At 42.3% G+C, this 288,358-nt stretch overlaps 2 protein-coding genes across 5 annotated transcripts; both read left to right on the top strand.

Annotated features, from left to right (window-relative positions):
- The first annotated feature begins 17,523 nt into the window (after positions 1-17,523).
- On the top strand, positions 17,524-92,262 carry SEC63 (SEC63 homolog, protein translocation regulator). Its single transcript, XM_043592056.1, has 21 exons — positions 17,524-17,727; positions 34,033-34,132; positions 39,067-39,181; positions 40,714-40,826; positions 48,458-48,519; positions 49,101-49,159; positions 50,686-50,736; positions 51,735-51,843; positions 54,078-54,172; positions 54,277-54,409; positions 55,972-56,064; positions 56,838-56,992; positions 59,247-59,394; positions 63,038-63,120; positions 66,085-66,144; positions 66,345-66,518; positions 70,932-71,090; positions 75,409-75,510; positions 78,848-78,946; positions 90,076-90,180; positions 91,177-92,262. Exons 1-21 carry the CDS (start codon positions 17,604-17,606, stop codon positions 91,318-91,320), a joined length of 2,283 nt encoding a protein of 760 aa, XP_043447991.1. The 5' UTR covers positions 17,524-17,603; the 3' UTR covers positions 91,321-92,262.
- A 32,844-nt stretch (positions 92,263-125,106) lies between these two features.
- Positions 125,107-242,265, top strand: SCML4 (Scm polycomb group protein like 4). Of its 4 annotated transcripts, XM_043592055.1 has the most exons (8): positions 125,107-125,302; positions 183,724-183,938; positions 200,992-201,121; positions 202,531-202,731; positions 206,897-207,091; positions 225,118-225,408; positions 234,914-235,059; positions 237,819-242,265. In XM_043592055.1, the coding sequence occupies exons 2-8, from the start codon at positions 183,783-183,785 to the stop codon at positions 237,942-237,944; spliced, it is 1,245 nt and encodes a 414-aa protein (XP_043447990.1). In that variant the 5' UTR covers positions 125,107-125,302; positions 183,724-183,782; the 3' UTR covers positions 237,945-242,265. The 4 variants fall into 4 exon arrangements, with proteins under 4 accessions (XP_043447990.1, XP_043447988.1, XP_043447987.1 ...); XM_043592053.1 differs by lacking the exons at positions 125,107-125,302; positions 183,724-183,938; positions 200,992-201,121; positions 202,531-202,731; positions 206,897-207,091 and adding an exon at positions 215,480-215,760; XM_043592052.1 differs by lacking the exons at positions 125,107-125,302; positions 183,724-183,938; positions 200,992-201,121; positions 202,531-202,731; positions 206,897-207,091 and adding an exon at positions 222,991-223,123.
- Positions 242,266-288,358: the final 46,093 nt, after the last annotated feature.

Below are 288,358 nucleotides of genomic sequence, written 5' to 3'. Positions count from 1 at the left end.
CATTGTACACACTGAAAGAAGCCAGTCACAAAGGACTGCATTACATAATCGTATTTATATGAAATATCCAGAATAGGCAAATTCACTGAGACAGAAAGCAGGTTAGTGGTTGGATAGGCGAGGGGGAGATGAGGGAGAATACCAGTGGCTGCTGGTGGGTACAGGATTTCTTTTGGGGGTGATGAAATGTTCTGAAATTAGGTCATGATAATGGTTGCACAACACTATATTTTCATATAGTGAAAATCACTGAATTGTACACTTTAATGGGATGAATTTTATGACATGTGAATTACATCTCAACAAAGTTGTTGTTCAAAAAGGGAGAGGGAGGAACCATTCCTGAAGCAGAACGGGCAGAGTGAGGGAGGGACCTTAGGTAATGACAACAATAACAATTATAACCCCTAACTTCATTCACTTAATAAATAGTTGTTGAGCACCTAGTACAGTCTAGATGCTGGGGATACAGAGAAACAGACAAAATCTCTCTCTTTAGGGAGATCCTATTCTAATGGGGAGACAGCCAGTAAGCAAACAAGTCGCTGTGATATCAGATAGTGCTAAGTCTTAGAAAAAGAAAGAAGGCAAGGGTGAGAAAAGGATGGTAGAGGGAGGAACTGTTTTAGATGAGAGGACTGGGAAGGCCTTTAGGGGGTGACATATGCACAGAGACCGGAACAAAGTGAATTTTGTCAGTATTTCCCCTGCAGGCACTGAGTTTAAGATGTGCATCCTACTTTAAAAAAAATTTTTTTTAACATTTATTCATTTTTTTTTTAATTTTTTTTTCAACGTTTATTTATTTTTGGGACAGAGAGACAGAGCATGAACGGGGGAGGGACAGAGAGAGAGGGAGACACAGAATCGGAAACAGGCTCCAGGCTCTGAGCCATCAGCCCAGAGCCCGACGCGGGGCTCGAACTCCCGGACCGCGAGATCGTGACCTGGCTGAAGTCGGACGCTTAACCGACTGCACCACCCAGGCGCCCCTAACATTTATTCATTTTTGAGAATGAGAAAGACAGAGCATGAGCGGGGAAGGGGCAGAAAGAGAGGGAGACACAGAATCCGAAGCAGGCTCCAGGCTCTGAACTGTTAGCACACGGCCCGACGCAGGGCTTGAACTCACAGACTGCCAGATCGTGACCTGAGCTGAAGTCAGGCACTTAATCGACTGAGCCACCCAGGAGCTCCAAGATGTGCATCCTACGTAATCCTCTCAACGACCTCTGAGGTATACCATTATCTTAATTTTACTGATGAGAAAGTTGAAGTAGAGAGAAATGGAGCTGGTGTTCAAACTCAGGTTTGTCCTTTTAGGGCACTTTATAACTTTTCAAAGCTCTTTCACGCAAATGGAGTAATATATGCAGAAATGCTTCATGGATGAGAAAATACTATGCAAATGTAAGTAATTATAACTCTTTTAATGTAATCTGGTTTGACCTCCATGGCATCACTGTGAGGGAGATAAGGTGTGCAGTATTATACCATTCTTAGACAAAAACAAACACACATACCTGTGAAGTGCAAAGTAAAGTAAGTTGCCCAAGGTCACAGAGTTAGTTAATGGTGTAGTCAGAACCAGTTAATGGTATCAAAGTTAATGGTATATTCAGAACCAGTACCATGTTTTTAAAGTTTTGTATTTGCATCTCTTGGGATGATAAATTCTAAGTATTTTTCTTGCCAAGCATATTTATAACTGCATTAATTATTAGAGTTAAAAACAGTTTAGCATTCCTGAATAAATCTTTGGATGATCCCTTCTCCCTTCTTCTGTATCTTGGATTCCACTCACTCCACAGACTCCTTCCTTCTCCTCCATGTCTTTTCTCATTCACTAACTTTTCCAGACACAGACACCTTCACATACATACTCCAGGAATTAGGGAGAAGCCATCCAGGCTTCCCATGCCTCTTAATTAGCACAGGGAAGAGGCACTTATCCTCTTAACTGAATGAGACCAAATCATTCGCTCTCCAGACATAGAGTGCAGTTACTAACAGAAATATGGATTTCTTAAGGTGACTACCTGGGGTTTGAAAATCACCCTTCAAAATGATTAAATGTGCTTGATTTTAGATGCTCTAAGGGGCATCTGGATGGCTCAGTTGGAAGAACACGTGACTTTGGATCTCAGGGTTGTGTGTTCGAGCCCCATGTTGGGTGTAGAGATTGCTTAAATAAATAAAACTTAAAAAGAAAATAGGTGCTCTAGATCACAGGGAATTGGCAACATTCTGAAATGTAAGATCTATTAAGAACAGATAGTAGCATTCATCTTTCCCTTCATCCATTGGACCAGAAATCGGCCCTTTGCTGACCATTGAGCCAAAACCAGAGGCTTTGAGGCTAAGATTTCAGAAAACCCACATGGGGGAGTTGGTTTGTAAATAGTGCCTTGGAGCAAAGGCGTTGGCTAGAGGCCTCAGGATACTTACCCTAACCAACCGCCTCCCCAACTCCTATTCTCTGTAAAGCTTGGTTCTTGATCACTTTCCTAAACATTTAAATACATTACTGTTTAAACCTTCTGTAGGGATTGGAGATATGGCTGTATCTAAAACTGAGAAGGACTCAGGCCCCTTCATAGGGAGCATAGGACCCTCATGGATGATCAGGAGGGATCCAGCCCCAGTGGAGGGCACCAGGAGTAATTTCTATTACATTTCACCTGGAAAAGCAGCTAGTAGCATCCTATGAGGAAAAGAAAAGAGAGGGGCTGAGAGCATGTTATATAAACGTGGTAAAGTCATCTATATTTAAAAAGAAAAAAAAAACCCACAACCATTGATTCTTGATATTGCACACACCTCCATCTTCTGCCTCTTCTTCCAGCTCTCATTTCCTGTTCCTTTTCTTCCTGATAGAGTGGTCCAGATGCTGAGCACCTTCACTTGTCTTTGTCTTTCTTTTCCCTTCTAATCCCTACACATAGGCTTCCCCCACCCAGATTATTCCACTGAAGCTGCTCTTCGTAAACTCATCCATCAGTGAGTGGCAGCCATCTTGGTATAAATACTAGGCCAGCATTTCCCAAAGTGTGTTTCTGCAGACCCTGGTCATGCTCATTTTTTAATGGGGGGAAATGGTCAAATACTTTGGGAAACCTCACATCTTCTACTTTGTCTTAGAGATGTACATTCCTATTAACATATCAAGGATTTGGGGGTGTGTTTCAATTCCTTCTCTTCTCCTTCTTCTCTCTTCCTTCCTGATTCCAGTTTAGGACACCTTCACCTGACACCTGCAAGTGAGGGGTGGTGGGTCACAGCAACTATAACACTATATGTGTGACTGTTGAGAAGACAGCCCAACAGCTCTTCACTTGTTCTTCTAGTCATTTATTGGACATAGAATGCTCTATCTGAAGCACTGGGGCTTCCCTTATCACTAGTTTTGGAACCCAAATCTGAGTCAGTGACAGCCTGAACAAATGAAACTGAGATTAATTTTTTTCTTCCTTCTGCACTTTTTAAAAGTCCTCCTTACCCACTGACATTATGTTAATGATTTAGTCTTAGAACTTGACTATAGATTAAAGCCTAGATTCCTTATTCTGATCTTCAAAGCCCTTTACAAACTGACTCCCCCCATTGTCACCTTAATCCCATAACTGGATGACTTTGCTGGAAAAGACCTAAGATTCAGATCCTGGTGACCCTCTTTACTTTGTAGCTGTTTGCATTTACTCACATGCATCAGAACTGAGGAACCCACTGGGTAAAACACGTGAGCCCTGTCCACAATTAGGGTGAAGACATATACTGACAAGTCTGCTTGACTGGGGTCCCAGGTAGAAGCTGGGAGAGCACATTGGTAAGAAGAGTAACCTGGTGCAGGGAGCAGGGTAGGGAGCAGATGCAAAGAGGAACATCTCTGTCCTAACTCAGACTGCCTGGATTCCAAACTCGTCTCCACTGCTTACCACCTGTATGTCCCTGAAAACATTTCTTTATCTCTCTAAGCCTCCTCTTCCTCATGTTGAAAATGGGTGCAGTTCTGGTACCTAATTCATAGTGTTGTTGGGAATGAAATGAACTAAGGTATGTACTCAGCAAATTTTCCTGTTATCAGCCACAAGACTTTAGTATCCTGGAGCTTGTAGTGAGCAGTTCTGGATAGAGAGCAGTTGACCCGGGAACTGCACTTCATTTGTGTGCTCTGGGGAGAAAATGCCTTTGGGTATGAACTGTAGATTCTGTGATTCTTTGGCATTCAAAAATCTTCTGTGGACTTCTCGATTGGCTCATCTATCCCTCCCCCACCTCCAACTTCAGAGAACACACTACTGCCATCACCAAGCAACATTGTAATATAATATTAGGGTATAGTCTTTTTGCAAGAGCAATGGTGTAGACTTCCAACAATCAACGCAAAGGCTCCTGCATGTAAGCAGTGGCAACAGTGGTGATGAAGGCTGGGCAATGGCCTCTTTGGGTTCCATTGTAGTCTGAGCCTACAGGCTGTAACCTCATTAGCCATGACAGAGAGCAATTTGCAAGTCCAAAATGGGCAAGAGAGCTCCCGTGGTCATTTGTGCAACTTCTGCATGAGGCTGGATTTCCTGCAGCCTGCCAAGCAGAGATGGAGAGCCATCAAAATTGGGTGAATGAACCTAGATCTGGGGAAGCTCTAGATACTTAGGTTACATTTATACACTAGTAGCAATTATTTATTGAGGATCTTCTGTTGCCAGGCCCTGGGTGGGGTGCCTTTCATTACTAAGCATACACGAAAAAGTCATTCCCATTTTACAGATGCAGTTAAGGCATTTGTCAAAGGTCACACAGGCAGTAAGTAGTAGAGCCGGGTTTTGAATTGTAAGCTGATTTGGAAGTCCAAACTCTTCTCTTCTATGCTAGTCTGCTTTTCTTTATCTACACTTCCAGCCATATCTTCCAATATTGCACACTTTGGATTAACTTTGTCTCAAATCTATCTCTTCAGTTCCATCTACAGTTCTTCTTACTTTCATTTCCTAAAGTACTGCCCTTTATGATGTTCAGCAGGCGTATAGTGTCCTGCCTTCAGGAGAGTTACAGTCCCCAGGCCCTTCTATCTCAGCCATTGCTGTATACTTTTGTAGCTTTTATCTACAGACAGTAGATTTGGGGGAGGATCTACAGCTTTGCTACTCAAATTGTAGTTCATGGTCCAGCCTCACCTGTAGTTTATTAGAAATGTTTATCATAAGCATCACCTGTAGTTTATTATAAATGAGGAACCACAGATCCCACCCCAGACTTACTGAGTTAGAACCTTCATTTTAATAAGGCCCCCAGGGGATTCATATGGACACTAGATTCTGAGAGACAGTAGTCTATAGCTTTGAGCAGAATCTCTGAAGCCACCAAATGCTGAGGTAGTTCCCAACCCAGTACAGATCTTTCTAAGGCTAAGAGACTGCTGGCCTCAGCAGATCAAGAGCCCTCAAGATTACTTGATGGGGTATCAGCTACCTCAACACTTCAGCCCCCAACACTTTAAGTTTTCATGGTGATTTCAGGCAGCTACAATTGTAAAAGACTGTGAAAGGTGCTTCAACATGAAGAGGGGTTTAACCTTTATAAATGATTGTGGTCATTCTAAAATTTGGTGGCCAATTGGAATCATGATGGAAGGTGGGGAGAAAAATTCTGATATAACTAGTATAGAGAATGGCCTAGGCATTGGCCTAGGCATATTTTCTTTTTAAGTTTATTTATTTTGAGAGAGACAGAGAGACAGCTCGAGTGGGAGAGGGGCAGAGAAAGAGGGAGAGAGAAAGAATCCCAAGCAGGCTCCATGCTGCCAGTTGCGGAGCTGATGTGGGACTCAGACTCCTGAACTGTGAGGTTGTGACCTGAGTTGAAACCAAGAGCTGGATGCTTAATCGACTGAGCCACCCAGACATCCCTACATTGGAAATTTCTTCAGTTCCCCAAGTGGTTCTCTTTTTTTTTTTTTTAAAGTTTGTTTGTTTGTTTGTTTAGAGAAGGGAAGGAGTGGCAGAGGGGAAGAGAGAGAGAATCCTAAGCAGTCTCCACACTGTAAGTGCTGAGCCTGATGTGGGGCTTGATGTGCTCCTTTTCAGAGTTATTTGAGTAACTGTGAGATCATGACCCAAGCTAAAGTCAGATACTTAACTGATACCCAGGTGTGCCCCACCCCCAAGTGGTTCTTATATGCAGTAAAATTTGAAGACACTGAACTACTGTGAATACCTCCTTTCAGTTAATATAATTCTGGGGCCTATGTTGAATTCAAAGATAGCTTACTACAGGGTTTCCCATACAGTAAAAACTTGGTTTGCAAGCATAATTCGTTTTGGAAACGTGCTTGTAATCCAAAGCACTTGTATATCAAAGTGAATTTCAAGAACCATTGGCTCGGTTGTGATCATGTGACATTCAGCATCACATACTACTCGTATTGCAAGACATTGCCTGTTTATCAAGTTAGAATTTATTAGAAATATTTGCTCATCTTGTAGAACATTCATGGAACAAGTACTTGCAATCCAAGGTTTTACTGTACTTGATTTTAGGACTTACCTTAAGGAATTGCTAAAAATACAGCAATCAGGCCTTATCCCCAACTCACTGAGTCAGAATCACCAAGGGCCTGGGAGCTGTAATTTTAACTAGCACCTAAGTACTGTGCTCCCTCTCGTAGAGGAGTTTTGGAAGATACTGCTTCCAAAGACTAGTGGATTAGAAGCTCTAAAACCTGCATCAGTCATCTACTTTTAGTATCTTGTTTCTGGAAAGACACCTGAACTTCACTCATCAGGAACTAATTGGGTTTAAAAGCACAGAAAAATGGTCTTGGCATCATTCTACAGCTTTCTAAAGGGAAATGTTTTCTTATAAAATGCTCAGGCTGGCTGTAATCTAGAGCTTAGCACAGCTCTTGGCAAAGGGTCTCAAATACTTGTTAAATAAATTAATGAGTGGTTAAATAACTCTGAAAAGGAGCACCACAGTGGCTGGAAGAAGGAACCAGCAAGCAGACTATCTCCCTCAATTCCTGACTTTTGATCTCCTGCTTGTATGCAAATTACACATACATCCAACCAGTACAACATACTCTATATAATTTGCTTCGGTAAACTTGACATACGACAAATAGATAAATTAGGAAGCGGTTATTCATTGCATGAAAAGTTGATTTGATTTACAGATACAATTCATTAGAGCAGTGTGGTTCCCAGACTAGCAGCATCAGCATCACCTGGGAACTTATGAGAAATGCAAATTTCCAGGCCACCCTATACAGCCTGAATGAGAGACTTTGGGGATGAGGCCCAGCAGCCTGTGTTTTAACAAGCTTTCCAAGTGATTCTCTTTCAGCTAAAGTTTGAGAACTCCTGCACCAGAGGAGTTCTTTAAATGAAACATTCCACACCACAAATAAGAAAAATTATGTCCAAGAATACACTTATTGTCAAAGGGGACCTTATCTGTATTCTATGATCAAATATCACTATGCATCTTCAGAAAGCTTCCAGATTATAGCTGAGTATTTCTTTAAGAAAGGCTTTAATGTATAAATAAGTATGCTTTGCTTATATTTAACATAAATTAGTATATAGTGTAAGGAAAATATCACAGCACATTGCACAAAGTGAGAGTTAAGTTCTCTTTTTGACGTTTTTCAGTAATCTGCTGAGCCTTAATGTAAAATATATTTCTTGCTATGAATAATGGCCAAAAACAGTTTGAAAAGCAGAGCTGTATATGATATAAGATTTGGTAGCTTCTCATCCTGTGAACAGAGAATGTCATATAAATACATCTGCAGAAGGGCTCATTATATGGATCAAGTCAGTAATCCCTGCTAAGCAAGAACATTCCTTACGTTCTAAATAGGCTTTTTATTTCTGTGGTCCTGCCTCAGATTTCAAGCAGTGGTCTGGGTTCTCACGTTGGCTGTTTGTTTTTCCCAGAGTGTCTGAGTTTTGGTGAGAGGAGAGACAGGCACTATGCAGATAATTAAGACATGTACAAATGGACTACTAGTATGTGTGAATACTATACCTAACAACTGTTAAAAGTAATTCATTTAACATTTACCTAATGTGGAAATGGATGAAGATCATCCAAATGAGAATAAACAGAGGCTATTTCTTCAGAGCTTGGTATGGCAAGGGATTCTGCCACCATCACCGGTGTTTGGCACAGACCCAAAGCCAGGCAGAGGAATGGGAAAGCTTTGTAGTGCAAAAAGGGAAGGCTTCAGGTATGCTCTGATTATAGGTTGTTGGCATGGAGAAGCTGGAGACAGGCTAACTCAGAGCAGGCCATCCTGTGTGATTGGTTTAGCAGCATATTTGTCTGGCTGAACCTGGTTTGAAAATGGGGGCAAAAAGCTGAGAAGCTGGCAGTTGACCTAGTCCAGACGTTCTGGGCTGATTGCTGAAGGGATTGTGTTTTGGCTTCCTGGATTGATTGCTGTAAGGGTTACGTGTTAGAGTTCTACGGTCATATAGGTCTAGCCTGTGTCATTACCTACTAAAGCAAGGCAAAAACCTCATCTTTAGGGCAAGTTTATTAATTTATTTAACACTTAGGATCTCTTGCCAACTTGTCCAGTGAATCAGAGATTGAAATGAGGGTTGAATCTGGTTAGCCTATAGGTCAAAGCTTCCCTCCCTCTCTCTGAGCCATTCGTGTTGGTAGGGATGACCCATACAAATGTGCTTTTGGTGGACTGGAAATGCCCACTGATGCTGAAACATCTTGGCTCATTATCAGTCAGCTCAAGAGTGGCTACTCTGTCTGTGCTAATCTGAGTGAACCATGCATGAGAGCTGGGGACCCGGTAGTGACCATAAGCACTCATCCCTCTTCAGCCCCGAGACAAAGCAGGCTCCCAACCCAGCTACTTGCCCTAGTCTAGGCTGCCATGGACGCTCCCACTTGCTTCTGAAGTGACTCAGCACAAGTCTCCACAGTGCGTGGGATTGCTGCAACCTTAGCAACCCATAGAGGTCAAACTTCTACTACCTTCAATTCAAGGTCTTAGCCAGATGCTAACTGTAGCCCAGGAAGTAATGGCTAGAGGATCTCACCATTTAACTGCCCAGTTTCCGTGGACCACCGATATTCTTAGTGGCATCTGCACCCCTTCCAAAGTTTGGGAATGTCCCATCTTGTGAGGCAGAACCTTCATCTCACCATAGAAGATACTCACTTTCTCATCTCACCAAATACTCACTTTCCCAGTCTCCCCTGCAGCTACGGCATGGCTGTGACCCAGACCCACGGATTGGGCATAACTATATGACTTAAACTTCCCCACTATATAAATGCAAAAATCCCACAACATACACTATCTCCCATTATCTACCTGTTCAGCTACTCTATAGTGTGAACCAGGTAAAGTGGGAGAAACAGGAAAGGAAGAAAAGGGAAAAAAGAGGCAGTGACTTATTTTAAGTGGAAGATTTTGATCAGGCTTTTGCTTAAGTTTAAGCAGAAGGTACAGTTTCTGAGATTGTAATAATTAGCATGAATTTACATAGCAGGTAAGAGGATAGAATATACAGAATGTGACAAGCTTAAAAACAATTATGGGGTGTCTGGCTGGCTCAGTCAGTAGAGCATGTGACTCTTGATCTCGGGGTTGTGGGCTCATGCCCCACATTGGGTGGAGATATTACTTAAAAATAAAATCTAAAATAAAAATGAAAACGAAAAGTTATAAAATGATACATCAAACATTTTAATAGGATAGCATAAACTGAATATTCATTCAACAAATAACTTAATGTGCATATTCCACATGCGAGACACTATTCTAGGCACTGGCAATACAGCAAACAAAACAAGATTCTAACTTTGTGGAGTAGTGGGGAAAGAAATTCAATAAATAAATCAAAATAGAATATATCACTTGGTGACGAATGCTCTGGAGAAAAAGAAAAGCAAATAAGAAGACAGAAAATTAAGGAGGGTGCTACTTTATAAGGAGATCAGGAAAGGTTTCCCTGAAGGACTCATATTTGAGCAGAGAACTGAATGATGAGGGCTTTGAAGGGGACCACTGGGATAACTGAGGGAAGAATATTCTAGGCAGAAAAAAACTCACTATGGGTGAAGGCCCCAAGAACAACAAGGAGACCAGTGTGGCTGAAGTAAGTTAACGAGGGGGCGGTGGTAGCAATGGACTCAGAGAGGTGGGGGTAGGGCACATGACTTAGGACCTTGTAGACCCAAACCCTTGGCTTTCATGCTGAGTGAGACAGGAAGACCACAGAGGGTTTTGAGGAAAGTTAAATGATCTTAAAGGCTTTGAAGGATCTTACACACATATGCACACACCCAATTGTGTGTGTATGTACAACTGGTCAATATGCATAAGATCTATAGATTGTACTAATGTCAATTTTCTTATTTTGTTTTATCTTAGAAAGTGAGAGAGAGTGAGAGAGAGCGAGCATGAGCTGGGGAGAGGACCAGAGGGAGAGAATGAGAGAGAGAATCTTAAGTAGGCTCCACGCTCAGCAAGGAACTAGAAGGAGGGCTCAATCTCAGGACTGTGACCTGAGCAGAAATCAAGAGTTGGACACTGAACCGACCGAGTCATCCAGGACCCTTCCAATGTTAGTTTTCTTCCTTCCTTCCTTCCTTCCTTCCTTCCTTCCTTCCTTCCTTCCTTCCTTCCTTTGGGGGGGGGCAGGTGCAAGTGAGCGAGCGGCAGAGAAAGAGAACATCCTATGAGGGGGAGAGAGAGAGAGAGAGAGAGAGAGAGAGGAAAGTGGTGCTCACCCTAACCCTTAGCGGATCTCGAGCTCACCCCAAGCAGGGCATAAGCTCACTGAAAGCGGGACTGGAACGCCTGAACCCTGAGATCATGACCTGAGTTGAAGTCAGATGCTTAACCGACTGAGCCACCCAGACACCCCCCAATGTCAATTCTCTGCTCTTGATATTGTATTTTAGTTATATAAGACGTTACCATTGGAGGATGTTGAGTGAAAGGTATATGGGCCTCTCTCTACTTTTTGCAACTTCTTGTGTATCTATAATTATTTCAAAATCGAAAGTTAAAAGAAGATTAAAAAAAAAAAAAAGGATCACTGGCCGCTGTGTAGAGAACAGATGTGAGGCAGGACAGAGGTGGGTAGCAAGATAGGAAGTAGAGAGCGGAACAGGATGTGAAATATAGGCACCAGCAAAGTGATGCAAGGTATGTCAAACAAGTCTTTTTGGGGACATAACTTTTGTATTACATCTTAGGAAGATTTGATTGATATCAAAGAGTTGAAACTATATCCTGGGTAAAGAAGAAAGAGGAAAATAATAGAAATGGTGACCTAGTTCACCCTCTTGTTTCCTGCAGGACCATACTTAAACCATACTAGTTCAAACCATTTCTTTTTCTTTCTTTAAGGCCTCCCAAGGGGATTGCAATGTCTCCCACTCATACACACCTCTAACAAAGTTCATTTTAAAAGCAATATTGCTGACATGTAGCCTGTAACCTGGAAGCTGGACTTAAAAGTCTTTTTTCAACTCTGTTAGTCCTATTCACAAACAGACTGGACTTTATGCTATTCTCCAAATGTACTTTGAGCTGATTCCACCTGGATTTTTAAATTCAATTTCTATTTAAGTTTCCAGGCCTAGCTCAATGGCCACCTCTTCCTTGAAGCCCTCCAATTTTCTCTAACAAAACAAATGCCTCTTTCCTATGAACTTGCAAATATTTTTATCAGTACATTTCTTATAGCATTTATCAATTCCTTCCTTAGGTTTTTGCTACTTATTGAGACAGTATGTCCTCTTTGTTAGATTGTAGGTGAGTTTCCAGAGGTCAGAGACTCTGTCTTTAACATTTTTGTACTCCCTACAATGGCTAATAGTGTGTGAACTCTATGGATGTTAATGTGGAATGACCAAATTTCTTTTTTAATCTGTGTGTTTGGAGGTTAGGGGGTACATTCATTTTGGAGTTAGGGAGGTATTTTTATATAGTGTAGAGTTACTTCTGTGTGTAGTTGTTACCATCTCCAGGAATATTCTTATTACCTCACCCTCTGGGCAGAGTCACCCAGTATTGTAAAATGAAAGAGTGATACATCCTAATTCAGGATATGTATTTATCCCAGGAGGCCTGGCACCTGAAGTATAGAGGTAGTGGAGGAGAAACATAGTTTGAAATGTACAAAGTCAGAAACTACTTTGTGGAAAATTCTTCCACTCAGTAGGTATTAAAATTGTAAGCAGAGGATTGGGTTCTCATTGAGGCTTGTCAAAAAGGAAAATGTCTCTTACTAGGAAGATACTCAATTATGCAATGCATACAATTTTAAATGTACCACAGTTTAAAAAACTCCCAATGGAAATCATGCAAAATGGAATTTATCAGATTTCTTCCATCTGTAACACAAACCTATAGCAATTATAATTTTTATAAATGTTAACTGTTTTTAGTAGACTTTATTATTTTTTTAGAGCAGATTTAGGTTCACAGTACAATGGAATGGAAGGTACAGAGATTTCTTATATAATTTCTGCCCCCACTCATGTACAGCCTCCTCCATTATCAACATCCCCGCAAAGAGTGGTACCTTCCTTACAGCTGATGAGCCTACATTGATACATCATTATCACCCAAAGTCCATAGCAAATGTTAACTTTTGTTTTATAATTTTATATTCTTTTTCCTAAAGTCCCCCAATTTTATATGCTTAAGTACCCACAAATATTTGTTTTTCAACAAGTTTATATTTTTTATGGTTTTCCTGAAGTTCTAATCTCTATTGAGATTTTTTTTTCTTCTTACTTAAAAATATAGCTTTGAAATTACCCATAGTGCACTCTTCTGTTTATTTATGGCCATTCTTCCAAGTTGTATTTCAATCTGGGTGGGAAATTTCAGTAAGTGCTCTTTTATGGCTTATTGGGCAATGTCAATCAATATTTTTTTAGTTAAGCAATTTGTTGATGTTACTCTTGTCATCACTATGGGGGGTAACTCTTCATCTCTTAAGGACAAATAAAAAGAAATTGGTTAATTTGTATTAGAAGAGATTTAGTTCTTTTATTTTTTGTTATTATTTTTTAATGTTTTACGTATTTTTGAGACAGAGACAGAGCGTGAGCAGGGTAGGGGCAGAGAGAGGGAGACACAGAATCCTAAGCAGACTCCAGGCTCTGAGCTGTCAGCACAGAGTCCAATGCGGGGTTTCGAACTCACAAACCCCAAGATCATGACCTGACCCGAAGTTGGACGGTTAACCAACTAAGACACCCAGGCGCCCAACAATTAGCTCTTAATGAAAGAAAATCCTAACTCTGAAACAAAGTAATAAGGGGTTTAATATTAAAGATGAATTGCTAGGCTTTGGCAGTGAAGATTATTGTAGGGTGGGGGGAGGAATAAAAGACTGGAAATAATTGCATGAACCTACCTAATAACTTGGTTCTTTCCAGTCTCGTTAAGGCTAATTCCATTAAACAGAAAAGTAAATAATATTGATTATGGTCACACAAATGTATGTTAGTATGTAGAAATGTAAGTCAACACCATCTGTACAAGAAGGATTTGGAATGGAACAAAGATTTGCTCTAAGGAAAAAGTAAATTATTAAGAAGAACCTAAAAATAGTCAGGCTTTCTACACTTGAGAGGAATTATCTTCCTAGCAATTGAAATGAAATTGATTAAAATATTCATTTATAGATACATAGTGAGAATACAAAAAGGCCTTTTAGAAGGTGCTATTAGATTAAGAGCAAAATATATTTGTAGATCTGGTTCTGCCATATTCACTTAGTATTACTAAGTATTTTACTAAAATGATCTCTTGAAAGAAACTGTTGGGTTAGTTTAAAAACATCAACGAGGGGCGCCTGGGTGGTCAGGTGGCCGACTTCGGCTCAGGTCATGATCTCGCGGTTTGTGAGTTCCAGCCCTGCACCCGGCTCTGTGCTGACAGCTCAGAGCCTGGACCCTGCTTCAGATTCTGTCTCCCTCTCTCTCTGCCCCTCCTCCACTCACATTCTGTCTCTGTCACTCCCCCCAAAATGAATACATGTTAAAATTAAAATTATTAAAAATGAATAAATAAAAACATCAATGAATCAGAAATCGTGATTAATTAAGGCTATAATTAAGATTTGCTCTGGGGAATATTTGGGTGATCCAAGTTTATCCATGTTCAGTAACATTAAGTTCTAGGATACCTTTAGAAAGAGAAGATACCATGAAAAGAGAGGAACCAAAACACAGACCTGCTCCCAATGCTAAAGCACAAACCACGGCCATCAATTCCTCTTTGAAAATTGTTTTCATGATTTTGAAGTTGAGCATAATCAAGCCCTAATGTCTTTTCAATACCTCCCTTCACATTCTTTAATCTGCTTTGATAAGAAAAAAATTCATGTTTTAGATTGGTCTGGAGGTTAGCAAATAAATGTGATTTGTTCAAAATATTATTTCGTGGTTGAGTTCTGTTCAAGCTATTCTTATGCATGACCCCAAAGCTGCAGTGAAAAGATTACTCCTGCAGAAAAAAAGTCAGAAGGGGAATATTTATCATCAATAATTTATATTGTTACAAGGTTATAAAACTGACGTATTATCTTTACACAAATGCTGAGTAAAATATATAATCAGAGTAATAAAAAATAACCAGCTCAGCATTATTAGAACCTGGAAAGACTTAATAAGAAATTCAACATAAACAAAAGAAACTTCAGGAACTTACCCACTTCAGTTGAGCCAATTTTATGGCTAATTTGTTTCTGAGGCAAGGCAAATTGTTCTGGGCATATCTGCTTTGGGGTAATCAAAATGCTGTGCTCACTTCATAGTTCAATCCCCTTCCCCTCACTTCTTTTTTATTTTTTTCGCCTCCTGTGTAGTCTTTGAAAACCTTTATATAGAAAAATGTGAGGAGGGAAATGTAGAGAAGATTATTTTTTTTAATGTTTTACTTATTTTTTTGAGAGAGAGAGCAAGCATAAGCCAGGGAGGGGCAGAGAGAGAAAGGGAACAGAGGATCTGAAGCAGATTCTGCACCAACAAGCTGACACCAACAAGCCCATGTGGGGGTTGAACTCATGAACCCCAAGTTCATTACCTGAGCCAAAGTCAGCAGCTCAACTGACTGAGCCATCCAGGTGCCCTAAGAAGACTATTTTAAAAAATTTCCTTTCAAAATGGTAGGTCATTTGAAAGGAAAGAGACAATACATGTGAACATAATCCATTATGAAGAAAAGCATTACTGATTATGGTAAATGCTAGTTTTAAGGACATAAAATAAAAGACATGTGACCAGATTCCTCTTCTAACAATGGAAGACATATTGAAAAGAAGTCAGTAAATAGACTGTACTAAAATTTTTTGCTTTAAATGTTTGTTTATTTTGAGTCAGAGGGGGGTGGGACAGACAGAAGGAGAGACAGAATCCCAAGCAGGCTCCTCACCATCAGCGAAGAGCCTGATGTGGGGTTCGAACTCACCAACCAGGAGATCATGACCTGAGCAGACCTAGATCGAGAGTGGGAGGCTTTACCAACTGAGATACCCAGGCACCCTTTAAAATTAGTTTTAAAAAATAGTGTAAGAACAGACCTACCCTATGACCCAGCAGTAGCACTGCTAGGAATTTACCCAAGGGATAGAGGAGTACTGATGCATAGGGGCACTTGTACCCCAATGTTTATAGCAGCACTCTCAACGATAGCCAAATTGTGGAAGAAGCCTAAATGTCCATCAACTGATGAATGGATAAAGAAATTGTGGTTTATATACACAATGGAGTACTACGTGGCAATGAGAAAGAATGAAATATGGCCCTTTGTAGCAACGTGGATAGAACTGGAGAGTGTTATGCTAAGTGAAATAAGTCATACAGAGAAAGACAGATACCATATGTTTTCACTCTTATGTGGATCCTGAGAAACTTAACAGAAACCCATGGGGGAGGGGAAGGAATAAAAAGAAAAAAAAGAGGTTAGAGTGGGAGAGAGCCAAAGCATAAGAGACTCTTAAAAACTGAGAACAAACTGAGGGTTGATGGGGGGTGGGAGGGAGGGGAGGGTAGGTGATGGGCATTGAAGAGGGCATCTTTTGGGATGAGCACTGGGTGTTGTATGGAAACTAATTTGACAATAAATTTCATATAATAAAAAAATAGTGTAAGAAAATGTAATGTGGTATTTGCTTATTTCATAGTTTTTCCTTTGTATAGCATGTTCACTATAATTCCCTTTACTCTTCACAACCACTCTGTGAGGTAGGTTAGGTGGGTCTTTCCTTTTGATCCATAGACGGGAGATGGAGACACTGGAATAGGTCTCAGCCAGGGCTGCAGTGGGACCGCGCAGGTCATTCCCAGATCAGGAAACCAGTCCTCTCCACTCCCAGCTCAGCTGATTCCAGCCTCTGGGACCTCACAGCCAGCCAAGAGAGAGTCTCCTGAGAGCGACTGCTTCCCTAGGCATCCCTCATCGAAACACAGATTCCTGCCCACACCTTGCAAGGGGTGCCAGCTGCTCTCAGGGAAATGTTAAGGTCCACGACAAGGTGGTGGCCAAGGGCACTGGCTTTGTGGTGTCCAGTGATTTGAGTTTGAATTCCTGGACCTTTTCTTACTATGCATGACTTTAGGCAATCTCTCTGAGGCTCAATTTCCTCATCTGGAGAGGGCATGCTTTGATTTTTCCCAAGGGGTTTACCGACGATTAAATGGTATAAAGCAAAAGAAGTCTTAGCCTACAGCCTGGGACGAAGAAAATACTGGTGACCTGGTGTCTATAAATATTGCCTCTGGGATGTACAGGCCACAATCTCTATTGGCTTGGGGAATCTCCATCTGCAAAATGGGCGCAGCTTAGATCGCAATCTTTTAATAGCAAACATTACTTTGCAAACAAACCACAACAAAACCCCCACCATCCCCCCTGCGCCGCCCAATTCTGAATGACCCGTGTTTTCAAAATGTGAGGGCTGGAGGGACGGATCTGGAACTTAAAGAAGCGTTATTATTAACCAGGGAAATTAAATAAGAGAGAGGGCAGACAAGGTGAGGTAAGGATGGGAGAAGGGAGAGGCAAGGAAACCTCAGATCTGCTCCGAATAGCTGCGACTCCAGGAGCAGCCAGGTGATGAACCGCACGCACTCACAGCTCCGCGGGTCTTTGCTGGGACCCCCCTAAAATGACCTCAAGGCAGCTAGTGGGACGCTGGGAAAGAAGGCGCAGGAGAAAAGGCACCACCGGGGACTCTTAAGGCTAGAGGAGGACCTGCAGGAGCTCGAGGGGCGGGCCTCTGGCTTGGGGGCGGGATCAAGGGAGGGACCTCGCCGAGTTCCACGGCTGCGCGCGCCACGTCTCCCTTAGCGAGTGTATTGGGGAGAGGCAGAGGGAGGGAAAAACCGAGTGGGGCGGGAACTATTTCTTCTCGCGAGATCTGGCGACGGCAGCGGCGGTGGCGGCGGCGTGTCCGTGAGAGTAGCGTGGGGGCGGGGAGGAGAGGCGGCGGCGGCGGCGGCGGCGTCCGAGCTACGCCACACAGGGCCGGGGTGTTGGGTGCTGGAGATCAGAGCGGGGTCGTGGCGGCGGCGGTGAGGACAGAGCGGCGGAGGGGGGGGGTGCCATGGCGGGACAGCAGTTCCAGTACGATGACAGCGGGAACACCTTCTTCTATTTCCTCACCTCATTCGTGGGGCTCATCGTGATCCCGGCCACATACTACCTCTGGCCCCGCGACCAGAACGCCGGTGAGTCCTGCCGGCAGCTGCCCGCGGACCCGCGCAGGCCCCGCCGGCCCCTGTGGGCCGCGCCGCCCCCGTCCGCTCCAGCCTAGCCCAGCCCCCAGCGTCCGGGTGATACAGCCCGCCCAGCCGAGCCTCGAGTCCAGGCGTCCGCCTCTGGCGGGGCCCGGGCTCGGCGGTGTTTCCCTGGTTCCTCTCCGGGCTCCTCTCCACCCTTGTTTCATTGTCCTTTTCAGGAGTTTCGCTTCGCACCCTCTCCCCCATTGTTCTGGACGCTCCTTGCAGCCTCCTCCTGCTTCTTTGTCTTCTCTGCCTCTGATTTTATTGGTTATTTTTCTATATGGAGGGAGCAGGATGGGTTGGGGAGGATGGGAATTGGGAGGTGAGAGAAGAGTTGGCAAAGGAGGAAGCCGAACGTGCAGGCACAACTCCGAGCCCCCAAGCCACGGCCCTCTACCCTCACACCCCCGTTTCTCTGCTGCAGCTGCCGTTACAGATGTTTTGGGCACTGTCTGAGCTGGATGGCATGTTTAGGACTCCTAACTGAGCTCACCGACCGCCCCTCCCCCCGTGCCTTTCCCCTGTTGCTTTTTCATTTGTTCACTCACGCTGTGGGGTTGGAAGCAATGCTGTTATTCCCCTTAGCAAAAATTGGCTGTTCTCTATTTCCTTCTCTTTGGAGTTTCCTGTTTATGGAGGAAAAGTGCAAGAATGAAGGATTAAGTGTGTAGGTAGTGCATCTCGGTGGTGGTTGTGAGGTACCTGGTTCATTTGCTTTTAGTTCTAAATCTTTTCTCATTAAACACATGGGATTAGAACATAGAATAATAGAGATTCTTTTCGAGGCCTTTTATGTTGCGCTGTACTAGGATATATGGCAAGTGATATTCTTGAAGCTGATGGAACTGCCAGGCCCTAATAGGTTATTTAACTAGTAGTTTTTGAGTAATAACATTTAGGGAAAGCTTTCAATTTCATAGGAGCTATCCCAATTTGATTAAACGTTTTCCTTCAAGTTCAGTGTGATGGAAGTCTAGGTTGTCCACGTTGTATACTGTATTTGGGGGCAGTTGGTAACAGTGAAGCATTTAATCATCTCAGAACTTTTTATGCTTTAAGACTCCATGTTCTGTAAAATTCTTGAATTACATCATGGAATTAAATTGAATTTAGGATAAATAGCAAAGGATTCCATCTTTTTGTACATTTGATGGTAAGTTTAAATATCCATTGGGTGCAAAATCTGCCCAAAGTTATCAGTTTTCTTACTTTGTGGATAGTTTATGAAAGTTGGATTTTGGACTGTTGTGCCTTAGTTTCCTGTGTATTTAAATTATCTGGGTTCTTTGGACAGTGGTTGTATATGAATGATGAAGTCTTAATACTGTAATGGTTTCCCTTATCTGCCAAACCTAGGCCAGTCTAATTTTATTTTGAGTGAAAAGTGAACTTCTGAGTACAGTGGTTTATTTTCACTTACTATCCCTATGTGTGCAACTGGTTGTGTGGAAGACAGAAGGGTATTGGGAGAGAGGTAGGTTTGGATAGAATGTGTTTCGAGAAGCTGCTGATTTCAGAAATTAGTTATTTTAATCTACACTGGACTTTTGAAATTTGAAAGTCCTATTTTCATGGTCGGTTTTGTATTATAAAATTTGCCTGATAACTTACAGGCAAGTTATACTTGAGCTGCTTCAGCATATAGTTAGTTGGTCTTTGGAAAGGTGGTAGGGAATTAATAGTGACTATATAAGTTATGGATTTCAAATGTCACTTTATTTAATCCTGTTGAAAACACAATGAAGTAGGTACTGTTATTATCATCTCTATCCTTATATGAAGAAACTGCAGTTTAGAAAGCTTAAGTAACTTTCTCCTTTGTGGCAGAACCTGGTCTGCTTAGCTTCAAAGTCCTCTGTTGTCTCCAAATTGCTAGAGAGAAAGGTGTTGATTTGCCCTTTCTTTACATCTGGCTCTCTGCCTAAAGCTTGCCTTAGTCAGTAAATGTGTACATGTTAATAATGTATTTGGTCTTGCTCAAAATTGCACTGTGAAAATTAAGGTGGATGCTTAAAATGCTATTCTCATCATCATGAAAATTGGTGGACGTTACTTGGACTATTTTTTATTTTTGTGTTTCTACTGTAATTTGAGTTGTTTCTTTAGAACTACAGTGGTATTAAAGGGATGTTTTTATTATAGTGACTTTTTTCCTGAAGTTCAGTTTGCAGTGTCTTGGGTATCAAAGAGAAATCTTGGAATTATTGGTTCACCCAAAGCTCTGAAAGTTCTTCTTCAGATGTTTGCAGCAAAATAATTTGGTGACTTGTATCAACAGGTGGCTACTTACAATCTTTATTCTTCTCACTTAGAAAATAGTATTAATATAGCATATTAATTTGGAATACTAATTTGTTTGATGATTGGTGTTGTTGTAGATCCTCAAGGGCTTGTAAAGATAGAGACACTGTACTGTGTTTCTAAAAGCTGAAAAATTCTGAAATATGTATTTCCTCAAGGGTTTTGAATAAAGGATATGGACCTGTAGTAGTATTTTTGATTAACACAACAGGATATTTTTATATTTGATTTTGAAGCTTACTGTATTTCAGTTTCCTGTGAAACTGCAAGTAGCCAGATGTAAAAATGTAGGCATATGAGTTTGAATTTCAGAGTTCTTATGGCATTCTTGACTTTTCAGGGATACTCTCTGCAGGAAAGTATGAAAATGTTTTCTTTGCCAGCATTTCTACATTAAAGTTCAGGTTAATTTTTGTTTTGTTTTTCAAGATGATGATACATGTGGGTCTTTTAGTTTCAAGGTTTATGCTTGTTTCAGTGTTGCTTTTCTTGAATTATTGGGCTCTTGGGTCCATTAGAAATTATGGCACCATTTCACAGATGGTAAAATCTATGGTTTGAGAGATAGAAGTAGCTTGGTCATTGGCATATTTGATATGTTAATTGAAGTTCCTCTGTTATCCAGAGCACTAATGGAATCCTTTAGCCTTGATTGTTGTCTAATCTATTGGGCTAAGTGCACTCACAGTTAATACCCCTTTTAGTAGTTGCGGGGTCCTATTTATTTTACTCTCCTGGTTGTTTGCAAATGTGTTGAGTAAGTTGACTGAATACTTTTTCAGACCATTATGGACAAAAGCTCTGCATGAAGTAATAACAGAGGGTTTAGATTTCCTTAGAACAGTGGTTCTCAACTCTGGCTACACATTAGAATCACTTGGGGAGCTTTAAAAAAAAAAAAACAACTTATACCCATCCCCAGATATCTGATGTAATTGGTCTGGAGTGGGTGCTGTGTATTGGTTATTTTTAAAGGTCCCTATGTGATGTAAATGGTAGCTAGCAAAGAGAACTTCCTTAGTACTCATCTTTTGCTAGAGTTGTCATTTTGGGAGATGGTGTATTTCTTTTGATATGTGCTCTTTGCTAAAAAACAACCACTAGTGCTTTAGCCTTTTTGTTTTACATAGCTAAGAAGCACTTCCTGTAGAACAGTGCTGTAAAGTTCTTGTAGTTGAAAGCCGAATATATTTGTTAAAACAGTGTTGGGGCACCTGGGTGGCTCAGTTGGTTCAGTGTCTGACTTCAGCTCAGGTAATGATCTCACAGCTTTTGAGTTGGAACCCCGCGTCAGGCTCTGTGCTGACAGCTCGGAGCCTGGAGCCTGGAGCCTGGAGCCTGGAGCCTGGAGCCTGGAGCCTAGAGCCTGTGTCTCCCTCTCTCTCTGCCCCTCTCCTGCTCACGCTGTCTATCAAAAATAAATAAACATTAAAATAAATAAAACAATGTTAATAATACAGGTTTACAGTGGTATTTAACAAGAAAAAATAACTGCTTGTAAATATTAGAATTTCAAATAATCAAGAACATGCTTTTATCTGTTCCATAGATGAAGGCTTATTGATCCTTTGAATTGAGATAAAATATATCATTATCTTTTCCAGGTTATTGTTTCTTTAATTTCTTGACCTTATTTTTTTAAAACTTATTTGACCTTACTCCTTGATCTTACTGTTTCAAAACTGTCTGGTTTTGAAACCTGGATCTGCTGCTTTACTAACAGTGTGATCTTGGGCAAGTTATTTAACTTCTATATATTTTAGTTCACTCATCTGTAAAATAGAGACAGTAGTTATTTATTTTACAGAATTAATTCAGGAGTAAACAAATAGATATACTGTACTCAGGTTTTTTCCCCCATGGTTTTGAAAGGATGAGTAAAACTTAAAAAAAAAAGTTATGTTTCTTTATTTTTCTTTGCTTTCTCCCTCTCAGACAGTGTGCAAGTGATTCAACTCTCTGACTTGGGGATGTGAATAGGAGTCCATTTTTAGTGCTCCGTAGTATAGTAAGAAAACTCTGAATTTGGAAAGTTAGAAGTTCTGGCTTTAAGTTCCAGCTTTGTTCCTATTTTGTTATTTCTGAACTCAACCTCATTTTCTAGGCATAATAATAATATGCCCTATAAGAAGTGATTCTCAGAAGCAAAGAAATAAAATGCACATAAACATGCCCACAAAACTAAACACAGTGTAGACATTCCTTCATTTGATAGGTATTTATAGAGGATTAACTATGTGCTAGATACTGCTTCTAGGTGATGGATCAGATTTTTAAGTGCATAGAACTTTTTTCTTACTAGGTTGTATATACCCAGTACAGAAAAGCACACACACAAAGAAAGCAGAACAAAAATTGCTTGTAATCGCATCACCCAGAGGTAATTAAACATTTCGGTGTGTGCACCTCCCCCTTTTCTTCCTCTTCTGGGGATGACTGTAGACATGGTCCTTCCTCTTGTTGCGGAAGGCCCTACACCCCCCTCCAGCCTGAGACAGATAATTGTGATTCTCATCTCAGCTCTGCTGCTGTTCATTTGAATGTTTGCTAGCCCAAGGCAAGTAGTGCTGAATGCACTCATAATAGCACTTTGAGCCAGACTCAGGTATTATCCCAATTTTACTAATAGGAAAACTAAGTCCTAGAGGAGGAAAGTTTATCTAAAGCCGTATAGCTTCTAGCTGGAAGATTGGGTGTTGGATCCAAAACCGTCTTAATGCTAGAGCTTCTCTTGTTAGCCATTACTCTTGTACTGCCTCCTGTAATATAACACACGATAGTAAGTATTGAAATGGTAAGTGGAAAGTGCTGTGAGAGCACAGAGGAAGAAATGAATAATTCTGTTTCTAGATTTGGGTATTTCATGCAGAGGAGGTTGTTTGAGATGGGTCATAAAGGGTCGGTGGGGGAAATGTATCCCTTAGGTAGGAGAAAGTATATGCAAAAGCATGGAGATGTTTAATAAATGGTAGAGATTTGCTGTGTTCTTAAAAGTAAATCAGCCATCTTAGGACTCTTATACTTTATTTTGTAATTTTTTGGGTAAACAGTGGAAGTTTTTAAATAGTTCATGACATGGTCAGTTTGCCATTTTAGGAAGCTTATACTTTATCCTGTAAGTTATTGGATAAACAGTGGAGTTTTTAGAGTAGGGTAATGCCTTGGTCAGTTTTGCTCTTGTGGAACATTGTGTGGAGAATGATTTGGCAGAAGAGGATGGGAGGTTGGTGGGTGGGGAAGAACTAGATAGAGAAGGAGACCATTTCAGAGGCTGATTAGTCTGCTGAAATGTCAGGATGTAGGGGAATGGGTAGATTAGAAAGAGAACTCTAAGATAGCTTGGACTACTTATAGAATGTAAAAGTACCTTGGAGAGAATTAAAGTGGAGTGCAGATTTTGAATTTTCACTTATTTCTCCCTCCCTCCCTCTCTCTTTTTAAAAAAATTTTATTTATTTATTTTGAGAGAGACAGAGACAGCAACGAGGGGGAGGGGCAGAGTGAGGGAGAGAGAGAATTCCAAGCAGGCTCTGCACTGTCAACACAGAGCCTGATGCAGGGCTCAAACCCAGGAACTGTGAGATCATGCATGACCTGAGCCGAAACCAAGAATCAGATGCTTAACTGACTAAACCACCCAGGCACCCCTGTTTCTCCCTCTCTTAAAAGCTGTTTGGTGGGGCACCTGGGTGGTTCAGTTGGTTAAGCCTCCAACTTTGGCTCAGGTCATGATTTTCTGGCTGGTAAGTTCAAGCCCCATGTCGAGCTCTGTTCTGACAGCTCAGAGTCTGGAGCTTGCTTCGGATTCTCTGTCTCCCTGTCTCTCTGCCCCTCCCTGTCTCATGCTCTTTCTCTTCTTCAAAAATAAACATTAAAAAAAAAAAACAACCCTGGTGATTGGCCCAATAATAACCTACTTTTATCAGTTCAGTTTTGGGATTGAGTTCAGGGAAAAGGGTGGGGATGATCATTTTTATCTCAAATGAAATATTTCAATTGAAAATTATCTATTGATTTATCTAGGTTTCTAATTATAGTGGAGTTGATTATTTCAGTCTGTTGAATGGAATTTAGCAGAAAAAACTGGCTCATATAGCTTTGTTCACAGGAGTATATTTTATGAGCATTCATATTTAATTTAGAACATATAGTCTTTTTAAGACTTTAGATCTTGAAGGGATATTAGACATCTGAGAAGTCTGAGTCATTTTGAAATAAAGTCATTTCCCTCTGATCTATCCTGACAGAAAGGGGAATCAGACATGTACGCTTAAGTCCTACACAGCAGAGGAAACCAGCTGGGACCTTGGCATAATGAATTACAGTGCAGCATTTAGGCTTTGTAGATGTGGTGACAAACATTGGATTAGTAAATGCATTGTTGCAGTTGTTTTTATTTAAAGGTCATACTGCATACTTGCTTCATCTTGGAAGAACCTGAAAAACAAAGATAGTCCTATTTTCATTTTCTCGGATATTTGTTCCCTTAGTCATACTTTTTATTCAGACATAAGGGAAGTCACAACAAATGTATCCATACTGTACTTGGACTTTCTTTTAAAAAAGGTTTTCTGTTACCAGACTTTATCAATAAGAAATGTTACACATTCTTACCATCACATTGTTTCTTTGAAAGATGTTGGCTCATTCTCTTAAAAAGGCGTTCCTTTTACATTTTGAGATTGTGTTTGTGTCCGTATGGATGAAGGGATTTTCATCTGGAAAGTAGGTTTTTTGCTTGTTTGGTTATATCTAGTAGTTATTGTTTGAGCCTTAGCTGTTTGCCTGTACCAGGAGGGCAGAAGATAGGAGTATGAATGCCATTGTTTTGATAAGAGTTTGTAATCTGGGTGGGGTGGAAGGATTAGGTTTAGACAAGTCTGTGAATTATATCCATAGCACAACAAAGTAAATGTAAGAGCAGTGAAAACAAGTGCTTTGGAAGTTAGGTGGATAAAGTATTTGCATTTGGTTGGTAACGATAGTGGGGATCTAGAGTTCAGGAAAGGCTCTTGAGAGTAGGTCAATTTTGACTAAACTATTAAAGGATGAGAAAGATTTAATGGGTTGAATGGTGGGGGTGGGGGTCCAAAGAAGAAATCATACGAGGGGGGGCTCCTGGCTGGCTCAGTCGGTGGGCCCTGTGACTCTTGATCTTGAGGTCATGAGTTTGAGCCCCACACTAGGTGTAGAGATTACTTAAAAATAAAATCTTTAATAATAATTAAAAAACGAAATCATATGAGCAAAAAGTACAGAGGCTGGAAAGCATGGAACATGTTAAAAATACAGATCAGTTGAAGCAGAAATCATTCATTGATTAAGTGTGAGAAAAGATCTGAAAAGTTGATTTAAGTCAAAAGGAGAATCTTGTATGCCTAGCTGAAGAGTTCATATGTTTTTTGGTTGACAGTATGTCATTTTTGGACATTTTAGAACATATTTTTACAGTTGTATGCAAATTAATGTGATAACGTTTCATAGAATGAGAAAGAACAGAGATTAAGAAGCAGAGGGATAATGTGGGCCTGAACAGTGGTGGTGGCAATAGAAAGAAACAGGACATTCTTCAGATACTGCTGAGGTGGAATCTTTTCTTTTTAAATTTTATACTGTATAAGTTTATATCATATTATATAATTATATATACTTTGGTAAAGTATATATAATGTAAAATTTCTAGTTTTAGCCATTTTAAATGAACAATTCAGTAGCATTAATTACATTTACAATGTTGTGCAGCCATCACCACTGTTTACAATATTTTTCATCACCCCAGACAAATTATATACCTATTGACAATAACTCCCCATTCTCTTTTTCCTCCAGCCCCTGAAAAACTCTAATTTACTTTTTGTCTCTATAAATTTGCCTATTCGAGTTATTACATGTAAGTGGAATCCTACAATATTTGTCCTTTTGTGTCTAGCTTATTTCGTTTAGCATAACGTTTTCAGATTCATTCATGTTGTAGCATGTATCTGAACTTCATTCTTTTCATGGTTGAATAATATTCCATTGTATGGATATAGCACATTTTTATTCATCTGTTGAACGCTTTTTGTTTTATTTTTAATTAGAGCGCAGGCATGAACAGGGGAGAGGGGCAGAGAGAGAGAGAGAGAGAAGAAAAAAATTAAGCAGGTTCTGCACTCAGCATGGAGCCTGGTGTGGGGATTGATCCCATGACCCTGGGATTATGCATGACCTGAGCCAGGATCCAGAGTGGGACACTTCAACTAGCTGAGCCACCCAGGTGCCCCTATTGAATTGTGAATAATGCTGTAGTGAGCATTGTCATATAAGTATCTCTTTAAGTCCTTATTTTCAGTTTTTTGGGGGTATATATTACTAGGAGTGGAATTGCTGGGTCATAGGGTAATACTATGTTTAGCTTCTTGAGGAACTGCCAGACTGCCACAGAGCTGCACCATTTTGCATTTCTACCAGCAATGTAGATGGGTTCTAATTTCTGCATATTCTCTTTGCTTATTTTTCATTCTTTAAAAATTATAGCCATTGTAATAGATGTGAAGTGGTATTTCATTATGGTTTGGATATGCATTTCCCTAGTGGCTAATGATTTTGAGCATCATTTCATTTGTTTGTTGGCCATATGTATATCTTCTTTGGAAAAATGTCCATTCAAATCTTTTGTGCAGAGCTCGATGTGTTGTTTATCTTTTTTTTTTGTTAACTTGTAGGAGTTCTTTATACATTCTGGATATGAATCCCTGCTAGATACATGGTTTGAAAAGATTTTCTTCCATTCTATAGATTGTCTTTTCACTTTCTTGTGTCTTTTGATGCATGAAAGTTTTTAAGTTTGATGAAGTCCAATTTATTTTATCTTTCATTGCTTGTGTTTTTATTGTCTAAGAATCCATTGGCAAATCCACGGTCATGAAATTTTATCCCTGCATTTTCTTACAAGAGAATTATGGTTTTGGTGTTGTGTACATTTTTTTTTTTTTTTTTTAAGTTTTGAGAGAGAGAGAGAGACAGAGCATGAGCAGGGGAAGGGCAGAGATTGGGAGACATAGAATATGAAGCAGGCTCCAGACTCTGAACTGTCAGCACAGAGCCTGACATGGGACTTGAACTCATGAACTGGGAGATCATCACCTGAGCTGAAGTCAGATGCTTAACCAACTGAGCCACCCAGGCACCCCAAGTTGTGTAAATTATTTATATTTGTATATTAACCCCTTGTTGGATATATCATTTACAGATATCTTCTCCCATTCAGTAGGTTGCCTTTCCTTTTTGTTGATTACCTTTGCTGTGCAAAAAGCTTTTTATTTTGGTGTAGCCCTAATAGTTTATTTTTGCTTTCATTTTCTTTGTTCTATATCTATACTTTAGTGATTAATATGCTATTCCTTTGTATCATTATATAATTATATATACTTTGTGCCTTTAGACAAGTTAACCTTTCTGGGCGTCAATTTTATTTATTTATTTTGACAGAGAGAGGGAGGGAAAAAGAGAGGGAGGGGCAGCGAGAGAGGGAAAGAGACTCTCAAGCAGGTTTGCATCAGTGCAGAGTTCAGTGTGGGGCTCAGTCTCACAAACATGAGATCATGACCTGAGCTGAAATCAGGAGTTGGGACATTTAACCTACTGAGCCACCCAGGCAGCCCTCAACATTTTTAAAGTATAATACATACATGCATGCCCTCAGGGTTATTGGGAAGTCTAAATGAGAAAATTCATGCATTCAACAATTATGTATTAAGCACCTACTATTTGCCAGGCATTGTGCTAGGCAGTGGAATGTGGGATAAACAATGTAGGCGGGATCCTTATTCTCTTGAAGCTTACATCCTAGTGTGGGGGAGATGAGTGACATACTACATATAAACAATAAAATATCAGATAGTGATATGTACTGTGTAGAGAAGTAGAGTATTCAGAGAGTCTTCCTGAGAACATTCCTTCATGCTGTGACAAAAGGCAGCCAGTTATTCAGAGGTTTGAATTGGGTAGGAAAAGCCTGTTATAGGCTGAATGAACAGTTGTGTGTGTACAAGAGCCTTTAAGGCAAAAAAAAGTTGGGCATATTCCACCAACAGAGAAGACCAGAGTGGCAAGGGTATGTCAGGTGAGGAGAATAATCTGGGATAAATTCAGAGAGGGAGCTGGGGTGCAGAGCATGTCTATAAGCCAGGGAAAGAAGTTTGGATTTTAAGTTTGGATGGGAAGGTTATTGAAGGTTTTTAAGCAGAGAAGTGACAAGATCTTGACTATTTTATTTCTTAATGAGAGGAGAATAGTTTTTGGCCACTTTATATATCCTTTTATGGGTAATGTCTTTTCTACTTAAAATGTTTATTTAAAAAATTTCAGTTACAGGGGCGCCTGGGTGGCTCGGTCGGTTAAGCATCCGACTTCGGCTCAGGTCATGATCTCACGGTCCGTGAGTTCAAGCCCCACATCAGGCTCTGTGCTGACAGCTCAGAGCCTGGATCTTGTTTCAGATTCTGTGTCTCCCTCTCTCTGCCCTTCCCCTGTTCATGCTCTGTCTCTCTCTGTCTCAAAAATCAATAAACGTTAAAAAAAATTAAAAAATTTTTAGTTACATATTTAAGAAATCACGTACTGGGGGCAGCTGGGTGACTCAGTCAGTTAAGTGTCTGACTCTTGATATTGGCTAAGGTCACAATCTCATGGTTCATGAAATAGAGCCCCTAAGCAAGCCCTGCAGCGCAGAGCCTGCTTGGAATTTCCTCTCTCTTCCTCTCTCTCTCTCTGCCCCTCCCCTGATTGTGCTCTCTCCCTCTTCTCTCCCCCCTCAAAATAAATAGACATTTGAAAAATTAAAAAATCACATCCTATAAAATACCCTGCGGGTGGTCCCTGGTTATAATGGTTTGACTTAGGATTTTCCAATATAAAGTATGAAGTTGATACGCATTCGGTGGAAACTGTGCTTCACATTTTGAATTTTGATCTTCTTCTGGGCTAGTGGCATGGGGTACAGTGCTGTTAATGGTACTGGGCAGCAGCCGTGAACCACAGCTCCCAGTCAGCCATGTGATCATGAGGGTAAACAACTGATGCACTTAAAACCGTTCTGTAGCATACATCTGTTCTGTTTTTAACTTTGAGTACAGTATTTGATAAATTAAACAGGTTTCCTTCTTCGTTACCAGAGTATGCAGGGGGTATAGGTGGCAGATGAACCCAAGTTTCTGAAATCTTCCAATTTAGATAATCTGATGATAGTGAGTAGTGTTTAGTCAATCCTCTTTTGTCTAAAGCTCTTTTGTCTAAAATTGTGTCATATTGGCAACAGTGTGCCTTTATTTTAAAAATAAGTTTTAGTATTTAGAGTTTTAACTTTTTTTGAACATATGGGATATTTACAAACTTATAAGTGAAAGAAAGCATAGCAGATACTTTACTCAAATTTTAGTGATTTATCAATTTATAGTATTTATGTTGTCTTCATACCAAAAAACGTAGCATCGAATTTTAACATATAAAAGCTTATAGATGTTAAACCTGAGTATGATAAACATACTGATTTTTTTGGCAGTATGTGCTAAAGGATTTATAGGTGGAGCATCTTGATATCTGTAGTTTACTGGAAGATAGTTTAGATAAAAAAGAATGGGGAGGGGGCTGCGTGGCTCAGTCCGTTAAGCATCTTCCTCTTGATTTCAGCTGAGGTCATGAACTCACTGTTCCTGAAATCAAGCCCCCAAACTTGGCTCTGTGCTGACAGGGGGAGTCTGCTTGGGATTCCCTCTCTCCCTTTTTCTCTGCCCCTCCCCCAACTCATACATGCACATGTTTTCTCTCCCCCCACCCCCAATAAATAACAAACTTAGAAAAAAAAGTGGGAGGGGAAAGAGGGAACTAGAGGTAAAGCCAAGAGTTGCAAAATGTTAACATTTGGTGAATTTAGATGGAGGATGTTTTCATTGTGATATCTTTCAACTTTTTTGAAGGTTTGAAATTTTTCAAAAAGTTGGGAAAAACATTAGTCACAGGGAATAAAAAAATTAATTTTTAGAGGTATGTGTCAGTATTATAAGAAATGACTTAGGATGAAAATATATTACATTAGGATAAAATTATGTGAGGGAAATAAAATGAAGGGCTGGCTTGTTCATGAAGTTTTGTAAAGGGAAATGTTGTAAATGGTAAATGTATGAAATTGCTGTGGTTTTTAGGTTTAATTGGTGTGTTTAAAAGTGATGGAACTATTTTATTTTAAAATGTCAACTCATATCAGAAATGACATCTTTTGTACCTCTTCAGACTTCTGGTGAAAAATTTGAGATGCCAAATGAGAAACCTACAAGTAGGTACATGAGTTTTACAAATTCTTTTGCGGTAATGAAGCAAACAGGTTTGAAGATTTAAGATCTGGCTAATGTTCTTTCAGCTCTTTGGGTTCCAGGAATATGGTGCTAAGAGTTCACTCAGTTATACTACACCTTGGCAGATCATACTGGCATGGGCAGATGGATGTGACTATTTTAGCAAAAGGCATTATATAGCTTATGAAGCGCAGCCATATTAACCTTCTCCCAAACCTGTACTATTCCCACGGACATAAAAACTTTATGTTCACCTGCCGAGAGCAGTCATAATATGTTGTTATATAGCTTAAGTCACAGAATTGTTTTATGACTTTGTAATTTCCCTTTTCTGTAAATGTGTATTGATTTCTTTAAAAACTATATCATAAGTAAATGGTATTACTAACATAATTTTTACTAGCTATAACACTAGTAATTTATAAATGAACTTAAAAACAGCTTCTAAGTGTCTTTTAAAAAACTACCTGGAAAGACCTCACTTGTGGTAGTTACTTTCACTTGAGATCATTCATACAGAGATTTGGAATGTGTGCTATGAATGTTTAATTGTGCTGGAAATCTAAATGCCAGTGTCTTCCTGTGTAAACCATAGCTTGTAGTACTTATTGATTGACTTCTGTATTCTCCTAAAAGGTTAAGATTTAATTTTTGGATTGGAAGAGTGAGGCGTACAAGGTACATATACATTGTGCAAAACTACGTAACTGAAAATCGTGTGTACTTTTTTTGGCTAGAGACATTGGGAGAATGTCATTCCTTTTAATAGATCAAGCTGGCTAATAAAGAGACTTCTGCATTGTTCTTATAACCTTATCAAACATTTCCTTGGTTTTATAGAAAATGGGAGACTGTGGAGGCTTAATTTAATGAAATACAGATTAAAAAATCACCAGTGGTATTTTCAAGTGTCTTGAAAATAACCATGAAAATCAGAAAATCAATATTACTACCATTTCATTCTCAGACCCCATTTAAGTTTTGTCACTTGTGTCAGTGAAGTTGTTTATAGCAAAAGATCCAGCTCAGAATCACACATGACATTTAGTTGACATGTTTCTTTAATCTCCTTTAGTCTGGTACAGTTCTTCAGCTTTTTGACTTCCAAAATTACAGGTCAGTTATTTTGTAGGATGGCTCTGGATTTGGCTGGTGTTTAATCATGATTAGATTCAGATTTGTATCTTAGGCAGGAATTTCACAAAAGTGATTCTGTGTTCCTCTTATTATGTTCTATCAGATGGCATATGATTGCATTTTGTCCCATTGCTGATAATGTTTACTGAGCACCTGATTAAGATAATGTCTGCCAGGCTTTCTGTATTAGTTTCTTATTGGTGCTGTAACAAATTCCCACAGTCTTAATGGCTTATTACATTATTGCAATGTAAATTTATTCTCTTACAGTTCAGGAGGCTGGAAGTCCAAAATCAATTTCACTAGGCTAGTCATGGAGTTCGTAGAGCTGGTTCTTCCTGGAGGCTCTTGGTTAGAGTCTATTTCCTTGCCTTTTCCAGCTTCTAGAGATGCCTGGGCTCCTTGGCTTATGATTCCTCCTTCCATGTTCAGAGGATATCACTCCACCATCTGCTCCTGTTGTCATATCACCTTCTTTGTCTTTGACCCTCCTGCTTCCTCCTTATAAGGACCCTTGTGACTATATTGTATCCATCCAGATAACATAGAATACTCTCCTCTCTCAAGATCTTTAATTTAATTGGATCTGTAGAGTCTTTTTTGCCATGTAAGATAATGTAGTCACTGGTCCTGGCTATTAGGATCTGAACTTCCTGGGTGGCAATTATTCAGCCTACCATACTTTGCCACTGTAAAATTATTTTTTCCCTTTTGTAATTTGTGGGAAGGCACTTGAATCCCTTGTTCTTATTAGTGGAGAATGGTATTTAGAAACTAGATCTGGGTACTAGTGTGCTTACTGCTATTGGTCTCACGCACTGTTCCTAGGCTCACTTAATAGACAGTGCCTATATGTGTATGTATATAAGTCTACGTCTGTAATCCTTTATTAAAATATATTAGTTTATAGCAGTATCTTCAATTCCAATTCAGTACCACAGGATTCATTCTTATTATTTTCTCATATATATAACTCCCTTCTGAGTCCAGTTATCCTTTGTGTATTAACTTATTTGATCAATCCCCCTGTATGTTACCAGTCTCCTTTTCTGTCACCACCCCTTTCCCTCTATGGATCCGTCTTCACCACACCTGGTTGGTTCTGCTACCTCCTGTCACCTAGCTCTCCATGTGGATGCTTTCCTCAAAGCGTGGTGGTAACAGGGTAGTTGGACTTCTTACATGGTGGCTTTGGAGCATTCTGTTATAGGCAAAGTTCTTTTACTTATCTAACATCTCATTTAAGGACTGTGATTTTGTGGTTTTTTTAGTATTGTGAAAAAATTTATATTTAGTATTAGCCAGCTAGACTCCATTTAGATGATCTCATTTTTGTTGGCAACATCCAAAGCATTATAGTCAGGAGCCAGTGGACCATATGCCTTCTTAATCACGCCTGATCAGGGAGTTGACCATGGCCCTTGTCAATATCATAGAGCTTCTTCATAATCTGTCTGATCTGGTGCTTGTTGGCCTTGACATCCATAATGAACACAAGTATTGTTGTCTTCTATCTTCTTCATGGCTGACTCATTGCTCAGGGGGAACTTGATGATGGCATAGTGGTCAAGCTTGTTGCTCTTCCAGAGAAAATATTTGGGCTGCCTTTGGAGTGTCTTGGGCCACCAGAAGGTGGGTAACATGCAGATCTTTTTTTTTTTTTTTGTGGCTGTGGTTCAGCACTGCCTTCTTGGCATTCCAAGCCTTTGTTTTGGCTTTGGCTTTGGGAGGGGCAGGGTTTTTTTTTCCTTTGCTTTCTGCATGCCATCTTTGCTAAGAGGTACACTTTTTAAAAATTAAATTAAATTTTATTTTATTTTTTTTGGTACATTTTTATTTTATAACTTATTTTTTTTTAACTTGGGAGACTTATTCAAGTGATTGGTAGTGAGTTTATTAGTAAAACAATACATGATATTTTGGCTTGGTTTAATTCTTTTTAGTTGAATTGCAGATTTTTTTCTGAGGACTAAAATAATGCCTTTCATAACTCTTATATGAACCTATTTTAACTTCTTATGGGTTTGGGTGACTTTTCTAATTTAACATTTTCATGATTGAATAATACCATTTCTGCTTAGTTTCCTTAATAAGCTGCATGTTTCAACTATTTTATACTTTCTGTACCTCCTATAGCAGAAGGGAAAGGAAGAAAGCATTTCTCAGAAATTACTGATTATGTGACTAAGTATTTTGGATTCAAGTCATTTTTTTGCGTTTTTTGATTAGAAGTTATTTAAGTCTCATATGCAAATGGTTGCCTGGTAGTTGAACAAAATTTTCCAGATAGATCATTTGTTTGGAGTGGCAGAAAAATTAACCTATATTGTGAATTTTTCTTAAAGGTTATTTGAGAAGGTAGTACTTTGATGTTCCAACAAAATTTAGCATGGTAATGAAGGTTAGTATGTTATTAACTGGTTTTGTCTTCACGGTGAAAAATGCTTCAACTTATCATCTTATTTATTTATTGTTTTGACAGAGCAAATTCGATTAAAGAATATCAGAAAAGTATATGGAAGATGTATGTGGTATCGTTTACGGTTATTAAAACCCCAGCCAAATATTATTCCTACTGTAAAGTAAGTAATTGGTTTCAATTAAAAAAATACTTCTTATTCTTTGCTAGGTATCATATAAAATATGGGTGTAATGATGAATAAGACATATGTTTAAAGAAATTGTAGCCTTAGTAGGGGTAAGATGTGAGTTTGAGAGCTGTCTGAACAGAATGATTTAGGAGAGAGAATGTACTTTTTTTTTTTAATGTTTATTTACTTTCGAGAGACAGAGCATGAGCAGGGGAGGGGCAGAGAGAGAGGCAGACACAGAATCAGAAGCAGGCTCCAGGCCCGAGCCGTCAGCACAAAGCCTGACGGGCTCAAACCCATGAACCATGAGATCATGACCTGAGCCGAAGTCGGACGCTTAACCAACTGAGCCACCCAAGACACCCTGAGACAATGTACTTCTGACTTGAGGGAGGATGGGAGAAAGGGAAGTCAAATCTTGAAGGAAGACCTTGTGCATCTTGCCAGGATTTGAATTTTGCCTTAAAGATTATGGGGGAATCTTTAAAAGATTATCAAAAACAGGGAGGTGACATGATCAAGTTTGCATTTCATAGTGATAATTAAGGTTTATTGAGCACACACTGTATGCCAGATGTGCTAAGGCTTTATGTGTTATCTCCTAATTTTATCATTAACTACAAAGTAGATGTTTTTGCTGTTTTCTGAGATGAAGAACCTGAGACTAAGAGGTTCTCTTCGCTCCTGGAGAGCTAGAAGCGTTCCTGGAGCTAGAAGCGGTGGAACGGGGACCTAGTCACCCTTTATTTTTGCACGCCAATCTGATTAAACAAGCCATTAGAATTTTTAATTAGAGCAGGAGTGTTTGATTTTGTGAGGCAAGGGGGCCTGGGGTCTGCTGGTTTAGAGACTAGGCTTTGGACCTTCACCCTGAGTTGTCAGTTTTGAGGTAGTAGATGAATCTGATAGGTGATGAAAGAGTTGCCATTATAGGAGGACTGTATTTTGTGAATTACTTATATCTGTCTATCCAGTAGATAGGAGGGGAAGAACTAGCAGAGGAAATTAGTAAAAGTAGAACCATGTATTTTTTGATCTTGGTTTAAATGATGATGATAATTTTCAACATCTCTAACTTCAAGGGTTTTAAATAGTTTTTCTTTGTAAGGTTTGACTTTGCCTAGTTTAGTTCCTTTCCAGAGGAAGGGAAATCTTAGCTTTGGTGTTAAGAGTTCTTCAACGATGCAAAACTAAAACTCAAAGTTAGTGTTTACAAGAGTAGTTTTATGTTCACTGTTGACTCTGCTTTTGCTTCTCATAGTTTTATGAGGCAGCAAGGCAGATATTTTTGCCCTCCCAATCTCTTCTTTTCTGGGCTTTGGTCAACACTTTGTTAGTATCTGAACTTCAGTTTTCAAGGAAAAAGCCCAATTGTGTAAAGTTCTCTTCAGTGATTAGCAAACTGATTTACTTAAATGAAAGTACAGATTAAGGGATGTTTATAAGTAAGGAAGAATTAAATAGATAACTGGTAACAATTTTAGATAAGGTCAGAAACCATCAAAACCTTTTTGCTCCATAACCTTAAAGCATTCTTTCAGAATTAAGCAGTCATTGTATAATGCTCTAATTTGTGGAAGTTGGTTCCAAAATGACCTTTAAAATATGCTTAAAGAAAAACACGAGACTTCACAAGTTGATCACTGACCCTATATGTAGGGAAAAATGCTTATCTTTTCACAGGACCTAAATAATGTTTTTTAAAAATTGGGTGGGGATCATGATGAAATCCACTATGTTTCCACCTTTGCTTGGTTTTTAGGAAATGAAAACCTGGCTTTATTGGTGGTTATAGTTTTCATCAGCCTCTGAGGGATTCTGTTATGAGATTGTCTTCTCTTCCCTTTATATTTTGTCTCAGAGAGCCAGGTGCTACATGTAAAGCTATCATGGGGTGTAGCATATCCTAGGTGTTTTCATTTTCCTTCTACCTTTGTTTGCTTTTAAATCTTGTTTATTTGTTTGTTTTTGGTGGTTTTCAATTTTACTTTTATCTTTGTTTTCTGAGCTTTCTTAGCCTTTTGGGGGAGTTGGCAGAACGAAATGTGGAATTATTAACTTGTGTGGGAATAAAGTAGGTTTTCAAGTGTTTTTTAACAAATTGAAGGTATAGCGAACTTTGGGTTTGAATTAAAAATTACTGTTTAGGGACACTTGGTTGCCTCAGTTGGTAGTGTCCAACTTCAGCTCAGGTCATGATCTCATGGTTCATGAGTTTGAGCCCGCATTGAGCTTGCTGCTGTCAGCACAGAGCCCACTTCAGATCCTCTGTCCCCCTCTCTGCCCCTCCCTCGCTCACACTCTATCTCAAAAATGAATAAACATTTATTTTTAGAAAATTACTGTTTAAATTATTTTCATTATTCATTCAATAAGTAGTTATTGTATGCCTATTATGTATGTATCAGGTGTTGTACCAAGAGCTGATATATTGTGATTAACAAATAGATGTGGTTCAACAACTTAACAGTTGTGAGAAATACGAGTAAACAGGTAATGATAATAATAAGGGCTGTGAGGTGGGTGCCATGAAAGAGCAGAGGAAGGGCTCTCAACTCTGGCTTGAGACAGGGAAGGCTTCTCTGAGTGAGGTCAGAGCTGAGATTTGGGTCAGAGATACTAAGAACAGCTAACAGGAATCGATTGTTTGCTATCAGTGAGGCACCTTCTAGGTGCTTTACATACCTAATCTCATTTAATTATTAAATTTACCCTAAAAATTGGAAACCGAGTTGTAAAGGAGAAAGCGACTTTCCAAGATCTCTAAGTTAATAAGTAGTGAAGCTGGGATTTGACCTCAGGTAGTTTTATTTCAGAGCCTATGTTCTTAATTACCTCTCCCTACATAGCTAGGTAAGAGTGTTCCAGTTACGGCATCCTCTTTGTCTTTGGGTGTTTAGGTAGTATGGAAAGCCGTTTGCAGTACTGTATTTTGCCCTTAATAAGAATTAGAACGTTATTTTGGCCAGGTGGAAATAAATTTGCATCTGAATGCCAACTGTGTTTAAGCTACTCTGGGGTTAGTCAAAACAGTGAGATACTGTCCACAGCTCAAGGAGCTTGCAGTGAGTTCGAGGGGGAGAGACATGGTTTTACTTCTTTTGCTTCTTTTTGGCTGTTTCTCCGTTGATGACCTTGGCAAAGGTAAGGCTTGCTTTGAGGTATGAGTCTGGAAGGATGAATAGTGTTTGGATAGGCAGAGATGGGGAATGGGAATTCTAAGTAGAAAGATTCAAGAGCAAAAGCATGATGGTGGGAAAAGCTTAGGGAGCTTGGGGAGATGGGTTTTTTGTGTTTGTTTGTTTTAAATAAGGGTGATAAAGGTCATTAGGTAGGTTGGAACTTGATCATAGAGTCTCATTCCAAATAAACATATTTAAGCTAGATTTCTACCAAGTGAGCTTAAACACATGGAATGTTTTCTGTCTTTGAAAACGGGTCACTCCAATTTGTTTGGTTAGGTTTCCTATGATTCATTTTATGTGTTTAACAGTTCCTACTCAGCATAACAAATTGATGTTAAAGGGCATAAAAAAATAAAAATTGTTCAGTTTCATCACTTAAAGATAGCCACTATTAAGATGATTTACCATCTATATTTTTATTTATAATAAACTTATCTGTAAAAATAGCATTATGTAATACATATATTTTTGAAAGCTGTTTTTTTTTTTAATTAAAATTTTCTTTGAGTTTATTTATTTATTTTGAGAGAGACAGAGACAGTGCAAGTGGGGGAGGGGCAGAGAAAGAGGGAAAGAGAGAATCCCAAGCAAACTCCACACTGTCAGCACAAAGCCCAACATGGGGCTTGAACCCACAAAACTGCGAAACTGACCTGAGCCAAAACCAAGAGCCTGCGCTTAACTGACTGAGCCACCCAGGAGTCCCTCTTTTAAAAAGTTAACAATAGATAATCTTCCACAGCAAATACTGTCTTTATTGCCTAGATGATATTTCACTTTATGAATATACTTTTAATTTATTTGTCTACTACTCTATTGATGGACATCTCTGTGTTTGTTTTCTGCTGTTATTTATATCTGTGACCAGTTTTTTATCCTTTGTATACTTAATTCTAGTTTATTTCCTTCTAAATTTCTTGAGGTAGATTGTTAAAAGGGTGTGTACTTTAGGGTTTTTGACCGTATTGCCAGATATTTTTTCAGAGTTTAGAGTGTATGAGTCTTCCTTTTCTCTTTAGCCTCTCCAACACTGCTAATATCAGTCTTTTAAATATTTTTACTAAATAAAACATATTGGAGAGGAGAAATTAGGTTTTTTCCAAACCATATGTTCCTTTATATCCTTTTTTAACCTATATGTGCATCTTTCTATATCTGTGTTGGCTAATTGTTTGGTTGTGTCTTGGTTTATTTAATTAATCTCCTATAAATGGTTTATTTAATTAGTTCTATATAAATGGACATTGAGTTTGTTTCTGAAGTTTTACTGTTATAAACAAGGCTATTCCTTCATCATTGCATAATTGACCCATTTTTTATAGTTTATCTTAGTAAAAGTGTAATTGCAAGGGTAAGAGCAGCTCTTTTTTTACATTACATGGTTTACTGAATACTTAGTATTGATATTTTTTGATCTAATATAATGAGACCAATAAGTTAGTAAGTTGAATTAAGTTCTACACATAAAATTCTGCAAATAGTAATTGAGGGAATATCACATGCAAGACTCTAGATGCAAGACTATATTAGATTCTAGAGAATTCATAGGTAAAAAAGACACTGTTCTGGCTGTAACAGGAGTTTACAACCTAGAGATTGTAGAATTGACTCAATAGCATAGCGATGTATACACTTTAGATTGTTTTATTGCCTTGATCTGCCATAATGTCTTTATAGACTCTTAAAGGAAAACCATATAGATGTATTTATTTATACTTTACTTATCTTTTTCCTAAACAGGAAAATAGTTCTGCTTGCAGGATGGGCATTGTTCTTATTCCTTGTATACAAAGTTTCCAAAACAGACCGAGAATATCAAGAATACAATCCTTATGAAGTATTAAATTTGGATCCTGTAAGTAGTATTTTTATATAATGCACATTAGTTTATTGATCCCATGAAAATACTGTAAGTCTAAATTCTAAAAGAAATTGGGTTGTGCCTAAAGAAATGAGACTTTGGATATTTAATCTATTATTCTAATGTATATATGTTTTTTAATCTACAAATGTTGATTGCCATTCTAGTAAGTCTTGGTTTGTAATTTCTAAAATGTAAGAATATTTGAAGTGAGATGAGAAATTAGTGTATTTTTTAAAGACTTGTGTAGGATTGGTTTAATGCAAAGTTAAAACCAGGAGTTCATTTATGTTGGTTGAATGATAAAAATCTTATGACCCTTTGTTAGATGACACTAAGGCAGTGTGTTTAAGTCTTTGTGTCTTACAAAGAACTGGTTTCATTGTAATCTTGGATATACCCTTTAGGTGATTTCCTGATTGAACTTGATTGATGGATCCCAATAGAAAATTAGTCTTTTAGATATATCAGAGGAAAGTTAGAACTGAAATGAATGCTAGAGATCCTCTAGCCTTTTATTCCAATGGAGAAAACAAGGCCTGAAAAATTGTGTCTTGCCAGGAGTGCCATAACTTCTTAGTAGCCAAGCTGAATCTAGTGCTCTTTCTATTTTTCCCCCAAACCACTTTTTTTACTTCTAGTATTTGCTCAGTAGATGGCTTGATCCAGAGGTTCATATAATATAATATAAATATGAAACATACCTAGTTTTCTGTTTTGGAGAAGCAAAATTTGCTTTAAGACTAATAAAAGATTTGTGAAGACTAATAAAAGATTTGTGGGCAACTTAATGCCATAAAAATTAATATGAAAAGTTTATTAATAGAAATTGAGTCTAATTAGGAAACAGCTAAGGTAACCTTCTTAAGTATTTATTTAATATTAAAATATTGATAAGCAGATGAAACCAGATTTTCTTCAGATTATTTCTTAGAAGGGAAGTTAATCTTTGATTTGAGGGTTTCTTCAGAGAGACTTAATTTACTGTGATCATTCTTTGATATTTAAATGTTACTGTCCTTTTATTTCAATGTGGCATTATGTAGTTTTACTCTTAAATCATTGGTGCCTAGTGTACTGCACAACATGTAGGTGCTCAATAAAATAAATATATTGGACAAAATAAGTGTATTTTTATTAAAAATACATGGGATGAAATTTAAGGGACAAGTATATAGGATGAAAACACTTTCTCTTTCTGAAAATATTTTAAAACATTTTTTTAGTATTTATTTTTGAGAGAGAGAGAGAGAGAGAGAACAAGTTGGGGTGGGGCAGAGAAGAGAGGGAGACACAGAATTCGAAGCAGCCTCCAGGCTCTGAGCTGTCAGCACAGAGCCTGATGTGGCACTTGAACCCACAGACTACGAGATCATGACCTGAGCCGAAGTTGGACACTTAACCAACCGAGTCACCCAGGAGCCCCTCTGAAAATATTGAATAGTTTATATTTTAAGTTCAAAATGGGATGAATTATGTTTTTACAGCATTGTGCTTAGTTTTACTAAAACAAAGCTTTCCTTTCAGGGGCAACGGTAGCAGAAATTAAGAAACAGTATCGTTTGCTGTCACTTAAATATCATCCAGATAAAGGAGGTGATGAAGTTATGTTCATGAGGATAGCAAAAGCTTATGCAGCGTAAGTATCATAGGACCCATTACACGTTTTTAGAAGTGGTAAAGAAAGTTCTTTATTTGAATGAAATAGTAAATAAAATTGTTGTCGGGCACTTTGAAATGCTAAAAACCTCATGTGTTGAATCTATTATTTATGGAACTGCATGACAACCCAAAAGTGCTAATTTAACTAAACTTGAATTTTAAGTAAATTAGTTAAAGTAGTGCTTTTGCCCTGTGATGTTAGTTAAATTAAGTAGTAAGTTAATTGAGCTATTTTCGAAGTATCCTGATTAGAAGAAGATATGCTTACACCTTGTTTTCATTTCTAGGCTTTTATTAAGCTAGATCTATTTCTCTTGTTTTGGAAATGTAGCTGTCTCATTAAACTATGTAAAGACTAGTTTAATTTTTGGGAAACAGGATAGAGTGTATAAAATTAGAGGTAGCTCTTCCTTGAGTGTTAATATTACAAGAGGTAAAAGTTAGCTGGATTCTTCAGGACTCATAGGCATATCCCCATATAGCTCTTGCATTGAATTAAAGAGTTAAATACGGACAAGATATTGTCTGTTTTTAGAGGACTCAGTGATGTATCATTTTGTAAGCTGATTTTAAAAATAGAAGTAAGTCATAGGATACTCAGATATAATAGCAAACTGTGAAAGTGACATGTGAATTATAGAAGTTTGGGAAATAATCATTTTATGCTTAATAAAAGTCTATTGACTGTGTCTCCTGTCCCCTCTTTTTTGTGAGCTGCTTGTTACATATGTAAATATGATTCTGCAATAAAGCAGTGCCATTAGGAGCTTCTGAAGGGTATACTACATTTTCTGCATAGCAGATGTCCTCCAGATTACAGTCTTTCAGTTGGTGTCTCCCCCTTTTTTCATTGTGTCTCCTCCGGCCATTTACTCTCATTGCACAAGTGTTTCAGTGCCTTAGCTGCTGTCTTCAGGTAATTTCAGAAGAATTAAAGATACCCAGAGAAAGTCAGATAGCTAAGATTATTTAGTAGTTTTAATTTTAGTTTAAATTTAGTTTTCAGGTATTGTAACTTTATTTATTTTGAGAGCGAGAGAGAGCAAGCGAGCTGGTGAGGGGCACAGAGAGAGAGAGTGAGGGAGAGAGAGAAAATCCCAAGCAGGCTCTGAACTGTCAGCGAAGAGCCCAATGTGGGGCTCGAACTCACAACCAGGAGATCATGACCTGAGCCATAATTGAGTCAGATGATTAACTGACTCAGCCACCCCAGGTGCCCCAGGTATTGTAACATTTTTAAGTTCATGAATTTGTCCTCAAGTTAATGGAAATCTGACTCTTTATGATGTATGGTCACTATTCTAGAAAGTACAGAAGAATAATATATGGCTTTTGGTTTTAACTCAATTACCTGATCAAGATATAGAATGTTTTGTGTTTAAAATGTCTTAAATAGTTGATGGTCCATCAGACAAATGAAGAAGTAAAATGATTATGGGACCCAGAACTTTGAGATCTTGTAGCTTGTATAAGTATAAATGAATTAGATAAAGGTACATTTTACTAATTACAAGTTCTGAGTGATTGAAGTTCCCGTTTTTTATGCATTACTCTAGCAGCCCAAGTATAACTCAAGCAGCATTTAAAGGCTTTGATCTGCAAAGCTTTTTAGAATTTGCTTTGGTTATTCAGGAGATTTTATTTTCCCTTATGTGCCCATTACAATAATAGGCTTGGGTGATTCCTATTTCTTCACACCAGTTTCTAACTTAAAGAAAAGGAGTTCTGGTTATTTTTGAGGAGTTAGACCAACTATTGAATTTTCTGGTTCATAGTTTCTGTTTTTTCTATAACCATATAGTTGAGATTTGGTTTTTGGGTGTAAAACCTGTTTTTAACCTACTGTATAGTGAGTGGACCACATAGAGGTTACTTTATTTTAAAGGAACATTTTTTTTTAAGTTTATTTATTTTTGAGAGAGAGAGAGAGACAGAGCATGAACAGGGGAGGAGCAGAGAGAGAGGGAGACACAGAATCAGAAGTAGGCTCCAGGCTGCGAGCTACCAGCACAGAGCCTGACTGGAGCTCGAACCCATGAACCGTGAGATCATGAGCTGAACTGAAGTTGGATGCTCAGCTGACTGAGCCACCCACGCACCCCTAGATGTTATTTTAAAGCTATTTTAATTTTTAAAAACATGTGTTTTCATGTGTTACTATATATGAATATGTAATTTTGCTTTACGTAGTCAACTCAGGGTCATTCACCTATAATTTAATGAAAGCATTCTCTAGATTAGGTTGTATGATCTGGGGCCCCCGAAGCTGTATACAGAGTATATGTGTATTTGTGCATTTTTCTAGAGCAGAAGGGTTATAGATCTTATCAGATTCGTAATAGAATCTATGACACAGCCTCCTACCTCCAAAATTAAGATATATAATCATGTTTAGGAAACCTTATACTCATTGAATTTTTGAAAGTTCTGTTAATATCATTGGTCTTGTTTAAGCTCATTATATATGAATTATACTAAAATTACATAACTTTTAAGTACTTTAAGTCTTAGAAGTGGTATTTTACTGAAGCACTAATAACTATCCAAAAGTTAGTTGCTTTCTAACAACTTTTTAAAAAGTTGATGATTTCTTTAATTTGAATATTGAACATGGTGCGTGTCTCACACCAGTTGTACAAGTCAGCTTAATGAATGAGTTAATGGAATTGTAATCAGCTGTGTGTGCAGTTTGAAAAAATCAAGTGCTTCTATGATGTGAACTGTGCTTTATTTTGTGAAATTTGAGGGCATTGTTTGGAAAACAGCAGTTTATTATGTTGCTATCGTCAGAAAAGTAGAGGGGATAGAGTTATGTTTGGGAAAAAATTCTGGTTAGAAGGGCGAATAGCTGAAGTCCTAAGTGAGTGGGCAGTTGTACAGGGAAACCAGGGCAAAATTTTTTGAGAAACATCCCTCCCTTAGCAAAACAGAGCTACCATACGCACCCCTCCTTCTGAAGTTGCAGTCTCTCTGATAGTGCTTTTTGTTGGCTTCTTTATTTTACTCTGGCCTTGGTCAAATAGCGTAAGTGGAGTTATGGTTAAAAAGGGACTGAGGATGTCAACATACTTGTTTTCTTAAATGACTAGAGAAGTTTAAAAATATTTGCAATCCCTGTTGAACATAGATATAAAAATTCTCAACAAGGTATTACCAAATCACCTTCAACAGTACATTAAAAAGATCATTCATCACAATCAAGTAGAATTTATTCTGGTGCAAGAATGGCTCAGTATCTGCAAAATCAGTCAGTATGATATACCACATTAACAGAATGAAGAATAAAAATCAGATGTTTATTTCAATAGATGTAGAAAAAGTATTTCACAAAATTCGTATGTTTATGATAAAATTCTCAAAGTAGATTTAGAGGGAATGTACCTCAACATAATAAAAGCTATATATGAAAAACACAGAGCTAACGTCAAAGTCAAAGGTGAAAAGCTGAGCAGGAATAAGACTAGGATGTCCACTGTCACCATGTTTATTCAACATAGTACTAGAAGTGCTAGACACAGCAATCAGAAAAGAAAAAGAAGTAAAAGACATCCATGTTGGTAAGGAAGAAGTTAAATTGTCATCATCTGTACATGGCATGATACTGTACATAGAAAACCCTAGGGTGGCTCAGTTGGTTAAGTGACTTTGGCTCAGGTCATGATCTTGCTGTTCCCAAGTTCAAGCCCCATGTTGGGCTCTGTGCTGACAACTCAGAGCCTGGAGCCTGCTTGGGATTCTGTGTCTCCCTCTCTAATTCTCTGTCCTTCCCCTGCTTGCACTCTGTCTCTCTACTTCTCAAAAATAAACATTAAAAAGGGGTGCCTGGGTGGCTTAGTCGGTTAAGCGTCTGACTTCGGCTCAGGTCATGATCTCACAGCTCATGGGTTCATGCTCCGTGTCGGGCACTGTGCTGACAGCTCAGAGCCTGGGGCCTGCTTCGGATTCTGTGTCTGTCTGTCTGCCTGTCTGTCTGTCTCTCTCTGCCCCTCCCCCACTGGCAGTCTCTCTCTCTCTCTCTCTCTCTCTCTCTCTCTCTTAAAAATAAACGTTAAAAAAAATTAAAGAAAAGAAAAAAGAAAACCCTAAAGATCTCGAAAAAGCTATTAAAAGTAATAAATGACTTCAGTAAAGTTGCAGGATACAAAATTAGTACCTAGAAATCAGTTGCATTTTTACACACTAATAATGAAGTAGCAGAAAGAGAATTTAAGAAAACGGTTCCATTTACAATTATATCAAAAAGAATAAAATACTTGGAAATAAATTTAAGGAGGTGAAAAATCTATACCCTGGAAACTATAAAATACTGATGAAAGAAATTAAAGATGACACAACCAAATGGAAGGATATTTTATGCTCATGGGTTGGAAGAATTAATATTGTTAAAATGTCTGTATTACCCAAAGCAATCTACAGATTCCATGCAATCCCTATCAAAATACCAACAGAACTAGAACAAATAATTCTGAAATTTGTGTGGAACCACAAAAGACCCTGAATAGCCAAAGCAATCTTGAGAAAGAACAAAGCTGGAGGTATAACAATTCCAGATTTCAAGCTATACTACAGAGCTGTAGTAATTAAACTGTATAGGAGTGGCCCAAAAATAGAAACATAGATTAATGGAACAAAACAGAGAGCCCAGAAATAAACCTGTGTTTATATGGTCATTTAATGTATGACAAAGGAGGCAAGAATATACTCTGGGGAGAGACAGTCATTTCAGTAAATGGTGCTGGGAAAACTAGACAGTTACATGCAAGAGAATGGAACTGGACCACTTTCTTACTTCATACACAAAAATAAACTCAGAATAGATAAAAGACGTAATTATTATGAGATCTGAAACCGTAAAACACCTAGAAGAACATAGGCACTAATTTCTTGGACATCCACCATAGCAGTCTTTCTAGATGAAGATCATAAGGCAGGGGCACCTGGCTGGCTCAGAGCATTCAACTCTTGCTTTCATGGTCATGAGCTGAAGCCCCACATTGGACATGGAACTTACTTAGAAAAAAATAATATTAAAATCATAAGGCAAGGGAGACAAGCAAAAATGAACTATTGGGACTACACCAAAATAAAAAGCTTTTGCACAGAGAGGAAACCAACAAAAAGGCACCCTATTGAATGAGAGAAGATATTTGCAAATGATATCTTCAATAAGGGGTTAATAATATCCAAAATATATAAAGAACTTAGCAACTCAACACCAAAAAACCCAACAATATGATTTTTAAAAAATGGGCAAAGGACCTTAATAGATACTTTCCCAAGGAATACATATAGATGGTCAACTGATGCATGAAAATATGCTCAGCAGTACTAGTCATCAGGCAGATGCGAATCAGAACCACAATGAGGTAACACCTTAGACCTGTCAAAATGGCTAAGATAAAAAAGACAAGAAATAACAAGTATTGGCGAGGATGTGAAGAAAAAGAAATCCTTGTGCACTGTTGGTAGGAATGTTTATTGGTACAGCCACTACAGAAACTGGTATGGAGCATCCTCAAAAAAGTAAAAGTAGAAATACCATATCATCCAGTAATTCCATTACTGGGTTTTTACCCATAGAAAGCAAAGACATTCATTCAGAAAGATACATGCACTCCTATGTTTATTGCAGTATTATTTATAAGAGCTGAGGTATAGAAGCAACTCAGTATCCATTGATAGATGAATGGATGAAGATGTGGTATTCATTTATACAATGGAATATTATTCAGCTATAAAAAGGAATGTGATCTTGCCATTTGTGACAACATGGATGGACCTGGATCTAGAGGGTAGTATGCTAACTGAAATAAGGCAGAGAAAGGCAGATATCATATGATTTCACTTATATGTGGGACTTAAAAAACAAAGCAAAGGAATAACCAAAAGGCAGAAACAGACCCATTAATATAGAGAACAAACAGGTTGCCAGAGGGGAATGGGATGGAAGAATGGGCAAAATGGGTGAAGGGGAGTGGGAGATACAGACTTATAGAAAGAATAAGTTTATAGATAATAGTCTAAGAATAAGTCTATAGAAGGAATAAAAGGTACAACATAGAGAATATAGTCAATGGTATTATAATAGCATTGGTGTAGTGACAGATGGTAGCTATGTTAGTGGTGAGCATAGCATAAAGTATAAACTTGTCAGATCACTATCTTGTATACCTGAAACTAATGTAACATTGTGTGTCAACTATACTTCAGTTTAAAAAAATAAAAATAGGGGGGCACCCGGCTGGCTCATTTGGTAGAACATAGAGCTCCTGATCTCAGGGTTATGGGTTCAAGCCCATACATTGGGTGTAGAGCTTACCTAAAAAAAAAAAATAATAATAAAAGATAGAAATTATGGTTTAGGTGAAAAAAAATTGAACTCTTTGAAAATTGTTGCTGTTTTTTTAAAGGTACTTCTGCATTCTGTCTCTTACTGTGGAGCTTTGTTGAATAGAAAACTACATTGTATCCTATGTGCATATGTTCTGGGAAATAGAAATACTGTTAAAATTAGATTTGGACATAAACATAATCTTTTGCCACATGGACTTCAAAAATGCCTTTCTTACGATCTTACTGGTCATTTTTGTGTGTGTCTGCCTTGTCTCCTTAACAACGTAAAGTTTTTGAAGGAATTGAAAATTTCTTTCGGTGTTTTTTTTTTAACATCTATCTTGGGATCTGAAATAAAACCACTCTCATTCTGTGCCTTGGACCACTGCCAAGGTCAAGGGTTATATTTCTTTTTAGGTGTTAAAAAAATCACTCTGGGGGCTCCTGGGTGACTCAGTTGGTTAAATGTCTGACTTTGGCTCAGGTCATGATCTCATGGTTTGGGAGTTTGAGCCCTGTGTTGGGCTCTGTGCCGCCAGCTCAGAGCCTGGAGCCTGCTTTGGATTTTGTGTCTCCCTCTCTCTCTTTGCCCCTTCGCAGTTCATGCGCGCTCTCTCTCTCTCTCTCTCTCTCTCTCTCTCTCTCTCTCAAAAAGTAAATAAACATTAAAAAAAATTTTTTTTTTTAAATCACTCTGTCACTTTTATATTGCTGGATTAAAAAAACGTTGTTTCAGCAGGTTTTTCCCTAGTCCTGACAGTTGTTTTAGGAGAAAATTGTGACCTCAGCACAATGCAAAATGACCTTTTCTGTAGCATTGGAATTTTCCAGGTGTTCATTTTTTTCTTTTGAGAATGTGGTACCAGTTTTGGAGGGATGATTATTATTAATTTGTAGTGGGTTTATAAGTAGGTATATATTATTAAAGTATAAGCAAAGCTCATTGAAGAAATTTTGGAAAATGTATAAGGATATAAGAAAAAAGTCCCTGTAATCCTCCCTGCTTGCTTAGAAAATTTGTAAAGTTTTATCTTCCAACTTGAACTGGCAAAATTTCAGAACCCACAGGCCAACCAGGAATTTCTCTAAAGTCTCAATAGTTAGCATTTTCTTTAATGTAGAATTCCTTTATTTTTATCTGATTTCAGAGAGACTTTTCTTGATTTCCTGAAATTAATATCTATAAGAAATGAGTTGGTTCATTAATAGAGTTTGTATATGTGAGTACTTTCCAGATGCGGTTTTCTAATTTTGCAATTTTGTTCTTAATGCTAGTTTAACTGATGAAGAGTCCCGGAAAAACTGGGAAGAGTTTGGAAATCCAGATGGCCCTCAAGGTGTGGTAAATAATAATCAAAAATTACTAGTGGTATAGTGTGTGTGTGTGTTTGTGTATTTAAGTGAAAATATTAATAGATTGAAAGGAATATTTGATTCTTAGTTTGTGAATAGGAAAATTATAACCTCAAGGAGTTAAATAGATAGGTAAATTGAGTTTCCTTTAGCTAATTTTTATTTTTCTTTCTAGCAGCCAGTTGGAAAGATAGAACTCAGATTGGTCTGATGAGAAGAGTGATCATTGTCATTCATTTCCAATTAGCAGTTGATAAAAATTGGATGAAAACAATCTGTTTTTCTTTATTGACTTTAAACATTTTATCATATATTCATAGTGTTTACATAATGACATATAAAAAAATTTAGATTTCCTAAGAAGGAATTCATATACTTTGGTCGAGTCCCCCCTGCCCCCACTTCTGGAAAAATGTATCGACTTTTCTGTAATGGGAACACACATAATATAATCTTTCTGAAAGATTTTTTTTTGGCGGGGGGAAGGGTTGGGGTGCAGAATTTTGAAATATAAATAAATAAAATTGGAAGTGCAGATTCTTCAGAAATATTCTTCCTATTTTAGCCACAAGCTTTGGAATTGCCCTGCCAGCTTGGATAGTTGACCAGAAAAACTCAATTTTGGTGAGTACATGTAAATAGGACACATTATAATGTGCTAGATATATCTTAGTACTATAGAGAGCTATATCAAAATACTGTTATGCTGTCTTTAATTTAATTGTGTATTATGAAAACTTTTTATATAATAAAGAAAAGAATTGTTTCCCATTATTAGGTTGTTGTTTGGGGCGGTGTGGGTTTTTTTTTTGCTTGTTTTTCTTCAGAGGAAGGGCAGTGTGTTCTAAATGTTGTTTTAAAACCTTAAAGCTGTGGTGATTTCTTTTGGAGGTAGTTTCAGGTTGGGTCTTATCCTTGGTTTGGGGAACTGTGGTTTTATATGGTATCTATCCTAAGTAGTGCTCAAAATTTAAATTATCCTTCATGTCACATTTACCCAGGTGAAATTAATGTTAATATCCTTCATTTCACATTTACCCAGGTGAAATTAATGTTAATATATGTTAAATTAATGATATATATTCCATATGGTACTTAGGGAGGCAGTAGGGTATCAGACTTTTATTTGGTGATAGATTTTACAACTCTGAAACATCAGGAATTAACTTACTGTTCAGGAATAGATGTTTCCCTATTTCACATATCTTAAAAATGATTAGGAGCTATCTTTGAAGCAATAAAAACATTCATATAGTCTGTAATTTGTTTTGAAAATGGCTATTTAATGTTATTTTATGGCTGACAAACATTTGTTATCTTAGGGATGTATGCTTTCTGTGTGTAAGTGTGTCTGTCATGCTTAGGATTACTGTGGGAATACTGGAGAAGAGGATAGTTAGCTACCACATTTGGAATCAAGCAGTAGGAGAAAAATCTAAGACCAATAGACAGAAATTACTTGTAAATAGAACATTATGAAGTTGCTCCTTGATAAGGAACCAGGATTCTATCATTTATTTCCAAGGCACTAACTACTTACTAACGTGTAGAGCTATAAGTATCTGACTGGAAGGAAAATATAATTTATAAAAGCTGTTTTGCTGGTATTATTTACAGAGCAAATTAAAAGGTGACTTGTTATATTGGATAAGAGCGTAAGTTTTAGAATTGAAATGCCTGGATTCCAATCCACTTACTAGCTGTGTGACCTAGGACAAGTCCTGTAACCTATGTGTGCTGCAGGTTTTCTATTTGCAGAAGAAAAATAATAACGGTAGCTTTCTCATAAAATTTGAAAATGAAGTAAGAATTAAATGAAATAATATAAGAGGAGTGCTTTTTTTTGTTTTTAGGAGTTCATTTTTCTTTTAAGAGCTAGCAAATGGGGGAGGGGTAGAGAGGGAGGGAGACAGAATCCCAAACAGGCTACGTGCTGTCAGCACAGAGCCCGATGTGGGGCTTGAACTCAGTAACTGAAATCATGACCTCAGCCAAAATCAAGAGTCAAATGCTTAACTGACTGAGCCACCCACGCTCCCTGAAGAGTGCTTTTGTTAGTGCCTCCCCCATGCAAGCCTCAAGGTAAGTGTTCATGGATATTTTTATAATTTACCTGTGAAAGCCATAATTTTTTTTCTCTTCAATTCTAGGTTTTACTTGTATATGGATTGGCATTCATGGTTATCCTTCCAGTTGTTGTGGTAAGTGCTAGCTCTTTTTATTAACTGTTTTTTGGAAAGGGAATTGGTGGCGTGCTTTGGAGCCTCCTATAATTTGTATTAGAATATAATCCATTGATCCTTGAATTTTAAGAATCTTCTATTCATCTATACTTTAAAGGTTTTCTAAAGGTGATATCATTTAAGTATGTGAAAGTATATCTCCTCCCATACAAAAGTTACATATAAGTGAAATAATACAGGTATATGTAGAGTTTGGAATGTTTTCCTTTACCGTCTCCCTCAACTTCATTTCTTTGTTAGAGATAATCACTGCTAAGTTTGGTGTTCTCCCTTTCAGATATTTTTCTATGGATTATGTTTACATACACACTTTTAAAAAAATGTGGTCTTTCTATCATTCTGTGACTTCTTTTGCTTCCTATGTTGGAGATACACCTCATTTTAAAAACAGCTGCATAATATGTCAATATGGAAATACCATAAAGTTTATGATTTTACTGTTACTTTTGTGACTGGTGGTTTTCTTTCTGATCTTACAGTTCCTGAGTCCCATAGTGAGACTAATAATTAACCTGTCTTGCCTTCTTCATAGGTTTATTATGTGAGGATCCAGCTGTATGGAGTCATGTGAATGAACGTAGTATATCAACTGTAAAATTGTCCTGCACTTACTTATCAAATATTTACTGAATCCATACTGCGTGTCAGGAACCAGCTTGTTGCTTTTATATAGTGATGGGTTGTTTCGTTTCTGTTTTGTGTTCAGTTTCTAGCTGAAACTTAAATGGTTTAATCATGTATATGTAGTGAGGTGGGTTGGTGTTTAGGTGTTGGGCAGTATAAATACTTGCTAAATAATTTGAAATAAGTAACAAAGGCATTTGTTCTAAAGCTCAGGTATTGTTATTGGTTTTATGAACGCTTAGGAAATTTGACCGTAACATATTCTGCATTAGACTTAATATTTATTGTGGTTTTGATGCTTTATTTATTGTTTAATTTTATTTGTGTTTTAGGGCTCTTGGTGGTATCGCTCAATACGCTATAGTGGAGACCAGATTCTAATACGCACAACACAGATTTATACATACTTTGTTTATAAAACCCGAAATATGGATATGAAACGTGAGTAAATTTAAGTATCTGTGTTAGTAGATTATTTTCTGAGTCATTTATTTGGAGTTGATACATACTCCACTGGAAACCTTTTATTTCACAGTTTTATACTCAGTTCATATAACTAAAGCTGGAGGAAAGTAGCTGGTACCCTTTATCACATGTATTTCTATTATTTCCATTTACTCAGCTATATATGTTTTTTACCCTACAAATTTTATGGTAAAGCTTCATGTGGGTTAACTTTGTAATAATACTAGCTAATATTTCTTGAGTATTTGTTGTATGCCTGGCATTACTATGGATTATGTAGATATTAACTCATTTAATCTTTACTGTTTTTAAGCACATTTGATAGATGGGGAAACTGAGCTTAAGGAAATATTAAGTGGTAGAGTCAGGATCGAACTCAAGCAGTCTGGTTCCCAAGCCTTAAATCGGTACATTACACTGTATTAATCTCAGTAAAATAAGTCAGGTCTTGGGCGTGCTGAAAGAAAACTGTCAGGATATTTCATTCCCAGAGTCTTATTTCAGAATTTATTTTTAGCAAAAAAAAAGTTCCATTTAAGATACTTTCTTTGATTCCATAAAGCTAACACTGTAAATTTTATCCTTGGAGTGTGTAGTGTTGCCTTTCAGAATCTTTGCTCTGCAGAAATCATAGACCTGTCATAGACAAGCCCTGCTTCTCTTCCTCTGGGAAAAAAAAGAGATGATACACGTTTTAAAGTTTTAAATTGTGTCTCACTGGAGAATACATTTTTGTTCCAAAACCTAAATGGAGTTGTCTGTACTTTGGATTTGCCAATTTAACTAATTTTTTTGGTAATGAGAAAGAGACTCCTCAGGGTCATGTGACTGTGTGAACAGATTTTTTATTTCTGAGAAGTGAGCAGATCTTTTATTTCTGAGGAATGAGTGAGTTACTCTCCCTTATGCACACATGTCATTCTTCTTTATGTTGGATTGAAATATTAATATGGAAACTTAGCCCCTTATGAAAATGTTTCATGTTTATAATGTCTTTTAACGTGTTTTTTGCATCAGTGAACTTGATTCTGTTTTATTCCTGAGTGTGGTACTTAGCCTTATACAGTACTATCAGAAAAGCATTTTTTAGCTGGTGGGCTTGATTATATATCCTTGGCTACTTTAGTGTTGGTATCGTTTAGATAGTTGTCTCAGGAATAGTTGTTTTCATGAAAACATTTGATAGCGGTAGCTTACACATATTACTGTGCTTACTGTGTGTCAGGCACATTGGGAGAAACTGAGACCCATAGAAAGGTGAAGAATATTGTCCTGCATCATTTAGTTAGGGAGTGAAAACTCCAGGGTCTGTGCCCTTAAGCTCTACATTGTCCTGCTTTTAGTGAGCGCACATGGTATGTATTTTCTGCTGGAAGGTGAGATTGATGACTATAGGTGACTATAGTGCCGGTCATTAAAAAGCTTGAATAGGGACACCTGGGTGATTCACAGTTGGTTAAGGCTCTGACTCTTGATTTCAGCTGAGTTCGAGCCCTGCACTGGGCTCTGTGCTGACAGTGTGGAGCTTGTTTGGGATTTTCTCTCTCTCCCTCTCTCTCTGCTCCTCTCTTGTTCTCAAAATAAGTAAATTTTAAAAAAATTATTTAAAAAAATAAGGAGCTTGTATAGACTAACAAGTAATGCTCATAGTGTATGTAGCTGCAAATCATGTGTATTTCAAAGAACATGTCCCGCAAACCCTTCAGGGTTCCATGATAAAAATTTCTGTAAATTATAGAGTATTTCAGTTTACTTAAGGTTCTGAGAAGTCATCAAGTGAAGAAACCTGAAACTCTTTTAACTCATTGTTTCTCAGTCTTGTTTAACCATAGAGCCCCCTTTGTTCACATAATAGTTATTAACATCGTATGGGATACTTAATAATTACTCTGTAGAAAGTTACTGTGGAACACATGCTTAAATCTAGAAACAGATGCTATTTGTAGTGATTTTAATGCATCCAGTTGCTTTGGGGCCCTTAATGTATGTTTCTGTTCACTTGTGATAAGTAATACTGTACACTTTTAAAAAAGTGAAATGTTTCTTTTTTGTTGGAGAAATGAATACTTAGTATTGGAGTTCAGATGATTTTTAGCTTTTTGCGCAATTGGAAAACTGCCTCACTCTACATTAATAAAGTATCCTAGGAGAGGAAATTAATAGATGAGCAAGTTTATTTGTTTACCTTTATATTTCTTTTGTTTTCTTAGGTCTTATCATGGTTTTGGCTGGAGCCTCTGAATTTGATCCTCAGTATAACAAAGATGCCACAAGCAGACCAACAGATAATATTCTAATACCTCAGGTTAGACCTGTCTCCTAAATTCCTTGATATAATAAGCATTTAGGTATTAAAGTTAATGCTTTTCAGTATATAGATATTTTTAATAATTATTTTATTTACTCTAGCTAATCAGAGAAATTGGCAGCATTAATTTAAAGAAGAATGAGCCTCCACTTACCTGCCCATATAGCCTGAAAGCCAGAGTTCTTTTACTGTCTCATCTTGCTAGAATGAAAATTCCTGAGACCCTTGAAGAAGGTATTTATGATTCTAATATCTGCACGGTTTTAATGGTACAAAAGCAACGGATTTAATTAGACTTCATGGTGCAATGTTTTTGTTGCTGTTCTTTTTTGCTCAATCAAATAATTGCTCAAGGATCTTTTAAAAAGAAATCTTTATGCTACATAATTACTTCACAGATGTTTTGAAGGTCTAAGTCCGATATTTTGGCAAATGTTAAAATTTAGTATTTCAAGGTGAGAGAATACTCTGAAAAATGTTTAGTCAGTTGCAGATTATACAGAAATTCCTAGTGACTTTTTAAAAAGATTTTACAAGCTTTTGGGGGGAAGAAAAAATGGATTTCATAATCAATACCTCAGTCAGCTCCACAACTACCACCACCACTTCCAGCTGTGGTTGCTGATTAAGTGTTTAATCTTTATTTAAAGCTTCCTAAGTATTTGCAGCCACCTATCTATTTAAAAGAGAAGCAGTGGGGCACTTGGGTGACTCAGTCGGTTAAGCATCCAACTTTGGCTCAGGTCATGATCTTGTGGTTCATGAGTTCAAGCCCCGTGTCAGGCTCTGTGCTGACAGCTCAGAGTCTAGAGCCTACTTTGGATTCTGTGTCTCCCTCTCTCTCTGACCCTTCCCCGCTCTTGCTCTCTCTCTCTTTCTCTCTCTCAGGGAGAGAATAAACATAAAAAAAATAAAAATAAATAAAAGTAGTGGATTGGGACAGTGGTGTTTCCAGGAATACCATGAATTTGTCATTTTTTTTTTTACTTGCATGATTTCATTTGAAGTTTTCAAAGAAAGTTATTATCCTTCAGGAATAAATGTTCTTTCTGAATGAAGCTCCTCCTCTGCCATTTTTAAGCCAATAATATAATCAAATGCCTTTGAAAACAAGGCCATTTGATGATCAGTGGTTGATGATAAGATAGGATCCTTAAGATGGAATGAAGGATCTCTATTTAGGCATTATTATTGGAGTTGCAAGTTAACTGGTAATTCTAATGTTCTGTACAGATATAAAACCATCTCCCTTTTTACCAGTTATCTAAGAAACAGGGAACAAATATTTTTTTAGGTTGAGTACCAACCCCATGGATGATCTTAACAGTTAACTATTAGGTGCGGTAAAAATGACTCTGTCTCGTTCCTTTTCCTTCTCCTCTTTATCATCCCCTCTCTTCTTTCTGCATAGAATTGACATTCACTATCAATCTTAGTCTTTGGACTTATTCATAGTTTCAGAAACTTAGGTATACAAGAAGAAAATTGTTAAGGTTCTTAAATATAGTAAGATTAGAATTAAGTTTAAGACTATTCCCTCCAAACAAGGGAGTTAACTTACAAAGCACAACACTTGTAATATTAAAAATTTGAAACATCATATCTGAGCTAGAATTTTCTGACTGATTTTTGACAGTGCTGCTTAGGAGAAACTTCAGCCTGCAAAATTCTTACTAGGTCATGTGAAATATTTGTGGGACAACTTAAATTTAGTATTAGTCTTGGACTGTAGATGATAAAGATGTTATAATTGTAAAAGTAGAATGATTCGTTTCAGGTTTTCTCTTGTTTTGCAGATCAGCAGTTTATGTTGAAAAAATGCCCTGCCCTACTTCAAGAAATGGTTAATGTAATCTGCCAACTAATAATAATGGCCCGAAGCCGTGAAGGTGAGGTGGAAATGTAATTAATTATGTTGTACTTTTTCTTGCAAGCATATGCAGATTACACTTCATAGTTCTAAGATTTATGAGTACCTACAGTAATTCTGCCCGTAGGTTGAGTCAGCTTTCCCACTTTTGTTCATGGTTTTTCTTAATTCTTTCCTATATTTTCCATTATGTAAAGTCTTTATCACAACTGATGTTTTTGAATTTATTGTTTTATTGTTTGTTGTCACTTATTGTTTGCAAATATTTAATATACCTCTTCTTTCCTTTGAATATTTTGAGAGTTAGGTTATTCTGTATTTTAACAGTGAGTTTGAAATAATTCTTTTAAGTGACGTAACGATGATTTATTTGATATGTAGTGTTTTTCACATGAAAGGAAAAAAAGAGTGAGGGGGAAGAAAAAGAATGAGGGAGTTTGTGGTCAGTAATGGAAAGGGAGACTCTTGGGAAAGGAGATGATGGGTGTGGTTTGTTGTTATGGCTGATGTCAGTTCTTGGCATGGTGTCAGTATTTGATACTGATAATTTGCTATTTGTGGAAGTGATGCAAAGAATTTTTCTGTTAAATCTGCTGGATAATGATTATTGCATTTGAACAAATTTGTGTATTTTTGGTATCTTATAACTTTTAAAGGAAAGTCAGCACTATGATCTTAAAATATGAGGTGTTAAGGATAGTCGCATGAATCATGTTATCGTGATGAATTATATACTCCTGAACGTATAAAAAGTCCAGCCTTGTTTTTTCTTTTCCTCCTGTTCTTTCTAAGAAAGGGAGTTTCGTGCTCCAACTTTGGCATCCCTAGAAAACTGCATGAAGCTTTCCCAGATGGCTGTGCAAGGCCTTCAGCAGTTTAAGTCTCCCCTTCTGCAGCTGCCTCACATTGAAGAGGACAATCTTAGAAGGGTTTCTAATCATAAAAAGGTAATTCTTTGCCACTTTAAAATCTGTTTTACGCAGTTTGTTATGTTACTTAAATAATGAGAAAAGTGTTCTAAAAGTTTTTATTATGAATTTCTTAGATTTAGAATATCTTAAACACTCTAAAACTATCCCTCAAGTAGTTCTGTTAACAATTTCTTGATTAGGTAGGTGTTTTATAATCTTTTACCTACTGTAAATTATTTTACTACTTTGGGGTCCAATATATTTTAGCAATTAGCACTTTATTCCTTATATTATGTTACCAGAAATAAATATACAAAGTAGAAGTGCAGTGTATGCTTTCTAGTCATTAATACCTGGCTTAAAGGTTAGGCAATGGTTTATCGGTTGAATAGGAACAAAAAAATTAAGTTTTCAAAAAATAAGTAGATCAAATAAAGATGCTTCTTATATAGAAAATGCAGTCTGTAGTAAAGATCCAACAATGAATCTTAAGATGTAGCAAAAATATGTATAAATGAAAAAACTTGGAAATACAAGAAAAAAACTAAAATTATAATTCTGATAGGACATTTTAAATATTGCTTTGTATACACTAGACAAAATGGGCAGAAGACAGACATTGGATTTGATGGGTTTTTTTTTCTAATTTTTTTTAATGTTTATTAGTTTTGAGAGAGAAAAAGACAGAGACCAAGCAAGAAAGGGGCAGAGAGAGAGGGAGGCACAGAATTGGAAGCAGGCTTCAGGCTCTGAGCTGTCAGCACAGAGCCCGATGTGGGGCTCGAACTCACAGACCGTGAGATTATGACCTAAGCCGTAGTCGGCTGCCCAACAGACTGAGCCACCCAGGTGCCCCTGGATTTGATAACATATTAAGGTAGAACTAATGTATATTAGAAATTTGCATTTGAGTTTTCTGTCCTTTCAGGTAATTGTATTGCAATTATAAATTTGTTCACTTAAAACAAAAAAATTTTTTTTAATCTTTATTTTTGAGAGAGAGAGAGAGACAGACAGAGCATGAGCAGGGGAGGGACAGAGAGTGAGGGAGACACAGAATCTGAAGCAGGCTTCAGGCTCTGAGCTGTCAGCACAGAGCCCGACAAAGGGCTCGAGCTCACGGACCACAAGATCATGACCTGAGCCAAAGTTGGACACTTAACCGACTGAGCCATGCAGGCGCCCTGATTTGTTCACATTTCTAATCGAAAACTTTGTAATAGAAAAGTGGACATTCCACATACCTCATGATCTAATCCCTGTCTGCAAAAGTAAAAATTAACTAGCACCAAATGGCTGGAAATTCACACTCTCCTAAGTATCCCTTTAGCCCAGATGGATATTAGTGCAGTAACAGCTATATTTAGAGAACAACAAAAATGAGAAAATTGCATAGTAAAACCATAAGGATGCAGCTGCACTTGGAGATAAATCCATACTCTTAAAGGTTTTTATCATTAAAATTGAAAATACGGGTCAGCAAACTGAGCATAGAAGATGACAATCATTCTTGCTTGGGTCAAGAGTCTATGAATGTTACTGTCTTTTCCTCCTAACTTTATTTTTTCTAAAATTAAAAAATTACTCTGTTTTAACGTTGTAATAAAAAAAAATTCTTAATTTGAATTTCCTTGGATAAAAGGCCATGAAATGCTATAAAGTTGTATTGTTTGCTTTGAAATGTGTATGTAGATCTTCCTCAGCTTATAGTGGGGTTACATCCTCATAAAGCCATCGATTGTAAGTTGAAAATATCCTAAGTCAAAAATGCATTGAATACATCTACCAAATACAGTAGCTTAGCCTAGCCTACCTTAAATGTGCTCAGAACACTTACATTAACCTACACTTGGGCAAAATCATCTAACACAAAGCCTGTTTTATAGTAAAGTGTTGAATATCTATCTCATATAATTTATTGAATACTGAACGTGAAAAACAGAGTGGTTCTAAGTGTATGGATTGTTTACTCTTGTGAGCACGTGCTGACTGGGAGCTACCCCTCACTGCTGCTGCCCAGCATCATGATGATATTGTATTAAATATCACTAGTCCTAGACAAGATCAAAACTCAAGAGTATGGTTTCTACTGAATGCATATTGCTTTGGCAGCATTGTAAAGTTTAAAAGCTTTAAGTAGAACCATTGTAAGTTGGAGACCCTGTGTAATCTTAACATTTTTTTAAAAGTTGTTGGATTTTGTTTTAGTAAACATGCTAATTTTCCTTTTGTGAAAAATTCTATGACTTTAGGACTTATTTTCTTTCTTCTTCTCTCTTTTAAAATTCAGTACAAAATTAAGACTATCCAGGATTTGGTGAGTTTAAAAGAATCAGATCGTCACAATCTACTGCACTTCCTTGAAGATGAAAAATATGAGGAGGTTATGGCTGTCCTTGGGAGTTTCCCATATGTGACTATGGACATAAAATCACAGGGTAAGTGGGAGGTTTCCGTGTTGAACATTGTTTCCCTTTTGATAGATTGGCTCCTGTTTATTTGGTTTAAGGTTCTCAAAACATTTGATATCATAATGTGTAACTAGACTTTCCAGAACTGTGGTTTACATGTCACATTTGCTGTGATAAAATATGATGTATGCTTAATAGTTTTGAGAACACTGATACAATCCTATAGAATCTTACTTTTATGATCCTCAGAATGGGATTAAGCTTGAGGACTCTCTGTTCTGTAGTTCAAGTTTTAGGAATATCTTACTTTTTAAAGAATGAAGGATTTTCAGATGCAGTGAAAGATCTTTGAAATACATATATTGTTAGTATGAAAGAAATAGCTGCTTAGTTCTAAAATTCATTTTAAGCCCAATTTACTTATGTTAAATAAACCTTGGAAATTACCGTGTTCTGTGCCACATTTCATGTGTTTATCTCATCCTGCCTCTATGTTTATGTCTGTTGGGATGAAAATATAGAGATTATTTTTCTACCTACACAGTTGGCCAGTGAGTGTCCATGATAATAGTTGAATAATAGTATTTTACAATGGTGACAGAATTAAGAGATTATCTGCTCCATTCCTTCATTGTAACATTATTCTGAGTTTTGACATTTACTAAGTTACTGTTGTGAGAACATTTTTGTGGGACCAAAAATACAAGGATGTGTTAGGGGTGGTTTCTGTCTGTAAGGGGCTTATAGTCTAGTTGAGGAAAGAGGATATAAACATAGGATTAAAACCAAGGAATCATAAAGCAAGTGTGAAATGAATGACACGGACGTTGTGTCATTCATGCATTCAACAACTGTTGAGTGCCACTCATTTATCTGGGTGTTGGGGAAGCAGTGGTGAGTTAGACAAAGACTCTACCTTACTAAGTTTGCATTCTAATGGAATTGAAAAGAGATAAATGACTCTCAAAGATTGGGGTGTTTGAGAAAGTAAGGTAAAACTGCAGTCTGGTTTCAAATCGGCTGCAGTATAGGATACATGTAGGGACTGCTTTGGTGAAGAGTTCGGATTTCCTTGTGGGTTTGTGAGTCTTCAAACACTTAAAAACAGTAAAAGTTTCATTTAGGACCAATTTAAATCAGAAACTATTCAAGTAAAAAAAAAGAGAAACTATTCAAGTAAAATCCAATTTGGGACTTAAGAGATAACTGATAATAATCAGGAGCTATAAAAAGTACATGCTGCTTAGAAAAATGAATGTCAAATTTTCTCGTTAGAAGTAAGGTAAGAATATTCAACCTCATTGGGAGACTTCATGATGTATTTCATTCCATAGCCTCTTGTATAGACAATTTACTGTATTTTCACAGTGCTATCCCAATGTGTAATATGAGTAATATAGTTAATGGAGGGAGAGGAGAAGCAGTTTAGAAGCAGGAAAGGCATCTGCATTATCTAGTGCTGGAGATGGTGGAACTCTCTCCCACATTGCCTAGAGGCTGTATAGAATCACCTGTAGGCTTTTTCTCCACCGTAAAGCATCAAATGGCCAGTAGATACAGTTATAGCTATTAACTCGTGTGCAGTGCTCATGCACATACAACTGTGCCACGTTGATGAATGTGTAGCCCAGATTTGATAATGGAAAGATAATGGAGACTTCCAGATTGAAGAAAGGATATTGTATCCTTCTTGATGCCTAGCTGTTGCACCTCACAGCCAGTAATTGAAGAGAGATAGTGATAGTTTGTTGGAGGCCATTCTTTTCCAACTGGTAGTGTGTTAATGTAGGCCACAACAGAGTATGCTAATCTACATCTATGTAAAATAAACATAACAAGCTCAGAAAAATCTATAGGCAGAAATACATAGTGAAGAAAACTCTTACAGATAAAACTTGTAGGTGAAATGAATTATTTACATATTTGAATAAGATCTGTTTGATGTTGTAGTAATTTATTTTAACATTTATTTTAATGTTACTAATTTTAGTGTTAAGCTTATCTTACTAGCTTTTGGCAATATGTGTGGCAAGTGTAGAGTTGTTTTTTTTTTTTGTTTTTTTTGTTTTTTTTTTTTTGGCAAATGTGGTTTTAAAAAATTAATTGCAAAAACATTGTGAAAACTTTTAAAGGTGTTTTTTAATATAAACAAATCTTGGAAGTTTTTGCCTTAAAAAAATAAATTTAATGTGACTTGGAATACTAGTCCTGATTATCTTATTTCTGACCGGCAGGCTGTCATTGATCATATAGTTAAAGTCTTGTGAATATGAGGTTTGCATAGTTTAAGAGAGTAACAGAACCCTTTTTTATATCGGTATGAAAGAAAGGTGTGGTATAGCAGTCCTCACATTATACTTTGTTTTAAAACACCTGGGTTTGAAACTTGGCAGTGCAAATATAGCCATTATGTGACCTCAGGCATTTAATTTTACGTTAGTTTTTTTTGTTTGTTTTTTTTTTTAATTTTTTTTTTTTCAACGTTTATTTATTTTTGGGACAGAGAGAGACAGAGCATGAACGGGGGAGGGGCAGAGAGAGAGGGAGACACAGAATCAGAAACAGGCTCCAGGCTCCGAGCCATCAGCCCAGAGCCCGACGCGGGGCTCGAACTCACGGACGGCGAGATCGTGACCTGGCTGAAGTCGGACGCTTAACCGACTGCGCCACCCAGGCGCCCCGTAATTTTACGTTAGTTTTGAACGTCAGTTTTTTCTTTATTTTTTTTTTAATTATCTTTTTTTATTTTAGAGTGAGTGTGAGTTGGGGCGAGGGCAGAGAGGAGAGAGAGAGAGAGAGAGAGAGAGAGAGAGAGAGAGAGAGAGAGAAGCAGGGTCCACGCTCCCATGACCCTGGGATCATGACCTGAGCCGAAATCAAGAGTGGGATACTCAGTTGACTGAGCCACCCAGGCGCCCCCTCAGTTTCTTCTTCTTCTTTTTTTTTTTTTTTAACGTTTATTTATTTTTGAGACAGAGAGAGACAGAGCATGAACGGGGGAGGGGCAGAGAGAGAGGGAGACACAGAATCGGAAACAGGCTCCAGGCTCTGAGCCATCAGCCCAGAGCCCGACGCGGGGCTCGAACTCACGGACCGCGAGATCGTGACCTGGCTGAAGTCGGACGCTTAACCGACTGCGCCACCCAGGCGCCCCATCAGTTTCTTCTTTAAAATGGAAATAATAACAATGCTTCATAGGGCTATTTTATTTTTTAAATTTTAACTTTATTTTATTTTATTTTATTTTATTTTATTTTATTTTATTTATTTTAGAGAAAGCGAGTGTGGGGGGTGGGGAGAGGCAGAGGGAGAGAGAGAGAGAGAGAGAGAGAGAAAGAAAGAAAGAAAGAAAGAAAGAAAGAAAGAAAGAAAGAAAGAAACAGTCAGTCTTAAAGCAGGCTCCACAGTCAAGCCTGATATGGGGCTTGATCCCACAACCCCGGGATCATGACCTGAGCTGAAATCAAGAGTCAGACGCTCATCTGACTGACCCATGCAGCTGCCCCTTCATAGGGCCATTTTAAAGATTAAATGAGTACATTGTTGAAAGCATCTAGTGGAGCATTTTATACAGAATAGACAAATTATTTTTCATTGAGTAAGCTTCAAATGTGTACATGAAATACTGAAGTACCAAATTGAATTTTATTTTTTTACTTTCATCTTCTAGTATTGGATGATGAAGATAGCAACAACATCACAGTAGGATCCCTAGTTACAGTGTTGGTTAAATTGACAAGGCAAACAATGGCAGTAAGTAATTTCTTACTTTTATTCTTTAAGAGTTACATGTTAAAAAAAGAGTTATGTGTTAAGTAGTGAAGGGGAATAGGAGGTATAGGCTTCCCCAGTTATGGAATAAATCATGGGATTCAAGGTACAGCATAGGGAATATAGTTAAAGGCATTGTAATGGTCTTGTGTGGTGACATAGCATAATGCATAGAGTTGTTGAATCACTATGTAGTATGCCTGAAATTAATGTAACATTGTGTATCAACTATACTGCAGTGAAAAAAGGGGGAGAGAGTTATATGTTAAAGTTCTTTTATTTATTTTCTCATTTTAAGTCATGTATTCTTAAAGTCAAAACTATTGTAGTCGTAAAATCTAATTTTGCAAGTCCTTTTAGCTGTTTTGACATTTTAAATAAATTTTCAGTTTTTCACATTAGTTTTTACATACAAAAAAACCCTTGGAAAATAGATTAATTCTTCATGTGATGATTTGTTAATTCCCTGTAAAACATAATAAGGCAATGTGCATATAGTATTTAAACTGTAAAGTTTTATACAAAGATTAATTATTGATTACTGTTGAGAATTTCTTTACCAATTCTTTAGTCAATTCCTTTTTTTTTTTTTTAACGTTTATTTATTTTTGAGACAGAGAGAGACAGAGCATGAACGGGGGAGGGTCAGAGAGAGGGAGACACAGAATCTGAAACAGGCTCCAGGCTCTGAGTTGTCAGCACAGAGCCCGACGCAGGGCTCGAACTCACGGACCGTGAGATCATGACCTGAGCTAAAGTCAGCTGCTCAACCGACTGAGCCACCCAGGTGCCCCTGTTCAGTCAATTCTTTAGAGAATTTACTCTCAATTTTTTTATTTTAAAAAATGTTAAATTACAGTGAAAATATTTTTTTTCTAATTATGTGAAAAATTCATGCTGTCTGGGGAAAAAAGTTCAGGCAATGTAGAAAAGTAGAAGAAATTAAAATGACCTAAAGTCCTACCACCCTGAAATTATTGATTTTGAAGTGCATCACTGTAGATACCCTAATGCATGAATAACTGTGGGGCTAAATGATGTTTTTACTATCATGGATTCCTTCTCTAACCCACCTTCCTCAGGAAAGCCCTTGTCAGCCCCAGACCAGAATTTAGTCTTCTGTAGATCTTTTCATGTCTTTCTTCATGCTCATATTTACTCTCTGGACCTTTACGTTTTATGTGTATATACACACTGGTATTTTTCTCATTCCTTTTCATTAAATCCAGTCACATTGTATATGTTTCCTGTATCTTGTTTTTCTCAGTTTCTATTACAAATTTGCATTACCTCCCAAGTTAGAACTTGTTTTTGATTGTACTATTTCAACTCTACTTATTCACCTAATGGCAGATCTTAGCCTGTTCTACTCTGGGGTCTGTGAACATCTGTAGGAAACCTAGTATGCATTTAAACACCATGTGTAAAATTTCTAGTGGGGTGTCTGGGTGGCTCAGTTAGTGAAGTGTCTGACTTCAGCTCAGGTCATGATTTCGTGGTTTGTGGGTTGAAGCCCCCCCGTTGGGCTCTGTGCTGACAGCTCAGAGCCTGGAGCCTGCTTCAGATTCTGTGTCTCCCTCTCTCTCTGTCCCTGCCATGCTCACACTCTGTCTCTCTGTCTGTCTCTGTCTCTGTCTCTCTCTCAAAAAAACAAACAAAAACCTCTGTTAGGAAAAGCATATTTTGTAGTAGGATCAAATTAAAGATGTTGGTTTTATGGTAGCAGGTGGTAAGGAAACATTTGTGTCATGGACTCTGGATGAGACGTGCCCTCTGGGAGAAGAGGAAATTCTAAGCCAGTGGCTAGGATTGGGTTAGAATCCAAATTTATACTACCCACATGCTTTGGAATTCCCAGCCTGAAAAACGAGCAAAAGTTGGCCTTCAACTGTTGAACTTCTGGGATAATTGGTAGAAGAAAAAGCAAAATTGCCCTGGAAGAAGGGAAAGAATCAACATTTATCTTCCAGTTCTTGTATGAACAGTACCTGAGAGTAATTTAAGTATTAGAATCTAGCTAAAAAATGAAGAAATGAAAAAAAAAATGATGAAGCAGAGATGATAGAATTAGACAAGGGGCTGGCACACTTTTTCTATAAAGGTCCAATTAATAAATGTTTTAGGTTTTATAGGCCACAGTTTCTGTAGTAACTACTGAATTCACAAATGGGCATGGTTGAGTTCTAATAAAACTTTATTTAAAAACGAGGCAATGGGCCATAGTTTGCAGACCCCTGAATTAGGCTAATAGTTTAGAGCCCAAGTTATCATTGTTTTTATTTGTTAGCTTTAGTAATTCCAAGGAGTTTATAAATACAACGAACATCACTTACTGTCTTCTAGTATAGATTCTCACTGAAATCTTACTGGAATTTAAATCCCAAATTTATGGCTTTTGTACTGATCCTAAGTGGATTATACAGTGGATATGTCTTTAGGTTATATGGATTTTTTTGGTGTTCCACTTCTTAGTCATTTAATTAAATTATTTAAACTTTTTTCTAAGTTTTTGTTTGTTTGTTTAAGGAGACTCTATCCCTAGTGTGGCACTTGAGCTTATGACCCTGAGATCAAGAGTCGCACTCTCTACCGATGCAGCCAGCCAGGCGCCCCTCCTTAGTTACTCTAAACTGTGGAATATTTTTTACTTTATAATGAGTTTACATATCTTAAGGCATTGCATTTATAAATTTAAGTAGACTGTACTTTTCAAATGTATTCAAGACAGATGTGAGATATTTTAGAAGGTAACTTCCAAAGTGTAAATTAGTAATTGCTAAATTTGTACACATCATTTAGTAATTGCTAAAAATTTCCTGTTCTTCCTTCACCCACCAATTGTCACCAGTTAAAAAGCGTATTGGTCATCTATTTTGAAAGATTGCTTTGTTTATCTGAAAGATAAATGTAACTTGATAGAGATGTTTTTCTTCTCTCTACCTCCAGGAAGTATTTGAAAAGGAACAGTCCATCTGTGCTGCAGAGGAACAGCCGGCAGAAGATGGGGTAAAAACTTGATTTTTCTTACCTATCTTTCCTGGTGAAGGAAATGTTTTGTTTAGTTCTGATTGATTTATATTGCTGTGGGAGAGTAATTCAGTTTATGAAAACATTGAGTTTAGCCATTTTTATCTAAAAATTACTATGACTCCCAAATGAAACTATTATTATAACTTCTGAGTGTGTATGTATGTTGTGATTTACAGCAGGGTGATACTAACAAGAATAGGACAAAAGGAGGATGGCAACAGAAGAGTAAAGGACCTAAGAAAGCTGCTAAATCGAAAAAAAAGAAACCTTTAAAAAAAAAACCTACACCTGTGCCCTTACCACAATCAAAGCAACAGAAACAAAAGCAGGCAAATGGAGTTGTTGGGAGTGTAAGTTAATACTGTTATTATCATTATCTTTATTTTCATGTAACTTATACTAAAATGTTCAAATCCTATGTGTATAGCTCCTGAAATTTTACATATACGTGTATGCATGATACCCAGATTAAGATGGAAAACTTTAACACCCTAGAAAACTTGCTTATGCCCCTTCTCAAAGATCCCTCCCTTTACCTCCATACGTTCCTCTTCTGGCTCTTATTACCATAGATTAGTTTTGTCTATTTTTTTTTTAATGTTTGTTTATTTTTGAGAGAGAGAGAGAGAGAGAGCATACATGCCCAAGCACAGTGGGGTAGGGGCAGAGAGAGGGGGACAGAGGATCCGAAGCAGGCTCTGCATTGACAGCAGAGAGCCCGACGTGGGGCTTGAACTCACAAACTGTGAGATTATGACTTGAGCTGAAGTCAGGCACTTAACCAGCTGAGCCACCCAGGTGCCCCAGTTTTGCCTATTCTTAAGCTTGATATAATTGGAAATGTTTGCTTTCATTCAGCATTATGTCCGTGACATTCATCTGTGTTGTGGATAGCACCTGTTCATTTTTTGTGTGTATGTGATATTCCATTTTTTTTTTTAATTTTTTTTTTCAACGTTTATTTATTTTTGGGACAGAGAGAGACAGAGCATGAACGGGGAAGGGGCAGAGAGAGAGGGAGACACAGAATCGGAAACAGGCTCCAGGCTCAGAGCCATCAGCCCAGAGCCTGACGCGGGGCTCGAACTCACAGACCGCAAGATCGTGACCTGGCTGAAGTCGGACGCTTAACCGACTGCGCCACCCAGGCACCCCCCATTTTTTGAATATACTATGATTTATCTATCTTTGGTTGGTGAACATTTGGGTTGTTCTAGTTTTTGCCTGTTATGAGTAAAAGTGCTGTGTTTATTCATGCACATGTCATTTTGTGGGCATTCATTTTTTTTGGGTATGTGGAATCTAGCATTGGAATTGCTGGGTCACAAATAGTGTACGTTGAGTTTGTTGAAAAGAGCCTATTTTCCAAAGTTGTACTATTCTATGCTCATACTAGCAAAACCTGAGTCCAGTTGTTCCACATCCTCACTAATATGTAGTTCTACTATTCTTTTTCATTTTAACCACAATGGTGGATTTGTAGCAGTATCTCTGTGTGGTTTTTATTTGTTATTTACTTGATAACTAATGATAATGAGCATCTTTTCATATATTTACTAGCCATTTGGATATCCTCTTTTTCTGTTGGGTTGTCTTATGGGTTTGTAGGGTTCCCTTTATATATTCTGGATATGAGTCCTTTTTACTCTCTTAGTGGTAGCTTTTGATAGTACTTAATTTTAAGGAAGTCTGTTTTATCAATTTTATGGTTAGTGTTTTTGTTTCTTGTTGAAGACATTTCTGTCTGTCACAAGAACCTGGAGATATTTTTCTGTTTTCTCCTAGAAATATTATTTTACTTACTATATTTAGCTTAGATACATCTTGAATTAATTATTGCGAATAGTGTGAGATAGGGATTATGGACCACTTATTCTAGCACCACTTATTGACAAGATCATCCTTTTCTCAGAATTGCAGTGATGGTTTGTCATAAAACAAGCAACCATAAGGATGTTTGTGCAGATCTGTTTATGGACTCACTAGACCATTCCATTGATTATTTGTCTATTCTTGTTCCAAACCACATGGTCTTAATTATGATGAGTTTATATTAAGTTTTGAAATATGTTAGTGTTAAGTTCTCAAACTCTTCTTTAAAATTGTCTTGCTTATTTTAGGTTCTTTGCATTTCCCTCAACATTTTTAAAATAAGCTTGGCAGGTTCCACCAAAAAAAGCTCCTGGAGTTTAGATGAGGATTGCATTGAATCTGTGCTTCAGTGTAGGGAGAATTCACATGAACAATATTGAGTCTTTTTATTCATAATTATGGTTTATCTTTATTAATTTGGATCTTCCTTAATTTTTTCTCAGCAGTGTTTTGTAATTTCCAGTGGCAGAGGTATGGCACATCTTTCATTAGATTTACTTACCCTTCTGCATTTGATACTTTCTGGTGCTGTTGCATATAACATTTTTAAAAAATCCATTCTTCAGTGTTTATTGCTGGTGTGTAGAGATACAGTTGCGTTCTAAATATTGACCTTGTATCAAGGGGCATACGTTGACAATATGCGCATACCTTGTTTTATTGCACTTCTGTTTATTGCACTTAGCACATACTGCATTTTTTACGGATTGAAGGTTTGTGGCAACCCTGTGTTGAGCAAATCTATCAGCGCCATTTTTCCAGCAGCATTTGCTCACTTTGTGTTTCTGTCATATTTTGGTAATGCCCTCAATATTTTAAACTTTGTATTATCATTATATTCACTATGGTAATCTGTGATCAGTGATTACAGCTCTCTGGCAGCTCATGTGATAGCATTCTTTAGCAGTATTTTTAATTAAGGCATGCACATGATTTAAGACATAATGCTGTTTGTGCACTTAACATTCTGCAGTATAGTATTTATATGTAATGGGGAACAAAAAAAGTCATTTGACTTGATTGCATTAATCGCTCTACTGTCTGGAACTGAACTTGCAATATCTCCAAGGTATGCTTGTAATTCTAACCATTTGTAGGTACTTTTAAAAAGATTTTCTATGTACACAATCATGCCATCTGGGAATAAAGATAGTTTTACTTTTTGTTTTTAATCTTTATGCCTCCTTCTCTTCCTTTTCCTTTTTGCCTTACTCTACTAGCTAGAACTTTCAGTGTAATGCTCGTTAGGAATGGGGACAGTGGTCACCCTTATCATCTTGCTTATCTCCAGGAGAAAGGAAACAAGCTGTTAAGTATGATGTTAGCTATAGGGTTTTTGTAGATATTCTTTATCGGGTTAAGGAAGTATTCCCTTCTGTTCCCAGTTTGCTGAGAATTTTTATCATGAGCAATACTGAATTTTATTAAATGCCATTTCTCCATTTGTTGAGGTGACTGATTTTTCTCCTTTTTGTAATGTGGTGAGTTATGCTGATGCATTTAAAAATTTTAAGCTATCCTTGCATTCCTGGAACAAATTCATTTGGTCATAACATAGTATCCTTTTTCATATTTATTTGGACTTGGTAATATTTTATTTAGGATTCTTACATTTATTTTTATGAGAGAATATTGGTTTGCCTTTCTCCCTTCTTGTAATACCCTTGCCAGATTTTGTATCAGGTTATGTTGGCCTCATTAAACAAGAAGTATTCTTTCTTTCTTTTTCCTGGAAGAGTTTGTGTAAGATTGGATTTGTTATTTGGAAGAATTATCTAGAAAAGCCATCTGGGTTTGGAGTTTTAAAAAGGGTTTAGTTATAGAATCCATTTCTTTAGCAAATTCTACTTTTTTCCATATATCAATTTTAGTATATTATGTCTTTCAAGAAACTTGTCCATTTCCTGTAAGTTATCAAATTTATTGACAGTTATTGATAATATCCTTTATTTGTAATGTCCTTTGGATCTGTAGTTATGTTTCTTTTATTCCTGATATTAGTAATTTGTATTCTCTTTTTCCTTTCATCAGTCTTGCCTAATGGAAGTCTTGCTGCAGTTGTATTAATCTTTTCAAAGAACCAACTTTTTTTTTAAATGTTTATTTTATTCTTGAGGGAGAGAGAGCGCACACGTGCACATGCACACGTTGGGGAGGGGCAGAGAGAGGGAGACAGAGGATTAGAAGCAGGCTCTGTGCTGATAGCAGAGAGCTTGACACTGGGCTCTAACTCACGAACTCTGAGATCATGACCTGAGCCGAAGTCAGACGCCCAACTGACTGAGCCACCCAGGCGCCCCTGAAAGAACCAACTTTTGGTTTTATTTAGGTTTCTCTTTTGTGTATCTGCCTTCTCTTTAATTGATTTCTGGTCTGTATTATTTACTTTGACTTTTTTTGCATTTAATTTGCTGTTCTCTTTCTTGCTTCTTGAAATGGATTAGTAAGTATCTTGTCTGGGATATTGGCTTTCCTTACTACATTATATTCTGTCAGCCATAGAAGATAATACTAAATTGTCAAAGCAGTACTTTTCTATAAACTTACCATTTCCCCATCCCGAATAAAATATATTGTATGATTGGTGTTTTGAAAGATGAGCCATCTTTGCCATTGTGGTAGTATACTTTGTAAATAAAAATAAAAGTATTTTTTATTTTACAAACAAAAATAAAATAACAGTAGACAAATAAGCCATATGTTAAAGTCTTTAGTCTGACTACCACATATTTATAAGTAAATGTGTTTATAATTCTCTAAAATTCTGTATGAATAGTGAAATTATAATCTTGAGCCAATTTAATTTTAATGACAAAAAGTTAGCTTCAGGGGCTCCGAATGATATATTCACTGAGGTATTCAAAACTTTTGTGGTTGCTTTTTCCTTTTAGGAAGCTGCAGTAAAGGAAGATGAAGAAGAAGTTTCTGACAAAGGCAGTGATTCTGAAGAAGAAGAAACGAATAGAGAATCCCAGAGTGAAAAAGATGATGGTAGTGACAGAGACTCTGATAGAGAGCAAGATGAAAAACAAAACAAAGATGACGAAGCAGTAAGACTTACATTATAAGTTTAAATAATTGGAGTTATATACCTCTGATTGTTTTGTGTTTTATTGTTTTTTAATTTGTTTTGTTTACTTGTCTTAAATAATATCAGTATATTTTACAGTCATATTATTTTGTAAGAATATTTTTGTGGGATGGTCAGAATTATAAAGAAAAATCATTTCTAACAAGGATTGGACCCCTTAATTTTTTTTTAATTAATTAATTAGTCTATTTATTTATTTTGAGAGAGCACATGCAAACAGGGGAGGAACAGAGAGAGAGAATCCCAGGGAGGTTCTGCGCTGTCAGTGTAAAGCTCTACGCGGAGCTGCACCCCATCAGCCATGAGATTATGACCTGAGTTGAGATCAAGAGTCAGACACTTAACCGACTAAGCTACCCAGGCACCCGGACTTCTTAATTTTCTGAAATCTTTAAGTTGCTAGATAGTATAGGATGTGGGTCTAAATCGAAGCCAGTTTGGTGTCTTACAATGGTTTTCATTGTTGGAGTTGAGTCTGCAAATGAGTTAGGAAAGGTGGGTTATGGTCTAAGCAGTTACTTAGAACTGAGTCTTTCCAGAGTTGCAGGTAATGTTTAGAGTTAAGAAACATTACTGTGGACTCCAATGTCTAGAGGTTGGTTAAGGGAAAAACTAATATTTACAAAATTCCACCTTGTTTCAAGAAGTATATGAGACCTTAAGGAAAAGAGGTGTCTCTAAGGAACTTACTAAGATTGTGAGGGTAGAAAATAGAAAGAAATCTCATGGTATGGCGTTAGTTTGCACCTGATTTATGGATGGGCTATAGAAAAGAGGGTTTGTTGGACAAATAATGGGTCCTTAGAGGCTTACTGCAAATGAACTGTAAACTGATCAGCCATTCCTTTATGTTTGTGTTGTTCTGTTCTTTCTGACTAGGCCATTGACCTAAAAGGTACCCTTGTAGTTTAGGAGAGAAAAAGAGTTTCCCTGAATAGCCTGAGAGGGTCAAGTAGAGAGGAATAAAAGGAAAAGGCAAAGGATAAAAATATGAGGAATTGCAGGCATAGTTTGGAGATACTACAGGCTTATATCCAGACCACCAGAATGAAACTAACATCACAATATAGCGAATCAAATGAATTTTTCGGTTTCCTAGTGGATATGAAAGTTATGTTTAACACTATATTGTAGTGTAGTGTATAGAGTATGCAGTAGCATTGTCTCAAACAATATATATGCCTTAATGAAAACATTCTCTATTACTAAAAAATCCTAACCATCGTCTGAGCCTTCAGCAAATTGTGATCTTTTTGCTGGTGGAGGCTCTTGCCTAGGTGTTGGTGGCTACTGACTATTCAGGGTGGTGGTTGCTGAAGATTGCAGTGGCTGGGGCAGTTTTTTAAATAAGACAACAGTAAAATTTGCTGCATTGACTATTCTTTCACAAATGATTTCTCTGTAGCGTGCAATGCTGTTTATAGCATTTTACCCACAATAGAACTTCTTTCAAATTGGAGTCAGACCTGTCAAATCTTATCACTGCTTTGTCAACTGAGTTTATGTCATCTTTTAAGTCCTTTGTTGTTATTTCAACAATCTTCACAGTACCTTCACCAGGAGTAGATTCCATCTCTGGAAACCACTTTCTTTGCTCCTCCATAAGAAGCAACTCCTCATCTGTTCAAGTTCTCTCATGAGATTGTAGCAATTCAGTTCCATCTTTGGGCTCCACTGCTAATTCTCTTGCTATTTCCACCCCATCTGCAGTACTTCTTCCTCCACTGAAGTCTTGAACCCCTCAAAGTCATCCATCAGGGTTGGAAATCAGTTCTCCAAACTCCTGTGAATGTTGATATTTTGACTCTTCTTATGAATCATAAATATACTTAATGGCTTGTAAAAGGGTGAATGAGAAGATTTTCGGTATACTTTGCCCAGATCCACCAGAGGAATCACTATCTGTGGCAGCTGTTGCCTTAAAAGATGTATTTCTAAAATAGTAAGACTTGAAAGTGAAAATTACTCCTTGATCCATGGACTACAGAATGGATGTTGTGTTAGCAGTCATGAAAACAACATTAATCTTACTGTATGTCTCTATCAGAGCTCTTGGGTGACCAGGTGCGTTGTCAATGAGCAGTAGTACTATTTTGAAAGGATTTTTTTTTTTTTTTTTTTGAGTAGTCGATCTCAACAGTGGACTTAAAATATTCAATAAACCATGTGCTATCATTCAGGTTTTGTTGTTCCATTTAGAGAGCACATGCAGGGTAGATTTAGCACAGTTCTTAAGGGCCCTAGGATTTTCAGAACCATAAGCAAGTATTGGCTTCAGCTGAATGTCACCAGTTGCATTAGCTCCTAATGGAAGAGTCAACCTGTCTTTTGAAGCCGAGCATGGACTTCTCTCTAGCTATGAAAGTCTGAGATGGCATCTTCTTCCAGTGTAAGGCTGTTTTGTTAGTGTGGAAAATCTGTTACTTAGTGTAGCCATCTTCATTAATTATCCCAGCTAGACCTTGTGGATAGCTTGCTGCAGTTTCTCCACAAGCACTTGCTGCTTCCCCTTTGCACTTTGATGTTAGTGAGATGCCTTCTTTCCTGAAACCTCACGAACCAACCTCTCCTAGCTTCAAATTTTTCTTCTGCACCTTCTTCACTTCTCTCAGCCTTTATAGAATTGAAGAGGCAAGTCCTTGCTCTGGATTAAGGTTTGGCTTAAAGAACTATTACGGCTGGTTTGATCTTCTGTTCAGACTGCTAAAACTTTCTCTGTGTCAACAGTAAGGCTGTTTCACTTTGTTATCACTTGTGTTTTCACTGGAGTAGCACTTTTAATTTCCTTCATGAATTTTTCCTGTGCATTCACAACTTGTCTGTTTGGTACAAGAGCCCTAGCTTTCAGCCTGTCTCAACTTCCAGCTTGCCTTCTTCACTAAGCTTAATCATTTCTAGCTTTTGATTTAGAGTGAGAGACATGTGGCTCTTCCTTTCACTTGAACACTGAGAGATCACTGTAGGGTTATTAATTGGCCTAATTTCAGTATTGTTGTGTCTCAGGGAATAGAGAGGCCAAGAGGAGGGGAAGAAATGGAGGAACAGCCCATTGGTGGAGCAGTCAGAATACACACAATATTTATTAAGTTTGCCATCTTAGGTGAGCATGGTTCGTGGTGCCCCAAAACAATTACTGTAGTAACATCAAAGATCAGTGATCAGAGATCACCGTAACAAATATAATAAGAAAGAAGTTTTAAATCTTGCAAGAATTACCAAAATGTGACACACACAGACACGAAGTGAGCAAACACTGTTGGAGAAATGGCAACAGTAGAACAAGAGACTTGCTCAACACAGGGTTGCCACAAACCTTCAGTTTGTAAAAATCACAGTATTTGTAAAGCACACATGTGCAAAGTGCAATTAAATGAGGTATGCCTGTAATGTATCTGCCCTTGGGAATGGTGGGGAAAAACAAGGGTGACTTTTTAGCAGTTGCTGGCCCTTGACTGTTTTTGTACTTCGGGAATTAAATTGATTGCCAGGAAATTAAAGCCTATCAAAGAAATTATTTCCCCACCCACGTTTTGAGAAAGAGTTGACATATTCTTTTCTGAGTACAGTATTAGGGTTAGTAGAAGTGACAGACTAGTTTCTTTAGATACCAAAATACATTCATTCAATTGTCAAATAATTATACAATTATTCATTATCTGCCACATTGCAAGCCCTGTGTTAGATGACAGAAATGCAAGCCAAATGTAAAACAGTTTCTGCCCTTGAATGACAGGCTAGTGGGTAAGGCAGACTTGTAAGTAAACATTAAAGTACAAAAGTACAAAAGAGATTATGCACATTTTTGCCAGGTACAGTGATAACACAGAGGAGGGAGTGATCAACTCAAGTTGAGGGAAATTTCTGGTATTTGGGAACTCATGGTTTAGGCTTTAGCAGTTCCTAAGGGAATAATAGGAGGAATTTGCCAGGTTAAAGACAGAGGGAGAAAACAAATCCAGACAGGGTTTAGGAGGAGTGAAATAGCTTGGTGAGTTCAGAGAAGTCAAGATAGTTCGAAATGACTAGAATAGAAAGTGCAAAGAGGAAGGCAGTGTTAGGAGACTGAAGAGATTGGCCCAGATCAGATCACGACCCATGTAGTTGATGCTGAAGGGCTTAGATTTGATTTATGAAATAATGTGTTGTAAGTTTGGAGCAGGGAAATGATCAAGTCTGTGGGACTGAACTTAGTAGTAGTTAGCATTGTCAGGAATAATAGCTGGAAGAAGATGGAAACTTCAAAACGATTTCAAATGTTTGATTTTTACTTTACCTAGGAGTGGCAAGAATTACAACAAAGTATACAGCGAAAGGAGAGAGCTCTACTGGAAACCAAATCAAAGATAACACATCCTGTTTATAGTCTTTACTTTCCCGAGGTGAGTTATTCATGACTCAGCGTTTTCCTTATTCCATCTACTTTCTCTTCAGGTACTTTTCAGTTGCCTTTTATCCCTCCATGGTGTGTACTGGCTCAAATGTGCTGATGTGGTCCGTTCTTGATAGGTGACAGTTTGAAGAATACATTTCAGTATGAATTAGATTTAGTGAATGTGGTCTATAGTGGGAGGATTGTTAACTTTTTAAGTATTTATATGGTTTCCTGTGCTTCTGTCTTTTCTGTGCCTATATTACTGAAGGTTGTGCTGACTGCTGATTTCTCTTTAGTAATTCAGGCAGTCTGTCAGACAAATGCATATTTTGCCTATGATTACACAGCTTTCGTGAGTCTCTCACTTCTGTCGAGTTTTAAATAAAATGAAAAAAGTTCTTAAATTTTTCCCATGAGTTTTCTCTGATGGCTCTGTACTGGCCACCTGGAGCCACTGCACTTGCTCTGGCCCTAGTCCCCGGGAATAGGCAAGCCCATGGGCTGTGGGACCAGCTGAGTTCAGTAAGAGTTTAGAATGACTGAGCCCCAAGCTCAGGACAGATTGTTGCAGTGCTATTTGTTCTCCTGTCCTTGTTTACTTGGTGGTTGTGGCCTGCTCAACTTTTGGTCTCCTTGAGTTGTTTGTCTTTCAAATGAATTTGGAATTTACACAATGCTTTGCTTTTGCAATGATTCTGTCTCTGGCCAGAGGTCGAGAACTGGTTGCCTCTTAGTTCAAGGAAGCTGTTCCACCGACTGCCTCACAGCTTGGCCACAGAATCTTATGCTCGGCACTCATGTTTGGCAGGTGATTTCATGTATAAATCTGCTTTCTGCTTTAGAATGTCAATCCAGAGTTGCTGGGGGCTGCTGAAGGCAAATTCCCAAGTAATTTGGCTTCCCTAATAATAAATGAGTGGCTCTGCAGACTGTTGTTTTGACTTGGAGGAAAGTCAGCCCAGGATTCCATGTTAATGTGCTTGCTGATCTTCTGGCGTGTCGTGAACGTTAGCCCATCTGTTAGGGGCATTTTGCCCATTGCAGTGGTAGTCTGCCAACCCCAAGACTCCCGAAATCAAGCGAGTAAATTTCACTCATTGATTGGTTTTAAAAGTGCCATGGGATGTTATAAGCTGCATAATTTGTACCCTTGTAACAGACAGTTCATTTTAGACCATGCTTAGTTAATAAGCAAAACATCCATTCACTCCCTGAGAACATTTTAGCCTTAAGAATGCCTTTTTCTAATTTAATCTACAACTACACGGTAAACATCTCGAAAAGTACCACTTATCAGACAAAATTTATTTAGGATTTTACTAATGTCTACCTGTCTGCCTTCCCGTGTACCTGTAGAGCTACCCTAACTATCACACTACCCATTTAAATTGCTTAAAGTTACATGTTTATAATTGACTTACACGTAACTGAAACTCACTCATTATGCTTAATATGTTAAGAATGGTGGGGAATCTCACACAGTAGAGAAGCTATTGTGTTGAAAGTGTGAATAAGTCATGGTAGAACATCTTTTCCACTTTCACCGTGTGCATCAAAGAGTCTAGGCACAGGCACAGTGCCATGGATTCATATTCACCAGCTTCTTAATAAATATTCTTGAATGAATCACATTTTAATCAAATAGCCTGGGAGAGGGAAGGAAAGGCATTCTCTTAGTGGAGAGGTAAAGAAGATACGCACATTCTTAAACATCTCCCGTGCTTCTTATATTACATGTGTGTTCTAGTAATGAGATCATTTCATTAATAATTGTGATTATCACACTCAATGTGCTAGACATTCTGATATATAATTTACTTGTATTATCTCAGTCCATCTTCACAACACAGCCTGAGGTAGATGCTCCTCATTTAATAGAGAAGAAAAGCAGGGTTTTAGAGAAGTGAAATAATCCGGTCTATGTGGCTTTAAATCAGGCATTGACAAACTACTGCCTGTAGACAAGTCTGCCTCCCTGCCTGTTTTATGAATGAAGTTTTATTGGAACCCAGTCACACTTACTCTTTTCATGTTACAGTGGCAGAATCAAGTAATTGTGACTGAGACTCTGGCCCATAAGGTGCAGAAACTAATACTGCATTTTGAGTCCATTATAATGTTTTTATCCACTTTGTGCAACACACACGTAGACAAATATACATATATATGTGTGTACACACACACACACACACACACGCACACACACATACCTATTATGGTAGTCCACTTTGGGTTAAGCAGAAGTTGAATTAATCATATACTTGTGATTTATTTATTCTGCTTATTAATGTTGTGCTTTGTAGTTTACAAGAATTTTTAGTTAACCTCAGTGTAGCATTATCAAATAATCAAATTTCAGTGTCTTGTGGTTAAAATAAAATAGCAAGTACAAGTGATTTTGAATTCAAAAGACATTTTCCCTATGATAATGTTTTCGGTAAAAAGTTATTTTTCTAACTTTCTTTTGGGTAATTGAGAATTTAGAATAGTCTAGTGTTGTTTTGGTTAAATGAGTATTTAGACTATCCTAGAGTCTGTTTTAGCTCCAAAACATTTTTCTTTAATTTGTTTAAAGAAGATCTCTTCCCTGACCAGTTCTTAGGCAGAGGGTACTAAGACATGACTAAACAGTTATTGATGAGTTCTGTACAACAGTGCTGAGCACACTGAAGTTTGGTGCCTCCAGACTGCTGTGTCTTCTCATTGTTTTTTTTTAAATACTTTTCTGTCTCTTGTCAGTTCTTCCTGCTGTCATTGTACATTCTGGTGGCAGTTTCTTTACTGAGCTCTTTTTTTATTCCTAATCTTTTCTGAGGTACAGCTAAAAATGTTGTGCTTATTAAAATCATGTGCAGTGAAAGGTATTAGGCTCTTAGATGATCTCTTATGAGTAGTGTATTTTCATGATTTCCGATTTGGTTGCCCAAGTCCCTTCTGCTCTTACTTTCTGGCTTTTGCTTATTACTAGGTAAGATGACTAAGATTATTTGCTGGATGATCCTGTAATAGTTTATGATGTTTTATTTTATTTTATTATATCTCTTGTCATTTAAGGTTGATCAGGGGTTTTTAACACAGAGGCCCATCACTACCGTTTTTTAAGGGACTGTTTGAAACCCCCATATTACATACAGAATTCTTTTGGACAGCAGATCTATAAATGGTTAAGAATAGTTTATTCATTCAGTAAACATTTATTGAGTATCTATTTTGTACCAGGCACTGTGTCTGTGCTGGAGATACTGCAGTGAACAAAACCAGAACAATACCTCTAGAATGAGACAAGGCAGACAGTTACTTCTCTAGTTCTTTCTGATAACGTCTCTTTTTTTTTTTCTTTGCAGGAGAAACAAGAATGGTGGTGGCTTTATATTGCAGATAGGAAGGAACAGACGTTAATATCTATGCCATATCATGTGTGTACGCTAAAAGATACAGAAGAGGTAAGTATCCAACAACATTATTTCAGTTTTTACAAATGTAAGGCATCTCACCTTCATGCTGCTTCATAAAATCTTTTTTAGATTTCAGTTTATCATATTTGGCTTATTGTATTGTATTTGTTAAGGCACCTTTTATAACTGTTCTCTGGTGCCTGGGGGAACTAATTCGAAGTTTATATAGTATTGTTAAAAGTAGGCAACTTTCTTAGTCTTAAAAACTTGTTTTCAACTTACTTCAGGGAGTTTTCACTGTCAGTGTCTAAGGACATATGCCTTTTGTTCTGTCCAGAGTTTAATTATATTTTACAAAAATCTGCAATTTTTATCTTCACTGGATTAGTGCTAAGACCTTTGGTCTTAAAAATGAATGTAAGAATTGCTAATTAGATTTCTGGAGTGGAATTTTTGATTATGTAGCATTATTCATTGTTCATGACATCACTCATGTACCATCGTGATGAACATGTTTTATCCCTTGGCAACTCCTTTCTATTTTTCTTGTTTTTCTTGATTTTTTCATGTTACTTTTCTAGAAGGAAGATTCTTTCTACCTGGACTTGGTGGACAAGAGCAAGGGTTTTTTTTTTTTTAATTTCAAGATAGTTCTGTGTTGTTGATTTTTTAAAAATATTTTTAAAATATTTTTTTAAATGTTTATTTACTGAGAGAGACAGAGTGCAGGCGGGGGAGAGGCAGATAGAGAGAAGATGACACAGAATCCATAGCAGGCTCCAGGCTCTGAGCTCTGAGCTCTGAGCTGATAGCATGAAACCTGATGCAGGACTTGAACCCATGAACCGTGAGATCATGACCTGAGCCAAAGTCAGCCGCTTAACTGACTGAGCCACCCAGGTGCCCCTCATTTTTAATACAAAAAGTACATTTCCCCCTTTATTACCAAGTAGTAAATGTATGAAGTAGTTCGTTGTTGTTTATTTGACAGTTAGAGCTAACTTAAGGTTATTTCTTTGATAGAGCAGTTTTATTATTTTTTAAATTTAAGTTTTACCAGAGTACTGTGAGAACAAGAGTGATCTCCTACATAAGCACAATAAGATTACTATGTTCAGGAAATGTAACATTGATATGGTATTTATCCAATATGCAGTCCATATTCAAATTTCCCTAAATACTCACTAGTGCCTGTTACAGTTTTTGTTTTGTTTTCAAATTATTTTTTTATTCTTTAGAGAGAGCGTGTTCACACGTGTGGGAGGAGTCAGGGGAGAGGGGAAGAGAGAACCTTAAGCAGGCTCTGCGCTGATGCAGTGCTCAATCCCATGACCCTGGGATCGTGGCCTGAGCCAAAATTGAGTGGGATGCTCAACTGACTGAGCCACCCAGACATCCCTTTTTTTTTTTAATTAGTTTTTATTTTGTTTTAAAATTCAGGATCCAGTCAAGGATCATGCATTGAATTTGGTTGTCATTCATCTTTATTCTAGAACTCTTCATTGGCCTTTTTGTTTTTAAATTTTTCATGCCATCAACATTTTTAAAGAGTCCAGACAAAGTATTTTGTAGAATATCCCTCAGTTTTGTCTCATTGGTTACTCATAATTGTATTCATCTTAAATATTTTTGGTAAAAATACTACATAAGTGATGTAACCTTCTTAGTGCATCAAATTGGGGCACATTATATCAGTTTGCCCCACATTGGTGATACCATGGTTGAACATTTAGTTAAGGCTTCTCTACTGTAAAAGGTATTTTTTCTTCTAATCTTTGGGGTGCTACTTGGGCACTATGTTAATATTAATATCCTGTTCTCTGTCTTTTACCCACTCATTTTAATATAATTGATGCTTCTTGACTGCATCAGTTTTTCCTAATTATACTCAGTGTAGTTTCAGTATTGTATTTCTCTTCAGAGTAATACATCTTTCAGTGTGTTTGAATTGTACTTCTCTTTGTGACCATTGTTCATTTTTATTGGTCTTTTAATTTGGTTTGGGCAATTGTTTTAAATATTATGAAATCAACCTGTGGTGATATTTGTTGCAGATATTTCTCCCCATTTTGTTTTACTATTATGGTTGTTTTTACTAGGCAAGAATATAAACATTTATTTACTTGGAGTTTTTTTTGCAGTGTGATTTAGTAATTTTTTCTTTTCTGTTTTCTTGGTTTTGTGGTGACTTAGAAAGGTCAAACTGTGAGATTAATTTTAAAAAAAGGATTCTCCCATGATTTTTCTAGTTTGTTTTAATATATAATCTTGCTTACAAAATCTGGATTTTGGAGATTGGAGGCAGATTGCCAAAACATCCAAATGACATCTTAATAATTTATTCTTCCTTTGTCTAAGTGGAAATGAAACTTTTTTTTTTTTAAGTTGTTATTATAATCACCTAGTGCTCATCACAACAAATGCCCCTTAATACCCATCATCTGTTTCACTCATTCCCCACCCACCTCCACTCTGGTAACCATCTGTTTGTTCTCTGTAGTTAAAAAGTCAGTTTCTTGGTTTGTCTCTCTTTTTTCCCCCTTTTCTTATTTATTTTGTTCCTTATATGAGTGAAATCATATGGTATTTGTCTTTCTCTGACTGACTTACTTCACTTAGCATTATACGTTCTAGCTCCATCCATGTTATTGCAAGTGGCAAGATTTCATTCTTTTTTATGGCTAATATTCCATTGTATGTATATATCACATCTTCTTTATCCATTCATCAATTGATGGACATTTGGGCTGCTTCTATAATTTGGCTGTTGTAAATAATGCTGCTGTAAACATAGGGATGCATATATCCCTTTGAGTTAGTGTTTTTGTATTTTGGGAGTAAACGTCCAGTAGTGTGATTGCTGGATTGTAGGATACTTCTGTTTTTAACTTTTTGAAGAACCTCCATACTGTTTTCCACAGTGGCTGTACCAGTTTGCATTTCTACCAACAGTGTAAGAAGGTTATGTTTTCTCCACATCCTCACCAACACCAGTTGTTTCTTACATTTTTGATTTTAGCCAGAATTCTGACAGGTGTGAGGTGATACCCCATTGTAGTTTTGATTTGTATTTCTCTGATGGTAAGTGATGATGCACATCTTTTCATGTGTCGGCCATCTGTAGGTCTTCTTGGCCAAATGTCTGTTCATGTCTTGCCCATTTTTTAATTGGATTGTTTTTTGGGTGTTGGGTTTTTATAAGTTCTTTATATATTTGGATAGTAACCCTTTATTAGATTACTTGCAAATATCTTCTTTCATTCCATAGGTTGCCTTTTAGTTTTGTCGATTGTTCTCTTCACTCTGCAGAAGCTTTTTATTTTGATGGAGTCCCAATAGTTTATTTTTGCTTTTGTTTCCCTTGCTTCAGGAGACATACCTAGAAAAAAGTTGCTATAGCCAGTGTCAAAAAAGATACTACCTGGGGCGCCTGGGTGGCGCAGTCGGTTAAGCGCCGACTTCAGCCAGGTCACGATCTCGCGGTCCATGAGTTCGAGCCCCGCGTCAGGCTCTGGGCTGATGGCTCAGAGCCTGGAGCCTGTTTCCGATTCTGTGTCTCCCTCTCTCTCTGCCCCTCCCCAGTTCATGCTCTGTCTCTCTCTGTCCCAAAAATAAATAAACGTTAAAAAAAAATTAAAAAAAAAAAAAAAAGATACTACCTATGTTCTTTTCTAGGATTTTTATGGTTTCAGGCCTCACATTTAGGTTCATAACCTGTTTTGAATTTATTTTTGTGCGTGGTGTAAGAAAGTGGTCCAGTTTCTTTCTTTCTTTTTTAATTTTTATTTTTCATTAAAAAATTTTTTTTAAGTTTATTTTGAGAGAGAGAGAGAGAGAGAGAGCATGCACACAAGTGGGGAAGGGGCAGAGAGAGAGGGAGAGAGAGAATCCCCAGCAGGCTCTGTCTGCTCTGTCAGTGCAGAGCCTGACACAGGGCTCACTCTCACGAACTGTGAGATCATGACCTGAGCCGAAATCAAGAGTCAGGTGCTTAACCTACTGAGCCACCCAGGTGCCCCCAGTTTCTTTGTTTTGCAGTTGCTGTCTAGTTTTCCAAACACCATTTGTTGAAGAGACCATCTTTTTCCCACTGGATATTCTTTCCTGCTTTGTTGAAGATCAGTTGATCGCATAATTGTGTGTTTATTTCTGGAGTTTCTGTTCTGTTCCATTAATCTACACGTCTGTTTTTGTGCCATTACCGTACTGCTTGATCACTATAGCTTTGTAATATAACTTGCAATCTAAAATTGTGATGCCTCCAGTTTTGCTTTTCTTTTTCAAGGTTGCTTTGGCTACTCAGGGTCTTTCTGGTTTCATATAAATTTTAGGATTATTTGCTCTAGTTCTGGAAAAATGGTGTAGATATTTTGGTAGGGATTGCATTGAACGTGTAGATTGCTTTGGGCAGTATAGACATTTTTACAATATTTGCTCTTCCAGTCCATGAGTATGGAACGTCTTTCCATTTTTTTGTGTCATTTTCAGTTTCTTTCATTGGTGTTTTATAGTTTTCAGAGTATAGGTGTATCACTTCTTTGGTTAGGTTTATTCCTAGATATCTTACCGTTTTTGCTGTACTTGTAGATGGGATTGATTTCTTAATTTCTCTTTCTGCTGCTTCATTATTGGTGTATATAAATGCAACAGATTTCTGTACATTGATTTTGTGTCCTGTGACTTTACTGAGTTCGTTTATCAGTTCTAGCAGTTTTTTGGTGGAATCTTTCAGGTTTTCCATATATAGTATTATGTCATCTCCAAATACTGAAAGATTTCTTTTTTCCTTACCAATTTAGATGCCTTTTATTTTTTTCTGTTGTCTGATTGCTGTGGCTAAGACTTCCAGTACTATGTTGAATAAAATAAGAGTCAATATCCTTGTCTTGTTCCTGACCTTAAGGGAAAGGTTCTCAGTTTTATTCCATTGAGGAGATTGTTGTGGGGTTTTTCATATATGACCTTTATTATGTTGAGGTATGTTCCTTCTACACCTACATTATTGAGGGTTTTTATCATGAATGGATGTTATACTTTGTCAAATGCTTTTTCTGCATCTGTTGGAATGATCGTATTGTTCTTATCCTTTCTCTTCTTGATGTGATGTATCACGATTGATTTGTGAATATTGAACCACCCTTGCAACGCAGGAATAAATCCCACTTGATCATGATGAATGATTTTTGTAATGTATTGCTGGATTTGGTTTGTTAGAATTTTTGCATCTATTTTCATCAGATGTATTGGTCTGTAGTTCTCTTGTTTTGTGACGTCGTTACCTGGTTTCGGTATCAGGGTAATCCTGGCTTCATAGAATGAATTTGGAAGTTTCCCTTCCTTTTCTATATTTTGGAATAGTTTGAGAAGAATAGGTATTAAATCTTCTTTAAACACTTGGTAGGGGTGCCTGGGCAGCTTAGTCAGTTGAGCGTCTGACTCTCGATTTCGGCTCAGGTCATGGTCCCAGGGTCATGGGATCAAGCCCTGCCTTGAGCTCTGCACTGAATGTGGAGCCTGCTTGAGATTCATTCTTTCTCTCTCTCTCTGTCTCTCTGTCTCTCTGTCTCTGTCTCTGTCTCTCTCCCTAAACATTCATTGTTTAGTAGAATGTTATTTTATTTATGGTGGTTACAGATTTTTTTTCTTGTGGTTAACTTCTTTTTTAAGTTTATTTATTTTGAGAGAGACAGAGACAGTGTGAGTTGGGGAAGGGCAGAGAGAGGGAGAGAGAGAAGATCTAGTGCAGAGCCCATTGTAGGGCTCGAACCCATGAAACTGCAAGATCATGACCTGAGCTGAAACCAAGAGTCAGACGCTTAACCGACTGAGCCACCTGGGATCCCCCTTGTGGTTGACTTGTAGTTTTGTAGGTTGACTGGTGTTGTGGTCAGAAAAGATGCATGGTATGACTTTGATCTTTTTGAATTTGTTGAGGCTTGTTTTGTGACCTAATATGTGACCTGTCCTGGAGAATTTTCCATGTGTACTTGAAAAGAATGTATATTCTGCTGTTGGGGTGGAATGTTATGAATATACCTGTTAAATCTATATGGTCCAGTCTGTCATTCAAAAGCCTTTGTTTCTGGGGCACCTGGGTGGTTCAGTTGGTTGGGTGTCTGACTTTGGCTTAGGTTATGATCTCACAGTTTGTGGGTTTGAGTCCCACAACAGGCTCTGTGCTGACAGCCCAGAGCCTGGAGCCTGCTTCGGATTCTCTGTCTCCCTCTGTCTCTGCTCCTCCCCTATTCATGCTCTGTCCCTCATAAATAAATAAACATTAAAAATAAAAATAAAAAAAGACTTTGTTTCCTTGTTGATTTTCTGTTTAGATGATCTCTCCATTGATGTAAGTGGGATGTTAAAGTCCTCTACTTTTATTGTATTATTATTGATCAGTTCATTATGTTTGTTATTAACTAGTTTATGAATTTGGGTGCTTTCATGTTGGGTGCATACATATTTAACAATTACTATATCTTCTTGTTGGATTGTCCCCTTAATTTATAATATTATATAGTGTCCTTTTTGTCTCCTGTTCCAGTCTTTGTTTTAAAGTCTATTTTGTCTGATATCAGTATTTTTACTCTGGCTTTCTTTTGAGATTCATTTGCATGATAGATGTTTTTCCATCCCCTCACTTTCAATCTGCCAGTGTCTTTTGGTCTGAAATGAATCTCTTGTAGGCAGCATATAGATAGGTATTGTCTTTTTATCCATTCTGTCACCCTGTGTCTTTTGATTGGAGTGTTTAGTCCATTCAGAGTGATGATGATGATGGTGATGATGATGATGATTACTATTTTTTAGAGAGAGAGAGAGAGAAAGTGGGGGAGAGTGGCAGAGAGAATCTTAAGCAGGCTCCATGCTTAGCATGGAGCCAGATGCGGGGCTCATTCCCACAACTTTGGGATCGTGACCTGAGCCTAAATCAAGGGTCAGATGGTCAACTGACTGAGCCACCCAGAAGCCTTGCACAGAGTAATTATTAATAGGTGTGTATTTATTGCTCTTTTATTACATGTTTTGTGGTTTCTAAAGATTTTCTCTGATCCTTTCTTTCATGGTTTGCTGGTTTTCTTTAGTGATATATTTGGATTTCTCTTTATTCTTTGCATATTTATTAATGATTTTTGATTTGTGGTTACCATTAGGGTTGTATATAACATCTTTTGCATATAGCAGCCTGTATTAAGTTGATGGTTGTTTAAGTTTGAACCCATTCTTTGTTCCTCTTCTCCCCACGTTTTCGGTATATATTATTACATTTTATATCCTTTTATTTTGTGAGTTCCTTGACTGATTTCTTTACAGAAGTATTCAGTTTTACAGCTTTGTGTATCCTACCTTCATAGTGTCATTTTTGATCTTTCCACTCAGAGTCCCCTTTAATATTTTTTGCAGGGCTGGTTTAGTGGTCATGAACTCTTTTACTTTTTGTTTGTCTAGGAGACTCTTTATCTCTCCTGTTCTGAATGATAGCCTTACTGGATAGTGTTTCTTGGTTGCAGGTTTTCCTCGTTCAACACTTTGAATATATCATGCCACTCCTTTCTGGCTTGGAAAGTTTCTGCTGAAAAATCTGCTGATAGCCTTATGGGGTTTCCTTTGTATGTAATTGTCTTTTTTTTCTTTTCATGCTGCTTTTAACATTCTTTTTCTTTATTACTATATTTTGCCATTTTAATTACAATATGTCTTGGTGTGGGTCTGCTTTTGTTAATTTTGTTGAGGGTTCTCTGTGCCTCCTGGATCTATCTGTTTCCTTCTCAGATTAGGAAAGTTTTCAGCTATTATTTCTTCAAATAAATTCTGTCTCCTTTTTTCTGTCGTCTTCTGAGACTCCTATAATGTGAATGTTACTGCCGTTTGATGTAGTCACTGAGTTCGCTAGGTCTGTTCTCATTTTGTATAATCCTCCTTTCTTTTGTTTGTTCAGTTTGATCACTTTCCATTGTTCTGTCTTCTAGGCCATTAATTCATTCCTCTGCATCTGCCAGCCTGCTGTTCATTCCATTAGGCGTGTTTCTTATTTTATTTATTGATCCCTTTATCTCTGCTGTTAGTCCTTATCTCTGTGTTAATGGTCTCACTGAGGTCCTCTACTCTTTTCTCAAATCCAGTGAGTATCCTTATGATCACTGCTTTAAGTTCTCTATCAGGCATTACTTATGTCTGTTTTGCTTAGATCTCCTGCTGTGGCCTTGTCCTGTTCTTTCATCTGGAAGAGATTCCTCTGTCTTCTCATTTTGTCTAAGTCCCTGTGCCTGTCTCTCTGTGTTAGGAAAGTCAGCTGTGTCTCCTGTTCTTGAGGGTAATGGCTTTATTTAGAAGAGGTCCTGTAGTGCCTTGCAGTGTAGTGTCCCTTGTTCCCCCAGGGTCTGGTGCTTCAGGGGGTGTCTCCAGTGTGTGCTGTGTGTGCTTTGCTTTTTTGCAAGCCAGTTGTCTGCAGAGGGTCTCTTTGTTGGTAGGCAGTGTTTGGTCCCTAGCCTGAACGTGACTGAGTTTTAACTAGGTGTGTTCTGGTCTGCTTGTGAAATGAGTCCTTTTGCCACCGCCAAGGGAGCCAAGGCCCTGCGAAACTTGGGGCTCCGCTGTGCTGGGGCTGAAGCAAGTGTGACTGGGAGGGGCAGTTGTACTGGAGTGCAGAGGGTGGGGGCTTAGTGTAAGCAAGTTAGGTAGTATTGGTACTGCTTCCCGCAGGTGGCCCTGTGCTTATGCTGAAGAGGAGGGGAGGGAAATGGCACTGGCCAGGGATTTCTCCATGAATGCTGTTTCTCAGCAGTGCCCTGTGAGATGAGCAAATACACTCCCCACTGTGTACCCCATGCACTCTTCAGGTCACTGTTTCCACACTGTATGTCTGTGGACTGTTTGCCCTGCCTTTTCTCTAAGAGCAGCCCCGATGTCCTCTCAGCGCTCCCAGAGCCAAGTATGCTGACGTTTAAAACTCCAGGCTAAAAACCCTGCTGGTTGCAAGAACTCAAGAAATTCAGGCCCTTGTGCTGTCCAAGCCAGTTACTACGGGGATTCCTTTTCCCCATTCACTCCTCTGTGGCTAGTTTGTCTCTGTCTCTTGCCCTTCTTCACGACCCTGGCTCCCTCCCCATCACAGTGGTCATAATCCATTTCTTGCCCAAACCACATCTCCGCACTTCCTTTCTTCTTTGATGTGGCCTCTTTTCTACCCTTAGTTGTGGAGTTTGTTCTGCTAGTCTTCAAGTCAATTTCTAGGGTATTTAGAATGATTTGATAGTTATCTAGTTATATTTGTGGGATGATGAGAGCATAGGGTCCTCCTACTCCCTTGGCATCTTCCTTCCCCTGGAATTGAAACTCTTAAGAGTTTGTAACTCTTTGTATATGAAGTTTATGATTTGATAGGAAATAAATATCTTCTTGACTTTTTAAAGCATTGGGCATGTTTAAAATTTGTTTTTAATTTGGGTATAGTTGACATACAATGTTATAGTAGTTTCAGGTGTTTAACATAGTGATTCAACTTCTCTGTATGTTATCCTATGCTCACAATGTGTGTAGCTACTGTCTACAGACCATACAGTGCTATTACAGTATTATTTACTATATTTTCTAGGCTGTACCTTCTGTTTATGTAACTTATTCATTCCATAACTGGAAACCTGTATCTCCTACTCCCCTTCACCCATTTTGCCCATCCCCTCTTCCCTTGCCCGTCAGTTCCCTCTGGCAACCATCAGTTTCTTCTCTGTATTTATAGGTTAGATTCTGGTTTTTGTTTATTAATTTGTTTTTTAGATTCCACATATGAGTGAAAGCATATGGTATTTTCAGCATTGGGCATTTGTAAAGCAAAAACTCACTTCCCCTGTGTGTTTCTTAGTAACTCACACTATTATCACACTCACGGCACTTTTGACACCAGGTATGGGGGTTTTTCCCCACACCACGTAATTTTCTGTGACACCAGCTGAGTGTCCTGCAATTTAATTCAATACTGACTCTCTTTATCTGGAGTTGGGATCAGATATTGCATGGTAAGGGCTCAGTTCTATAAGACTGCCCCTCTCCCTCTATGTGCTTCAGATGCCACTTGCAAGTCTCAAGTTGTCACCTGTACTTCTGACCAACTGGCTATAAATTGGGGTTCTCATGAACCTCTCCTTGGGTTTGACAGTTTGCTAGAATGGCTCATAGAACTCAGGGGAACATACTTGTTAGTTTATTATAAAATAATGTAATAAAGGATACAGAGGACTATTCAAATGGAAGAGATAACATAGGACATGGTATGTGGTAAGGAGCATGGAGTTTCCATGCTCTTTTGAGCACACCGTTCTCCCAGCACTTCCATGTACTCACCAACTTGGCAGCTCCCTGAACACCCCCTTACTTTGAGGATTTTTATGGAGGCTTCATCAACATAGGGATGATGGATCATTAACTCAGTTTCTAGCCCCTCTCTGGAGAATGGGTGGCCGTGGCTGAGGGCTCCAGACTTCTAACATGGCTTGGTCTTTCTGGTGACCAGACCTCATCTAGGTGTTCATCAAGGGTCACCTCATTTGAACAAAACATACTACTATTATCCAGGTAATTCTTCAGGTGTTACAAGCTCAGTGTCAGAAACCAGGGTCACAGACCAAATACTAGAACAAAAGATGTTCCTAGTGCTCTTATCACTTAGGAAATTATAGGGATTTCGCTCTGTGCCAGGAACCGGGGGTAGAGACAAATACATGTATTTTCTATTATCTCATAGCATTTATCTTAGAAATAAGAAAATCACACAAGAATTGCCTATTTGGTGAAGCCTATGTTATTTTTACATTTCATTTATTTTCCTTTATTCCCTACTTCATTTCTTCAAGTTGTCAAGGTGTGATGGTTAATACAGAACTTGGTTGCTTTAAATGTTTTCTTGAATTGCAGAGATACAAGTTAACCTCATCAGTCCTGCCTAATTTGGTTTCTTTTTTACATAGTATATATAATAAATGACATAAATATATATATGTACTTGTTGGGGTTCCAACTTTTGTAATATTTGTTAGGGCTCCCTATGTCATCTGCTTAAATAAACCTGCCCGTTAAACGCTCTTACGTAGGAACTTTGAGAATGAGTTGTTGTTTCTTTTTGTTTCTCAAATACAGATTTTAAGTGCTGTGTTTTTTTTTTTTTTTGTTTTTGTTTTTTCTAGGTAGAACTGAAGTTTCCTGCACCAGGCAAGCCTGGAAATTATCAGTATACAGTGTTTCTGAGATCAGACTCCTATATGGGTTTGGATCAGATTAAACCCCTGAAGGTAATAATAGTGACTCTTCAATAAATACGGTTTCCTGTTTGAATAAGTGCTTAATATACTAGGGAAGCATTTCTAGTCTTGAAATGTAGAGTAACAGAGGGAAAAAGATGTCATCTTATACTTTATATATGATATTCTTGATGGCCTGCTCTTTTCATAATTAACTTAAGTTGTTGAGTTAAAGGAGTATAATACTTTAGAACCTTGAAAATGAATTATTAGAAGGATTTAGAATGTTAACTATAAATTACTTAGGAGATACTCTTAATATGCTTTTATATGCTATAACTTTATAGGGCCTCACCAGCTGGGTTCTTTTTTTTTTTTTTTTTTAAGAAAAGCACATGTATTTTCCCACAGGTTCTTTTGGAGTGTTTATTAATTTCTAAAACTAATTTGTTTTTTATCAGAGTTTATACTTTGTGTAAGTATCATTTGAAGCACATTCCTGTCAGTGTTTACCAGTTTCCCTTGAGGTTTTTATAAAAGGCATTCTTTTGTGTAAAAGCTGTATTGAAGTATTACTGCTCTGTGTGCTGGGAGTCCTAAAGTATAGGGAGCTGGTAAAGGCATGCCTGTTTTTCTCCCACGAGGATATCCTATTTCTTTCCATTGTCTACAGAATTTTATTTCAGGAAGCTGGAGGCTGCAAAAGTCACACTTGAGGTTTTCTTCCCTCAGCAGACTTCTTGAGACATACCTTGTTGTTGCTCAAGAGTCACAATTATTAATCTTCCATGCTACAGAGTAAATAGTATAGTTTCTGTAAAATTAAAATATCAAATTGTATTAGTAATTTAATGACATTTGCATGTTAGTAGATTGCCTTTTTATTTCTGGGATGAATGTCTGTTATAAGCAAATATGTTAAATTTAGAGTTAGAACCATAAAATCTATTTCTTTATAATTGTTGCAGTCAAAGAAAATCTTTTATCATATATTTCTTCACTATGCCTCCCAAATTTCTCATGTCTGCATTTAATTCTTCTTTATAGTTGGAAGTTCACGAGGCTAAGCCTGTACCGGAAAATCACCCACAGTGGGATACAGCAATAGAGGGGGATGAAGACCAGGAAGACAGCGAGGGCTTTGAAGATAGCTTTGAGGAAGAGGAAGAAGAGGAGGAAGATGATGACTAAGCAGTACTATGACTGGACCACAATATTTGCACATACTTGCAAATTTTTGCTGTTTCGGAAGTGTATAATAAACCAGAAACAGTGCAGAACTGCTGTTGAGGGAGGTATTAGTTCTTTACTCGAAATGGGTGCATAATACAACTGGGCAGTGGTGGTGCCTTGGTGCAGTCCGAAACGCTTAAGGCTTGTTAGAGCCTTTCACGTATGAATGGGATGGTGCATTTATTTCATCTGCAAACGATAATAAACCCTTTGTTATAACTGTCCAGAAGTGTGGGCTATGTATTATCTGATCATTTTATGGTCCCAGTAAAAGTAAAGGTACATGAAAACCAATCTATAAGTGAGCAACTTTTCTTTGTTTAGCTTTACTTTGTAGCAAACATTAGAGGATGATAAACACCACACATACGTTTTAAGTAACATCTGCTCAAGTTTTAATCTTTTGATAAGCTCTATCATTCATTTTATTGACATTTTGCAGTGATACAAGACTATTTATAACAGCTCTATTCATAGCTTTAAACTTTTTATTTTTATCTATCTTGGTCATAAGTTGGCATTCTGTCACATTCCACATAATACGGAGGGCTACATTTGGGGATTTTCCTTTTCTTAATTGCCCAGAGTTATTAGGTTATAAAAATGGCTTTTAATGGCTTAAAACATTTTTAAGCCTCTATTTTAGCAGATCAGTGCAGGATCTAATTCTTTTTATAACTATAGGTCTAAATATGAGTGTGGGACCATATGTTCTCTGATGTTGGTGACTCATGTTATTAAGCCTTTTTTAAAAGGTTCACTATAAAAGCTAAAATACATTCTTAGCTTTTAATCTACCTGACTCAGAAGCCTTTTAAGGAAAAAAATAGATAACATGCAGTGGAGGCATTTTTTTGTATTCATTTTGGACTCCTGTCAATAAAATAGAAGTTTGACTCATTTTACATTTGTAACGGTGTGTCTTTTTACTCCCAGAGAAAGCATATAATAGGATAATTCATTCTTTTATTTTTCAACTAAAATATAATAATGTCCATTACTGCTCAAGGGGCCACTGTGTCTGTATGGCATAGAGAACCATGAGTGGGAGGAGTTTCCCCCTCCCACGTTGCAACCCCGAAGGATAGTGCTTATAGAGAGTAGAAATGTATACATGATGAATCACTGAGGTAAGATGAATATTTTTATTACTAATTACTGAGGAAGCGTATGTCTGTAATATTACAGGACTGATTGTAATAATTCCTCTCCTATCAAAATCTCCATAGGCCAAAGTACTGTTGGAATACTGATTTGTGACCTTACTGATTTAAAAGGTTGCCACTTTCCATTCAGAATTACCACTGGTGTTTTGTTACTGCAGTAGTTGGAAATAAAATGTGAAAATTTCCAAAAACATGAATGGTTTTCCTGGTTCTAAATTTAGGATGTAATATTTTCTACAGTATGTTCAAAGCGATTTCTCCATTGGAAACTCCATCACCTGTTTTTCTCTTTAAAGGTGTTAGACCCTTCCTTGGCAGGCAGAAGTGCCACTGAGGAGTTGTTTCTCTTCGCAAGTAGAGGGTTTAATTTTTGAGTTAGGTTTTGCCGGGAAGGTGAGACTGTCAGGTGAGACAGCTGCTGGTCACCTAAGTGTGGTAGAAGGCAGTGAGCCCTGCCCGTAGCATCAAGCAAAAGGAGTTGTTCAAGAAAACGTGTGAACGAACCAGTGTGTAATGTACACATGTCCTGGTTTTCTTAAAAGATAATTTTCAAGAAAGTATTTCTATTCTAGTAGCCATTTTGTCTTACAGAGGCTTTCTGTGTTTAGAGAGGATGATTTCACAACCTAGTAACTCACCATAGTACTTAAAAAAACAGCATCACCTTGACCTTAGAAAATGCCACTAGTCTGTTTTCCTTTGCCCTCTGGGTGATCTATATGTACTTCCCAACCAAGTAAGTACATTATCCTCTAATAAGTACTTTAGGTAAAAAAAAAACCCTCCATATTGCAATAGTGAAAGAACTGAGCCTTCGGTTTATGGTTCCCCCGTCTCTTCAGCAAATCTCTAAACTCCATATCCTGTCTTCTGATCAAGATTTGATAACTGACCCTGGTTTGCATTAATCTAATGGAAACTCTTAGTGTAGTTTCAGTTTTGTTTTCATCAAGAAACTATTTTGCCAACAGAATAATCGAGCATACAGATGAAAACTGTGTCCACAAAGTGAAACATTATTTATGAAATTTATTTAAATTGTGTAATATTTTTCTCTAAATCGGCAAAGTACCTATTAGAAGATAACTCTTCCATGAGGAGACCACACTTGAAAGTCTAGCAGTTATAAAACTTGATTGAGGCCCCATGGTGTTTGTCATGTGTGTATCCCAATCTCAAAAGTCAGATGTTCATGTCCTTTCTACAAAGTTTTTAAGTTTTCATGAATAACTTTTTAAAATTAAGGAGCACTTTGTGTGGGGTAATACCCTTACATTGCTCCCAGCTTGCACTAAGGGGTGGAGAAGGACAAGCCTGGCTTGTTGTTTTACTCCGCTGCATGGTGGGAAGCTCAGACCTTGGGTGGAAGCAGTGTGGGTTGCGGGATGCCAAAGGACTGACTGATGGGGAAAAGATGTGGGAGGATGTTGAGGAATGTAATGAAACTCTCTGAGTGTATTGCTGACCATGATGTCTATCTAGTTCTTTGCTTCAACAAATCAAAACCAGATGCTGAAGTGTTCTTTCGCAACAGTTATTTCAAATGTAACTCCGCAGTCTATGTATTTGAGGGGTCGTTCATCATATGTCATATATTCACTGCGTTTCTATGTTTCCAGGACAATGATTGGATACCGGGGCTATAGAAATCAAAGAATTCATGTTCTTAAGGACTCACTGGTATCAGGACAGGCAGATGTGTGGCAATCCATTCTAAACCGTTTGCATTAGCTAATGGTCGTTGTTTGGGATGCCCTCCCCCCCTCCCCGCCCCCCACCGCTTTTAAAGTCTTTTCCACCGTAGGCAGAGGAATTACTTTTAGGTACTAGCTGTTTTTTGTTTTTTGCTTTTCTTAAACAGGCAAATCGTCATCCTTTAAGTATTTCTTGAAAGCATTTTTGTCCCCAAATATTCTTACTTAACTCTATGAAACCCCCATTTAAGTTTGCCTTAAGATGAAACGGCTAACACTGAACCATAAAGTACCATTTCATTGGCTGTGTGGTGATTGGTCCTAATGTGTCTTAAGTTAGTGTCAAACATCTTCACACATTTAAACTAGATATTAGGGCTATTTTGCAAAACTGTAAAAGCTATGATCTTGCACATTTTTCTGTAACTTGAGCTAAAAATCCAAATACAGCAATCCTTGGCATGCTTTAGGGCTGTGGTTTCAGGTGGGTGTGTTATATATCCCTGGGGTATGCAGATAATCAGTCCGTGGGGAAAAGGTAAAATGGTTATTTGTATTTACTCTCATCCTTTTAAATTTCTATTTTTGTGTGTTTTATAATGTACATAATATATTGTACAATTGTACACTTATATAATTTGTAAATAAATAATACATTTATTGGTGCATTATATATTTTTTTCTGATTTCAGTGCATGATCAAAACATTTAGGCAGGCTGCTTTTAGGTACAGTTAGGGTGACATTTATTTTATTTATTTTTTTAATGTTTGTTTATTTTTGAGAGAGACGGAGACAGAATGTGAGTGGGTTAGGGGCAGAGCAAGAGGGAGACACAGAATCCGAAGCAGGCTCCAGGCTCCAGGCTCCAAGCTGTCAGCACAGAGCCTGACACGGGGCTCGAACTCAACGAGCTGTGAGATCATGAGCTGAAGTCAGCTGCTCAGCCAACTGAGCCACCCAGGCGCCCCTAGATAGGGTAACATTTAAACTAAAATGAAGGTTTGGACTTGTGGCACTCACCGTTTGAGTTCACAGTGTGATGTTACTCTGCTGGAAGAGTTGGCATTCCGTCTAGTCCTGTAGGGCCCAGGAGCAAAGTGATACTTTCTGAGATGGAACTGAATAGGTTTGGTGATGGGGTTAATAGATGAGGGAAGGGTTCTAAGCAGATGTCCATGGAATAGAAGTGGGGTAGGTGGAGGCAGAAGTGCTAGGGACGACCTGTTGGGATGTCCAGCAAAGGCTACTGTTAGTGGTTCTGTTAGTGGTCCTGTAATCTGGCTGCTACAAATTAAAGGTGAGTATTGGGAAGGACTGCCTACTCTCTTTTCAGCATGAGGTGGTTCAGCATTAACCTGTCAGGCTGCAGATGCAAAGGGAGCTGTGTTCCTTTATCTTTCTGAACACCTGAGGTTTATACTTTAAAGTCTGGAAAGTGGTAGCAATGCATAACAGAGATGTGAGCAGATTCCATGAAGAGCAACTTCAAACAATTTCCCTGTAGTTTCCAGCCTGGTTCCGGTAGAGGGCGATAGGGCCACAATTTTCAATTAAGCAAAGAAGTGTTTCGCTTGTGGGACTAAACCAAAATTAAATATGTGCTTTGCGATTTATTTTATTTCCACCTTCTAGGATTACCTTCTTCCCCTTTAACCTCTTTTAGTCCTATCTAACCATTGTCTCTCTTACATATGTCTTTTAATACATTATATTAACTTCTCATTTTTCTGGCTGTAAATATTAAGTGCATTTGCAACAAACTCCAGAAGACAATCCATACGTATTCATTGCACTGGAATTGTATTAGATCGTTTGCCTGAGAGAGCTGGAAAATCAGGGAGGACAAAGAAATCCTTTTATTCTATGAGATTTAAGTTTCGGGGGTGACTGGTGTCAACAACTATGAAGGGTCAGACGCTGTGTGCAAGCTAACAAGTTAACCTGCCACAGTGTCATGGACGTTGGCCAAAGACAGGAGAGTCCCAGGTCAGAAGGCTCTCTGGCTGCGTGAGCTTCCTGTTCCTCATCTGCTCCTCTGGTCTTCCAAGTTCCATGGGGGCGATGCCGAGTAGCCCAGGTAGAGGCTGTCACAGCTGAGGAATTTCCAGCTCAGGAAGCCTAGTCTTTTAAAGGGCATGCAAGCAAGGCTGTCCAAGAGGGGAAAACTCTCTCTTCCAAGGTTGTTTCCTACATAAAAAGATAGTCTGGAACAAGAAAGCTCTGTGCCTCCTCTCACAAGGTGTGCAGAAACATGAGATTCCCGTGGAAAATTGTCAAAAGTCAGAATTCAAAATACATAGTACCTCTGTTTACAGGGAATCTTTGGACTTTGGTTGAAATTGAGGAAGCTCTGAAATACTCTCAAGAGTCGTGCTGGCACCTGGGATCGTCCTTTGAAGGAAGATTTATTTTTGGTTTTGACTGTGAAAAGTCAAAGTTAGAGATTATGCAGATGAGTGGGGAGGGGAATCAAATTTGCTGATAGACATTTTGATCAAGAATGAGGCATGTGACTAAAATTTAATGAGAGACTTTAAAAATCATGATCATTGAGCTGCATTTGAGACATCCAATAATATTACCAGGATAACTATAGTCTCCCTCATTTCTATGCATTAGTCTGCATCTATATCTTTGTAAAATTAGTCTACTTACTTTATAATCGCATCCAAAGTTTCTCCAGCCTTTAAAAAAGAAATGCCAGTATAATTAACATCCAGTGTTCTCTTAGTGTCTCTCCAGCTTTTTTATTTCTTGATTTTCTGCCACGTCCTTGGGACTTCAGTCACTGGCTGTGCTGAACTTCTCTTTCCAAGTTTCTCCAAAAGCCTACAGTTGGTCTCCTTGACGCGATAGCACACACACACTGAAACAGAGCGGAGAGGTAGCACCAGGAGGGGTGCCCCCGCCAAAGGGAAGCAAGGCACCCCTCCCAAGTGTCCTGAAGTTGTAGCTCTGCCCACAACCAACTCCTGAGTCAGAACTCCGCACTTAGTCTTTCCCACGATCCCCGGGAGCTCTGGCCCCACTTACCCCGCCCCTTCCTGACAAAACCCTGATCCAGGCCTATTATCATGGAAATTACAAGGATTAATGCAATTTTCAGCGAAGTGCTTTTGAGAATTGGAGATGAAACTTTAGTGTTATGATTCACAGCATTCTTTCTTTATACACTGAAAACCCCCACGTCTTTCAAGTCTGCTGACTTCATGACAGGGTAGCTCACTAAATGTCAGAAGTGACACTTCAGGAAGAGCACATTTCAGATGGGAGTTTGGGTTTGGTAATACTAAAACTGAGTTTTGAGTAGATTTTTGAATGTGTGTTAAAGAGAAAAAAATTTAGAGTGAGAAAAAAAATTTTTTTTTTAAAAGGAAGCCTTCCTCCATCTCAGTATGATTTGCAAAGTTTACTTTGCATTTGGTACTAAGGTATTTATAATCCTCCCTAACTGTCCACATAAACTGTCTGTAATGTGGACTAGAAACAAAATCCCTGGATTTTGTTTTTGGGTTTTTTAAAACATTTTTTAGTTTTATATGTTTTATTTTTGAGACCGAGAACACGAATGGGGAAGGGGCAGAGGGCAAGGGGACAGAGGATCTGAAGCCGGCTCTGGGGTTGACAGCGGGGCTTGAATTCACAAACCCTGAGATCATGACCTGAGTTGAAGTCAGATGCTCAACTGTCTGAGCCACCCAGGCGCCCTCCAAATCCCTGGCTTTTGGTCTTGGGAGCTACCTCCGTGGGGTGGCACTGTTGTGGGAAGTTAATGACTTCTCTTCAGCTCTAGTTTGAAGTAAATTGCACTCCCGGTTTTACCCACAGAGGGCCAGGTGTTGATGTGAGGGAGAGACCTAGAAAGGAAGACCCAGAGATGAGAAGTGACTTGTCACAGCTGGTGACAAAACTGGAGCAGGGATGCAGGCACCTTTCCATACAGGCTGCTGCACACAGTCCACAACCCATGTGTCTACCTGTGCCACACAGCCTCCCACAGCAGAGCCACCACAGGAAGCCCCCTCCTCCCCAAAGGAGGTTCCTCTCGGGCTCCAGGGCCTGGGGCCTGAGGGTGTAGGGAGGGGCAGAGGACAAAGCTAATAGTAGACTATTGTTTGCTGTTCCAGGTGCTTGGGACACAAAGAGAACAGAACAGAAAAAGCAGGAAAAGATCCCTGCCCATGCATTCTACCAGGGGGTAAAGAATGAACAATAAACATGACAGATAAGTAATGTAAATAGTATATCTGAACTTGCTAAGTGTAATGGAAAAAGAAGTAGAAAAAGGTAAAGAAGGCAGGGAGGACAGTTTCAGTTTTCATGGTCAAGACGGGCCTCATCTCAAGGCTGACATCTGGATCAAGGCTTGAAGGAATGAAGAAGTTAGCCATACAGATTTGGGGGCAGAGTGTTCTGGACAGAGGGCAAAGCAAACACACAGGCTCCAAGACACTAGCGGCCTGGCCTGTATGCAGAGCACTCAAGACGCCAGGGAGTGGATCAGAGTGAATCAGGGGAGAGAGCAAAGTCACAGCAGGCTGGGCCCTGTAGGCCCTTGTAAGGACATCAGCTTCTACTCTGGGTGAAGTGGGAGCCACTGCAAGTTTTTGAGCAAGGGAGGGACGGGATCTGCTTGTGTCTTAAAAGGATTCCTCTGGCTGTTGTGTTTAAAACAAACAAACAAACAGAAACAGACTAAAGAGAGGGGGCTTGAAGCAGGAAGACCCAGTGAGGTTACTGCAGAAAACTCCCTGAAGTTTTTACATACATTACAAGGCAATAGGTGAGGTAGTATAGCTGTGCCTCAGCCCATACGGAGGCTCCAATGGTGTGGCAGCCGTGGACGGTGTGGCAGCCGTGGAGGTAGGGGGCAGTGTTTGGATTTGGGCTGTGCGTATTTGAAGGTAAAGCCAGCAGGCTCGCCCAATGAGTCGGATGTGCTGCTATGAGAGAAAGAAGGGAGTAAGGATGCTGCTAAGGATGTGTCTGAACAAGTGGAAGGAGGGAGTTGCCATCAGCTGAGAAGGTAAAGGCAAGAGGTGGAACAGATCTGGGAGGAAAAATTAGAAGTCCTGTTTTGATATGTTAGATTGAGATTCTTCATAGGAAAATCTTAGGGAGGCGGCTGGATGTAGGAGTCGGGCTTGAGAACAAAGTCCAGTTAGAAATACAAATTTGGGGTTAAATGGCATTTACATGCTGGATGGGATCCCTAAAGAAATATGAGTAGAGGTCTGGGCCCTGAGGGGGGTTGACATTACAGGGTTGGAGGCGGGGAGGGGGGAAGGCAGTGGTGCCGGAGGCAGAGAAGGAGAGCAGGAAAACCAAGAGTGCAGTGACCAGGAGGACACTGTGTCAGGAGAAGGGGTGCCATTGGTGTCACCTACTGCTCAGAAAGAAAGTAAAATGACAGCTGAGAATTGACCTGAGATTTTCCTAAGAGCAATTGCAGTGGAACCGCTGGAGGCAAAACCCTGTTCCAAGGGGGCTTGAACAGGAATGGGAACGAGGACAGGGTGGTATTGGGACAAAAGCAAAAAGGCCAGTGATACAGAAGGGAAATCCAGAAACAGCCCCGCACATGTGGACAGACTCACACACCTGGTATACGTGACAAGGTGGCATTGCAGAACAGTGAAGGAAAGGAGAGTGTTTTCAAAATGTGGAGCTGGGACAATAGGATACCCATGGGGGGGGGGGGGCGGGAACTGACACATGGCCTCTGTCTCATCCCTTATGAAACAATTCCAGGTGGCTTGTAAATCTAAATTTGAAAGGCAAAACAATGAAAGCTTTTAGAATATAAGAGATTTTTATGACCTCAGGGTAGGATACAAAGGGCATGTCTAAAAAGGAAAAAAATTTGAGAAATCGAATTACATCCAAATGAAGGACTTTTGTTCTTCAAAGACACAATAAAGAAGTGAAAAACGAAAGCCCTAGAGTGGGAAAAGATATTTGCCACACACATCATTGACAAAGGACTTGAATCCATACTAAACAAAAGACTCCTACAAATTAGTAAGAAGAAAAAAAGACAACTCAATAGGAAAATCAGCAATAGGCTTGAAAAGACAGTTTGTGCCACAGATCGAGTTCTTCAGAAACAGACACTGAGAAGGAGTTTGTGGTACCAGATGTTTATTAAGAAGCAAGATGTCGGGGCACCTGGGTGGCTCAGTCAATGTAGAGTCCGACTCTTGATTTTGGCTCACGGTCGTGAGATCGAGCCCTGTGTCAGGCTCTGCACTGGGCTTGGAGCCTGCTTGATATTCTCTCTCCCTCTCTCTCTGCCCTTCTCCTAATTGCATGGGTGCGTGTATGCACGCAAGCACACATGCGCTGCCTCTCTCTCTCTCTCTCAAAAAAAAATCAAGATGTTTATTGTGAATAAAACAGGGATGAAGCAGGATGGGGCGAGAAAGGAGCTGAACTTTGATGTGGGTCTAGCATAAGCCTGGGCCAACCTGGAGGTGCTCAGGAGTAAATGTCACTCATTAGTATGTCCCGTTTCAGGCTGAAATGGCTGTGCCTTTATAGCTCTGCCTTGCTCAGTCAGAGCATGAGCTCCCCAGGAAGAGCAGGACCTTGACAAGGTTCAAGGCCAACCTTGAAGAAACTGTTGGCTGGAGGCTGTCTCCTGACCATACTCCCTGCCAGTAGGCAGCATGTCATTCCTTGAAGGAGGATCTGAGTGCCATGTCTCCATGTGTGCTACACTTCACAAAACACTATGTCCTAAGAGCAATACAAATACGTGAACAGCTGTGCAAGTTCTTTATCCATCAGGGAGATGAACATTGAGATATCATCACTACATGTTCACCAGAATGGCAGAAGTGAAAGAGATTGGCAATACCAAGTGGTGGACACATAGTATGTTGAAATCTCATCTGCTTCTGGTAAAAATATAAATTTGTAGATCACTTTGTGAAACACATGTCCATTAGTTACTAAAGTTGAGCTTATGCATAGGCAGGGACATAGTTATTCAACTTTCAGGTATTTAGCCAATAGAAATGCATGCACATATGTGTTGATAGACATGTATTAAGAATGTTCGTAGAGGCTCTATTCATAAGAGTCCCAAACTAGAAACAACCCAAATGTCGACTGATAATGGAATGGATAAATACATTTTTCTATGTTTATACAAAGGTTATGATAGGTAGCCTGCAAGATGGTCCCCAGTGATCCCTGCCTCCCGGTGCTCACATCCCTGGCTGGTTCCCTCCCACAATGGACCAGCTTAGTCTGTGTGATCAACAGCATACAACAGCAACGATGCTGTGTCACTTCTGAGATTAGGTTATAAAAAACATTGTAGCTTCTATGGTGGGAGCTCTCATTCCCATATTTTCTCTTGGACTATTTCCTCTGGGGAATCTATGTCATGAGCAGTCCTATGGAGAGGCCCACATGGCAAGGACCTAATCTCTTGTTAACAGCCATGTGAGTGAATTTGGAAGTGGATCCTCCAGCCCTAGTTAAGCCATCAGGGCTGAAGGCCTGAAGGCCTGATAGCTTGACTACAACTACCTGAGAGACTATAAACCAGAACACCCAGCTAAACCACAAATGATTCTGGACTCTCAGAACATGGGTGATATGATAAATGTTGGTTTTCAGCTGCTAAATTCTGGGGTAATTTGTTACACAGCAATAGATAACTAATGCAAAGGAATAATATAAGTTAATGAAAGCAAATGAAATGCAGTTACATATGTCAACATGGGTAAATTTTACCAACACAATATTGAGTGAAAGAAGGCAATTACAGAAGACATTAAAAATTTTTTTTGTTGTTATTTATTTTTCAGAGAGAGACAAAGCACAAGCAGGGGAAGGGCAGAAAGAGAGAGACACAGAATCCAAAGCAGGCTCCAGGCTCTGAGTTGTCAGCACAGAGCCCGATGGGGGGCTTGAACCCACGGGCAGTAAGATCATGACCTGAACCAAAGTCAGAGGCTTAACCCACTGGGCCACCCAGCCCTACAGAAGACATTTTTAATTATCCCATTACTTAAAATTCAAGAAATAGGTAAAACTAAAGTACAAAGTTTACGGATGCATGCTTAGATGGCAAAGCAATCAAATCAGTGAAGGAAGTCATTTTCATAAAAGTCAGGATGATGTTTACCTTTGGGGGTGGAAATGGGTAGGAAGTGGGAGGGGTTATGAGGAAGGCTTCTGTTCTTGTTAATGTGCTATTTCTTGACCTGGATGGTGGTAGCAAGGGTATTTGTTTTGGATAAATCATTAAGCTTTGTGCTTTTGTTTTTACCCCCCACTCCACCTTTTTTATGTTTGTCAATTTCACAATAAAAAGGCAAACAAAGAGAACCGGGAGGAGAGAAACTGGGGACAAAGAACACAGACAACTCTTTAGAGGAATGTTGTTGCAAGAGGACCAAAGAAATGGAATAGCAGTTCTTGGAAGAGAACTTCCAAGAAAGATTTCCAAGTCAAGACTTTTAAAAAGATGAAACAGCAGTATGTTTTATGCAGAAGGAAGTCATCTCTGGAGAGGAAAAACTGATAAGACAGAAGAGGGGTATTGCTGGACCAGGTTCTGAAGTGGGTGAGGGATGGGTCTGAGCTGTGTTGGGGATCCCGCAGGAGTCAGGGTTCTCCAGACACACAACCAAGAGAATGCACCTATAGCTATACACTCTATTCGCAAGCCTACAGCTATCGCCTGATTAATAAACCTATATCTGTATCTGTCTAGACTTACTTTAAGGAGTTGGCTCACATGATTGTGGAGACTGGTGAGTCCCAAATCTCCAGGGTAGGCTGGCAGGCTTGGCAAGTCTTATATTTGACAAGACGGGATATCCGGATCACACATAGTCAAGGGGATCTAACCGGTGGGGTCGGCAAAGCATTAAGCTGCCTAATATCTGCAGAAGAGGCGAGCAAAGGTGCCCTCAGGAGGAATAAGGATCCTCCCTGGGGGACATGCAAATGCAGGCTCAGTTCTGCCACCAGAACTGGGTGACCAGGTGGGTAGATGCTTTGGGGGACGCTCAGCTGTCATTTCCTAGTCGTGAAGACACTGAAAGAGGTCCCTTCGGTGGAAACGGCCACTTTCTTCTTCCCTGCCCCTAGGAGGCACTAGAGTCCCCGAGACTTTGCCCCCACCATCTCCCCCAAGTGCAGGTGCTCAGTGCCCGCGTTGGGACGGCCGCGGGAGCAGGCGAGCCAGCTGTGGCCGCCAGGGGGCGTGAGGTGGCCGTGGGGGGGGGGGGTCAGGCCGGCGGGCAGGGCCGGGGACATCCGGTGCCCCTTCCTGGAGCCCGCGGCCCCAGCGGGGTGGCTGGAACGCTGCTGCAGGCACCCCCATCGCCCAGCTCCGCCGGCACTCCTCGGCCGCGGGCCGGGCCCCAGGCCCTCCAGAACCCAGGGCGGAGTCGGGCGTCCGCGGTTTCACCGACCACGTCCCCTGTGCCCGCTCCCGGCACCGAGCTGCTTCTCCTCGGACCCCTGGAGCCAAAGGAAGCTCCGCCGCTTCCACTTTTGGCCTCTCAGCGGCTGCGAGCTGGCGCCCCGCCTCCTGCGGGGCCTACCCCTCCTCCCCCCGCCCGTGCCGGGCCACCCTGGGGGCGGGGGACGGCTACCCATGTTCACGCCTCAGAGGTGGGAGGTGGCCGAGTGAGCTTTCAGGGCCTCTCCTTAGAGTAGGGGGGGATACAACTACCCTCACTATTCCAGCCAGTGAAAACAATATATCCGACGTCTCTCCTTTGTGTTTCAGTTAAACGCAAGGACAACCTTGTCTGTAAATCCACCCCCCCCCCCCACCCCAAGCCATCCCCTTTCTTAATAGATTTTAAAAAGAAACAATTTATCCTTCTAATCATGGCATTCCTTCAGCTAGAACTGCTGCCCGTTTGGTCTATGGAACCTTTCCTTTCGAGGAGCTTAATGTTTTTATGTTAATTTATTTTTATGGACAAAGCTGTATTGTTATTTTGGCTGACAGGTTTGTTTTCTGACCGGAATCCAAGCTGAATGGGAGCGGTTCGGTGGGGCAGAATATGAAAGTCATATATATATACACACACACACACACACACACACACACACACATATATATACATATATATATACACACACACACACACACACACACATATATATATATATATATATGTATATGAAAGTCATGATACCACCTGTACAGCACCCTGGGCAAAGCCCTGGGGGAGCCTCCTTGGGGACCTTACTTCTGGATAACCATTTCATACCATCTTATGGGGGACACACACACACACACACGCGGTCTATGTGTCCGTTACATTTAGATTTTGGGTCAAGGGGCTCAATGTCTTGTAAGGGAGCAAAGCCCTTATAATATTCTTAATAACACTCCTTGGCCCTGTGGCACTCAGTTCCCTCGTTCCACTGTGGAATGCCATCCAAAATTAAACTGGCTCAGATATAGACAAGCTCTCCCTTGGTCCTGACCGGCTTGGTGCCGAGGACAGGAAGCCAAGAATGTCAGTTTCCTGGGACTGCTGCAACAATGTACCACAAATTGATTGGCTTAAGCAGCAGAAATGCATTGTCTCCGAGCTCTGGAGGCTAGGTTTCCGGAATCAAGGTGTCAGCAGGTTATTTCTTTCTGAGGACTGTGAGGGAAGGGTCTGTTCCAGGATCTCTCCTTGGTTTGTAGATGGCATCTCTTCCTGTGTCTGTCACATTTTGTTTTCCCTCTACGTATGTCTGTCTCTGTGTCCAAATTTCTCTTTCTTTTTATTTAAAAAAAAATTAATGTTTATTTTTGAGAGAGAAAGAGAGAGACAGAGTGTGAGTGGGGGAGGGCAGAGAGAAAGGGAGCCATAGAATCCGAAGCAGGCTCCAGGCTCAGAGCTGTCCACACAGACAGCTCAAACTCACGAACTGTGAGATCATGACTTGAGCCAATGTCAGACACTTAACCAACTGAGCCACGCAGGAGCCCCAAATTTCTTTTTTTAGTAAGGACCCCAGCTATATTAGAGCCCACCCTAATGACCTCTGTAAAGACCCTATCTCAAGTATGGTAAGGTTCTGAGGAGCTAGGGGTTAGGATTTCAACCTATCTTTTTTGGTGGGAGGGACATAATTTAACCCACACACCATGGAAACCCTGATGAGGGAAGGTACAGTTCATTGGTACCTGAGAGATGACTCTTTGAGGGATCCCATTAATACCTCAATAGACAAAAGCTTGGCTGTCAGGCTGGAGTTTTGGTCAGGAAGCTCCTAGAACCTAGGAAGTGCTGACTTCATGGGAGAGCTTGCCGTTCTGTTGGATACCAAAGCTTGGTCTGAGAGGCCAGCTGAGTTCCCGGCAGAAGAGGTGCTTTCCTCTCCACGGTGAGCCTCAGGGAGGGGTCCTTCTCTTCAGCAGGTGGGAACAGAACTGCATGCAGAGCATGCAGTCGATTTGTGCAACCCACGTGACACCCGAGTTCAATGGGGAGCTGGGAATTGGTCCAGGAAAGAAAAACAAGGGCAGACATTTGGAGGATTTGAGGTAAAAATTTAATAACACGTGTGGTAAATGTTCGTAGTAATTTGGGTCTCATAAAACCCTGCCTTCCCACACTGTATCCCCTTACTCGGACAATAAAACTCTAATGTTCTGTCACACACAATTGAAATCTGAGGATTCAAAATAATACCCGTGCCTATTTCTTTCTTATGGGAGCACAGTTACGGGAGTTTCAGACTCAGATTGTGGTCACCTTATCATTGTTATAAGATTTTAATATTCCATTTGGTAATAGGAAATCATGCAAGCAAGTAAGAAAAATCCCATTCCCTCCACTGATCCATGGAGAAGAAAGACTCCAGTCAATCATTCTGTCATTTCCAGAGAACCATCATCTTTCCAGTAGCTGCTAAGTCCAGTGTGAAAAGAGGCTAATAACACATGTGATCCCCCACATGTGATCTGCTCCATGGGAGAGTGTTCAGGCTCCAACAACACTAACTTGGTAGGTGGGGGCATCATGACCTGCTGTGTTAGGACAGATTTTTGGACCCACCCCCACCCCTACCCCAACGAGCCTAATTTCAGATGGTCCTTTTTGCCAAAGTGAGATCCTCTGAATCACTACGTTAGGGATATGATTTCTTAGTCTCTCCAAAATATATAGTGTTGAAGGTGCGAAATTTGGCATGTGAGCATATGGTATGGAGAATTGACTGCAGGGAGGGAGTCCCCCTGCTGTGACTGCCAGTGCAATTTGGGGCTTTGGAGGTAGTTGTTTGGAAAACGAATTAGATTCTGTCCTTAAAAATAAAGTTAGCAGAGTGAGGAAGCCTTGATCCAGCTGAGAGCTACAGGAGCAACTGGGGGCTTAACACCCTTCCACTCACCTCTAAGGACGTTTGAGGCTTGGGGTTGCTAATCAGCACCCTGCAAATCATTTTAATCATCAGCTGCTTGATGCGTTGTGAGCCCGTTAACAATTTTTTCTCAGTGCATGTAGGGGAAAAAGACTGCCAGTACAAGCCTACTTCATTTGCTCACCTGTGGCCTTGGGCACCAACACCCTTTCTTCTGCCTTCCTTCCTTGGCACCCTCTGTCTAGGACACATGTCCCATCCCGCATTCGTGAATCAACCCCTTGCCGCGAGAGCCGCTCGCCCTCTCATAGCCAACTTGGGTTTTCTTTCTGTCTCTTCATTTCCTCTTCTCCTCACACACACTCACATCTGTTTCCCATCATTTAATTATTCTGTGTCATGGTTTATATTTTAGTTTTCAATTTTCCTCTGTCTGCCATCCTACCTCTAGCTTTTCTGGAGTAAATACATACTCATTTCATTCTGGTGCTGTGTCCTTGATAGTTTCCCCTATTTGGTTTGCTCTTGTTGTGATTTTCTCTGTCTTTTTTGATTTTTGTTGTTGTCGTTGCTTTGGGTTTATTTCTCTCTCCCTCAGGGGCAGGAAACCAGGGTACAGGTGCCAAAACTGGCCGAGAGGACATCACCAGCAGCCCGGTATTAGCCCTGACAATCTCCGTATCAGTGGTCTCCCTAATGTCCGTGAAAGCAGAATGTGGTTAAGTCCCCTTCTCACCCCTTCTCACTCCCAGACTGTTTCAGGAAGTTTAGCTGGGTCATCCACACCTGGTAATATGTTCAGTCTCCTTCTTTCCCAATGTCGAGTGTGCCTACGAGTGTACTCTATTCTGCAGTCACCCTCTTCAGGGCCTGTGGGGACAACAGCACAGACGTCACTAGCAGGGTGTGCAGGCAGAGCAGGCAGGTTGATGAAGGAGTCAGTGAGTACTGGTGTAGAGGGAGTTGTTTTCTTGGTTTGCTTTGAATAAGGCACTTCTCTGTACTTTGGAATATCTGGTGGTCAAAGGGCATGCTATTGAAAGTTTTAAGGTTGCTGCAAAATAGGTTGCCATAACTTTGGAGAAGTGAACTCCAGATTTCTTTCTTTCTTTTTCTTTCTTTCTTTCTTTCTTTCTTTCTTTCTCTCTCTTTCTTTCTTTATTTTTCTTTCTTTCTTTCTCTCTCTTTCTCTCTCTCTTTTTCTTTCTTTCTTTCTTTCTTTCTTTCTTTCTTTCTTTCTTTCTTTCTGATTTTGCATTGATGATCTTCTTAAAGGCACTACCGTGGTGTTTCTGACTACCCTTGAGTCTCCTGCCTTAGGGAATATAATCTGCCTTTTGCCCCTGATTGCCTTCAAGACTTCCTTTTTATATTTTATTTTCAGCAGGTTAAAAATTATATGCCTAGGCGTGATGTTTTTGTTTGTTTTTGTGTTTTCTGCTTGATGTTTCTGAGCTTCCTGGATTTGTGGTTTGTTGTCTGTCATGAATTTTGAGAAACTCTCAGCCATTAGTTCTTCCCATATTTCTTCTGCCTCATTCTCTCTCTCTTCTCCCTCTGGTATTCCAAATGCTTATATGTTAGACCACTTGATATTGTCTTACCTTAAACATGAAAACATAGCCTCATTATGGGAAAAAGGATGAAAAAATAGACGCCATCCAATCACTAAAGAAAGCTGGAGTAGCTGTATTGTATTAATATTTGAAAAGGTAAACTTCAAAATAAGGAATATTTTCAAGGATAAATAGTGGTACTATATAGTGATAAAGAAATTAATCCTCCAAAAAGACTTAATAATCCTAAATGTGTACATAGCTAACAACAGTGCTTAAAAAAAACACACAGCAAAAACTGCTAGAACTCAAAGGAGAAAAAGGAAAATCTACTTAGAGTTGGAGACTTCAGTGATTCATAGGGAAAGGAGGCAAAGAAGACATAGAGGATCTGAATAATATCAATAACCAACGTGACCTCAGTGGTACTTACAGAATACTGTACTCAACAACGGCAGAGTACACATTCTTTTCAGTTGCACACAGGACAGGCACAAGATAGACCATATGCTGACCCATAAAGAAAACCTTAACAAACTTTTAAAAATGGAAATCTCTTCTTGGCTCCTGGCGGTGCAGCCTGTGGGCAAGAGTCATGGGGCCGGCCAGAGAGCATGTGGAGCGCTCCTGCTGGGCCCAGGAGCAAAGGGTAGGCAGGAAGACGGAAGGAAGGAAGGAAGGAAGGAAGGAAGGAAGGAAGGAAGGAAGGAAAAAAAGGAAGGAAGAAAGGAAGGAAGAGGGGAGGGAGGAAAGAAGGCAGAAAGAAACTCTCAAAAAGATGTTCTTGGAGCACAATGGAATTAAACTAGAAATCAGTAAGTGTAAGATATCTGGAAAATCCCCAAATAATCAGAAATTAAACAATATGCTTTTATGTCATTCATGGACAAAGAAAATAAGCCTCAAGACAAATTTAAAAATACTTTGGGAGTGCCTAGGTGGCTCAGTTGGTTAAGTGTCTGACTCTTAATTCGGCTCAGGTCATGATCTCACAGTTCATGAGTTCAAGCCTCACATCCAGCTGAGATAGAGCCTGCTTGGGATTCTTTCTCTCTCTCTCTCTCTCCCTCTACCCCTCCCCACTGCTCACAAGTGTTTGCACTTCCTCTCTTTAAAAAAATACTTTCAACAAAATAAAAATGACAATTCATTATATCTCATCTCTGGGTTTCAACTCAAGTAATGCTGAGAGGAAAGTGCATAGCACTAAAATGTTTACATTGGGAAAGAAGCAATGTCTCCAATCAATAATCTAAGCTTCTACTCTAAGAAACTAGAAAAAGAAGAGCAATGAAACCCAAAACAAGCAGAAGGAGGAAATAATTAAGAGCCTAAATTAATGAAACAGAAAAGAAGGGAAAACCTTCCTACCACCCCTCACCCCCTAGAAGAGTCCTATGTCACTGTGTACATTAGTGGATGCAAACAGAGATGTGTGGAGGAGGAAGAATTTATAGAATTACTCAGATCAGGCTCTGGGTGTTAGCTCTGTCCCACCCAGGACCTCTGAAAGCTAGATGCTATAAAATGTTTTTTTTAATATTGTAAGCTATCTATGTCATTTTATTTATTTCTTTAAATGTTTTATTTTTGAGAGAGAGAGCACCAGCAAGGGAGGGGTGGGGGGGGGCGCAGGGACAGAGGATCTGAAGCAGGCTGCATGCTGATAGCAGAGCGCCCAATATGGCGCTCAAACTCATGAACCATGAGATCATGACCTGAGCAGAAGCTGGAGGCTCATCCAACTGAGCCACCCAGATGCCCCTATGTCATTTTAAAAGCTAATATCTGGGAGGTTCTTGGGTGGCTCTGTTGGTTAAGCGGCTGACTCTTAATTTCTGCTCAGTTCATGATCTCACAGTTTGTGAGATGGAGCCCCCACGTCAGGCTAGTCTACCATCATGCAGTGGGTGAGGGTCCCCCAGAGCTGATACCCCTGCTCACTGTCTTTCCACTATGCATTGTGTAGAGGAGTTGAGTCTCACTGGGCTCTGCCTCCCTCACTGCTTTCAGGTCTTAACACATCTTCATCTCCAGCAGACTCTTCTTGCTCCTTTCCTTTAAGCCGCAATTCCCTTCCTTCTCACCATAACCCTGTCACTCTCTATCCCCCTTCCTTGCTCAAATGTTTCTCCTTAGTGCTCATCGCCATTTACATGGACCTATTTTACTTATTTATCTTGCTTATTGTCTGTCTCTCTACCATAGAGAGTAAGCTCCTTGAGGGTAGACATTTTGGTCTTTTTTTAAAATTTAATTTAATTTAATTATTTTTGAAAAAATTTACATACAGGGGCGCCTGGGTGGTTCAGTCGGTTGAGCGTCCGACTTCGGCTCAGGTCATGATCTCACGGTCTGTGGGTTTGAGCCCCACGTCGGGCTCTGTGCTGACAGCTCAGAGCCTGGAGCCTGTTTCAGATTCTGTGTCTCCCTCTTCCTCTGACCCTCCCCTGTTCATGCTCTCTCTCTCTCTGTCTCAAGAATAAATAAATGTTAAAAAAAAAAAAATTTACATACAAGTTAGTTAGCATATAGTGCAACAATGACTTCAGGAGTAGATTCCTTACTGCCCCTTTCCCATTTAGCCCATCCACCCTCCCACAATCCCTTCAGTAACCCTCTGTTTGTTCTCCATATTTAAGAGTCTCTTCTGTTTTGCCCCCCTCCTTGTTTTCATATTATTTTTGCTCCCCTTCCCTTATATTCACCTGTTTTGTATCTTAAAGTCCTCATATGAGTGAAGTCATATGATATTTGTGTTTCTCTGACTAATTTTGTTTAGCATAATACCTTCTAGTTCCATCCACATAGTTGCAAATGGCAAGATTTCATTCTTTTTGATTGCCGAGTAATACTCTATTTTGTGTGTGTGTGTGTGTGTGTGTGTGTGTATACCTCTTCTTTATCCATTCATCCATTGATGGACACATTTGGGCTCTTTCCATACTTAGGTTTTTGTTGATATGCTGCTATAAACATTGGGGTGCATGTGCCCCTTCAAAATAACACATCCGTATCCCTTGGAAAAGCTTCAAGAGAATAGGTGTTAACTCTTCCTTAATGTTTGGTAGAATTCCCCTGGAAAGTTATCTGGCCCTGGACTCTTGTTTTTTGGGAGATTTTTGATTACTAATTCGACTTTTTTACTGGGTGTGGGTCCGTTCAAATTTTCTATTTCGTCCTGTTTCAATGTGGGTAGTTTAAATTTTTTTTTTTAACGTTTATTTATTTTTGAGACAGAGACAGAGCATGAACGGGGGAGGGTCAGAGAGAGAGGGAGACACAGAATCCGAAACAGGCTCCAGGCTCTGAGCAGTCAGCACAGAGCCCGATGCGGGCTCGAACTCACATACCGTGAGATCGTGACCTGAGCCGAAGTCAGACGCTTAACCAACTGAGCCAGCCAGGCGCCCCTCAATGTGGGTAGTTTATATGTTTCTAGGAATTTGTCCATTTCTTCCAGATTACCCATTTTATTGGTATATAATTGCTCTTAATATTCTCTTATTAAGAGCAATTAAGAGCTTATTAAGAGCAGAAAGAAAGCATGGTGTTCTTTCTGCTGTGTTGGTTGTGATGTCTCCTTTTTTATTCTTGATTTTTTTAATTTGCATCCTTTCTTTCTGCTGTGTTGGTTGTGATGTCTCCTTTTTTATTCTTGATTTTTTTAATTTGCATCCTTTCTTTCTGCTGTGTTGGTTGTGATGTCTCCTTTTTTATTCTTGATTTTTAAAATTTGCATCCTTTCCTTTTTCTTTTTTGATCAAACTGGCTAGTGGTTTATCAATTTTGTTAATTCGTTCAAAGAACCAGCTTCTGGTTTCATTGATATGTTCTACTGTTTGTTTGTTTGTTTGCGGGGGGGTGGTTGACAGCATTGATTTCTGCCCTAATCTTTATTATTTCCTGTCTTCTGCTGGTTTGGGATTTTATTTGCTGTTCTTTTTCCAGTTCTTTAAGGTGTAAGGTTAGGTTCTGTATCTGAGACCTTTCTTCCTTCTTTAGGAAGGCCTGGATTGCTATATACTTCCCTCTTATGACCGTCTTTGCTGCATCCCAGAAGTTTTGGGTTGTGGTGTTATTATTTTCATGGGCTTCCATGAACTTTTTAATTTCCTCTTTAACTTCTTGGTTAGCCCATTCATTCTTTAGTAGGATGTTCTTCAGTCTCCAAGTGTTTGTTATCTTTCCAAATTTTTTCTTGAGGTTGATTTAGAGTTTCATAGCATTGTGGTCTGAAAATATGCACGGTATGGTCTCGATCCTTTTGTACTTGTTGAGGGCTGATTTGTGTCCCAGTGTGTGATCTATTCTGGAGAATGTTTCATGTGCACTGGAGAAGAATGTATAGTCTGCTGCTTTAGGATGAAATGTTCTGAATATATCTGTTAAGTCCATCTGGTCCAGTGTGTCATTCAAAGCCATTGTGTCCTTTCTGATTTTCGGTTTAGATGATCTATCCCTTGATGTAAGTGGGGTGTTGAAGTCCCCTACTATTATGGTATTATTTTCAATGAGTTTCTTTATGTTTGTGATTAATTGATTTATATATTTGGCTGCTGCCACATTTGGTGCACAAATGTTTACAATTGTTAGGTCTTCTTGGTGTATAGACCCCTTAATTATGATATAAGGCCCTTCTTCATCTCTTGTTACAGTCTTCATTTTAAAATTTAGATTGTCTGGGGCGCCTGGGTGGCGCAGTCGGTTAAGCGTCCGACTTCAGCCAGGTCACGATCTCGCGGTCCGTGAGTTGGAGCCCCGCGTCAGTCTCTGGGCTGATGGCTCGGAGCCTGGAGCCTGTTTCCGATTCTGTGTCTCCCTCTCTCTCTGCCCCTCCCCCGTTCATGTTCTGTCTCTCTCTGTCCCCAAAAATAAATAAAAAACGTTGAAAAAAAATTAAAAAAAAATTTAGATTGTCTGATATAAGTATGGCTACTTTCTTTTGTTGACCATTAGCATGATATATGGTTCTCCATCCCATTACTTTCAATCTGAAGGTGTCTTTAGGTCTAAAGTGGGTCTCTTGTAAATAGCATATAGACAGATCTTGTTTTCTATCCATTCTGTTACCCTATGTCTTTTGATTGGAGCATTTAGTCCATTGACATTTAGAGCAAGTACTGAAAGATATGAATTTATTGCCATTATGTTTCTTGTAGAGTTGGAGTTTCTGGTGGTGTTTTCTGGTCCTTTCTAGTCTTTGTTGCTTTTTTTTTTCCTTGTCTTTTCTCCCCTTAGAGATTTCCCCCTTAAAATTTCTTGCAGGGCTGGTTAGTGGTCACAAACTCCTTTAATTTTTCTTTGTCTGGGAAACTTTTAATCTCTTCCTCTATTTTGAATGACAGCCTTGCTGGATAAAGAATTCTTGGCTGCATATTTTTCTGATTCAGCACATTGAATATACCCTGCCACTCCTTTCTGGCCTGCCAAGTTTCTGTGGCTTGGTCGATGGTCGGTTTTTGTTGAATCTAATGGGAGTCCTCTGTACTTCCTGGATTTTGATGTCTGTGTCTTTCTCAGGTTAAGAAGTTTTTCGCTATGATTTGCTCATATAACCCTTCTACCCCTTTTTCTCTCTCTTCATCTTCTGGGATCCCTATGATTCTGATGTTGTTCCTTTTTAATGAGTGACTGATTTCTCTAATTCTTAAATCGTGCTCTTTTGTCTTAGTCTACCCCTTTTTTTCTGCTTCATTATACTCCATAAGTTTGTCCTCTATATCACTGATTTGCTGCTCTGCCTTATTCATCCTTGCCGCTGTGGCATTCATTTGAGATTTCAGCTCAGTTATAACATTTTTTATCTCATCCTGACTAGCTTTTACTTCTTTTATTTCCACAGAAAGGGATTCTAATTCATTTTCAACCCCAGCTAGTATTCTTATTACTGTGATTCTAAATTCTGGTTCAGACATCTTGCTTGTATCTGTGTTGATTAAGTCCCTGGCTGTTGGTTCTTCCTGCTCTTTCTTTTGGGGTGAATTCCTTCATTTTGGTATTTTGAAGGAAGAAAAGGAATTATTAATAAGGTTAAAAAAATTAAAAAATTAAAAATAACACACACACACACAAAATCAAATGATGCTAGATCTTAGGTGTGTTTTGGTTTAGTTGTTGAAAGGAGCTTGATAGATTAGAGAAAAAAGGGGGGGAAAAGGGGAAACATTTGAAAATTTGAAAAAATGAATACAATGAAATAGAATGAAATGAAATTATGGCAGTAAAGAAGAATTTGAAAAACTTACAAAAAAGTAAAAAATATAGTAGAAAAAATTAAAATTATTTTTAATAAAAATTGATAATACATGTTTTCTCTTTCTATATTCAAGAAAAAGAAAGGAAATGAAAAGAAAAGAAAATTGAATAGATGGACCAGTGAACGACTGAAATATGATTGAAATTACATTGTTTTCCCCCAGAAGGCAAACTATGAACCACTTTAAAGTCCATAAACTAAGCAGGTGGAGATGCCCCAGGGTGTTCCTGAAGAGTGAGGTTGGCCCTGCTGGGCGGGGCTTCGTGTAACAGCTCCATTCTCCACTAGATGGCTTTGCTTAGCTTGCTGGGGTGGATTGTTGTGGTGCCTGTAGGTGTGTATGCACATGCGCAGCAGGGGTGAAAATGGCATCACCCAGCTACCCAGTCTCTAGTATTGGAACTCTATTCTCCCCAAGCAGCAATAGCACACTGTCCTTTGTCTCTGGCTTCCATCCACTTCCTGCTTTTACACTGTCTGTGACCAAGCCGTCAGGTTGCCAGAGTTTTATCTCAGATGCGGCTGTGTTTCCCAACCCCTCACTTCTGAGGGACTGCGGCTTTGACCCACTCAGACCTTCTGGGGGAGGGTCTCACTGAGCAATGGCCGGGTGCTGGCCGCACCCAGGAACATTCAGGAGACTGCGCTGCTGCCAATGCCCAGGGACTGCAGCTGGGTGCCAGCCCACCCCAGAAAACATTCACGCAATCGTGTAGCAGGGAATCGTGTTCAGGGATTATGGAAAACCACAACATACATCTGGTGCCAGGCTTCCCCTGTAACATCCTTGTACCAGCACCAGCGAATGTGGTTGGTCTCTGGGGTCTGCTGGGACCTTTGCCTGCCTCTGGGGTGGCTGCACACTCTCTACCAAATGTCCTCCCAGCAGGGGAACAGCCTCTCCTTGTGTGGCCTGAGGATCCCCCAGACCTCAATCTGCTCCTGGGGACTCACCCTTTCCACCAGAGCACCGCCAGGTATCAAGCTGTGGAGTTTCAGACTCTGTGCTTCCCCTGTTTATAGAGTCTTAATGGAATTTAAACCTTCTCCTTTCTCCTTTCTCCCTTTTTAGTTCAGTCCCTGTGGCTGTTTCTACTTTTCTACTTTCTCTCCAACTGCTTTTTGGGGGGGTGCTTTTCCCGTAGTCTCCTCACATCTCCATCCTCTCTCCACAAGCCAGAACAGCTCCCTGCCCTCAGCGGCTTCTCTCCCCCAGTTCACCTATCTGTGCCACATAACTGCTGAGTTCTGTGGCTCATGTTGTGCAGATTGTCATGTTAATCCTCAAATCAGTTTTCTAGGTATGCAGGATGGTTTAGTGTTGATATGGCTGTATTTCATGAACGCGAGATGCAAAAACACTTCCATGCTGTTCCGCCATCTTGGCTCCTTGGTCTTTTTCTTAAGCTGAGCCTAGAATAGTGCCTGACACGTGGAAGGCATTCATTACATATTTATTAAATGAATGAATGAGTAAAGGTTCTCTGTCATTTCACCTATAAGCTAGGAGAAAGACATTCAGAAGTCAAGACTTCGTGAGCATCTGATATGCTAGATAGCTCAAAAAGTGCCATGTTTGGTATAAAATCCCTGCTTATGATAAAGTGTGTGCTCGGCATTTGGTGGCTCATGTTATTTGTCTCAGATCAGAACCCAGTGGTAAATCTGACACAGCCTCTGCTCTCAAGACACTCTCTCCCACTCATTCAGAGTTCGAGCTAGGATACTAGATGTTCACAGGTGTGTAACAAATTAGTATTTCTTATACATTCATTTATCACTTAACAAACATTATGGAGTGCCTGCCATCTGGCAGGTGCTGTTCTAGGCGCTACACTGTTCAGTGGATGTCTCCAAGAGAAAAAGTTTGACTAGAGAACAATGGTCAAGTATCTCCAAAAAGAATGTACTGACATGGCATTTTTGTCATGAGTTAAAAAGCCATAAAATTAGGTTTAAATGTTTAGAAATTTTGTTTGCAATTTTTATTTTAACTTGTGATTGAGTTTTATTAAATGTTTTAAAAATGACAACTCTAGGGGCGCCTGGGTGGCTCAGTTGGTTAAGTGGCCAACTTCAGCTCAGGTCATGATCTTGCGGTCCGTGAGTTTGAGCCCCGCGTCGGACTCTGTGCTGACAGCTCAGAACCTGGAGCCTGTTTCAGATTCTGTGTCTCCCTCTCTCTGACCCTCCCCCGTTCATGCTCTGTCTCTCTCTGTCTCAAAAATAAATAAACGTTAAAAAAAAATTAAAAAAAAATGACAACTCTCTTTAGGTGAGAAAATATCATGTTCCTAGTTTTTGTGAACGCTTCCACTCTCTGAGGTAGAGGATCAATGGTTTTTTTTTTTTATAATAAGCATGCTTAAATTTTTTTATTTAATGCTTCTTACAATCAAAATCATGTATGTATATATGTTTGTATCTATTGAGGAAGATTAAAAAGGGAGATAATTCTATAAGATTTATATAAAAAATAATTATTTGTTGTCCCCCATCTCCACTCTGTAATGACAACCTTGGTTTTAGCTGTTGTTTCTGATGTTTGCCTCTGAATTTGTAATTACCCTGCATATATTGCCATTTCTTGATTATTTTTTGTTTTAGATATAATCTATTGATTTCTTACTTTGGAAGATGTGGATTTTGTTGAAAACCGTATCTCACCTTTTCCTCCCCTCATCCTCCCAATAAAGTTATAGCATAATTTTTAATGAAATCAATACTTAGTGATAATATTATTTTGAAAATGTGTATATTATTTAGAATTGAGCTATGGTGTACTATGGTTTTCTCTCTCTTAGAGTTAATAATTCTCACTCTCTTTTCATTTGTTCACTTGATTTTCCAAGCAACTTCCATAAATTTATCCCCAAATTGTCCATCAGCACTGTAATGCTTTCATTATGTTCTAACATTACCTTACCTCCTAGTTTTATTTTTTCCTTTGGAGACATTCCTCTAGGATGGCCAATTCACTAGGTCTATTGGCATCCATCATTCTGGAATTTCTCTTCACAGTTATTCTGGAATGAATCACTCCTACCAACTACCCTGTGATGATTTGTCCATCTTCAAACACTCCTGAACCAAGCCTTAGAGGACACTGGGGAAGAATTAAAGCTGAGCCAGACCTGACATCATGTTTCTTTTACCACCCTTGGTATTTGAGTTTCTTGACCACGGTCACAGACATGGTCAAGCCAGAATCTCTGCTCTGAGCCACTGAGCTTCAAATAAAACTTGTATATTTCTTGTTAATTTTTCTTTTCATTTTTACTTTTTGCTATTTCTATCTCCTTTAATGTTCATATATGGGCTGTACCTCTTCCTACAGTCTGGGAAAATGGGACATCTCTCTACAGAGAGATTTGTTCTTAGTCCAAAGGGGTCATTTGTGGTCTTGGTCACTGGAAGGTCAGTAAAGGGCCCATTTTTAGATGGTGCTGTCATGTCCTGTTGCTACCAAAAGCAGGCAATCCCTGAGTCCCCACAGTGCCCCTTGTGCCCCAAGATGTGTGGTGCCTGCTCACCAGCTCCTTCAGTTCCCCCTTGGCCATTTTCCCAAGGCTTGCCTGCAGCCCTTCATGGCTCAAAAATTCAGAACTGACCCTCCCACAATTCCCTGAAGGCAGGTCCTGGCTGTTAACTCCCACAAAACACAACACACTTACACTCTCCCCCACCCCCCTCCCGCAACACACACACAAATAAATGTACATGCACACACAGCTGGGGGACAAATTGCGCAGCCAGATTAAAGCGATCCCAATATTCTCTTAAATAACTCACCTGGAGAGTACCAATTCCAGTCAAGTCTTCCTCTCCAGAAGATCCCTCCCCTTTATTAAAGGACACAATACAGCTAAGTACACACTCAACTTACGTGACTCTAGCCCCTTTGTCAGCTGGCTGCCATTCTGCCCTTTAAATTCCTGATTTTCACACCCTGGGAAAGTTCAGAGTCCTCCTGGTGTGGCTACTTACTCCCCTAGGCTTGACAGTTTCTAAATCCCTTTGGTCTTGTCCCCTGGCTTCTCATGAGCTGTCTTGGTTTCACCTGCATCAACCCACGATGCAAAACTCAGTGTCTTCACCAGTTTCTACAAGAAATTCAACCACATCAAGCACTTCATGATTTCTGCGGTCTTTCCTAAAGATCAGTGTCTGCGAGCACTATGGGATGTGGGTCTCAGTCATAATGCACAACATCCTACCATCTCCCTACCCCCTCACACTTTTTTTCTTCTAGATCTCCCCTCCCCACCTTTTACAAGTCAGTAGCTTCTTGCTGATTTTGGTCTTTTAGCATCCATTTCTCTTCCTTTTTGCTAAGAGTATGGCAATTATTCAGGCATCCACCCCTCCCCTGGCAGCTCCTCTTCCTGGAGGAAAGCAGAACTCCTTTCCTTCCAAAGGTGGACTTAAGGCAATCAGCGTATCCTGGTGGCACTGGTTGGTTCCAGGATGGGGCATAGTCCACTTCCAGGCAATGAGATGAGAAAGATGTTGGCAGCAGACTCTAGGAAAGAAACTTCTTAGCTCTTCTGTGGATGGTACCTGAAGAGGCTCTCCCTTGTGTTGGATGTCAATAGGAAAGTATGGCAGCCTGAAAGCAACCGGCAGCCATATTGTGACCACGAGGGAGGCCAGACATAGGATGATTCAGACCATTTCTTTGGTGATATCACTGAATTGTTGGATAAGCCTCACCTAAAGCTCACTGGACACTCTACCAATGGCTGATCTTTATTTTTAAGCCAGTTTGAGTTGCTCTTACTGTTACTTGCAGTCTTACTTCCCTCTTCCTTCCTCTGGGTCCAGACCCAGTTTTCTGATTTCAGCTTCTGCCCCAAGTGGGCTTATTAAAGACGTGGTCCACACTAAAGTTGGTTATCCTTAAGAGGAATTCATCAGCAGTTGCTTTTTATTCACCAACCAGATGCATTTTTATTAAAGAGAGTGAGAAAATTCAGACTGTACCATCTGCATTCAGGTTCAAATTTTAGTAACTAAGAGGCTCATCTTGGAGATATTCCCTCAAATAAAGGCAGACAGAGCTGTGGGTGATCGATGACTTTATTTTAGAACCTGAAAGTGCAGGCAACCCCAAGAGGCTATTATCTAAATGAAATTTTAAAAAAGTAGTCTCTCTTGGCTGGACCCCCTGCTATGTCCTTTCTACTTTATATGTGTGTACACACACACACACACACACACACCTTTCTATGAAAATTGGGCCCAGAAGCAGTAACTGTTAACAGCAGTATCAGTTATCAGCCTATACTCCTTACTTTGTTTGAAGTCTTTTTTTTCCTATTCCTTTTAATGTTTATTTATTTTTTGAGAGAGACAGAGACAGAGCATGAGTGGGGGAGGGGCAGAGAGAGAGGGAGACACAGAATGGGAAGCAGGCTCCAGGCTCTGAGCTGCCAGCACAGAACCCAATGCAGGGATCAAACCCACGAATGTGAGATCATGAACTGAGCCAAAGTTGGATGCTTAAGCGACTGAGCCACCCAGGTGCCCTTTTTCTGTCTCTTTAGAGTGCACATATAGATCTGTCTGGGATCACTTTCTCCAAACCTAGGAGTTTCTCAGCACTACAAGTTGGTTTCTCATATTTAACTAGGGGAAAATATTTTAGGAGGAAAGGGAAACCTAGCAAATAGCCAAAAGTGCTTGGAGATCACGTGTATGAATGTTGAATAAAAGTTGACTCGTTTCAAACGAAATGCCTCAAAGCAGAAGTGATCTGCAGGAGATAAAATTTTAAAAGTATAAAGGAGGAAGAAGATTGGAAATATAAATCATCCTTTCAATTTTAACAGGTTAGGAATTTTTGTTTTTTATTTTTTATTTTTGATGACAGACATCCAAAGTCAATCACTTTTACCGGGGAAAAGGAATAGTGTCTAAAAGCTTATACTAATATTGCTTAAGATTAGGTCACCATCTTTAACCCCTAGTTTCTTTTATTCATCAGAAATAATTATTTGTTGACTTCCTACTGTAGACCAGACATGTGTTACGTGCTGTGGATACAGTGGAGTGCAAGACTGGTTCCCTGCCATCTTGAAATTTACGGCCTAGTGACCAAAGAAAAAGCCTCTGCTGTTGTCCCCCTCAGCTCTCTCGGCTGTCAACACATGCCCTCACCATACCACCCCTGTTAGCAGACACTGGCCCTGGGATGAGGGTCTCTGCGCTTGCTACTACCCAAACTGCCAGACCTTGAGACAAATATTTCCACTAAGTCAGTCCCTGAATATCAGCCAGGGCCACAGGCCCAGAGCCACAAAGAGAGAAGGCACCACCTGAAAGGAACCATGTTTTAGGCCCAGGAGAACTTGAATGAGTCACTCTTTCCTTGGACAGGAGTGATTTTCACTTTATTCCATCACGTCCACCACCCCCTCCCAACCTCTGGTGTCTTTAGCACGTGGCTTTAGTTGAACAAGACTATTACCAGCTTGGCGAGGACCCCACAGATTGAGGGACCCCTTGGGTGGGGAAAGGTAGGGAGTCTGTCTCTGATTTTATTGTGGGTGTGCTGAGTACCCAGTGTGACTTGAAGGTGTTAGGAGGTGGTGAAGCCCAGAGGGGAGGACAGCAAAGACAGCTTGAGTGAGTTGAGGGCAGGCTCTGCACTTGAAGCACGGGCTAAGGCCATGGCTGAATGTGACCTACAATCACCAGGCAGATGTTTTATTTTTATTTCATTGGTGAAAAAGGAAATTTGAGATTTAAGATTTATGAGAATTATCAGCAAATATGTAGATGTGATAGGAAAAATTCTATTACCAGTTAATTCACATAACTTTTTATTGTCACCAAAAAGTAGGTCCTCCTTTGTAGAAAATATAAAAGAGAAAGATTACGAAGATACACAATACTCATAATCTTATCGCCAAGAGATCATTACTATTAACATATCTCCAGCATTCTGCAAATTAGTTTTTCAAAACAAGGTTCTACGTATTATTTTGTAACCTGCAATTTTTTTTAGCAACTTCATATTGAGAGCATTTCTTCACGTCATTACATGGTTTTCTATGACATCCTTTTTGGTAGTACTTTGTATAATATATGGTGTGGACACATGATACACTTACTTAAGTAAACTCTTTCTCTCTCTCTCTCTCTTTTAAAATTTTATTTTTAAGTAATCTCTACACCCCACACGGGGCTCAAACTCACAACCCTGAGGACAAGAATCACTTGCTTTACGGACTGAGCCAGTCAGGCGCCCCATTAAGTAATCTCTTTTTATTGAACATTGAGGTTGCTTCCTGTTTACCTTCACTAAAAAGAACAGTTTTGTTTTTAATTTCCAAAGGTCCCTGGTGCATTTTTTAAACGAAAATCTGGCCCCATGGAAGGCAGGGCTTTGGGTCGAAGAAGTCTCAGGTTGGAGGAGTCAAGGGGTCTGGCATCCACTTTCTGTTCTGCCACTCTTGTCTGACTAGTCAGGTTAATCACTTGCTGCCTCAATTTCCACTTCGGCAAAATGGTGACATAACCCTCATACCTTCCATAACCCTGAAACTTCTCAAACTTTCCAACACTTAAGGACATGTCTGTGTTGAATGGTGGGAAGCAAAGTCTTGTGGCCGCTGGAGTGTGGGAGACGGGTCTCCCTTTGCTACTTCAGGAATGGAATCTCAGCCTTTAAAGCTTTCTTTCTCCATGCTGTCTCCCACCACCTCCATCCCAAACTGGCATTTCAAAGCACGGGTTCACCAGGTCTTATTCTGTTGAGAGAGAGGGTGCATTTTGTTCCTTAGCAGTCACGACCGTAGCCACGACTACGACTGAGTTCTCCTCCAACCCAAAGCACTGGTCTGTTCCAGCCCTGCAGATAAAGCGGTTCATTGGACTGTAGAATGTCAGAACCACAGAGGGACCACAAAGACAATCTCGTCCCCTACCCCCACCACCCGTGCTATTTAAGGACAGTGATTTGACCAATGTCTTTGGGTTACTGGCAGAGCTGGATGAAGGGGCAGTGCCAGGAGCCATGTGGCCAAATGATTAATTGTGTGTCTTTGGGCACACACTGGCTGGGTCAATCCTGTGTCCAGCATTTCTGAGCTGTGGTACCTTGGGGGCAACTTATTAGCATCCTGTTTCAGTTTCCTTACTTCATAGGGTTGTTATAAGTGAGATAACGCTTGAAAAGGGCTCTGACTTAGTATTTCATTAGTAAATGTTAGCTATTACTGTGATAATATAGGTTGTTTTCGCAGTAGCACTGACTCCCCTGCCCAGGACACAGCTCTCGACACCTTCTGCTTGTTGGAACCATAGCTCTTTACCAGCCACTGACAGGGATTACTCTTCAAATGGATACCACTCTGAGTAGGTTTGCATTTGGGATGCCCCCAAATTAACCTGCTCCCTCTGGCCGCCTCTTGCTAACCACCAACCCAGTAGCATTTGTGTGGAAACAGTGGAGCGTGCTGCCTGTGGTCTGAGACAGAAATGTAACCACAGAGCCAAAGAAAATTAACAACGTGGCACAACCTAAGCATCCTGATCGCAGCCCAGGGGTGTACAAGACTGAGAGGGATGTTAGCTGGGAAGGGCCCCTTTTCTGTTTAGCATATCCCTCAGCTCGTACGCAGCCAGCCCACCAAATTTCTTTTCTTTTACGTGTTTAACTTAATTTTTTCTTGGAACAAAAACGTTTAGAACTTTTAAAAACATGGATTTAATTTCTTAACCCCTAAAGTCCTGGTGCATAAAAAAAAGAAATTCCAGTGGACATCCATCTGTTGACCGATGGATCAATTGATCTATCTATTGATCATTTCTTAAGTAAGCCATCTTTAGTTAACTTCAATTTGAAGTCTCACTATGCAGTTGACCTGCGATGCCCATGTCTGCATCCCAGACACGCTCGGCTTAAGGACAGGTCACAATAGCACATCTGGGAGGAGGTGAGGAAGCATGGACTTCGAGGCTCAGAATCACGGACTCATACAGAGCTGAATAGGAAAACCGGAAACTCCTTTCTTTTGGGCAGATTCTGCAAAGCTCCTTCCTTCCTTCCTTCCTTCCTTCCTTCCTTCCCTTCCTCCCTCCCTCCCTCCTTCATTCCCTCCTTCCCTCCCTCCCTTCCTTCCTCTTTCTTTCTTTCTTTCTTTCTTTCTTTCTTTCTTTCTTTCACAGTATTTGAGAAATATTTGTGATCATTTAATAAAGATCGATTTTATTTATCTGAAGAAACATTTTAAAGTGAACACCGGTCTTGCATCCCAGACCACTTGAGGTCCTTTGCTGAGCATACTGTGGGATTGTGTTTGAGGTCATGGGCATGATACACACAACCACTGTGACAGATACGCTGGCAGTTGAAATCATCCATTGGGTCCTGTTTTCTTTCCTCCTTCTCTTCCTCCTCCTCCTTTAACGAAATAAATTTATATTAAATGACCAAAATGAAAACCTACCAAACTTGCCTTGTCCCACACAAAATGAAAAAACAAAATTAGATGATTAAATGAACTAAAGTGGCGAATTTATTTCTTGCTCAATAAGTACAATGCTTTGACTTCAAAAAAAATTTAATTTTTTCATGCGTTCGTAATTTGAGGAGAGTGGCTTCTTATTTCTTTCTAATGTCACTCTGCATATACATTCAGACAAACCTCAACTTGTAATTTCTTTTTTGTCTCTCTCGGTAACTGTCCAAGTTGCGGTCTAAGCTTTAACTGGCTCTGGTTCATGTTTAGTTCTAAACATTTGCTAAATTTGCTTATTGCGCATCCCCAGGAGTAAGCCTATGGGTGGCCACATATTTGTTGAATGGATGTTTCGCCTTGCAGGACATACTTTGGAATAATACTCCAGGATGGGCTGAAAGAACTGGGCAAAGGGGAGTCTTGCTCCCGTTTCCAAAAAAAACAGGAGAAAAAGTCCCTTTACCAGTATAAATTGATTTGCCACAGAGAACACAATGAGGCATGGAGGGTGAATAGTCGTAGCCTTTTTCTTGCATGAGGACCGTTCTATCCCATGCAGGCCTGACCACGAGTGTAGAAACACTCTGCACTTACCCACACAGATCTGGAGCCCAAGTCTGGGCTCCGTCCCCTGACTACATGTGTTGTATGCAGTTGTAGAGTCAATATGTATGACCGTGGTGTGTTTGCCTGAGTAGGCAACATTCTGGCAAACACACAGGCTCTCCTGAACAGTGATGTTATTAGAATGTTTTTGTTGTTATCGTTTTATTTGTCTAAAGTCAAACATCCACTCCTCTTGCCTTCCAGTATCTTACAAGCCCGGTGCTGGCCCACACTGCTGCAGGAACGGGACAAAGAGATGATGTTACAGTCTGGTTTCTATGGCAACAGAGGAGGGGTAATGAAAACCGAAATGTTGGAAACACCCATTCTGACAATTGTGACATAATTCAGGTTATTACAAGGACGTAACTACCAAAGAAGCAGAAGTGTCATTACCCTGCAGCTCATGTCGGCAAAAAGCTACACTGCACATTTCTCTTAGTTGGGCTGCTAAGAGGAAGGAAACACGAAACACACGCACGCACACACACACACACACATACACACACACGCCTCGTTTTCTGCATGTAAAATGTGTGTGTTCTTTAAAAGCCAGTGGTTGGCTGGTTTTCCGGACATGATGTGGTTGAAGCTGTCATCGTAATGGAAATTCATTGCTGTAGCTATGGTAAATCGAGTTTTCTGCCTGTGCTGAATGCATTAGTCTAATGAGATGTTTGCAGCCGGAGAGCAGGGCTGCTGGAGACGAACTGTGAGCTACTAACACACGGGTGGAAGATTAGCTTTTGTAATACTCGGTTTGCATGTACCGAAAGTCATCTGTCTTCTGAGTCAACATTCCCGGCCTGGTAAAGAACCTGATCAGGGCTCTGGTGAACAAGCCGTAGGTAAGGGAGATGCACAATCGGAGGGTGTGCCGTTGACACAGGATTCCTTCTCTCTCTACTGTCATCACGACAGGTTATCTGGTTCAGTTTATCTGGGTTGCATGCCTACCTCTACGGCAATGCACGAGTGCCCTGTCCTAAAACCACTGAGGCCAGCAGGTAAACTTCAGTTCCTCCTACTCAAAACAAAAATGTTTGATTTCTTAACCAGATCTTAGAGAGGAAGATGCAGGATAGAATTATATAGTTTATAAATTTGGGGTACGTACACATTCACTACTCTTTAACTGCATTTAAATATATAGAAAGTTGTTTTTTCTCCCCTGAATGTGAACTCAAATACCTGTGGGGTTTTTTTGGGTTTTTTGTGTTTTTTTTTTTTTTGCATGATGATTTCGCTTTGCTTTTGTTTTGTTTTAATTTAAAAAGTGTTTTATGTCTTGGGATAAACGTATTTACTAAAATCTAATTATTAAAATTGATGTGTTGTGAACATGCAAGAGTACTTTTTAAAATTGAATTTTATTATTTATATCCCAGATGGAATATTTTACATGTCTTTGTACTGTTTTTTTTCTTAATTTATCAAGACAGATGAGAATACTATTTACTGCTAGTTGCTGGTACTGGTTAGTTTTGGGGAAAAAACCAGGTGGCTGTGGAATGTCAGGATCAGTTTTCCCAAGTTCAAATACAGAGCTACCTTCTTCCCAGGTGGGGTGTTGTGTAACTGGAACGGGGCAGCATGAAGGTACCTCTGCAGCTTGCTTGCCGAGCAGAACAGGACAGTGGATGAGGGTGGTGTCGGCTGTAAGTCATTTGAGCGATAGTTGAGGTGCTAAGTCAAAGCCCTTTCTACTACCTATAATATAATGGAGAGGTGACTCATGGTGTTGTCTCCGGATTATATGACAGTACTCAAGAGGGTTAGACAATCACTAGCTTTCTGAGAAAGTGGCTTTGGGTTGGTCTCAGACCCTGTGGTACTTGAGAAAGTGATCCAGGCTTTTCAGAATCGAGACGTTGTACACTCTTGCGTTTTCCTTTCTTTTCAACCAGAGGAACCATTTTTGAAGAGTGAGAGGCATAGTTGCTTTTATTCTCAAGACTTAACAAAACATAGACTATTTGAAGTGAAAGCATAAAAATAACTAAGAAGGAATTTATAGCGTGGTAAAGTAAACGATCTAGGGGTACAATAGTTGTGTGGAGCATTTTTGTGTTGCTTGGTAGAACGGGCCTGAAAAAATGAGGTGGGGGGGGGTGGTTATTTGAGCAACAGCACCTGGGTGAAGATTACCTAGAAGGACAGTAGTGATCATCTAAACTCAAATAAAACATTAACGTAGGAACTTCAATTTTAGGGGAGTTGTTTGGTGGCACCAGAATCTTTACCTTTTAAACATATGTGTGACAGATATTTTTGAAAATGTAACTATGTTTTCCTTAGCTCTTTAAATTGTGTATGTGGACAGTCTCTAATATTTCGGGAAGTTTATCAGTCGGCTTGCTTTATAGAATCACAAGTGCAAATCCCACAAAAACCAGTTCTTCTGTGTGTAACGTGTTTCAATTTCTTCGTGCCTCCAAAATTACTTTTATTTGGCTGCAAAAAAAAAAAAGTAAATGAACGATAATGGAAAGAATATAAAACAATAAGAGAAACGAGTAAATCGCTTTCGGTCCTTTATTTGCTTTTGGTGGTATGTTTTCAAGGCAAGTGAAACCAGCAGAAACAGTTTCACTTTCTGGTTCTTGGCTTCTGGGGGGCTGGGGTGCCAGGGCTCTCCAGCAGCAGGTAAGGCCAGCAGACCGGCTGCTAGAAATCAAGTCCGCGCTGGGACACCCCACGGGGCTGTGGTCCTGCTGCAAGAACCTTTACGCTGGAAATTCAAAAAAGTAATGACTTTCTCAACGTTAAGTAATATTTGCTTATTGTAAAAAATTCAGTCGGTGCCTCAAAGCACAAAGATCGAATTTAAAATTTCTTACAACTTTAAACGATGTGAAAATCACAAGCAGACTGCGTTAGACCTCTCTCATAACGTGGTGGATTTATTTATTTTTTAATCTCAATTCTGGATCGCAAACACTTCCAACAAATTTAAGGCAACATTACTGAAGTTCCCTGGAATGAAAAGAAGGAATGCTCAGAGAGGTATACCCCTTCGTACGTTGGGGGAGTAACATTTCCGAGGGTGTTGCAGATCTGCTGACAGTTTGGGGCGCTCGGAGGACACACACCGCACCCACATACGCTCGCCTTCTGACACCGTTGGGTCCAGGCAGAGGTGGGGCGGGCGGAAGCTCGGAACTCGCTCCGGCCGGTGGGGGTAGGGGGCGGCTGAGCTCCGCGGGGCGTCGTTCCTCGCCGGCGTGTCCCCCTGGAAGCCTGGGCATCACACTGACGCCAGCCAGGTGGCCGGGGCGTGCCCCCCCCGCAGTCCACGCGTCCTGCAGGAAGCGGGAGGCGACGCTGCCCCGAGTCCGGTGGGGCTGGGGGCTTCAGATTCCAAGCACCTCCTGTTTCGGTCTGTGCAGTCCTCTGCCTCCGAGCCTTATGCTTTTTTTACTCGGGGATGGTGAGGTGGAGAGAAGAGTGAGGAGGGGAGGAGTGACTCTCTTCCCATTTAACTACCGAAGGGCATAACATTCGGTCTAACATTTTGGAGATGAAGTTTGTAAAAGCGGTCCCTTTGGGTGGGAGCACACGTGCCTGTTCATTTTGGTGGGCACATTGGACCTATCTAGGAGGGAGCTTTGTTTAAATGCCTCCTTGGGCATCTGAATACAGCGATCTCCCAAAAGGCTGGTTTGAGATTTGCACGTTTTTAATGTTTTTGTTGTTGTGGTTGTTGTTGGTGCTTTGGAAGGCAGGTGAGGAGAGATGAGGGGGCTTCTTAACAGCCCCTGGGAGGAAAAAAAAAAAAAAAACCAAATGGTTTGGTACCTATATAATGTAATAGAAGCCACCGCTGTGTCTAGTAAATTACTCTAAATTTTAATTAAGGAGTCACAAAAGCCACACCATAAGCTTTAAAAATTACCCCTTTATCAATAAGGTGATAATTAACTTTCTCTAGAATTAGCAATTCTCTCAGCCCCGGGCAGTATGCAGCCTAGTAAGTTCTCTGGAATGCTGCCAATTTTAAACAATTGGTCTTTTGGCAAATCTACTGGATTTTAATTCAAACATCGATTGTGACATTTTCCAGCGTGGTTCAAAGACCATCAGGATCACCGAAATCGTGGTAAAATTTCTGATTGCAAGGTTGGCTCCAAATGTTTGGGTTGCATTGGAATCTGTCGCTTTTTCTTTTTTCATTGTCCGTTTCCACCTTTCTCCCCCAAACCTCGGCATTTGCAAGAACGCCACACTCTTGCTTCTCCTATAAATCTCTGCTAGCATCTCTGCTATAAATCGCTGTGGCCAATCCTGCATTTGTTGGTTCGCACATACTGGGTTCGAGTGCTCTGCCTGCAAGCCCACGAGGTCCTAAGTGTTTTTTCATTGTTGTATTCATCTCGGTTTCAGTTCCGGCAAGGGTTCTTCCCTAGTATTTCTGCAGGCTCTCACCCTGCGGTTTGTCAGACGCCGAGATTTAGATTGGGACTTGGAGGAGAGGAGGTACAGACAGAGGGCCATTCGGGATATGCTCGTGGCCGTTTGAAATTTGGCTAATTCTGACCTACGTATGTTAATATCTGAAGAGGTACAGGAGCACTGGGCATTTCAGAGCATCCGGCTCCACGATGAACCCCCCGCCCCCCCAACCAACACACACACAGACACACTCCAGCTAGTCACCGGTGGGTGATGTTTAAGGACAGCCTGCTGAGGGATGCTGCCATTCGGCCACAGTGGCTGGACGGCAAGTGGTAACGAGTGCACATCACTCCTCTGGAAGTCAGACCTCTCTCCCCTTCCTCTGGGTTCTTCGAATGTTAGCATTGGTGGACTCTTGCTTCATGGAGCCGAGAGCCTGGCTGAGATGAGGTACTGGTGATAAAGTTTGCTGCCGGTTCAGCTGGCAGTGCTGATACAGCCAGGAGCATCCTTGTCCTCAGGAAGGTGGGACGGAGGTGAGCGGCAAGCAGGGTTTGTGCATGTGGGAATCAGCATCAGAAGAGGCCTTTTGCCACCACGGAGGAGATAAAACACCTCTTGCTTCTTGCAATGATCACCTGGTGGACTACTATTTTAGGACCCAGAGGAATTTATTACCCAGCGGCAGTTCTCCTTTTGCATTAAGCTGAAAAATCATTCCACTGAGTCTGTGTGACACCCTGGAGTAATGGGAATATATTCTGAGATCCAATTGTAGGTGGGCTTCCCTGCGATTGCCCTTGTTACTATTTGGCCAGTTGTGTTTTATAGAATCTGGTGGCATAGACAGGTGAACCTCTCTTTACTCTCCCACCAACTCAGGCATGTTCTACCTAGATTTTTATTTGTGAGGGAGGCAAACGTGCATCTCTTTTCAGCAGCTGCATTTATGGGTCAGATAAATGGGACGTGGTCCCAGCTTTGCTGATTTTCAAGAATGATTGCATAGTCCTGCAGACAGGCTATGCCAGCCCTTTGGGGAAGGGGCTTGGCTGAGGAGTGGTGGCCTTCCTTTCTCTATAAGGCGTACAATTTAGAAACAGAGTGGAGCTGGCTGTTATGAGAAAATTGATGTGCCAGGGAAAAATAGTGTCAATGCTATGCTTTGCAAGGTGGTGACGTTGTCTGGTTAGCCCCGTGATAGTGACTCAACTTTTGGGAGCTGAATATTTGGTAACAAAAGCCTTTGCTCTTTTGCTCTCTCATTACAGAGCAAAAGCCATCATTCTTTCAAAACAGAAGTATATGGCTTGAAATTAATCCTAAAGAAACACGCAGCCTTTCATGAGGATGGGTACTCAACTTGGGAACAAACACTGGGCTGGCAGAGCAAAGAATTACCCTCAATGGGTCCTGGTCCAACCATTGGAAAATGTCACTTAAGAGGTCCTGGGATAAAACCCAAAGGAGAGACCCTATTCCATGCCCCATCCAATGAGTACTTAACCATCCCTCTCCCTCTTATTTCCCTCCCCTGCTGCAGTTCAGAAGGGACTCAATAATGGCCAACAGTTAGCATATGGTTGTCAGCTTATAGACCTGCTGGGTCATTTCCTTTTGGATTGAAAGAAAGGTTTCCTCTTTTCCCTTTCACATTTGTCCACAAGTCATCCTGGGACATCATCGTTCTGATGAGAAAACCAGGACCGAACACCAAGGAGTCTGTTTTGCCCTGGTGTCCAGAGCTGGGCCTGAGCCTTGTCACCAGACCGAGGTTAACATCGCAGTGGCCATATCGAGGGTCTGCCCCGGATGCAGCCTTTGAGCTGGCCTGGGGCTGGCGTCACGATTCTAATCCTATTTGACAGGCAACTATGAACAAAGAAAGGAAGATCTGGAGAGAAAACCACAAGGTGAAAGCCAACTTTGGGGCATTCATGCTTTCCGTTTTAGAGACAGGATTTGGAAGTCGTGCAACAAACAATTCCTTTGGGCCACTTCTAAACTATTACATTTCTAAACTAACCATTTCTAAACTATTATAAGCCAATAGGAATTATTCTCATTCTTTATGGCCTTTTAAAAAAGAGGTTGACCACTTTTCTTCATAGTTCCTTAGGACTTAGTACCCTCACTATTGGGAAATTATGGTGATATCAAGGCTTAATCTAACAATTAGCTATAAAATATGCTGTTCATCCCAAAGAGAATAACTCAAAAATGTCATGTGAGGCACTGGGCTTATTGATTAGTAAAGAATGCCACTCTGGGAATAGATTCTGTCATTTTTCAGTCTTGAGAAATGTGTGCCATTTGTTCATGCTGTTGCCATTGTTTGCCTGTGCTGAGGGAGTTTGCCATGAGATTTGGAGGTCAGTACACTACATGGTCACCTGTGCATTTCCCCTGATATTGGGAATTCTCCCTTTCAGATGCCATGAGATGTTCAAGCATATTTGATCGTATCCCTTTAAGAGCTTGCTTGTAAAAATGCTTCAAGTGGAAAGCTGTAGATCACTTTATATTTTGGTGCACACATTAGGAAGTATAGAAACGGTGCAGTGGGGGGACCCTCAATTGGTTCTAATGTCTGAAATCACCACCCACGGTATGAAAATACGGCACTTGTTTTGAGTGTTTGTAACATAATTAAGTACTTGACATAAATAACGAGGGCAAACCGGATGGTGTGGTTATGTTGGTGCCTGATATGGAAATGGTTAATTGGTTCCACAGTGGGAATTGTGCATTCCTGTGCAATTGTGCATTGCCTTAATGAGACCAGGTGAGTATAAACTCTCTCCAGGGAACTGAAGTTATAAAGTCAAGTTGGGTGTGATGTGTGTGACAATGTGTGGAAGCCGATGACCTATGATGGTATAGAGGACTGGTCTTTTATTTCTGTTGCCTTCCCTTTGAGTTAGAAGTCGTTTGTCATGAACCCCAGTCACAAATAAAGGGACTAAAATTCTCCATTACCAGGGTAAGGAAAAAGGGCATTCAGAAAAGTTTGTCTCACACGTGTTTCAGCCCAAATCTCTGCGAAGGTCAAGTACTGAGTTTCTACTAATTGGCTTGAGACCAGAGTAATGTGGAATAAACTGGAAATAAAATCATTTAAAAAATATATTTCTGGGCACAGGTTAGGTCACTGTTTTTATGACTATATTTAACATTTTCATGCCTGAAGAAAAAAAATTCCATGGGACCAAGGACCTGGCTTGTCCTTGTAGATTTCTAACAGCGGATAGTGTGGGTTACACAGCTTCCTGGACAAAGTTAAGCAAAGCCAAGCCTCCTCTGGCCAAGATTTCCTGTATTCTGCTTGTGTACTTGGTAGACTATCAGTTTCCAGGGGGGTTTCTCTTCCCTGGGAATACAGATTTGGGACAGGATAAGGAGAATTTACATTGGGACCATGGAATCACTTAAGTTCCAGAGCATTTTCTTTTTTTCTTTTTGCTTCTTCTTTTTAAATTAATTAATTATTTGTTTATTTTATATACTGTATTGTCGAGTTGGATAACATACAGTGTGTACAGGGTGCTCTTGGTCTTGGGGGTAGATTCCTGTGATTCATCGCTTCCATACAACACCCAGTGCTCATCCCAACAAGTGCCGTCCTCAATGCCCATCATCCATTTTCCCCTCCCCTACTCCCACTGCCCCCATCAACCCTCAGTTTGTTCTTTGTATTTAAGAGTCTCTTATGGTTTGCCTCCCTCTCTGTTTGAAACTAGCTTTCCCCCCTTCCTTTCCCCCATGGTTCCAGACCATTTTCATACCAGTTCACCCCATTGTGTAAACTGGAAGGTTAAAATATGACTGAAATAACGAACTCGAGGGAAAAACATCTGACATTTGAAGGGACAAGTTAAAAGCAAAAACCTATACTCTGAGAAGTGGTCTTGAAGTGATTCCTAGCTTCTTAGATTGAATGGATTGTAAAAGCCTTCCTCCCAGGGTCAAGCCTCACACTCTTCCCTCGTGTCTGCTAAAGATACAGACAGCACAGCCTCTATTCTCAAGAGGTTTCCATTGTTGGAAACTTTAACTGTTAGCAAGGGCATTTTCCCCTCCAGAACTTCCCCTAGCTTCCTCTTGCAGTAACTTCCTCCTCTAAGGGGGTACTTCTGTCTTCAGAGCTGTATAGAATAAATATAAACGGAGCAGCACGGATTCTGAGTGGGCAAAGCCAGTTTAATGGCTACTGATGTGACCCAGGGCAGGTATGGTGGCAACCCTGGGCCCCCCTTACTTCCGAGGGGGTGATATTTCTTGTCCTTACTGCTGAGGCCCGGTGCTTTGAACGTGGCAAGTACCCAATAAATATTTGTGGAATGAGTGATTCAAAGAATGGTAATGTCAGCATGGGTGGAGACAGCACAGTGTCGTGGAAAGAGCATACACACACTTTGGTGTCACCCCAACTTTATGAGATCATAGGATATAATATTTCAGAAGTCGCTGGGAAGGTTGTATGGGATAATGTATATCAAGTTCAAAGGAAACAGTATATGGAAAAGTATGTGTAAAGTGCTATCCGAGTGGTAATAAATACATGTTCTCATTTATTGAGCATCATATGTTCAGGGATGCTGAGAGAAGCACTAAACGTGCTTTATCTTATTTATCGGACTTAAACCACATGGGTGCTTAATACGAAGGCTCTTTTTAAGTGTACTTATTATTTTGAGAGAGAGAAAGAGAGAGAGAGAGAAAGCAAGGGAGGAGCAGAGAGAGAGAGGGAGAGAGAGAGAATCCCAAACAGGCTCCATGAGGTCAGCACAGAGCCCACTGCAGGGCTCAATCTCACGAACTGTGCAGCCTGAGCTGAGATCAAAAGTTGGATGCTTAACCAACTGAGTCACCCAGGCGCCCCAATACGAGAGCTATTCTTATCTCCATTACACAGGTAGGGAAATTGAGGCTTACGTTAAATAACTTGTGGAGGCTCACATGGCCATATGAAGTCTGCTGAGTCTTTTCTTCAGTTTTGAAAAGCCAATGGGGTGTCCTTGTCTTTTCACCTGCGAGGGCTGAGGAGAAAGAGCTCTTTCATGCGTCAGAGCCAGCTGCTTCTGCTCAACCCGGCTGGGCTGCTCCCAGGTCCAGCAGGTTCCAGAAAGGAAATGATTCCCTGGTGTTTCCACTTGGAAAGGCATTTTTGATCCACAGCAAACTTCTTTTAAAGCAGTAGGCTTTCAGTCCTGTCAGACTCAACCCTCATTTTTATTACGAATATTTTTAAGCCCCTGTTTGCAACCCCAAAGTGAAATTCCCAGATAACACAGCCCACCCACACTCACAGTCTAAGAAAACCCAGTGTCATGTCATAACTGAAATATAAAGAGGAATAAAAACAAAGTAATTAATGATTACTTCTGGTGCGGGCGCCCTGTTCTGGACACCACATGAAGGGGTCAGGTGCTTGACATCTGCTACCTCCAGTGCAGTCTAAAATAATGCTCTCGGCGACTCAGGCAACACAAGCTGGTCCTGCTGCTGGTGACATGATTTTCCCAAACAGCAAACAACTCTTGGAATTCTGAACAAAATAGAATTTTGTATTTATGCATTTGCTTTACGTATTATTTACATTCCTGGAAAGTAAAGTATATATTATAGCTAAGTAGAAATATGTTTATACATAAAATGAAGTTCACTCCAGGTTCACAAAAACAAGATTTTCACTCATGTGACCATACGGTGAGACTGTGCTTCATCATGGGGGATAGCTCTGTGTGTCCAGTGTCCCTGGTCTCTGCCCCCCACATGCAGTAATGCTCACCCTGCTCCCAGTATTGGGCCAGGTAAAACCACATCCAGCACATTCCCAAAATGCCCCTCTACAGGCGGTGTTTTCACCACCACTGAGCACCTGTGGATCAGAGTATGCCAACCTGCCATGAACTCCACTTTATCCTACCTCCCCAAATGCCTGCTTAATTATAGTTTTAAAAAGATGGTGCTGGGCGTGCCTGAGTGGCTCAGTTGGTTAAGTGCCAAACTTTGGCTCAGGTCATGATCTCACGGTTTGTGGGCTTGAGTCCCCCCACGCTGGGCTCTGTGCTGACAGCTCAGAGCCTGGAGCCTGTTTCCGATTCGTGTCTCCCTCTCTCTGCCCCCGCTTCTCTCTAAAATAAATAAACATTTGAAAAAAAAAAGATGGTTCTGTTTTGTCAGTTCCTTACATGATTGCTAAGTAGAGACATCTCAAATATTGTGGCAGGAATTTGGGGGTAACTTTAACATTCTGAGAAGATTTGTAGTGGATTTCCTCTAAAAAAAACTGTACCTTTAAGATTGAGAAGACGTTTTCTATCATGATTCGTTCTCTTTCAGATTATGCATAGGTTTTATCGTAATAAATAGAGTATTTTAAAAACACCTTTGGAAAGTCCTCACTATTCTCTGGGTTTGCTTGAAAACATTAACAGTTAATGAGGGACCATGATGATGCAGAATTTGGACTAGTTATCCACACAACCGTCCTGGAATGTATCATTATTCCACTTCACAGACCAAACCCTAAGATTCAGTGAACTTAAGCAGCGAGTTTAAGTGTCTCAAGTTCATCCAGGAGGTTCTATAACCAATTTCAAAGCCAAACCCATGCCTTTGCTCTCATGTGCCTGGCTCCTGTATAAGCTCTGGATATATGGTATACACTTTGATCTGTGATGTGGAAATCCCATGTCTGAGAAGTTTTTCCTTGTCGAGTACATAAGAATGGGGTAGAGGAATAAACATGGCTACAGATTCTTTGACATTCCTTCCATGAAGCTGTGGGGTCTAATTCCCCTTTCGTTGACTCTGGGCTGTTCTAAGTGACTTGCTTGACTCATAGGATGTGGCCGAGATAATGTTTCAGGACTGACATCACAAGTCTTCCAGTTCCACCTGGGACTCAGAATGCTCACTCTTGGAGCCCTGAGCCAGCAAATAAGAGGAAGATTGTCCCAAGGCTGCCATGCTATTAGGAGCCAAAGCTCTGTGGAAGGTCCTGGACAAAAAAAGACATGAGGATGGGCGGGGCGGGGGGGGGTGCGAGGGGCAGAGGAAGAGGCAGGAAATGGAGCTACTGGATGTGTGGATGAAGAAACCACTTGGGAAGTGAATCCTTCCATCTCAGCCTCCCCAGCTGATGCTCCACAGGTCACAGGCAAACTGTCCAATCTAGCCTTTCCTGAATTCCTGATCCACAAAATGGGTGGGACATAATAAGCCACGCATTCTGTGATAGTTTTAAATGTAGCAACTGATAACCAAAACACATTAATGGCATTCTTTCTGTTGTATTGGGTATTGTGGATTATTTTTGATGCTTAAGAGTGAAGGATTTTCTACTTCAAAAGGAAGCTAAGATTCACTATAAAATATAGTTGATATCCATTTGCTAGGAGTTGAAATAAGAGACAGAAGTTTTGCTCCATATACAGTTACCATCAGAAGTAAGTGTTTTCAGGGGAACTGTTATTTTAATAAGTGCATGTTTAATTTTACAGTTAGTATATATATTTATGTCTTGAATGACAAATACTTGATTTGAATTTGTGAATCTGACATAAGGTTGCAGTTAAAAATGTATTTATTCAAATAGGCCATTAAAGATTCAGTAAGTATTAGGTAAATATGGTATCTCAGGTGTATTAGTCGCGGTTCTCCAAAGAAACAGGACCAATAGTAGTTACGTAGGTAGATAGAGAGAGAGATGATAGATAGGTAGGTAGATAGATAGATTGATAGATAGAAATTTATTGTGAGGAGTTGGTTCACATGATTATGTAGGCTGAGAAGTCCTAACATCTGTAGTGAGCAAGTTGGAGACCCAGGAGAACCAATGGTATCATTCCAGTCTAAAAGCCGGCACACTTGAGACCCAAGAGGAACTAATGTTTCATTTTGACTCCAAAGGCAAGAAAAAAACTAATGTCCCAGGTCAAAGGCCATCAGGCAGTTCCCTCTTAGCTTTTTTAAACTACTCAGGTTTTCAACTGATTGGACAAGGCCCACCTGCGTTAGGAAGGGCAAATCTGCTTTACTTAGTCTACAGATTCAAATGTTAAGCTCATCCAAAAACACCTTCACAGATACACTGAGGATAATGTTTGACCAAATATCTGAGTAAACCACAGTCCAAATTGATGCATAAAATTAGCCATCATAGCAGGTATTCAGACATAACACATTTTGCAAATGTTGTACCTAAGGGATCTGAAGTTTGGTAAGCACTGCCTTGAGCCTTAGGCTGTCCATGTCTCTAGTCCAAGGGTCTGAAGCTAAAATCCCAGGTGGTATTGCTCATTTATCCTTAGGGACATGATCCTCTGAGTCCTTTCCATAATGTCTCCTGAAGTTATCCTTTGGTTTTCAGAGCAGCTTTTAGAGAATGTCCCTATTGGTGACTCTAATTCTGGGGAAGTTTGAGCTATCCTTTAGATTTTTAGCTGCCCTCTTAGGAGTGGCTGTTTCCCAGCATCCCACGGCTGGCCACCATATTTACTGTCAGTTCCTTGGGCTGCCCACAGTTCTACAGCTACAGTTCAGGCACCCTGCTGGCTCCCATACAGGATCGTATGTCACAGCAAGCTCAGGCCTCTAGTGAGAGAATGTCTGCCGTGAAAGTGAGGCCCATTGATACCCTGCCTCACTATTTCATGTTAAGTCTGGCATAGTGGTGACAAGGAGCTCAAATGTGATGTATTCAGTATGGCATCATAGGAGCTATGATAGGTCTATGTGTCCTGGCCATGAAGGCAGCCGGACATTTTCATGTCCCTCTCTGGACCATACTTGTTTAGATGATGCTATGTGTCACCATCAATTTCACTTACCCACTGCCCACTCTCTGTGGATTTGTGTCCAAACTGCCCCCGGAAGCAGGATAAAAATCTTGAGATCAACAGTTTTATCTCTGGCTTCTTTGGCTTCAGGTGTCATTGCAGAACAGAACATCAGTGATGGGCATCTTGGTGGAAGATGGAAGAAGACACATGTTTTTCTTTAGGTGGATGCCTTTTGATTGTAACATTCTGGGCAGCCCTCAGCTTACACAAAGGGCTGCAAATCAATTCAACCAGTTATTGCCCTCGCCTATCTTTAGCTGTCTGAGAGAGGGATGGAGTCTTCCTCGCTATAATGATGAGTCATGGTAGGACTAGAGAGACAAGTAGGGGTGGGTTGATTCAGAAGTCATATGAGGAACAAGAAGCACAAAATGCAATGAAAGAAAACAAGCAAGTTCACGAAAACAAAGTGTATTTATTTTGATTATGTATGTATAGGATGAAAACAGAGGTGATCTGTTTCCCATGGTAAGGAAGAAAACATATTCATAGCGTCTGCATTAGTTTTCCAGGACTGTCATAATCAAATACCAGATGCTGGGTGGCTTAAACAGCAGAAATTTATTTTCTCATCATTCTGGAGTCTAGAAGTGGAAGTTCAAGGTGTTAGCTGTTTGGTTTTTCCTAAGGCCTCTCTCTTTGGCTGGTGAATGCTTACCCACTTGCCGTGTCTTCAACGGTCTTTCCTCTGTGTGCTTGCACCCCTGGTGTATCTCCTTCTTGTAAGAACCCCAGTCCCTGTTGGGGGTCCCTCATTTAAACTTCATGACCTCATTTAAACTTCATCTCCTCCTCACAGGCCCTCTCCAAATATAGTCACATTGGGGATTAAGCCTTCAACATATGAATTTTGGGAACTCTGCAGCTGTAGAACTGTGGGAAACCCCAGGCACTGACAGTAAACATGGAGGCCAGCTGTGGGATGCTGATGAATTATGCAATTTAGTGCATAACAATGCTTATCTTAAGATTTCATCTGACAATTTTCATCTATTGCCCTGTAAATTATCAATGGTAAATGTGCCTCATAATGGTCTCTTATGATTTAGCAAATACCTCCATTTTTTGAAGGTGAGGTCAGTCACATTTCTGCTATGCCCACTCCAGATCACCAAGGGATGTACTTCACCACGGTTCTGCCACTGCCCTCAGGGCAGAGGAGGTGTTTTGATGTCTCCAAATCATTTTTAAATGACAACTGGAATCTCTCCCTGTCTCCTCCTGCCTCAGTAGTGTAAGTTCCCGAAGTCCATAACATTGCTGAAACTCAACAAGGAGGGTGGTACTGATAGAGGTAGGCTAGCATCCCAGACCTTGCGCCTGCTGATAGCCCCCACTGTGCATTCTACCTCTCCCAGTGGGACAGAAGACACCCCTAGTGGGCAGCAGACATCCTAATATGCTTTGTGCAGTAGTTGGGAGGCAGAGTCTTGAGGAGACAGATTCTATTTGAGTAACAATTATTAATCTTACTTTCATCCCTTTAACTAGATCTTCATGAACTCTTCAATCTGGAATTTTCCTCTAATTCTTGAGAGATTAACTTGTTGAAAATGAATAATAATTATTGAATTTTAAAACTGATGTTCAGAGCATTGCATGTGCATGAAGTAGTTAACAAGCTTTGTTACAAGGAGAGTGAGGTGCTGTAAGTTAAATGTCTTGCTTCAGGATCAATGACGGTAGCTGGGTTGGGACAAAAATCTTGCATTCTTGAATCCTTGGCCACAGTCATTGCCAACTGGCCCAAAATGTTGCCCTAAAATCCCTGATTTGAGGATGAGCAATATGTGATGCTGGAGCATGGAGAAGCTTAAAAATATTTGCTTATAACATATAACTCAAGGGGGCACCTGGGTGGCTCAGTTGGTTGAGCATCCGACCCGGTTTTTGCTCAGGTCATGATCTCATAGTTTGTGGGTTCGGGCCTGGAGTCGGGCTCCATCCCGGCAGTATGGAACCTATTTGGGATTCTCTCTGTCTCTCCCTCTCTCTGCCCCTCCTCTTCTCTCTCTTTCTCTCAAAATAAATAAATAAACTTAAAAAAAAACCCATATAGCTCAAACACTGTCCTCACTCATATTTGATGGTGTGAATTGAGTTTGACTCTGACCTGTCATAGTTTTGGTTGGTGTCTTAGGCATCAAGAGAAAGTACCAGGAGAGCTGCCTTGCATAGGGACCAATGGTTTTCCCAGGCTTTGTTGGCAGCTTTCTTTATCCATATACCAATGCCAGTGGAAGATTTCCAGTGGATTCTGGGTGCTGATGTGGCAGGCAGTGTGGGGAAGGCTGCAGTGAGAAGAGTGAGAATGACTTCCCTTGGCTTTGTGTTCCTCACCTGACAATAGTGATGGCATCACGATTATTGTGTAAGTCCAGGACGGAGGCCAATGACTAAGTAGTTAGTGCAAGGGCTCAGCCTTATCAGCCAAGAAATAGGCTCTGCTGGGCTCCTTGGTGGCTCAGTCCATTGAGGGCCCAACTCTTGATTTTGGCTCAGGTCATGATCCCAGGGTTGTGGGATTGAGCCCCTCATCGGGCTCCATGCACAACGTGCTTAATATTCTATCTCTCTCTCCTCCTCTGCCCCTCTCCCCCACTTGCATGTGCTCTCTCTCTCTCTCTCTCTCTCTCAAATTTAAAAAAAAAAAGAAAAAAATAAATGGCCTCAGTTTGTTAACTGCTCTTGCCTGCTGACGACATGAGCATGGGGTCTACCACAGAGAGGTGCTTCTTGTGTTTGCTAGATGGACTGAAGGATATATGGACAGAAAGGGAGATGAGTCATTATGTGAGGGGGTTATGTACCCAAAGGCTTGCTTGGCTAGCTCTCTGGTTTCCAGGTTGGAATTTCAACTGTTTTAATGGCCATCTCTACCCACATGTTCCACAGGCACCCTAAACTCAATGTTTCCAAAGCTGGATTTCTCATTTGCCCCACATCTTCTCCTTTATTCTACCTTCACAAAAGCTTCCCCTCCAAGATAACAGTTTCAGAATCCTAAACTTCGCTTACCCCAAGCCTTCCAACTGGAAGTCCTAATTGATATGACTTCCCGAAAAGAGTTTCCTGTGGTTCCCCCTTTTTTTCCCTCCACCCTCTGTGGCCCTTGCTCAGGTCCTCACTAGCACCCTCCACCTGGACCGTAGCCGTGACCTCTCTGCCTGCAGCCCCTCACCCTTCCCCCACCTCATGTAATGCACAAGGTTATGTTTGTAAGACACCTATCTGCTCAAGTTCCTTAATTGTTTAGATATCTCAAATAGAGTCTCTTGTTTGTATCATTGGTTGCCAAATGTTTGCACCATGTTCCCCATCATAAATAATTCCTTGAGTGCACATCTCCATACATGAATGCATTATACCTTTTGTAAAACACAAACAAAAATAGAAGTGAAAAAGCCTATATGAGCCCTTTGTCCTTCCCCATATATACTTGAAGCCTCTGTGTTTTTTCACTTTCTGTTCCTGGAATTCTGAGTCCTGGAGTTCTCTTCCCTCACTTCTCCAAGTGATGAAATTCTATGTGTCCATCAAGACACTGCTTACACATCACTCCCCTGACCCGGATTCTCCACGCAGACTTCCTCTGTGCCTTTTTATATAATATTTAGATTCTTACGCTTTCTCCTGCGCCATGACTTGAGAATATTTTTCTAGTGGGCAAGGAGAAAGAAGGAAAGTATCAGGATGTATGTCTCTGTTGTTGCCAAGAACAAAATTGTAATAGTACATACCTTTGCTTCCTTGCCAAACCTTCCAAAGAGGTGTTTTGTTTTCTTCCTATTTTGACCTTGCTATTCCTCGGGGTAAAATGTATCTCCCACGGACGAGTGCAGAAGCAGGCAGCCAGATAGACACAAAGTGGGAGGGGAAGGAATCAATGGAGGGAGATGTGCAAAAGTAAACTTAATTCCGCATATCAAGCGATTAGGCTAACGTGATTTAGAGCACCGTGATGGGTGCAGTTTGTGTGTAGTTTTTCCCTCGGTCTGTAATTAATTTGTGGTAATGCTCTAGGTTGTTCAATTTTGGTAAACGAATGGAGCACTGTTCTTTGCAATAAAAGCGGTGGCCACAACCTAGTCATTTTACGGTAGCAAGAGTGGAAGATAATTACAGGTCTAGAGAACATCCCCATCCAGAATGAGAACACAGCTGGCTTGTCTTCCGAGGAGAGTGGCTGTGAGCCGGGATCGCAAAGTTGACGCGGGCCGCAGCGAAATGCCAAAGCATTTTCCCCATCCAGCCACGGAGAGTGCTTAACTCACTTTTTAGATATTCCACCCCGTGTCCTACAGGGATTTGTGCTAATAAATATGACAATAACATTGTAATGGGACAAGAAAGGCTGACACGGCATTTTGTTAATTTGTGTTCAGCATTAGCAGGGAGCTTTGCAACCCCTGGGCAATGAAACAGGAACGAATTGGTGGACTGTAGGCATTTTAATTAGAGGCCTTGGGAATATCTGTGTGCTATGGCAGCTGAGTGAGACCTGGCCCCACAAAGTTTACCCAAGGCGTGCTTTCCCTGCTTGCCCTCAGCAGCCATTAAAAGGTCTTACTGGTGGCAGGGGCTGGGGAAGGGAGGAACAAGTTTCTAAGAAGAGGAGGATTCCTGGTGGGCTGGCGGCCAACACCAATTAGCTTCCTCGGCTGTCAGCACCCACAGCCCTTGTTTTAACAAAGTGGTGGCAAAGATCGACAGAAATGGCTTGACCCCATGATGGACCCCAAAGCATTTTTAAAAGGCTCTTTTTACCGTTGCTATCTTTTCATAATTTGGCTTAAATACAATTCGAGAATAACATCATAAATCAAAAGCTGTTAGCGTACATGACCCCTGAAATTTATGGGTATTAAGCAGAAAAAGCTTAGGAACGTTTCACCAAATAATTTTCCAATCCCCTAAGACGCATTTAAATTTCCCTCCTCTCCATCTCCCGTTGCTGAGGCATATTCACTGCACAGGAGCATCTGAGCCCCACCCAGAGTGGAAGGAGTCCCCTCTTTGCCATCAGACAAGCTGGTTGGTTTTTTTTTTTTCACGTTTATTTATTTTTGAGACAGAGACAGAGCATGAACAGGGGAGGGTCAGAGAGAGAGGGAGACACAGAATCTGAAACAGGCTCCAGGCTCTGAGCAGTCAGCACAGAGCCCGACGCAGGGCTCGAACTCACGGACCTTGAGATCATGAGCTGAGCCGAAGTCGGACGCCCAACCGACTGAGCCACCCAGGCGCCCCAACTGGTTGGTTTTTATAAGGAGGAGCTCAAAGCTCTGCCCAGCTACTGGCACCACATGGGCAAAGAGCCAAGAAACACAAGGAAGACATGGCAGCTGTCTTCCGGTCGGTTATGTGGCCTTGGAAATGGCAGGGTCTATCGGTACTGCACCCTCTTCCACATTTCTTTCACCTTCATCCTTGGGGCTGGCGGAGCGGAGAGCTTCAGTGGGAGATGGTCGGACTAATTGGAGGGAAAGGGCCCACTGCCAAGCTAGGATGGGGACTTAATACCAAAAGCCAACCACTCTTGTTACAGTTCAGGGAAGTGAGTGCCAGCTTTGGAGACCCCAGTGCTCAGGCCAGAAAGGCAAGGTGCAGAGCAATGGGCCCACCAGAGGCCACCATTAAGGAGCAGAACCACCCAGTCATGCTGTGGTTAATGAGTCTCGCCGTGTTAGTGAAGTAGAAACCAATTCGTGGCACTACTTACATTTGTTAGTCAACTTGAATAATTATTGAGCTCCTCTGAGGGACAAGACACATGGAATAACTTACTCTGGCCATGTAGACAAAGTCAGGCCCACAAAGGCCAGAAGTGGGTCTCCCGTCCTCCAAGGATCACCTCCTCCAGAAAGCCTACTTGAACTCCTCCAGCCCTTGTATTTACTCTTAGAGAGCCATTCAGGTCTGTACTTCAATTCCCTGCGTCCTTAGGTTGGGGTTTCACTGGTGTGTGTGTGTGTGTGTGTGTGTGCATGCGCGTGTGTGATTGTATTTTCTTCTCACTTAGGGGAGACTCTGAGGAGAGCTGCCACCTCACACACAAGGCTTGGTGGTCTAGCAGTGGTGTCCAGGCGGCCTAGGCTGTGACTCCCAGCCCTGCCACTGCCTCAGAGGTTAAATTGCCTCGTTTCAGCTCTCCGAGCCTCGGCCTTCTCACTGTGAAAATGCAGACATTAGCACCTGTATCACAGGTTGCTATGAGGGGCACCTGAGCTGTGTCCAATACTTTATATATTGCCTGACCCACAGGGAGTATGCAATAAATTGAAGCTAATATGATTATGCCATTTCGCACGTGGTTGTGAACTGAGTCTGTTCATTGTCTATTAGGAACAAAATCTCATTTGACTGTCCTTCCTTCTTGAGTTGAGAAGGGGCCCTCTAAGTTAAGAGCTGCCTTGGAAAAGTAGAGAAGGTGTTATCACTTGGCCCTGTGATAAATCTTATTTTATTCGACGAGGAAAGGAAAAAAGGGAGCACATCCTTAGACATTTCTGAGGCTGATGGGAATATCGATGGTCATCTCTCAAATAGCTGTGGCCTTCCGCATATGAATCCTTGTGCTTTCTGATTCCCCCCACCAGTCCTGGTGCTCCGTGGAGATAATGTCTGCCCATTCCAATGCCGTTGTTCCTATTATAATTAGGAATATTATATTTCAGAACCAGGCTGATTTCTCATCAGGTCTCATTGCCAACAGTATAGCTGCCATGTGCTCTTAGATCTGAGGGCCTATAAAACAGCTCACCACATATGTGAAACTTTATGTCACTCTTCACGGAGCTAAGTTGGAAAATTTATAGTTTTAGAAGAACATAGTCAAGTTGGAAATGTGGCTTTGGCTGGGTCTGGGCATAATTGGGGTTTTCAGGTGGACGTTGGCAGCTTACATCTAACGGAAACATCAGGGCCCATAAAATCGGTCCAGTGTCAGAGTTTCAGGTGCTGTATTACATATGCCTGCAGTGCCTCCATCCGTCATCTTTTTTGAAAAATGAGGGTGTAAAAATGGCAGGATATACTGCTTTAAAAAGGCCACCAGCCCAGCCTTCCTGTACTTAGTGAGAATAGCACGCTGTTGAAAAAGGTGGTATCTGATGTTTTATTGTTAATTCATATTTTCTTAATATCTATGGACATCTGTGTATTTTAGGAACTTTCCTGCAGTGGAAAAAGGAGTAAGACAAGGTCCTAGTCTTCACGGAGCTGATGGGGTACTAGAGGGGTCAGCACACATTTTCTGTAAAGGGCCACACAGCAACTGTTTTATGGCAGTACCTACAACAGGATTCCACGCCTTTCCTACAACCCTCAGCCCTCCTTTCCTCCCTCCCTCCTCCCACCTGCTGACTGCTCTCTTCCATGCAAGACACCCATTGCCTCCTCACCCGTAACATAGGCACTAACACAGCACCAGCTGATTGTGAGGACACCCTGAGCTGACGTGCAAATCCCTCACTCTAGCTGTCACTTAAAAATGTCAGTCTGCCTTCCTCCTGTCCTTCCAATTGAATCAGAGAAAGCAAAATCCCTCTGCCTTTTCCAGGCTAAGCCATCTACCCATGCCCCAACTCCGACCCAGACATCTTCTCCAAGACTGTGTTTACTCAGTTCTTTCTCTCAAACACTCAGCTGACCCCTCTGTCTTGTTCCGCTTTGCCTGCAACATATTTAGGTCTGTTCTGTTAAAAAGATAGATTGAAAGAAGGAGGAGGGGGAGGAAGGGGAGGAGGGAGGAGAAGAAGGGGAAGAAGAAGGAGAGGAAGGAGAAACCTCTATTTGACTTACATCCTCCTCCATTCTTTTTCTGTCTCTCTCTCTTTTTAAATATTTATTTTTGAGGGAGAGAGAGAGAGACAGAGAGAGAGAGCGTGTGCACAAGTGGGGGAGAGACAGCGAGAGGGAGACAGAGGATCTGAGGTGGGCGTTGTGCTGAGAGCAGCGAGCGAGCCCGATGTGGGGTCAAACTCATGAACTGCGAGATCATGACCTGAGCCGAAGTCAGACGCTCGACTGACCCAGCCAACCAGGCGCCCCTCTTTTTCTCTTTTATACACGTGGTCTCCGAATACCTCACTTCTCCATTACTTCTCTTAATCATTTCTGTTCCTTCCTTTGGTTTTTCCCTCCAGAGACATGCTGGGCTGTGGAAAGGAGCGCTTTAGGGTCAAGCGCACATCTCCGTGTTCTTGTCTGTGGTGTCACAGACCCTGGGCAGGTTACACAGCACGATCCTCGTCTGTGTGAACTGGGAACAGTGAGGAACTGGGAACAGCATCCTCATGAGGGGATTCTGAGAACTTAACAAAGTGATCAGTGAAAGGCACCTTGTCAGGGCTTGGCATGTGACAGGTGCCACTCAATGAATTCTGTTCTCTTTCTCCTCTACAAGCTGTTTAAGGAAGGACAGGGGCCTCTGTCCTTGGAGAATTGAGGAGGGGGTGGGTAGGGATGGTTTTTTGTTCCAAAAAATTCCTAATATAGTCCTCTGAGTTGGGAAAACATGCCTAGACTTCTTTTCTTTTCTTTCTTCTTCATCTTTAAGACTCGCAAAAAGGTATTGTGGGATTCTAGATTAGTTAATTAATTAATTACTCAATATATATTGATTTGACATCAGCTATATGTGTACCCCTGTGAACGTTCTGGTGGTTCCTGCCTGAGAGAAGCTCTCCACCTGACTGGGCTATAGAGTAGAGAGCCAGGCAGGTCACACAGAATTCTGTGCATTGGAGGGTGAGCCATAGGTGTGCTTACAGAGTGCCATGGGAATGCAGGCAGGGAGGGGCCCTCTCTGCTGGGCGAGGTGGGGAGTCTCCTGAGGAAATGCCCTCTGAGCTGTGTGGAAGGGTGTGCCAGGGCAGAGACGCCCTGGGAAGGGATTCTAGGAGGCTGGAAGTGCTGTTTCTAGATCAGTGAGAGCCTGTCCTGGGTCTGGATCAGAGAGAGGTGAGATGAGAAAGGCAGGCCAAAAGTATGAGCTTTGTCGTGATCCTTTTCTAGAAACATAAACACTTATTCCTCCATATGAAGGGAAGAATGGACTTCCCCATCCAGAAGGTAGAGGAGGGGCCTGGGAAGAGAGGTTTCTGGGAGGCAGAGTTCAACTCAAGGTTAGGAAGAATTTGTGATCAGTCCTACCCAGCAATGGGCAGGCATGTGCAAGCGGGAAGCAAGGCATGTGGGGGCAGCGAGTAGGGAGAATTTATAAATGGGATGGAGCAGGAGAGATGAGCTTGATTCCCAGCCTATGCCCAGGCCAATGCCTGCCTTACCCAAACTAGCTCAGAAGGCTGGTGCTGGCTCTCACACCTCAGGTCTCCTCCCAGAAAAGCCCTGTATGTTCAGCTCAGCTCTTGGCTGCCTCAGGACCTCCAGTTTTGCCACAGTTTGCCCTTGAAGGGATAAGGGGGGGACAAAAGGGACAATTGGATAATATCTTCTGCTAGCAGTTTAGAGAGCTAGCCAATTTTTAAAGAATTAAATGAATGTGTATGTGCATATGTGTGTATAAGCATTGTGTAAAGTATTGTGATTTGATTCCAAATATTATTCTAAGAATAGCAATCATTATTATAATAATTATAGCAATATAATTATTATTTGCCTTTATATATTTATATTTATTATATTATGCCAAATATTAAGTCTATTTGGAATGTTCGACAAAAGCAATTTACCTCTGGTCCACATTGTCGCCTATCTCTCTTCTGGACTCCCCTGTGGGATCCTGATTCTGAAAGGTTGAAATTAACATTGAGAAGTGGAGCCTGGGACCCCATCTTGCCTTCCCATGGGGACTGGCCTCAGGCAACTATGGACGTTCTGCCAGGACTTAATTTTGTAGCAGGCTGTGGGGTTATTTATTTATTTTAAAACTATTTTCTCAAGTTATGCAAGTTGTACGCACACATGTTCATGTTTAAAAAATTTTTTTTAATGTTTATTTATTTTTGAGAGAGAGAGAGTGTGTGAACAGGGGAGGAGCAGAGAGAGGGGGAGACACAGAATCCCAAGCAGGCTCCAGGCTCTGAGCTGTCAGCACAGAGCCCAATGCGGGGCTCAAACTCAGGGTTGTGAGATTATGACCTGAGCTGAAGTTGGATGCCCAACTGACTGAGCCACCCAGTTGCCACACACACACATTCATGTTTTAAAATGAAAATTAGTAAATTAGTACAGAACCTAGGAAGCTGCCGTCATAAGTGACCACAAGTGGCCTATAAGGTACTTCATGCTCTGGACCTCTATTCTCTGCCTTAGCTCATCTCCTTCCTCCCCTCAGTCATGCTGTGTCCCATATCCTTACTGTCTTCTAACACACCCACCACAGGGCCCTTGTACTTGCTTTCTTCTCTGCCAGGAACGTCCTTCACCTACATATCCCCACTGCTTACTCTCCAAGCTCCTAAAGGTCACTCTTCAAATATTATTTAAAGAGAGAGGTCTTCCCAGACCATCAGTATAAAATAGCACTGTCACTGCCATTATGCTTTAGCTCCCTTAACCTAATTTGGTCTTACAACATTTATCATCACCTGGCTTATTACATATTTATTTGTTGCCTGCCTCTCCCTACTAGAACGTAAGTTCTATGAGAGAATGCAAGTTCCATGACTTTTTGTTGTTGTTTCTACTATATGCTTAGTGCCTGAAATAGTGGCACATAGTAAGTGCTCAGTAAATAGTTATAGACTAAATAAATGAATTAATGAAGACCACAGTAAAGAGTAAGAATCACTCTCTCTTATGTGCTCACTCCCTTTCCACATTTCTCAATTCTTAGCACCGTAACCGTGTGTCCTTCTAGAAATGTTCTTTGCATGTAAAAGAATACCTAGAGGTTTCTGCTTCTAGTTAGGAGATAGAAGGATTTGAAAAACTTTTGGTAATGGGAAGCAACAATACTTTTCAATGGGACTAGCAAAAAGTGATAGATGCAAAGACGTCTTGATGAAATACATTCCAGAGAGAAAAGAGCCCTTCCCAAGGATAGCAAAAAACTATTCTGCCAGGACTTAATTTTGTAGCAGGTTAGCTTCCTGGGGAATGGGCGGATGTAGGTAGATGTAGGAGTGGGGTTTTTTCCCCGTTGAAGATGCCCATCTGGAAGGACAAGTGTGAGTAAGGGAAGTAGGGAAGGGATTGCAGGAGTTGGGAATACTGTGTGCAGAGATCGCGCTGTCTGGGGACCAGTGCAAGTGTGACTTTGGTCTGGAATGGAGGAGTAGACCTGCGAAAGACAGAGAACAGACAAGGAGAAGCCAGTAAGGCTTTATATACAGCGTGTGCTGGTAGGAGGGATTGGAATCTGAAGGACCCTCGGGTTCAGTCAGAAGACATTAACCACACGAGGAAGTTGAAAAAGGAAGATTTCATGTAAAGAATTGCTAACTACATAAAACATGCTTAACTACTGAAAGAGGTAAAGGAGAAGGAGAACTCTAAAGTAGTAACTGCAGAAAGCAGTACTAAAGCTGACAGAAACTAAGTGATGAAGGAACTTAGACTCAGAGGAAGGGGCCCCTGCAAGGCTGAGATTCAGACCTCTGTGGAAACGGTGTGTTGACACACATTGGAGATTGCCGGCTGCTGAAGCAAGGGCCATCCTCCCTCTCTAGGAGACACTGCCAGGGCCCCTGCACGCTGATCCATTTGCCCCCAAGGAGAAAAACAAAACACGGCAGGAAGAAAACGTCCCTTCTTTCTCTCTCAGGTTTGCAATGTCTTTCCAATGTCCTCTGTTGACAGGGTCTAGCATCAAGCCAGCTGGCAAGGGAGAAATGCAGTCTGTAGAATCACCCCAGGGTCACAGAATAGGGCAAAGAAAGATGGGTTTGTTGCTGAAGCCATACATTAAGTGGCACAAATTACATACGTAAAAAATACACAAAAAGACCACAAATTCATCTTTTCCTTTCTGAATTTTGCTAAGACAGCACCACTGGGGGAGGGGCTCACAGGCAGAGAAAAATCATGCAGTTTCAGACATTCTCCTGGGTTTTGGACTCTGGGGGCCCTGTAAGAGTTGAATTCAAAAGTAAGCAGAGAATAGAAGACACTGGTTAGGAGTTGGGCAAATCAGAGGTAAACCCGATCTGAACAAAGTAGCAGCCCAACATCAAGTCAATTCAGCTCTGAGCAAGTGTGTTCCATTTGCCACTGTTTTTCTATACACAATTCCTGGAGTACAGTTTTTAAAAAGAGACACATGTAAAGAAACAGAGAAATGTTAGTCATGATCCAGAAAAACTCAGACAATAGGAACATGTCTACAGGTGGCCCAGGCATTGGAATTATCAGGTAAGTACTTCCAATTAATTATTACAAATATACTAAATAATTTAAGGAAAAGAGATGGATATTGCAGAAGAGCAAAGGGAACTCTAAAAATAAAAACAAATGGAAGTTGAAATCCTAGAACTGAAAAATAAAATACAAGACATAAAAAAATATCACTGGATGGGCTTCATAGCAGAATAGCCACCGAAGAACAATGGATAAATGAACTTGAACCAACTAGGAAAGAAAGCAATGATATATAGCCAAGAAGCCAAAAGCAGGGATGGAGTGGGACTCTAAAAAATGACTCAATTAATATAAAAGAAGGCAAGAAGAGAGAAATAAAAGACAAGTAGTACACAAATAACCAAATGGTAAGCTCAAAGTGAACTCTTTCAATAATTATATGAAATACAAATGGACCAACCGCTTCAATTTAAAGACAGTAACTGACAGACTGCATAACAACAACCAAAAACTTAACTGTACTGGCTTCCAGAGACACGTTTTCAATGTAAAAATCGAAAATAGGTTACAAGTAAAAGATCAATGAAAGAGAAACCATGTAAACATTAACCGTGAGAAAGACAGAGTGACTATATTTATATCGTACAAAGACTTAAAGACAGGCAATTCTATCAGAAATAAAGAGGGGCACTCATAATGATAAAAGAGTCAAATCATCAAGAAGGTATTAAAATAGTAAGTGAGGGGCCCCTGGGAGGCTCAGTCAGTTGAGTGTCCAACTCTTGATTTCGGCTGAGGTCATGATCTTACAGTTTGTGAGGTCGAGCCCCACATAGGGCTCTGCACTAACAGCATGGAGCCTGCTTGGGATTCTCGCTCCCTCTCTCTCTGTCACTCCCCCTGCTTGCTCACGTGCACGCATGTTGTCTCTCTCTCTCTCTCTCTCTCTCTCAAAATAAACAAACAAAAAAACCTCTCTTAAAAAAAACTTAAATGTATTTGCACCATAATAACAAAGCTTCAAAATACATGTAGCAAAAGCCATCAGAACTAAAGGGACCAGGGCCCTCAGGTGGCTCAATCAGTTAAGCATCTGACTCTTGATCTCAGCTCAGGTCCTGAGCTCAGGGTCATGAGTTCAAGCCCCATGTTTTGCTGGGTATGAAGCTTACTTAAAATTAAAAAAAAAAAAAAAAAAGGAACTAAAGGGGCAAATAGACAAATTCACAATTTTATAGTTAGGCAGATTTACAATTAGATTTACAATTTACAATTAGATTTACAATTGTAATATCACCCTTTCAGTAATTGCTAGAACAACTAAGACAAAAATTTATAAGAATATACAGAATTTAAACAGCACTATCAACCAGCTTAACCTAATATTTATAGAACACTATCTTGTACAACTGCAGGATACTCATTCTTTTCAAATACACGTGGAACATTCACCAAGATAGACCAAAAGCTGGTATATGAAACAAGTCCCAATACATTTCACAGAGATGAGAACATACAGAATGTTTTAAAAGTCAATAACAGAAACATATCGGGAAAATTTCAAATATGTGAAAATTAAAAACAAGCTACCAAATAACCCTTGAATTAAAGAAAAGATTATAAGGGAAATTAGAAAATATTTAAACTGATGGAAAATGAAAAGAAAAGGGGCGCCTGGGTGGCCCAGTCAGTTAAGTGTCCGACTTCGGCTCAGGTCATGATCTCACGGTTCGTGGGTTTGAGCCCTGCGTCGGGCTCTGTGCTGACAGCTCGGAGCCTGGAGCCTGCTTCAGATTCTGTGTCTCCCTCTCTCTCTGCCCCTCCCCTGCTCACACTCTGTCTCTCTCTGTCTCTCAAAAATAAATAAATGTAAAAAAAAATTTTTTTTTTAGAAAAAAGAAAAAACCTAACATACTCAAACTTGTTGGATGGTTAGTGGAGGGCTTGGAGAGGAATTTATGGTTTTTTTTTTCATTGTTTTTTTCATGTTTATTTAGTTTTGAGAGAGAGGGAGGGCATGAGCGGGGAGGGGCAGAGAGAGAGGGAGACAGAGGATCTGAAGCCGGATATGTCTCTGTGCTGACAGCAGAGAGCCTGATGTGGGGCTTGAACTCACAAACTGTGAGATCATGACCTGAGCTGGAGTTAGAAGCTTAACCTACTGAGCCACCCAGATGCCCCAGGAATTATGGTTTTAAACAATCATATCAGAAAAAGAATAAAGGTCTAAAATCAATTACTTAAACTTCCACCTTAAGAAGCTAGAAAAAGAAGAGCAAATTAAACCCACAGTAAGTAGAATGAAGGAAGCAGTCAAGTCAAAAGCAAAAATCAGTGGACCAAAAAACAGATAGTAGAGAAATATTAGCAAAACCAAAAGTTGATCCTTTAAAAAGATTAATAAAAATAGCAAAACCAAAAGTTGATCCTTTGAAAGATTAATAAAATTGATGCCATCTGGCAAGATTGATTAAGAAAAAGAAAGAAAAATGCAAATTATCAGTAGAGGAATGGAGAGAGGACATCTCTACAGATATTAAAATATTAAAATGATAATAAGGAAGTTTTATGAACAATTTATGCTAATAGATTCAACAAATTCTTTGAAAAATACAACTGTATCAAATCTGTTGCAAGATGAAATAGAAAACCAAAATAGTTCTCTATGTTTTAAATAAATTGAATTTACAACTAAAAACCTTCCCACTAATAGAACTTCATACTTAGATGACTTTCTTGGTGAATTCTATCAAATATTTAATTCAGAAATAATACCAGTCTCACACAAGTTCTTTGAGAAAATAGAAGAGAACACTTCCATTTTGTTTTTTGAAGTCATCCATCATAATCCTGTCTCCAACCTTGACAAAGGTATATAAGAAAAGAACATTAGAAACCAATATTCCTCAAAACAGAATAAAAGATAGGAATTATTTGATCATCTCAATAGATGGAGACAAAGAATTTTACAAAATTCAATGTCCATTCATGACAACAAAATAAAACAAAACAACAACTGTTAGGAAACTAAAAATAGAAGAGATTTTCTCAACCTGATAAAGGGCATCTTGTATACGCCTAAAGATAAATACCATACTTATTGGAAAATTTTCCCCTAAGAGCAGGACCAAGCCAGGATGTTCTCTTTCGTCATTTGTGTTCATCATTGTCCCAGAGGTTCAAGCCACTATAGCAATGCAAGAAACAGAAATTAAGATAAATTGAAAGGTAAAAAGATTGGAAAGAAAAAAATGCAATTTTTAATTCACAGATCAGTTTGTGTATATAGAAAATCTGAAGATGTGTACAAAATGTCTCACTAGATCCGGTCATTTAGAAGTAGTTTAGTAGCAGGAGACAAAGTCAATGTATTTCTATATAAAAGCAACAATTGGAAAATAAAGAAAAAATGCCATTCCAATAGCATCAAAAAACAAAATACACTTAGTGATAAATTTAACAAAATGTGTGCATGATATCTACACCAAAAACTACAAAACATTTCTGAAAGAAACCAAAGTCATAAGTAGACAGTGAAATATACTATGCGTATGGACTGTAAGACTCAAATTTCAATTCTCCCCAAATTGGCTGTCAGCGGGTTTTTGGCACTTACATGGAAACTCAAATGAAAATTATGAAGTAATCATGAAAAAGGGAAAGCAAGAGGACTCACATTACCTAATTTTACTATAAAGTTATAGTAACCATAAGAGTTGGTATTGACATAAAGATAGACACATATGTCAACGAAATAGAATAAATAGTCCAGAAGTAAACTAAAATTCACATGGTTGATTTTGAAAAAGGCACGGAAGCAATTCAATGGAGAGAGAAAAGTCTTTTCAACAAATTGTGTTGGGGGACTGAATATCTGTATGTGGGAAGAAGGAATCCTGACCCGTATCTCACACCAAACACAGTAATTAATTTGAAATAAATCATAGACTTTAAACTATAAGCAGGGGTGAGAAAAAAAATCTTGGAGAGGACACAAAAACCGAAAATCATAAAACAAAAATTTGCTGTATTGGACTTCATAAAAAACAAAAAAACAGGAACACCCTTCTGCTTGTTAGAAGACACTATTTAGAGAATGAATAGGCAAGCCACACAGTGTTTTGCAGTCTATATATTTGACAAAGGAATTGTATCCAAAACACATTAAGAACTTCTACAGTTCAATACTAAAAAAAAGGCAAACATAATAAATATTAATAATATTCCGGGAAAGGACTTGAACAGGCACTTTAAACAGAAGATACATGAATGGCCAATATACACATAAAGAGGCATTCAATGTCTTTACTCATCTAGGAAATGCAAATTAAATTCTACCAGGTTGGAATGGCGAAAATGAGCGCCAGCATCCCTGGGAAATTGCTCAGCATTTCCTTATAAAGTTAAACCGAAACCTAGCGTGTGACCCAACAATCCCACTTCCAGGGGTTGACTCCAGAAAATGAAAACATATGTCTGCAAAAGACTTGTACATGAATGTTCTTAGCAGATTGATTCAAAATTGCTGAAAATTGGAAACACTCCAAAAGGCTATCAACAGGTAAATGGATTAACAGACTGTGGTATAGTCATCTGGTGGGATACTACTTAGCTGTAAAAATAAACCTACGGTACATGTAAAAATAGGTTTATGAACTAATAAAGCCAGCTGCAAAAGAGCACAAATTGTATGATTCCAGTTTGCGAAGTTCAAGAACAGAGAAAACTAATGTATGGTGATAGCAATCAGAACAGTGGTTGCCTTTGAAGGAGGGGTGTTGACTGGAAGGAGGCGTAAAGGAACTTTCTAGGGTGATGAAAATAATCTCTATTGTGATTAGGGTGTGGGTTACATTAGCATATATACATTTGTCAAAACTCATTTAGCTGTACCCGTAAGACCTGTGCATTTCACTGTGTATAAATTATACTTCAATTAAAACAAATGTTTTTAATTTGGAAAATATAAATTTAAATGGAAAGCTTCATTTGCACAAATTAGCCTGGGAATAAAAAAAATATAGTAATATTACAAGAAGGGCTATCAGATTTTCATCTTCCCAGAGGATGTAGGACAAAAAATGCCTTTCAATGATAGCAAAGACTTCTACAGAAAATCATATCTGAGTTAACACACCACCAGAGCTGAGAAGATAAAGGCAGTATTTCCCCTAATTGAAATGTTGCTGTATACCTCTTGTACTGGATGAATAGTGTCCATCTGGAAACCCAGAATGTGTCTTTATTTGGAAATACGATCTTTGTAGATGTAACTAGTTAACATGAGGTCATGATGGATTAGGGTGGGTCCTAAGTCCAATGACTACTGTCATTATAAGGAGGCCATGTGGAGATACAAAGACACTAAAGAGGGATAAAGGCCACGTGACAATGGAGGAGGAGTTTGGGGTGATGTTGGACTACTAGCCAGGAATGGCAAGGATTTCGGTCAACCACCAGAACCTAGAAAGATGCATGAAACAGATTCTCAGATTCTCCTTCATGGCCCCAAGAAGGAATCAACTTTGCTTGAAACTTTGATCTCAGACTTCTAGACTCTTCGCTTGTGAGAGAATAAATTTTTGTTGTTTTAATCCACCACATTTGTGGCGATTTGTTACAGTAGCACGAGGAAGCTAATACACTACTCAGTAAGTTATCAAAGAATAAAGTGTTAAGTATTCAACAATCTGATGTACTCAAGTAGATTTTAATCAATAAACCAAACAAAGTACGCTCTGAAAAATGTGTGCCTTTTTTTTTTCTTTTTTTGGTATATATTCAGATAATAAACAACTGAGATAAGTGTACATGCTCTGCTACTTGTAGAGTTGTTTTCTTTTTTTTTTTAATTTTTAAAAAATATTTATCTGAGAGAGAGAGAGAGAGAGAGAGAGAGAGAGAGAGCACGCACACAGCAGGGGAGGGGGCAGAGAGAGAGAGGGAGACAGAATCGGAAACAGGCTCCAGGCTCTGAGCTGTCAGCACAGGGCCCAATGCGGGGCTCAAACTCATGAACCGTGAGATCATGACCTGAGCCAAAGTCAGACACAGACTGAGCCACCCAGGGGCCCCTGTATTGTTGTTTTCTAATGGAACAATAAATCCTGAAGACATTTCCCTATGAGCACACAGAGAGAAGCCTGAATGTGCCCCTTTGGCCTGCTCTGGGACCAGGGAATTAGTCTTTCTGAAGACTGCACCGTATTGTAGGATGTGGATTTACCATGATTTACTTTGCCATCCAGCTCAATTAGATGAAGGCTTATTAAATGCCTCATCCTGAGCGCTTCAATTTAAATCTGTTCAATTCAATCCAATCCCACGCAAACCTACTCAATAAGCATCTACTGAGCACCCTCTTTGTGCAACCACTCTGCTATGATCACATTTTGGTTTGATCTTGATTGACTACCTCTACTCTTCAGGTCCCCTAGCAAAAATATTTCTTGAAAATCTACTATGAAATATAGCACAAGAGACTGATAAGAAGACCATAGTAAAAAGGGATTGATGTTTGAGATGGATAAAATATTCCTCTTTTCCTACGACGACCTTCTTATTTTAATAGGCTCTAATGTCCTTACTTCATTGGGCTTCTTAGGATTTGGAATTTGTCCCAGATAGAGAGGTGCAATGCAACCTATAAATAAGTGCCAGAGGAGCCGAAAGCAAAAAGAACGGGATTCTGTCTGATTCCCAAGGAGAAAAACACAATCCTAGGAGCAGCCAGGAGCAATCCAAGTGTTTTCTCTTGTAGTTATTCGGCTTGGGTTGTGCTTGTTTGCCCAGTAGGCTTCCCACTTTCTTGTTCTGTTTCATGTGCATGCAGGCGCTTCCTGGTCTGCAGAATAAGTAAATAGTCACTGGCTGTAACATAGTATCTCATTCAGTTCTTGAGTTCTGAGTTATCATCCCTTTGATAAACAATTTAAATTCTTGGCTCAGGGTGAGAATGCAGTACCCAGGAGATGGGGATCTCCCGCACCGTGGATGAGGCTGCATACTGTATCCTGCTTCTGCCTTGCAATGCCACACGGGATAATCTGTCTCTCCTCCAGGCTAAACGTCCTTAGTTACTTCTGCTCCACAAAGGGAAGTCTCCATATGCCCCAATCTCTCCCCTTTTGGATGCAATATTTCTTTTAATTCTTGTCCCAGAAACAGGTGTAAAACTCCGGGTGTTCTGCAACAACGGGGGTATTGTTTCCCTTGATTTGGACACTATGCAATTTATATTGCTATGAGGTTTTTGATTAAATGGGCCACCCCATAGCCTAAATAAGACTTGTTATTAACTAAAATTCCTAGGGGCGCCTGGGTGGCGCAGTCGGTTAAGCGTCCGACTTCAGCCAGGTCACGATCTCGCGGTCCGTGAGTTCAAGCCCCGCGTCAGCTCTGGGCTGATGGCTCAGAGCCTGGAGCCTGTTTCCGATTCTGTGTCTCCCTCTCTCTCTGCCCCTCCCCCGTTCATGCTCTGTCTCTCTCTGTCCCAAAATAAATAAATAAACGTTGAAAAAAAAATAATCTATTAACTAAAATTCCTAGATCTTTTCCCCACAGGAAACCTTTCCTGTCAAGTCTCTCCTGGTATATCTGTGAGCAATATAGTAGCTATTTTATCCTTTTAAGCTTTCATTTGCTTGAGTTGGTCCATCTGAGTAAAACATTTTGAACCTTAATTCTGTAACCTGTGGCATCAGTGTCCCTCCTAGACGTGTGTCATCTGCTTATTTGATAGGTCTGTCTTCTAAATCTTCATCCATGTCACCAGGGAGAATATAACTGGAGGCTGTGGTGTACCATTAGAGGCAACCAGCAGGTTGGTGCTATCATTAAGTCATGCAACTTGGGGCCTGGGTGGTATCTCTTTAGTTAGGATTGTACCCAAAAGCATTATCCTGTTAACTAACTGATCCATGAGATATTCTTGGGAAATTTTGTCAAATACCTGTGGCAACCGACACAGGCCACGGTTATAGCATTCCTCTGATTTCCAACCTAATTTCTACCCCCTTTCACAAGTACATCTAGCTAGGTGAAGCCTTAAACTTCAAGGGGATTTGCTCTTAGAAAGCCAATGGTCCAATGTTAGTGATTACCACTTTCTTTTATAAGAGTTTACTAATTTCCACATCCAGAATCCAACCTGTTTTGAAATGTGGGATGCACTATGCCCTTCCGCTCTTTCAGTCCTGCTCTCCCATCTATGGTTCTTGAAAATTTCCAACCACAGCTCTGAGACCCTCTTTGTAAACTCCTGCAGCACCCAAGGGGATGTTTTGTCTGAGCCGGAAGAGATTTGAGCTCATTGGAGTGATCGGCAGTTTATCAATATCCCTGCCTCCCCTCTCTGTTCTGTGTTCCACTGCTTCCAGTTTGAGATCCTTTGCTTTTCTGTCCTAAACCGATAGAAACAAAGTTTCTGGCATGTCACTGCCACTTGAGTACTCCCCAGTCTATTTTGAGCAGTAGGCTAATTCTGTCCTTGTTCTGCCTGCTCTGAAAAATAAAAATTAACCCAACAAACGACACATCCCTGTATTCTTTAGTGCTTTTTGTGACTGTCAGCCCCTTCTGTGTTTTGACTTCTGCTGAGACTTTTCTTCCTGCCTTCTTTCTGCCAGTATGAAAGGCTTGTCCTAGATTAGGCATGCTGCCGGCTGCAAGCATTCTTCTGTTTGCATCGTGTCCTGATGCCCCTTTGTTATCTCCAGGGCCTGACACAAATGCGTTGCACCTTGTAAGCGTTCAATAAATATTCATATAGATGCGGATTTTTCAAAAGGTAAACTTTGAATGCTAATTAAGAATTGATTTAACTGTTGTTATATGGCCTCAGGAGACCTTTGAGAAGGGGAGAGGATTTGGAAAGTTATCCAGGAACCCCTGTTTGCTGACTGCTAAGCCACTGGAGAGGAACAAGACAAAAGACTGGTTCTCTTTTTCCTTTTTTGACCTTTCCTTTAGCAACCAAGAAGTGGAAGACCACAATTGCATTGTTATAATGCACTCTTCCCTCCCTTTCCTTTTATGAGTCAATCAAATCATATTTGCTGAGGATTCACTGTGTGCAAGGCCACAAGAGGTCCCAGAAGCTTTCGCCCAGCCCAGATATGGTGGTAATAACCTCACTGACTTGTCTCGGGCTGTGTGCAAGGCTTCTAGTCTGCGGGAGTCAGCTTTTAAAAGGCAGTATCTCCGGGCCAGAAAGAAAAGCCTTGGGAGAGGACACTCCTTGGGGCTCAGCATCCTGTTAATAACCAGGTGCCTGCAGAGACAGGCTGGACTGCGCATTAGCTGTGTGACCTCTGACAAGACACGGAGCTTTTCTAAGTCATCACCAGCGTAGATTTGACAGACTCTTCGTCTGTATAATGGGGGTACCTAGCGACACTCGCCTTAAAAACTTGCAGTGCGAATTCAACAAAGTAACATATGCATGCATATCTGCTTTATTAGTTCATGTATTCATTCATCTGCTATCGGTTGCTTTGTTGGTCCTTCAGCAGGGCCCTGTGCCCAACCCTGACTACCAGAGACTGCACTGGAGGGAGCCAAGGGGATGCAAGTGTGAGGGAAACAGCTGACGAGGAGCTGTGTCCCAAGGCTGGGGTGCTCTGCAGGGAGAAGGGCTTGCTCAGGGAAGACCTGAGAGATAAACTTGGCTGTTTTGCACACGGGCTGGCAGGCCTGGCCCACAGCGATCTGTCTTTGTGGTCACTGCCTACCACCTTGTCTGGACGGTGTGGGGTGACCGCTTCACCTGCTTGAGTGACCTGCGAGTGTCACCGGGCTCAGAGCCATCCTGGGAGACTGAGACTGAGAAGCTGTGTGCTAACAGCACAGGCGTGGAGGATTCAGCCGTACCACATGCCAGTGGGACCCCCCCCCCCGGAAGGGGTCACAGGTGTGTGCACAGGCCTGCGTCTGTGGGGGGGGGGACAGTTTGTAAATGAGGAAGGGCTGGAAGTCAAGGACACCTGGCGACCTGTATGCTCTGCTTTCCTTCCCTCCTCCTGAGAGTGTCTGGGAACGGGATCTTCCTGGGCTCATCTCCATGTCCCCTGTGGTCTCTGCACAGAGCCTGGCACACAGTAGGTGCCCAGAAAATATTTGTCAGATGATGCAAGGGATGAGACAGGTGGGAAGAGTCCATTTCTGGCCAGCGTTTCCCTTCTGAGGACCCACGAAGTTGCTTTTTGACCCTGGTCTTGTAGTTCCAGGAAGCCCATGGGGCCACCAGTCTGTATAAGTGTAGCCTTTGGGGGACGCTGGTCAGAGAAGCAGTGACCTACTTACCATGCCTGGGATGGGATGATGCTGTGACCACACTTAACAGGACGATTGAGAAGCCTTTGTGATCCTGGGTGGTCAGAAGCAAATTAGGAGACTGCATTTTGTTTTCCTCCCTTTAAGTTAGAGAAAAACCATCTGGGGAAAGTTCCCTTGTTCCAGCTCTCCCTTCTCTTCACAGACGTGCTGATAGTTCGCACTCCTGATATTTGAAGACCCTGGGGTTTTTCTTTGTGAAATAAGCGGGGAGAGTGAATCAGCCTGTGACGACTACATGTGCAGGTGGTGTGGTGATCCACCCCACCTCTCCGCCTCATGGCTTTCTAGAGAGCTGTAGAACCTCCCAATGCCTGAGTGTCAGCAGCGGCCTCGCACCAGGAAGCGGGTATAATCTAGATGGGAGACAGCGCTCTACGATGCCCTGCGGGAAGAGGTGAGGAGTGTGGTGTTCCCCAGACACATTTGGGTGTCCTTTTTCAGCGCGCTAGATAAAAACGAACGCTTTCGTTGTGTGCCGTCTTCGGGGACCCCGCAAACAGGTTGGTCGGGAAATAGAGTTCTTATTGGCAACCAACCTCTTCTTTGCAGAGGGAACCGAAGAAAAGAATTACTTGTCTGGCAACAGCAGTAATTTATGTCGCACAGGGCTTTGCAGATTATGAGAGGTTCTCATGGTCGTTTTCTCGTCGGATCTTTCTGGCAGCCTGGCGCTGTGACCAGGACACATGCCCGAGAGTCACGCTGCCACTCTGCTTCCTTCCTTCTGTGATTCGAAGCTGGCTCTCCTGATCCCTACTTACTGGCCCCGGATCACCTGCTCGCCTCCCTGACCCCTCAACCACAGAAACGTGCTCCTGTCCATCGAGGAAGCAAAGCTCTCATTTACCAAACACTGAGGAATAAAATCAGTTTCAGGTTATCTGCGTTTGCTGTCTTTCATCTCTAAAAGGCATCTCTCTCTCTTTGACTTGCACAAGAGGTGGGGGTGTTGGTTCCTGGGTTGTTTCCATATTTGTTTTCTGCTGAGGACGTATCTTACATACATGGGTCCAAAGTGTGCAACTTTCTTAGACAGTGAGTTCTTTGAAGGCAAATGTCAAGTTGCTACATTCATTACATAGCACTAACAATGTGTCTTAGACACTTAATGTTTTGTGGAGAGCATCATAAGGAAGATATTATTGTTACCCATTGCTACCCTTCAGTGTGAACAACTTTGTGCCGGGAAATTTGCGGGGAAAATGTTTGCCACTGAAAGGTTACTGCCTCAAGAAGCCTTGGGGAATTCACAAATCCCCAAGACTGGTGAATGGATTCCCACCACGAGGCATTGACTTGGAGAGTTGTGATTTGTGCTATTTGAATCGTATTGTTTTATTGTTAAAGCTTTAAGAATGTTTCTTAGCAAACGATTTGAAAGGAACCTAGGCCTACAATTGGTTTATATTACAGAAAATCATTTTGAAAAGACAGTTTGCCTTGTAGATAAAGACCGAACTAGAAACAACCAGAACGCCAAACCACGAGTGCTTTCTCAAAACTCAATGTGAAGTGCAAAGAGAGAACAAAACAGGAAGTAGTGGTTTGCGAAAAAAGAAAGAAATACTTGTAGCTGCCCTAAAAAGTGCCTTTCCTTACACTGTTGGGTGTGGGTTCTGCCACTGACAGGAAGCCGCTGGCTCCAGCTCCTAGCAGAGACAAGTGTCTTCCAGCCAGTGCTGTCCTATTGCTGCCCACAGCTACTCTTTAACAAGCCTTGACAAACATGCGGGTTGGTCTAGGGGCGCCTGGGTGACTCAGTCGGTTGAGCCTCCGACTCTCGATTTGGGCTCAGGTCATGATCTCACGGTTTGTGAGATCGAGCCCCACATCAGGTTCTACGCTCTCTGCACAGAGCCCGCTTGGGAGTCCCTCTCTCCCTCTCTGCGTCTGCCCCTTGCCACCCTCTGAAAACAAATAAATAAACATTTAAAAAGCTGGGGTCGGTCTGTACGTCGTAGGTGCTGATTAAACACATGTGCTCTTCTCTCCCTCCAGTCATCGCGGGCTCAGCAGGTGGCTGGGTCGTCTTAGCCACCTAGCCGTTCATGTAGTATCGGTGCCATTTCTTTATGTCCTGGAGGACATGGCGATGTGGCTTGGAGGGTCAGGTTTCCCTCCTGTCCCCCTAACCAGCCCCATTGCCGGCTCCTTACCCGCTCTCCGGGGCTGACCCTGGCAGGCAGTGGTAGGGATTTGTGCAAGGAGCCCTGGGTGGAATCTGAGTTCTGCTCACGGATGGGCGATCTCACGCGAGCTCCTTGGTCTTCAGAGCCTCATCCGTGAACCAAGGGCAATAGTGCTTATGTCACAGAGTTTTGGGGGAAGACAATAGAGGTGAAATAGATGAAGGCCCATCTTGGCAGCATGTGGCGCACTATGTCTTGCTGGCGTGGCCTCGTTAGAAAGCGGTTATCACCCACGGGCCGAGCCTGGTGGAGCCAAGCGCCTTGGGCTGGATCCTGCTGCCTCAGTGCTGGGGAGTGAGAGGAGTCAAAGAAGAGGGCTTGGGTTGCCACTCATTCATTCATTCATTCATTCGATAAACATTTGTCAAATCCCTAAGATGTGCCGGACATGGAAATAGCCAGAATACATTGATCAAGACATAGCATTTCCTTCAAGTAGCTCAAGTATATTGGGAGAGATGGACAAGGACACAAATAAGTGGAATGTCATGTTGGGGGTGCTGCGGTCAAAATTGTTCAGTCACAGCCACAGAGGGGGAGACAGAATAGAAACTTTCTGTCCAGGCAGAGGGGTAGGGGAGGACCCTTTGGGGAGCCACCTCCTTGAGAGGCACACTAGTCTTTGAAGGTGATTCCTTTTCATCTAGCCAAGGGGAACGTCTTCTCATTCCAGGCAGAAGCTGATGCTTTTTGAAGAGAGGCTAGAGATAGAGCTCTCTTGAAAAGCTGAGCAAAGGTCAGCCAACACCCCTTCCCTGACGCCAGCCTTAGAGAAAAACCGTGACTGGAGGCCCCAAAGTCGAGGTGGCTGAGGAGAACCTTTGTGATTGACTTACCATGAGTTCTCTTCTACCTTTCATTCAGATTGGAAGCAGTCCACTTTCATTATTCCGCTCAAGCCCCTGAAAGCCTCCTGGAATGAGCCAGGCAATGGGGATAAACTGCAGGGGCTGCACACAGGGGAGCCCTTCGGCTTGCATGTCCCCTAAGGTCAGTAGCAAAGGGGGAGGGTGCACAGATCCCTCAGGGAGGGAGTGCCCTCTGCAAAGACCTGGCGAGGGGGGTGGAAAGGAGCTGGCAGGCCCCAAGCTCTGGGTTTCCCTTCATCATCCTGTGACCCCCAAGAACCTCAGCCCCACAGGACCTCTTCTCGCTGAACGTTCTGGGCTCTTCGTCCTCATCCTGCGGATATGTGTTGCTTCAGAGCTGTGCTCCTGCCCGATATTGTACATATATCTCTTCTCCCCTAGTAAGTGGTGGACCTCTCAAAGAGGGAGGGGAATGTAGGGAACTGGCTCCATCATGGCACCTTGGAGACTTCGCACATCTCCACATAGGCCACTCAGGCAAGGCGTGACCACACACGATCTAAGTCCTGGCAGAATCCTTGAGAATCCAGGCAGAATCCTCTTGGAGCATGGAGCCGCTTCCTGGTCCCTAACTGCCCAGGAGGCTGTTGTAGGACAGTTTCTCATTGCCTCCTGGGTGCCGATGAGCTGTGGGGCTTTTGCTTGGCTCTCCTTCAAAGTACAGCTACAGACTCTGAGCCCACTCCTCGGCTACACCTTTCATACTGCAGTCATCTGGCCCCTTTTGTTTCTGTGTCGTCCTGTGAGACCAGGGACACGGGGGAGCTGGCACTCCTCTTGCTTTTCTGTCTGTGTAAGTAAGAAACTGAACTGGACAAGGGCTTGTTGCCTCTTTACTGATTGACTCTGCCAGTTTTACTCAACAGGGAGTTTAGAGATCTAAACTTACTGTGCAGACAAGGGGCAGAGGCCCAGAGGTTGAGTGACCTGTCCCCATCGCTCAGCTGATTAGGAGCTGAGCCAGGACTGGAGGCCAACCTTGTAAGTCCATAGTTGTTTCCACTAGCACCTAATTCTATGCCGTATGTACTATGAACTCCCACTGAAGTGGTTGTTGATCTGATCAATCAAGTCTTTGCAGTTATTTGGTGTCCTGGTGTCCAGTGCAAATAAATGCTCACAACCCTGGCACGTGATGAGTGTAGCACCCACGTGTCACATGTTGCTTGTGCTGGATAGCCCTTCCAGGGTTCAGAGCACCTGACCCGTCTAACCTCCTACGTGCTGGTGCGGCTGGCCCTGGCAGTCAGTGCCCACAGATGGCAGAGCCACTCTCTGGAAGAGGTCGTAGATTTTCATTCATTTGTTTGTTTTTATATAAAAAATTTTTTTTAAATCTTTATTTTTGAGAGAGAGACAGAGTGTGAGCAGGGGAGGAGCAGAGAGAGAGGGAGACACAGAGTCGGAAGCAGGCTCCAGGCTCTGAGCTGTCAGCACAGAGCCTGACGCAGGGCTTGAACTCACGAACTGTGAGTTCACGACCTGAGCTGAAGTTGGACGCTCACCCGACTGAGCCACCCAGGCGCCCCTGTTTTTATATTTTTGGATACACACAAAATACAGCAGGTGGAAAACAGTGTGCAGAGAAAAGTCCCTTTCCCTTTCCAGTCCCTAGATCCCAGCCCTCCCACACCTCCCACCTCCAAGAGACAACTGCTAGCACCTTTAAGCATTTCCAGAGATATTTCAAGCATGTAGAAGTGTATATGCATGCATACGTGTGTATATATTTATGTGTCTTCCTCACCCACCATGTAATAACATGCCATACATGCTACTGTGTAAATGTAAACATTTATCCTGAAGGTCATTTGCTCTCATTTTACATAGCCATGATTCTGCTGACCACAGCAATGGCAGAGAACATCCTATCGCTCCCCTCCCCCCCCAGTTTCTTCTCACAACCCATGGGTTTGTATGTAGGCATGGCCCCACGTGTGGCCATAGGTAGACAGACTCCGTCCTTTGGGATAGCGGAAAAGATAGGGAATTCCCAAAGGAGGCTTTCTTACAAAGCGCCCATTCTGTCTGGTCATTAATTGACCTGACTTACAGAGCAGGCAGATGCCATCCCTTTCCATGTACGTCTGTTGGGGTCTAACTAGGAAATCTCTTTAGCACTTAAGACACTGGGTATTTAATCCAGGGAAATGGTCACACGGTGATGAAGAGCCAAAACAGGAGACTGGAAAATCAGCCCCAGTCCTGGTGGTTGCAACCATCCCTAGGCTGGAGGGGGAGAGGGAGGAAGTGGTGTTGCAGAAGGCAGACCAGGTAACCTAGTCAGAGCTAAAGCCACTGGGGAGAAGTTCCTGGCAGAGACTTAGTGAAGCAAAGCCAGATTCCTTGGCTTCATCCATGCCAACCGCCAGCCTTCGAACTCAGACCGGCGTCTCGCGTTGGGCAAATCCAGCCAGCAGCCAGCTGAGGAAGACGGGCCAAGGGCCAACTCATGGAATCTCCAGAGCGCCGTCTTCTCTAGGGATGTCACCTGAAGTGGAGGAAGGCCTGTCTGTGTGGGGGACTTGATTAGAGAAAAGAGATGGGCACCTGCAACAAGGAGGTGGCATCTAGTCCCTCCCAGGCGTGGCACCTGCTCTCTGAGGCTCACCTGAGGAGCTGCTCCAGGCCCGCGGGCCCCAATTGTGGTGCTGGTGTTAAAAGCAGCTTCTCTCTTCTTCTTGTGCTGGCTGAGGGGACTGGCAGGTCCCAGAAAAGAGGTAGATTTAGGCTACAGCTGAGCAGCAGTCCTGCCGATGAATTATTCATTGCTCTGGTCTGCCTGTCTCTCATGTTTCAAATGTTCTAAAGTTTCTCCAAATCTTACAGATTGGAGTGGCTTTCTTCCCACTTCACTGTGCATATTCTCCACTCTTGCTTTAGGTACCTTTCCTCCCTCCCCTTATATATATGAACCTTGGCTCTCTATCACCCTGGATGCTTCACCCTTACTGGGTGCAGTAAAGGTTCCAGTGTGTGGGAGGGAGGGGCTTTTCTAAGTTCAGCCAAAGGTGGAGTAGATTTGACAGACTTTTCAAGTCTGCCCTCACAGCAGATGGCTGCTTGCAGGAGGCAGGAACCACCCCGCCCCTGCACCTGACCCAACAGCAGAGTTGGGAGCCCTACCTGTGGAGGAGACATCACTGTCCTGAAGTCTCCTTCTATGTGCTAGGCACCTCTAGGAGCCTCTTTTCAGGGGGTTGAGGGAACAAGTCTGCACATGACCACTACCCTCAAGACTTTTAACAGATTCATCACCTTTGAACATTCTGTTGAACCTGCTTTCTACCTGGTTGTTATGTGGGACAACTGGACCTAACTGGTCCTTTTTGTTCCTGGATCAGTTCCTATTTTTCCAGGACAAGTTGTCTTATTTACAGTTTCTTTGTACCTTGTCTGTTAAGACAGGTAGAGACAAGGGGATATTGGTACATAATTAATGGAATAAAATACCTAGAGATAAACTCTCCCATATTTAAAAAAATCAACAAAAATTAATTATATTTTATTCTATTCACTCTTCTATTGATTGCAGCCAAAGTTTGGTACACTTTATCTTAGGTTTCTAAGTATCAGAAAGAACGCCTAGCTTTTCACAAACGATTATTTCAATTTATTATATTACCATTGCTGTTGTAGTTGCTGTTATTGCTTCATACATTGTTACAACTTTCTTCTTTGTCCTCTAGCAACACCCCTAATATTCTTAAAATCATCCTTGTGCTGGTGGTAACAATAAGATGTCTCAAGCTATTCCTAACCTTTCTCTGTCCCCACGATATGGCACACGCTATCTTTAAGGAGTCTTGGTTTTATTTAAAGTGGAGAATAGTCGGGGCGCCTGGGTGGCGCAGTCGGTTAAGCGTCCGACTTCAGCCAGGTCACGATCTCACGGTCCGTGAGTTCGAGCCCCACGTCGGGCTCTGGGCTGATGGCTCAGAGCCTGGAGCCTGTTTCCGATTCTGTGTCTCCCTCTCTCTGCCCCTCCCCCGTTCATGCTCTGTCTCTCTCTGTCCCAAAAATAAATAAACGTTGAAAAAAAAATTAAAGTGGAGAATAGTATCAGGAAGCAAAATGTGAGTGCCGGGGGTGAGTACCCATGCATGTTGGCTCTGGCTTTTGTTGGCCCAATTTTTGCGTCAGAATTGGGAAAAATGTGTATTAAGTTCTCTTTCTCCGTTTAACAGATTGTTTTACTGTCCCTCTTCTTATGGTATGAAGGTTTCATTGACCATCAACGTGTTCTATTATGTTGATATATTTCTATTCAAAATTTACAGAGATGAAAGCACACCTCTGACCCCAGCTGTGGGCTGTTAGCTTAGGTGAGATGGTAGACTCCACGGGGAATGGTACTGCCTCCAGTGCCAGGTGCACTCTGTGGGTGCAGGATTGCACCGGCTGCTGTGAAGAGCAGAGTGACATATGAAACATGGCCCCTGGCCTCGAGGAATGCACAGAAATCATTTATGTGCATGAAACAATGAGAAAATGACATGAGCCATCATTCCATTGGTGCCTACTGCAACCAGAGGTGCAGGCAATGGGGGGGCGAAGGCGTTGAGAGAAGGGAGGGTCAGTGAGTGGAGAGGGAAAGTCTGAAGCAGGAGAGTATGGGCCACCTTGGAGAATGGTTGCATTTTAGAGAGATGCCAAGGCACATCCTTATCACTGGAAACCACCTCACATACAGGACCTAAGCAGCCTGGGAAGCCATGGATCTGAGGGTGTGTACGAGGCTGCGGGTCCAAGAATGACACTAGAGGTACCAGCTTATTGGTGAATTCAATATGGTGCCTCAGAATGAAAGAAAACAAGATTGTAGTTGTACTTTTGAAATGACAGAGAGAGCATCACACCAAGGATAGGAACGCATGCCATATGGTTAACAGAAAGAAATAATTTAGAGTCCGCTAGGAGTTTAGACATCTTTCTTTTCTTTTTTTCATTTTTCTGTTTCTTTCTTTTTTTAATTTTAATTTTAATTGTTTTTAATTTACATCCAAATTAGTTAGCATATAGTGCAACAATGATTTCAGGAGTAGATTCCTTAGTGCCCCTTACTCATTTAGCCCATCCCCCCTCCCACAACCCCTCCAGTAACCCTCAGTTTGTTCTCCATATTTACGAGTCTCTTCTGTTTTGTCCCCTTCCCTGGTTTTATATTATTTTTGTTTCCCTTCCCTTATGTTCATCTGTTTTGTCTCTTAAAGTCCTCATATGAGTGAAGTTATATGATTTTTGTCTTTCTCTGACTAATTTCACTTAGCATAAGACCCTCCAGTTCCACCCACATAGTTGCAAATGGCAAGATTTCATTCTTTTTGATTGCCACGTAATACTTCGTTTTATATATATATATATATATATATATATATATATATACCACATCTTCTGTATCCATTCATCCATCGGTGGACATTTGGGCTCTTTCCATACTTTGGCTATTGTTGATAGTGCTGCTATAAACATGGGGGTGCATGTGTCCCTTCGAAACAGCACACCTGTATCCCTTGGATAAATGCCTAGTAGTGCAATTGCTGGGTCATAAGGTATTTCTATTTTTAGTTTTTTGAGGAACCTTCATACTGTTTTCCGGACTGGCTGCACCAGCTTGCATTCCCACCAACAATGCAAAAGAGATCCTCTTTCTCCACATCCTCGCCAACACCTGTTGTTGCCTGAGTTGTTAATGTTAGCCATTCTGACTGGTGTAAGGTGGTATCTCATTGTGGTTTTGCTTTGTATTTCCCTGATGATGAGTGATGCTGAGCATTTTTTCATGTATTGGTTGGCCATCTGGATGTCTTCTTTGGAGAAGTGTCTATTCATGTCTTTTGCCCGTTTCTTCACTGGATTATCTGTTTTTTGGGTGTTGAGTTTGATAAGTTGTTTATAGATTTTGGATACTAACCCTTTATCTGATATGTCATTTGCAAATATCTTCTCCCATTCTGTCAGTTGCCTTTTAGTTTTGCTGATTGTTTCCTTCACTGTGCAGAAGTTTTTATTTTGATGATGTCCCAGTAGTTCATTTTTGCTTTTGTTTCCCTTGCCTCTGGAGACATGTTGAGTACGAAGTTGCTGCGGCCAAGATTGAAGAGGTTTTGCCTGCTTTCTCCTCGAGGATTTTGATGGCTTCCTGTCTTACATTGAGGTCTTTCATCCATTTTGAGTTTTTTTTTTTTTTAATTTTTTTTTTCAACGTTTATTTATTTTTGGGACAGAGAGAGACAGAGCATGAACGGGGGAGGGGCAGAGAGAGAGGGAGACACAGAATCGGAAACAGGCTCCAGGCTCTGAGCCATCAGCCCAGAGCCTGACGCGGGGCTCGAACTCACGGACCGCGAGATCGTGACCTGGCTGAAGTCGGACGCTCAACCGACTGCGCCACCCAGGCGCCCCATTTTGAGTTTATTTTTGTATATGGTGTAAGAAAGCAGTCCAGGTTCATTCTTCTGCATGTTGCTGTCCAGTTTTCCCAGAACCACTTGCTGAAGAGACTGTCTTTATTCCATTGGATATTCTTTCCTGCTCTGTCAAAGATTAGTTGACCATACGTTTGTGGGTCCATTTCTGGGTTCTCTATTCTGTTCCATTGATCTGAGTGTCTGTTGTTTGTGCCAGTACCATACTGTCTTGATGATTACAACTTTGTAGTATAGCTTGAAGTCTGGGATTGTGATGCCTCCTGCTTTGGTTTTCTTTTTCAAGATCGCTTTGGCTATTCGGTGTCTTTTCTGGTTCCATACAAATTTTAGGATTATTTGTTCTAGCTCTGTGAAGAATGCTGGTGTTATTTTGATAGGGATTGCATTGAATATGTAGATTGCTTTGGGTAGTATTGACATTTTAAGAATATTTGTTCTTCCTATCCAGGAGCATGGAATCTTTTTCCATTTTTTTGTGTCTTCTTCAATTTCTTTCATAAGCTTTCTATAGTTTTCAGCATATAGATTTTTCACCTCTTCGGTTAGATTTATTCCTAGGTGTTCTATGGTTTTTGGTGCAACTGTAAATGGGATTGATTCCTTGATTTCTCTTTCTGTTGCTTCAGTGTTGGTGTATAGGAATGCAACTGATTTCTGTGCATTGATTTTATATCCTGAAACTTTGCTGAATTCATGAATTAGTTCTAGCAGTTTTTTGGTGGAATTGTTTGGGTTTTCCATATAGAGTATCATGTCATCTGCGAAGAGTGAAAGTTTTACCTCCTCCTGGCCGATTTGGATGCCTTTTATTTCTTTGTGTTGTCTGACTGCAGAGGCTAAGACTTCCAATACTATGTTGAATAACAGTAGTGAGAGTGGACATCCCTGTCTTGTTCCTGACCTTAGGGGGGAAGCTCTCAGTTTTTCCCCATTGAGGATGATATTAACGTTGGGTTGTTCATATATAGCTTTTATGATCTCAAGGTATGCTCCTTCTATCCCTACTTTCTTGAGGGTTTTTATCAAGAAAGGATGCTGTATTTTGTCAAATGTTTTCTCTGCATTTATTGAAAGGATCATATGGTTCTTGTCCTTTCTTTTATTGATGTGGTGAATCACGTTGTTTTGCAGGTATTGATCCAGCCCCGCATCCTAGGTATAAATCCCAGTTGGTCATGGTGAATAATTTTTTTAATGTATTGTTGGAGCCAGTTGGCTAATATCTTGTTGAGGATTTTTGCATCCATGTTCATCAGGGAAATTGGTCTATAGTTCTCTTTTTTAGTGGGGTCTAGTCAGGTTTTGGAATCAAGGTAATGCTGGCTTCATAGAAAGAGTTGGGAAGTTTTCCTTCCATTTGTATTTTTTGGAACACCTTCAAGAGAATAGGTGTTAACTCTTCCTCAAATGTTTGGCAGAATTCCCCTGGAAAGCCATCTGGACCTGGACTCTTGTTTTTTGGCAGATTTTTGCTTACTAATTCGATTTCCTTACTGGTTATGGGTCTGTTCAAATTTTCTATTTCTTCCTGTTTCAGTTTTGGTAGGGTATATGTTTCTAGGAATTTGTCCATTTCTTCCAGATTGCCCATTTTATTGGCATATAATTGCTTACAATATTCTCTTATTATTGTTTTTATTTCTGCTGTGTTGGTTGTGATCTCTCCTCTTTCATTCTTGATTTTATTTATTTGGGCCCTTTCCTTTTTCTTTTTGATCAAACTGGCTAGGGGTTTATCAATTTTGTTAATTCTTTCAAAGGATCAGCTTCTGGTTTCATTGATCTGTTCTATGGTTTTTTTGGTTTCGATAGCATTAATTTCTGCTCTAATCTTTATTATTCCCTGTATTCTGCTGTTTTTGGGTTTTATTTGCTGTTCTTTTTCCAGCTCCTTAAGGAGTAATGTTAGGCTGTGTATCTGAGATTTTTCTTCCTTCTTTAGGAAGGCCTGGATTGCTATATACTTTCCTCTTATGACTGCCTTTGCTGCATCCCAGAGGTTTTGGGTTGTGGTGTTATCATTATCATTGACTTCCATATACTTTTAATTTACTCTTTAACTGCTTGGTTAGCCCATTCATTCTTTAGTAAGATGTTCTTCAGTCTCCAAGTATTTGTTACCTTTCCAAATTTTTTCTTGTGGTTGATTTCGAGTTTCATAGCATTGTGGTCTGAAAACATGCACGGTATGGTCTCGATCTTTTTGTACTTACTTAGGGCTGATTTGTGTCCCAGTATATGGTCTATTCTGGAGAATGTTCCATGTGCACTGGAGAAAAATGTATATTCTGCTGCTTTAGGATGAAATGTTCTGAATATATCTGTTAAGTCCATCTGGTCCAGTGTGTCATTCAAAGCCATTGTTTCCTTATTGATTTTTTGATTAGATGATCTGTCCATTGCTTTGAGTGGGGTGTTGAAGTCCCCTACTATTATGGTATTACTATCAATGAGTTTCTTTATGTTTGTGATCAATTGATTTATCTATTTGGGTGCTCTCACATTTGGCACATAAATGTTTACAATTGTTAGGTCGGTCTTCTTGGTGGATAGATCCCTTGATTATGATATAACGCCCTTCTCCATCTCTTGATACAGTCTTTATTTTAAAGTCTAGATTGTCTGATATAAGTATGGCTACTCCAGCTTTCTTTTTTTGTCCATTAGCATGATAGATGGTTCTCCATCCCTTTATTTTCAATCTGAAGGTATCTTTAGGTCTAAAGTGGGTCTCTTGTAAACAACATATAGATGGATCTTGTTTTCTTATCCATTCTGTTATCCTATGTCTTTTGATTGGAACATTGAGTCCATTGACATTTACAGTGAATACTGAAAGATACAAATTTATTGCCATTATGATGCTTGTAGAGTTGGAGTTTCTGGTGGTGTTCTCTGGTCCTTTCTAATCTTTGTTGCTTTTGGTATTTATTTATTTATATATATATTTTTTCATATTTTCTCCCCTCAGAGAGTCCCCCTTAAAATTTCTTGCAGGGCTGGTTAGTTGTCATAAACTCCTTTAATTTTTCTTTGTCTGGGAAACTTTATCTCTCCTTCTAATTTGAATGACAGCCTTGCTGGATAAAGAATTCTTGGCTGCATATTTTTCTGATTCAGCACACTGAATATATCCTGCCACTCCTTTCTGGCCTGCCAGATTTCTGTGGATAGGTCTGCTGCAAATCTGATCTGTCTTCCCTTGTAGGTTAGAGACTTTTTTTTCCCTTGCGTTTTCATGATTCTCTCCTTGCCTGATTATTTTATGAATTTGACTACGATATGCCTTGTTGATGGTCAGTTTTTGTTGAATCTAATGGGGGTCCTCTGTGCTTCCTGGATTTTGGTGTCTGTGTCTTTCCCCAGGTTAGGAAAGTTTTCTGCTATGATTTGCTCACATTACCACTCTACCCCTATTTGTCTCTCTTCTTCTTCTGGGATCCCTATGATTCTGATGTTTCTTTTTAATGAGTCACTGATTTCTCTAATTCTTAAATCGTGCTCTTTTGCCTTAACCTCCCTCTTTTTTTCTGCTCCATTATTCTCTATAAGTTTGTCCTGTATATCGCTGATTCTCTGTTCTGCCTCATCCATCCTTGCTGCCACTGCATCCATCCATGATTGCATCTCAGTTATAGCATTTTTAATTTCATTCTGGCTGTTTTTTACTTCTTTTGACTCCGCAGAAGGGATTCTAATCTATTTTCGACTCCAGCTAGTATTCTTATTATTGTAATTCTAAATTGTGGTTCAGACATCTTGCTTGTATCTGTGTTGGTTAAATCCCTGGCTGTCGTTTCTTCGTGCTCTTTTTTAAGGGTGAATTCCTTCGTTTTGGCATTTTGAAGGGAGAAAAGGAATTAATGAGGTAGAAAATTAAAATTAAAAAAAATTAAAACTAAAAAATTAAAAACACACACACTCACAAAAATCGAATAAATGATGCTAGATCCTAGGTGTGTTTTGGTCTGGGTGTTGAAAATCGTTTGACAGATTAGAGAAAAAAAGGGGGGAGCAAGAAAAAAAAGGAAATCGTTTGAGAATTTGAAAAAATGAATACACTGAAGTAGACTAAAATGAGATGATGGGGGTAAAATAGAATTTGAAAAACTATACATAAAAGTAAAGAATATAGTAGGAAAAAATTAAAGAAAAATATTTTAATAAAAATTAAAAATAAATATGAATTTTTTCTTTTTCTGTATTCAAGAAAAAGAAACAAAAATGAGAAAAAAGAGAAAAAAGAGAAAAAAAGGAAATTGTTTGAAAATTTGAAAAGGTGAATACACTGAAGTAGCCTAAAATAAAATGACGGAAGTAAAATAGAATTTGAAAAAATTTACACAAAAGTAAAAAATGTAGTAATAAAAATTAAAGGAAAATATTTTTAATAAAAATTGAAAATAAAAATGAATGTTTTCTCTTTCTGTATTCAAGAAAAAGGAAAAAAGTGTAAAAGAGGGAAAAAAAAGAAAAGAATAGATGGACATGCTAACAGATTGAAGTAGGGCTGAAATTACTTCATTTTCCCCTAGGAGTCAGTCTATGTAGCACTTTCTAGTCCATAAACTAAGCTGGCAGTAAGACTTGGGTTCTTGAAGAGTGAAGTTGGCCCATGTGGGCGGGGCTCAGTGTAATGGCTCTTCTGTCCACTAGATGGCGCTGTCAGCCTGCTGGGGTGGATTGTTGAGGTGCTCGTAGGTGCGTATGCGCATGCGCAGGAGCAGTAAAAATGGCGTCACCCAGCTGCCCAGTCTGTTCTCCCGGATCAGCAATCACGCACCTGTCTTCTGTCTTCAGCTTTTGTCCACTCCCTGCTTTTTCACTCTCTGTGACCAGGCCCCAGGCAGTACCTCTCACCCGAGTTTTGTCTCAGCTGCAGCTGTTTTCCCTGACCCTTTACTTCCAAAGGACTGCGACTTTGACCTGTTCTGCCCCTCTGCAGGAGGGTCTCACTGGGCAATGGCCGAATGAGCAATGGCTGAATGCCGGCTGCACACAGGAATGCTTGCTGGACCCTGCTGCTGCTGATGCCCAGAGACTGCGGTCAAGTGCCAGCCTGGCCCAGAAAAAGTTCATGAGATAGTGTAGCAGCAGTATTTCAGGGGTTATGGAAAATCACAACACACATCTGGCACCAGACTTCACCCTTAATGACCTTGTTCCTGCACCAGCATATGTGGCCATTTTCTGGGGTCTGCTGGGATCAGGTGGCTTCAAAAGTCTCTACCAAATGTCTTTCCAGCAGTGGAACTGCTTTCCCCTGTGTGGCCCAAGAACCTCCTGTCCCCCACTCTGTTCCTGGGGATTCACTCTTCCCACCAGAGAACCGCCAGGTATTGAGCTGCGGAGTTGCAGCCTTTGCGCTCCCCTTGTTTACAGTCTTAATGGAATTTAAACCCTCTCCTTTCTCCCTTTTTAGTTTAGTCCCTGCGGCTGTTTCCAATTTTCCACTTTCTCTCCAGCTGCTTTTGGGGATGGGTGCTTTTCCTGTATTCTGACCCCCCCCACCCCAGTCTCTGTCGTCTCTCTGCTAGCAAAAGCACCTCCCTTCCTGTGCCTTCTTGCTCCCCAAGTTCACCACTCTGTGCCGCGTACCTGCTGAATTCTGTGGCTCAGGTTGTGCAGATTGTTCTGTTAATCCACCAGTTTTCTAGGTGTGTAGGATGGTTTAGTGTTGGTCTGGCTGGATTTCATGGACGCGAGACACACAAAAAACTCCCATGCTGTTCCGCCATCTTGGCTCCTCCCTAGACATCTTTCTAACTGCCTCTTCTCAAAGCTTTTAGAAGCAACAGAAAGCCGTTGATCCGGCTCCCAGTCTGGCTGGCCCACCCTTGTCCATGTGCTACCCAGCAACCCTGCACACACCTGCTCTATTGCATTTAGCTTATGCTGCCTGGGAAAACCCTAGCTCTGATGTTATCTTTTTGTGTTTCTCCTGCCACCATTCCTTCCAACTCTGTTAAAAGAACTGATTTATTTCTTCCTGCTGTTCCTATAGCGTTTTACATGAAACCTCTGTAATACCGTCCATCTCACATATTATTTATTTATTTATTTATTTATATTTATATATATCTTTATTTACCTGCTGTCCATAGTATCTTAGGAGATGTGTTTTATTTATTGTCATCCATAATCCAAGTGCCTAACACAGTATTTTACACTCACTACATATTTAACAGGTATTTGTTGGAGGAATTAATAAATAAATGAGTGAATGAATGAGTGAATACATGATACATGCCTCAGAATTGAGTTAGGTGACTCAGTGGCCCCATGTTATTGGTATCTGATTTCGACTTGGTAACTCTTGGTTCTTTACCTTGATGAAGCACCATTAGCCAGGACTTTGGTTTGTATGTATTAGATTTGCAAGGCTAACAGGTCAAATGTCACCCCCAAATTCACAGACCAGATCTTAGTTCCTCTTGGTTCAGTTGTAATAATTCCAGCTAAGCCTTGTTTTGATAAGAAGAGGGAGATCTAGGAAAGCAGCAGTAAATCACTTCATTTAATATGTCAAGCCAGGAGTTGACAACCGCTTATAGGGTATAACTAGAAGATTTATAGACCTGATGATTAGGCTGCTCTAGGGACAGAATCTTTTATGTTTATTAAAACTCTTTGCTCCAAGATGGCTTCCAAATCCGACCTGAACCAAGGCAGCCTGTATTTGCTGAAGTCTGCGATTGAAAGCAGAGAAATTCAGAGGTACCATATAACACCTGCAAGATTTTGAGAGTTCTCAAGTGATGTACATATTTGGTTGTATCAGACTATGTGTCGGTGGAGAGGTTGTCTTCGGCAGCATTTGAGGTCTTTTAAGGTCTTTGGAGATGAGGGAAGTTGTTGGGGGAGGGCAGGAACCCAACTGCCACCTGGTGCCTCAGTGGCAGGGCTTGCAGGGTATCAAGGAGGGACCAGGGAGTGCACTGCTGCTCTTGAGAGCTGGTTCTCTCTTCCTGTCTGCCGTCTGTTTAGACACTCTTATTAGCTCCGAAATAACCTTCTCCATTATTTTTGGTGATGAGGTCCTTTTTTTTTTTTAATTTTGTCCCAGTTTGTTTAGGATGTTAGAGCAGTGGTCAGTGAGGTTCTGTAGCTCAAGTGCCAAAACCATTAGAAAACAAGAAAACAAAAGGCCATTTGAAGATGCACAAATTTCCAAAAAAAAAACCCCGAAAACGACAACAAAAAACCCAACTTTCCAGACAAGGAGAATTATTCACTTATTGTTTATTTTTCTATTTACGGTGTTTTTCTGCCTAGAGTTTAAAATATTCCAACAATGCAGAATGGTACAAAGACAGCAAAAACATCTTTCAATATCTGCCCAGAGACAACTATCAGTCTTTTGATGATAATCTTTCCGAGACCTCTTTCCATGCTTAACACATGCAGACTTATCTCTATTATATATATAAAAAGATATGAATAGAATCATAGCACATATGCTATTTTGTAGTCTTCAATGCAATTTTATATGTATACACACATTTACATTTATAATTTATGAATGTGAAATATTCTATTCACAAAATATCCACTTTATAAATGTGAAATAGTTTACTTAACTGGTTTTGAGAGACATTTTGATTGCTTTCAGTTTTTCACTATTATAAACAATGTGCAAAGAATATCCTTGGCCATATATCTTTGTGTTCTTCTCAGATGCTCTTCTTAGGACAAATCCTTAGGAATAATATGGCTGGATTAGGAAGCGTGCATCTGAAAATTAAGAGATTTTCAAATTGTCCTACAGAAAGGTTAGCCAATTTCCACCCCTACCAACAGTAAATGGGAATCCTCATTCCTCTACTCCTCACCAGCATGAACTATTGATTGATTTATTCATATTTATCAATCTGATCAGCAATATGTGATATCTCAATGTACCTTTGGGGGAGGTTGCCAGTAAAGTTTAGAAGCTTTTCTTTTGAAAATTGACCATTTCTTTTCTTCATTTCCTCCTTCCTTCCTTCTTCTCTCTGAATCATCTGAGTCCTTTGCCCATTTTTCTATCGCAGTATGTATTTTTATTTTTATAATTTGAAGGAGTTTTTTGTATTAAGCTTTTGTTGGTCCCATATGTAGCAAATAGTTTTTTCAGATTTTCATTTTTCCTTCTTCATAATTTGCTTTTGCTGTATAAAGCATTTGAGTTTTATGTAGTCATGTCTATTAGTCTTTACATTTCCAAACTGCTTCCTGAATTTTTCACATAGTTAGAAAGTCTGCCTCCATTCCAAGAGTATTAAAATGTTGACCTTCATTGTCTTCAGTAATTCTTGTTTCTTTTTTTGAGGTCTATTTTAGTCTTAGTTTTCTCTAGAATTAATTTCGCTCACATAATAGTTAAATTTTTCTTTATTTCTTTAAATTTTTTTAAATGTTCATTTATTTTTGAGAGAGAGAGACAGACAGACAGACAGAGCATGAGCAGGGGAGGGGCAGAGAGAGAGAGAGACAGAGAGACAGAATTCGAAGCAGGCTCCAGGTTCCGAGCTGTCAGCACAAAGCCCGACATGGGACCCGAACTCATGAACCGTGAGATCATGACCTGAGCCAAAGTCGGACGCTTAACCGACTGAGCCACTCAGGTGCCCCAAATTTTCTTTATTTCTAAGTGTCTGTTTTCCACAGCTCATTTGGTGAGATTTCCTGCACTGATATGACAAATGATCTTAAGTTTCAAACAAATGGAAACTTAACGTATGTTTAATTTCTGGCCTAGCTTTTCCATCAGTCTGATTGCTTAGCCCTGTACCTTACTGCTGCCATTGTTACAGTTTTATAATATACTTTAGACACCAGGAGGGCAAGTCTCCAGTGGCCTTTGTTTTGTCCTTCTTTTCTTAAAGTCTGTTTGGATTTTTAATGTGATTGCACTTATAGAATGATTTAGGTGAAAATTGTACTTCAGAAATACCCATCTGTCCAATAACAGAATAATCATTTTTAAATCTTAAGGCATAAGTGGGATTTAAAAAAAATATATTACTTTCTTCATGTAAGTCCTACTTATTGAATTTCATGAAGAACTATGAAGGGTCTGAGATTTTTATCCTCTGCAAGCGAACAGGTCAGCCTACCACAATGTCATGGATATGGTAGAAGAAAAATGGCTCCCAGTCCAGAGGCACAGCAGGTGGTTTGTCTTCATGTTCTCACCTGTTTCCCTTGTCCAAGTTCCATGGTGATGATGTACATGCTGTGGGTTTGTGTCACAGCTGAGGAACTCTAAGCTCAGGAAATCAAATGAGAGGTCAGAATAACCTTCTGTGACCTAACTGATGAAAAAATACTCAGGAGTAAACTGAGGAAGAAGAAAGAGCATTCCAGGCAAAGGGAACTACATATGCAAAGGCCCTGTGGTGGGAGGAATTTTAGCAACTATAAACACCCGGGGGAAAAAAAGTCACTATGGTAATTCCATTGTTTTTCTGGCTCAGGGTGCCATAGAAAGCTAAGAGTGTATTATTTTCATTAGGATTTGTTGCTGTTCTTTATTCTTAAAGAACTTTTCTTCAGACACAGAGAGCCTCCTCATTATGGAAGACAGCCTCTTAATATATGTTTGAGTATTTTCCTTTTCTGTTAGTTTTTTGCTAATGTTTATGTATTTATTTTGAGAGAGGCAGAGAATGTGAGCAGTGGAGGTGCAGAGAAAGAGAGAATCCCAAGCAGGCTCTGTGCTGTCAGGGCAGAGCCCATCGTGGGGCTCAATCTCACCAGCTGTGAGATCACGATCTGAGCTGAAATCAGGAATTGGAGGTTCAACCAACTGAGGCACCCAGGCGCTCCCTTTTCTATTAGTTTCGATATTTTCATTAAACATCTGATAAATTGTCATTGTCTATCTTCCATAGTTATGTTCTCCCTAAAGAAAAAAAAATCCCATCTTCCTTGTTTCCCCTGCATTCCAAGATTGGGACCCTTCCTTGTTTTCAGTATTAAGTATTCAGTATTTGTTATTTTTCTTTTTTTTTTTTTTTTTTTTTTTTTGGTTCATGTCTTAGTTTTGGAAAAGGACATTTTTGGAGACCCTGAACTATTGTCACCATCATTTCCAAAGTGTCTGAGTCTGTTATTAAAATACCACTTTGTGTTTTCCCCTAACTCTTTAAAATTATTCCAAGGAGACTTTCAGAGAACCCCACATAATTAAAATAACCTCTTCAGTTTTTAAAAATCTTGTTACTTAAAATTGCATTTACTCGCATATTAAAATATTGATTTGTGGGGGCGCCTGGGTGGCGCAGTCGGTTAAGCGTCCGACTTCAGCCAGGTCACGATCTCGCGGTCCGTGAGTTCGAGCCCCGCGTCGGGCTCTGGGCTGATGGCTCGGAGCCTGGAGCCTGATTCCGATTCTGTGTCTCCCTCTCTCTCTGCCCCTCCCCCGTTCATGCTCTGTCTCTCTCTGTCCCAAAAATAAATAAACGTTGAAAAAAAAAATTTTTTTTTAAATATTGATTTGTGAGAAGGAATTGAAAAATAGTATCTTCTTGATCAGTGGATGAACCATCTCCAAGTATTTCCCCAATTACTGTAGTGCCTCGTGTGCCACCAATAATAGTTCACTGTTGGGGCACTTGGGTGGCTCAGTCGGTTAACTGACTTCAGCTCAGGCTCAGGTTGTGATCTTGCAGCTCGTGAGTTCGAGCCCAATGTCTGGCTCTGTGCTGAAAGCTCAGAGCCTGGAGCCTGGTTCGGATTCTGTGTCTCCCTCTCTCTCTGCCTCTGCCCCATTCACGCTCTGTCTTTCTCTCGAAAAATAAAATAAAATAAAAACATTGAAAAAACAAAATAAATAATAGTTCACTGTTGCTCCACTAGCATGAAATTCATTAATCAGATTTAGTTTTCAGGAAAGCTCCTTCATACCCTAAGATAGATGCACTTCAAGTAAGGAAGTGGAAAGTCGCACAAGTCCTGTTTTTTCCTCACAGTAGAGAAAGAGAATTAGAACAGAAAAGCTCAGTTTAAAAGATGGCTTTTTTTGAGGTGCCTGGGTGGCTCAGTCGGTTAAGTGTCTGACTTTGGCTCAGGTCATGATCTCACAGTCCATGAGTTCAAGCCCTGCATTGGGCTCTGTGCTGACAGCTCAGAACCTGGAGCCTGCTTTGGATTCTGTGTCTCCCTCCCTCTCTCTCTGCCCCTCCCCCACTCACACTCTGTCTCTCTCTCTCTCTCTCAAAAATAAATAAACATTAAAAAATTTGTTTAAAAAGATGGCTTTTTTTGTAGGAAATATTTTTTTCTAACATACTGAGAAATTTGGGGATAGTTCAGCATAATTTTGAGTGATACAAATTCTTAGGATAATATGCTAATTAGTCACCCGTCCTTCACTCTTCAAAACCTATTCAACAAGAAGACTTTTGTGAGGGAGTATCTAAGTTAGCAGAGGATCACAATTCACCAGGGAAGGAACACAGCCAACTGAGCCTTCAAAAACAGGAGGAAAGAGATTCAATGCCTTCTCTGAACCTGGGTTTTCTCTTATTGACTTTTGATCTTAATGTTAGATACATCGCTGACCTTGTCCCTAGAGGCAAAGTAGAAAGGTAGAAAAACCTGTCCTAGACTAGAAAAAGAAATCCCATTTCCAAAATCTGTAAACTAAAAATGGAGAAGCAGACACTTGATCATGATAGCTCAAAATGGGACTCAGATCAAGTTCCACACAGCAAAGATCTTACTGAATAAATTTTGGTGGGTTTTCAATGTTTTGGGAAGCCTCTTTTTTGAAAACGAGTGTTTGGGGTATTTGTTGGCACTGGGGGATGTTGACAGTAAGTCTAGAAATGGAATGATTCCCTTTGTTCACATATTGATGGGTTTATCTTCATTGATTATGATTCATTGACTGTAAGATGCCCTTGATAATATCACACCTCATTATTTCATGTACCAAGAAAGAAAAATTGCTCCTTACAGAATTTGATGTGCTTGCAATGCTTTAGGGTGCATTGTGATTTCAGAGATGTTATTTTGTAAAAAAGTATGCATTTTAGAATCAATGAGACATGGTGTTTTTCTTACACAAAAACAAGGAAAATCGACATCCTCAACAGCTTGTCTATCTACCTGAAATACCTAACAATAAACAAATTTATGCTTTAAAATTCATAAAATATCATATTAGGTATGATATTTCCAAGAGCAATCAATATTATTGAGTGGATACTGTTAATATTCAGAGAATTAACAAACTGAACTGACATTTGTAAAAGATGCCCCAAATTTCCCGTCATGTTTTAGGATATCAAATATCCACTATTTGATATTTTCCTTCCCGAGCAAAGCAATCTGGTTCCTACAGTGGCTGCCCAGACCTGGGGGGTAGGGACCGCTTCCATCATCTTTCCCAAATTTCCTGTGGCCTCTTGAGCAAAAGCTTCTCATTTCCAACTGTTGGCTACCATTAAGCCTCAGAAATGAGTTTTGTCACCTAACATCATCCCTGAGTTAGAGTGTAGAGTTCTTTCTGTCCGACTTGTTACATTTCTTAACATTCAAGGAAATCTGACCCTTGAGCTTATGATACCGCTGAGCTCCCTGGGTTGGAGTTGATCAACTACCTCTTGCTGCAAGATTTAGTCAACTCTACCTGAGACAGCTTATCATTAGTATATATTTTTTTAAGTTTTATTTATTTTGAGAGGTAGAAGAGGGACAGAGAGAAGGAGAGAGAGAATCCGAAGCAGGCTGTGAGTCGTCAGCCTGATGTGGGGGCTCGAGCTCATGAACTGTGAGGTCATAGCCTGAGCTGAAGTCAGACGCTGGACTGACTAAGCTACCCAGGGACCCGTATCATTAGTATTTTTAATGCTATGAATTTTATAGCATGTGGGGTATCTGTTTGGGGGAAAGGATGTGTCCATAGCGAACAATTACCAACAGTTCTACCGTCTCTGCCACTTACGTCATTTCCTTTCACTTTTTTACCACATACATTTTTGCATAGTGGAGATCATTTTTTTTTTTAATTTTTTTTTCAACGTTTTTTATTTATTTTTGGGACAGAGAGAGACAGAGCATGAACGGGGGAGGGGCAGAGAGAGAGGGAGACACAGAATTGGAAACAGGCTCCAGGCTCTGAGCCATCAGCCCAGAGCCTGACGCGGGGCTCGAACTCCCGGACCGCGAGATCGTGACCTGGCTGAAGTCGGACGCTTAACCGACTGCGCCACCCAGGCGCCCTAGTGGAGATCATTTTTAAGCACAATTTATGAGATGCTTTTTCATTCAATCTCATGTTGTTGAAATAGTATGGTTAAAGACTTTTAACCAGGTGATTGTTTTGTTCTGTAGATAATGTTAACTATTCCCCTATTGCTTGTTATTTGGGCTCCATCCATTCTGTTTTCGCAATTCTAAAACATGCTAAAATGAACATCTCTGTAGGTAAATCTCTATCCGCATTTTGACCGAGGGACATAACTTTAATACAATTGATTTGTACCGTTACATCCCTTCCATGGGAAAAATAAAGGTCATAACAATTTATAACCCAACCAAAGGGGCAGCAGCGAATGTGAGGGAATAGTTGTATTTATCTAATACTATTGTCGTATCACTTCAAGGTTGAACGAAGTGGGGAAACGGAGACACACATTGATAAAGTCGTCTCGTTGTTGGCGGCAGTATCGGTTGCGTTTGGAGCTGGGAATCTATTGTCCTCTCCACCTAGACAGCATCTTCGCTGCTTCATTATAGCCCTGTGGAAATTTGCTCTCCTTGAAATGATCCCAGAACTCCAACAGCACTGTAAAAACTCCTAGTGGTGCCTGGCTGTCTTGTATTTGGTCTTCCCCTCCAATAAAGGATAGGCATGGCCAAAAACACCAAATGGGATACATGTTTGCCTTGCAAACCAAACAAACCCTTCTGTTTTTGTTTTGCTTTGTGTCTGGACTAATTCTTAGCACCTCTTCTGCCTGTGAGCGATTTGTCACTTCCTTCTGTAAGACTGGCACCAGCAGACATGCAGTCTCAGAGGATCCCGGGGAGAAAGCGAGGCCGACCCCCACTGCACTCAACACCTATGAAGATGGCAGTGCATAACCTTTATTCTGCTTCAGCTGGTTCTTTGCCAGCAGCGAAGATCCCAAAGAAAAGAGGGCGGAAGCCTGGGTACAAGGTACGGCTCCATCATCTCCTTTCTCCACGGTGACATTGGGCTGGGGCATGGGTGCTTGGGCAGAGCCCCACCGCAGAATGTGAGGAAAGGCTGGGAGCTGGGTAACGACAAGATGAGAAGTAAGTTTCTCTCAATGAAGTCTGTGACAGACAAGGGCTCATTGTTACAGCGGGGCCCACATTGCATGCTGTCCCCGTCGTGTGCATTTGTACAAGTGGAGAAAGCAAATTGCACCAGATGGGGAAAGTTGTAAGGCGAGCAGATTTTAGGGTCATAGCTAAACACACATTTTAAGACTTGCATTTAAATTAGTGTTTCAGACACCGAATTTTCCCCTCACTGTGCCTACTAGGGCGGCGCTCAAAGCCACTTTCCAGAACTCATTCGTCATTTATTTTAGTAAAAGCAGATGATGTTCCTGAAACACTTAAATTAATAATGCGTGCAGCCTAGTGTCAGAGGACATAGAAGAATTTTTCCAAACAGAGCCTAAACAAGGGGGACTCATCATGAAAATTCAGGGTGTTAATTCATAGTTTCCTGCTTATAAAAAGTGCTGACGTCAAGTTTGGCTTCAAGGAGGCGTATCAGGAAGAATTAAAATCCCGTGACCCTTGGAAGAATTAACAATTCAGAGTGGCAGGGGGTGGAAAAGAAATTCTCTGATGTAATTGCAATCACATAAAGCAATCTGAACCAGAGGAGGGAGAGCTTCTCCTCCAAGACGTTTTTGAGGAGGCTACTAGAGAAGAAAGACTATTGAGTTCATTCTCCACAAGACTTTTGGGCATTAGAAAATGAGCTTCAGAAGTTTTCCTTCCTTTATTTTTTCTTGAAATAAAGAGCTTATGTTTCCATCTTGAGATCTGAATACTCAAACCAGAATGCAAATTGGCAATTAACTCCCATATATTTAGGAAAATGTATGGAAATTATTTCAGGTCAGCAGAAAGACAAAGCTTCCGGAAGAATCGGTGATGAATTCAACCTTTATCCCTTTGGTTCTCCCCAGTTCTTCCAACTGCTGGAAAATAAAAACAGGAGGTAGGGGGAAGGTGACTCAAAGTTGTTTGGGGGTCATGGGTTTTAGTAAAAGAAGCTTTTACTCAGCCACCTCATAAAGTAAAATCTTCTGTCACTGGTTACTTTTCTAACAAAGAGAGCCTCCTCTTTCTCATGGGCACTTCAGCTTCAGCATTGTTTCTCTGAAGCCGGCATAGGGCAGGCCCTCCCAGCTCAGCTACCTGCGCCATTGCTGAGGTCTGGGTATTAAATCTGGAAGGACGGAGCAGGGCAGCCCTTCTGTGAATAGAGCCAGGGAGCAAGTCCAGGATCTGAAGAAACACACTGAAAACTTCTCTCTCCTATTTGGCCTTTCTCCTACTCCCCTGGGAGCTGTGACCCAAGAATGAAAATTACCAACAGACACAGCATTTCTAGGTCCAGGAAAAATGGGAATTCAGTCCATGGAATGAGCCCGACTTGGCAATTTTCCTGTCTCCTAAAAGGGGCAGTTTTCAGGGCTCCTAACACTCGGAGACACATCAAAGCAGGAAGAAAGCTTTCGGAATGGTTAGCTGACAATGTAGGCCCTGCACATGGCAGGCAGATCTCATGTCCATGCCTCACAGGGCTACTTGGCTAGGGGCAACGGGCCACAGCTCTTCCTTGAGTCCATCTTCCATGTATTTGGGGAACTGTGTGGGAATTATTTCAGGCCAGCAGCTCCCAGACAGCTCCCCAAGTGTCCAAGAACACCTCCAAACCAGGTGCTAGTCAGCCAGAGTGCTGACTCCCTCGTGGTGACATGAGAAAAATAAGAACCGTGTGCAAATCTTCGTAGAGCTAAAATGATTCCACCCAAAGGATCATCCTTTATTCTGAAATATCTGCTTCTTACTCTTTTGGCGTTAGAGTTTGTTTTCTTTTATTTAATTGTTGTATGTTGTCAGGATTTGGTAATTTAAAAAATGTCCTTACTTCGCAAAATAAATTTGGCAACCAATTAAGTCTCTCCAGTTTTTTTTTTTTTTTGACAATTTCTTAGACCCAGAAGCCCCCTTTTACCGTTAATGAAAAGGTTTTAATTGTGGAGAAGCCACCGAGAAAACTGTACAGTGTTGGTCCATTTACCAAATGGCCACTAATTTGGCAATTTTAACTATCTGAGACACAGTTGGGGGGCCAGAAGTTGTTAAAAAAGAAGCCCTGAGCAAGCGAAGTAAGATATTACTTGGTGTATCCTTAAAGATCCTGTATTTAATTGTTAAGAAAATGCTTCCAAGCCCTCCTTCAGAGTCTATTTACCTTTATTGTAGATGCATTTCTTACAAGCTCTATTATAGCGATTTAATAGTCTTAAGATTTGAAGGAGAAGATATTTTGGGGAAGAAGAGTGCCCACGCAGCTGGGTACTGAAAGTATAATAATAATTATTGTTATAATTAAATGATGTTTTATTAATAATACAGAACAATAACAAATACAATAACATTATCAATATTATAAAGTAGTGAAGAACAATTTTGTCATTTCAATAAGAACATCATTATGGTATATTCATCCTAACAATACTGTCATAACGAAGTAATCCGTGTTTGAGCCTTTGGAAGGTTCCTGAGTCTTGAGGATGCCTGTTGTACTGACTGCATCACAGATCTATGCTGGTTGACATTTGTCACCTCTTGCCTGGCGCTCTCCCAAACTGCACTCTCGATCACCTCTGCCCAGCACAGGTGGAAACTCTGTCTGGTCCAAGAATGGGCACAAGCCTTTCCCTTTAAGATCCAAGCACAGCTGACACAGGCTGTGATGTTTAACCCTTTCTCTGAGTCTTGAGAATAATATGAGTGAATTGCAGGCAGAAAGGGAAGAATTCAACGGGTAGTCAGATGTCAGTGCTCCAGAGTTCATAGGTCATGCCTCCTCCCAGGGCCCATCTGCCCATGCCTCTTGGCCCAGGCCTGCAGCCACATTTCTGGGGCATGCTCACTGCCGGGAAAGCATCATTTTATGGCCTTACTGCCTCCTTCTCACCCCAGTCGAAGAAAGCAAAAACCTCTTAACATCACATTTTCTCTGAAGAGCCCTACGCCGACTGCCATGAAAACAGCCTTCTTCATTATCAAACAGAATTTACATCTCAGTTTGAAGCATCTGCTATTGGTTTAGTTCAGAGACAACCCAAGGTCAACAGATAGATTTTCCTCATATTTCATGACTAAAAAGACTATTAAGGTCTTTTTAAAGATATAAAGAGAGTCTGCATCAAGGAGGAGCCCTAGCTTCTATTCTGTACCCTCAGCTGATTGTAATGTCACCTAACAGTGGGATCTCCAGCTTCTGTGTCTTTATGATTGGGATTATGACTTAAGCAGGAAGAAGAAAGTGCTGGGTTTTAAAAATAGCTGTTTGTCCCCTACACATCATCATCATTGTCATCACCATCATCATAATTAATACTAATAGCAAGAATAGTCGTATATAACATTTATTCAGCACTTCTGTGTTTGAGGCTCTGGACCAAAGCACTTTGTGTATATTTTCTTATTTGAACCCTGATAGTGAGGGAGCTAGAAAAACTGCAGGAATTAGGTATGAGTGAACCAAGTCCCACAGCCTGAGGCTGCCTACTGTTGGGCCAGAAGTCCTCTAGACCTTGGCAATCTCTTTGCATTATTGTTCAGAATAGTAATTATGCTTTCCCATTTACTCTTTCCAAATTATGTCCTGTCTGCTCTGTTTAATGAGCTTAGAAACGTGTAACATGTTTAGAAAGAAGATACTCTGTAAAATATTAAAGACAAATGGTTAACATGTTCTGAAATGTTGGTAATTGTATCGTTGAGAATATAAATCCAGCTGCTGTGACAAAGGGGAAGCAACAGTGGCCTAAAGAAGAGGAAGATAACTTCTTTCTTATGTTAAAAATCTGGGAAGCCCATCTGAAGGTGACATGATGCCTCCATGGTGTTGGGGACCCAGGCTCCTGCTCTGTTGTCACTCTTCTCCTCTTAACACAAAGTCCCTACCTCACGCTGTAAAATGGCTCCTCCAGTTCCCTCTTTCCTGCTAGTCTAGCCAGCCAGATGGAGGCAAAACTAGTGGAGGCATGTCTTTACCCTTTAAGGACTCAATGTTCAAGGCTGCACACACGCCTTACACTTGCATGCTGCTGGCCAGAACCTAGTCACTTGGCCTCACTTAACTCCAAGGGAGGTGGGGCAAAGCAGTATGGGGTGATCAGGTGGCTGGCTAAAATTCAGAGATTGCATTAATAAAGAAAGAAGGGAGCGTGGATATTTGGGAATAACCAGCAGCCTCTGCTAAGTACTTACAGAACAGTCTTCTGTTACCTAGAAAATTTACTCTATAAAGAGAGTGATTTTCTAATAAACATAAGGAAATACAACATTATGTTTTTTTTTTTTTTTATTTTGAGAGAAAGAGAGCACACATGCACGAGTGGGGGAGGCGCAGAGATAGAGGTAGAGAGAGAGAATCCCAGGCAGCCTCTGCACACGAGGCTCAAACACAAGACCCTGGGATCAGGACCTGAACTGAAATCAAGAGTCAGATGCTTAATCGACTGAGGCACCCACGTTCCTCACAACATTATGTTTTATTCTCTCTTTTTTATTGTCATCCTTTTCTTCCCACCTCCCGACCCCCAAAAGAGTATGTGTTCTTGGCATTGTGTAACAAGGAAGTCAAATTCACAAAACTCTCAAGTAGGAAAATGTTCAAACTTAAGCAGAAAGCGTTTTGTTTGTTTCAACACTTGTTTAAAGTCTCTTTCTAAAATGTGTTTTCACAAAAACTGTCAAAATGGCTTTGATGATTCTTTGATTGTCCAGATCTTATATTGTCTTAGAGTTATATTTTGGAACACCAAATGTAGCATGGTAGTATGCAAGGGAAGAATAGATACCAAATAACCCTTCCTGTCCCTGTCTTCAAGGCCTCCCCTTGCTGATGGTGGGCTTGGTGCCCCACCTGTGCCCCATGGAGGAAAATGATTACACAAGCACAAAAAACAGCACCTAGGATATGGACTATCTCTCCTGTGGCTTTCTATTACCCTCCAGCCCCAACACCAGGGCTGGAGCAAGGGCCAAGGTTGAGGTGCAATGGTGGGCGTGAGGTGCAATGGTGGGCGTGAGGCCCTCGTGTGCTGGTTTATGATTCCCCGCAGCGTTCTGAGTGTAACTCGGGCATGAACGCTAGTCGATGTTTCCAATTATGTTAAGAAGTAAGGGAAATGTAAACAGTGAAGTTGTATATTGGAATTGTATGTTGAGAATGGGATAAACTTCTTCACAAATTTATCGTGGACAGAGGATAGTTTGTAAAAAAAAATAGTTCAGTTTTTTGTGCTATTCACGGTGTCACAGCTACAAAGAAGGCACACTTTTAAGTTTAGTTTGTGTTTTTACCATTTTCTCCATCACTCTCTCAAGTCTGTAAGTCAACAAAGTAGTAAAGTCAGCCCTAATTCATAGCATTCGCCAATTTCCAAGGTGGAGATGTTCCCAACATGGCCAGGTTCAAGGCGCCAAGATGACATCTAAGGACATGGTGTCAGTATTGATAATAAAATAGTTAGACAGTGATGAGTTTTGAGTATCTATTACCTTGTTTTGAATGTATTTTAAATTAATTCTCTGGAAGTATATATACTTTAATGTTTAATAATCACCATGTTTAACAACTTGCAATATTCCTGAAAATATAAGTCATCCTTTGTGTACAAGCCGGCTCCAGCCTCCCACTGCTCTGAGCTCCTCTATGCACATGATGCCTGTCACTGGACGTGCCATGTTTCCTCTCTCATCTGCAGGGCCGACCCCACTCCTGCTGATGCAGAGAACTTGGCCTCCTCACCAGTTTCTGTAAGAAACCCAACCACACCAACCATTCCTTGAAATGTGTGGTCTCTATTAAAGATTGTTGGGGTCGGAGGGCGTAGAGACAGCATCCCATTAAATAATTCTCACAGATAGATGCATTCTTCTGAATTTCCCTTTATCAAGTGTTTGTTTGTTTTCCCTTTTCTTTGTTCTCTCTCCTGGTACCCATGGAGTACCAGGTTCATCATCTCCTCTCTCAGCTTGCCTCGGTCAGGAGGAAATTAAACCATTCTTCCCTGCCCTCGGCAAAGCAGCAGCCACCCATGCCACTCACCTCTGCTCTTCACCAGTTTCAGTGGCTGCCTGGGTCCAGAGAAGAATCTGAACCCAGCACAGAGATGGTGGGAGAAAGCTCCAGCATCCTCACCCTGTCTCCACCATGTTTGTACTTCTGAAAGGCCCAAGAGAGCCAGCCCATTTCCCTCCCACCTTCAAGCATCCCTTTCTTTCTTCATTGTGGTGTAGGCAGTTTATTGTATTGGGGTCCTTTTATTTTCTTAGAGAAGCTCAAAGATAGCTTAGCTAGGATCTCAGATTTAACTGAAAGGCATGTTGCCAAAGCAGGCCTCCAGGCCAAGGGATACTGGCCGCTCTATCCCTTAGGTGTTCAATCTCTCCTTCAAGTGCAGGGAGAAGAATGTATGGGTAGACCCAGAAACAGGCCGACTCCTAGGAATGGGATTAGGTCATTGGCTACAACCTTCTTGTTGTTGGAACTGATTTGCATTTCTAACAAGCAAGTTTTTAGACTAAAGTCTGAGGTTAAGCACAGTGAGGTATTGAGTTTTCCCTAACTCTACTCCCACAGCATCTCATCAGAACCCTGGGGGAGTTTTATGTGGAGAAAGAGGGTGAGTCTAAAGGAGGAATGTGCCCCCAAGAAAAGCTACGGCAGGGACATAAACAAAGTTATTCTCAAGTAGGGCTGTAGAGGGGAAGGAAGGGAGGGGGAACATGATTTTTTTTTTTTTAAATATGGTATATTGGTTTCCTAGGGCCACTGTAGCAAAGTACAACAAACTGTGTGGCTTAAACAATAGAAATTTAGTGTCTCACAGTTCTGGAGGGTAGAAATCCAAGACCAGTCTACACCTTGGCTCATAGAAGGCCTTCTTCCTGCATCTTCACATTGTCTTCCCTCTGTACTTGACCGTTTCTGTCCAAATTTCCCCTTTTATAAGGATACAATCATATTGGATTAGGGCCTACCTTAATGACTTCATTTTAACGGATCATCAGCAAAGACCCCATTTCCAAATAAGGTCACATTCACAGGTCCTGGGAGTTAGGGCTTCAACATCATTTTGGGGGACACATTTCAACCCCTAACATCCCGTATAATAATCTTTGCCTTTTAACTAGGCATTGAGTCCACTTATGTTTAAAGAAATCACTGATAAGTTTGGGTTTAAATGTATATTTTATTTTGTGTGTTCTATTTATCTCATTCATTCTGTGCTCCTTTTACTCATCTTTCCTGCCTTCTTTTGGAATTTTTTTTTTTTTTAGGTATTTAAATTTTTTTCTACTCATTGAAAGTTAACACTCTGTTCTCTATTGAATTACTATTCGGCTTGTGGCAGTATCTTTTCAGAGATTCTGGGCACTTCCCTCATTGTCAGGTGGGGGTGGGGGTAAGGTGGGGCAAATTTACATCTGGCTCATCTTTGTCCTGAGGTTGTAGCCCTTTGGGTGAGCCCTGAGCTCCATAGCAATTCCTGAGGCCTAGATTTCACTTCTATATTGGCCTGATAATTCTTTATATATTATCAGCCCCTCTGTACTTTCATTAACCTTACATTTTATCCATTCCTTGTGGTTGTTCTCAGTTGATCCAAATAACCTAGTTTTATTTTTTTTTAAACATATTTTTTTAAATATTTATTCTTGAAAGAGAGAGAGTACGAACAGGGGAGGAGCAGAGAAAGAGGGAGACACAGAATCTGAAGCAGGCTCCAGGCTCCGAGCTGTCAGCACAGAGCCCGACGTGGGACTCAAACCCACCAACCGTGAGATCATGATCCGAGCCAGCGTCAGATGCCCATCCGACTGAGCCACCCAGGCGCTCCAAATAACCCAGTTTTCTATATTTTCAGAAATAGAATTACAAAGAAATTTAGGATGCCACGTTTCTTCTATTCAACATTCAAAATATGGCACTGACACTGGTTTTTGTCTCAAATTCTATGATGTTTCCAGAAGTAGTCTAATGCAGGGTATATACGCATTATGGATTAGAAGAGAACTTAGAAACCAACAATCTACCCAATCTAATGGCTTTGGAAGATGAAGCCGGGAAGCACTGAATGAGTTGCTCAGAGTCCCATGTGAACTGGTGGCAGACCCAAGGTTCAAATCCCAGATCTAACTCTGAGCCCTGTGCTCTGGCTGTTCTCCTGCAGGGCATCAGCAATGTGTAGTTGATGACTGAAATCATGCCAGTTCTCAGTGTCCACTCTGTGGGTGAGGAAATGTGGGCGCTCTCCTTCTTGTCATGCCCTCTCTCCATACCATCAGCAATAATAATAACAAACCTTTATGAAGTTCTACTTTGCATTAGCCCTATGCTAAATGTTTACGTCTAAATCTTGTCACGTCCCTGTGAGGAGGTATTGATATCCTCACACAAGTGAGGAAGGACAGGCTCCCAAATCCTAACTTACAAGACTTAAGACAGGGTTGGTGTGTGGCTGAGCTGGACTTTGAGCACAGATTCCAATGTAGGTGCCCACGGCCACCCTGAACTTGTTTTTAAATTTTGCTTTGTTGGTTCATCTCTGCTGATGTGCAGGCAGTCCCCTAACCACACTCTCTGTCCTCGGATTACCAACTTCTTGCTGTCAATCTATGAAACGTTGTTTATTTGGTACTTTTGTTTCTGCCACGTTTGCATAGTTCTAGAAAAATACTGCAATTTTTACATCAAACGATCCTTCCTCTGTTAGCGTCCCCTGGCCACACATCTCAGTTTGCAAACAAACCCTCCCCTCCCCCAACTCTTTCCAGTGATTCTCTAGTAAATGTCTTAGAGAAGGTCTTCCCTGAAAGACAGCTGGAGCAAGAAGCTCTCCAGGCCCTTATTTTGGATCTGTAAATGGAAAAGAAAGATGAGCTGCCCCCATATTCCATATTCCCCAGCCCTCTTTGGTGGAATCGCCAGCTGGCAGGGACCAACTCCTTACTCTTCTGCTTCACCCACCACGATACTCTACCCCAGCAAAGCACAGCCCCTCTGGCAGCCACTGGAAACCATGCCCTGGATGAGGAGTCACCACACCCGTTTGATTGAGGTTTTGAATTTCAGGTAAAGGTGCCAACTTTGCCAGCCTCCGTACAGGGTTGTTGGCTTTGAAGGTCAAGGATTAGCTCCAATATGTCAGAGCACAGCATCCTGGGCACCTAATCTTCCTCCAGTCTTATGCATCCAAGAAAGAGGCTTCTCCTCCCTTCTTCCTCTCCATTTTACCCAGTTTATTCTGCCAGATCCTGCTTTTAATACTGTACAAATAAACCGTATTTTTGGAATACCTTTAGATTTACAGGAGAGTTGCAATGATAAAACAGAGATTCTCATGTACCCCACACCTAGTTTCTTCTGTTGTTAACATCTTATATTACTGTGATACATTTGTCACAAGTAGTAAACCAATAATAACACATCATTATTAAATAATGTCCATATTTTATTCAGATTCATTAGTTTTCCTCTCTTCTGTCCCAGGACCTATCCAGGATATCACATTAACATCTTGTTGTCATGTCTCCTTAGGTTCCTCTGGGCTGTAAAAGTTTCTCAGACTTTCCTTGTTTTTGATGGCATTGGCAGTTTTTAGGAGTATTGGTCAAGTGTTTTGTAAAATGTTCTGTAACTTGGGTTTGTCTGATGTTTTCCTAATGATTAGACTGGGGTCATGGGTCTCTGGGAAGAAGATTCCAGAGGTAAGGTGCTATTCCCATTGTGCCATGTGGAGGGTGCATACTATCAACATGGCTTATCACTGTGGATGGTGACTTGATCACGTGCCTGAGGTGGTGTTTGACAGGTTTCTCCACTGTAAAATTACTTTTCCTCATTTCCATACTGTCCTCTTTGGAAGGAAGTCACTATGTGCAGCCCACACTTAAGGAGTGAGAAGTTACACTCCACAAACCGTTTGGAATATTAATGCATAGGAGGTTTGTCTCCTCCATGTGTCTCTCTAGTCAATTATTCATTTATGTCAGTATGGAGTCATGGATATTTACTGTATACTTTGAATTATAATCCATTACCCGTTCTTTATTTATTGCTCATATTGTTCTAGATTTGGACATTACAAGCTCTTTTGATTGACTCACATGTTCCTATGACCTGCCCTCATCATTGTGTGTGTGTGTGTGTGTGTGTGTGTGTGTTACTTTATTTTCTGGGACAAGATGCCACAGGCTCATCTTGTGTATTTCCTGCCCTTGACCTAGAATCAGCCATTTCTCCAAGGAGCCTTTGTTCCTTTTATTGAAGAATGGTATTAGAAACCAAAATAGGAGCATGGTGTTTTGTTTTGTCCAACTAAAAAACAAAACACAGCAGTGGTGCCTGGGTGGCTCAGTCAGTTAAGCCTCTGACTCTTGATTTCAGTTCAGGTGATGATCTCACCATTGGTGAGATTGAGCCCCAGGTCGGGCTCTGCGCTGACAGTGTAGAGCTTCTTTGGGATTCTCTCCCTCCCTCTCTCTCTGCCCCTCCCCTGCTCATGCTTTCTCACTGTCTCTGTCTCTAAATAAATAAATAAACATTAAAAAAAACCCCAAACATAGCAAAACACAACAAAACAACAGCAACAACTAGCAATGGCAAAGACAAATGCCCTTCCAGAGGAAAGCTTGGATACATTGGGCAACAGGTAGCTCCCCATTCCACATGGGAGAGGCACTGACAGAATGGGCCCCACATCACACCAAAGGACATTCCTAGTCACTGAGCTCATTTCTGTCTTAGGAGCCCTCTAAAATCATATGTGACTCCCATTTAGGAATCTTTTTTTTTCCCTTTATGTTAGACAATGAGATAGAAATTTCAGAATGCTAACTCAAAGGTATTCCTACTGATGATTTATTCTTTAATCAAGAAGAATTTTTTTAAAGTCGTATACCACCCACAGTTGCATGAGTTTTTCTTCTTTATTCAAAAGTCCCACCGTTGTTTTAGAGGTTGGATGAATTCAGAAAGTTGGCCCTGCAACCAGCTGACTTTTTCTAATGTCTTGAATTGCTTTATCTGGGCAGAAATGACAGACAGAGGTAACAACCAGCTATAATTGTATTACTTCATTGGAGGTGGGTTCAATGAACAGATTCTTTTATAATAAATATTAACATAGCAAGCAAACATTAGGTCATGGTGCTTAAATGAACAGTAAACAGTGTCTGGCAACCCAAGTCTTAGCTGCCATCACTTTCTTCACCACCATCACCATCCTCCCCATCCTCTCCGTCCTCCCTGTCCTCACCATCCTCACCATCCTCACCATCGACACTATCATCATCTTTCTAGGGAAGGATCATGAGGATCTTTGGGTGATTTACTTAAAGACCACAGGTGAAAAAACGACAACCTGCCAAATCTTGCCTTTTCCCCACCAACATCATTATCTGTATGTTGGTTGGAGGGCTTTCAGCCTGTAAAGGAGGATTTAACCAGGCCCTTCCAGAGTCTGCTATCCACAGTCCTTGGGCACTGCCACCACCAGCCTCTCCATCACAAGGCATGCAGGGCAGTATATCATTTCTCGAAAGACTGTCAAAGGGACACTTAGTGCATAATCTGGGAGAACAGGCAGCGTAACTATAACCCTGTCCCACTTAGTAGGTGAGGGAACCATGCTGAAGTCAGTCACAGTAGGTTTCTGGTCTGCTCCCTCCCACCACTAAGGTTTCTTTCAGATTGTTTTTATAGTATTTAGCAGTGTATTGCTACCTGATGGGCCCTTTACTTTTTCAAATGCTAAATGCAGAATAAGGTGAAGTCTCTGTTGTTAATTGTAGCTTCTGATGAACACAGTGTCTCTCGCAAAAGCCCCAGATGCTGCACCCATACAGCCCGGTGCAGCCAGTGTACTCACTTTTGACTGGTCTCCTTTTAAGTTCATTTTAATGAACTTAAATTCATGTCCACACATCCCACTGTGCCTTCCACGTTGCTCAGCAGCCACACCCTGTGCCCCCACTTCTCCTACCCTCCTAGTTCATTAACACACTCTCCTCTGTCCTCACACTCAAGCTTCCAGCCTCACTGAGAAACTAGTAGCCATCAGAAGAGACCTTTTGTAAGCTCCCACCTCCACATCCACCCACCCCAGATCGAGGCCGTTATATTCTGCCTTGCAATAAAATAGATGAAAGGTCCGTGTTTCTCTCTCAGGCCTTGCCATCCCCCTCCCACGCACCCGCCTCCATTCACTAAATCTCATCCCCTCTCACCTACTCAGAGTCCTGAAGCTAGTAGCTCTGCACGCATGCCCTCGTATCATCCTTTCTTCCCTCTCGACTGGATTATTGCCATCAGTATTAATACATGTTTCTCCCATCTCAAATACCAAAAACCTTAAAAGATTTTTAAAAATGTTTTAATTGTTGTAAAAGACACATAGCATAAAATTTACCCTCATAACCCTTTCTTTTTTTTTAATTTTTAATCTTTATTTTTGAGAGAGAGAGAGACAGAGACAGAGTGCAAGCGGGGGAGGGGCAGAGAGAGGGGGAGACAGAATCCCCAACAGGCTCCAGACTCTGACATCTCAGAGCCCGATGTGGGGCTCAAACCCACGAATCGTGAGATCATGACCTGAGCCGAAGTCGGACACTCAACCGACTGAGCCACCCAGGCGCCCCTCATCACAACCATTTCTAAATGTACAGTTCTAGTGTTCAGTGTATTCACATTGTTGTGCATTCAATTTCCAGAACTTCACCTTGCAAAACCAAAACACTGTACCTGTTAAACAACAACTCCCCATTCCCTCCTCCCTCCAGCCCCTCGAAAGCACTATTCTACTTTCTGTTTCAATGCATTTGACTATTCTAGGCATCTTATATAAGTGGAAATAGGCAATATTTGTCTTTGGTGACTGGCTTATTTCACTTAGCAAATTTCCTCAAGTCTCATGCATATTGTGGCATGTGCCAAAATTTTCTTCCCTTTCAAGGCTGAATAATATCCCCTTGTGTGGATGTACGACCTGTTGTTTACCCATTCATCTGTCAATGGACATTTATAGTTGCTTCCTCGTGGACTGTTGTGAATAGCGCTGCTATGAGCATGAGTATCAAATACCTCCTGGCTTTCAATTCTTTTGGATATAGACCCAGAAACTGAATTGCTGGGTAATTCTATTTTAAATTTCTTGAGGAACTACTACACTGCTCCATTTTGCATTACCACCAAGTGTTCTGATTTCTACACATCCTTGCCACTACTTTTTATCTTTTATTTTTATTTGTTTTTGATAGTAGCTAACCTAATGGATGTGAACCATTTGATCTGACTTTTCTTTCTTGCTACTGCTAATTTTCGGCTCCCCTTTCAGACAGGCCTCCTTGAAAGAGCTGACTTTACCTCCTGATCCCAATGCTTCTCTTCCCATTATTTCTTCAGCTAATTCTAATCAGGTTCTCATCCCACCCACTGTACAACCACCTCTCTTGCTAGGAAGTTGCACATCTAAGGGCCACTTCTAGTCTTCCTTGTCGGATCAGAGCTTTTGACCTGACTGATCACCCTCTCCTTTGTGAAACACTTTTTACATTTGGCTCCCACAAGGCCATACTCTCCCAGTTGTCTTTCCACCCCACTGGATGTCTTTCCTGTTTGTTTGTTTGTTTGTTTGTTTGTTTAATTTTTTGGGGGGTGCCTGGGTAGCTCAGCTGGTTAAGCGTCTGACTTCAGCTCAGGTCATGATCTCGTGGTTCGTGAGTTCAAACCCCGTGTCAGGCTCTGTGCTGACAGCTCAGAGCCTGGAGGCTTCTTTAGAATCTGTGTCTCACTCTCTCTCTGCCCCTCACCCACTCATTCTCTCTTTCTCTCTCTTAAAATAAATAAAACATTTAAAAAATTAAAAAATTTTTAACGTTTATGTTCATTTTTTGAGAGACAGAGAGAAAGAGAACATGAGCAGAGGAGGGGCAGAGAGAGAGGGAGACACAGAATCTGAAGCAGGCTCCAGGCTCGGAGCTATCAGCACAGAGCCTGATGCAGGGCTTGAACTCACAGACCATGAGATTATCGTGACCTGAGCTGAAGTTGGCTGCTTAACCAACTGAACCACCCAGGCACCCCTTTCCTGGTTTGTCTTGCTGGTTCCTCCTCATCTTTCCAAGACTTTTCATATTGCAGTTTTGCAAGGCTCAGTGCTTAGATTTTTCTCTTCTCCATCTATACACTCCTTCCATGTTATTCTCTGATGATCTCACTCATTATCATGGCCTTAAATGTCAACTCTGTATTGATGATTCTCAAATTAAATCTCCCTTTAGACTTTCCCCCAGAATTCCATACTCTAGTACATGCACCTGCCTACTTAACATCTCTACTGGCATGTATGCATCATAAACTTGACATGTCCAAAACCAGCCTCTGGTCTTCCCTAGTCTATCCCCCATCCCCCAAACCTGTTATTCTATCTACAGCCTTCCTAGCTCAAACCTTGGAGTCATCTTTGACTTCTTTCTCTCTCACACACACCACAGTCAGTGTGTAGTAAGTCTAGCTGATTCTACCTTGAAAATCTATGCAGAGTCTGTCTACTTCTCATCTCCTCCACTGCTATTAACCTAATCCAATCTACCGTCATCTCTCATCTACTCTGGATTAGTGGCCTCCCGCTTTTGTCCCTTTTATCTCTCCTCAAAACAATAGTCAAATTGTTAAAATGTTAGTTTAGATCCTGTAGTTTCTCTGCTTTAAAGAGCTCAGGGTAGCAGCACCTGGATGGCTCAACCTATTAAGTGTCCAACTCTCGATTTTGGCTCAGGTCATGATCTTGCAGTTGTGAGACTGAGCCCATGTTGGGCTATGCACTGAGCACAGAGCCTGCTTGGGATTCCCTCTCTGCCTCTGCCCCTCCCCAGCTCACGTGCATACATGCTTTCTCTCTGTGTCTCAAAAAATACAATAAACAACAATGAAATGAAATACAATAAAATACAATAAAGCACAATAATAAAATAAAATAAAATAAAATAAAATAATAAAATAAAAAGGAGCTCAGAGTAAGTCAAAGAACTTACAGTGTCCTGCAAAGCCCTGTGGTTTCACCTTTCCAGTCTCACTATTGCTTCCCTATGTTGCACAAACCCTCCAGGCATGCTTTTGTTTCAGGACCTTTGCACTTGATATTCTCACTCACTGGAATATTCTTCCCATAGACACTGGTATGACTTGCTCCCTCATCTCCCTGGAATCTTTGTGCAATGTCACCCAAGAAGTGCCTTAACCACCCTATTTTAAAACTTCAGTCTAGGGGTGTCTGATTTCCTCAGTTGGTTGGGCATCCAACTCTCGATTTCAGCCCAGGTCACGATCCCATGGTTGTGGGATAAGATCCCACGCTGTCAGCACAGCACAAAGCCTGCCTGGGATTCTTTCTGTCCCTCTCTCTGCCCCTCCCCTACCTGTGCACGCTCTCTCTCTCTCAAAAATAAACATTTAAAAAAATAAATAAGATTTTAATCTAAACTATAACTCAATTACACTCTATTCCCTTTTTCTCTTTATTTTTACCTCCAGCTATTATCACCTTCTAATATACTATATCATGTACTTTATTCCATTTGTTGTCTATTTACCCCCAACAGAATGTCAGTTCCATGAGGGCAAAGACGTTTGTCTGATTTGTTCCCTGTTGTATCCCTAGTAACTAGAAGAGCGTCTGGCTTGCAATAGACACTCAATACATTTTTTTTTTGAGTGAATACACGAATAAATGTAGAATGAGTGCATAATTAGCAGTAGGAATACTGTTTTTTCAAGACTGTCGTTATTATTCTATCCTAAAACTCCAGGAAGCAAGTTAGGATATGGGTGGGGTGGGCATATATATTTACAACAAAATACACACCGTTGCTACTCAAAGTATGGTCCACAGACTAGCAGCATCAGCACTGTCTGGGAAATGCAGAACCTTAGGCCCCACCCCAGATTTCCTGAATCAGAATCCATCCACATTTTAATAGGACCCTTCAGGGGACTGAACCTTAAAGTTGAAAGGCAGTGGAGCAGTGGCCCCCAACCTTAACTATGTGTTGGAATCATCTGAGTACATGTTACAACTCCTGATGCCTTGGTCTCACCCCAGAGATTGATTTAATTGGTCTGTAGTAGAGAACAGACACAGGTCAGTGGTGAAGAGGTGAAGTGACTGAATTATTCATTATTTTTTTGGTGGAGAATGAGGACTAGAAGATTTTCTGTCAAATCTTGGTACAGAGAGTGACTTGTTGGCATTGACATAATCAACCAACCAGTCATCTCCATCTTATTTCATAACAGTAAATTTCAATTCCTCATTTGTGATTTCAAATGAGACCTTCAAGGCGGCGGCTTCTCACTACCCGACAATACAGTCATATCCACACTCGGGCCACCCTTGACAGTCTCCACTGCGGGAAATAAACACTGAGCAGTATGTAAGCCCCTTGGAGGAATGTCTTCTGCTTTCTTTTCCAGCAGGATCCAGTGATCTTTGAGAGCAGAAAGCTCAGCAGAGGCTGAGGAGGGATTCAGGGTCAGTTTCGGTGTGGCTGTTGGGAAAGCCCTGACCACAGAATTCTAGGTATTTGCAGGCTGGGAAGTCTCTACCCTGTGCCCTGCACTCAGAGAGCTTACACATTTCAACGGTTCCTACCTCTTGTGTTCCCACACTCACTGCCTGACACAATCATTTCCTGGCTGACTCCAGTATAAGGGTGGGGTGCAGAGCTGACCTCTGAGTGTGACCCCAAACATGAATCTTGAACATGAACTTGAATCTGAAGTTCCGTAGCTGCACAATAAAAAGACATGGAAGCATGATAGAGTAGCAGTGGCTAATTGACATCCACGAAAAATTTGGGGCAAGTGTAGGGAGCATTTCCAGATTTTCCTTGACTAAGTGGGCTCTGTCTTGCAGCTCAAGTCTCGGGTTCTTATGACTCCTTTAGCCCTCTCGCCTCCGCGGAGCACACCGGAGCCCGACCTCAGCTCCATCCCTCAGGATGCAGCCACCATACCCAGCTTGGCCGCCCCACAGGCTCTCACAGGTATGTCAGCCGAATGACCTCTAAGGCTGTGATGGTCAGCCAGCCATCTAGCAGTTACTTTGTGAACTGGAGAGCTACCACTGGGATAGCTCTAATGAAGGATTTAGTGTGTTAGCTGGCAGGCAGGACAACCAGATTTCTCTGAGAATATTAGTTTAAGTGTCTCACAGGTAGGATTACTTGAAACTTGGTTTTCAATGCATCTCAGGTTCAGCTGGTTGCCTTGGGGTGGGACTAGAAAGAGTGGTGTGGTGGCCTGGTGTTTCATTTTCAGAGCCAGGTTTACTTTCCACCGAGAGTGACCCTGCCCACCTTGAAGAGTTTCCATCTCTCCTTTTCAACACTGCTTTGCACTAATAGCCCCCAAAGTAAGTTCCTCATATCCTGGGATGAGGGCGGAGACAGCCAAGGAGTTGTTAACATGGGGAAGAAACTATGACACCTAATATTAATATTTACTTAAAAATTTTCTATTTCTTGGTTATGTTTTAAAATGCATGCACTACATTAAAATAGTCAAGAATGTATATAACCTATAAAAAAAATAAACACCTTTTGGGGCATGTGCTCCAAGTTTGTTTACTGATGGGGTATATTACTTTAAAAGTGTGGGGACCATTGGTTGGGCTTCCCTAAACGGGCAGCTGAGTATTTAAAATCTCTGAGATTATAAATAGCACTCTCCTTAAAACTTCACTGAATATAGGGGCACCTGGGTGGCGCAGTCGGTTAAGCGTCCGACTTCAGCCAGGTCACGATCTCGCGGTCCGGGAGTTCGAGCCCCGCGTCAGGCTCTGGGCTGATGGCTCAGAGCCTGGAGCCTGTTTCCGATTCTGTGTCTCCCTCTCTCTCTGCCCCTCCCCTGTTCATGCTCTGTCTCTCTCTGTCCCAAAAAATAAATAAACGTTGAAAAAAAAATAAAAAAAAAAACTTCATTGAATATATAGTCTTTGGATAAGCAGCCGTGTCTTAATTTTCTGATTCACTGAAGGTTAACAACAACAACAACAAAATTGGCAAACATTACATGTAAGCTTAACAGCTCCTTTGGAGGAGAAGGGAAGGTTTTGGTGTGTGCATTTTCAGTATGGAAACACATTTATACACATGGTCCACATGGGTCTCCATTATTGTCTGCGATTCAGATTCGAGTACATCACAGGGGACCAACCTATCTGTTCCCAACCAAGAGGTTCTCTTGAGAGCAAGCCTCTGGCAGTTGGGAGTGATTGGCTCTTTTCCTCCTTTTCCTTCTTACATTGGGAAGAATCAGTCCCACTTTTGTTCTTCTCAGCCTTTCCCAAGGTGAGGGCCAAGGTGGCATGGCTGAGGTATCCTCCATGTACACAGGAGCAGCTGCCTGGCCTGATCCCCCTGATGCTGAGGGCTTCGTGGCTCTGTTTCCACAGTCTGCCTCTACATCAACAAGCAAGCCAACGCAGGGCCATACCTGGAGAGGAGGAAGGTGCAGCAGCTCCCTGAGCACTTCGGGCCCGAGAGGCCGTCGGCAGTCTTGCAGCAGGCCGTGCAAGCGTGCATTGACTGTGCCCACCAGCAGAAGCTTGTCTTCTCCCTGGTCAAACAAGGCTATGGTGGTGAGATGGTATCAGGTAAGTCCCGGGGGCACGTTGTATGAGAAGGGACGTGGGTGTCTCTCTGAAGATGGAAGAGGTCATATTCAGGCTTGGGGGACAGTGGCTGTGGCCAGGGTCTGTCTTCCATCCCCTGGGCTCCAGGGGCCTTAGGTTAGCTCGTGTGCTGACGGCCTCTCTCTGGGCTTGAGGAGAAGATGCTTCCAGACTTCAGTAAGAATCCTCACCTTTAACTCTTCTCTCACCCACCCCCCCGCTTCCAGCTCATCAGTAAATCCTATTGCTCTAACTTCAAAATATATCCAGAAGCCAGCCATGGTTCACCACTTACAGCAGCTACTCTTTGTTCTTTAAAAATCGAAGCCATAGCGTGCCCCTCCTCTGCTCTGCACCCTCAATGGCTCTCATGTCACTCCAAGAAAAAGCCCATGTCCTTATGACGACCCAGAGGCCCTATGTGAACTGGTCCTGCCTACCTCTTTGATCTCCCGGTCACTTCTCTTGCGTCCTCACTCTGCTGCAGCCTTGCTGGCCTCCTTGCTGTTCCCCCTGTTATCCTCCAACCATGCTCCTGCCTCAGGGTCTTTGCACCTGCTGTTCTTTCTGGAATGTTCTTCCCCCAGCTGTCCATGCTTGACTTGCTCCTGGACTTCCTTCAGGGTTCTACTCAAATACTGCCTTATCCAGGAGACCTTTTCTGAACACTTGGTCTAAAATATCAGCCCATGTCACTATTCTTCCTTGCTCTGCCTCATTCCTTCTTCATGGTACGTATCACCATGCAGGGCAGTGGGGAAGCTCATGGTCTCAAGCCCCTCTTATGGGGTGAGTTGTTTTTTGTAAAAGCCCTTCAGAGTCAATCCCTTCTCCCATTGTTACCACCATCCTCCAGGTTCATCCCTGCCCCAACAGCTTCCAGAGGGAGTGGCAGTTGTCACCTAAGATGAGAGGCAGAGTTGGGAGTGCTGCCCTCTTCATATGTTTGGCTGTAGAGGCTCTTTCTGCCTTACCCAAGTCTCTAAACAATCGTTATTACCACCTGCCCTTAAGCCTCAGAGCACCACCCCTGTGCAAATGTCTTGACTCCAAGGGCACAGCATGGTGTCTTCTTTGGCCCAGCATCAAGGCCATGACCTCTGTATCACCAGGGAATAGGTAAAGACTCTCCAGCAACGGGGTGGTGCAGATGACCCTGCTGGCCAAGAGTAGGTCAGGGGAGAGGGGCATCTAATATCGCTGTGTCAGGAAGAACCCAAGCAGGGACATTTTATTTAACTTGAGATCCCCAGGGCTTGGAGGTGAGGAGGTTGTCTAACCAGTTTCCCCAGCTGTGATTGGTTCTGCCCACCTTCTGGAGCTCCCTCTGGGCAGGAAGGGGGGTCTGACTTGCTGGTAACTGACTAAAATAGAACTTGGCAAAGTCCAGTGCATGTGGCTGACCCAGAGTGACTTTTAAGAAACTTTGGCAGAGGCAAGCAGAGACAAGAGGAAGAAGTACTGCATCAAGAGAGGGTAGGAGGAGAGTCTTATTGTCAGCCTTCTGAGATCCCACTGGCCATTGTGGTATTTTTCTGAGAACCAGGTTCTCAAACTTGGGCTCCCTCTGAGGTTTAGAGCCTTGTCCTTTTCCTTGCTGAATACCAGGACTCAAGACACAGACACAGTGCTAAGAGAAAATTCTTCCTGTACTGTGTGCCCACCCTCTTCAGCGAATTCCATCCCACTGAGTTTTTCATGGCCCCTCCCCCTAAGCTGGGAGAACTGAGCCCATTTTCCCTGCTCTCCTGCTCAGCCCTTCTGTGGCCTCAGGGGCCTTGGCACTGGGGAGCAGGTTCTGCAGTGCCTGGCACAACACAAGCCCAGGAAGAGCCCTGCCAACTTTCCCTTGGCTGAGGGATTCCCAGGAAGTCCAGAGCTGAGCACTCAGTCTTGGTGTCTTGGAGAATGCAGTAGCACCAGGGGACTCTTCATGCTTCCTCCTTGAGGTGCCAGAGCAGCAAGGGGGTCCTTCATGTTACTGGGGGCAAATATGGAAGCTCAGCAAGCTGTGAGAGGGGCCCAAGGATAAATAGACTCTCCCACTTTCCACCTCACCCTTAGGGCACTGCTTTCTAAACATTCCCATGGCACAACACAGAAAATGGTGACATTGGTGCTGGCACATTGGGCTGAAGGAACCAGACTGCCATGGGCGGGCCTTGGGCCAGCTCAAGGGCTAAGGGAGCAGTATAGCATGACCTGCCCGAGCCATGCTATCCCAGAGGATAGGCCTCATGGTCTCATAAATGCCATGGCTGCTTTGAGGAGGTGGTCCTTCCAGGTACCTCTGGAAATGTATGCACCTTGATTTTTGGATTAGGCCTGATGACCCAGACTCTCCTGCTATGGGTTCAGTTTCCATCACACTTATTCTTATGAAATATTGGAGGCAAACAGTGACACTCACACTAAAAGAGGGAATTTCCAGAGTGTCTGAGTTGCCGGGGTGAACCCCTTCGTGGGCCTGTTGGTAGTGCTTTGCCAGCTCTCCCAAGCAGAGTCACTTGGAGTATTAACATGACAGGCAAGGGCCACCTAGAGGCCACATGAGTTGGAAAAACTGCTCTTCACCCTCTTCTCAGTCTCCTTATCTGTAACTTGGGATAGTAATCTCTTTTCTACTGTCCTCATAGGATAGAATGATGGATACGAATGTTCTTGTCAAACTATAAAGAGCTTATACACACAAAAAAATGGATTCTTTTGGCTTTTAATTAAAATGTTTTGTTTCGTGTTAGTTCTGAAATCAAAACTACCTCTGGTTTTGTCCCTGCCCAGCCCCTGCTTTGTGCCAGTCTTTGGGAGATAAAAAGTAAAAAACCTCTTGGTGTTAACAATGAATGGCGGAGACATGGGTGGGGGCAGTATGTCCTCCTAGGGTCTCCTTCTGTGTTCCTCACACTGGAGCTGGTATGCAAGCTTCATGGGGCAAGAGAGGGCTGTGAGGACAATTACAGACAGGGGTATGCTGGAAGAAACATGTTTCTTCTAAATTCTGGTAACCCTGTAGAAATTGAATGTGATCTAGAATCATTATGGAGAGATTATTCTTCTTTTTAAAGAGTCCTCCCCAAGAAAGGTAGAAAGAACCCTAAACTCTGTGATGCTGGATTAGAGCTAGAGACCTCAGCATGAACTCAGGTTTATTTGGATCTATCTATCTATCTATCTAGATCTAGACCTATCTATCAATGAGCACATCCAGTGCCCAAATCTAAGTTTCTAAATATCACTCTTCAATAACAAGGAACCAAGGATGTTGGAGAAATGGCTAAAATTAGGGCAGGGACAGGGAAAATGCAAGATGAAACTGAGGCATATTAAAGTATCAGTAACCAAAGAGTTGCTAAAAAAAAAAAAAATGAGGGCATGTCATAGGGACACAGGACACTAAAAGTCCCAAAGACAAAATTTGAGCAACAAAATAAATAACATATATTGGATAACCCACAGTACAAAATAAATATATTAAGTCATACTGATATTATTGAATAAATGAAGGAATAAAGGAATAAATGGAGGACAATGGATGGTTCTTTCTTTCAGAAGAATTCCAAATAATACAGAGACTCTCCCCTCTTTGAGAGGTAGACCTTAATCCCTCTACCACCCTTGAGTGTGGGCAGGAACTTGTGACTTTTTTCCAAGGAATGAAATATGGAAAATACAGTAGAGAAATGCAGCAAATGCTATCTGGCCAAGTGATAAAGGCTGACATCCCAGTGATGTCGTGGGGACATCATGTACCCCTGATCTGATAACAGGAGAGGGACACTTCACTTCTTCTCCAAAAACATTAACCCCAGTCACATCATGAAAAAAAAAATCAGACAAACCCAAATTGAGGGACATTTTACAAAATATCTGACTGGTACTCTTCAAGACTATCAAGGTTATGCAAAACAAGGTAAGTCCGAGAACGAGTCACAAACCAGAGGAGACTAAGGAGACGTGACAACTAAACCCAGCATGGTCTCCTGGATGAGGTCCTGGAACAGACGCAGGACATGAAGTGAAAACGCAGGCGAAATCTGAATAAAGCTTAGTTAAAAACAGAACACAACTGAAAAAACAAAAACCTCCTTCCAGGGACTTGTGGCTTTCTCATGCCCCGCTCTGAGTTGCTGTCTCTGTGGCATTTCAGTGTCGGCATCCTTCGATGGGAAACAGCACCTGCGGAGCCTGCCTGTGGTGAACAGCATCGGGTACGTCCTCCGTTTCCTTGCCAAGCTGTGCCGAAGCCTTCTGTGTGATGACCTCTTCAGCCACCAGCCCTTCCCCAGGGGCTCCAGTGGCTCTGAGGAAACCCAGGAGAAGAAGGAAGGCAGGATGGAGTCAGGTAGGCTTTGTCCTTCTGTCTTTCCTGTGCCTGCAGGTGGTCCCAGGTGTCCCTGCCCTCCCACGAGCTCCTGGGAGCTCTCTTGCTGGAGGCCCACAGGTGGCCTCTCTGCCAACCGTCCATCCCAGGGAGCAGTCAGGAATGGCCAAGACCGAAGGTACCTCGACAGTCCTCACCCAGGTTGCAGTGGGAAGAGATCACTCTAGCTACTGAGAGCTGATGCTATAGCGTTTAGGCTTATGTTATTAGAATCTGGATGAGACCGCATCACATCTAATGAGTGATTTTCTTCACTCTCCTCTAATTAAGACTCTTGGGCACTTATGCATCATTGTTGAGTAGTTGAAAGACTATCACAGTGAGGAACTAATAAATCCTGAAGAAACTAGGGATAAGGAAACAGATTACGTTGGTCTTGCTTGGGGGCCTCAGATACCCACCCATGTCAATAAACAGAGTGTCTATTACTGCAGGGATTTGACCAGGCCACGAATCAAATATGTTTTTCACTAAGAGTCAGAGTCTCTCTCTCGTCACAGGATGGAAAGTGAGCCAGGGGCTGAGTGCCTTTTGTTGCAGAGTAGCTCAGCATAGGAAAGCTAGTGGGAAGGTCACCAAGGGCACACAGGGGCCACACTGCCAAAGCTGTCACAACATTGTCTGCTCAAGATACCCATAGAAGGTTTTCCTTCTCTGCTTAGCAGCCCTGAGTTATGGATTTGCAGAAAGTTAAACATGACTCTAGGTTCTGGATTCTAGGTTCCCAAGGATTAGCAGAAATGTTGCCTTTTTTGTTTCTCAGGAAGCGGTATTGTTGATATATAAAGAACACATAGTCAGTGAAACTGGAATCTAGTCATTATGTCATTCTATAAACATTTGCTGAACCTTCTTATGCTCCAACAACCATGGGAGACCTTGTCTTGTGATAAGGCAAATACACAAGGTTCAGGAAGTTTTTGAAGTATTGAGGTATTGAGTGACCAGTATGCGTAATGAAAAGTGAATACATTTGCAGGTATGTGTTCACAGGTAGGCTTAGATGCTTAAAAAAAAAAAAGATGCTTATAATAGTGGCTATATGGTAAGCCTAAGAGGACAGCAGGGAAGGATAAACTTAGATTCTTAGCATATATTTTTTTTCAGATACTGTCAAGAACCTTGTTTACAATTTTACATTAATGTCTCTAAGATCTGGGATCAGTAAGAAATTTGGCCTTTACAAATAAAGGTATCTAATTAAATATAGTCTATGTTAGCAGGTACTATATACGTTTGTTGCTTTTTGGTTTTGCTTTGTTTGTTTGTTTGTGATGTCTCTATGTGGGCAAGCTTGGGAAAATATTTTCTTCTTTCTGGGCCTCCATTTCCTAAATGAAGTATTGCTCGTGCACAATGCTCCTTCTGGTTCCTACAGTGTGAATCTGGCCTCTCCTGTCAGCCTTAGCTGACTCAGGAACGTATCCTAAAGCTAATGCATCTTCTAGTGAACCTTGCAAAGAGAATAGCAGAATGGTCTGATTTCACTTTGCAAACCCCTTGAATCACTGTTACATTGAACAATCAATGACCCATAGGATATAATTATAAAGCCACATAATTCGTGTCTCCCATTCTCCTTTAAATGTATCCTGTGGGACCACTTCTTTCCCGTCCATGGATAAAATTTTGGACAAATCTTATGACTTCTCTTGCTCCTTTCAGGTAGCAAAGCATTCTCTAGTCAACAATTAGTATATCTAGGTCAGAGTAAGAACAAAATTTAAATTTCACTCAAAGATATAACTATTCCCCATTCCCAGTTCAGATCTGCTTCAGGCCAGTTGGCTTCTCTCCACCTCACACTTAACCTTGTGTTTTTGCCCCCTCCTATATTTAGCTAATAATGATTTTGAATCCTTCATGACCGGAGTAGGGGACAGAAGTGAGGTAAGGGGTAGGAGAGTTTTTACTTGACTAATCCTGTAGTGAGTTGGCATCATACACCCTAATTTGCAGGTGTTTGAAGCTGATTCTTCATCCTGTGGGCTCTTACATGGGCACATTGGTGATCCTACCATCTCTCACTTGCACTTTCCATGACATGAACAAATAAATACAACCCTTCTCTGGCTGGTCACTTATAATTCCTTCCACACCCCCAAATCCATAGGAAACACATCTCTAGCTTCTTTCTGCAGAGGCCCTGTTGTGCCACCACACAGTCCTGCAGTCCTAAGATGATCTTACTTTAGATCTCTCTTCTGATGGCCCACATATGGTCCTGACAAACACTACACATGATCCTTTCCCCAGACAAACTCTGGGCAGGCTGAACCCTGCAGGCACCTCTGCTTTGTTCTCTGATCAACGTAGCCAGACTTTCGGATTTCCCATGGGAATCAAACAATAATCCATTGTGTCTCTCAACTCCAGGGACAGATATCAAGCTATTCACATGGCCACATTGAAGCCCTTGGGAGCATACTGGACAGTTCTCTCCATAATTCATCTTCTAGTCAACCTGTTTCTCAACCTCTATATTTCTTTTGCAGACGTGATGTAGGTGGTCATCTGTAGGTACAAAGCTGGCTTTCCACCTTTTTTATTTTTTTCAAGATCTGTACACTTCACACTACTTTGGGGTATCTGTTGTCTTACAGCCTCAGCCCAAACTGAAACTAAAATGGTTTCATTTTAACATCCTGTCCGAGGAGCCCCCCTCCAGCCTTCCTTAAGTAATTATTGAGGAAACTCTTGCCTTGGTTTCTACCATATTCTCTCCCCTTCCAAGCTCACCATACTGGAGGACGGCTTAGTCTTTTCCCTGGAGCCGTGTAGCTACAGTTATTTCTCCCTGAAAGCTCCTTTTCTTCCTAGCTGGCCTGGCTTTGGAAGTAATAACTTGAATTGTCTTCATGAGCCTTTCCTTAGAGCATGCTGATTTGAAAAATGAATGGCTCCCAAATCAACCAACCTTGTGGAAGTTGTTTCTCATGCCCTAGGTGTTGCAAAACCAAGTGCAGTGTGCTTCATGTGTCTGGGAGTCTCAAGGAAAGTGGAAGAAGCAGCCACGTCATAGTACGCTCTAAGCAGCCCCCTTGCCACATGTCTTTTCCACCAGTCTGCCGTGGAGCCTAAAATGACACCATTAGAGAGTTTGCCTTTAGATTAAGACATTGCCTCTTTAGGATTGTCCTTTCAAATTTCCCTAAAAGGGTAACATATCAAGTTATTATTGTTTCAGATGAGGAACTGGCTTATACTCACTTTCCCACTTTTGTGGCAAGAGGGGCACGTGTGAGAGGGAAAGGACAGAAGTCTTTGTTGATTTTAGGTTCCATATCCATCTGGAGGACCAACATCATTCCAAAACAATATTGCAATCTTGAGCTCATTTGAACCAGGTTGTTCTCCGCCCCGATGTTGTCCAATTAAAGCGATGGTCTATCAGGCTTGGTGACACACACTTGTCCACACTCATTAGAGAATTTCCAGAAGACACTTGATTAGGCAATAAGACAATGCAAAGCTGTGACACGTAAGAAACTATCAAAGAAACAAAGTTTGTGCCCCCCCCCCCAAAAAAAGGATGATTTGGAGGAAGACATGATTTTCTGTTCCAGTATACAGCAGCAGGTCATGTGGGTTTGTTCTCTGTGATTCTGGTGATAGTTTTAATTAAACCTAAGGCCTTGCCTCTCAAACTCTGGTCAGAAGCATCCTCATCACCTGAGAAAGGCAAGAGCTCAGAGGCCCTCCCACACTCTTTAACAACAGATCCCGGGTGATTTGAAGACACATTAAAGTCTGGGAAGTGTGGATTTAAGGAATACTCTCCCAGGTAGACAACTTGGCAGCTGAAGAGCCAGGTAGAACTCTCACAAGATAGCTCCTTTAGGAGTCAGGCGGGGCTGATATTCGTAGGGAACTTTGAAAAGTCATAGAAGTAGAAGGGACTGCTTGAGCGGTAGTGATCTCCCCGTTACTGGTGACAAGTGCAGATGCCCGCTTATTAGGCCATTAGGGGTAACTCTGGCAACCCAGAGAAGTAGGAGCAAGATGTCACAGCTGGAGGTGGCAGAGGCTAGCTCTGGGCAGCATGAGGTCAAGGTGCCCCAAGAGTCCCAGTGAGGGTCCCCCACCCCCACCGAGGTGGATCCCAAGGCAGAGGGGCTCACATTAGAACAGAGGGCATCTTTCAAATCTCTTCCTCAGGCCTTTGGAATATAAACTTTCTTCTGTGATCTTTCTTCTGTGTCCGGGGCAAACCAGACTTCAGACCTCCTCGGCTGCCCGAATCCAGGCCGGAAGGTAGAGTTCTTGGCTGGAAATCAGGAACATCAGTCATTTCCCTTCAATTCTATTAATCGACAGCCAAATGTGGTGTGCATTTTAGGAAGACCAGCTCACCGGTGCTTTGCAAGAATGGAGGCAGAAACATGGATTTGATAACATTTGCGGTTCTGTCAGAAGTCACGTGATGATCACAGGGAAATTTACTGTACCTTCGAATGTTGAAAAGAAAAGGTCTCAATTATAAATAAACTCAAGCCAGTGTTTTCCAAACTGGAATGTGCTCCCGAACCACCTGGCATCTTGTTAAAATGCAGATTCTGGCCTCAGCAGGACTGGCGTGGGGCCTGAGAGTCCGCATATGTAACAGGTGCCGGGTATTGGGGCTGCTGCTGGCTGGGGACCACACTCTGAGTGATAAAGTGTGGGCTGGCAGAGTTCTGCTCACCTAGGGAAATTTAGTTCAGGTTTGCAGTAAATTGAGTCTACGTGCGCTAGGACACTATATAAGTGTTGTCACTGAGGATGATCCCATGTCTTGTGGAGGTGTCCATGGGCTGGAGAGGAGATGGGGGGAGGGCAGAGTGGTTAGGTGAGGTGGTAGGTGTGCAGTCTGGGTGAGAAAGAGGAGGTTTGCTGCACTGGTGAGAAGGTTGAAAGAAAGCAAAGAATGACGACAGCAAATTCCTCAGTGTGGCCTGGCCATCTTCTGCAGCAGGGTCCCTGTTGCCCTTTAAGCTTCTCCGAATCCCAGAAGATGTCCGTCTGTTCTCCCAGACTCTTGTTTATACATCCTCAATGACACGTAATGCTGCCCCATACTGCAAGAATCTGGGTCCAGATCTCATCTCCCTGCCGGGTAGCCTTGGGGGTGGAGCCGCATAGTACCCGGCCGAGCCCGACGTGTAACGGGTCTGCAGCAAATATTTACTGACTTAAATTCTATGCACCGCAACAGAACAAATTGCTCACCAAGGGTTGGGGAGATCTCTGGAAACCGCAAATGTGATAGCTGAACTCTCCTGCAAGATCTAATTTAGTGATTGGTTTCCTGCCTTTTGAAGTTTTAACATGATGGGAACAAACTGTTTACTTTTGGTTGAGTAGCTTTTTTGATACACAGATGGTAGGGGGTAGGAGAGGAGGAAGGACATTTGTTCTCAAAGCTTAATGTTTTCTTCCTTGGCTGGTGGTCTTTGAGCCAGGCACCAGAAAACTACTGGAATGACAGACCTTCACAATGTGCTCCGTTATGGTTGAACCTATGTACCCAGCCTTTAGAAATAAAATCTGCTTCCTTGTTGAAGTACAAATTCATCTAATATGATAGCTCTACAGAGAATGAGTATACAGGGAATAACTATCTTTCCAAAAGGTTGTTTATTTCTAGAAGGAAATAGAGTTTATCAAGTGGCATGAATTCCATTACATGGAAACATCTATTTAGGCAGTCAGCAAACATTTAGTGAGCTTCCCCAATGGTGATGCACCGAGGCCCACAGAGTCAGGCCAATTGTTCAGAGCCACACAGAAAGGCAGCAGTGGGGAGGGAATGGAGCCCAGGTCTTCTCTTCCCTGACCCTTTGCTTTTCTCTCAAGCCAGTTGTCAGTAGGGCCCTATTACCCAACACTTGCCGGTAGGGTGTACGTCCTGTTTCTTGACTCAGACGGCTGATGGCACAAAATGGATGTTCACAAGTGGCTTGTGGTACACCTGTGTCATTTTGTCTACCAAAGATATAAAAGAACAAGACAAACCCCAACCCCCATTTAACAAAATCTAGGCAGAAGCTGTACTCCAAGATCAATTCTCTTTTCTCCTTCTGGATTTCCTATCTTGGCCCCAAGGAGTGTTTCATCCTTGTCCTTGTGCTCTGGGTACACCCTTGCTAGATGACATCCCCAGGACAGGCAGGGCCCACCATTCCAGACTCTAGGAGAGCTCTTTCATTTCACAAAACCCACACACAGTGGTCTGCTCCACCACACGTTTGGCATCGTTTGACCTGGTATTTTAAATAATATGTGGAATGGTGGAGGAAAAAAAAAAAAAGAAGAAGAAGGAAGGTGTGTTACTCCAGATCCCCCTGCAGCCGCTTGTCTCCCAGTGTAGGCCAGTGACTGGAATATCTCAGAGCTATGCTCACCCTGCTACAGCCAGGGATCGTGTGAACAAAATGAGCCGTCCTGTTCTCAAGTCAAGTGTTGGAAAGAGGGTCATTTGGGAGGAGAACAAAGGATCAGTATCAAGCTCATGTGTTAAGAATCCTCTGAGAAAGTTTTGACGGAAAGGGTAAAAGAGGAATGTCCCTACGGTCTACGGCAAATACAAAGGCCTTTCCTGTATTTTCAGATGGACAGGTCTGGGAGAAGCCCAGCCACAGCTCCTACAGCATGAAAGGGGGAGCATTTGCCAGCGTGGGATTCCTAACTTTAGTTCTGCCCCTGGGTATAATATGAGTTCATGTAGGAAAAGTTATTTATTGTGTTTCTAGTTATATCATTCATTAATTTATAATATCTGTACATATTTTAAAGCATTTACCTAGGGGCGCTGGGTTGGCTCAGTTGGTAGAATGTGTGACTCTTGATCTCAGGGTTGTAAGTTCAAGCCCCACGTTGGGTGTAGAGATTACTTAAAAAAATAAAATCCCAAAAACAAACAAACAAACAGACAACAACAAACATTGAACTAAAAGGGAAAAATATAACCTCTCGAGAAAGGCCTGGGTTTTGTAGAATTTAAAATAGATTATTTCAATGTTCAGTGATTTAGTGACTCTCTTTGCATTGCAAGGCTTAGGTTCTCTTCTGAGACCTGTAGATACTGAGGAAGCACAAGATAAGTATTCAATACTTATTGTTAAATGAATGAGTGTTCCAATTAAGTTGTTATATAAAGGTAAACTTTATGAACTCTCTCCTATTAGTGGGTAGTTTCTGGGTCTCATACACAAGCAATATAAACCCTTTGCTAAAAAAATCCCATAAACTTCCTTGCAGAGAATTGAATAGGTATTCTATAGCAGATACATCCTAGCTGCTACTGAATTAATAATTATAATTTCCAACCTGGATATGCAGAGTCAAGGGAAATGAAACAAATGGCCTTTTCTCATCTGTATTCGTTATCTATTGCTATGTGACAAATTACCCCCAAAAGTTAGTGGCTTCAAATAACATTTATTATCTCAGTTTCTGTGAGTCAGCAGTTCAGGGGCAGCTTAACTGGGTCCCCTGGCTCTGGGTCTCATACCGGCCTGCATCCTGAACTAGGAAAGATCCACTTCCTAGCTTATTCATGTGGCTGTTGGCAGGATTCAGTTTCCTGTGAGCTGTTGGTTTCTTGCCATATAGGCCTCTCCACAGAGCATCTCACAACATGGCAGCTTGCTTTATACCAGCGTGAGGAATGCTGCAAAGTATCATGAGCCTTCCTAAAAGTCAGGATATACATTTAGAACCAAAGCTTTGGAGATGTCCTCTATTCTGGTGACTCCAACGTTTTCCTGAGTGAGGACCCCTTTTCATTTCCTTGAAGTTCTAGAAAGACCAGAAAGTGTGTGGCTGTTGAGGAAACAGAACATGACTGTGGAAGGTGTCCCCCTCTCTTCACCCTCCCTCACCTCTTAGGAGCTCCCACAAGAACTTCGGGTAGAGGCAGGGCAAATGTGCAAGACCATATAGAGAGTGATTATAGGACCTGCTTTCCTCTTAAGACTGGAAGAGCATTCATTATCCCGAATGGCTGGCATTGGGCAAAATTGCCTTTGGGCAAAATTTCCACAGGAGGGAATCAACCCAGAGGCTTAGCACAAAGTCTTAGGCAAACCAGAAACATTTGAGAGGACTACAGTTCAGGTGTCAGGCATTAAAATTATGGTTGGTTTCTGTGCATCTCATTAGGGGAGAAAAAAATATAAATGTGCTTAAATGGACCAGAGGGGAGTCATAAGGTTGATTCTGAGGGCTGAGTGATCTGAACTTAGAGGCAAGCTTAAAGGGAAAAATCTATACTGGCCAGAGACCAAGTTAATGGAAAATTTAATTGAAGCGAATGAAATGCTAAGCCTCGTAGGTGGTGTGGCCTGGTGCCCTTTGAACCGGGAAGGCTGGGACAGGAGGCCACAGAGGGCCCTGAGGGAAAACGTGATGAGCTTATCTGAGCAAGAACGAGGGCGGGACTGAGCCTGAGAAAAGAAAGTCTGCAAACCTCCACTCGAGCCTCAGAGAAAGGCAGCCCGAGGGCAGAGAGGAAATCTGCTGGTTTCTGCCACCACCTAGAAGTCCTTAGAGGTCCTCTCTGCCTCCCGGAGCAGTGCTGGGTGCCCGTGGTGCTGGAGAGGAGTGAGGCTGAGGCTGCCTGGTGGCAGACACCGTCAGCGCCACCTGAGGTAGGAAACAATGGCCCCCTGTTGGGGCTCTCAGCAGGGTGCAGCTCTGCTGGGGACCTGCTACTGTTTCCCGGGGTCTTCTCCCTCTTGCCCCCTTCCTCTTTCGGCTTCTCTCCTTGCATGTCTTTCTCTGCATTCCAGAGCTTACTGGCTGTGCTCTCTAGGTGGTGGCACCTGGTTAAGCGCCGCCGGGTAATAATGATCCCCCAGCTTTTCCAATGGCAGCGTATGGGGGCCACGGTGCAGCTTCCTTTTCTGATCTGGGTTTCAGAGCTGGGATCTGAGGAGCTCCCTTCTCTTCAAGCAGCCGAGCCAAGCTGTTCACACATGGAGCGCTCTGGACACTGACCCAGTGGTTTGACTTTCTTGCCAGCCTGGGCAGGGTTGTGCGGCCTGCTGGACGGGGCAGGCCGGCTGGCAATCGATCCCGGAGAAAGGCAGTGGCTGCCGGTCGGGGCGGGGGAAGGTGGCGGTGATGATTATAGAAAAGGATCACTGTGTGCAGCTGTCCCTTTAACTGGGGAGTTATGCCTGATGTGGGGAAATAGGGTGGGGAGTGGAGGGTGAGTGTGTGTGTGTGTGTGTGTGTGTGCACGCGCACACACACATGTGAGAGAGCGGGTGGGGACAACTGTAATGAAAGTGAATAGTTTCTAAGACTCTGGAATTTGGGGGTTATTATGGCATGATTAGGTATTATTTGAGAAAAATTCTGCAGATGGTGGTATTGATGCTTTTCAGGGCTTCATTTGGTTGGAAACTCCAAGTAAAGTGCCAGTTTAATTGTTTTAATAAAATAAACAGTCCAAGTTCACTTAACTGGGAGCAGTTAGGTCTTGTGTCCCAAATGACAAAGGGTCAACACCAGCCTGAACTAAAACTCCATCAGAAGGGTCTGTACTTTTAGACACGTGGGCCCCCTTTTCCTCTCTGTGCAACTCTCACTGCTTTGGGACTTTCTCTTTCTCTCGCTCTCTATCGGCTTTCTTCTTCCTGTCCCTCTGTCTCTTCCTGCTTCTCTTTGGATGTTCTCTACATCCCAGGTGCTCTTGCCTGACCCTCCAGGACTGCAACAGGAGTGGGTTGCACTGGGTGGGCGACCTGGAAGCCTCTGCAGAGGTGAGGGGAGTGTCCACGCACTCCTGACCCTAAAGTGTGTTTCCCAAAAGGGGAGGTTTAGACACAGCTCAGATTCAGAAGCAAATGGGTATCCCTGGAGGCTTGAGTGGGTTGGAACTCTTCTAGAGTGTTCTTTGGCCACCCTGGTGGGCAGGCTGCATATACAGAGGCTGGGGGAAAACGTAGTTCTCCAACAGTTCGGGAATGGTGAAAAAGGAACACCAGGCTCTCCTGAAAATTCCTAAGACTTTAAACCCTGAAAATGTGGTAGCCTCTTTGTGCCATCGGTGCATTTGCTTTCTATTTGAGCTTGCTCATGTGATAGTACAAGAGCAGATTGTTCCTTTCTCTGGAGGAAAGTTTTAGTGATTTTGCAGGCGGCATCCTTTGTCTCCTGGATAGAGGCAGGGAGGTTATAAAGACAAGTACAAGAGACGCCTCTCATTTGCCTCACTCTGCTGAGCTCAGATTCTCCACAGAGATTAAATGGCCTTAAACAGAGGCCGGGTTGGATCCTCCTGTTTAATGAGAGGTGCCAGGGTGACAAGCTCATTTCAGATGAGAAGTGATTTTCTAAAAATCAGGGAGAGAAAGACCACGAACGTCTTAACCCCGTCAGCCCTGTGGTTTGCCGCGAGTTTGTGCAGGAGTTGGACCCGCGCAGGGCACTCGTGCCTGACAATCTCAGGACTGCTGGCCCCATCTGGTGTTCACTCACCAGTCAGCCACCAAACCGCTTGAGAAGTGCACTTCTCTCCTCAAGTATGGGTTTGGTCCTTCTTCTTAGGAACTTTAAATAGTGGTTTTAGGTAACAAACAGTCCATGTGTCACACTATGAAATTCTTAAGCTACTAAAAGTTCTGCATACCTATAATTCATCTACCTGTATGTTGATGACTTTATAGTTTTGAATAGTATAAAGGCTTGTATCTTTTTTTAAATATATGAAATTTATTGTCAAATTGGTTTCCATACAACACCCAGTGCTCATCCCAAAAGGTGCCCTCCTCGATACCCATCACCCACCCTCCCCTCCCTCCCACCCCCCCATCAGCCCTCAGCTTGTTCTCATTTTTTAAGAGTCTCTTATGCTTTGGCTCTCTCCCACTCTAACCTCTCTCTTTTTTTTTTTTTCTTCCCCTCCCCGATGGGTTCCTGTTAAGTTTCTCAGGATCCACATAAGAGCGAAAACATATGGTATCTGTCTTTCTCTGTATGGCTTATTTCACTTAGCATCACACTCCAGTTCCATCCACGTTGCTACAAAGGGTCATATTTCATTCTTTCTCATTGCCACGTAGTACTCCATTGTGTATATAAACCACAATTTCTTTATCCATTCATCAGTTGATGGACATTTAGGCTCTTTCCATAACTTGGCTATTGTTGAGAGTTTTAAAGGCTGGGATCTGGCAGCCATCTTTTTTCCCCCATTTTTAAAAATTTTATTTAAATCCCAGTTAGTTAATGTATAGTGTAATAATGATTTCAGGAATAGAATTTAGTGATTCATCGCTTCCATATAACACCCAGTGCTCATCCCAACGACTGACCTCCTTAATGCCCAACGCCCATTTAGCCCATGCCCCCCACCCAACATGCCTTCAGCAACCCTCATTTGTTCTCTGCATGTAAGAGTCCCTCATGGTTTCCTCCCTTTCTGTTTTTATCTTATTTTTCCTTCCCTTCTTCCATGTTCATCTGTTTTGTTTCTTAAATTCCACATATGAGTGAAATCATATGATATTTATCTTTCTCTGACTGACTTATTTTGCTTAGCATAATACATTCTAGTTCCATGCACAGTGTTGCAAACTAAAGCAAGAGAAATTGGGGTTAGATGTAAGGAAGAAATTTTAGCCAATGAGATTTGTCGTACAATGACCTCACTCTGAGGGAGATTGTAAAATCTCTTGCAGGAAGCTTTTAAATAAGAGGCTCATTTATTTTCCTTATTTACCACCCAGCTTGAAAAGAGAGGTTGGACTAACTAACTCAGTGCATTCCAGTGTTAATACACCACCTTCACAATTTTTGTACGACCATATGACAACTGTAGAAGTGTTCACTCAAGATATTCCTTTAACAGGTTCATTTCCTTTAACTTTAGCTGTTAGTCACCTTAAGCAATGATATTGTGTCAGTGAAATCATAGTTCAATGGGCTAATTAAATTTTTTATTGCTGTACACTAAAATACATGACTATAAAAAATAATGTTCATCTGTTGTGTCTTCCAAAAAGATACATGATCAAGTCCTAACTTCCAGTGCCTGTGAATGGGACTTTCTTTAAAAAAAATGTTTTTTGGGGGGCGCCTGGGTGGCGCAGTCGGTTAAGTGTCCGACTTCAGCCAGGTCATGATCTCGTGGTCCATGAGTTCGAGCCCCGCGTCAGGCTCTGGGCTGATGGCTCAGAGCCTGGAGCCTGTTTCTGATTCTGTGTCTCCCTCTCTCTCTGCTCCTCCCCCGTTCATGCTCTGTCTCTCTCTGTCCCAAAAATAAATAAACGTTGAAAAAAAAATTTTTTTTAATGTTTTTTTAATGTTCATTTAATTTTGAGAGAGAGATAGTGCCAGTCAGGGAGGGGCAGAGAGAGAGGGGGCGGGGAGAGACACAGAATCCGAAACAGGCTCCAGGCTCTGGGCTGTCAGCACAGAGCCCAATGTGGGGCTCAAACTCATGAACCATGAGATCATGACCTGAGCCGAAGTCAGACACCTAACAGACTGAGCCACCCAGGCGCTCTGGGACTTTCTTTAGAAATAAGGTTTTTGCAGATGTAATCCAGACCAGGTCATACTGAATGATGGACCCTAATCCAGTGACTGATGTCTTTCTAAGACATTTGGACGCAGACACAGATGCACAGGGCAGATGCCATTTGACAATGGAGGCGGATTAGAGCCATGTGTCTACCATGAAGGATTGTTGGCTACACAAGCAACGAGGTAGAGGCTAGGAAGGATCCTACCTTTGAGCCTTAAGAAAGAACATGGCTCTGCCGACACTGTGATTTCATGCTTCTAGTGTTCAGAACTACAAGAGAATACCTTTCTGCTGTTTTAGGCCAAGTTTATGGTAATTTCTGCAGCTTTAGGAAACGAACACACCAAAGTCACACCTGATATCATCCCCTGTCCCACCAGTGAGACACATCTAACACTTGGGGAGATGCTGGCCGGGTTGCTCTCTGCAGGCCCTTTTCAGTCCTGTAGGTAAATAATGATGGCCTTCATTATATCAGTCATCTTTACGCTTTGGCGTGATGTAAGTGTCAGCACCCCTATTTATAAAGGTGAGGAAAAGGCTGTTTGAACCAGGTTTGAGCAGCTGTGTCTCATCAATTCTGAACGGCACCCTGGTGTGTGCACCTGTACATGCTGTTCGCTCCCAGGCTTCCTGGGAGCTCCAGGCTATGCAGAGCCCCCATGGGGGGCTTGCGGACCTGTCTCCATGGCTGTTCACCTGCTGCCTCTGGAATCACTGGTGTATCCTTTGCTGGGTAGAAGGCTTTGCTTGATGGTCTCTCAAGTCGGTTTTACTTTTTGATGAATTCATTTGGATCCCAGCCCAGAAACTGACTTTTTATTACCTTTGATCTCACCCATGGTCGTCAGCAGTTTTTAAACCAATAAAGTCCACGTTCCCTTGTTCCCCATTTCTGCACGTTGTCATAGGAGAACAATCTTTCACCTGCATCTCTATTTTCCAGCTATAGTGCAGATTGGAGAATTATCTGCATTCTCTGCCTTACACTATCAGAACTATGTAGACATATTTAATTTGGATTTAAAATATTTAATAAACAAAATAAACATTTTAGTTACATCTTTTTTTTATCATTGGTTGTCATTTATTTACATGAATTGTAATGCATGTTCTATGCAATGGCTGCCTCACTGCTAACAGCGCCCAAATGTCTACTCAGTAAATATTTATGGAGTGCCTTCTGTATGCCAGACACTATGAGTAGCTTCCTCACATATACCAAAGCACCTGCCACTAGGGATCAAAGGATACCAAAAGGATTGGTATCTCAGATACCAAATCAAAGATACCAAAAGGATTGGTATCTCAGATAATGAGAACATTCCAAAAGGGGGACTATAATGGCAGCCTTACTCCTTACTGGCTTAGAATGGTGCTGGCCCATAGTAGGTGCACAATAAGTGTTAGTTTTCCTTTTCCCACAAACAGTGGATGAGGACTCCAATTTCTCTACAGCATCAACATTTGTCTTTATCTGACTTTTTTATTGTAACCATTCTAGTGAGTGTGAAGTTATAGTTCTTTGTGGGTTTGATTTGCATTTCCCAATGGCTAATGATGGGGAACATGTTTCATGTGTTTATTAGCCATTTGTATATCTTCTTTGGAGAAAAGTCTATTCAAGTCCTTTGCCCACCTTTAAATTAGGTTGTCTTTTTATTATCGAGTTACTCTGAAAACAAGTCCCTGATGAGATATATGATTGGCAAGTATTTTCTCCCATTCCGTGGGTTATCTTTTCACTTTTTTTTTAAATGGTATCTTTCAAAGCACAGAAGTTTGAAATTTTAATAAAGTCCAATTTGTGTATTGTTTTCTTTTGATGCTCACGCTTTTGGTGTCAAATGTAATAATGCCTTGCCAAACTCAAGGTCATGAAGATTTATTCTTATGTTTCCTTCTAAGAGTTTTATAAATTCTTGCTCTTACATTTAAGTCTTTGGCCAATATTGAGTTGATTTTTTTTGTATATGGTATGAAGTAAGGGTCCAATTTCATTGTTTTGCATGTGGATATCCAGTTGTTCCAACACCAGTTTGTTGAAAAGATTTTTCTTTCCCCACTAAATGATTTTGGCACCCTTGTGGGGAATCAGTTGAACATACATTGGTTTATTTTGAACTCTCAATTCAATTCCATTGATCTACATGCCTACTCATATTCCAGCATCACACTGTCTTTACTATCATTGCTCTGTAGTCAATTTTGAAATTGGAAAGTGTGAATGCTCCATTTTGTCCTTTTCTCATGATTGTTTTGGTTAATCTTGGTCCCTCGAAAATTGTATGAATTTTAGAAACAGCTTGTCAATTTCTACAAAGAAGTCAGCTGAGATAGTAACAAGAATTACATTGACTCTATAGGTCAATTTAAGGATTATTGTCATCTTAACAATATTCAGTCTTCTGATTCATGAACATGGGGTTTTCCTCCATTTGTTTAGATCTTTTTTACTGTCAACAGTATTTTATAGTTTTCAGTTTTGTGCTTCTTTTATTAAACTTATTTCCCCATATTTTATTCATTTAATGTTATTATAAATGAATTGTTTTCTTAACTTCATTTTCAGATTGTTTAATCTGAAACACAGTTGGTATTTGCATATTGATCTTGTATCCTGCAACCTTGCTAAACTCGTTTAGTAGTTCCAATAATGTTTTAATGGATTCTTTAGGATTTTCTACATACGAGAGATAGTTTTATTTCTTCCTTCCCATCTAGGTGCTTTTTCTTTCTTTTTCTTACCAAATTGGGTTGGCTGGAACTTCCAGTAAAATGTTGAATAGAAGTGGTGAGAATAAGCATCCTTGTCTTTTTCTTGATCTTAGGAAGAAAAGCATCTAGTCTTCCACCATTAACTATGATGTTAGCTATAGGGTTTTTGTAGATGCGATTTCTCCAGTTGAGGAAGTTCCCTTCTATTCCTAGTATGTTGAGTGTTTTTATCAGGAAAGGACAATGGATTTTGTCAAATCTATTGAGATCATTGTACTATCTTTGTTTTTTTTTATTCTATTTATATGGTATATTACATTAACCGATTTTTAACTGTTAAAACAGTCTTGCTTTCCTGGGATAAATCCTACTTGGTCACGGTGTATAAGTTATATTATATGTTATAGGATTTGATTTGCTAGCATTTTGTTGAGGATTTTTGTATCCATATTCATAAGAGATATTATTCTATAATTTTCTATTCTTGGAATGTCTTTGTCTGGATTTGGTACCAGGTTAATAGTGGCCTTATAGAATGAGTTGGGAAGTATTCCTTCCTTGTATTAGTTTGCTTGGTCGCCACAACAGAATACCACAGTCTAGTTGATTTAACAATAGAATTTATTTTCTCAGAGTTCTAGAGGCTAGACGAGTGAGATCAACGTGCTGTCAGGGGTGGTTTCTGTTGAGAGCACTCTTCCTGATTTGTGAACAGCCACTGTCTTGCTGTGTCCTCGCATGGCCTCTTCTCTGTGCATGTATGTTGCTGGGGGGGGGGCGGGTGGGAGGAGAAGGAGAGGGAGAGAGAGAGAGAGAGAGAGCTAGTGAGCATGTGTTGTCAAATTAAGGTCCTACCCTTAAGACCTCACTTAACCTTTACTACCTTCTTGTATGTAGTCACTTTGGGAGTTAGGACTTCAACATATGAATTTTAGAGGACACACTTCAGTCCATAACATTCCTCTTCTATCTTTTGGAAGAGTTTGTAAAGAATTGGTTTTAATTTTTCTTTAAATGCTTGGTAGGATACACTCATGAAACCATCTGGGCCTGGGATTTCTTTGTGAGTAGTTTTGATTACTGATTCATTCTGTCTACTTGTTACAGGTTTACTCAGATTGTCTTTTTTTTGGGGGGGGGGTCAGTTTTGGTAATTTGTCCATTTCTTCTGTCTACATTCTTCTTTTTATCTAATGTATTGGCATATGATTGTCCATAGTATTCCTTAATGATCCATTTATTTCTGTAAGATTGGTAGTTATGTCACCTCTTTCATTTCTGTTTCTGATCACTTGAATCTTCTTTTTTCCTTGCCCAGTCTAGCTAAAGTTTTTCAATTTTGTTATTGTTTCGAAGAGCCAGCTTTGATGCATTGATTTTCTCTGTTGTTTTTTTAGTCTTTACTTATTTCTGCTTTAATCTTTATTTCTTTCCTTCTGCTTAGTTAGGTATAGTTTGCTCTTTTTTTCCCTAGCATCTTATCATGAAAGATTAGGTTATTAATTTGAGATCTTTCTTCTTTTTAATGTAATTATTTACAGCTATAAATTTTGCTTTAAGCACTGCTTTAGCAACATCCCATATGCAATGACTTTTATTTCCAGACAAGATCCATATGTTTTCCAACATATAAGAATTGCTAGTTCCCCTAATAAAATCAAGTCTTAATCTTTCATTATCTGCATTATGGGAGGAATCCATAATGAAGAAAACATCTGGGTCTTGTGGCCTCAAATGTGTTACCCCATTGCCAGCCTTGGAGGATCCACTGGTTTTTGTTACTCTAACAATTTTCTTTGTGCATGTCAAGATCTGTTTTGACCATATGTGGTATAAAGGTGATTACTGATGGGACCAGGCACATGTGATCTTGTCTGGGACTGGAGGGACTAAAGACAAGGAATTCCTAGAATATTTTTCTTTTTCTTTCTATTCCCATAATCCTCCTGAAGTTTCTGCTTAAAAATAAAACAAAACACCCCACACCATTTGGCCATAGGTATAGGTCACAGAGTTCAACAGGGAGTTCAAGCTTTAAAAGTATAGAAAATTGTGATTTACTTGAGCAAAGGGAAGCTGATGATGAGGTTGGCTGACTCTTCAGCAGCTTTACTCCCCCTGCACTTTTGATTGGCTCTTTATCTCTCAAATGCAGGTTATGGGGAGGACCGTGGGGCCAATCAGATCAGCATTTGTGTCCCCAGTTTGTTAGCTTTGGAGGAAGGACAGTACCCTTCTGTGTATTGAGACTAAAATTAGGGGGGTGGTGGGGGAAGCACCATTGTCCCCATGTCACCACCCAGGCCAAAGTGGTTCTCCTAACTCAAGGGCATTGTAACTCTTGCTTGATATCTCCAAGTGAGGCTAGCAGTGTTAGTGGGCAAGAGAAAAGAGCGCAGGGAGATTCAGACAAGCTAGTAGCGACTGCTGGAGAGGCAACACCATGGAAGGAGAAACACCTTTGAATTTTATTTCCAAATCACCAATAACCAAATTAATCCTTTTTTCTTCCGAACACAGAAGGGGCACATCTCCCATCCCTTCTTTGGGATATACTTTGTTGGTGAGACAAGTGTCTCACTCTGCTTAGAGGTGAACTATTTGGGATTATGATATGGGGTGCATTCCTCCTCATCTCTCGTTCCCACAGGTAGTGGCACCCATGCCACTGAGGAAATGTTTGCCAAGATTGTCAGGTAGCCCCTGGACTTGCTTTCTGATCTCTGCTTCTCTGTCCTGCCTTCTTGCTTAGCAAAAACAGTCACCACTGAGGAGTGCCTGGCGAACCCTGTGGGCATGAACCGCTACAGCATGGACCCCTCCGCCTCCACCTTTAGCCACAGGGGCTCCTTGCCCACCTCTTCCTCGCTGTACTGCAAGAGACAGAACTCTGGAGATGGCCACCTTGGGGGAGTCTTGGCCACCACTGCCAGTGGTCCCCGCTCCAGCCCCATGTCCTCTGGAGGCCCCTTGACACCTGGGCTGAGGCCCCCAGGCTCCAGCCCCAAGAGAAACGGGACCCCTCTTGAAGGAAACAGATGTGGTAATGTAATGCATGCTCTGGCTTCCCCATGACTTAACCTCCTCTGCCCTTGCTCTGGGATAACTGCATGTAGGGGGAAGAGGGTGGCTTCAGGGGGAACAATGATTTCTGAATATGGAACACTGGGAAATTGGAAGCCCTTTCAAGAATTTTTGTTGTTCTTAAAGGCTGCTAACTTCAACTTTTGACCATAAGTAAAGAAAATAGTATATAAGAACAGGCTAGGCTGTAGGAGTAAGTAGATTCCAAAATGTACAGTGGCTCAAATGCAATAGAAATTTATTTTATTTTTTTGTTCAAGAGTCCAAGGTGGGCGTTCTTAGGTCGTGGATGCCTCCCAATTCAGGGACTCAGACTTTGTCCATTTTGTGGCCCTGCTATCCCCTATGGCCTCCATGCCCCAAACACCTACTGGGTATAAAGGGAAAGAGTGAGTGAGGAAGGCACATACTCTTCCCTAGAGCTTGAGAATGATGCACGTCATTTCCACTCACATTTCATTGGCAAGAGCTGGCCATTATGCCACACTTAACTCTAAGGGAATCTGAGAGATGTAGATCATCTCTGTGCCAAGAAAAAGAAGAACCAGATGTCAACAAAGCATCTTTTATTGCATAGTGGGTGACATTTGTAGGACACAAATACATGGGCAGAACCAGAGTTAAACAACATTTCCTTAATGCTGATTATACTACCTTGTAATACCTTGTTGGGATGCAATGCATGAAAGTGCTCTCATTCTAGGGACAGCTTTGTGTCTATTGTGAATTGTTTTGTTTTTTTAAATCATTTTCAAGCTTCAGTATTTCATTAATGAACAAAGGCTGTAAAGCATAGTGGATAATCCATGGAATATGGAGCCAGATGCACTGGGCTAGAATCATGGACCTACCACTTCCTGACTGTATGACCTTTTGCAAGTCTGGGTTTCTCGGTGCCTCAGCTTCCTCACCTGTAAAATTAGAATGATAACAACAGCATCTATCTCATAGGTTTGTTGGGAGGATTAAATAAGTTCACACGTGTATTTAGTGTCAGACCGAGGACATGGTAAAAGCTCGATAAAGATTAGCTGTCATAGATCACGTGAACACATCTCTCACCCAATCACAGCCCAGCAGCTCTGCACCTGAAAGCTGCTGAGGAGAGGAGGCTCCAGGCTGAGGAGTTAGGGAGTCTTCATCTTGCCCCTCTGGAGCCTCCCAATGGGTTGGCCGTCTTCTTTGACAAGTCACATTTTTGTTCGGAGCCTTGGATCTCTCAACCAGTAGCCCTGAGAAGCCACAGTGATGAGCTAGTTTCTATGATCCAACATCCTCCATGTGTTCCCCTCAAAGACCTCCCCCATCTCACACAAGGCTCTCCTGGCTGAGGATAGATAGAAAGGCAGGCAGGAACGCCTTGCGCAGAAGGCACTTCTGAGGAGCAGAGTACAGAATCCCTCAGCCACGGGGGCTCTTGCCAAATGTAGAGGCACCCTGCAGACTACTTCCCAACATTGTCACATAAGCCATCAGCCATGCAGAAGATTTGAGTGGGCAGAGCCCATTTTCCAAAGGGGAGAGACATTGTTCTACCTGATTTTTAAGAACAAGAGAAGAGAACAAGATTTGGCACAAATCAACATCTTAAAGTAAATGAGGGGCAGCGTTTATTTCCTAGGCTTATCCCCAGAGTTTTTGTAGCACCCAGCATGTAGTAGTTCAATAAACATTCATTATCTCTGTGTCCCCTACCATGATGCCAGTGTCCTCATGTTGCCCCTGGTTGTCAAAACACTCCTCTTGGTGCCCCTCTGCCTTTTAGCTGTCTCTTCCTGTCAACCTCTTCTCCTCAACCCAGTTCCCATTTGCTCAGGGTGATCGCAGGTCATCGCCTGATTGAGTTGACTCATAGTTCTAAGAGTGTTGCCATTTTTTAAAAAGGAGATATTTACCCTGTCTTCTGGTCAAGTTGGTGGAGTATCAGGCCCGATGTCGTAAGTGTAGGATTTAAGCAATAAAAGGATGAAAAGAACTTCTATCACTACCTGAAGAATTGTCTGCTCCATCCCAGTCTGTCTGGTATCCCTGGATGAGGGGAATCTTAGATCCTTCAAAGGGATCTCAAGGTAACTTCCCTCCCCCGCTGGGATGCCCTCCTATCTATCACTCCCTCAACAACTCTCTTGTCCTTCATTTTTGCCTCCTCCCCAGCCCTTTGTCCTCCAGTTAGCTGTCTGAGGGGTCTGCCTGAGGGGTGGCCCAGACCCTCCCTGGGAACCAACTCTGAGAGAACCCTCTCTGTTAGAGCTCTGGTTAACCCCCCAGGAGATCCCCACTCACTCAGGGCTTTGCCTCTTAGGATCTTGGGTAAAATCAGAGAGATGGAGCCCACCAGTGCCTGTTACCTTCCGCTCCAAGCAAAACACTAACTGTACCCTGAATACGGATTGCCTCTTTCACTACTTAGAAATATTAGTGAGAACTTTGATGCCCTGCGAATCAGAGTTGTCCATAATTAGCTGGACGCTTTGGGGCTTTGGGATGTTCAAAAATCACACACTCACCCACCTAGCTTCCTCATTTTAGCTGCAAAATGTAGTGGTAGAAGTTCATTGTTGAGCCTCTGTAGTATACTGAAGAAAAAAGAAAATTATTCACCCTTTGTAGGCACATTAACTCGAATGCTCCAAAGATTCCTTTAACCAGTGTGCTAAATGGAAACATAGATACCAGAAAGCCAGCCAGCTATCTCCACTCTAGCATCAAGATGTAGGAGGGCAGTGCCAGCATCTCTGAGAGAGGTTTCCACTGCTGCTTCCATCTCATTGGCCAGAACTTAGTCACATGGCTACCAGCTGCAAGGGAAACTGGGAAATATGATTTTGTTCTAAGAAACCACGATCCCAGCTGGAAATCAGGGTTTCCGTTATAAAGGAAAAAGTGCAAAAAGAGATATTGAGTAGGTGACCGAGAGTCTCAGCCACACCTCCCAATTAGAAATGTTTGTTCCTTCCGATTCCTTCTGTAGCACTTTGTTCTCTCATCTCTAGGACTTCCTCTTCCCTGTCCCACAGTAGGAACCAGACCCTCAGCTTTGTGAGGTCCCTTGCTCATATCCAAATCCTCCATAGCCCCAGAATAGGAGCCTGCTTGCTTGAGGCACATACTAAATAACTATTTATTGAGCACCTACCAAGAGCCAGACACTTTCCATACATTATTTATGACTTCTTGCAAGTTGTATTTTATGATTTATTATAATATGTACATATTATTATAGTAGGTATTATTATATACAAGGTACAGATAAAGAAAGTGAAGATCAAGATAAGGTCATTCAAGTGTTGAGTCAGGATTTCACTTTAACTGGCTCCAAAGCCTGTGTCTTTCAAAATTACCCCAGGGATTTCCAGACTTTCAGTAGGCTTTAGGGGGTCCCTTTGAAGCTCTAGGGGATAGGGAAGAGGGGATGGGAGCAGACAGGACTCCCAACACCCTGCCCTCTTTAACCAGGGCCTCTTCACATTTGCAGAGCGGTGTTCTATGTATGCTTTGCTCAAAGTCCGTGCAGCTAAACATATCTGGAACCCATGGAGATAAGCTGTGCTGAATCAAATGGCAGTATATTAAAGTAGGAGAGGAAACCATTGGCCTCCTTACCCATTTGTCACTTAACTGCCAGTCTGGGTGCTTGCTGTGGGCACTCTGGAGGGTTATGAAGTTTGCCCTCCACCCTGGGAATTGCTCAGGATTGCTCTGGAATTGCTTCCCAAGTGTAAGTACTTGGTTTGAAGAAATCATACCTCTTTAGGAGGGTTTGACCTAAGTCATAAACCCTGGAGGGGACCTAAAAAAGGATTTTCCCCTGTGGTGCTAATCAAAATGGTTAAAAATCACAGAATCCAGAGAACTGCATGAGGCTGCAGGCAGGAGGGTAGATATGGATGACATGACAAATTTCTCAGCCTTCTCTCGTGAGTACTCCCCCTGCCCCCTGCTGTCTTGATAGATCATACCTATAGCCCCCGCCAGTGGATTCTGAGGGGATGTATTCACAGGACACATTTCCTTGGTTTTTGCTGATACTCGGGTAAAAATTTGAGAGCTCTTCCCCATCCAACATATAAACATCTTCTCCCACCCAACATGCAAGCATCAAGAGCTATAAGGTTTTCAGATAACAAAAGCTTCCTAACTTTTGCATTAAATAGGACATGCTGTCGAAGTCCCAACCACAATTAGGTCCAAGTTTCAGAATCAAGAAAGAACGAAAATAAAGAAGAAATTAAAGCTTCCATAGGGTAAGGTGTTGGGTGATGGACAGAGAGACCATCCAATCAGAAAATGAGAATAGGGACAGCGCTCTATGTGGAGGGGCTGACGTGAGCAAAAGTGTGGCAAGGGCTTATTCATTCCAGGGAAAGAAGAGAGTTTGAGCAGAGATGCTGAGGGAAATCACCCTGGGAGATTTGGGGTCCACTTCGAGCAGACTGAGCTTTCATCTGTGGGAACCAGACATTTCTGAACAGGGAGGTAAGCTGATGACCATGGACTTTAAGCAAGACAAACCTACTGGCCATTATGGAATGACACATCATAACAATAGGAAGCATAGTAACTACCTTTTGATTAATTCTTACTGGTTAATGCTTCACATCATCCCATTTAATCCTCTCAACATGGTAGGTGTTTGACAGGCAAGGCAACTAAGTCTCAGACAGCTTTTGCTCCACCTCAGCCAGCAGATACTTACTGAGCACACTATGCCAGGGGCTCATCCCAGGTCTAAGGATGGAGCTGTGAGCAAGACACATGTGGGCCCTGCTCTCTGACAGTGTGCAATTCCACAGAGGCAGACGTTAACAATATTGCACAAACTTCATTACAACAGTGACTATCCCTCCAAGGAAAAATATGATGCTATGGGAGGATCAGCTAGGGAGGAGTCACTGAGCCTGCTCCAGGGAGATGGGAAAAGCTTCCCAGAGAAGTGACAGTGGAGCCAGCTGGACAGGGAAGCAGGAGCTGGCTAGGGAAGGACCGTGGGGAGGAGTGGCTGGAAGCTTCCTGGCAGCGGTCAGATTGCTTGCCCAGAGGTCACATGTCTGTGGTGGTAGAGAAGGACCCAGCCGAGTGTGGCCTCATTTTCGGCCTTTCGTCTCTCCTGTCTCTCGGGGCATCCTCTCTTCCCATGCAGCATGTCAACTGGTCTTGAAAGAATAAAAGAAAAATCTGATTAAAATTTGAGGATTGGTCAGGTGCTCTTCTGTCTCCTATCTCTCTCACCTCATACAGTCTTGAAAATTCTTACCATAGAAATAATGAAACACAACACTGTTTTAAACTACCTGATGCTACCCAGATTGTGGGCTAAGCTGGGCACCTCCCACATTCCTCATGGCCTTGTTTCCAGGAAGGGTGCCTTCTATAGGGACCAGGTCACTGGGAGGAGCTGAGAACAGATCTACCCTTCCCTGGCCTTCACCCCCATCCCCTCCAACCCAGATCCAGCGCTAGAGATGCCGAGAGGGCCCAGGGGACTCAGAGAAACCTGAGGAAGGACACTGAGGGGTCCCCTTTAGACACCGATGGGCTTCCCTTCAAGATGTTCTTTGTCAGGCTCCAGCCCAGAGCCACATATTTGATTCTTACGATACTCTTGAGCAGCAAGATGAAGAAACTAAAGCCCACGGAGAATGATTTGGGCCAGGAAGGGCTACAAGCTTGGCTGTTGGTACTCTATTCAGTGCGCATTGCTCATGGACACACTGATAAGACTTTCTGATACACAAGAAGGTGACTCCCCGGGTGTTGTGCGGGACAAACCACAACCATATCAGAGGCAGAGGAACCTTAGAGATTCTTCCCAACTCCCTTATTTCACACCTGAGAAGTACAAAGACACTCACACGGCTGGTGGGTAGTAGGGATTTTGACTCCCGGCTCATTGCTCCTTCCGTTCCTCCATATGACTCTATTGTTAGCTCAAAAGTTTTCTTTGAATTATGAATGAGCAAAAGGAAATTATGCATGTGGTTGTGGGCAGGTATGAGACACAGAGATTCAAAGACAGCTGTGCAAGTCGCTGTGCCGTGAAAATGCCCGGGCTTGCTTTAAACACTGATTCGTAGGCATTTATTCCTGGTGCACATGAGATCGGCTTTAGAAACAACCCCCACCTCCTTCACCTACACATCCATTCACAACTGGGTTTCGCTCTTCACCGAATCCGGCAGGTCTAGTGAAGGGACATGACATACACAAAGTTCTCGGACATGGAGAATCCTGCCTTCCCATAAAGGCGTTTGGTGAGCACTTTGCATGCCCTGGTCCCTTAGAACAAGATTCTTTTCACATCCATCATGTCTTCCTGCTGTCCAATCACATCCGCCTGGCCTGGCTGTGTCAGGCCGGACCCATCTGTCTTCCTGACACTTTCACAGCCACTGGAGGGGGGTTAGCGTATTTATTATCTTTGTGAGCACAGACCACTGCAAAGGCTTTACAAACCTGCCACTGGAAAGTTCCATTTCTCTTCCTTCTAGAGCGAGTTTATGTGCTTTGGATCTTGAGCAATTCCCAAGGTGTGGCAGGCTTCCTGCTGCTCTCTGTCTTGTATGACTAAGAGACCCCCTCAGAGAGGCTCCTGAGCCAGGCCCGGCTGGTGCCATTTCATCCTGGAAAGGTGAAAAATGCCCACAGCAAGCACCGGGGCCACTCTCCAACTGGGCCGCCTCTCTCCACAGCCATCACCTGGAGAGCCTCCTCAGTCAAGATGATCCTGCCCCTCTTGCTCAACCCCTGGCTGTGACCACTAGGAAAGTGGTGCCTTGACCTTGCTCAAGGAGCTTGGGCTCCCAGGGATGATGCTGTGAATTGGTCTGGTATTTTTCTTTCCTGTCAGATACAGGAAACTTGATTTGACCTCTGCTCTGATCACTCTAAAATCATTCTTGGCACCAAAGGCTTGCAGCCTTTGTAATCAGAGCATCTTTTATCACCCTGATTACCACCGAAGCACCGATGGGGCAGGATCGAGGGCGAATATGATTTCTGTGATTCCTCGTCCCCATGTTGAATGCAGATGTCTTTAAATGCAGTGAAATCATCTCGAACAAGCATGCATCCGCATTCAGACGGCTCCGGGGTGTACTAACAGTTTCCCGGCAAAATGTCTTGTGTCAACCCACGTTCGGGGACCCTCCCAGGTCCGGCAAGGAAAAGGCAGGGAAAATCTCAAAGCAAATCCAGTTCTCAACTGAACCATTATGGTTTTAGGGCACACTCGGAAATGTGATGTTGTACTTTGCTCAGCACTAATGGAGAGCTGTGCACTTTTCGAGCATGTTAAAAAGAGGAGCTGGAGAGAGCAGAGAACCACTGCGCCCCGAGACTGAAAAGGGGAAGTGGAAGTGAAGGCTTCTGGACTTTTCACGTAGAATTACTCTGTAGGGAGGCTGCTTCATTGTTCAGAGCCTCCACTTTCTTTGGGCCTGAAAATAGGATTAAGGATTACCTGCTCAAGTCCTTTATGTGAGTTATCTATACTGTTCCTACAAAATATATTGATTCATTTTACACCTCCTGAGCCCATATTTACAAACACATTTACTTAGAATTGTGGAGGAGTCAATGATTATAAACCCCGTAATGAGAGGATCCTGTTTTTCACCAGACACTTTGCCCAGGACCTGGTACAGAAGAGATGCTCAGTAGATGTTTGTGGAATGAATGGGATGGGATGGGGGGAGATGAAAATGATTGCCCTCGAGAAATTTAAATCTAACTGGAGGTTATAGACACGCGTAACTGCAGTATAAGGTGGAATGTGGAAAGCGTCTTGAGAACAAAGATGTGGGGGTTAAAGGCAGAGGAATGTGATGTCCAGATGGCAGGACACAGAAATGCTGCCTATGAAGGGGTCTGCCTGGGTTTTGACGGCTGGTGGAGCTTCTGTGGAAAGGAGGGAGGGTATGTGCTTCTAGAGAAAAGCCAAAAGCCCTGGCTAAAGATGGAGAAGGGAAGCTAGGGAGACATTCTGTCAGTGTGCCCGGATGGGAGTGCGCAGGAGGACAGTGGAGGCAGGCAGGGTGTCTCCCCTCTGTGGAGTGCCTGATGCATGGTAGCCCTAGGGCTTAGGCCTAATCCCATTTCAGTCTGACACTTGCCCTTCCTAAAGGACAGCGTTGCCATTTTACAGCTAATGAGCTGAGTCATGGTCAAATTGGTAGCAGTGGGTGGCTCCAGGGTTTGTTCCTAGGTCTCTCTGGCACAAAAGCGCTTCCCCTCTGTCTCAGAAGGAAAGATGTTATTATAAGAGAGTCCTTGGCCTTGAGCTAGAGTATGGACTCTGGAGTCAGTACATAGGCAAGGGGCACAGACAGGGTTGGGTCTACAGAAAGCATTGAGGCAGTAGACAGTTTTGCCCAGAAGGAAGAGAGCCCAGGGCAAGGATACCCGTGGAACCCATCGCAGGGGTTTGGGTAAGAGGATCTCCGATAGGGGCAGCAGGGTGGGAGGGAGGATCCAGTGTGAGAGGCGTCGTCCTAAGAGCTTAAGAATAATTAAAGGTGGGGAGCAAATAAGGGGCAGTAGAAAGAGAGGTAGAAGTAGAGACATCACTGTGGTTTCAGAAACCTGACGGACAGGAGGAGAACCTGGTGCTGGAGAAAGAGAAGGAGTTAGTTTGGGACATATGAAAAAAGTCAACCTCTAGCTATGGCCAGGCATTCGATTCGTTACTTTTTTCCTCCTTTACTTGTCTTGTACCTTTTACTCTGCCATGTGGGGGATGCATTTAAGGAATGGTGCAGGTCATGCAATAATCACGTATCAAGGACCAGCTCGGGACCAGGCACAGGATTAGACCCTTTGCTGTCAAGGAACTCTCATGCTAGTAGGGGAGACTGGGGCAAGTCCTCTGAAGAGCAGGGGGCCATGGAGGCACTCTGTGCCTGGGGCAGTGAGAGGATGTCTCCTTTCTGCACATGCAGAGAAGAGGCGCCTCTCACAGCGGGATTCCCGGCACTGGCGGCAGAGACCCAGAACGAGGACCAAAATGCACCTCGGTTCTCCTATGTCTTTATGTCTCGGTGTAACCAGGGGAGGCAGAAAGGATCTGAATTCTTTCTGGCCTCCTAGCACTGTAGGGGCCAGTTTGGACGTTCAGCTTAGCAAGCCTTCTCTGGTCACCCGGCTAAGGAGGTCCAGGGCTCACTGAGAACTGAGCAGGAGGGTTTTTTTAAAACTAACATGGACCAGAAGCACAGCCTGTTGATGGAGATCCATTTTCTAATGCTTTACTCCGTGGGAGAGCGGAGGTCGTTTGCAGGGATGGGAAGGTCTGCCTCCAGAAGTGGCCTCCCCGTGCTGCAGGCTGTCTCTCCCAGCCTTTCTCAGTCACAGGAGGTCACTCAGGCCACAGCCTTGGACTAAGAGCCAGGTGGGGGCAGGCAGCACCAGGTAGGCACTAAGGCCAGCATCCCGGTGTCTAATGTTCTTGTGTGTGCTCACCCGTCCAGCCTCAAGCCCTTCCCCAGACGGACAGGATGCCAGGAGGCCCCGGAGCAGGAACCCCTCCACCTGGACTGTGGAGGATGTGGTCTGGTTCGTGAAAGACGCTGACCCGCAGGCTCTGGGGCCTCACGTGGAACTCTTCAGAAAGCACGTGAGTACTTGCACGCACATGGTAGGCCTGGCCTGGGAGGGGGCCGGAGGAGGGGGTGGAGGGAGCATGGAGGAAGGGCGAGGTTCAGGGAGCTGCAGGCTGCAGAGGGGGACTGGTCTCAACTAAGCCTCGGGCCACCACTCAAGGGAGGCCAGATGGAACTACAGGCTTCTCACTTCATTTTGTTTTTAAGAAGGGGTATTTGTCCCATCTGTTCCCTCCTTTCGGCCGTTATTAGGAGTGCCTGTTTTCCTGCCCATCCATCCGTCTGTCTGCACATTCAACAGACATTTATAGCACACCTACAATATGCCGGGCAAACTGTAACCGTGCCTAATAGTCTAAGCTGCTTTGAGGGTTCAATGAGAAAATGCACGTAAGGTGTTCAGCACGGCACCTGGCTTATAGTTAGCCTTCAGGTAGCAAGTATTCTTAGAACGGAGATTCTAGAATATATATTTAAGAGATTCTGAAATATTATAAATATGGTAAATAAAAAAAAGGTAATAATTAATACTTCGTCTGCCAGGCTTACTATGTCAGTTTTTTTATTGCTGCTAGAACCAATTACCACAAACATCTAGCTTAGAACAACACAGATTTATTATCTTACAGTTCGGTGGGTCAGGAGTCTGACGGGTCTTGGCGGGCTGAGATCAAGGCGTCTGCAGGGCTGACATTCCTTTCTGGAAGCTCTAGGGAGAATTGGTTTCCTTGCCTTTCCCAGCATCTGGATCCACCCTCATTTCTTGGCCTGTAGGCCTCTGCCCTCATCCTCAAGTCCAGCAACATCAGGCGAGTCCTGCCCAGGCTGCCGACTCTAGTTCTGTCTTCTGATTTCTTCTTCCGTTTGTAAGGATCCTTGCGATGATGCTGTCTCTCCCACCCGGTAATCCAGGATACCCTTCCCCCCCCCCCCATTTTAAATCCAGCTCATCAGTAGCCTTAATTCCCCCTTGCCAGGTAACCTCACATGCTCACAGGTTAGGGGAGTAGGGCGTAGACATCCAGGGGGGAAGAGAAGGAACATTATTCTGGCTGGCCACATTTACCATGATATTCTCCTTCTTGTCTCTCACTTTTGTTTGGTGATTCTGTCATAGAAACCATACTCTCAGATCTGGGGAGACTTCTGCTCTAACCTGACACTCACATTTCATTAGGGAGATATATATATATATATTTAAGTTTATTTATTTATTTTGAGAAAGACAGAGATGGCATGAGTGGGTGAGGTGCAGAGAGAGAGGGAGAGAGAGAATCCCAAGAAGGCTCCACACTGTCAGCATGGAGCCTGATATGGGGCTCAAACTCCACATGGACCATGACCTGAGCCAAAACCAAGAGCCAGATGCTTAACTGAGCCACCCAGGCGCTCATTAGGGATATATTTAACATCGCTGGACAATGGGGCCTTGAGAGCAGGGACCATAGACTGGGTTATGTGAAGACAGATCTGGGTAGGAGGAGTCTGGCTCTCCTTCAGAGTGGTAGGGGATGATGGAAGTCTAGGAGATGGGGTAAAGAGAGAATATTAGGCCCATCGTTGAGATCTGCCCACTCTTCCATTTTGCCAACGACACAGAGAGTGAGAGAGAGTAGGTGTTCCATCAATACTGGCTGCATAGATGCAGCACAAGGGCTGGTGAGCCTTGCATGGTTATATGAGTCCTGTAACTGCCTCTTCTCCCAACCTGAGCACCCACACTTTCTACCCTTTGTCTCTTGTGACCTGAAAATAACAGGATAGGTGAATGAGGAAACCCAGCCTTAGTAGGTTCATGAATTCTACACGCATTCTGGAAGGTTACCATTTTCAGAGACAAATCGGAACAATACCACGACCACGAGGGGTTGGCATTCCCTTAGTAGTTCCTTGTGCTGAATCCTGGGATGAAGTAGGTGCATTATTTAGTTGTCTGCCACCTCAAATTATTGATAGGGCCAGACACCTGAAATCCCTCATCAAATGTAATGAGCAATTTGGTAATCAGCTCAAGGTCAGTGGGCTTACCAAGAAAAGATAGAAGAGATTAGGGGGATGGAAGGCAGTCAGGGCCTCATACCGGCACCTGAAATGGAAAAGTAACTGCTAGTTTCAGGGTCTAACAGGTGACACTTTGTCTTAATCCAGTCAAGCTGCTATAACAAAGTACCATAGACTGGCTGGCTTATGAACAAGAGTGATGTTATTTCTCAGCTCTGGAGACTGGAAGTCTGGGATCAGGGTGAGAATCCTCTTCTGGGTTGCAGATTGCCATCTTGTTGTATAAGGACACTAACCCCATTCATGAGGCCTCCACCTTCATGACCTAATTGCCTCCCAAAGTCCCCACCTCCAAATACTGTCGTATGGGAGGGTAGGATTTCAACATTTGAATTTGGGTGGGGACACAAACATTAAGTCCATTGTAAATTTTTTGCTTCTTTGGTCCTAGAGCAGATAAGGAGATAAATATCATGTGGGCGATATCGGGAACATAACTGGAGTTATGTTTGGTTCCTTCAGTAGGGGGAGCAGGAATATGAAAGATCCAATGTATCATCTGACCTCAGGGAGATTATGGGAAGAGGAACACCTAGTATTTGTTTGCTTTAATTTATTTTTTAAAGAAGAGATTGCCTTGGGACTAAGAGATGTATATATGAGTAAATCCATATTCCCTCGCCTCATCCCCTGACCACATGTTAACCAGAGCCACTGTTCTATTATTCTGACCACCTTCTGGATTTTCTTTTTTCTGATCCTGTTCTGCCAGGAGATTGATGGCAATGCTCTCTTGTTGCTGAAGAGTGATATGATCATGAAATACTTGGGTCTGAAGCTGGGCCCCGCGCTGAAACTGTGCTACCATATTGATAAACTGAAGCAAGCCAAATTCTGAAGGTTTTTAAAAGATAGAAGCAATGTCCAGACAACAGATCTCAAGATCATCTTCTGCCTTACCAACATCCAGCCACCATCACAGAATGGATTCTCTTCTTAAAATTAACAGCCACAGAGACTTGGCCTTTAAAAAAAAATGTGCATCTCTGCCTTTAAAAACAAAAAATTCAACATGACCCTTTTGAAAGGCTCCTCTGTGTTGATGATTTGCCAAAAATTATGGAAAAGCCTGTTATTTGAACGTTCCTGATAGGCTGGTTGCTCTTAGAGTGGGTCCTATTTTTATGATGAGAGAGCAGGGAACTGAATGCTATTGCCCAAGAAGAACCCTGAAGCGTTCTCACAAAGATGTGAGAAGAAAGACCTCTGTCTCCACCACAGCACCACCTGTCTTTAACTCTGCCCTGGGGACCTATAATTGTGAGCCTTGCTTAATTCAGCTCTGGAAGCTGTCTTATGAGGGGAAAATGCCTCACTTTGCACTATCTGGAAAACTTGAATTCTTTTGCCCTCTGACAGAGAAGAAAAAAGTCTTTTCTATTCCTAGTTATTTGAAATACTGTGTTGTCCCACTAGAGGGCAGACTGTTAATGAAGTTTCAGGACCCTCACTGCAGTAGCCTGCTGATCCGGTACTCCGTGGATGGGTTAGGGTCTCTGTGAACAAGATCTAGCCTATACAGACACGGGGAATTTCTTCCACAGTCAGCACCACAGATTGCAACTTGGGAAGAAACCGTCTCTTAGAGCATTCTAGTTCATACCCAGTCATTATTGATGGACTGAGATGCACAAGCAGCAAAGGCAAAAATCTGGAAGTATGTTCTTCCCAGATGGGGCTTTGGAGTCCCTTCCTTTTCAGAGTCCTTACTGAGGTGTTGATGTGTTGGCACGCCGAAGAGTCTTAGTGACATTTAGTCATGGGTGTTTCTTTAAAAAAGAAGAAGAAAAATGTCTCAGATAAGCTTTGAAATGGAAGAGTGCTGATTTCTAGTTACATTGCTGGATTACGTAGTTGTATCGCTAGCTAATTTTTCTAGTTCTCAACAAACACACAGACATGCTATTATTGGGTTTAATTCAATTTACAAATAGGTTTTCTCCTTCCTCACCGTGAAGTAATAGAAAAAAAATTGATTTTTTACCCCTTTGCAGCTGTGTCCAAGGAAGGACGATGAAACCACAATTGAACAGGCAGGAAGGTGACCTCATCTCCATTCCTTTTATCCTTCTCCTTTCTTTCTGTCCCTCTTTCTTTTATTCTTCCTTCCTCACTGAACAGGAAGCGTATCTTCAAACTGAATTCACCTTCGCCATGGGCATATCCTCTTAAAACATCTATGGCGTTGGAGGTGAGGAGATGAATGCTAGACTTTGCAATCTCTGGGAGGGAGAGGATCAAGGAAAACTCAGGGCCTCCCATGGCCAAAATGCAAGTTAGGGAAAGCATACCTTCCTCTGGGATGCAGCCGGCAGAGCAGAGCAGGGGTCTCACCTGATGACTGGAGCAGGGTGGGATTTCAGCCCCTCATCCTTCGACCAGGTGCCCTGGTACAGGACAGGGGCTGTACGACCTTGAGGGCAGCCAGGGTAGATCTGAATGCTGATCTTCTCTTCGATCAGGTAGAACTTAGATGAAGGTCCTAAGGAAGATTCCATGCCATGCCGTTAGACCCATTTTGATGAGCGATAATCGAGAAAGCACATCATAGCAAAATCCTTTCTTAGACACACACCTGGTGGCTGGACTGAAAGCATGGCAGAGAAGGGGAGGAGGGGACCGTCCTAAACCTGGCCCCTGAATTGAGCTGGAGTCATCAGGTTGTGGGAGAGCTTCATGTCTGCTGCTTTCAGCACCTGACAAAGCTACCCCGGTGTCATCAGGCCTTGGGACAGAGTCTTCCAACATCTTAGATAAAATGACTCTGTCCCTCAGAGTTTAAGCGCTCATGGCTGGTCTGGAGCTAGATAAGTTCCCTCAAAAGCCAACGTGAAAATGGTGAGGCCCAGAGAACCCCACCACAACTCACCCACCCTTTCTGCATCCGCGGGTTTCCACTCACATTCCTCCCTCAGACCTGTCACGCCTCTTCTGCCAACACATACCTTGTTGAGAGACTTTCGAAGCTTCCTACCCACCCTCACCAGTGCCTCCCTCACTACAAAAGCAGGAGCATCGGTGCCCCCAAATTAAAATCATCCCCAAACAATGTCAAAGAGATACTGGGAGTAGTTTTCGGGGGAGAGAGATTTTCTCCTCTCAAGTCTAGGAGAAAACTGGATCCATGTTCACGTGTAACTGCTCTCACGGAGGTGCGATCTCATTTTGCATTAAACTTTAAGCAGGACAGATTGCTGAAGCCATGATATTTAAGGTTTGACTTTTTAAAAATCTCATTACTCTTAAAATGAATGCTGCCATATCAGAAAATAACCCAGGGAGGAAATTCCTCCTTGCCTGTTTTTGCACTGAAATGCAATTAGCCAACCAAATTATTGTAGCAATACTGCAATTATAATTAATTTTCACCCCTTTCAAAAATCTTGTCAGACCAGGCAGCTAAATAGCTCAGCAAATGTAAAACATGCCAGGCCATTTCCTCTAAATGGACCTTAAAGAGTCAGGCCATGTGTGTCATTCTCGTCCAAACGCGAGCTTATTTTGGGAACCTCACACTTGTTATTCCATGGCAGTAGCTTTGCTTCAGGTTGCGGTGAATAATGATATAGTTTTGCATAATTCCAAATTAGAGTGGGTGAGTGTGTGTGTGCATGTCCAGACATTTCCAATCACCTGTGTCAAACATTTTTTTTTTAGAAATCTAAAGACAATTCTATTGCCTAAATCATTTTAAGTATTTTATAAGTGCATGATTCCCTTTGTGAAGACTTCAGGTAAAAAGATGTAGGGTGTGTGTGTGTGTGTTTGTTAGTTCTAACAGTAGTTGGAAGAGCCTAGAAGAGGCCGAGAGCGGATCAGTTCTACAGTTGCTTGGTCTAGAATGCCTCCCAGCTGCAACTTGGAGCAGAACCCACTCTAGGCTGTTATGACCAGCTATCCCCTCTGCTGCCAGCAGGGTGCGCCCTGGAGGCAGTTGGGGGACAGTTCTGGGGTTCTGGGCCTGCATCCCTCAGGCTGGCTGGATGGGTCAAGCCAGCCCAGGGCCCCTGTGACTGAGGCAGAGACCTAGCCAGGCAGCCCGTGGGGCAGGGAACAGACGTCTTGAGCTCCTTGTTTAGTGCCCACCAGAGCGTTCACCGGGCTCCCATCATTTCTCTTCAGCGGGGCTGCCGAGGTTTTTTCCTTTCATCAGGAAAAAGGAATGAAGAACTCCTCAGGAGAACCAAATGGAAGGAATCCTGAGCGAAGGTTGGTTTACTTCAGGAGGAAACCAGTGAGAGAGGGAAGATACAACTATAAATTTCATAGGAAAACAATAAAAGAGCACCTCTTCTAACAGCCTCAACCCTTGAAGCAGCAATAACCTATTTTTGTATTTATGTGCTGTATGGAATATTTTTTTTAATTAAAATCATTTTTTAATTATTTTTTGAGATTGCTTTAGGAGAATTTTGTCGTAACTCTGAAGATAATTGGAAACGCCCAGCAGTGACCAAGGACTTGAATTTAGTCATTGGCAGAAAGTCGGGAAAGATGGAAACATTCTCCTTGATGTCTCCATAGTCAGGTATTCATACATGTGAGCAGGTGAGTGCCAGTGTTTGCTCTCACAGGGCACTTTTTCAACTCTTCCCTGGTGGGGTTCCAGGATGAAGAGATTGGACTCACCTTTCTTTTTTTAAACCTCAGATAAGAAGACATCGGGTTGCGAGGGAGGAGGTGACCTTTTTAAAGCTGCAATATTTTGTTAAGGAGAGGGGTGAAAACCTGTTGGCGGATGTGGTTTATTTTGTACCATAAACACACTCCACGAACTGAGTAGTTGCCCAGCTGTACTGTTGTCTCACCATGTCTTATATTCCTGGTGGCATGAGAGGGCCGCCTGGGGACCCCAGAAGTGAATCCAGAAGTCTAGAGATGCAGTCATTCCTCTTTCCATCCTCCTATGTCACCCCGGGGACGACGCCCCGCTTCACTCACACGGCCCTTGAGCTTCCAGCCCAACTGCTGGTCGTGCTGTTGTGCTGTCGAGGGAAGTTCCAGGGAGTCCTTCCCCCCCAGTGGTTACCCTAATCGAAGACGATTCCTTCCTGGACAATTGGAAGCTGGATTTTTGAAAGTCTAACCTTGACTTGAAAGAGAATCTCTGTTATTTATGGCCACCAGTTAAATATTATGGAAACATGTCTGTTAACAATTTGCTTTGTGTAATTTGTTCTAATGCTAATAAGTCACAGCTGGGATACTTCCTGTGGTAAATTCCTCTGTGGTTACAGTGGTATTATCACACACGGACTTCACCAAAACACTGTGCTTAAGAAGAACCGTTCACCCTGGCTCTCGCAGGCTTCAGGAAATTCCCCTAACGGAGACGCAGCTCTGGGCAAAAGCACGGGCGTTTAGAAAAGGATTTGCTCTTCTTTGCTCCCTCCCTTTCACAAGCAGGGCCCCAGACCCATACAGAAGCCCCTCACACTTAGCACTGAGTTTGAGTTCCTCCAGAGGAAGAGATGGAAAGCAGAACTTAGGAATGACAGCTCCCTCCAGGTTAGGAGGCTGTACCTGGAGTCCATATTAAGAGGAGGTGGGCAGGAGAGAGGAGTGGAGACACTTCCAAAGGGGAAGAGCTAGTTCAGCAGTCGATCACATAATGAGGTCAGATACTTGTGGAGACAACAGCGTCTTTCTGTCCAAACGGTCTAAGTAGACCACTCAGACTTGCTCCGGGCTGCCGGCCCATCATGCTCTGCTCTGTCACTCTACCATGTGACCTGAGCCTCGGAGTTGGTTCTGTGCATTGGCGCTTCATACAAAAGGCCGACACAGGCGTCTTCCCTTAGATCCTACTTTGGAACACGCCCAGAGCCTTGTGTTTCCCAACAGCTCACTCTGAAATAGCAGGCCCTGATGGGGTGTCACTTCGCAGTCAACCTGGGTGACCGGAGACGGCCTCCATCATAAATGTAGCACCCCCACATCTCAGGAAGGCTCTGCCTTCCCCACCCAGCACTGGACCGCCTTCCCCCACAGCCCTGAGAAATGGCTGTGCCTGATGACGTCCCATTACGGGGAGTTCACTCCCATAGGAAGTGGCTTATTTCTCTGTTGGACAGCTCTGGTTGTGAAAAAGTTCTTTCTCAGGGAGACACAGATGTCTGTGAATCAGACACAGACGTCTGAGATGAAGCCAACTCTGCAATCTTTCTCTTTTTAACAGAGCTTGTCCGTGCAGTAACCGCACCTATAATACAAATCGATGTTGGCGAGCAGATCCGCGCTCTGTTACATTAGAATAGAGGAGCAGACGCTTTATATAAATGTAGAACTTAGTTAGGTCGTGGCCATCAGATTCATCAGCCCTGTCGTGAAAACCTAGCAAAATTCCTGTGGCCTCACACACACACACACACACACAAAGGGTGTCCTGGGAGAATCTTCAGTGTCGTCATAAATCTGGCTCTGGTCACACAAGAAATATGAGTTACATAAGCTTGTGTGAATGAATCTATAAGGCCGTGTGCTTTGTTAACTGGGGAAAAAAATGCTGTGAGGCACCAAGGGCCTATCTCTTAATTGTACTCATTAGTGATAAAATGAACTAAGGAAGCTTTAGTTTAGAGAAAAACAAGTTATAATTGATGACAGAAAAAAACATGGTCTGTCGTGAAGGTCTGAAGAGTTATGCAGTTATAACCCCAAACCCAAGTTACATTTCATGCTTGTGTGTGCATGCATGAGTGACTGTGCATTTGTGAGTTCATGCAACAGGAAGTGGGAAGTGGGAATTGAGGGGATGTTTAAGGAGGCATTGAAGAGGGAGGTTTTGCTTTCTAGAGCATTCTATCTTAATCAAAAGAACTATCTAGCAATGATTTAGATATCAGACCCCAAACTAAACATAACACATGGTTTATGTAGCTTACTTAGATAAAATCTGGCTCATGGAGCAGATTCTCTATGACAATATTTTTTTGTATTTTTAAGTTTTTAAATTTATTTAATGTTTATATTTGAGAGAGAGAGAGAGAACCAGCAAGAGAGGGACAGAGAGAGACACAGACAGAATCCAAAGCAGGTTCCAGGCTCTGAGCTGTCAGCACAGAGCCTAATGTGGGGCTCGAACTCACAAAACTGTGGGATCATGACCTGAGTCAAATTCGGATGCTTAACTGACTGAGCCACCCAGGTGCCCCTCTACGAAAATATTTAAATCTTGGTGCTCGGAAAAAGGAACTATCTAGCACCTTGCATAGCACTTGCCATATAAAAGACACCTTGTTAATGAACCGTGTGAACCAATGCTTGACCTGTTTTCACATTTTTGTCGAAAAACCACTAACTTCTCTTTGAACCCCGTTATCTTTATTGAAAGGAGAATTGCCAAAGCGGAGCCTGACACCTTTTATTCCTGGCTCTCCCAACCTCCCCAGTCACCGACTTGCCTCTTTTTGTCTTACGATCTCACATTCCCGCTTGGCCTAGTGGTCTCCTGCAGGCATTAGAGAGTCGTACTTAGAGCTTTACTTTTAAGCATCCTGTCCTTCTCCTTTGCAATCTGTGATGCCTCGCACAAATGCGTCGGGTTTCCATCTGCGGGTAAACTGTGCAGGGAGGTAAGCATCTCTTGGGGAGGGCCACAGAGCTCTTTCCATGACCCCCACACTCCCTGTACCTTGCTCCCCTCAGAGTGGGCAGGTAGCTGAACTGGGCCTCCTGCATGAGGCACTCTGTCACAGGTATGGATGGTAGTAAGCCTCTTTGAGAAGACACAGCCTGCAGGACATGGAGAGAAGAGAACCTTCCCTGTCCTCTTTCATTCTTTACCATCTCTGTCCTTGAGAACAGACTCAGAAATATCTGGGGCTTCTCTTTCTTCCCAAATGGTTCCATAGGAGCACTGAGAATAGAATCATGAGACCGATTTTTTTTTTTTCATAAGCACCTCAAAATTTAGTTTCACCTTCAAAGAAATCACCTTTAAGAGCCTGGGCACGTGTTCCTAGAATGTTGTCATTACTCAGGGTATTTTTAGTACATCTCTTCTGGAGTCATGTTTAGAAGCTAGAACACATTCTTTCAAAGTGTGGTTGGAAGTGCACTGTCGTCCCTTGGTGGGGGTGGATGTTTTTTTCTTTTTGGATCAAGTCAAAGCCACTGGGATGTTGCCTGGTGAATGACACAGGTAATCCATTTGAAATTTAAAACGGTGCGTCTCCGTACTCATTAGTTTGTCTTTTCCTTGTATGTTTCCTTAGTTGGTCCAAAAGCTTAGAGCAATAAGAGCCACAATTCATTTCCTAACTATATCAGGCAGGTGTTGGTGTAAGGAGTTGCAACGCGTAAACCGCTTTGAAGGGCGACATTGCCTGATGTGTAACACCCACCGCGTTCATTTTAAAGTAATCTTATCGCTGTATCTTTAGGCATGGTGAGCTGATGCTGTGAGTGCACGCAAATGTGCAGACACTGCTCTTGTCTCTAGAGCCCCAATCCCAGAGGAATTGGGAGGAAGAAGCATGAGGGACACCTGAACAGCTCACCTCCAGTGTAGAACCTTCTCCACATCATCTCCCGTAGGCCCCACAGCACTCTGTGGGGGCAGATCAAGGGGCAGTGCCAAAGAAACAAGCTCTCTGAGTTATCAACCCCGTACCCCCACCTCCTCCGCCGGGAGAGGAGGGGGCATCCAGGTGAGCTTTGCAGGTGCTGACGGTAGTTACTCTCAGCGAAGCCCAGTGGGGCTGTAGGGTCCTCACTCTTGTATTTTATGACTTGTAGCTTCTGCTTCTCCCCCTGTCTGACTTCATCCAGATATTTTCTTATCCTCTTCTCTCACAGGCATGTAACTCTTCTTCGAAGCCACGTAAACATCATTTTCTCATTAGTTTCTACCTTTTTTTCTTCCTGTCTCTTCCTTTTTCTTTCTTTCTTTCTTTCTTTCTTTCTTTCTTTCTTTCTTTCTTTCTTTCTCTTTCCCTCCTTCCTTCCTTCCCTCCCTCCCTTCCTTCCATCTCTGTGTTTCTTCATTTCCTCCTTTCTGTATTTCTCCATTCCACTACATCAAATGTTTTTTGGGCAGGAGAGGTGGGTGGAGAGAGACATAAAGAATTAACAGGTGGCCTCCTCACTTGCTGGCCCAGTAGTCCTGATCCTTGCCTGCCTTCCACTATCCCCTCACCACCTGCCTACAGCATTCTTTGGCTCTATCCTGCTTCCAGCCTGATCTCCACTTGCTCTTTCCATTACTCAAGGTCTAGCCCTCTCAGTCTGTCCTTGAGTTTGGGAATAAGAATTCTGTCCCTTTTATTTTTAGTCCTATCCATTTTAAATGCTTCATTCTGTGACTCACCCTGACATCTCACTGATACAACTCATCAACCTTCCTCAAGCACAGGCCCAAACGCTCATCCCCGTAGGGATTTCTCTTCATTCAGTCCTGAAGGTCAAGAGCCCAGGTGACCTGGAGACAATCTGACATACCTCTTGAGAAGCATGAGTTGTTTCTCCCAGCCACGCCGCCTCCTGCAATCTGCCTCGAGTCACTCCGACATCCAGTAGCAATTCTGATCATTCCACAGCTCTTTATAGAACGTGTAGCTTTGTCCAGACCCACTTAACCCTGACTGCACCCCCTGTGACCAAAGCCAGGCCAGTGTCTCAGTTTAAATGAGGAGGGCCAGCCCGGATCAAAGATGAGGCATGATGAGCTATGTCAGAAGCATTTCTGGGGTGAAGTTTTGTTTTTAGACATTTACAAGTGTGATGAGAAGGTGTGCAGTGTGAAGTCTGGGAAGGGAAAGATGATGATATGTTTCTCAAAGGAAAATGTGGTTTAAAGGAGAGAGAGAGGCAGCAAAATTCTGGAAAGGGGATGTTCTATGCCTGGCCTTTGTCCAGCATGGTCACATACCCTTCTTACTAGAAGTCAAACTTGTTTCCACTACAGGATCTGAAAATGTTGCTGCCTAAGTGTGAGCATTTGGAGAACTTTAATTTCTGTTATTCAAAACCATTGTATTCAAAACCACAATATTTAATTTGTTGTCATCTTCTAGCTATATCTTTGATCACTTGATACAGTCAAAGAACATGAGCTCCTCTCCTCTCATCCTCCAGAAATGTTGAAAGATCAGTTGCTTTATGCAGCAAATATTTCCGTTTTATAGACATCGGTTGATTATTTTCTCTCCTGTATATACCTAGAAATAATTTTATTAATATAAAGACTTTTTCCTTTAAGTACATTTGCAGATAAATTTACTTTTGATTCTATACGCACGCAATAAAATGCAATAAAAATGGATGAAGCAACATCATTTCATTATAATTACCTTCTGTTGCCATTTTTTCCTCTACACTAACAGTGAAAACTTTTTGTTAATTAAGTGCCGTTGTAATTTCACAAAGCATCACTGGGCCAGAAGGTTTGTGTTTTACTAGCCAGGCTAGGCTGTAACTATCTGACAAGGCTCTTGCTAAAATACCGAGGGCACCTGAGCAAGTGGAAATCCATGTTCTCTAAGCTTGCAAGATTGAATGATGATGACTGAAATGTTATGCCTTTTGTTTTGTAAGTGGAGGAGTTCATTGCCAGATTCTCTCTTTCAACCCAGCCTCAGTTAATCTCATGTTTCCACCTCTTTATTCTGCTTCTCTACTCCAATATGCCCACGCAGGAGGCGTTCTGATCTCTCTCTGTCTGGGAAGGTGACAGCCGAATCTTCTCCCTGGTAAAGTTCCTGTCCTTAACCGTGCCCTGCATGAAAAAGCCAGAAACCAAAGGCACAAATAGGTCATCTCCCTGTCTCGGTAAGAGAAAAATAGGGCTGACCACATTGCCTTTTCCCTAACTGGATGGTCTTCCTCCCTTCTAAAGATTGAAAAGGGTGTGTGTATGCACATTCATGCGTGTATTTATGATTGGGTTTGGGAATTTGAGATAAAGGTCATCCAGTGAAAGTTTATGCATCAACTGCTTGTGCCAAGGCCCGTGTGCAAGGAGGATCTGGTACATGTATTGCAGACACTCCAACTACTCGAAAATTCATTGTGCTTTCACTTTTTGTGGACATAATGGAATTCTGGAACATTACTTCAATTCAGGCTTTATTTAGAAGTGCTTGGAGAGTGTGGAGCTTTGAGCCTGGGAAATGGTGTCATTTTAGGGGCTAGCTTTTTTTTTTATTATTATTATTATTCCAATGGATCTAATTTTGCAGACCAGAAATCAATGAATAGAACCTGTTGTAATGGGGAACAGCATTTCCATTGGAGAGGAAGAGCAGTAAACTCTGTCACCTGGGGAAAGAGCCTCTCCTTAGTTTTTGTTCTTTGTAAGCATGATGCAATCAGTGTTTCCTAATATCGGGACAATCCTGTCGCTTCGAAGTGTTTCTATGTAATTGTGTCACATAATGATAAATTGTAATAGGCCATTTGGTTCTGTAATTCAGTTTGCCAAGCATGCAAACATACGATAACTAGGTTAAATGCAAATAAGCATTACACTAAGGTACAAAAAACAGGGGAGAAAAAAGATGCTGTGTCCGTAACTTGGAAAGAACATGAATCTTATTCCTCATGTGCCTCAAAATGTAGTTTGTTAAAGTTATTTATCCTCTCATTTAATTTCATCACATACTGTTTATACTATAATTATCTGTGTATGAACATACATGTATTCTTACTGCATACATTGACAGATCTCTCACGTGCAATAAGTAGGCTCCAAACAAGCATGTTGTCGGAGTGAGTTGATGTGCTCATTTTTTACGGTAATAGACGATTATATATAAGACACCATATCAAAATGTGCTTTTAATTTTTCAAAGCCTTTTTGTTATTGTACATAAGCTTTTTTCCTTTGGGCCAATTTTTTCATTATTTAGAGATCTATTTTTAATATATTCCTTTGAATAGTGACTGGTAGGTACACTAGAGTCAGATATGTAGTTTCATTAAATAAACACTACTGGCCTTAATGATTTTAATATTTTGGGGTGCTTTTTTCATTTTTGATGCAGTATTCTTTTTTTCTAGTACAGTGTATTGTGGGCCTGGGAGTGATTCAATAAAATTTCTAAATCTTAAGATTCCAAGACAATGCAGTATTTTCTGTTCATGCTGTAAAAAGTATTTCTGTATTTTAATAAAGAATGGAATTTATGTGAGACCGTATATATTTTCTCTGAGCAACTTCTTTATGTTCATTATTATTTCATTAGCCCTAATTCCCATAGGTGGATAGCAAGGAAAAGCCTTTCAAGAAGGGGTTCTTTTGGCAGCCAAGGCCAAAAAGTCCGGATTCGCGGCTGCCTGTAGTGCCTCCTTCGGCGGCACCATCCTGGCTGGGAGTGACTTGTTACAGGAGCCCGGGGTTCTCTACTGATGATACTTCCTGTCTCCCTGACCTTCCTGTTCTGGGGGGTGAGTACAAGGGGGCAGCCCAAGGTGGGGAAGGAACGCGAGATCTGACCAGAGCCCCAGGTGCCAGGTGTCTGCCCAGGGTCATCTTGGACCAGTGTCTCCTCTAGGATTTCCTTCCTGGTTAGTTGTCAGGGACACATGGAGGGCTGCCTCCGATGATGCTCAGGGGAATTGAAATAAATTACAGTGCTTGTAAAAGCCTCTCACTGTCAGTCGAGTCTCAAAGCCTATCCCAGCTGTTTTACTCCAGTGGGTTGGTTGTGACTCTGGCTGTTTGGGGGTCACGACTGCCCCTGGATTTTGATCCCGTCCTTACCCTGACCTGCCAATTCCCTCTCAAAGGGTGCCACCCTGTCCCGGGTGGTTTGCAAGGATCCTTCACAAAGGCAGCATGGTTCTCAACAGAACGTTTCAGGGGCAGGGAGGGGTCTTCCTATGCCAGTGCTCTTTGTGGCTGTGTAAGGCCAGAGGAAGGACTAGGGATAGCTCTTGGGGAGAGTTGGGGGTACAGACCACCAAAGCCTTCTCTATTCATCATTGTTTTACTTAAAACTTAATAGATTCTGGGATGCCTGGGTGGCTCAGTTGGTTAAGCATCTGACTTCAACTCAGGTCATGATCTCATGGTTGGTGAGTTCGAGCCCCGCATCAGGCTCACTGCTGTCAATGCAGAGCCCACTTTGGATCTTCTGTGTCCCTCTCTCTCTCTGCTCCTCCTCTGCTCACACCTTCTCTCTCTCTCTCTCAAAAATAAATAAAAACAGGGGCGCCTGGGTGGCTCAATCGGGTAAGCATCCGACTTCGGTTTGGGTCATGACCTTGCAGGTCATGAGCTCGAGTTCCGTGTCAGGCTCTGTGCTGACAGCTCGGCGCCTGGAGCCTGCTTCAGATTCTGTGTCTCCTTCTCTCTCTGTTCCTCCCCCACTTGCACTCTCTCTCTCTCTCAAAAATAAAGATTAAATAACATATAAATACACACATACATTTAAAAAAACTTAATAGATTCTGAGAATATTAACCTTGCTACTTGCCCTGCCTCAAGCAAAACCATTCCCAAGTTCATCTCTCTCCTCTCTCCTCCAGCACAGATCCAAACTAGGTAGCCTTTCTTGTATGTCTGTAAAGTCCCTGAGCCACCCCAGAAAACCCTCCCACAAGTGCATTCACACACTCTGGTCCTAAGGATCCCTTCTTTGGCTTGCTCTCCTCTAATAGTTGGACACAAGCTCTGAAAACGCAGCTTCCATTACTAATTTTTTCTCCTTGTTGTTGTACCAACGGTAGTATCCTAATTATAAAAAGTGCAATGGGGGGGATGGGGGGAAGGGAGGAAATCCCCAAGGGAATACGGTATGTTTTTCTGTCAAATCCGAACCTAGATTTGGCCATCTGAACACTTACAGAACTAGAAAGGAAGGAGGGAACACCGTGATGAGCAGAGGCACCTTGCCCTGGATTAGAGCAGACATCACTGTCTGGTGGGAAATAAACATCACTGGAGGGCAAGAACAGTGCAGCTAGTGAGCATGGTCAGGTTTGAAGCTGATGAACGGGCGTGTGCACAACTGAACATGTGCATGTACATGCACTGGCCCTGCCTTACTGCCTGCTTCTGAAGAGGCAGAGATAGAGTGGACCAGAAGCCACAAACCTGGTGTTTAGCCCTGGCTTTCCCACTCGCCACCTGAGGCCGTTAGGCAAGTTGCTTCTCCTTTCGAGACACCAGGGAGTTGGACTAGCTGAGGTCCATGTTCCCCCACCCCTACTCTGGCCCTCTCCAGAGCCTGTGGGTCTGTGCCTTAGCAGTAGAATAAGGCATTTTTAACGAGAGTCTCTTTTTCAGGACTCTTTCAGAGTCCTGAGCTGGTAGGACCTACCGGGGTCCTGCAGAGAAGAGGGAGCTTATATGATGGAGGCTGAGATGACCACTTACCTTACAGGTCTCTCTCCTAAGAATCCATGAGGGACAGTATTTTTTAAGATCAAAATGGAGTTGATTTTCTCAGGCAAGTTACCAGAAAAGCGATTTTTCCATTGTAGGAATTTAGAGCACCATCGCACACACTGAGCACAGAAAGCTCTTGCCTTCTGATCTCTGACTAAGAACTTCCATTCATTTTAGTGCTCAATGAACTTGCACGTTTTCCCATTACCCCTTTCATAAAAAAAAAATCATTTTTAAAGCAGAATTGCTTTTCTCCTTGAACTGTTCACCAAGGTTGCTTCGATACCCATCTAGGAGTGGCTCCTAACTTATTGTTAACCTGTTAATGGGAGCGATAAAAAATATAGAAAGGCAAAGGCTATTTGAATGAGAAATATTTCTGTAAATCCCCTGGGATTGGGAGGTGGAGCAGTGGTTCTAACAGTAGCTCCGTTGCCAGTTTAAGACTAACAGGTTTGGCAATGATGTTTTGTTAGCAGCAGTTAATCAGCGAATCCCATTAGTTAATAAGGTTATCACTCTTAGCAAAAGCTGCAAATTAGTTTCTTTTTCTCCAGGCTGAAGATAACATCCTTAAAATTTTGCATCTACAAGTAGTATCTTGTTAGCAGAAACCAGGTAAACAGAAGCTCACGGAAAATGCCATTTGTGTGCAATTCCGGCTAATGTTTTTATCCAAATACTTCAGTCATGTTAGCCTGCAGCCTCCCTTCTCCCTCATCATTCGGTGCCTGTGCGGACTGTGAATCAGAGATGGGTAGGAAGCTGCTTCTTTGTTCATCACCAGCTGCGGGAAACACTGTCGTGTCCACCGAGAATAAATTCATGGGCTTGTAAAGCTTGGCTAAGTCACCACCAACCCCGGGTCTGTCTGCCCCTCAGCCTTGAAGGAGGTTTTCCAGTGATTTAGTGACCCAGGAGCTGCTTTCTCTCAACAAAACCACTTCCATCAACCCCCACGACTCTCACTTCCTATCTGGGCACAGGGCACTCAGGGTGGCCCATGAACTGTGCCTCCCCGCCCTCTGGGGTCTCCCCACTGTACCCCTTAGCTCCTGCCGAGTGTAAATCCCCCATAGCGTTATTGGCCAAACCTCCCCAGTGCAAGCTCACACGTATTCACCCATCCCTTTTCCCGTGGGGCCTGGGAACCTCGGAGGAGGACCGAGTGATGCTAAACACGTTGGCATCAGCCTTGACCTCCTACCAGGATGGCGTGGCGTCCCAGTGGAAGGGGAGGCGGTGTGATGGGGAGTTATTTGCTGCAGCTGACGGCAAGTGCTGCGGCGGCCCCTTGGGAAGGGGGGCAAGGGAAGCTCTTCCCTGCATGCACAATTCAGGATGAGAGGTGCAGGGGGAAAGCGTCTAGGGACCAGGAGACCGTGCGGCGGACACCGTAGGTCAGGGCGGTGGGGCTGCGTCTGAGCGCCACGCCTACACTCACAGGGGTACACCCAGCAGACCTGCTCTTCTAGCTCCACAGCGCTCCACTCCACAGTCCAGCTGCCCTGTTTTGTTTGCTTGTTTTTTCCTTCTGGCTCAAAAAGCCCAAGGGGGATGGATAGGAAGGCCTTCCTGGGATGCGTGTGTTGTGCACATGCGCGGAGTCTCTACCTCATTCCAGTGGTCGATGCTACTTTACCTCCCGCCCGTTTTCTCCCCGCCCTGCCCCTCTTGCCCACTGGCTCCCACACCTCCTCTAGCTCCTAGCATTTCTTAGAGCTGCATATAATTTCCCCTAGGAGGGACTTTGTGTTTTCTGGCTGAAGGATTCTTTACACATTTCCAGTCACTTTCCCCTTTGTGTCGCACCTCAGCATCCTCCCCACACTCGGCTGTTGGAGCATTTTTCTTTTTCCTGGTGTTTTATTTCCTCCTCTTGTCTCCTCCACCCCCCACTGCACTGAGAACATCTCTGTGTGTGTCTCTCAGCTTTACATTTTCCACCAGCAAACACACTTCCAAGGGCCTTAGTGACTTGTGAACATTCCTTCCAAACTAGTCTCCTGGAAACAGGATGGCAGATGAAAGATTTCTTCATTAAAATTAGACACTTTAAGAGGCATTCGGTAAAAGCTCCAAGAATCCCCAATGGGCCTCTGTCTAGTGAGGGGGCCAGAAGGAGGCCTGGGTTTTGGGAAAGGCCAACGCCAAGCACACAAGCACACTGGGATTCTGTCCCCCTCTTTCTGACACAGAATTCCTTCCCCTGGAGCAGGGAGGTTTTGAACCTCGTGGGTTGTTGCTTCCTACTCATTGTTCACACTGACTCCTTCTTGAAACAGCTAGTCTGGGGGCGGGGACTGGAGGTCCTCATGACCCACTGTTCTTGGAGAACAGAATATGATTTATGGCTTGCAGAGTGGGTCGGGGTTTGGGATGTAATTCCAACCAGAGATTTCCCATTTGGACTCCTAATGTTTGATTATGCAGCTGGGCGGCGCCCCTCTAAAAGGCAGCTTTCTCGACATGAGCCAGTTCCCAGCTGGGGGTTTTCACTGGACCAGCAGCATGCAGTGGGAGCTTGGAGGAAACTCCTGGGCAGGGCCTTAGGAAACTCGGGGCCTGGGAAAGTGGTTTCTGACTCTGACTGAAAGCAAGCAAGCAAGCAAGCAAGCGAGAGGCACCAAACTGACTTCTTCTGAGCCAGGCTCGGTACTGGGTGCTGCATGCACAACAAACATCTCGCTGATTCCTCAAACGCCCCTGCTTTGAGGGCACGTGGCAAACAGGCTCAGGGCACATTCCTGGGGCAAACCAGACCGCCTGCTGGGCTGGCAGGAACCCCTGTCTTCCTGTAAAATCTTTGGTGCTTCCATGAGGACCCAAGGCTGGGTGGTCCGGTCTTGTGGTTGGGCCTCGGTCCTAGGCAATATCCACCCCTCTCACAGGCCAGGCCTCAGACCAGGTGGACCCTTTTTACTTCTTTCAGGGACTTAGGATATAAGTCTCTAAAAAGCCGCTGAGGTGACAAGCACAAAAATGGACAGAGATTCTATTTTTTGCCACCTGGCCCACCTGAAGGAGGCCAAGGATAAAACACTTTCTCAGCAGGTGTACACACACACTCAGCACAGCAGCAGATTTGTCCCATGCTTTACTGTAGACCATTGTTGTATTCAACGTTCAGGCAAACTATTAGGATGGACATCCATGCCGGAATACTGAATCCTGAGACACAGATGCATGGAAACCAAGTCTTTCTTATGCAGCCTACAGTCCCTCCTCCTCAGTTCAGTCTCTCGAGAGCCACTTCACATGAGCACGCATTGTTTCTGCCAGCAGACGGGAGCCAGGTCCTACAACCTTTGGCGTGTAAGGCACTCTCCTCCCAAAGCATGGACTGTGTTTCCTCATTTTATGCTGAGATCTGACTCCGGCTATTGACCTGGAAACAACAGGGGTTGGGGTGGAGGTCAGGAGGGAGATCTTGAAAAGTACATGTAGCGTCTTGCAAGGCTTCGAAGGATGTCTTTACATTGGCTCCAGGCAAAGGGAAGCTGTTTTTCTTTTTAAATATTTATTTATTATTTATTGATTGGTGGATGTAGAGAGTCCATGCAAGCACAAGCAGGGGAGGGGCAGAGAGAGAGAGAGAGTGGGAGAGAGGGAGAGAGAATCCCAAGCAGGTTCCAAATTCTATGCAGAGCCTGACGCAGGGTTCGATCTCACAACTGTGAGATCAGGACTTGAGCTGAAATCCAGAGTCAGATGCTTAACCCACTGAGCCACCCAGGCACCCCAGGAAGCCATTTTTCTATATCACATAAGAGAGGCCTGCTTGTGCTGGCCTGGAGAATTAAGGAGAATTAGTAATGAAGATTCTTAGACGCTTCCAATCAGTGTCCGGATCCCAGATCTCAGGGTCCCACTCTTTATCACTTTTAGGGCAGTGAAATTGACGTGGGAGACCTAAGGCTTCACATTCAGTATACTTTGCAGCTTTGCTACTCTTGCTATCAGACCTTGGGGCTGATTTTCAGCAGTTTGTCCCGTAGATATAGGACATAAAAGTAAAGGACTGCCATAGAGGTGCTCTGGCTTTCCCAGCATGCTGTATGTTGGCAGTAAGCTGTCCTGAATGCTTTTTTATCAAGTGTTGCAATACCATCAATGGCAGCCAGCACCTACCACAATCCTTATAATTGCCCTATTCTACCGATCAGAAGCCATGGCAAATGCATATGCCAGTGGTTCTCAAATTTGGCTGCATATAAGAATCACCTGGTGAGGGAAATACAAATCAAAGCCACAATGAGATACCACCTCATACCGGTCAGAATGGCTAAAATTAATGACTCAGGAAACAACAGATGTTGGCAAGGATGTGGAGAAAGGGGTACCCTTTTGCATTATTGGTGGGAATGCAAACTGGTGCAGCCACTCTGGAAAACAGTACGGAGGTTCCTCAAAAAATTAAAAAAAAAACTACCCTACGACCCAGCAATTGCACGACTAGGTATTTATTGAAAGGATACAAAAATGCTGGTTTGAAGGGGTACATGCACCCCAATGTTTATAGCAGCGCTATCAACAACAGCCAATTTATTTGGAGTCCAAATGTCCATCAACTGATGAATGGATCCAGAAGATGTGGTACACACACACACACACACACACACACACAATGGAATATTACTCAGCGATCAAAAGGAATGAAGTCTTGCCATTTGCAGCAACGTGGATGGAACTAGAGTGTATTATGCTAAGCAAAATAAGTCATGCAGAGAAAGACAAATACCATATGATTTCACACATATGTGGAATTTAAGAAACAAAACAGATGAACGTAGGGAAGGGAAGGAAAAGTCAGATAAAAACAGAGAGGGAGGCAAACCCTAAGAGTCTCTTGAATACGGAGAACAGACTGAGGGTTGCTGGAGAGGAGGTGGGTGGGGGCATGGGCATTAAGGAGGGCACTTATTGGGATGAGCACTGGGTGTTATATGTGAGTGATGAATCACTAAATTCTACTCCTGAAACTATTATTACACTATATGTTAACTACTTGAATTTAAATAAGGTAATAAAAAATAATAATAAATAAATTTTAAAAAGAATCACCTGGGGCGCCTGGGTGGCTCAGTCAGTTAAGCGTCTGACTTCGGGTCAGGTCATGATCTCACAGTTTGTGAGTTCAAGCTCTATGTTGACAGCTCAGAGCCTGGAGCCTGTTTCGGATTCCGTGTCTCCCTCTCTCTCTGCCCCTCCCCCACTTGTGCTCTGTCTCTCTCTGTCTCTCAAAAATAAATACATGTAAAAAAGTGTGAAAAAAAAAAGAATCACCTGGTGATCTTCAAAAAATATTAACACCTGGTTTCCACCTATAGAGAGCTTCCTTTCACCGGTATGAGGCGGGCTTATTTTAAAGCTTCCCCACATAAGTTTTAATGTGGCGCAATTTGGAAACCACTGGCATATCCCTCATCCTGGCATACTGCCTCATCACTGCCTCATCTTCCACTTCTACTGCATTGCTGTGAACACAGGTGAGAGCTTTGGTGACATCACTGCACACCAGGTGTTTTTACCAGTCCACTTACTATCAGCAGTGGGGCCCTTGGCCATCAGACAAGTGGGCAGGCAGTTCAACTCCAAACTCCCACCCTGAGGGTCTGCTTTGTAGGGCCACTCTTGGAACTATCTCTGCCCACATTCCCTAGACAACAGAGGCCGAGCAAAAGCTTATACGCTAAGACCTTATTGCAGAATAGAATTCCAGGGAAGCAGAAGTGAAGATACGAGCGAGTTGGGGAAAGAGAGAGAGCAAATATAAGGAGGTGCATTACCAAGCTGGCCGCAGCAACATGTGAAACTGATTGCTCAGTCCTGCAGGATGTCTCAGAGAGACCCTATGACACTACCCATCCTTTTTCCCGGGGGAATAAGGGAGGAGGAGTTGGTGTCTGACTCTCATCTTCCATTGGCCCCTGTTTGCCAGTGGCCATTTCTGGATTGTGTCTGTTTGGGTATCATGTGGGTCCTAGTATCTTGTGTCTCCGTGGTGAAAAGGAAGCCCCGCAGCAGAGGCTGAGCGGCCGGAAATATGCAGCATGGCACGTGAGAGGCACTTCATCAGCTGCCTATTGCTGGGGAACCAACCCCCCTAGCACCTGATGACTTAAAACAACAACAATTTCACTTGTTCACAAGCAGTTTGGGCTGGTTCTGTGGAGCCTGTTGGTCTTGCTGGGGCTGATCCACATGGCTGCGGTCAACCGATGGCTTACCTGGGGCTCATCTGGGCCTGGATGGTCCAAGATGGATACACTCACATGCCGGGTGGATGCTGCCTACCGATGGCAGGACCTCTCTCTTCACACGATTCTTCACCCTCAAGGGGGCCCGCCGGGGCTTCCCAACATGGCAGCATCATGTTCCAGTAAGGGCGGGGGACAAAAGGCTGAGGCTAGGAAGTCACATAGGGTCATTCCCACACATTCTCTTGATCAAAGATGTCACAAGGTGGGCCCAGATTCAAGGAAGGGGAAACAGGCCTCTTGATGGGAGGAGGAAGACAGACACCTCGCAACGGGCACACAGGCAGCAACGTGAGGGACCACTGCCGCTGCCTTTACAAACCCTATAAAGCGAGCATTGTCACTTTACGCCTGCAAGCAGTCCTCGGATCCATGGCGACGGTGGAGGCAGCATCAGCCTCCAGGCTCCAAGACAGACAGAACAGCATGAGTTCCAGTTACAGTCACGCTGACCCGACTCCAAGCGGAACGTGTGGATCTGGGTGGCTCGTACCTACGTCCAGGTCAGAATGTACACTATTTTAGAGGCCGATGGGGTAATATCTAATCAAGTTGAGTGTGTGCCTGTACTGCAACATCAGAACTCCACTTCTACAAATTCTCACAGATGTTCACAAGGTGAGAACAAATGTATTCATGGTAACATTGAAATTGCAAAACACTGGAACAGTCTCCAAGTATATCAACAAGGGAATGGATAAATGAACTCTGATATATTCATTTAATGGACTATGATACAGTAACTACAATGATACAGATGTATCAGTGTGAATACATGCCAGAAATTTAATGACAAGTGCAATAAAGAAAGTTGAAGGAGATACACATGTTGATATATTTTACATTTCTTTGGGGGTTTTTTTGTTGTTGTTTTTTTAACTTTATTTATTTTGACAGAGAGAGAGAGAGAGAGAGAGAGAGAGAACAGGGGAGGGGCAGAGAGAGAAAGGGAGAGAGAGAATCCCAAGCAGGCCCCATGCTCAGTGCAGAGCCTGACGTGGGGCTTGAACCCATGAAACGTGAGATCCTGACCCAAGCTGAAATCAAGAGTCAGACAACCAACTGAGTCATCAAGGCGCCCCATAATTTGTATAAGTCTTTTAAAAAACCCACAAAATGATATCTTATTATAATTTAAGTATGCAAACATACATTACAGCAGTATAAAACACAGGGAAAAGAAACTCTCAACTTCAGGAAATTGGTATCTCTAGGGGAGAGGAAAAGGATTAGGGGAGGGTTGTCAAAATTTTACAACATTGTATTTATTAAAACAAAAGTATCTGAAGTAAATAGAAAATGCTAACTTTTGTTATATGTGGGCCTTAAGTTCATGGATTTTTTTACTATCATTTTCTAATGTGTCATGAAAAATAAAAACAAGTATTCCTACAAGGCACTAAGAGACCTCAATTCTGATCTGGATTCAGCTTCTAAGCTTGCTCTTAGGTAGAAGAAACAAGTCTGGGAGAGATACACCCCAAAATTCACATGGTGCTGACCTGTGGGTGATGAGATTTTAAATTATCTTTATTTGCTTGATTTTTATTGCAGTTTTTAGTGCTGCTTCTATGTTTGGTTATCAGGAAAAAAATAAGATATTTTCAAGAAACCTTGTTCTTTGGAACTTTAAAACCACATTGTGCATCACAAGCAAAAATGAATGGAAATCACCATTTTGTAGATTGAACATTGGCCTTCGTTACCTCATACCAGTCTTCTTCACACAGCATGTACAATTGGACATCAAATCCTGCTGCACACCAGCATGCCTGGGCTCAAGGTGGGGGTGGGGGCAGGGGTATTACGTGACAGACAAGGCTTTCCCTCATTGGAAAGTGGATCCCTCAGCCTATTCCTTTATTAAATAATCCTTGGGGTGTCTGGGTGACTCAGTCAGTTAAGCTTTCGACTTTGGCTCAGGTCATGATCTCATGGTTCGTGGGTTCCAGCCCAACTTCGGCCTCTGTGCTGACAGCTCAGAGCCCGGAGCCTGCTTGCCATTCTGTGTCTCCCTCGCTCTCTGCCCCTCCCCTGCTCACTCTCTGTCTCTCTCTCTCTCAAAAATAAATAAATGTTTAAAAAAATTTTTTAAATAATTCTTGGCAAAAATGGCCTACCTGAAGGGAGGAGCCCCTTCAAGGTATCACCTATTTCTAAACACAAGCAATGACCAAAACGATACCTGAGTGTACATAGCACTGGGCACGTGTGCTGATGTGTTCAGCACTCTCGTGGCACAGGACCCTGGGGAGTCTTTGGAGCAACCACTCTAGTGTCTCTATGAGGGGGCCCCATCCCCCTCCTACCCACCAGTAAATGATGGCAGCTTGTTTGAATCATCACTAGCAAATGTCACAAGCTGCATGATTGCAAGAGGGATTTGTACGGAGAGCACAGAGGCAGCTCACTATCCCCGCCCCTGAGCTCATTCAGCAGATTTCACCACGAGTGAGTCCGGGGGTGCAACTCAAAGCTAGCTTAAGCCAAAAGGGGGGGATCACATTCAGCTTATTTAACTGGAGGACACAGGGGTGGAACCAGGGACTCAGAGTCCATCAGCAGGGCCGTTTCTCAGTTTTCCATCTCAGCTTCTGTCTTTATGTTGATCTCATTCTTCCTTCAAGAAACTCTGTCCAGCGGGGAGGAGAGAAGAAAGGGAAATGACAGGAGGCGGTTCCAGAATTACCTCCTGCCAGCTCAGCAAGAGGAAGGAAAGGGAGAGTCACTAACACTATCAGCACATTTCATCTCATGAATGACTCCGATGAGACCATCTTGAGCCTCCTGTCCACCATATGTACTGATCATTAAGGCCAGAGAGCAGGCCAGGCTTGGGCCACACGCCCAAGCGGGGCACGAGGCAGCATATACAGACTGGTGGCCTCGTCGAAACTGATGACATAAGCATGGAGGAGCAATTGTCTAACGGAAGAAAGTGTGCTCTCATCTGAGGAAGGGAGGGAGGAAGACTGAGGAAACAAAACTGAGTGACTGCCCCCATGCATGTAGGATACAGAGCTCTTCCTCTGCAACCAAGTCTCTTAAGCAGCACAGAGGCATCTCCCCATGAAGTATGCCCCTCCTGCCCCCCTTTCAAAGTGATATGTGGGGAAGACCTCAACAGTAAAAGGAGAAAAGTTCTTCTAGCTGTTTGTTAGGCTGGGGGCTCACTTTGAATTAGCCCAAACTCCCCCTTCTCCCCAGCACAGTTACCATTCCTTCCCCTTGCTTCTCTGTTCTTATCCATCTCCCTTTTTTCTAAAGACAATAACCTTCATGTTTTTAACCTTCCCTAGTGATAAAAAATTTTTTTTAACGTTTATTCATTTTTGAGAGAGTGCGAGTGGGGGAGAGGCAGAGACAGAGAGGGAGACACAGAATCTGAAGCAGGCTCCAGGCTCTGAGCTGTCAGCACAGAGCCCGATGTGTGGCTCGAACTCACGAATTGTGAGATCATGACCTGAGCCGAAGTCGGTTGCCCAACCACTGAGCCACCCAGGTGCCCCAATCTTCCCTCGTGATAAATAAAATCTACTCCTGGCATCTTAAGAGCAAGTCCTTGTATTTTAGGGGCAGAGAACTATGACTGAAAGGAAAATTGCAAGCTAATCTCACTTATGAACCTATACCCCCAAATCCTAAACAAATCGCTGTTTGCAGGATGACCTCAAATGCTAGTCAGCACTGTACGAAAACAAAAAGAAATAAAACATATCAGGATCGAGAAGGAAAAACTAATACTGGCATTATTTGATATGACTATTTTACACAGAAAATCCAAAGCAATTGACAAAGTACAGAACTAATAAGGCTTCAGTCAATTGCTATCCACACACACACACACACACACACACACACATTGTTTTTCTATGTACTGGCATGCACTATATGCTAACTAACTTGGATGTAAATTTAAAGGTAAAAAAAAAAAAGAAAAAGTAGATATTTTAAAAGGTACCATCACAAAAGTAATAAAAAGCTGTAACTTATCTAGGAATGAATCTAACATAAGATGTGCAAAGAAACAGGGGCGCCTGGGTGGCGCAGTCGGTTAAGCGTCCGACTTCAGCCAGGTCACAATCTCGCGGTCTGTGAGTTCGAGCCCCGCGTCAGGCTCTGGGCTGATGGCTCGGAGCCTGGAGCCTGTTTCTGATTCTGTGTCTCCCTCTCTCTCTGCCCCTCCCCTGTTCATGCTCTGTCTCTCTCTGTCCCCAAAATAAATAAACGTTGAAAAAAAATTTTTTTTAAAAAGATGTACAAAGAAACAAATTTTCCTTTACAAAGAAACAATTTTTTTTCTTGAAAGATATAAAGGAGAAATGGAATAAATGGAAAGAAGCACCATGTTCATGGAAGGAAAAACTCTATGCCATAAAGGTGTCGCTTTTCCATAAATTGATATATAACTTAGTAAAATTACAATCAAAATCCCATCAGGGTTTTTTGTGGGATGGTTTCAGGGTAGTTGGTTTCCACCAGGGGATGGGCCCCAGGAAAGGATCCACAGCACAGTGACCTGTGGCGACAGCCTCACCTCTCTGCCATCATCCCAGAGTGATGGGATCTGGGCAACAGTCCCATTCACCCCAATGAGGTGTTGAGCAGGAGAATCCTGAGTTGGGCCTATGACTGGATGTATTTCAGCATCAGCTGAGTTCTGTGTTTTTGAAAGAGGAGCAGTGGAGAAAATTGGTTCCTGCTATTTCTACTACTCAGGAACCAAAGCCTTTTCAACCCTGGGAGCTGGCCAGCTAGGACATAATAAATAACCCCACCAGTGGAAAAAACGCCTTCATTTCATTCCATGAGTTTATAAATCAGTATGTTACTCAGTTATCCCCTGACTTCATCTAATATTTTTCTCCATCACTCCACCATTGGGGATAGTGTCCTACAGGAAAAACTTACATTCTGAAATGTGCATTTCATCTTCTTCCAATGTGGAAAAGAAGGCTCAGTGAAGAAGGAAGAGTGAGCAGCCGTTGCCAGCTTTCTGCTTGGAAACAAGCCATGGAAAGGCATCCAGGAAGAATCTTGCTGGAAGATGACTCTATCAGGCCAGATCAGGAGTTTATGGCCGAAGGCTCACGCAGGGGACTCCAGTGACCCACATGGGGAAGAGCTGGCCCCTTCCCCTGCTTCGGGCTCTGTTCCTCCAGTCTGGAGGAAGCCCTGTGACACAACTCGGGTGGAAAGATGAACCCCAACCACGGCACCCATGCGTATGTGGTACCTCATGGTTTGCAAATCATTTCATCTCACTTGATCCGCACAAGGATCCTGTGACCGTTGCCATTTGAAAAATGGGGAATATGGCATTTTAGAAATGGGGAAGCAAACCCAGACTCCAAATTCACAGCGAGCAAGTAAATAAGCCAGAACTCATGTCCATGTCCTACTCTCTTCTGTGCCCCTATTCTGTTCTGTACGTCGCCGCTTCCTGCGGCGTTACCCCCAACCCCCCCCTGTGGGACCTCTTCCAGTCAAGGCCCTGCAGCGGCGGCTTCGCTCTTCTGAGGGCAGATGGAGGCATGTGGTTAGTCCACGGGCAAGACCGAAAGGCGGGTCTTTTGGTACCTTAATCAATGGGCTGTTCCTAACGAGAAAGGCGCTTCCTCCAAATAAGGAGTTTCGAAGGCGACCGGCAGCACCTTGTGTGCGTGCCGGAGCTTTCCTCCTGGGGCTGCGCGCAGAGCTCGCACCTGGCCAGCCCACTGCTGACACCTTGTGGCCGAGGAACAGAGTTCCTGCTCATTTCCTCTCGGAGTCCCACCAAGCGAGGAAGCTGGAAGCTAGGAACCAGCCAGATAGCCTTCTTCTATCCTTCCTGGGCTCCCCTGGCGACTGTCTCCTCTAAAGCCGAAGTGCCAGGCCCGCGTAGGGGCTGGTGTAACCCTTAGCGGGTGGCTGCAGAGCTTCCCTGGGGCCCCGAGGCCGCCCAGCTCGCCACTGTGAAACCACGGAAGCAGTCACAGGGCCCTCTAGGTGGCACCTGCTGTCCAAGGCGGTAACCAGCACGCATGGCACTCACCAAACAACGGGCAGATGAAATAAGGGTTCGCCCATAAAAATAGGCGTGAGCCAGACATCTGACCACCGGCTCTTCTTCGGGGCCCTGTGCCTGCGGTGGCAAACTGACAGCCTCCGAAGGTGGGCAGGGCGCACCCGCGGGCACTAGAGCTTGTGCCAGATGGCTTCTTTGGGCAGCCATTGAGGTAAATGACACTTTAGAGGCAGAAGTCATTGTTCTGGCGTCAGCAAGAAAACGCTTCAAATTCTAAGGAGACCCTGCCAGTAACAGGAAGAAAGGTACCATCATCTCATCGTGGACCGCAGAGGCATCTGGCCATGGAGAGTCTTGTCACTGTTTTAAGGTGTGGTACGCAATTATTTTAGCTCACGGTATTTTTAACGTTCCGAATACTAATCCTCAGCGTGGCTGTGGTTCGCTTACTTCACTTCATGAGAATTTAAGATAGTTCTAGTTCAAAGTACCATGCTGTCCCACTGCGCTAAGTAGCTAAGGGTCTTGAATCAGGACTGCATCCCCAGCCCTCTGTTTCTCCACCTGCAAAATGGGAAGTTTGAACAAATCTGTATTTCTTAAAGGGTGGGTTGTGAACATATGTGCGTCACAATTGCCTGATCTTTAATTAAAGACCCAGGTTTCACAATTGCTCAGCTGGGGTCTGAGAATCTGCATTTGAACCCCTTCTTCGGGTCATTCTCATGCATAGATGTTTGAGAATGACTGAACAAGGTGATCTAGCGTCTAAGATCTATGGAGATACCATTGTGCACTCGGCACAGACCAGAGAAGACGCTCAAAGAGCCCACGGTCTTTTTGGGAACAAGGATGAGTGAACAAAAAGACATAGTGAGTCTTACCATAGTAAGTATAGTGTTGTCACAAATGCTGTGGCAGAAAGGAGGAGAGAGTGGGAAACTGCCTGGGGACATCATCCCTGAAGGCTCCACGGAGAAAGGGACGCCAGAGTGATCTGGAGAGATGGGTTCACCAGGTGACTGAGGTCAGGAGGGGCTCTGCGGGCATCCTGAGCTGCATGTGACTTTCCACTGCTGTCCTGGGGCTGGGGCGGTTAGAGACCTGAAGCCCCGCCCCGACAGTGAGGCCAGTATCTGTAAGAGGAGAGCAGCACACTAAGGATTAGCCTGCCGTTTTCATTTGATCCAAAAATGGATCCAAAGCTCTGGTAATCTCATCCTCTCCTTCCAAAGCAGTAAGAGGTCAGGTCCTCACCGAAGGAGTGCCCTCGGGTGGGGCCGGTACTGTCCACAGAGCACATGTGGGCAGGGCTGGGGGTGTCCACAAAAGCGAGCCTGGGGTTTTGAGTCAACAAATCACTTTCTCAATAAAGGACATTAAAAAAAAAAATAGTACTTGTTTTCCTTCTTATTTCTCTTTCCCCTTCCCCCCCCCCTTTTTCCTTTCCATTTCTTTAATATTTAAATTTCCTTAATATTGAAAACTGTTTACTTCCAGGAGCTTTTAGAAAGATGTACCAAGCAAACACCTTGAGTTACTTACTACATGGGATCTAATCCATATTCTTAAATCTGCCCTGAATCCCTCAGCCTGAGTTCTGCCCAGACCTTCTTACCCAGATGGCCATTGTCCATGGCCTCCGCCCAGTGGCCTTGGGCAGACATTGAGAAGTGCAGGACCATTCTACCCGTCTTCTGCTGGTACGTGCTGGGGCCTTGTCCTGTCAGCTCATGAGAGCCAATTCTCCATTTTCAGGAATATTTCAGGAATATTTTGTTAAATACAGACATTATTAGATATTAAATTACATGCATTACAATTAAATGAGAAACGCTAAACACAAAATTAAAAGATGCCCCAAACTCATCACTTCCCAATTATTTTACCACATTATACTGTTATCTGTGCTCCTGAGGTTATTCATACCTGTTATATCCTAACAGTGGAAATATTACATAATGAGGTGGCACTGCCTGGGTGCCAACTCCAAGTTCAATGGTGTCACATTGTTAGCTTGCAATTGATTGTGGTGAAAATATTTACACCACAGAAATCAGCGTATGCTAGAAATCAGGGCTTGGTTTATGGTTATGTTAATTGTCTGGACTTAAGAAAGTGATGGAAAATGTTCATAATGAGAATTTAACTTAAAAACATGTCATATCTACAGCTGTTACATTGTGGATAGCGCAAAAATTTGAGGAAATATTGTTCTAGTATTCGGAAAGTAGAATTTGGTCTAGAAAAGAAGTCGCTTGTGTCATTGATGAATGAGCAAAGTTCCAACCTATGTCTCTATGGTCTTACTTTTGTCTCATATGTTACCATACAGGGAAATATCACCGAATAGTCGTTCAGCAATTGAAACCAGGTACAGGTACAAGAATTCAACAAAAATCTGCTCTCGGGGCGCCTGGGTGGCGCAGTCGGTTGAGCGTCCGACTTCAGCCAGGTCACGATCTCGCGGTCCGGGAGTTCGAGCCCCGCGTCAGGCTCTGGGCTGATGGCTCGGAGCCTGGAACCTGTTTCTGATTCTGTGTCTCCCTCTCTCTCTGCCCCTCCCCTGTTCATGCTCTGTCTCTCCCTGTCCCAAAAATAAATAAATGTTGAAAAAAAATTTTTTTTAAAAAGAATTCAACAAAAATCAACAAAAGCATTCTGTGAGAATCCCTTTTATAACAAAGAATGCATACCTTATTATTTGTAAATTGTGTGCTGCTCATCCTTCATATCAGCAAAAATGTATATTAAGTGTGTGTGTGTGTGTGTGTGTGTGTGTGCATTTTTTCCCCCAGAGAGCCCTTAGTTAAACATTTACCAGTGCACCATTAATCTTCTCTGGGCTTTGCTTCTGTGGAACACAATTCACACCCATCAAGGCTGCAAAACCAGTAGTTAGTTTTAATTGCTGTGGTGGCCGATAGAAGGAGCACTGGATTGAGAGTCCACGAAGACCCAGGTTCTCATCTGGGTACTGCCAGTCACTAGCTACCTGCCAAGCCACTCAGCCTTTCTCAGTCCCCCCATGTGCATAAGTGGGTAAGTGGGTGCGTTGAACAACATGAACGGTAAAGTCCGTTCCAGCTCTAAACTGTTATGATCTATGACTCTGTGAGCAAGAGATGACTCCAAAGTTACAGGAATGCAATCCAGGAAGTTTGGGATGTACAAACGTACCAACCTAAGGACTCCCAACTCCACACTTCAGTGTCAATGTCATTTGTGAAGTCACAGATAGGTTTTAAATGTTCCCATGTCATCAGGTTACTATACTTTCGATGAGAATGACATGAATTTTAGGTAAAGGAGAAGAGAGAGGCCTTACCTGTAAAGAATGTCTTTCGAGGCCCATCTGAGATGAGATACTGTGATTCTGTCTGTGGGGATGGGAGTGAGAAAGATGCACTAAGTATGCTCCTCAGGCAAGGACACTGCTGTCTATCTTCCACAGCCCCTGTCCCTCTCCTTCTGGACTTGGCTTTCCTGCTCCCAGGGGACGATTCTTGGACCCTGAGATCTCCCCCGTGGCAGAGGCAGGGCCAGCTGAGGTAGCTCAATACCCAATGAGTGATGGTCCACAAAATCTAATAATAGTTAATTATTAGAAAGTACTTTATCCCTCACACAGTGCCTTCGTAGCCTCCCCAGTTTGGGGCAGGAAATGGTTAAGCACCACAGTCCTGATCCAGAACAGCCACAGGCAGGGGAGGGGCGGCCAATTAATAACACTACACAGGAAGTGTGGGCCTCCTTCTTTCTGCCCAATGGGGAAATTCATTTTCAATCCTGACCTCAATGAGGAAGTTACTCTTTCCTGCCAAAAGGAGTGGAGTGCAACCTTCTCTATCCCCACAGCACAGCAGAACCAGAAGATAGAAGGCAGACAGAGAGAAACAGCACTGAGGGCAGAGCAAAACGCGGGGAGGGACAGAGCGGGCAGCTCGACAGAGACAGCCCTTTGCAGTAGTACGATGACACGACTCAACACTCACTCGCTCACTGAAATGGAGGACAAGGCTGGGAAACGAGAAAACACTAGCTGAAGTGAAACAGTGGGAGACACAGAAACAGGTCAGCAAACCTAGAAGAGCCTAGACAGACCGGACCCCATCACCGACATGTTCCTTAGCAGAGAGTAAATGGAAGACATACCGGAAGGCCACTGGATACTTTTTATTACAGCATACAGTTTAAATTAATATATGACAGGGGCGCCTGGGTGGCTCAGTCAGTTGAGCATATGGCACTTGATTTCGGCTCAGGTAATGATCCTGCCATTTGTGAGACTGAGCCCCACGTTGGGCTCTGCTTGGTGCAGAGCCTCCTTGGGATTCTCTCTCTCTCTCTCTCTCTCTCTCTCTCTCTCTCTCTCTCCTTCTGCCTCTCCTTGCTTACAGTGTCAAAATAAAATAAACATTAAAAAAATACCCCAGTTTTTTCTGGCTGTATAACACCCCAAGTTGAAGAACCTCTCTAGAAACTGTTTCAGATTGACAGGTGGCGCAGAAAGATCCTGACCTCGTGGGTAAAGTCCCACCTCTGATGCCTAGGGTGAGAAGGGCCAGGGGAGTAGACTTTGTGCAATGAGATCCTCAGGGGGTCTGTTTGCGTGCAGGCCTGCGACATGTCTGCACATCCACACACTCTATCAGCCAAGGTCCTGTCAGGAAAATAGAAAGCACCTCAGACATTCACATGCAAGGCGATTCAATGAAGGGGACTGGCTGCACGGGGGACCGTGAGCTGAATAGCTGGATGGGGGACAGTGAGGTAACCCTGAGGCTGAAGGAACAAAGGGAGGAAGCTGTTATGGGAGCTGCAATACTAAGGGCTTTCTAGAGGGGACTGGAGTCACAGAGGAAAGAAAGCTGCCCGAGGCAGAGAGAGGGGGAAAGAAATGCCTCCTCCCGAGTTCCCATTGGCTGAATTCAGCCAGGGATCCCCTGCTAGACAGAGCTGAGCCGGGAAAGGTAAGCTAGCATACCTGCTATCACTGAATCCTGGAAGTAACCTTAAAAGCAGGTATTATAATCCCCATATGACTGATGGAGAAACCAAGCCTCAGAAACATTAAAAACCAATACAGCCGACAGCACACATCAGTAAACTGTGGAGCTGAGACAGAAGCTTAGGTCTTCCATCCGTACATCCACACTCGGTCCATTCTCCTCATTTGGTCCTGCAGTGGTGTGGGGGGCAGGGATGTCTATTGAGCCACATGGCACTTCCAAGCTTCCAACGGTAGTGGTCCTTAACCTCCTGCTCGGTCTTGTGCCGGGCGCCATGGTCAAGGGTGCCACATGGCGCTGTGGCTTGTAGGCCAGAGCCAGGATGGCCAGCCAGGGTGGTGGGCTCATGGAGGGTCTTGCTCCACCTCCCTGAGCCTCCGTGAAAGGCCTCTGTGTGCTCTTCAGAAGGCAGAGCAATGGGCCAATGCACAGTCTGTGCCAGCTAATTATCTAGCCCTCCTTCTGCTCCCTGGAGGACCCAGCCTGCTGGATGGACCGACATTCTGTGTTTCTAATGTCAGATGGCCTGGTGCCACCTCTCAGCGGGACTGGTGTTTGGTTCATCCTTCAGGTTCCTTCAGGTTCCCATTTGGCACACAGACCACAAACATCTGCTGGGGTTCTGTTTGGCCTGTGACTTCAGACTTCAGAGCCGAGAGGTGGGGAAGAAGGTGGGGAACTAGGGGAAGGAAGGAAGCCGAGGGCAGCCTTTCCTGGGGAGTTAATCAGACACTGTGTGGTGGGGGAGGCTTGATCCTGCACCCAGTCCCAAAGAAGGGAAAGGCAAAAGAGACAAAGAATGTTCATGGAATTTCATTGGAAAGCCTGAAGTACCGTCTGTGGATGCTTTTCCTCCATTGCTTTGCTTCCCCCAACTGTTCCTTTTCTCACCAGTTGGCTATTATTTTCTAACGCATTTTGATAATTACTTTATCAATCAAGAAAGATAAACAAAAGCCTAAAAATACATCCGAGTGAATGAATTCCCAGAGCCAACCAATCCTCAACACTATGATTTTTATGGGGTTTTTGTTGTTGTTGTTGTTGTTGTTTTTGGTTTTTGGCTTTTTTCTACCCAGACGTGCTTGGGAAACGGGTGAAGGGCTTGATTCCTCACTCGCTGAGGGTTCAGTAGACTATATTAACCAACCTCTGCTCTCCTGGCACTCATATACAGGGCCAAGAAATTCAACGACTTAAGGAAATGCTATCCAAGCAAAATAAACACCCTAAAAAGATGTGACTACAGTCTTATCCTTATTAAAATGATTCTTTGCCTTTAATTTGTTATTAAATCAACAGAATATTGGGTCAAGCACCTCATGAGCCACCTTTTAAAAAAGTAAAACGCAGGGAGTTTGTATCATTGCACGGCTATTATTTAGGAAGAAAAGGTGTCCAGAATCTCAGTGAATAGACCTCATATTTCAGAGGCCAAAATGCTGTCTAGATATGCCCTGTGAGTGACTGGACATAAGTCCCACCCACTAGCTCCCTCTGTCTCTCACAGAGCAGCCCAGCTGGGCTTGGCTTATTAAGAGCCCTGGGGAGAGGCCAGCACTGCATTAGGGAAGAGGCATTAGCCTCAACTTTTGCCTCAGTCCTAAATCCATGACTTCAGAATGAAAAAGTCAATGGGGGTGAAGCACCCCAATGACCAATTGGAAAGGCACGCTCCCCCTCCCCACCCCGCCCCATCACTTCCCAAATTAACAGTGTCCCCTACCAAAAGGGGGTCTGGGTTCTCTTTCCTATCAAAATCAGCACAGGACTAACATATTCAGTGACTATTCCCAACAATCCATTGCAGGTACTACAGGGATATCAGACCTGAAGGAAATCATCCAATTTATAGCTGCTCACGTAAAAGCCATCAGGAGAATCGTGAAATGATTCTCCATATGGTGCCCTGACGCTTCCAAAAACTATACGAGAAAGAGGCTTGGAAGGAATTCTTTCCTTTTCAGAGACAAGGAGGGTAGAAACCAAGCATCTGTGGCAACCTGGAAAAGACACTCCTCCCCGACACCCACCCCCTGCATCCCTGGGGTGGCCCGGAGGATCCGTCTGCGCTGTGGCCCAGGCACACGGGGTCACCGACACTGGCTTGTTAGGCTTTTCCATTGACCAAGCTTATGTTTTCTAGTATAAATGAACTCTACGGTTACATTGTGTGGAAGCTTAGGGACATGGTTTGCCAAATGGAAAAACATTTGGAGGTTGGGAAAATATCTTGCACATAAATTACTGAAGGCATAGAGAATCTAAAAGAGGGATGAAATCAGAAGCCAAGGAAAAGCCGGGAGGGTGCCAAAGTAAAAATGGAGAGAGAGACAGAGACAGGGAAAGCGATGTAATGATTTCTCTTAATGACCTGCCTTCAGACCGAAAAGGCAAGTTTCTAAGCCATGTTTGAGCCTCATAAAAGCCATGTGCCTGAGTATTGGGAAATATCCTTTAAATGGTAAGATCAAGCCCTCATTTTTCATCCTTTCTGAGTGGAGCTCTCCATTGATTTTGTTAAGTGCTGGCCACCAGTAAGAAACACAAAAAGCTCGTTGTCTTGGACCGTGGCAAAGGCCAGTTACACACTTGTTAATTTCCTGATTTATGACACTGAGAAGGTGGAGTCAAGACAGTGCTTCTTCTCTCCTTCTCTCTGTCTCTGTCTCTGTCTCTCTCTGTGTCTCTCTGTGTCTCTCTTTTGGTGGTGGTGGTGGAAACTATTAAAACAGAGGCAGATCAGGAAGTTTGTGATAAAGAGAAGCCAGGCTCTCGTCCGACATACAATCTCTCTCTTGGCTTAAGTAAACTTGCTCCTTCAAGGCCTGCCATCAACAGAGTCGGGCTCACGTTTCACCACTAAATCTGAGTCAACAATCTCTAATCTGGACACTGGGTTCAGAATCCAGGCTCAGGTTGCACTTGGAAGCTGACAGCAGGGACGAGAGCAGAGGAAAATACGGCCTTTGTTTCTGGTTTGATCGTCCCCACCGAGCGGAGCTGAGGTCATGTGTCGTTTTCTGTCATCAACAAGATAAAAGTTTGCACCTCTCTGCCCCTGAAATGGCTCTCCTGCCATTTATATTAAGGCCAGCGAGCTCTCTGCCCCAGGATTGGAGGGCCAAGTTTGTAGAGAGCTAAGATTTGGAGTCCTTTTCATCTTTCTGACATGTGATACCATGACATAGGCGGCCCTCGCTGGGTTGCTATGCAGATATACAATTTCTGAAAAGTTACACCCGGAAAACGAAAACCCCGGGCTGGATTAGCATTTCACAAAGAACAGGGATAAAATGTGTAGCAGTTAGGCTAAAAAGCTAAAGAGAGAGAGAGAGAGAAAGAGAGAGAGAGGAGAAAAGAAAAAAAAGTGAATTAAAGTTTCATGAAAACAAACTCTTTTTTAAAGAATCAATAAGTATAAAAGTATCTCATTGCATTCCTGGCCTTTGGTCCTGAGCCGCGATCCAGCTACTGTGTGTGAAGGAGACACTGCAAACCAAACGGCAAGGCAGGAAAGGAAGGTCTCGGTGCAGGATGGGGTTTGGGGGTGCTGGGAGTGCACAATAAAAAAAGGTGCTGTTGCTTTATAAAACTCTTCTATCTACCTACAGTTGTTTTCATTGTTTTTATTTTGTGATAATCTTTCCCTCTTGTGTAAATAAGCCTAGAAGGAAGGGGAAGAACTCACCCCAGAGTCTAAAGGTTCTGGCTAAATATGCTTCAGGATATACCTTCCCTTTCATTACCAAGGTCGAAGGGCACACCCTCAGAGCTCACTCACTCACGTGCACCTTTCTGGAGCAAATCCTTTTTCAGGTGTTTCAAATATCAGAAATGATCTCATATGGGACATTTAAATGGAATGTGATGTGCTTGCATGAGAAGTAGCAGAGGGGAAATGACTGAGGGCTTTCCTTGTCATCCTCAGGACCCAGTGCCTTCCAGTGGAGACTGTATGCTTCTGTTCTGGTGCTCTTCCCCAGCGGTCTTGTCCACACAGCCGGGGAGGTGGTGGCCCCTCACGTGCTGCCCAGACACCAGGGTTTCCCAACAGCGTCACCTGCACAGACTCTGGAGGAAAGCCCAGAGCAGAAAATGGGAAAGGGGACACAGACAGTGGGGAGGAGATTTGAGGGACTCACCTAATCCTGCTCCCGCAGTGAATGAGAGGCACAGCTACCAGGACCCCGCTCCAAACACTCAATCCTTCAACACCGAGTGAGTGCTGAGTGCTGAGTGCTGGGTGCATACAGACAATGCAGAGATAAATCAGCCCCGGTCCCTGCTCCCAGGCTGTTGGAGCAAAGCAGACGAGCGGAAGTAAGTATAGAGCTGTGGAGTGAATCCCCTTGAGCATTCCTATGTGTTGCGTTGTGAGGCTGGCGATGTTGGCAAAGAAGAGTTCTCATTCAGAACGGGAATTTATTAGAGGTTAGTTAAAGAAGATATGAGCGGTTGACTTTTTTGGTAACTCAAGAGATAGGAACCACTTTTGTGCTCCTCTACGTCACTTCCAGGGTTGATCTTGAAGATGAGATGACATGTGTGAAAGTGACTGGTGTAAAATTGGGCCACACGTACATCAATCAAATGCTCTTTTATTCATACATGCAGGCATCTGTTCATCCACAAGAGGGAGGCTAACACGTGAGTGGGCTGGTTAAACGTGGGCTCTGCTATCAGACTGACCAAATGTACTTTCAGGCTTTGCCCTTACTTAGCCTTGTGGGCTCAGTTTTCTCATCTGTAAAATAGGAATAATAACAGTATCCTTCGCACAGGGTTGTGGTGAGGCATAAATAAAACAATGCAACTGAACGGCACTTGGTACACACTGAATAAACGTCCACTAAGATTAGCAGTGGATTTCTCTCCCTCTTGGAGGGGTTCACCATCTGCTGGCTTGGCCCAACCCTGAACGTGAGGAACGGTGAGGTAAGAGCGTTAGACCTTCCCAGAGGTCTGGGAGCAGGCTGGAATGACATCATCAGGCATGTGTTCTGTTGGCTGATTCAGATTCAAACTGAGTTATGACCTGAATTGACGCTGGTATTTCTGCAGCTGTGGTGCCATCAAAAGAGCACTGCCCGTGGGCACAGAGGGTCCAAATCTCGGCTCTATTACTCACTAGCTCAGCGACCCTGGACTGTGTCTTCCTTTTCCAGAAGTGAGGATTGCACTCATAGCATGTGGTTTCACGAGGCTAGCCCGAGATAGTCTGGGTGGCTGGCCCTTTTTGGCGTCTGGCATGTGGAGGCTATAAACATTTCTGTCCATTTATTCAGTCGGCTTAGTCAACCAGGGATCCAGTGACTGAGCCCAAAGGTGACCGTGGGGCTTGGATTCAGCCCCCTGCTCTCTGTGCAAAGCGATGCAGCCCCATGTGGCCCCGGCAGCTCCACCCCTGCTTCGGGTGACATCCCTTTGCCCTTCTAAACAAGCACCAGGGGAGAAAGCCCAGCTTACAGCTCAAAGCATCAGAACCACGGGAAATGGAAAACACCTGGGGCCTACGTGTCCCCTTTGTGCCCGCCCCAGAAATTTAACATGGGTGTCACAGTGCCTCTCTCCTCTCTTCCTCCCTCTGAGCTGCTGGAACAGGGCCCCACCCCACCTCCATCAAACTTTACCTACTGACAGTTGTATTTTTGATGTTGTTCAAAACCAGGTATCAGGAAAAGTCGGAGTAGATTTTTTTCCCTTCTCCAAACACAAAACAAAGGTCAAAGACGTCTCCATCTCACAGCGTAGGCACCAAGGAAGTGACCTGAACTCTGCCCTGTGGTCTGAGCCATCAGGCGTCCCCCACCCTGGTGAGGCGGCTTGACATGGCCATGGGGGTGTGGACCCTGCAGCCTGCTTCTGGGTCCTGCCTCTTACTGTGGGTGGTGCTGGGACAGAAAACCCCTTCATCTTCATGCCTCAGTTTCTTTGGCTACGAAATGGGAATGATGATAACGGCAGTGCCTCCCTCACGAGGCTGTTGTGAGAATTAAATTCTTTAATTTAATAATGTGTGAATGTGTGTAAAGCTCATCCTGGGCCGTGCACAGAGAGACACCTGTCTCAGCAGAGGGACCCCTTTCACTAGAAGAATTACAGACACTGGTGGCAGCTGTTCATTCCATCCACAGTCAGCAAGATAGAAGAAGAGGCCCTTTCTGGGTGTTGATGGAAGCCTAACTTCCCGTCTATAAGAGTCTGCAAGGGTCAAGGAGTTATCTCATCTCTAAGGCTCTTCTGGGTAGAAAGTGCCATAGTTCCGCGACACAGCACAGAAACCCCAGGGCAGTGACTGAGTCTTGTTCCCTTGTGTGGCTCCCCCTGCGTTCAGAAGAAGCCCAAAGGTGCACTGACCAACTGGCCGAAGTGGGGCTGGAGCCGGCACCCCCCCCTCCCTGGAGCACAAGAAACAGAATGAAGGTCCCCAGTCTTTCTGTGTTTGCGGCACAATAGCTCTGGTCATTGGGGCTGCACTGCCCTCCTCCATCACTAGGCTTGACTAATGCCACATCCCGGCCCAAATTTTCTCTTCCAAGCGTGGAGAGTAGCTCTTCACGATACAAAGTTGGGAGGGCTACAGTGGCCTACCTCTGAGGGGCCCAGACGACATGGGAAGAGCAGTATGAGAAGTGGCCTCTGTCCATTTAAACAGCAGCCACGAGAAGCCAAGGGAGGAGCAGTTTATCATGCCATAGGGAAATCAGGCTCGGCTTCACCAAGGAGTAGCATGTAAACTGAGCTTTGAAGGAGTGGTTTATCAATTGCAATAATAATAATAATAATAAAATAGTTTTCCATGTGCTGGGCCTAGGAGATACAAGGCAAATAAGGCAGGATCCCTACCCTCAAGGACTTTGCAGATTAGCAAAGGGCACAGACAGGTGAGCAGCCGGACAAGCAGAGTGTGATGTGCTCCAGGACAGAGGCGGGCATGGAGGTGTGCCTGCCCCAGCAGGGGAGAGGAGAAAGAGGCTCCCAAAGGCTGGCCAGGGGGAATCACCCAAGTGGTTCACTGAGTCTTGATGAGTTGTAGAAATTGCCCAGGGAAGATGAAGGGAAGGCATTCAAGGCAGGGGCACTTTGATATGCAAAGACGGAGGACAGGAAAGAGCAGGGGTGTCAGGAAGCAGGGCCCCCCACACTAGCAGAGAGCAGGCAGACCTGGCGAGGCCAGGGGGGCCAAGCCCAGAGGACTCCGTTTGTCCTACTAAGCCCTTGGCTTTGCCTCTGTAGGCCTCAAGGAATCACTAAAGAGTTTTAAGCAGCGCGTGACTTGTCCCAGGGTGAGGCCCTATTGTAACTGGTCAAGGAAGTTAGGACTCTGGCTCTTGGGGTAGAGGAGAAGCCAAAGAGGGGAGTGAGGCAGTATGAGTCTTGAGTGCCTTTGCACCTGGGCCTCGGCTCTGGCCTTTGGCCATGTCACGTAGGCGGCATGAGCTGACACCTATAGGCCTGCTTATGGCTCAAGCTGTCCTTCCAATGTCAAGGGAACACCTGCAGCACAAGGGGAGTGCAGCTTTGCAAAACTGTGAATCTAGGTTCCAGATGTGCAACTACATAAATCCTGGAAAATAGCCAAAGAGATTCCCGGTGAAACGAAGAAGTGGTCCATCTTTTCAACAGCCAGCCCATCTTCCGGTTACCTGTAAGCTACTGGGGCAGGGGTTGGGAGCTTGTCCCCTTAATGTCAGACATGGGGCCGTGTTCAGTGGGGGTTTGATAACCAACGAGGAAGACACTGCCTGACGGGTTTCTCAGAAGCAGAGTGGTCTCAGCACTTCCCCACCCCCATTAAGGTGTGGTGAGCAGAAGCCATGAACACCCAACCCTCTGGCTTCATTTAAAATGAGGGCCACTTTGGAACAAAACCGAATCACTGCCACAAACTCACAGGAAGTGAAAATGGCTCTTTATGAGGATGTCAACAGTTTTTTTTCCAGACCGAATGTGTGGCCTGGGCTCTGGCACCACACCTCAGGGGTTTGAATCCCATTCTGCAACTCACTGGCTGTGTGATCCTGAGCAATTACTAAACTCACTGAGCTTCTCGTTCTTCTTTTACTCTGCGGATTAAATGAGGCCAATGTACATGTGCTCAGCACATGCCAGTAATCGTTGGCATTAGGACCTCTATTTCTCTTTACATATCGTTCCGACAGCCCAAGAGGATTCTGTGTTCAGGGAACACCGAGATTAGGAGAAGGAAGGGAAGGGAAAAGGTGTGCTGATGTCTAATGAGATGCCATGAAATCCTTTCATGTTGGAACAAAGGTAGCTTTTGTTTCCAGCAGGGTCACAATGTTTGCTCAACGATCTTGGACTGCGACAAAAGCAAAATCAGCATCCTGGGTGACTGTCTCTGTGGCCAAGTCCAGATGAAAACTGCTATCTGGGACTCTGTACCACACAACTACAGCTGGGTGCGCGGGCCCCTGGCCCATCCTCAGCTGGGTCTGCGGAGTACCTGATGGAGTCGTTGTCATATAAATAACCCCACACCAGGAACCTCCGAGATTCCCTCCAGTTTCCATGAGAGAAAGAAACCCAGTTTCCAGAACCCACTCCCAGGAAGGTCACTTAGAAGAAACCGCGGAAAGTGTCTACGTTTTGCAGTAAGTTGAACCACACCTGTATGGGACTCAGCAAGTCCATTCACCTTTCTAGGCTTCAGTGTTTTCATCTGCAGAACAAGAGGATGAGGCAAGGTCTACGTTGACTAGAATGAGGTGCTAGTGCACTACCTACCTTAGACATTTTCTGATGTTTAATTCAGGTACCAGGGAGAACCCAGATTGACCCATCCATTCATGTAAAGTTAAAACAAAAGCATCTCCAAGCCCAGGGGGTGAGATGGTCTACTGTTGAGAATGGAACCCGCAGGGGAGGTTTGCAACCACTGGATGGTGCTCCTTGGAGCCAAAAAAAAAAAAAAAAAAAAAATCAGGACTGGGAGAGCAGTTGAGAGGGACACACACATCTACAGGCCCAGGATCTCACTGCACATGCACCTTTGTGTTGTCTGCAAAGGGCATGCTGGCTGGGGGAACAGACCCTCGAACGGGCCAGCAGGCTCTGGTTTGCACACAAGCATCATACACAGCAGGTGGGGAAGGCCGCCGTCACCCCTATATCTCGACATCTCTTAAAACTTACTAACTTTATTTGAAAAAAAATTTTTTTTCCCTGGGGGAAAGAAATGAACGCCTTCTATAACAAGGAAAACAACAACGGTAGCCATAATAATGAGAAAAGCGAAATAAGCACATGTAAGTGCATTTTTTTTCTTAGAGATTTATTTTTGTTTTATGAAGCTGACACCAGTCAGGGAGAGAGGAGAACGTCGGGAGCCCCGCAGCGAAAGGAGCACCCAGAGGAGGGGGCTGCTGCTTCCTGCGGGCGGTGGGGGTGGGTTTGGTGTTGGGGTCTGTTTGTTTGTTTAATTTGTTGCTGGAAGTTTTCCTTTTGTTCACTTTTATAAATCTCTCCCTGGGCTTTCGAGCTTCCCCTCCCTCCCACCTCCCTTCCCCTGCCCCCCCCCAATTTCATTTTTAAAAAGCGAGCTCGCTCGCCAGGTGTGTCCCCCAAGCTCTCACAGCTCTAATAAATAAGGAGCACCTGTAAAACAGTAGCTTGACTTGTTAAGTGACTCTGTACAAAGGAGAATATAGAAATACACTATGTACACCGCATCCACGGGTCCCGTGGCGCTTCAGGGCTGGCGCCGCACGGGGCCCCCCAGCCTCGCCCAACCCCCACCGGCCACCCCTCCAGCCTCCCGCTCAGCGGCCCTGTGGGCGGGGGCACCCGGACCCCGCAAGAGGGAACAATTGCTTTATCTGAGTTAGTAAACAGATACACTGAATCACAAGGTGATTTGATTTTTTTTTTTTTTTTTAGTTTTCTCCTTTTTTTTTTTTTGATTTTTTTCTTATTTTTTTTCTCTCTTTTTTTTTTTTTTTTCTGTACTCATCAGAATGGGACACTCCACGACTGTCTCACCAACTCAGTGCCAGTACACATGCTCTAGAGGACTTCTGGACTCGCAGCTACAACTGTACAAGTGCACACAAGAAAATCTACCCTGTTATCCTCCACCCACTGATTGAGGATCGAATTGCACATTTCTCTTAACCATGACAGGAGAAAGCAAACAGTGAAACAGAATCATGGGTGATCTTTCTCACTTTCCCTCTTGTTTTCACTGGTTTGTCCATACCATTCTAATTATCATGAAAGGACTCTGCGTATAGAGAGATTGCTTCACTGACTTCCTGGATCACCGAAAACCATCAGGGTTGAAATTTCATCCAAGTCTTTCGTGACGCCCAGCAAATATTCCCCCTCGGATTATTTTACACCTTGAGGGCATTTTGGTCTTCAGTTCAACACTCTTGCTCTGTTCCCAAATGGGGCGCTATTTAGAAGAATTTAAAGAGAAAGCTGAGAAGAATAAACATTTACCGAGTTCTCTTGGCATTCAGTCTCTGAAAAACCACAGTATAAACTATTCATGCTGCTTCTTACATCTGTCAAATCGAAAATTAAAAGCCATAAAAGTGTAACACTGAAAATATGGCATTAAAAAGGATAAAGGTGGCCTTTGTAAAAATAACAAGAAAAGTATATTAGCCAATAAAATATTCTAACTCTTCATTTAAAAGTGCATCCTGGGCAGGACAGAGATGAATCCGAAGTGTTGGGACTCCAGTATGATTCCTCTCCGCCTTCAAAACGTGAACAGTATAGGTCCAAAACCGTACAATGCAAATCACAATTCTTCGTGTAGCAGCAAGACCACAGCAGTTTTTAAAATGACTAAAAAAAGATTTTTGTTTTCAAATTCGTATCATCTTCCAGCCTCACCCTCTGAGCCTTGAAGATGGAGCGGGGAGAATACCTACATTGGTCCTTGTGGCTTGTTGGTGTTTTGTTTTGTTTTGTTTTAAAACCAGGGGCGAAATCCCTAAGTTCCTCTGGGGAGAAGCAGAGACGGTGGCCGCAAGAAGGCTGGGCCGCTTGGTAGGTCCAAGACGTGCTGGCTTCTCTGGGCTGGAGGCCACCGAGGGAGGGCTGCTTCCTCTGAGATGCTTAATGACAGGAAGCGGCTTTATTTGTTTGAGTTTTAGCCAGAGGGGGTGGTGAGCTGACCAGCTGGTGTCATTGGATGGCGGGACATGGTTTGCTCTGCGCCCTCTCTCCACGCAAGGTACCCTGTGAGCGAGCGTTCCTGGGAAAAGAGAAGAAGGGGCCCATCAGAACCCGCTGGGTCAAACCACAGCCCCGTCCCACGTGGGGAGAACCCAGGCATGAGTCAGAGCGGCACCCTCCGGCCGGCCGGCAGCTCAGACCTACGCGAGTCCCCAGAACTAGAGCGGCACGGCATGACTTTGACATGTCTCTAATTCACAGTTCCGCTCGGGGTCAGCCCTGCCAGCTTTGTGTGAGGACACGAAACACGAGTCGCTTCTCGGTGCACCACGCCCTCACCCAAAGACCACAACGGCATGCCTGGCCACGGGGCCACCCTGGCCCTCCGCCTTACTGCACGCTTAACCGGCAACCCTTCTGAATTGCCCAAGGTCACCCCCAAAGGTGGCAAGGTCATCGGGGGACCCTGGAGCTCCAGACCTCACCCCTGTACTCCACGTAATGGCTCTGGTATCTGCTACAAAGGAGGAAAGCCAAGAGATTCGCTTTTTAGCACATGAACAATTACTGTGGACATGTGGACCTCTCTTCAGAGGTTTTCTACAGAGGCAGCTGGTAGCTGGAAGCAATGCTCTTCTCTGTGGGTCTTGTCTGACAAGGGCGAGCTGTTCGCATCTCTTGATACCCAAACCAAACAGCAGCACGGGACTGGAGAACAACAGACCAGCTGGGCGTCGGGGTCCCAGGGCAGAGGGTCTGCACAGGATTGTTCACCAGGAAAATCAATTTCAGGAGAATGCTTACCCCAGTTTCTACCACAGAGGTTAGGCTCTGCCTCTCCATCCGCACTGGCTTATTTCATTTGCTACCAGTCCCTTGGTTTGAAATATAACCTCCCAAGGATGCTCAGTTACTCCTCGTAAACTGCCTCTTAGAAGTCTGCCAACCAAACCGTAAAGTCCCTGAGGTTTGGGGATGTGTCTGTTTTGCTCACATCTCCACACCCAGCCCCTGGTTCAGCGAGATGCACATCTGTCAAGTGAATGAGGGTCAAGCAGCCGTTGTTCCCCATGCCCCAAAACAATACCTGTTTTTCCTGCTGATGTATGAGGATTTCAGAAATGTGAATGGGTAAAATCTGGCTAACGTGAGGTGGTGACAGAGGACTCGTAAACATCTTTACAACTGTTGAGATTATTCCTAGAACAATGAACGAATAATTTCAGAGAGGTGGTAGAATTTAAAACATGAAGGGACCCCAGAGATAATGTAATTTCCTCATTTTATAGATGAAGAAAAAGAGGCCACAAAGAGACCTGGAGACTGCTCAGAGAGTGTCTGTAGCATGAATTTAGCACAAGCATCAGGAGGTCAAAATGCCCATTGGGAGGACAAAGTACAAGCTTGTGCTTTGAACCCTGCTATCCAAACCCTGGTGTTAATGGTAACGATAATAATGATCAGCCAAAAACAAGGTTTGAAAATCTGAATGTGCATGACAGGAAATGCCTGAGTTCCCCAAATCACATTAAATCACCAGATCTGTGTGTATTTAATATGTATATTAAATAACCAAAGTGAAAATGCAAAACACCGCAAATATGTGATGGGGCTGGAATTACAAGGCCATGGAAACCTTTTCATTTGGCATGGTCAGACTTGGAAATGTGGGTATTTATCTCTGAATCAAGAGCTCATTTTTCTTTCTTTCTTTCTTTCTTTCTTTCTTTCTTTCTTTCTCCCTCTCCCTTCCTTCCTTCATTCTTTTCTTTCTTTTTCTTTTTTCCTTTGAGAATGAGACAGTGGCAAGAAGGGATACTGAAATAAAAATGCCAAGAGCTGCTGTCAAATGAGAGGTCATGAAGAATCGGAAAGGAGCCTCAGAAATCACAAATGGATCCAAAGACACAAGTGTAGCTTCTTCTGGGACAGTTCTTTTCCACCTAGGGAGCATAGCCTGGAACTTGCCATGGAGGGAGGAAAACCATCCCCACCTCTGGGCTCGGGACCAAGAATGACCAAATCTTGTAGTCAGAGGGGGCCTCTGAATCCTTTCTTTAAAAAGGAAAAGAGAAAAAGAAGCATTTAATGCTTTCTTCCAGTGACCAGGAAACACCGCCATTTTGAACGACTTAAGAATGCTCTGCTTTTTTAAGGATGTGGCTTTTTTTTTCTTTAATGTAATCGTGACCTCAAAAAAGAGGAATATTTCTCAAATGAGTTTCTTTATATTCAAATCACCTTTGGACAAAGGCCAAACATGGACAGCATCAGCCTACTTGGAGAAAATTTCAAGGCTTTCATAAGGGACTGGGAAAACGGGATTATAATGAGAGCCATTCTGGAACCTTAACGACAGCGTTTGCCATCCCAAACACTATAATAATCATTATTATTCTCTGGGATCTATTATTGTCTGGTAAATAATATGTGTTTTCCCCCCAAGTTCTAAAGGGTGCAGCTGCACCACACTCTATTTTCTGCAGCCCCATTCCTGCTGCTCTGAAAGCCTCCTCACACACCGAGCTTATTTTAAGAGAATGGCAAAGTAGACAATTTGTGTGCTGTTTCCTTCCCTCTCACCACATCCTTGCCATGTCTGGGACACACGCAAAGGCCAGATGGTGGCAGTACAAGCCCCTTTCTGCAGCTAACATTTGAGGAGGGGGTGGTCCTGAAGTCGTCCTCATCTGTTCCCATGGCTCTGGCTGTGGCTCAGGGCAGCCCCCTTGTTGGTGACCCGGGGAACAGACGCTGGAATCAATGGAAATGAAGAACCAAGCTTGGGCTTCACCTTCCAGGAGTTATTGGTATGCAGAGTGTGAAACTCAAGAGCGGGGAGGAAGCAAGCCTGCAGTTTTAGAAAGTGATCGTGAGGAAGTTCCAGGGCCCGAGCCAGTTCCTATTTTGCCCTTGCCAAGCAGAGGGATCTTATGGAAAATCCATCCAGTTTAAATTTCTTGATCTGAGCAAAGGGGAAATTACTATGATAAGTGAGACAGAGACACAAGTCACAGTCCAGCGTGTCCCCTTCTTTAACCTCCCCAAGTCTTGATTCCTCCTCTGTGACACCGGCGTCTCGGGAGATTTTCGATTCTATCTTCCATCTCTCAAGTTCTGTGACTGTGGGATCTCTGGACCAAAGCCAGTGTCAAGTACGTAGGATTACAAACTTGAGCAGTTGGATATTAATCTGTGTATAAGGAAGACTATTAACTTCTGAACTCCAAAGCACAAAGTTTCAGAGTCTCCTTTCTACTAATCTCTCTTTCACGTGCACGTGCGTGTGGGCACACGGGCACACACACACACACACACACACACACAGTATCCCTTAATGCAGGAAGTTCTGGGGAAACAGCGATACTCGTGCCTCACATTTGGGTTTTCCTGTGAGTCCAGGGTTCGTCTGAAGGCAGGACAACCCAGGGGTCCTGTTACATGGAATCCCACATGCACACAGCCCATCCTGTGCACCACTCATGTACTGTGTTTGCAGACTGGCTCCACAATGTATAGTCTCCAGCAGACCTGTATGGCCAGGCGCCTTCAGAATCCCAGGCCCCCCTGCCCCTTAGGCCAGAGGAATGAAGTACCGTCCTCAGGGAATGCATAACTAAGTGCAGTTGAGAGGGCCTCTGTCTGCCTGGCACTTTTCCTTTTTTTACATCAGGAAAGCATTGCTAAGAATATGATTGAGTTACTCATCCTCCTTCACCCCACAAGAATTTTCAGAGAATTATGGAGAACAGAAATGTGCCTGAGTACTAAGAAATGCTTCCAATGTTGATACTGTCAAAATATAACCATTCTCACCTTTCCTTCTTTGGCCTTTACAGCCTAAGACTTATGCTCGCTGTCTTTAAAAGGAAGTCTTATACTTTCCTAGCAACCACTCCCAAAAGGAAATGTGTGTCCAGAGAAAAATGTGTGTCTTATTCTACATCCCAACATTTGCAAGCTGGTCCCTCCATAGTGCAAGAGTCCACTTCTGCCGAGAAGCCTGCCTCGATTTATCTAATCCATTTTCCAGACTTTTATTTTTCTTTCCTTCCTCAAATACCTTTGTAATTAGCATAATCAAAACCCTGTATGTCTGTCCCATCTTACCTGTTTAGAAGGCAAGCTGCCCATGTCTGCCAGATTTATTATCCGAGTCTAAAACTCTATGGCATCAACTCTATGATGTGTGAGAAGTGCCCACTACTGAGCTGGCTGGCCTCTGTCCACTTACCCGAGCCTTACAGTGATGCGGCTCACTCGGGCACATCGGCCCATCACTTATCACGGTTAAATACAGCCATTACGTGCTGGCTTCGGCCACGCTGTTTATCTGGAACAATAATGAGTCCCCAAGGACTGGACTGGTCTCAGGTAGCCGCAGCTATTCTGGGACACTCACAAGAGAAGAGCCCAGCGGTCGATGAGCAGAGTCACCTGCATGAGCTGATAAACCCAAGTGTGAGGCCAGATAGTGGTCTCCACAGCAAGCCCTTGGTGAGGTTTTGCCCAAAAATGGTTCCTTCTCTCCCCCATCAACCACTGCTTCGTGAAGTTCTGAAATGGCTTTTGCCAAGACAGAAATGGCTTTCATTTATGAAGTGGATGGCACCTCTTTTCTTACAGCTCATTTGTTGGTGAAAGTAATTGAAAAACCTGGTGTGATTGTTATGGAAAATAACCAGTGGTGGGGAGAGGGTTGTGGGAGGCAAGGACCAGCATCCGTTGGCTCAGTGCTAGGCTCTGGTCTGAAGTACAACTTCATCACCACTGTGCTGCCCACTCCATGGTTCTGATAAGCCAGGGCTCATGTATATTTAACAGAAAAAAAAAAATTAAGCCAAACGTAAGGACTTGCTTTTCTTAATTTTCTCCTTTAGCAATAGCTTATTTTACTCTTTAATCAGGAAAAATCACCACCACAGAAGACCCCCTGCTGGGATAGCTCCATCTGTAATTCTTTGTTCTACAAGTTAAAATTTTGGTTTTCTCTGCCAACTTGGCTTGATGAGTTACGTGGGTACAGAGGCCTGTTGCTTCTCACAAGTGGTCACTGCTATTTCTTGCTGACCTCTAAAAGTTCCTAGGGCACAAAGAACCTCAGCCGTGAACTTCATCTAGTGCACTCATTAGGATCCTCTTCTTCACCCCGGATGACTGATCTTCTTAAACTACATCCAATCCTTTCTGGAACCTGGGTGTTTAAGCAAACCAAATGACCCTGACCCTGGCCCTTTCCTAAAAGCATATGGGGATTCATGACTAACAGAGTACATTTTCATAAATGCACTGGGGCAGGTGGCTACCTCCCTTCACAAAAGAGAAAAATAAAATAAAGGAGACTTACATACTCTAGCTAATGTTCTGCAGGAAATTTTGAAGATGAGCCAAAAGCCCTATGCCTCTAGCTTTTAGGACCAAGCACTTCCTATCACGGTTTGGCAAAGCTTCAGGGTTTTTTTTTCCCCCCAAAGAAGGGAGTCAACTTTTACTGAGCACCTACTTGATGTCAAATGCTGCACTAGGCACTTTGATATACTTATTTCACTTGAAAACAAGCACATTTTATATAGGTATCTCACTTATACACTTAATTCATGGAACCAACAATGCTACTTAAGTATTTATTACTGTCCCCATTTTGCAGATGAGGAAACTTTCCTAGGAAGGTTAAGAAGCTTACATGGTCAAGGTCACTAGCTAGAAAGGGGCAGAGTAGGTTGGATCCACCTCCTATGACCCCAAACCCCATGCTCCCATCCAGGGAATACCTCCCTCAGTCTGGGTTTCATCTCTCCCCTCCTTCCCCTGACAAGTGGGGGTCACAGTGTCAGGGATGTGAGGGGCCCTAGAGACATAGACAGTCCATCTCCTTTGTTTACAAACAAGAACTCTGAGAAGCTAATTGATAAGAAAATACAATTACATTTTCATTCCAGTTTCATCCAATACACCAACTAGCTAATGCTGGTTCATGTGCCTTCTAAAAATTCTGCCTTGGACAAAAAAAAAAAAAAAAAAAACACCAACAGAAAATAACATAGATGTTTATTGTGTTAAGATTGAGTTTGTCATTTCTCTATATCTATATTATCTGAACATGGGCATTCTAGGTTAAAAGAAGAAGGAGGAGGAGGAGGAAAAGAAAAGAAAGAAAAAAATGTGACAAGTAGCTATGGTTTATGGACCAACAGATTTTGGGGATTTTAGCTGGGATCTGGAGGGGTGGACTTTCTGGCACTTAATCTATTCCTTATGACCAATCCATGAATAGGGAGGGTGGGAAGAAGAGCAGGAGATATTGAAGGGGGGTAGGGAGAGGCCTCATGTTCATGGAAACTTCACTGCACAAAATAAGAGCAAACATACTGACCCCCCACAACTCTATTGCCTACCCCTACCCCTGCACAGCCAAGGAGATGGAGAATGTGGTTAATAATTACTTCTCTGCAACCCTTTCACCCTCCTGACCCCAGATGTTCAGGTACAACTTATTTCCTCTCTGAGATCAGCTGCTCAACATGAGGAAGTGATACCATGGGTGGCAAAAATATGCCTCTGGTTCCTGGCACAGGGCATGTAACTCAAGCAGCCTTGGTCATATCTTGTGTCCCACTGAGAGGAAAGGCAGATGAGGACTCAGGTTCTAATCCTGGCTGCACCACTCTGACCTTGAGTATTTGCTCTGTTTGTCCCAGTCTCTACCCGTAAAAGTGGAACCAGACATCTTACACGTTCTGGAATGGTATCCCTAACATCCATGGTTGACAGCATGGAAGCGTTTCATCACCTTGCATTCCACATCCAAGGGAAGCAAGTTCTGAGCTACAGCAGACACCATGACAATTCTTTAAACAAGCACCTACTATGTGCCAGGTACTTCCTTGGCATTTTAACCTAGGTTATCTACCACTGAAGCCTGATGACTCTATGAGGTAAGAGGTCTTATCTTCATTTTCGTGTATATGAGATGTGCTCAGTGATCTTACATGGGGACTCTGGAGCCAGGCTGCCCGTCAGATCTCTCAGTGTTGTCATTTACTGACCAAGGACACAAGATAGGAGACTTAGCCTCTCTGGTCCTTAGTTACTCATCTGTCAAATGGATTTAATAATGGTATTCCATAGTGTTGCCGTGGGCACATAATCTTTGAACGCTGCCTGCATATAAAGTATGCTCAATAAATGTTAGATGATACAATTATTTAACGAGAGAATGCAGGCACAAGAGCTTATAAAGCTATTCCAAACTCTTATAGCTAGTAAGCGATACAGCTAGTTTTCAAATCCAAGCAGACCTCACTCTGGCCGTGCACTTCTCTGCCAGTCCTCACAGCCTTTCTAACAGGGAAGTACCTGCCAGCTGTAGGGCATCTGTGATGTGCCACACTGTCTATGTGTTCTACCTACCCCTCACAGTAATGTCACTGTTACTCGTGACCTAGAGAGGAGACTCAGGAGACAATCACCTCCTTCCTCACCTCCTAAAAGGCTCTGCCAGGATCTGCACCCAGGCTGGCCCAACTCCAGAGCTGATGTTCTTTTCCACAAAACCACACCACTGCCTTCCTTCACAACTGGAAGCTCCCTGTCTGCACATGTGGAAGCTTCAGAAGAAGGTCTAAGGCACCGGAGGTTAAAAAAGATAAAAAGGCATCTCTAAAAGTTGTCAGCCTCCCTTGACAGTGCCTGAAGGCCCTGGGAGAATGGGATTCAGACACTGTGGAAATCTCAGAAGATGTCTGAGGGAGAGCAAGCCACCCAAGCGTTATGGCTGCTCTTTGGTCCAAGGCCAGAGCTTTCGGGTGTCACTGCGGCCACCGTCCAGGCTCCGTGCTCATCAGCAGGGAGTCCTCTGCTGGGAGAGCACTGCCTGTCTCTGTGTGCCCATCCATCAGTCCTAGCCAACAGCCCACACCATGCCTAGGTGGCTGGTCAACAGCTCCGGGCAGCTGGCTGGTCAGAAGGGCCAAGACCCTGTTTTCTACAACAATCTGGGGCCCGGCTGGCACCCCCGACTGGACTTTGAAATGATCATCATTTGAAAATGATGTGAGGTTTTCTTCCACCATACGCCGTGAAGCCTCTTCATGCCTACGCTGGACACAACGAAAGTTCTGCCTCCGTTGCACTGCTACAGTGCTTTACACACTTGAAGTACACTTGTGGCAGCCTACACCCCTCACACCGTAGTGATAACATCCCGCAGTGTTTAGAATCAACCACTGGTAATTAGCCTGTCATCAGAATGCAGCAATCAGCTTTCGGGATGCCAGTCTTTCTCCTGCTTCCTTTCAGTCTATGAACAGCTGTTAAAGCAATTTTCCTCCAGTACAGATTTCATCCTGTCACTCCTCTGTTCGAGGTCTTGGTGACGTTGCCTGATGCACAGAGTACACATTCTGCAATCTACCTGCCCTCTGCAGTCTCCGGGGCTCCTCTCCCTCCGCAGTGGGGCTTTGCTCCAGCCCAGTGCAAGGCAGGTCA

Source organism: Prionailurus bengalensis, chromosome B2 (genome assembly GCF_016509475.1).
Source record: "Prionailurus bengalensis isolate Pbe53 chromosome B2, Fcat_Pben_1.1_paternal_pri, whole genome shotgun sequence".
NCBI lineage: Eukaryota > Metazoa > Chordata > Mammalia > Carnivora > Felidae > Prionailurus > Prionailurus bengalensis.
Note: the sequence above shows the minus strand (reverse complement) of the source record. Positions and strands in the feature narration are given on the sequence as shown.

Excerpts from the sequence above, each read along its gene's own strand:
- SEC63 (XM_043592056.1), top strand. The coding sequence starts at position 17,604 with ATGGCGGGACAGCAGTTCCAGTACGATGACAGCGGGAACACCTTCTTC. Across the intron at positions 34,133-39,066 it reads AATATTATTCCTACTGTAAA|GAAAATAGTTCTGCTTGCAG; the intron begins GTAAGTAATTGG and ends TTTCCTAAACAG. Across the intron at positions 54,173-54,276 it reads ATAATATTCTAATACCTCAG|CTAATCAGAGAAATTGGCAG; the intron begins GTTAGACCTGTC and ends TATTTACTCTAG.
- SCML4 (XM_043592055.1), top strand. The coding sequence starts at position 183,783 with ATGCAGTCTCAGAGGATCCCGGGGAGAAAGCGAGGCCGACCCCCACTG. Across the intron at positions 202,732-206,896 it reads TGGTGGTGAGATGGTATCAG|TGTCGGCATCCTTCGATGGG; the intron begins GTAAGTCCCGGG and ends GTGGCATTTCAG. Across the intron at positions 225,409-234,913 it reads TCTTGAAGGAAACAGATGTG|CCTCAAGCCCTTCCCCAGAC; the intron begins GTAATGTAATGC and ends TCACCCGTCCAG.